Source organism: Gymnodraco acuticeps, unplaced genomic scaffold, assembly GCF_902827175.1.
Source record: "Gymnodraco acuticeps unplaced genomic scaffold, fGymAcu1.1, whole genome shotgun sequence".
NCBI lineage: Eukaryota > Metazoa > Chordata > Actinopteri > Perciformes > Bathydraconidae > Gymnodraco > Gymnodraco acuticeps.
In genome coordinates this window covers 3,204,200-3,492,557 of record NW_022989768.1, presented here as the reverse complement: position 1 = coordinate 3,492,557, position 288,358 = coordinate 3,204,200, and the positions used below count along the sequence as shown (strand labels likewise).

The window sequence follows — 288,358 nt, the reverse complement described above, 5'->3', positions numbered from 1 at the left end:
ACACACACACACACACACACACACACACACACACACACATTAGTAGCATATGTGCAGAACACACACTACACTTTGAGCTAAGATCTTCCTCTTTCTGCCCTCAGTTTCCCCTCGACCTCCTTTTTTCCAGCTTTTTGAGAATGCCTTTAAGAAAAATAATATGCCCTTTATAAATTATTTTAAACAAATCCTAAGAATTGCACTGTATATCTACTCTACACCATTATGATGTTGGTTGACTCCATTGGGAAGAGGAGTCACATCCGTCAAAGCAGAGTTTGCTCATTAGTAGGTAGACCAGCAGATAAAAGGTTTTCATTTAAATGTAAATCAGAAGGGTAACACATCCATTATTGTCATTTGGGAAAGGACTGCTCTTTGTGCCTTCTGGGCCGTATCTTTAACTCTTTTTCCCACCCGGGGTGTTGCACTGCTTCTCATTCTGGCCAGGGACATACCAGTGTATTAAAGCTTCTGTGACAACAAATAACAGCTGGACGCTAGTGGACAATGCTGTGAAGTATAAATTATTTGAAATTCATATGTTAATAAGCATCCCTATGGATGGAGGCAGGTGTGTTATTAATCAGTCGTGGCGCAATAGATCTGTTCCCTTTTTAAAATGTCAGTCTATGTGGAATCCATTAGTCTGCTCTGCTGCACTTTGTATTACCATTTTCTTTCAAGTGGGTTCGGAAGCTTCCTGTTTGGGATATCTGCAGTATTAAAAAAACATATTATCTGTGATGATGCAACTTATTATTTGTATTATCCAGTATTCGTTGTGTTTTATAATACATAATTAATTAGGTGCCCAAGGTGATTCTCTGACTCCTTTCTCCTTCGCACATATGAGGTCCACACTCAAAACTACTTAAAACGATAGTATGCTAACCCAATAGTGATAACTTTAGAAACTTAACAAGAACACATTTTCTTGTGAATGACTGCTGCGGTGCTACTGTTTACAAGTTAGCTTTTCTTTGTAGTGAACTTTCTTAAAAAAACGTCTGCAACACCCACATGTTGTTGAATTAATTTAGCTGTTAATGCTTTTACACACAAAGTCATCCATGCTCTCATACACAGGCACATTTATATTAAAGTGGGCACATTTATCTATTTAAATTCCCCGACTCTCCCCGTTTGCAGAGCCTCCTAAATGTAGATGGACTGTGTGTTTTTCTTTGGTCGTTTTAATAGGGTTATTGATCATTCTGGCATCTGCAACATTTCTATAAACCAAATGAAGGCCCAGCACAAACTGTGCTGTGTCAGGGCAGAAATGCATTTAGATTACTTCATTCCACAGAACCTCGTCAGAGATAGCTATCTCCTACATTCACTTTGACATTTAAATATTAGATATCCTATAAGAGGCAAAGATGAAACGTTTAGAATTTTCTTTTTTTTCTTAAGACTTAAGGTGCTGCTGTTTTCTTTCAAGGTTGGCTTGGTCCCCTCGGCGCTACACAATATATCACACTGCTATTAAAAGTAAAAGATTCTTAATGGAACACCTAACATGAAAATGGTATAATTATTCACTAAGGAGATGCCGTGCAATACAACTCTATAATAATAATAAAAAAGAAAATCTCAACATACCCACGAGGATCATTAAGGTTTCATCTAATGTAGCTTGAATGCACATGTTCATTAGTGTAAAGATGTTTAATAAGTGTTTTATATTTCATGTTGTGTAAAAAGCTATAAGTCCCAAGACAAAGGCAATAAGTCCCAAGAAACATATGAACATAAACTATGCCACTGAAGGCATTTCTCTTATGTTGAAAGCACCTAAACCTTTGTTTGAGATGCCAGGTTTAAAGTTAGAAATTTAAGCTTTCCATCTAAGCGTCTGCATTCAAACGAATCTACATTTCTAAAAGGTTTGATAAGGCTGCAAAGATGAGTCATCCAAGTTAATTAAAACTGGATCAGTGGTGAGGCACCTGCTGGAGTTCAACACTGAGGCAACAAACTCCTGTGCTGTGTCCTGCATTACTCCTATGTGTGGTAAATGTCAATGATAAACTGAAGGCTGCATCCTCACAAACACAAGTACCAACTGTCAATAACTGGGTGTAGAGTCACATTTAGAAATGATTTATCACAAACATACACATCCGGTTTCCTCACATTTTACATACAGATTGTAAGCCTCTTCTTTTACTTGAATATGTTGATGTTTTTTGGTACTGTTTTCATGCAATCTAATATCAAAACACTCTCAAGGCTTGATTTGCATATTACAATTAAATTCCTTTCAAGGTGAAATTCCCTTGGACCCCCTTGCGAAGTGAGAGAACCAGATGTGTTTGTTAATTAAATGTACAGTAAGACACCAGTATCTTAAAAATCGACCGGTTCAGCAGCAGACTAAATCAAATCCATGTAACAGTCGGCTAAAGTCAATAATATCAAGTCAGTGTTAGCGGGGTGTCCATTGAAAGCTGTTCAGCAGACAGACTCCAGCCATTTGTAAAACTGAAGCCACAGCTGCTGTGTTCTCTGCTTGTATGTTCTCTTGTTCACCATTTGTTACTTAGCATCGACAGACGCCATGTTGACAAGAATCAATTTTCTAAAACTGTCAAAATCTAACACATAGAAAGAGAATAACACCTTATGGGCACATGTTGAATCACTCATGCGCAGTGTTTGGTTGTTTATTACTGGCAAAAGTTAGCATCACATATTAGTTCCATCGTGTTGAAGCTGCAACAGGTGTTTTACTGTACGTGATAAACTAAACTGTATATTCAATGAAGTGGATTTCATTACAGAGTTCTTTAAACCTCCCCAGTTAATTGGCCAACTCAGAATACACTGTATAAAGTAGTTTGTGCAGCCTTTTCATTCTCTAATCCTCCTTTATTATGCTGTTTGAGCCATTGAGGCTCAGTGTAGACCTCAAAGCAAACAGAACTTCATGTCAACCTTTGTATATGTTTTTAAATGCCTTGCTGTACAATATTTGTTTTGACAAACACTCACTGCTGTCTTTTTAAAACAAGAATGACAGCTGAGCCCAGAATGTCTATAGTTGATCTCAGATACAACAGATTTAAAAGGCGAAACACAATGTGCACAACGCTGTATTGATATATCTCTCTGCAGGGTGATCTTTGTATTCAGCTAAGGATTGCAGATGAGTCAAACTGCTCAAGTCTGGAGGTTAAATGCATTTGTTTCTACTTTGTATTTTGCTGTTAAAAGGAGAATATGTGACATTTCGGTGAAGTCTTTGATTAGGTGTCACTAAAGGATCCATTTGTTGCATTAGTGCATTCATTATTAATAGTGCATCTTCTGCTGCATTGATCTGCCCAGGGAAATAATTGGATTACATTGATCTGTCCTCAGCCATAATCAGTATAAATAGCTTGGAAACGTACCATTTGCACATTTTTAAATGCCATATCTTTCAGAATAGGCTGGGTTTTTATAGCCAACATTGAACTTGACCTCTCTGGTAGTGAGGGGATTGTTGGATCCTGCAGATGTTAATCTTGCAGGGTTCAGGACCTCCATTTTTATCAAAAAAGCCTTCTGCTGCTTCTGAGGTGTCGGGTCCATCAGAGCCTGGACAACCTCACTATGGAGTCAGATTTGGGTCAATATTCTAGGGCGCAAAACAAGCTACTCACGAGCGGAAAATGTGCTTTTACACGCGCATGAAATGACCCTCGCGCGCAGATTAAACCCCCGCGAGCGGCTATGCGCTCGCGAGAGAGACAGCCCTCTTGCTCGCTCGTGTATGGCGTTATATTTGTGCCTCTATCCTGAGCACGCAATGAAACATGTTGAGCATAGAAAATGTGATTGAGCGCGCACTTGAACATTTTTGAGCACAGAGAAATATATTTTCTCTCATAAAACTCCTGCTCCGTGCGCAAGCAGACCGCTGCACGCGCTCTCTCTCCCCCGCTCGCTATGGAGTCAGATTTGGGTCAATATTCTAGCGCGTAAAACAAGCTACTCACGAGCGGGAAATGTGCTTTTACACACGCCTAAAATGACCCTCGCGCGCAGATTAAACCCCCGCGAGGAGAGAGAGCCCTCTTGCTCGCTCGCGGGAGTGTCAGCTTCACTCACTCGCGGAGTCTGTCTACGCGCGCATGAAAAGTTTCTGGCACTTTGGGGCGGAGCCACTGGACTTTGATTGACAGCTGCCAGGAAGCCCGGAGTTGCCAGGTTTGATAAATGCATGAACTACCAAGACCCGAGGAGTGACAGCTGCAAGATCAGGTGGACGAGAATGAATGGTAAAGTTGTCCATAAAAAACTATTATATTCGTAAAGTGTACAGCGGGGGGTTAATCTGCGCGCGAGGGTCATTTCATACATGTGTAAAAGCAAATGTTCCGCTCGTGAGTAGCTTGTTTTGTGCGCTAGAATATTGACCCAAATCTGACTCCATACTCGCTCCACCTCTCCAGCCTGTGCGCGCTCAGCTTTGCTGTGCTTGCTCAAGTTGTCACAGCGTTACAAATGTGCCACAAAACCAACCAATCGGAGAACTCGAGAAGGTCAATTCTGATTGGCTGGTCCAGCGCCATGTAGAGAGAAGAGTTGCGACAGCGGAAGTCCAAAATGCTTGATCATCACGTGGTTCAGAGAGACTCAGAAAGTTCCCGGAAGTTTGTGGCGGGCCATTTGAATCACGATTTGAATGCATTAATAACAGGATAGAAATGCAATTTTTGGTAATTAGTGGTCAATAAAGGTTTTGATTTGCAATATGTATACAACATATCGATATGTGTATGTAGTTACATCAATGTGTTTTTTTTTTTTAAAGTAAAATGTGCTAATATTTGAGGATTAAGATAAAATAAGAAGTACTTTATTGATACCAATTGGGGAAATGTTTACGCTGCAGCAGCAAAAGACAAGGAGGCATTGTACATTAGACAGTTAAAAGACTAGAGTTAAACAATTGAAAATGTAAACATCTTAAATAGAAATAACATAGCATTACAACGTAGAAAGTAGAAAATATACATAGTGTGAACAGCTATCTTACCTGTTAACATACATGTTAGGCTAACGTTGCCTTGGTTAAAGAGCCTGTTGTTTATTGCTTTGAATTCTTTAAAACAAATATTATCTTCTTAAACCTGTATGGTAGTCAGGAGCATCACATCCTAATGTTTATTGATATATTTAGAGGGAGGGAAGGAAGGTTTCAAAATTCTGATTAGATACATTTCTACCATTTCTTTAATTCATGGTGGTTTCAGTAATCCCATGGTAATTGAGGACACAAGTAATCTAAAGTACTAATGTAATCTTTATGACTTTCAGAAAGGACAGGAGACCCACAGGTGCCTATCACTGATGGTCAACTGACAGCACAATGAGTCAAAGGACTAGCAGCAGCAGCATGATGATGATGTTAAATGTGTTGCTTTAGGAACATCCATTGTAAATAAATGGAATTCAATAAACATTGAATAGCATATCATGCAGTTTGTCTGAGCCTTTTCCTCTGTGTTGTCCTGGCATATCGTCTCCCCCATGGTTTGCTGTGCTGCCTGGGGATGCTCCAATCGCTCAGAGAAAGGAGTACACATGCAAAGTTTCCCCACTGATACAGAGAGGAGGAAAGAATGTCTGGCTCAAGTCAGCAGGAGCAATTTAACTATCACAAAAGACAACAACAGCAACAACATATGTGAGGTAATCATATTTTTCACAAAACAAAGACCACACCATTAGTAAGCTTAATGTCTGTTTAATCAAAATAAGGAACAGGGAGAGGCTTGCAAAGCTCTGGGAGTTGAGACTCAGGCTCAGGGTGAGGGTCTCAGTGCAGGTCTTCAGGCTCCATTGAATCCCCCTGGGGTTCTTGTGCTGAAAGAGGGAGACAGGAGAAAGGGTTAGATACATCTAGCAACCTATAGAATGGGAAATTGCTGACCTATTTGAAACGTACCATGTGTTTTCACTCTCACTTAAGTCCCTCTCCCTTTGCCATCAATCCAAAATCAGCTGAGCTGCAACATAATACAGACAGGTAATAATCAACAGAATCACAAGGACATTATATGGCTCTTCCTTATTATTGTGTAACGTTAACTATATTATACTAGCTTGAACTCCAAAATGGATATGCTCATTTCACCACCTCCACCCACTACAATCACACGCCCCAATGTTATATTTAACTAATATTGAACTCCTTCCACCCCGGATAAAAGCACGTTAAGAAGCCCCTTTTCTCTAATTCCACAACGTTGGAAGAAATAACATTAAGAGAACGGATTAATAGGCTGTTCATGGTTAACGTGTGTTGCTAACTTTATCCGGTATCCTAGCCTCATCTGTCCGGTTGAAAATTAACGCAAGCTCTATGCCCATTGTAGAACAGGAAACAGAAGTTGGTCCAGGTTCTGGTCAACCCAAAATTGTGATAGAGAGAGAAACATGTTTTGTCATTCTGCCATCTCTAATGCTTACAGCAAGTAATCAATGGGCTAGTTGCACAAGATGGCGTCTATCAACTTCCGGCGGCTGGGTGTGCGGTTGTAAACTTCCGGTCTACAGTAGAGCGGTAGAGGGAAGAGCAATAGATAGCAATAGATAGCGAGAGAGATAGCGTAAGATATTATACTGTATAGGCACTATTTTACACTCGATGTCTCCAAGACCTACCGAAGGTTAACATCAGTGATGTACATCGGCTGGTACAAGCGACAGGCTCAGCCCCGAGGAGCAAAAGAGAAAAGGGGTTCAAGATGTAGCTACATATCCAGTTACATCGACAATTATGAAGGTAAGTGACAAACAAAGCTGTAGTTACTGGCTAACTTTGACAACTTGACAGTCTTGATACAGTGTAAAGTGTTTTAATGATGTACTATTACGTTTTTTTGGATAACATGAATGATATTCAATTCCCCACAGTTTCAAATAAAGATCTACCTTCAGGGAGAGTGAGCATCAGGGCTAGCTGTTACAGGTCCATGAGAAAGCATGACAAGCCTCACGATCTCAGAGTAGGGAGGAAAATAAAAAGTGTTAATCGGTTCAAAGCCTCAATCAGGTTCATGTTCTGGGGTTTTGATGTGGCAAGAGTAGGTAACCTGTGATTTAGGATTCAAATAAGCCCAGCAAGCTGACGTGTTGCAACAGATTACATAGTGACAATACATTTGCTCACATCAACTGGTAGCTAGCTATGTGTGTGTAGCATGAAGGGGCTACAGATTTATTTTCGTTTTGTAACCCTCTCGTTTAAAATGATAAATACATTAGCTAAACCCAAACTTAGCTTTCATCAAAGATTCTTAATGAGAGGTTGAAAACCGTCTGCTTTCATGGAAACCCCAGAAACTGGTTGTGTAGGCTGCTGTTCTTTACTGAATGGTTAGTATAATCCATGTAGGGTCCAATTATTTGTGTTGGCCAGTGTTTGGTAAGTGCGGGTTTTGTACCCTACATCTATGTTAAGCTGTTCAACGTTCTACTAACACTATTTTATGTAGTTATAATATAAGATAATACATTGAGAGAGCTGAGACAGGCTATACAAGAGTATCTGTTTTGAATGTCCTTAAATTACAGTATTCCAAACAGCAGAACTTCTGTGTATGTGATGTGACTGACAACCTGACATGGTTTAGCCTTTTCCCACACCTATTACTTGCCTGATCAGCCTGCTCTCAGCTTTCTCATTTGTCTGTGTTGTATTGAAGCAGTGTCCTAAATGTAAAATGACTGACATTTTGTTTTAAGAACTGTTCACCTGTGGAGATTGCAGTGGCAAAGTGTTCCTGTGTAGCTGGAACAGCACTCTGCAACCACAATGTTGCACTGCTGTTCCAGACCGCACACTACTCCACACTCAACCTGGCTGCTGTACCTCCTGTCCTCAGCTGCACTGAAACAGAGCAGCGATGGCACAAGCCAAGAACAATGGTAAGTACAGTATGTGTTCACAACCAATCCACGGTGTAATGAGTATTTCCTTTGTGCCAAGAGCTGATTTAGTATGTTGCATCAACGACCTTTTCAATTAATTTGACAATACTTTTGTGTAATTAATAGGGTGTGAAACCAGGCAGTGTGAGTGACATGGTGTTCACTTCCACTAAGCCAAAGCAGTTTACAGTTGCTGACGGTGTAAGGTAATATCTATTGTCCTAAGTAATTGTATGTAGCCTGCTACAACTTTGTGATTGTTGTCTGAGTGTACAATTTTTCTTAAAGTCCTAATTATCATATAAACATGTTCAAAGGAGTACACGTTACAAGACCGTGCGGGGGGAGCTGCCAGACCCAGATGTCCTCAAAGTCAGCGAGGCATACAAGGACTTCTCAGCAGACATCGCACCACGAAAAAAAAACTAATGGCTCACTACTCAACTCAACGACTAACACTCTTTCAGAGGATATGTTGGAAATGCACACATTATATATATTTTTTGCATCTACTTTCTGGATATTGTTCATCTGTTATATAAACTAACATTACTTAAATATGCAGAGAGTAATTGAAATGTTTAAATATGGGTTTTTCCCCCCGATATAACATCAACCTATGTTTTGTAAAAGTGTATTAAATTAATCTGTAACATTTTATCATATTGTGGATTTATTAAATTATGTATTTTCCTTTGTTATGTATGTGTGCGTTTTTTTGAGGATATAATTCATTAGTAGGCCTACCTAAACATAGTATGGTATAACTGCTTTTTGTAATGAAATACACAATTGGTTTGGGAGCAAGAAATCTTTTAATCGTTGTTGCCCAGGCTTGCCGAAATGAATGGAAACTTATCTCCCGATTATAACATTGTGTAACTTGCTGCTGTTAAATACCGTCAAACTATGTGCAATATGTGCTTTATGTGCAATATATACTTTATATACATATGCCATCTTTAATAACTGTAATATATATACCGGGCTGCTAAATCCTAAGAACTGCTACAGGATTTGATTTGTAGATTTGATTTGTTTTTTATCTGTATTTTTGAAAATTATGTAACTTTTTATCTTTTTTTTTTTTTAGCATTGTTTATTATATTATAACTTAGTACTTTTTTTAGCATATTGTTTATTATATTATAACTTAGTACTTTTTAACGCATAAGATATTCAACACTAAGCTGTCTGTGGCTCTTTCCTGCTTCAACGCTGCAAATGTCCCCTCTGTGGGACTAATAAAGGTATTCTGATTCTGATAACGGGACGAATTTGTACAAAGGGGCACACAGCAATCTAGTGCCGACTTTCTTACACGCTGGAAGGCCAATCGCTTTTCTTTACCCCGAAATCCGCTCATTCTTGCTCTCGGTGTGACATAAACTGTCAAGCTGTCAAAACTCTGTACTCAAACCGGAAGTACTCAGCCGCACACCCAGCCGCCGGAAATTGATAGACGCCATCTTGTGCACAGAGCCTGTACCTCAGAAGGGTTCATGTACATGTAGGCTACGGTTTGTTAGCAGTTTGCTTAAACTACCCCTATAGCTATGTTGCCGGCTAACAAACTCAGGCATTGCAAACAATAACGTGATATCAGAAAACTAGAAATGTATAACTCACCTGACACTGTGGCGTGCTATTCTCTTCATTCCAGTCTGTCATGTCCTGTAAATGTCAACGATAGATGTGTAATAAGAACGTCAACAGCCTGATGGCAACCGAAAATCCCTCTCTCATCTCAGATAGAAGATATGATTGGAGACGACCAGCCAATCAGAATTGACCTTCTCGAGTTCTCCGATTGGTTGGTTTTGTGGCACATTTGTAACGCTGTGACAACTTGAGCGAGCGCAGGCAAAGCTGAGCGCGCACAGGCTGGAGAGGTCGAGCGAGCGGGGGAGAGAGAGCGCGTGCAGCGGTCTGCTTGCGCACGGAGCAGGAGTTTTATGAGAGAAAATATATTTCTCTGTGCTCAAAAATGTTCAAGTGCGCGCTCAATAGCATTTTCTATGCTCAACATGTTTCATTGCGTGCTCAGGATAGAGGCACAAATATAACGCCATACTCGCGGAGTCTGTCTACGCGCGCGTGAAAAGTTTCTGTCACTTTGGCGCGGAGCCACTGGACTTTGATTGACAGCTGCAAGGAAGCCCGGAGTGGCCAGGTTTGATAAATGCCTGAACTACCAAGAGCCGAGGAGTGACAGCTGCAAGATCAGTTGGACGAGATTGAATGGTAAATGTGTCCATAAAAAAACATTATATTCGTAAAGTGTACAGCTAATATATATATATATATATATATATATATATATATATATATATATATATATATATATATTAATTTTATATAAAACAATATATTTTTGAGTGGGCTGTATCTGTCGAAAACTGCTAGCTACTGTCTGCTGTATGCACCTCCCTTACGAAATGAACTATAAATGAACTATAGTATTACTATAGTATACTATAAGAGTTGTATAGTGCCCTATAGTAAGTTTGTAGTGTTCTGTAGTATTTTTCACCAGCTATTGTATTACTATAGTTTTTTCTGTAGTGCCATTTTATTAGCTATAGTAGCCCTATAATATTTCAATAGTAATACTCTGTATCTAGATCTTTGTAGTATTCCTATATTATTTTAAATAGTATAACTATAGTATAATATATAGTGTTTCTGTAGTTGTTTTTTAAACACACTATAGAACACTCCTAATAGCATGATATTGTCATAGTGAATGCATATTATTACTATAGTATTTGTTATAGAACTCCTAGAATTAATGTCATTTTTTTATATCAAATGAATTGAGATATATATATATATATATATTAGCTGTACACTTTACGAATATAATGTTTTTTTATGTACAACTTTACCATTCAATCTCGTCCAACTGATCTTGCAGCTGTCACTCCTCGGCTCTTGGTAGTTCAGGCATTTATCAAACCTGGCAACTCCGGGGTTCCTGGCAGCTGTCAATCAAAGTCCAGTGGCTCCGCCCCCAAAGTGTCAGAAACTTTTCACGCGCACGCAGACAGACTACGCGAGCGAGTGAGGCTGACACTCCCGCGAGGGAGCAAGAGGGCTGTCTCTTAAGCGGGCTGGGTTTAATCTGCGCGCGAGAGTCATTTTATGCGTGTGTAAAAGCACATTTTCCGCTCGTGAGTAGCTTGTTTTACGTGCTAGAATATTGACCCAAATCTGACTCCATACTCACCATGACATATTTTTTTTAACATCTTATAACGCAATATTTATTAGACTTTCGTAGTTGGTATGTCAAGGAGCCAATACTCCAGCCGGTATCCCAATGCTTTGCAAGTCCAGCAGGAAGTGGAGATGATGCAGGGAATGTGATCCGTGGATCTGAAGGTGTCATCTGGCTCTGCATGGTTCAGCGGCAGACACACAGACTGCTTTTGGCGTGAGGGTTGTACTGTAAAAGATGTCCGCCAGACACATTGGCAGCAGGAGAGACACAAATCGATTCCCTGCAAGAAAGCATGGAGAGTCTAAGTGGGGGAGGGCCTCTTTAGCAAAGCTCTTATTAATTAATAGAGTCTCAGGAGGGGATTACATGATCCGATTCCTGCTTCTTCATCACAGCACAGCAGCTAATGATATCCGAGGAAGCTCTTCTGCACAACACATCCCCGCCCTGCCATGTATATGATTGTAACATTAGAGTATGCAACACTAGTAGAGCATCCTCTCTGCGTTATCCAGAGTTTCGTATGATGATACCTCTCTCATGTTTTTCTATTCATACCGAGAGCAGATTAAATATTGCAGAGCTTTGCAGTCCATACATTCTATTATTCTGTTTACTAATCAGGAAACTACCGATTATAGAGCCTTTCAAACTGTTCCATAATGTATTATATTAGAGATGAAAAGTAGCACATTGTAACAGGATGAACTTTGGTTTTACCTTTTTTTTTCACTTTTTTTACCCTATTTTATTTGGCCACTGGGGGAGAAAAGCATCCACAACTGTGACCACATCTTGTTTTATTGCCACCAGTAACAAGGAGCACAGATGCCTCTTAAAAGAGAAATGAATAGCCATTTGTTGAACATACTATAGTTATACAGTCCAGTAGGGCTGCTCGATTATGGCAAAAATCATAATCTCGATTATTTGGGTCAATAATTGTAATTGCTATTATTAAATGCGATTATTCATTGACTTTGAAAACATCCATTTATTGGAGAAAAAAATGTGAACAGTATGTTTTTAACAGTTGATTACCCTGAACGTTAAGTATAATTCAACTGAAAAAAAAAAAAAAAAAACATTAAAAAAAAAAATAAAGTAATAATAATAATACAAAAATAATCGTTTTATTTCGATTACGTTGTTTTCGTAATCGTTGCAAGCCATAATCGTAATCGCGATTAAAATACGATTAATTGAGCAGCCCTACAGTCCAGTTAATTCCTTTTTTTTTTACTGAAGGACTTTGTTTCTCTGCTGCCGTGTTTCATGCTGGATGTATTTATCTATGCGTTTGTGAACCCAAGACTTGGCGAACATTACATTACATTGCATTTAGCTGACGCTTTTATCCAAAGCGACTTACAATAAGTACATTCGACCAGGAAGACACAACCTTGAAGAAAACAGAATCATATAAGTATATCAGGTTTCATAGAGCCAAACATTTCAAGTGCTACTCAACTGGCTTTAGGTAATCCAGTCCTTTATTAGTATAAAAGTGCTTTGTTAATAGTTCTAACGCTCGAAGTGGAGTCGAAAGAGATGAGTTTTCAGTTGGAATTTTGGTCAATTCAGTTCAGGCTTACACTCCTGCTTTTGTGTGATGACTTTCCCCATTTGCTTTTTTTGTACCATTAAGACAAAATACCTATCACAGTAGACATATTGACTCATCATTGCAGTAAATAGCAGCACTAAAACATGAAGTGTCCCTGCAAGCAATACAGATGAGCTACCTGCAAAATATTAGCACGTATACAGTATATTGGTAAAACCTTTACAAAAATGCAAAATAATCGTATTCAATTCACTTGTACATTTTTCTGCTATTGCAGGACAAAATATATAAACCATTTTTCAAAACCATCCATTGTGTCTAGAGGAGGGACATATCTAATTTGTTACAATCACACCATGTCCAATAAAAGCCCATGAGATATTGATAATGAGTATGCTCTTTAATCTTTTATTGTATTACAAAATACACTTTCCCTTACTGTGTGAACTCCTGCGAGACGCTTTGTATATTTTGTCGTCAGTGACAAATTGAAAAAAGGATGTGCTGCCTCAAACTGCGTTTCAGCAAATTAAATGAACTGTTGCACAGTGTAAGACTTCATGCCATTATGTTTTTATATTTCCCCTGCTTATGTACTTTCCTACTTCCATATTTCACAGGCAAGCTAAATGAGCTCTAGCCTGCACACAGCAGACCACATCAGTGTTAATAAACCATGAAAAGGTCAATTACAAGTAATTCTGTGAATTGCTGTGACCATTTATAATAAGCCATTCATGGGGTATGCATGAGATACAGTGTAACCCTTTAACTGCCAGCACCACCATTTGGTAGAGCACATTTTGTGTCTTGATATCTTGTTGAAAAAAAAAAAAAAAAAGTTGAACTCCATCTGATTCAGCCAGCTCTACCCTTTGGTTGACATGTTATGCACACAACAACCTCTAGATGTCACTTTGGTTCGAACAGAAAGCCCTTCAGCTAGCTTCAACTGAGAAAGTTGGCAATGCTAAAAATCACTGCTGAAGAAATCACTCTTTTTGGTCAACTTTTGTAAGGTAACCATATCCTTTTTGACATGTTTTAGTGGCAGGGCACTGACTGAACATAATTAGATAACTTGATGCACAAAAAAAGTTTTAACAAGGGTGTAATTATTTTTTGGAAAATATGCTCAACCAATCGGTCGAATTGGCCTTTTATGGTAAGCTAGCAATATGACTTTTTCAGAGTTTCAGAGATGTTTTCCAATAAAATATGGTAAATAAATGGCTAGATTCATGGTAATATTACTAAATCTAGTACTGCCTTATGAGTCTCAGAGTTGAAAGAGTGATAATAATTTATATAGCACCTTTCATGCATGGCATTCAGCCCAAAGTTGCACACAGATGAGCAAGTTAGGCCAACACAGGATATAGACATTTTCTGTTAGGCCAGTGGTTTCCTGTTAGGCCAATTCAGCATATACAGTAAGATGAGCAAGTATTTTTTTTTATCCTGAAAAACACTTTACATTACTTTTTTCCATTTTTTTTTTTTACAATTATAATTTATTATCTTTTATGAATATATCTGGTTGTATATATTACACATTTTCCATAAAAGAATCAAATGTATTTGAGTTTGTGTTTTATTTGAGTTTGATGCATACAAATTGTTGGAGTCTACCGGACCAGGTCCGTCCTCCGCGCAGATCGTTTGGATATGGCTAGAGCGGGGTCGCTGTCCGGATCTGCCGATGACCGTTCTTAGTTCTGAGGGAAAAGGAATTGTGTCCTAGACACTATTCTCTGTTAGCTGTACAAAACTAGACTTTGCACTCCAATGGATTGTTTCTTCAAATAAGCACTTTATTACACAGTTCAACAAAGATACATCAATCTGATACTATACCACAAAGCGCCTTGGACTCCTTCTTCTTGAGTTCTCACCGTGACAAGCTCGTCAGTGTAAGATCCCAGTTGAAGAGAGAGCCTCGAGTACTGAATACATCCTGCTTATATACTGTTCCTAGCGGAGCCCCCACCTTCGCTGCTTTCTTGTGGTGTAATCTGCCGTTGCTACCCTAGCAACTCTTAGGTTAGCCTTCGGCGCGCTTTTGTTACTTCCTTATTTGCTTTCACTCACTTCCTTATCTGGTTTCACTCACAAGACTGACCTTGTGAACTGTTGCGCCTATTTGGTGGGTGATTTAGTGTGAGAATAATGAGTTCTGCAACCTTGTGGCTTATCAGTTTGGACATAACAGGATGCCTCTGTTCTTAATCTGGTTGACCCCGCGTTTTTGTTGCACACAGTATTCACATAGTATATTTCCACTGAGGCTTCTCAGCAGTTGGACTTTAACACAGTACTGTACTTTTCCACTCAGACAGCTCAATGTCTTAGCGTTTCCATGATAGGCCCACTATATCTTATATTCACTGCCACATTTGCCTTATCTTTATCCTTCAAAATACTGTACTGTACTGTATATGATGATTGTTGAAAATGTACTTTTACCATAGAAGGCTAGCTCGACCAATTGGTAGAGGCTCATAAAAACAAAACTGTGTGGTCAGTCAAAAAAAAGAAAATAGTTTGTGCTTATATGTGGCCCATTTGATAAGAAAATGCAAACAAATAATTTTTCCATAGCTTTTTTCTTGGTCCGGCAGATCATTTCCAGTCCATAGTACCCTTACTCTGTCAACTTCAATGTGGAGATTTCTCCCTGCCATTGTAATAATAATAAAAATGGCTATTAGAGTTAAACTGCTAAAAACTTAATGAAACAGCTTACATTTCCACTGGTTGACTAGTACTCCCTTTGGAAACACTGACTTCTTCTTGCTTTCTTCACATAATATTGCAGATGTAAATCCAAAATGCTCATTCTTTGAAGCTTTGTTTTGCTCTCCACCAACTCTAAAACATATCTGGAAACTTAGTTAGGTGTTAGTTGGTTTCACCGCTGATTCTCAAACTTAAAAAAAAACCTTAAACTCCTGCATCCCTTTTACAAACTCTTGCTGGGCTAATGATAATGGGGTCCAATTACAATAAAAGACAGATGGCATATGTTGGTAATCTGATCAACCACTTCTGGGAATCACACATCTCCCGACCACACCCTGACCCCCATAACCTCAAACGATGGCAGATGAGTTTGATGTTACGACAGTGTCAGCTAGCATCAAAAACATCAGGGCATAGAGGTGACAAGGTCACAACAAGCACACTGTGCCGAACAGTAGACTCTGCATGGGTACCTTGAGGTCAACTATACACCTATTAATTGCTTCTTAGATGTCAGATGACACAGGAGATTAAGCGTGGACTTTAATCAAAAATGCTGCAGTAGGTTGACAAATGAACTTCATCAGGACAGCAGTAAGCAGCCATGTAGAGGTTGTGGACTTTGAAACAGAGCAGATGCCCCACATAGCACTTAATTAAAACCCTGTTTTATTTTCTGGGCATTGATTGAATGTTTGCTGACTTTAATTATGTTGCTTTTTTTAATTTATCATGTTCTGTTTGATCAGCTCTGCTTTTTTGTTTTTTTTGTGTGTTGCCTCTGAACAGCAAGTAAACTGGACTGAATTTTCAAATAGCGATGACTTGTGCTGCCCCATTTTTGTGTTTCAAATGTGTGTTTTTTTTTAAATTGAAAACTGCTATGTAATAATAGAGACGTGTATGTGTTAAGGGTGTCACTTGTAGTGATTATCGCACAGAGAATAAAATCCCTTAGCATGTTTAGCAAATTCATTGTTTTATAGCCAGCAATCTATCTCACTAGCATTGTTTCCAGAGGTAGCAGGAAGATATTTTCAGAACAAATCTCTTATTAATCCACTGTATGCTTGTCCAGCACTGTGTGTTGGCTCTGAGGTGAGCATAGAGAAGCATCTAGCAGCCAAAGCTGGGTATTTGTCTTGGTTGGTAGAAACTATAGGTTACTTACGTAACCCCAGTTCTCAGAGTAACATGAAGTGAGATGTCTCACTATGGGATGCACCTCATCACGGAGCAAACAGAAGCATCAATCTCATTACGCCAATCCTGATTGGCTGGTGATCTTGACGTCAGCGTCAGGGAATTCACCCCCTATAAGTAGCTTGCGCCACGACGCATGCGTCATTAAAAAATAAGCACCTCTTCTCGCTTCACCATAGCTTGTTACTCTGAGAACTGGGGTTACGTAAGTAACCTATAGTTCTCATTCATAACACTCCGTTCGATGTCTCACTATGGGAAATTGTAGCTCCCGTATTGTCAGACGAGCTTATCTCGAAAATCACCAAACCAACCAGAACTTAACAGGTAGAGCTCTGACTCAACCAGGTGCCCAGCACTGCTTGAGTCACACTGGGAGCAGAACGTCCAGCCTGTTAAGAGGCGGACAAAAGTGAGCGGCGAGGACCAGCTCGCCGCTGCACCAATGTCTTGGATGGGAGACATCCTGGACAGAGCCCAGGATGCAGCCAGACCCTGAGTCGAAAGAGCTCGCGGACCCGAGGGTGCCTGCGAACTCTGACTCGTATGGGCCCCAAAGCAATTGCTTCCACAAACCAGTGGGAGAGCCGTTGCTTAGTAACAGGCTTGCCCTTATAAGGGTTAGCCCAGGACACAAGGGGTTGGTCATTATGACGAAGCACCCTTGATCTGTCCCTGTACGTGCGTAAAGCACGGGCTGGACACGGCAAATCCGGCCGCTGTTCCCCAGAGGAATACAGTGGCGGGGAGGATGCCTCAATGTCAAATGTGGTACCTGAACCAACCGCCTTAAGATAAAGGCAGGGTTGGGCTTCAACCACACTCTGTTTGCCCTGGGGCGAACTGAGTGCATGAAGACTGTACAGATAGCGCATGAGTGCCACTGGCTCGCTTGGCAGCTGCCAGGGTCAGCTTCATGTCACACTGTATTCAGATTGTACCACTCACGGGCCAGGCCCATAGAGCCAAGCGCTCTGGGTGTGGGTGAAAGATCGCCCCCCCCGCTTGGGACAGTATGTCCCTGCGTAGCGGGAGCTGCCATGGCTGCCCGCACAGCAGCTGATATATCTCCGCTAGCCAGTACATAGCTGGCCAGTGCGGAGCTATCAGGATAAGTGTGTGGCGTTGCTCTCTCACTCTGGCCAGAGTTGGGGGTATCAGAGTCAGGGGTGGGAACGCGTACAGAAGGCCCGGGGGCCAATCGTGCGCGAGTGCATCCACGCCTAACGGTGCATTTAGATCGCGCATCGAAAAGAACAGCTGACACTGAGCGTTGTCTTTCGATGCGAACAGATCCACCGTGGCTCTGCCGTAACGCACCCACAGCTGGCTCACAATCCTTGGATGTAGAGTCCAGTCTGCATAAAGTGGTATACCTCTGGACTGTAAATCTGCCCTGAGGTTCATCACTCCCGGGACGCGCGTCGCTCTCAGAGAGAGGAGACGTCTACCGCTCCATAGGATCAGTTTGCGCGCCAGTGTGTGTAACTGGAGAGAACGCAAACCCCCATGGCGGTTAATATACGATATTGTGGTCGTATTGTCTGTCCACACGAGGACGTGATGTCCCCTGAGGAAAGGCAGAAAGCGTTTTAGGGTGAGAAACACCGCTAAAAGCTCCAGGTAATTTATGTGCGCCCACTGGAGGTCTCTGCTCCAGAGACCCCTCACCGGGCGACCTTCATAAATACCTCCCCAACCCAGCCAGTGGCGCAGTGCCATTACGCATTTCACAGTAACCATCACTCTCCGCGCGCCATGATGCGCGGGGTTTAGTTTTAGGGCGGCCACCCAGCGCTGAAACTCCCTCATGTGTAAGCGTCCCAGTCGTACGACCAGGATGGCTGACGCCATGAGCCCCAGCAATCACAGGCATGATCTGAAGAGAACATGTTTGCGCAGCTGGAAAAGAGCGAGACAAGCTCTGAAAGCTTTCACTCTTTCCGCTGACAAGCGAGCTGAAAAGGGCACCGAGTTCAGGCGTAAACCCAGGAAGAGTATAGTCTGCGCGGGGCACAACATGCTCTTCTCTGTGTTTATTATGAAACCCAGGTTGAGCAGGTGCTTTACGAGGACATTTGTCTGCGTTACAGCCTCCTGCTCCGACTGTGCGAGAAGCAGCCAGTCGTCCAGGTAGGTCGCCAGGCGAATACGGGGCTATCGCGGCTTCCGTACATCGTACAAACACCCTTGGACTGAGAGACAGACCGAAGGGGAGTACTCTGTATTCATAACAGATCCCCTGAAATGCGAATCTCAGATATTTCCTGTGTGGGTAATATACTGGGATGTGAAAATACGCATCTTTCAGGTCGACTGATGTAAACTGTGGAAATTGATGTAAAGTATTATGCAGAAAATGTGATGCAGCATATTTTTGGTATATTCATTTTAATGTCACCCATATATAAGAGGTGTATTGCATCATGTTATCCCTAATATATGTGTGGGTTTATACATTCCTGTGTGTTAATAGTTGAAGGAACAAAGTACATTTTTCCTCTTAAATATAGAGAGGTTTTTTTATAGATTCCTGAAACAATGTTCCCTTTTTCTTAAAAGTAGATTAGCGCAATAGTCTTTTTCTTTCACTTTTACCCTTTTATCAAACGGGTGTTTTTAGGCTATTTTTGAGGAGGTACAATTCAGAATTACTTGTGAGTTCTGTTTTGAGTGAAAAGATTACTCCTTTGAGTGTTTTTCTTGGTTAACCATTAATAGGCTTTGCAAATTAACAAGAGAACTGCGAGGGACATTTTCCCCAGATATAATGGTTAAATTCTTCTTAAGTTAATGATGCGCATCCTGCAGGCCTTGAGAATTGAGTCACACAGTTAAGAGAGACAATGGTCCTTCTGATTCTGGGTAAGCTGACTTCGGGTGGATGGAAGTTCAGAGAGGGCCTGGGGATATGAGGACAGTTAAGCTTTGTTGGTTGGCTGGTCCTGAGGAGGTCATGAGATGATGACTGTTAATTCCCAACAAGTATGGCTTTCATAAAGAAAAACATATGACTGTTGTGTGATAAGCTACATGATAAGATGTGTGTGTGGAAGCTGCAGAAATATGAGACGGCAAATGCCAGATGTGTTTGTTGTGCTTCAAACTGAGAGACTCTTGTTTCCGGATCATCTCTGCTGGCACGCGCTGATTCACAGCATCTTTTGCATCTCCCAATGAGATGACCTGAAAAGATGACCAGCTGACCCAACCCCTCCTGTTTTATTCTTGTATATCTCCTGTTGAGTCCTGGTGTTCGCTCTCTTTCCTGCTGCCGTCAAGACGATGAGGTTCTCACGGCATTTGGACCAGAGCAGGGGGAGGGCTGACCCCTTTGAGAAGTGTATTGTATTATTACCGTTTATTATTAAAACAGATTATTGTTTAACCCTCGTCCTGGTTGTTTTGAGTTTTCCTTCTTTTAAAGCAGACTCATATAGGATCGGCGCGGAGAAGAGATATCTACTCCAACAAAACCAGTCGTCTTGTCGCACGAGCCGCAGCAGTGATGTGTGAGTGAGCATTCTGAACTTATATCTTTTTAGATATTTGTTCAGAGCCCTCAAATCAAGTATTGGCCGAATTCCGTTCCCTCCCCGTTTGGGAACGAGGAAGTACTTTGAATAGAAGCCGCCCTGACTCTGCTCGGCGGGTACAATAGATATAGCCCTCTTTTCTAGGAGTGAGAGAATCTCTCTCTCCAGAATATGGGCTGACTCTCCTCGGGCCTGCGAATGCAGAATGCCCGAGAAGCGAGGGGGGGTGACGGTGACTTGGAGTCTGTAGCTCCGTGTAACTGTCTTGAGAAACCCAAGCAGATGTCGTGAGCATCTCCCGCTGTATGCTCCTTAGAGCCAGCTGAGATGTCACGTCTCTTCCCCTCTGAGTCTCTATTTGTTGTGTTATGGGGCCCTCCAGTGTCTGAGCACTGTGGTGCCCCATTTCGACAATCCCCACCGACACAGCGCATGCGTGTGGCGGTGGTGCCCTTACGGCTCCAGCCGGCACTGCGCATGCGCGTGACGGTGGTGCCTTTACAGCTCCAGCCGGCACTGCGCATGCGCGTGACGGTGGTGCCTTCACGACCCCAGCCGGCACTGCGCATGCGCGTGACGGTGGTGCCTTCATGACCCCAGCCGGCACTGCGCATGCGCGTGACGGTGGTGCCTTTACAGCTCCAGCCGGCACTGCGCATGCGCGTGACGGTGGTGCCTTCACGACCCCAGCCGGCACTGCGCATGTGCGTGACGGTGGTGCCTTCACAGACCCATCAATTGTCCGCCCTTTGAGAGAGGCCGTAGCTGCTCTCAGAAGGGGAACAGTTGACGGACTGTTTATTGTTTTCATTATTTTTCTTTTCATTTTTTCGAGCTGCGCCCTTGGCTCGAAGCCTGGATGCGTCAGCGGAAAATGTTTTATGACCAATCAATAAGTGTGTGACATGTGTTTATGCGGACTTGAGGATGGTGTTGAGGCATCTCTCGAGGCGGCGGGAACACATTTAGAGCTGGGGAACTATAGACTTCCAGCGATGTCACAGAGGTGAGAAGGAGGGGCTGTCACGCCGCTCGCTTCTTCTTCCTCGACTGCTGGCCGAAATTCTGGGTTGGCTGCGCCTGGGCTGCAGCCGGAACCGGAGATTTTCTAGGCCAGCTCGCCCTCGTCCCCTGCCTGGGCTGGGGACTCGGGGCGGACTGCGACCTCTGCGTTTTCGGTATTTTGAACCGAGCAGGGTTCGGGGCAGCTTGGCCCAGCCGCTGCCTTCGCAGCGGCAGCCCTTCGAGGGAGGCAGAGGTGGAGGGCCTCGTCCTCCTTCTTTTTCGACTTGCATCTCCTCTGCATGGAGGCAAGAGCGGAGCCGAAAATCCCCTCGGGAACGATGGGCATGTCAAGCACATCCTCCTTTTCCCGGTCTGGGAGGTTGGTGAGGTTGAGCCATTTAGCTCTTTCCTGCACCACCATGATCCCCATTGTTTTGCCCGTGGCCTGGACGGCGCAGCGTTGGACACAGAGACAAATGTCTGTGACCGCGGCCAACTCGTCCAGAACGGCCGGTCCAGGATTACTCGACATATCCTCACAGAGCTCCGCTTGGTATGCGGTTAGCAGTGAGGAAACGTTCAGAGCCCTGGCGGACAACGCTGCGGCTCTGTAGGACCGTTCAGTCATGGTCTACTGGAAACGGTCCACCTTCGCTGGCAGCGTGGGGTTCCTGCTTGGTGACGGGCCCATCCTTGGTAGGAGGTGGGCTGCCACCAGCAGTTCCATCCGCGGTATGCGGAGCAGGCCGAGCCTCTCCATACCGTCGCAGTCTAGGGAGGAGGCACCCTGGATTGGGGCCTTGTTGCTAAAGGGTCGGTCCCTCCACGAGACCGACACCTCATCCAACATCTCCGGGAAGACCGGGAGGAGTTGCCTCCTTGTCCTCGTTGCTTGGGGAGAATGTTTCCCCTCGTAACGGGACCTGGCGGTCTCCTTGGCCATTTCGGGCCACGGGATGTCTAGCCTGGACGCAGCGCGCTGACACGCGGCCTGCAGGTCCATGCTCAGACAGGGCGAAGCTGGTGTGCTATCGCCCGGGAGAGCAGCCATCGCTCCCGGCTTTGCCATTTGAGCCGATGACATGAAGATATCTTCTTCTTGCTCATCCGAATCAGACAGGAGGAACTCAGAGGTGTCCTCTTCGTCCTCCATGTAGTCTAATTCCAGGAGATCCTCCGCGGGCGAGACCATGGTGAGGTCTCGCCGAGAGCTCCCGCCTGGCGAGGCGTGGGGCTCCGTTCCCGCGTCTCTTGCCGCCACCGGGTCCCGGCCTGACACGGCGTGGGATCCCGGTTCCGCAGCTGCCGCTGTTAGTGAGCCCCAGACCGACACAGTGAGGGGCTCAGTCTCTGCGGCGGACGCCCCCGTGTCTTGATTGCCAAACGGCGAATCAGTGGACATGAGGGAGTCCTGTTCCAACAAGCTAGCTTGGTGTGCTAGCCGTCGGTGGAGGCTCTTTCGGGTGAAACGGGCACAATGCCCGCACGAGCCGGGGTTGTCGATAGCCTCCTGGGCGTGTTCCAGCCCGAGGCAGGACGAGCAGACCTGGTGTGAGTCTGTGCCTGCTATCTTCAACCCGCAGCCGCATGACCGAGCCTCCGAGTCCCTGACTCCTCTGGTGTGAGGGGGAGAGGTGTCCATCTTGTTCGCCTCGTGGCGTGGAGAGGACCCGCTCGTAACAGGTACGTCGTTGAGAGAAAAAGTGTTACCAACCCGTCCTTAATCCGGAGAAAAAGGGACGGTGTGGGTCCTTTGTTCTCAAAGAATATTGACTGGTGTGTCAATATACTTCTAATCCTTTTCTCCTCCGTGAGAGAGAAAAAGAAAAGCATCCTCACTACCGTGGTGTCGGTAGTAAGGGGAAGCTAGCTAGCAACAGGTGCGTAGCTAGCTTGAGAAAAATCAAAACATTACCTTACTTTCCGGGGAAAGAAACGGCGAGGTCGATTTTAATACTAACTGGCGTTAGTATTACCGTCTTCTTGCGAAGCAGAAGGAGTAGCCGGCGAGCGCCCGTCGACCGAAATGGTTATATTTGGGTTCAGTCTGTGGACCGTTAAGCTTGTCCGGCTACTATAGAGATGTGCTCTGAAGCGAGAAGAGGTGTTTGAATGACGCATGCGTCGTGGCGCAAGCTACTTATAGGGAGTGAATTCCCTGACGCTGACGTCAAGATCACCAGCCAATCAGGATTGGCGTAATGAGATTGATGCTTCTGTTTGCTCCGCGATGAGGCGCATCCCATAGTGAGACATCGAACGGAGTGTTATGAATGAGAACTAGAAAAGACATTGGCAAGTAAATATTAGATTTTCATTTGTTTAGTGGCCACAAACACAACTCTAAATGATTACTAATATTGCTCTGTAACTGCTGAATGCACAAATAGGCAACTATTTGTTCATTCCACACAGTTTATCAACCCTGTAAGGTTAAAAGATGTCAATGTTTTCTTTACAGCCTATTTTCACTGCCCACATGTGGTCAAAACAAACAGCTAATGTAGTGTGTTGACATTTATGTCTCAGCGGTTAAGATTTTTCTTTGGCTTTGATTACAAATGTATATACTTCTTTAATGAGTGTGTGAACATAATTAACCATACTGCTATAGCTCTAGAATTCCCCTTCTAGTACCATGAATGTAAAATGAAACTACTAGCTTAAGGGAGGCATCATTAAGTATACACACACACACACACACACACACACACACACACACACACACACACACACACACACACACACACACACACACACACACACACACACACACACACACACACACACACACACACACACACACACACACACACACACACACCAGCATATTTTAAACACACTTCGTGATGAGATCTGTGAAAATATTTGATCAAAACTGCATGTTATTGAAGCAATTTTGTGATGCAGTCGCAATTCAGGGTGGACTCAGGGTAAAATATAAAACGATGTAGTCTACAGCGGTTGTCAATAGCTGTGATTGAGAGCAGCAATTATAAACAGCTCAATATGTCCTGTATGCATCATCATTAAAGATCCTCAAGGTAAAACAAATAGTTTAAAACATGGCATCAACCTGTTAATGCATTGCATCTGAAGCTGTGATTGATCAATGAATTTGTCTGACTCTGCAGAGTTACATGTTAAAAGGGCCCATTAAGAATTATTGACAGCTCGATGCGATACACTTTTACAGAATATTTAACCCAGATAATCTCTCGTGTTGAGGATGTTTTCATTCGTAGCTATTTGGACCTGTAAAGCTTATCAGCCACCTGCTTCTCGTCTCAAACTGAAACAGGTAATTATCCAATTGCAGACAATCAAGTGTCTTATATAGGAAATGTGAATGTTGCTGAAGATTAATCATCATTGATTAGAGACCCTGCGATTTGAAATGGTCCCTTCTCCAGATTAGTTAGCCATTGATCTGTGACAGCAATTTCACGCCTGTGATCAACCAATCGACCCGGACGTAATGTGTGGCCTCTGCCGGGCTATTTCCTGGCCTCGCTATCCATCAGAGTGCTACCTGCAGTACTAATAACCCTCGCTGAGGCCATACAGGATGACACAATCACATACATCTTCCCCTGCATTAAGAATGTGTTTATTTCTTTGTTTACAGTGATTTATCTTTGTAAAATCAAACTGGGCGGTTTACCTACTGAATTATACTTATTTCGCCTCAAGACGATGTAAAGCTTAACTTTGTTTGCTTGTGTTTTTTTAATAATGTATTAAGCTGTAAAATAACATGTATTCACCTGCCTGCTGAGTCACTTTCCACATTTGTAAATAATGTAGGTCTTTTATTTGCCTGTTGCCAGCTATTTTCTGGGGAATGATTTGAGCCAATCAAGTATGGTTGATGGCTTTATGATGATGCTATATTTTCTTACTAGCGCCAAAAGAATATTGACAGTAATTGCCAAGCTATATAAATGGTTGTAATTTGAATTTATGAGAAAGAACTCTTAAATGGAGATATTAATTTGATTCAATTTGGAAAAAAAGTGAAGTGCTCCTAGCAACAGCAGTTTGCTTATCACTTGCTACTGATCAGTTAAGTGCAAATTACCTCCTCTCACAAACACAAACAGCTGACGTCAACACAACGGGAATGCATTGGAAATTCAGTCTGATTATCAGCCTGTCACATCTTATTAATGACAATATTTGTTGTTTCTTATGAAGAGAGATAATGTGCTGTAGTTTATAATTGGGCTCTTGTATTGGTGCTCAACCCTTTCTTAGAGAAAACTTTTCTTAATACCTGCTTCGTAAACATGATCTAGGGATCGATAAAATCTTCATCAAGCGTGATATAGGAATTAGTATTATTCTGGAAAGATGGAGATATTATTTAAAGTTCCCATTTGTATAGTAGCTATATAACAGCTGTTTGTTGTGTGTGTGTGTGTGTGTGTGTGTGTGTGTGTGTGTGTGTGTGTGTGTGTGTGTCAGTGTTGTAGTCAAGTCACCAATTCACGAGTCCAAGTCACTCTCGAGTCCCCACTCTTCGAGTCCGAGTCCAAGTCCGAGTCACCTAGGGAGAGTCGTAGTCGAGTCCGAGTCCAAGTCCGAGTCATCGTGCGTGAGAATTCACGAGTCCGAGTCGCGTCAATCAGTGCGCGAGTCCGAGTCAAGTCACGAGTCCCGAAAATCGGCACTCGAGTCCGACTCGAGTCCGAGTCCGGGAGTACTCCATCTCTGGATGATAGTGTTCAATACAGCCTACCTATATATATATATATATATGAACTCCATCCTTAGAGTAATGTGTTATGGAGCCTCCGTGACGGAGATCATTTTCAGTCTCTAATTTTCACGTTCATTGTAGGCTAGGGCTAGGCTACTCATCATCTGCAGTATCACCAAGGACATGTATAGCTTTTTAACAGTATCTATCTAGACAATAAAACTGCACTTGGTCCCTAGGATGTGATATCAACCCCTACCTCCATCTAACCCGACATCTTAAAACCTTTGTGGAGTCAATTTAGTGGCTAACGTTAACGTGGGTTAGCAAGCTAACAATAGCATTTCTACTTCCTTTTCTGGGTGCCGCCGTGAAAGGTGTCGATTGAAATTCGACATTGTCCCAATCTTCTCTTCTATCTTCTGTCCACATAATGTGCATTTTGCGCTGCTCTTTCCCAATATGGAAAGGAAATCTTTAAAAGCATACAGCACGATGCGGGGTGTGTCTCTGGACATCTTTAGACTGGTATAGCAGCGGGGGCGCGCCCAGTACGTGAACTCGCCTCGCAGGTGCACACGCCAGGACACAGAGGACATCAGACTCCAGAGAAAACTTGCTCGAGTCCGAGTCCAAGTCCGAGTCATCCAAGGAGTGTCCGAGCCGAGTCCGAGTACGAGTCATCATTACCTGTGTCCGAGTCCGAGTCCAAGTCATCGTGCGTGAGAATTCACGAGTCCGAGTCGCGTCAATCAGTGCGCGAGTCCGAGTCAAGTCACGAGTCCCGAAAATCGGCACTCGAGTCCGAGTCCAGAACTCGAGTACTCCATCTCTGGTGTGTGTGTGTGTGTGTTATGAAAACTGTTTAATTATTTTGTGGAGCTTGTGACTATATACAACAAAACATCACCCTTAAATCTTGAAGCTTCCCATCCTTTCCCACTCGGTAGAGTTGAGTCATGAACTGTTTCTACTTTTAAATGTTTTAATTTGTGGCTTATTGAAAATAAATCTCATCGCAACTAAATATATGTCTTCATGCTCTGTAGATTCTTTACTTACAACTGTCTCATGCATTTATAAATAGAGGCTTCTTTCTATAGAGACGAATACATGAACACCAATATAAGTATCAATATTGGCGTTAATGTTGGGAAATAAGTTACAACCAATGCCAAAGACGTTTCACTGCACTGACACATTTTCCATTATAACATGTTCTAGTCAGTGAACCTTGAATCTTGGTCACTCTACTTTAATATCCACATTTCAGGGATCAGTTTCCCTGATGTTTGTTTATGTTAGTGTTAAGAACATGAACATAAAGGCGGATATACTTTCAGCAGATGTTTGAAACCTTCCAATATCAATATCAGTATCGACCTCTGGTAGTTGGCCAGCCCTAGGAAGAGTGAAGATAATTTCCTATTGTCTCAATTCTTTTAAATATTGAAACCTATTATTATTATTTTGTTTGCCCCAAACAGATTTGTCATTATTTTATATAATAAAAGATATGATTAGCCTCATAGCATAATTTCCTAAGTCATATTTTGTCCACATTGAGATATCTGCCTAACTCTCCTAACACTGCGGATTCACCGTGCATTATTGCCAGATCAGAATGCTTGTTACGTTCCAAAATCCCTATCTGCCTAAGTCATCTCTAACCTATGTTATTTCTATATGTTTCCTCACAGTACACAGTATATATTTATAAAAATTGCCATGTGATGTGAAGTTATTTTTAATGCTGCTGTGAGCAATGCTGTGTCACAATCACTGGTAATGTTCATTATGTTTTACAGGTCATGTTCAACCAAAAAAGAGTAATGTAAATATTTCATTTAGTTGTGATAATCTTAAAGCACTATATTAGAGTGTCTCCAGGGTATTGTTTAGGAATAGTCCCCTGAGCAGAGTTTAGAAAGCGCCATGGTTTAGGGAAGTTACATGAACTCTTTTAGTTGGCAGCAAACAGCAGTGGGCTTCGGTCTTCTGCAGAGACTCAGAGCTGCTAATGTGATTGTGTTATGGCAACACATGGTGGGGAAGATCTCTGTGTGTATGCGCTGATTGAGCAGCTTTCATGGAATAAATTGGCCACCATGTTCGGATTCCTCATTCCTTGTATAATACGTCTGTGGCTAACACTCCATTAGCAACCTAACACTGCGCTGTGTTCTGTTTGTTTTATGAAACACTGGTGAGGGTGGGCTGAATATTATCTGCCACTGACAGCACTAGCAAACAGCCCATGAAGACTTCCGCCTATCTTTTTACTTTTAAGCTTCACGCTTTGTGCACAGGTTGTCCTCTATCTCTCTGTTGATGATCTAGCAGAGAAGCCCAGATACATCCACGCAGTTAAAGTGATGGAGCTAATATAAGCATCGCAGCACAGACTGATGTGATACGTAGCTTCACAGCCCATATGTCCTGATTCAATGCTGTCAGGGTGATACGCTTTAAACAATGATCTGATTTGGGAGATTCTGACTATTATTCACTATCTACCAGCTGCCTGTCATTTACACTTGACAACTGAACTACTGTAGGTGCTTATCTTACAATGACAAGTAGCAACACCCAAATGTTTCTAAAGGTCCCTGATCATTGGTGGCCTTTAAAACAAACCTGAACATAAAAAGGACTATGGTTTGCAGAACAGAGACTCACCAAACAATTAAGCAAATACTATCAAATAAATACATACAGATCAAGTGGTTATTCATATGCTTCCCAACATGGAAATGATCCACTTTGGTGTCATTAATCAAAAACCCTAGATAGGAGCTTTGGCATCCTGCTTGCTTTGCACTAAATTAAACATCACCAAGCTCAGAAACTCATTTCATGGCACATTCCCACTTCTGCTCGGTTAATATGGAACATTTTGCTGCACTTCCGCTCTCAGCCCTCCTGCTTACTTATCATTTATCATCCATACTTGACCTCTCACTTTGCTCAAGAGGCCCAAAGCAAACTGCACCTCATATAGAAACAGTCGAGGGGGAGTTTGAGAACAAAGAAGAGATGTAGAGATGAGAAACGGTCTGTCTGTCCTTTCAGGGGATTGAGATTCAGACATTCGGCACTTTGATGTTTAATATTTCCTTTTCAAAAGATGTGAGGAGATGATATATTACTTTATGCGTTACCACATCTGATGTTGCTTGAGCTGCTGTAATAATATCATTTGGTGTCCATTTTCTTACATCCTTTCAGAATGGGTACATTTACATTAATTAACGGAAACCTTCATGAATATATATGTACACATTGCACTGGATTACTTGACAGTTGCATTTTTCCCACAGATCTTTAGAATAACACTGAGAATGTGACTGTATCTAACAGGAATGGTCTTGAAGCTAAACGAGCAAGAACAAATATCACACTGCCACACAAGTTGGTAGCCTAACTACACACAGGCATATGTTATAGGCACTGAGGTATCAGGACCTGAGATTCATTGAGACATTCAGGAAATCCCTGAGAAAGAAAGGAGGTACTGCAAATACCACATTTCTTAAATAATTGTAAAGGAACTGTAATTTACATGTAAGCAGTTAAATACCTTGCCTATTTTGTGAAAACTTGTCTCAGGTGCTGGTGTAGAGCAACTTTAAAGTAAAGGCAGGACTAATTGTATCTGTATTATCTTGCTTAAGCATAAGGCATATACAGTACTGTATGGTGAACATATATCACAGTGTTGTGTCTCTCTGCTTGTTGTTAAGTGTCAGAATAACACTTTAAAAACCAATAAAGTATTATCGTATCGTATAACTTAACTACCCAAAACCTCCACAAACAACCCAAACAAGCAAACAAACAGGTGTGTTTGTATGGAAGATGTGTTTTTCCTCCTTGTGGATTTAAACACAAATGTGATTCGTTCATGGTATGTAGGATTAATATATCGCTTCTTATCAGATGTGTAACTGTATTCCTGGAGAGAAAGGTGTTCAGAGTATTATTATTATTATTATTATTATCATGAGACATAACCACTTTCATTGTTTTTATGTAGGTGTTGAAACACCAAGCCCTAGGTGCGCTCTTTCAATAAGTGGTGCAAACCTCCGTGGCTGGAGGTTGTCACTTAATAAAAGTATGTTTTAATGTGTCCATTAAGAGCCTTTGTTTTACTCACTTAACCCATTCTCAGTCAACATGAGTAGAATTAGTTTTTTCCACAGTAGATTAATTTCTCACATAGGAAAATATCCTCAGTAATGTTATAGCAGGAAAGCAACACATTCAATTGTTCCAGCTCATCGCACGTCTGACAGCAATTCATGAGTTAAATAGATTGAGCTCGGTCTCGCTCTCCATTGTGAGATACTCTAAGGATACTACAGAAGGCTGTTTTCCATCACAGAGAAGACGCAGGGTCTCCTAAGCAGATGGCTTTTTAAATTAACACAAAGCCACTGACTCTGTTAAAACACTGCAAAGTCTTATGGGAGCAATCACAGTGCAGTGCTCTGATATGTAGTCAATACTCTATTATACAATACATGCTAAATTATCTAAATTTGAATTTTGAAATTGTTCCATTAAAGAAAAAGTAAATAGTAAATCATTGATCGGGTAATGCTTTCTGTATGTTACATGTGACATTGTTAGAGTTTTACACTTCACATTTCAAACAGTCACCTTTGTTTGATGCTGGTTATTTAATGACCTTTTGTGATGGTTAGGGCAAATTGTGCTGACAAAGCAAATGTATGTAGCTCTCAGCACATGTGGGTGTTTGTTTACGAAATGTGGGAGTTTTGCCATTAAATTAATGGAAAGTCAAACTAGATCCATAAAGGGGTCTTTTCAAACCCAGAGTTAAAGAGGAGGACACAGAATGTGAGGTGGCGCGATTGCATGCAAATTCAATAAAGTGATATTATTAGCTGTGTATTTAATTGGGGCAGCACAAACTGATGCAAAGATCCCAAAAACGTTCAACTTGATAGCTTTTTTAAGAAGGAAATCTAGGAGGAAAAATAAGATGGACTCAAGGGAAATAACAGAAAGCACTGGAGTATGCTAGCTTGCTTAACCTCCACACACATTGACTGTTTCTGGAGGTTAAAAAACGGACCGCACAAATGGTCCTCTGATAAAGTTTGAGCACTGTTATTATATCGAGCTGGGTCTTTTATAATTGGGTTAAACAATATTAAATCCAAATAAATGATTGCTGTTCTCTCTGAGTCTCTTTTCATTTAACTAATGGGGACATTTCAAAGGGTGAGTTAGACCATTACAAGGGGTTTAATCCTTAAGAGTTCTTGTTTTTGAACCAGTCAACATTTGTCAGAGATATGATGTCCTCAGTAGATACTTACTTTGACACACATCCCTGATTTGTATTTTCACTCTTTTTGTCTTCATTGTCTTCAAAGTTTTGTTTTAAGCACCATGGCTCTTCCGTTGTCAGTGTTCTTTGACAGTTTGGCAGCATAATCATAATCTGCATGTTGCAGAGTTTTTGTCTGATTTATCCTGTTCCAACTGCGATGACAGTGATTTCATGTTGTGATTTTTCTTTTTGGTCTTTTTTCTTTTCAACTTTATATGTTAAGTACATACTGTGGCGTTTGGATTCTTGGACCCCAAAGCAGAGACAGACACAAGTAAAGTTCAACGTGTTTTAATAATACTATGCCAAGGCAGGTACTGTCAACAGGGAGCTGGCTGGTAGCAGAAAGGTCCAAAAACAAACAGAAGGAAAACGTTCCTGGCCAAAAACTCAAAAAAGTTGCACAAAAACTGCAAAGAGAAACAAAAACTCGGCTTGGGCTTCAGAGAGGCACTCTGGATCGACAAACAGCATACAGTATAATACTCTGGCAGAGTAGTGAGGTGAGGGCCAGGCTCTTAAAGAGAGGGTTGATTAGGGAAGTGAGAACAGGTGTGCCTCATCTGCAGCCAGGAGAATACCAGCCACGCCCCCTGTCACACACCAGTCCTGCAGAGAAGGAGAGAAAGAGCAGAGTGGGGAAAAAGGAGCAAACAACAGAAAACAACACAACAACCAAAAACCCCCATGCATAAACACAACACATACACAGTAATTGTAAACTACTTAAATCAGATTTATTTTGTCATGTATTTAAGACACGCTCGATAATAAGCCTGAACAAAAGTTGAACTTTGAAGATATTTCGAGTGTTTACAGTAGTTTTGGCCAATACCTCCCTGTAAACACGTCTCAAAGAACAATGCCAAACAAAAACTAGAAATGATCAAATTTGGGAGCTGCATAAATTCATCCAAAGGTGTAATGCTGTGTGTGGGGGGGTATTCAAAAACAGCATCCATGCTCAATAAACGCTCAATGGGGCAATAAAGCTTATAACCCCTTTACTATTTCTTTTTACGAGGTAATACATGCAGTTTGAATGTGGGGTTTCATCTCCTCTCTGCAACAGAGCGCTTCCTGGACCTGAGCCCAAGCCTCTCATCACTGATGCTCGGCGTGTTGGAGCTGAACAGAGAGCTCCCAACACAGAGGTAAACTGAGGGCAATTGCTCAGTGTGAACACTGTAAAGTAACTCATCAGCAAAACAGCAGCCTGCCACCCCAGGACAGCAACCTGGTGTGCTCAGGTCACGCTTTTCAAGAAAATTACAATGGAGGAGTGTGCAATCTGGGAGGAATCTGGGGAGTATAATTCTGTTTATCAACTTGAGTATCCCTGAGAACACACTGGATCTGCCCTTGGGAGGGTGTGCTGTCCGCTGATAGCTAACTGACACTAACTCCGAATTATGTAAAGAACGCACTCACAGTTCTATAATTTCTTACATACTACCACTGTGCCTGCAGTGGTACTGTTACTGTGTTGAAAGATAAAGCATCACTCAGAGTTATAACAGAACTCAAGTTAGAGCATCTTTCGCCTCTGTAACATGATGCATTTTCAAGTGGAATGAAAGTTGGTGGACCTTTAATCACATCCTTCAACGATTTGTTGAGATATTTTTGGCATGTAACAAGAAAAAAGGGAGCAATAACCACAAGGTCACAGAACTGTTAAATGTGTTTGTGAAAATTGTCCTTTTTAAATTGAGTTATCTGAAATAGACTTTAACAAAGATTTTCAAAATCACATCAGCTGCAAACCAATTATGGTCTTTAAAATGACCCCTCATGGCGTTAAGTACATTTCTCTTGGCGTCTAAGTGCAGTGCATACACCCAGTTCATGTACTGGGATTGTGCCTCTTTTCTGGGATTGTCTAATATATTTGAAGAATCTACTGTGATCAATTTACTATTTCAGCATACTGGCTCGACCCATGTATCCTGACACAAAGTGGTTGTACCAAAGGTATGTTGTTTATAATTCTCTTCGGCTTGAAACCTAGATGACATTCTGAAGGGTCCCCTCACCTCCAGAGGCCACGGTGTTCTTTGCATCAAGGCTTTCAGGCATATGCAATTTAGGAAGAAAAAAAGCTGATCTAGAACCAGAGAATATTTAGTTAACATTAAAATAGCATTAAAACAATTACTTGTTGACACTCGAGTCAAGCATGGCGTAAAGCCTCAATTCATTTGAATTGCAGACAAACTGGAAAACCTTTGAAACTGATGCGACTTGAACTTGAGCCTTTTATCAGACACCAAAGCAGCTTTTACCATGGGAGCTGCCTATGGTGCTGTGTGATGAGGGGCTCTCGGGGCTCACAGGGTCTCGCACAGAGAACACATTTCTCTTAACAGCTTGGCTGACATTAGACCACCAGATGGCATCTCTGCATCTCTCCCGACACTTGATTTGGATCCGATGCCTGTAGTCGATCCTCTCAAGAACCACGACTCTCATGTGGAGTGGAATCAATATTTGAATTTCTTCTTTTAAGTTTGTGTCCACTTGAAAAAAATGTTTCTCCATATGAATCTCTCAGGCAGAAAAACAAGTATACATGGCACTAAAAGGCATCACTTGAGTGAAATGATACAGCAGATGTATCCTTTTTAAACAGGTGAATCTAAAATGATACAAGGGATTGAGATGGGGAAATACTAGCTAATATTGTAGCCGTCCATGGCAAGGGCATTTATGGTCATTTAAACATTTTACAAGGAGTTCTGCTTTGCCTGGATGGTGGTTGGCTGCCCCAACTGTTTACTGTTTTTTTTTTTATTACTAGTATACTTTGATCACTGTGAATATATGTGTATGTCTCAATAGTAAACACTTGTTTTATTTTGTATTTCTATACAATATTCCGGTCTACTTGTTAATTTCATAGCACCACCTACTCAATGTTTTAGTTGATAAAAGTGTGACCCTTTGTTCATTATGTAGACATGGTTAATTTAGAGAAAACTACCATGACTAAATTATTTAAAAAATAAAATAATAAAAGTGGCCTTTTATTGTGGCCAGCCTAAGGCACACCTGTGCAATAATCATGCTGTCTAATCAGCGTCTTGATATGCCACACCTGTGAGGTGGGATGGATTATCTCGGCAAAGGAGAAGTGCTCACTATCACAGATTTTTTCAGATTTGTGAACAATATTTGAGATAAATGGTTATTTTGTGTATATAGAAAATGTTTTAGATCTTTGAGTTCATCTCATGAAAAATGGGAGCAAAAACAAAAGTGTTGCGTTTAATTTTTGTTCAGTGTAAATACCTAGATGATTTTAGTGAATTATGGTCTTAAATTAAATAATGCGATTGCTCTGGATAAGAAAATAATTGGACACAGCTGATGTTAAATTGACCGGAATCCTTTTGGGGATTGATGTGACTAGAGATTGTGATCAAAGAAACAATCTGTTTTGGAGAAATAGCGGACCACACAATGTCCCTATTGACAAATCAATTGAGTATTGAACTAGGCTGTGTAATGAGTTCATATCAAATATCTATTTGCTAAAAAGCCAAAATAGGCGATTAAATATTTGGGCTGTGGGTTCGGCCACGTGTTCTGAAGTGCTTCTGCCTCAAAGTCTACATTATTGCCAGGTCCTTAGATGTTATATTGTGAAGTGATGGGATCAAGAGAAACAACACGTGTTGTGACTCCGCCTCCACTAGAGCGGCAGTAAATAGAAAATAGTGAAAACCCCCCCACTTTTCTCTATTTGTGTCATTTCTTGAAGGCCACATGTTGTGATGGCTCGTAGCCTAGATAGAGGTCAACACGTTTAGTGGGTGGTTCATTGGAGCTGATGTGCAGTCTGCTCCCTTTTGAAGGAAGGGTTTAAAGAGTGCATATCCCAGGGAGAGCAATGACTTGTATGTATTTGTGTGCCTTTAGGTGTGATACTATTAGTGTGTCAAGCCATATGAAAAGTCATGCCACCAAATATAAAATACACACTCTTGCACAAGCCTTCCAGATTTCGTTCATATGGGCAGCACTGAAATCGAACAATGTTATCAAAACTGTCAAAATGTGTAACTGCAATACTATTGAAAGGAGAAACTGATGAGCAGTGAATGTAAAAAAGTACATCTAACGTTAAACCGGTAGGGCGGTGGTGGCAAAGTCCATAGGGACTTGGCTTGGCAACTGGAAGGTCACCAGTTTAAGTCCCGGCAAGACCAAGTGCTACCGAGGTGTCCCTGAGCAAGGCACCGTTCCCTAAAACCCTAACAAAAGATCCCTTTAAAGGTGGAGGAATAGTTGTGATTTATTCATTAGATTTCTGACTAATCACTACCTGTGTTTATTAAACCAAGAAAAGCCTGGATTTGTACGTGAATCTTGCCCATGTGCCACCTGTAGGACCGTTCAATAGGGGCAACTGGAGTTGAAATGTATTTATAGAATTAGCATCATAAGCATTTTGGAAACACTGTTAATTCAGCAGCAATTAATGTTGAACTCCAGTCCAATGCCTACTCCACCAGAAAGAGGATATTTTCAGTAATTTCTTCTGTGAATATCTCTGAGTATACTCTGCCTTTAGATACAATATATATAGATATGAGAGTAAAAAACTAGCAAACACTGGTTAGCTCACCATTTGTATGTGCAACACAAAGATAGATGTTCCCACGTGCACACAGGAGAACATGCAGAAATGCAATACATTTACATTCAGAACCTAATTGTTGTATTGGCCAGGCTTACTAGGGAGTGTACATGTTAATGCACAAGAAGAGAAAAAGTAATGTTCGTTTTAACAAGCGTACCAAAACAGCATAATGACACTAATGACTGGAGACAAATGGGAAGATGTAACAGCTGTTAGTTTCCAGTTTATTATCGAAAGCCAATTTCTTCTTTTTTGCATGATCTCGATCCCTCCATAACCATTAACAAATGTTTATTATTGTAACCATGACAATGAAGCTCCCCTCACATTTGCTACATCGTTGTTTTAACACTATAAGAATGCAGTTAAAGACAGGGGAGGGAGACGGTCTTAAATGAGTTTTATTTTCTGTGCAAAAGGAAGAAAAACACCACATGGAAACCGTGTATCGATCCAAGTAAATCTATGGCGCAGAAAATAAATAAATGATGTACGATCAATTTGACCATAATACTCACACATCAACGGGGATCCCATATTCAGCAAAAAAAAACACCAATGTGGGAATATGGCTAAAGCCTCCCCACTGCTGGGATTGGGGGAGGACGAGAACATTCTGGATAGCTCCCTCTCCCCCCCCAGCAGCAGGATCAGCACCTTGGAGAGCTCCACGGTGAACCATCCTGACAAACACAAATCACAGCGTTGGCTCCATCTTTAACAAAGCAGCTGGAAAAAAGCCAAATCATGATGTCACCCTAAACCCAAAGCAGGTATGCTCTGCCCATACATCTTACCAAAGCTTAACCATAGCATTGACACGGATTTATTCAACAATGATTAGTAACGGATGTGCAAGGCTCAGATAAATGATGAGGAATGATCGGATCAGAATTAATTTCTATGTGTCATTCTGGAGGGGATGAAACATCTTTGCACTTTTTTCTGTGTGAGGAGTTGATTCTTTTTAGATATTTCGGCTTTTTTGCCATGCCAAAATAATGTATGTAGTGAAACTGCTATCCCCATCCTGCAGTTTACATGTCAAAGTGTCCTTGAGCAGGATACCTAATCCCAAATTGCTCCAATGGTGTGTGTGTGTGTGTGTGTGTGTGTGTGTGTGTGTGTGTGTGTGTGTGTGTGTGTGTGTGTGTGTGTGTGTGTGTGTGTGTGACGCTGCTGCTTAGCCATGTGGAGAAGGAGATGCTATGTGTTCCCCTAAGTGTTCCGTGCTGCTTAGCCCCGATATATTTCATTCCCTGTTTTATGTAATATAATTTGTGGAACCAAATAAAGTATTCAAATGTGATCGTGACAGTGTGTGTGTGTTTCGCTCCTGATGAGTAAGGTGTCACCTTGTATGGTTGGCTTGGACACCAGCTCTGTATAAATGGTTGAATACTGAATTCAACTAGAAAGTGATATATAAAAAGCATTCTATTTAAAAACGGAATAAAGGGTCTGTTCACCTACTCCACAACCTGCACTGTAAACAACAAGCTATTCTTAAAAGCTCTCTGGTTTCATTGTTTTCCAGAGTTAAAGCCAATATGGCTGCCAAGGCTAAATTATATCCCTAGTAAAAATGTTTGTATTGGAGATTGTGTTTCACACAATTTACTTCCAATGTCATCCTTCAGGTCGGGGTGTTGGATGAGCATGCAGTGTGTCTGACTATGACTCAATAAATAATCCAAAGCTTTGTAATATCCTCTATCTGTCGGAGATAAGACTCCAATTGTACTGTAGCTAGTTGTATGTTTCCTCATGACATTATCTCCAAGCACAAATGAGAATTAATAGCCTGATCATTTGTCTTTCTATTTGTTTTTCACGTCATTATTAAGTCTGACATGTTTATGTTAGGGACTGACTTATCCTTGATGTAACTTTCAGCTGAACAACAACTGAGATTGCTAACCCTTTTGCCTTGTGCATCAAATAAATAGTTGATTGTTATGTTATTGCTCTAAGGCCTGTAAGGTGTTAAAACAACCGGTACCGCACGTCAATCACATCTATGCCAGTTGCCAGTTTTCTTAGTAATGGGGTCTGAATCCGAAACATGGAAGATAATGTCCCCATCTCTTTAACGCAGAGCTCTCATTAGCCCAGTTGCTATTCCAACAGAGGGGGAAAACTATAGATCTTTTTGACGTGAAAGCATTTGAGATGTGGGAGGCATTCAGAGGTCTGGAACCAAGCTAGAGACACAAGTCAAAGGCCGCGTGTCCACACAACAACAGGTCAATTCAATTTGAACTGGGGCAAGTCAGTGCAATTCAAAACTGGATATACTGGTGGTGCATTTATTCCAAGGCACATACTATGTAATAGTTACATTGTGGCTGTTGACCTGTATCACATGCAATTCCCCTTCCTCCATATTTCCTGATACTGGCCACTGTCATATTAATTACATTACAATGGTGAAGACCACTCTAAGCATTTATTTTTGTAGAAAGACATTATTTTAGATAAATGTAAAAATAGGAAACATGTCAACTTAATGTGGTGCTATAGGAAAGACAGGATTACATTTTATTATAGCCCTAAAGAGATTTAGCCCCTATTGTCGTTTCATTGTGATTCGCCCATAATTTTCATAGTACTGCTCATGACGGGGGCAGATTGCACGTCATAAGAATTAATGTGGAGTCTTAAAAGGGTTATTTGCATTTACATTTATGCTCAGCACTATTATCAAAACCTAAATGACACCAGCACCAAAACATTACACCCAACACATCAGTGCATCTCCGATGAACACATGTTTTTAGATAAATAGTTCAGGCATTTCAATCAGGTTCTCATTAGGTTGTAACCTGTTGTGTAGGAGATCATATTTGGACAATGTGAACTCTGCAGTGCAGCTTCAAAATGCCTAAACCTGTTTGATGTCACACAATTAGAGGGTGATTGGCTGTGATATTGCCTCAGGGTGCTGTGAAGAATCCACAGTTTAGCATGTCTCTCAAAAAAAGCTTGAGGAAAGGCTTATTTAGGCACCATGACACAGAGAGTGGAGTAGGAGGCAGAGGATAAAGAAGCTAATCTTGTCAGCCTAAAGCCTGCTCCTCATTCTGAATAACACTGCAGTTTGGTATTCTTTGTCCCGGCATTTAAATGGAAATATTATGAGACTTGGGCCTGTTAAGGAACGTTTCACAGCTGTCTCTGCCCTGAGAGAAAGAAGACAATTTAGCATTAAGGATTCTGCAAATGTGCTGCATGTGTTTATCTGTTCTAATGACCTTAAGAGTATGGGTATTACCAGCATACTAATCACCTGTGTGTGTGCCGTGCTGCTGTTTTGCATTCAAATAGCTGCTCAGGCACAACATACATGAAGGCAATATTGTTGGTTTTGTCTTCTTGTTATCTTCTCTCTTCCCACCTTTTGCTGCTGAAATGAAATATGATGCGGTATATTGGAAATGTGCAAGGAAGTGCCACAATTACAAGGGTAATAAAAGACAATGAGTTCAGCCTCCTGTGATAGCAAGAGAAAGGTGACAATTAGGTTGATTTGCAGAGATGAAATCGTCTTGTGAGTGCGTTCAAGCCTTACCTTGACAAACATATCAGGCATACTGTTAGGATCTGTCTGTGTTGGTGTTTTTCTTGTCTTTTTCTATCTTTGGGTTTCCTGTTTTATATTGTAAGTGTTCACCCCCGTTTCCTGCCTGTTTGCTTTCTGTCTGTTTCCCTCCCTGATTACCCGATTGTGTTCACCTGGTGCCTCTGTGTTTTCTCCTCCCTCCTCACCTGTCTCGTGTTTATGTGATTAGTCATGGGTGTATTTAAGTTCTGGGTTTTCTGTCTCTCTTTGTCGGGTTGTCTTGTGTTGTGAGTAAACTGCGGTGAGTGTTCTGTTCTGTCTCTGATATTGTAGCCTTGAAATAAAGGAATTATTTTGTCACTGAAATCTGCATTTGAGTCCAGATTCCTGCACACCGTAACACATACACCATTAAAACCTACAAACCAGCCTGCTGCCACACTTTGTGTATATATTCAAGTTGAAAATATTTTCTGTAGGTGCATTTAGACATGTTCCACATTTTGGAGGTACTGCTTCCGCTTTTGTGTTAGTTGTTGCCTAAAATACTGTTACAATCTTTATTGTACCTTATTTATGTTATTCCACATTAAGTTTAATATGTAAATAATATGTTATTTGCAAGAAACTGTCTGAAAATAAAGCTAATTCATAAACATTGACTACTTGCCCTTTTGTAAAAATGTATGTTGTTCAATATATTCTCTCTCCTCAGCATTTACACCCATTGCAAGTGTGGCTGCACTAACTGCAACTTTATTACAGCAGCCACAAACACAAGTGTCCAACCAAACAAAGACAAACCCCAGATCCATAGAAAAATCACTATATAAGCCGTACCAACAAAATATTTATTAACCTCAAAGGTGTGTGCAGTAGCTATTGATACATGGGGTTCATTTTAAGACACTGCAACATACCCTTTTGCTGGGCATGTATTATTCATACATTTGAGCAGCGCAATGAGCAGTTTGTAGATTTGGAGCTGCCAATCATCGGCATTCTTTAAGTGGTCTGGCTGCTCATTGAACGGGGGGGATACATGAGGGCGGGCTGCTTCATCACTCTTCTCCTCTTCCACTAAAAGGCTCTGACATATCTCCCTGGAGGCCTCCAGCCAGCCTGGTGCTCTCTGTACACAACGTAATGGCTGCTGTCACTGCACAACTCATCCATGATAGCCTGCTCAGCAGCTACCCAATTACCACTTTTTTGAAATAATTTCAATATACATATTATTCTCCCAGGAATACACAATGAATGTCACTGTTTCCTTAGTGTATTCATGCACTGTAATTCAAAATGCTGCACTTGTATTTATAACGCCTTACCTCTACATATATTATTCAATATAAGCATTACCAACTCGTTTTTCTGGAAACCGAAGCTTACTTATTTGTTTTTTCTAAAGTGAAATGTAGCTGCCATCTCTCTATTGTCAGCCATCACTTTTTTGAAATCATTCTAATACATTTTTCTCCCAGTATTACACAATGAATGTGACTGTTTCAGAATCAGAATCAGAATACCTTTATTAGTCTAGGAGTTTAGTACGGTGGCCGGCAGGTGCAAACGCGGAACAACGGCCCAAAATGCATACATAAGCAGGAAACACCTGCAAATAATGAAATGAAAAACAAACAAACCCTGAAAACAAATACAACAGAAAAACGCTGCATTTGCAGAAATTATGCTGTTACCATGCTGTTACCATGCTGTTACCATGCCGGCAACCTCTCATCCCCCTGATAGGTGGAGAGTTCACCATATAAGAGCACCCCTTTTCTGACGTCAGAGAAATTCAAATCTGTATCAGTCTGTATCAGCTCCGTTGCAGCCCCATTTTTAGAGATTTGGGTATGGAGGAAAAGAGAGAGGGTTGTGTTTTCTGACACTTGGTGAGTTCCCTGACACACCGGGGACACATATTCATGTTTAAAAGACGTACAAAAGTGCATTTTGCATGATAGGTCCCCTTTAATGTTTAAAAATAGAAATTATGATATAATAAAAAATGTAATACAAAATAAAAAGTTACACAATTTACAAAATACACATTCTGTAACAGTTCTTCGGATTTAGCAGCCAGGTATATATTGCACTGTTAATAACGGCATATATATATTGCACATATTGCACATAGTTGGTTGGTATTTAACAGCAAGGGGTGTTATAGTCTGTGCTGTTGTGTTGTTGTTCTACTAGGGGCTGTGCTGGTTGTATAGTTTACTTAGTTTATGCACTTTAATGCACTTTAATTTAAAACAGTGATCTTGTATTTATAACACCCCACAACAGCATATACAATTTACCATATGCATTATCAAGCTTGTTTTACCTGAAATGTGTTGGTTTGAAATCTAATGTCACATAATTTGCTGTCAGCTCTTGATTGTCTGCCAACAAATAAGAAAACATAGGTTATTTGTAGTCTTTAGGCGTGGTGGGTGGACAATAGTGTCTTCCTTATAATTGTTGTATTGTTGGTGGTCACTTAACCCGACTCAAATTCCCGGCTCCATCACCAAAAGCAGACACTCTAAGTCACTGAGTGTTCTGAATCCAAAGCAGTTTGCCAAACTATCTGTGTGCTGTACCCTCAAATTGCTGTCTTGGGGACTACTCTGCACTGAATCAATATCCAGTTAATTTCAGGCCACACTCTGATCCTTCAGCAGCGGCTCATACATTCAGGCCCGGTGAGCAACACACCTTGTGAAACCCTGCGGACAGATCAGGAGCCGGTACAAACCAGATGTTGCTTTGTACACAATGACCACAGTTTCATCTATTATCTATTGTTATGTTTTTGCTGAACTATTGAGTATTTGACAGGACATACTGTAATCATTTTTGTTTTTAGCAAGTGCATGAATAAATATCCTGCATCTACAGCACACTGTTTGTGTAAGTATGGGAAGTGAGATGCAAACTAGACTGTCTATAAACTTAACAATTATAGAATTGAAACCTAGGCTACAATGCTTGCATTATAAAGACAACCTGTATGTACTACACTAAACCTCTATTTTAGTGCAGCATCTCTCATCATTTGAATACATGTGAATCTTTAGGCCAGACATTTGCATTGAATACATTTAGCTTCTGAAAGGAAGCACTCAAGCAATTTAGCTTCCTTCACAATAACTAAAAAGTGAGATTTATTATGTTTGTCTTTTATGTGATTTGTTGCTACAACATAATAAAACAATTTCAATAGCAAAAAGGAAAAAAGATGCTTCTTAAGATCTTAAATGCACCTACTCTTGCTCTTGACAAATACATTAACAACACATTTCCCAACATTGTCTTTGAGTAGAACATAGAAAAAAAACGGATTATCAATCGAATGCAGTGACAATAATAAAAGCATGTCGTCATGATTCATTCCTTGGAACTAAATTCTTCTCACACCGAATTTTGACTAATTTTGAGGCCCCTTCCCTGTATTTGTCAGAAGACAAAGTGTTTTCATCTATGAGTAAAAGCACATATTTGCCTATATTCATACAGTGAATTTATAAGTTAGTAATATGGCTGACATTTTACACATAGTGAAATGATATTCTAATATACTTGAACCACTTTGTCATTTTGTCAAATGAAATAATAAGGCAACAGATAAGATGCATTACATTCACTACAGTCACAGCGCTAAACAATCAAGTGTATAGTCCTACACTATTCAAGTTAATAATGCAAAAGAACATTTAAAACATACAAGTAAACCACTACTTCAACACAATACAAAATCACAGTATGTGTTATGCATGGTAATTGAATTGTACATATTTGATACATGTACAATAATCGTATTGCATTATGTACAATTCTGATCCCCAATGGCTGAGAACAGATGATATTTGCAGAAATTAAAGTCATTCAAGGTTTGTAGATTTCCATCATCTTACAAGAAAATACTGAAGCATCTGAATGACTTTCTATTGGGAAAATATTTATTTTGATTGATAATCCTTGAAATAAATGCATGGTGCAACAGAGGCTAATGGGGTGAGTCTGGTAAAAAAGCAGGATGGGGAGAAGGAGCAATAGAAATGATGAATCTAACCCAGCTGTTTGCCAAGGCAGGAGGTTTCTGGAACTATTGCTGATATGAAGTCGGCTTGGATGTCATCCAGCAGAGCTGAGTGTTATTTATGACAACAGCAGGAATCACTCGCTCATCATCAGGTGGAAGAGAGTCTTCACCAGGCAACAGCATAATTAACTGAAGGCGAAGAGTTCAGGGAGTTTAGGTGGAGCCAACGCCATTAATTACACTTGTACTGTTTGATACCTTAGCAGTGTGTGTCTCTGATCATAGTCTGGGAATGTGTGTGTGCACACACAGCTGTGAGAAGGTAACAAATAATATTTGCAGTTATATTTTTAGAGCACAGTTCCTGTTTATCTTAATAAAAAACATTCCTATTGTCTCTTTCAAACACAGACACTGGCACTCAACTCCACTAGAGATATTTCTCAGTGAAAATATTTCCTATTTAAAAACAACTTTCATATAGTTTCTTTGTGGTAGTGTGGAAACAAAACTTTTTTATGATTTATTTTTTCTTATTGCCATTTTAATTTAATTGATTATGCCCATACTCGGTTTCATAACCCCCAATGGTTTAACTGTTAGAAGTGCAATTCTGTGCTCTTTCCTAATCAAAAATATGAGTAATTGTTATGGCATTGACATTCACTGAAAACAGGATGGTTGTGTGTGTACTCATAGTTACTTATATATAGTCAGTTGATAGGTACTGTTGGAGATTTGGAGGGATAACTGGTCCGCTTTTCAAATCTCCGCGCGTTCCTATGAAGCTGGTTATAATACAGGAAGGAATCCATATCTACAAAGTAACCGTTAACAATAATCTACTTTAATGGCAATATGACAATGCAATACAATCATTACAATACAACATGATATATTACAGTTATATTGCAATGCTTAAGGAGTAATGCCGGCTTACTCCTGCTCTGGTCCGCATACTGCAGAGCTACTTTCACCCGAGGGCAGCATGTGAAGAAGAGGCCGAACGCCAGGGATCCACCGGAGATATACCAGAGTAAGAAGGAGGGGTTTGGTGTTAGGTCAGCTGGTCATCTTTTCAGGTCATCTCATTGGGAGACGCAACTCTGGCCAGCAGGAAACCAAACAGGCTCACTTTCCAACAAAAGGTCTCAAGGCCTGCATACCTACACCTCCCCCACAGAGCAATAAAACCCTGTTTACTCCAACCAGCCCAGAATGTTTATAGCCATTTGTAGTCCTTACATTTATGAAAGGATAAAACAGAGAAATCAATATAAAACACAAACACAGGTATTGTTTGAACAGTATTCACTTAACTGCTACTGTTGATAAGCACCAGAGAAACCCAAGAGACCTCTCTTAATAGCACAACCACTGTAGCTCGTTCTAAGTTGAATGCAAATCAGGACATGCTCTCACCTTCCCCCATCTTCCTTTGTCCTCAAAAACACATGTCAACAGGCCCCAAATGCAGCTCACAGTTTTACCCAAATTATTCTCATTTTAAGCTTATCCATAGTTTGCTAACATGAATAAATACAAATATAACTCTACAAATCCCCCTTTTTATCTCCTTCTCCAGAGATAAACTTAGACAAGGCATTTTGAAATATACCCACTGTCATTATTTTCTACTGTGTCCGTAAATCCATCCGAAGCTGGTATTTAGAGTACTTGAAACCTTCATGGAGACAGAACACCACTTTCCATGGCAGTGAAGGAACCATGAGGGGGTAGCTGAGTGCTAGAATCATCAGCCCCCCCCCCCCCCTCAGAGGAATAGCCCACAAGGACAGCTAATAGGGAGGGGGAGATGCAGCTTGCCCTTCACGGGTGGAACTGATCAGAGCGAAGTAGACTCCTCTGCTGCCTCGACAAGTTCCCTGTGCCGTCCTGGCTTGCCGTGTCTTTGTCCCCCAATCCGCTGACGGCAGCTTCTGGGCTGCCTGCTAGAGAGATGTCTTCCTCCTCCTCGTCCTCCGGCCCGCTGATGGCGGCTTCCGGGTCGATGCTGTAGAGATGTCTCCAGGGTCCTCCTTCTCCGGCCCGCTGATGATGCCTCCCGGGTCGTCTGCTGTAAGGATGTCTCCAGGGTCCTGCTCCTCCAGTCTGCTGCTTCCGAGTAGTCCACGTCTGCCAGGGCCACGTCCGTCCTGATGTCGTCCCCTGGTCCTAGCAGGTGGTTTCCCCGCCGCACACTGGCTCCCGTGGTACGAGCTGTCCCCCTTTTCTCCCAGGCAGACGGCATAAGAGGTCCGCTGGGTCACTCGGTCGGGGTCGGAGAGCCTGGGGTTGAGCCACTTTGTCCTCGTGCTTCTCGGGTCCCCCTTTTGGCGCCAGTGACCTGTGTGGAGAAATCTGATACAACTCCCTCAAGCCTACGCTCAGCTGTTTTGACCCACTTGGAGCCTGTTGGTGGGGTGTCTTGAAACAACAGCCGTCTGTGAACAGGTTTTCCAAATTAATTGTAGACCTCCTATCTGCCAGTGCAGCTTCAGAATCTTAATACTTGGACTGTGCCAACTAAATAAGAACCTCAACATCTTTAGGTAAACTAAATAACATATTTCAATAGCTCTGAATTTCTGACAAGCATCCGTGTTTATTTTTAAATGAAATCCTATTTAAAATCCAAATATAATATGAACTGCTAATGTTTCTGGTAAAGAAACACACTAATGTTATGGATTCAAAAACAACCAAAATCACGATACTAACAAAGTGAATGATTTCCTGGTGATACTGCGTTTACCTGTCAGTGCTTAGATATTATCACGCTGAAAAAATGAATACAGAATTCCAACAAACTGTCATCAAATGTCTTTCTATTATAAATTTAGATGAAATGTATATCCCCATAATGACCTAAGCAATAAAGTCTATGGCTTTTACTTCTTTACCAGGCTAGTTACATGATGTTGTCTAAATTAAATTCTGTCTCATTACATTACTATGTTTTAGCTTAACTTAACTGTAATATGTTCTTTCTACATTTCAAACCTCAGTTACTCTAATGTCTGTTAAAATATTACAAAATTGTTTAACTATCACAGGTCAACTTCTTCGGTTTCACAGTAGCCCCTTGGCCACTGCTTCTTTGTTACCTGCTATAATTCAAATCAATATTTAGAAACATCTCAACATTCATCAAACAGTATCTTATCCCCAGATATGGAGCAGGTTAATTACATTCAATGCTCAGTTTGAACATCTGGGTTGGGGCGGAAGGTTTCTGTCAATCCTTAAAAGAAACATTTAAATTGTGAATTTTACAGCCATGTTGACATTTATACATTATACTCACTCCCCCCTTTTACACATGAAATCATGTGTAACAAAAGCCTGTAATGGGAGGGGAACAAAAACTGTCAGGTAATTGGTTAGGGACATAACGAACATTATTATCATTATTTCCACAGTGAACACTTCAGTGAAAAGAAGTGTTCCTCTCCGTCCTTCAGGCCTAAAAGAAACAGAATCTTCAGATTGTAGTTTTACATTTGCAAACCGCCAACTCATGTGAGAGTAAAATATCACATGTGCGGTTTCCCCTTTTTGTGGAATTTTTAGGAAACCTTTCGTTTCCCTTGGAGCTCCAAAATAATATGTTAGTCCAAAAACATGCTTGGTTAGTTATTGTTTTAGAATCATGCAGTTACACTGATCACATGCCGGCATTCATTCACACTCACACTGTCTGGTTGTCATGTCAAGTTTGGTCAGGTTCACCCCAGAGTCAGTCATCCACAGTGCCTTGTCAAGTTACACTGTCGGTCAGGGTCAAAGGTCAGTTGGTCTCCGTCTTTTTTGGCCATGTGTCGTGCTCTGCAGAGACTTTGACATTTCAGCATAGGCCAGTATCCTTTGTCTACAAAAATATGTCACGATTTCAACTATAATTTTCAAGATGATTCTCACTTGTCATTGGGACTTCCGCCTCCCACTTTTCCTGAAACTTGGTACAAAACTCACTTCCTTCGAGTACCACTACTAATTAAAATGTCTAATGATCTATTTCAGAAACTTTTGTACAATAACTATTATCTTGAGTCAAAACATTACTAGGATCTGTGTCGCTCTGCATTTCATAGCTCATTATAATTCTGGTCTACTTAAAAAACGATGTTAAACTCTTTAGCAGTGTGTGGAACCTTGGGTGTCCGAACATGCAACAATTACTCCCTCCTTTATCAAGGATTTAAAACCGAAGTCTGGTAATAACTATGCCACAATGGTGAAATCAACACTTTAGATTGGAATTTAATATGTGGCTTGGCACTAGCCATTAATACAAACAAAGATTTGTCCTATAGAGTGGTTCCTAAAACTATCCTTTTAATGGTGATCAATATTGTAACCAATGAGATCACTACTTTATTCACACGTGAATAAAAATCTCTTAAAGAATGAATTGTTAACATGATGAAAATATTGAAGAATATGGTTCTACTCTGTCAGTGTGTTTTAGGATGATTATCATTTTACTTTAATAGTTTCCTCTTTACTGCTATTTTTAATTTACCAAATGATTAATAAATCTTTCTGTCTTTACGTATTTATGAAGTTAATTCAAGTTATTTAAATGTGCGTTTCGTGAATAAGTGTGTTTATGTGTAACTCACTCATTCCCGTTCTCCTTTCCTCCTCCCCTGGTTTTCTCAAGCCGTGACCCCGGCCTCCTCACTTCTAATCGACCATGCCAACTCCTCTGATTCTGTCTTCTCTTCAGTCCATCAGCTGTTGAATCCATCCGCTGTAACTTTTGTAGGCAGCCATTGGCCCAGTCACATCTGCAGCCCCATCATGCCACTGTTGTTGCACTCCTCCTTTACAGTCTCTCTGCTGTTTTTATGGAGGGCGGATTCTGCTCTCATGTCTATTGTGCCAAATCTCGCGGCGCAGTTTGGAACTTCATGTCCTGTTTGAGGGACCGATGAGAGTATCTCTCTGTATGTCAGCATGCTGGTTTGGTTCTGGATGCCTCAGGTCGTTGTTGGTTCAGCTCTGGTTCTCTGTCTGTACGATGGAGAAGGAGGAGTCTCCTGTTGGGTTAGGTCTCGTTGTCTGCTTGGAGGGTCGGGATCAAAGCCTTTCTAACTCAGAGGGGGAGTCCAGGTCCCGGTACACATTACCTATAAGAAGTCTAGCACACTGATGTTAAATAAATCCAACCCTTTCCACTCTGTCTCTTTCTAATCATACTATCTGTCTTAGTTGTTAAATGCCATCTAAACAACATAATTAATGTCTACTTATGATATTACAAAAACTCACTCCAAAAATTGTTTCATCCATTGTTACATATTTACCCAACACAACTCTGAAATACTTACATGTTTCCAGCATCACATATTCCACACACTATGAAAGAACATCTCCATATCTTCTCTCATTTTAAATCCCACTGTTACTTCGAACAATAGTAAACCTGCAGAGCAGACCAATCGGATCACAGTAATGAAATTTGAATCAAGTGTAGGCCTATGTCTTCTTTCTGAACATTTATTTATATTGTCTACATTTGCAAACAGTTCGAGTGTAAAATGTGTTTTGCACAATGTATTTACACTCTACAGATTCTTGAGTTTACTCATCTCCTGGTGCTGTCGTTGTAAAAAATGTTCAATCCCTTATTGTTTTGTACCAGTTTACCAAAATCAGTTATAATTAATATACTGGGAACGTGCTTCCCGTCTTCAATACCGGCCAGCAATGTAATGATTAAACTCTAAGCTCGCATAAGTTTCAAGGGTGTGATACCCCCTTTCAGCCACTAGATGGCAGCAGCAGAAGTTTCAAGGGTGTGATACCCCCTTTCAGCCACTAGATGGCAGCAGCAGAAGTTTCCAGACAAAGGGAAACGCTCTACCTTGGTTTAATATATAACAGACCTCTGGCTTTAAGCTTTTAGCATTGGTCTGTTATTTAAACCCCAGTTTTAAACGGCGACTCGATCTGATTTATCGAGTTTCCAGGTTTTGCCGTGCAGGATTCAAACCTCGCATTCACACAAACTGCACCATCTCTACGCCACTCAGGAATAAACTACCTGCAGATCCGCGCCAAACTGCTCTATTTTACGTCACGCAGGACTTTCGTCTACCTGTCGATCAACGTTTACGTTTTGTATATAACTTTCCTAACATAGTAAAATATGCATTGTATATTCCATTTAAACTATAAAAACACTGTGAAACGCCTACAGACAATCCTAAAGTTTTAGCGTATCCAATTACAGACAGGCGACTTTCATCGTCTGCTTACCTTATTTGCAAAGTTGCAGAGTCCTGCTGATTGTCTGAGATGTTTGAAAGCGTCTGAATTCTTCCTCAGCTTCGTTATAGACGTCGGGTCACCATTTTGTTGGAGATTTGGAGGGATAACTGGTCCGCTTTTCAAATCTCCGCGCGTTCCTATGAAGCTGGTTATAATACAGGAAGGAATCCATATCTACAAAGTAACCGTTAACAATAATCTACTTTAATGGCAATATGACAATGCAATACAATCATTACAATACAACATGATATATTACAGTTATATTGCAATGCTTAAGGAGTAATGCCGGCTTACTCCTGCTCTGGTCCGCATACTGCAGAGCTACTTTCACCCGAGGGCAGCATGTGAAGAAGAGGCCGAACGCCAGGGATCCACCGGAGATATACCAGAGTAAGAAGGAGGGGTTTGGTGTTAGGTCAGCTGGTCATCTTTTCAGGTCATCTCATTGGGAGACGCAACTCTGGCCAGCAGGAAACCAAACAGGCTCACTTTACAACAAAAGGTCTCAAGGCCTACATACCTACACCTCCCCCACAGAGCAATAAAACCCTGTTTACTCCAACCAGCCCAGAATGTTTATAGCCATTTGTAGTCCTTACATTTATGAAAGGATAAAACAGAGAAATCAATATAAAACACAAACACAGGTATTGTTTGAACAGTATTCACTTAACTGCTACTGTTGATAAGCACCAGAGAAACCCAAGAGACCTCTCTTAATAGCACAACCACTGTAGCTCGTTCTAAGTTGAATGCAAATCAGGACATGCTCTCACCTTCCCCCATCTTCCTTTGTCCTCAAAAACACATGTCAACAGGCCCCAAATGCAGCTCACAGTTTTACCCAAATTATTCTCATTTTAAGCTTATCCATAGTTTGCTAACATGAATAAATACAAATATAACTCTACAGTACACCTAGCTACAAATAATGTAGTATAATACAACAGTCCTGCAATAAAGTTTATAGATTTGTTGAACTGTATTGAAGTATATAAGGAGTTGTTTGTGTTATTAAGTGGTGTTAACAAATGGTGTGGACAAAATGATATAAGCACCTGTTTGTGTAACATAATAAAATCAAAAAGCCCAACAAACAGCCGACTCCAAATTAAACATAAACTACTATTAAGTAGTTTTAATAGAAACTGATAATGATAACCAGTTAATTCAAGTAGGTTTAGGCCTATTTGTTTTAGCTAGGTGTTTAAAATTACTGACAACTTAGCCTATAATACCACTTCTGTATATCCGATTATACAACAACCGTGTTGACATCCCACCATAAGAACCTGTAAGGCATGGGTTTTACTAAATAATTGACTACCGTGTTTTATTTTTAAGCACTTATGACATGATCCATAACAAATCAACAACTTATTTACTCTCCTATCAACCATGTATCACATATAATATCAACATATTTTGACAAATACAACATCTGCATAGGAGCTGATAGAATCAATTGGCACAGTTCCTCTTTGTCGGTGTGCCTCTTTATGAGAAGGGCTTGTGTTTCAGGGAACACAGAAATCATTATCTTCTCATTCCATGTCAGTGAAAGGACAGCAGTTTAATCACAATTTTCCAGCTAGTGCTACAAGATTTCCTCCTGGATTTAACCAGAAATGAGTATTGCATATTAACTGATCCACAGTCATGAATGTATTGCCTATCGAGAGCACCTTAGTCTCTGCCAAATGACGGCTCTATTGTACTGATGATACAGTGCGTTACAAGAATCTATACAAGAATCAAGCTAAAAGAAGAAGCCAATGTTTGATCACTGCTGTTGTGTCTTTTTATAAAGCTGTTTTATCAGACTGTTTCCTAGGAGAAGGGACAAATAGTTCTTTTAAATACAATACTTCATCTCTGCCTCCAAGCCTACTAAAGTACCTTAATCTATACTCAGTCATGCTCTGCAAGAAGACGTTGAGGCACGTGTTTTATAAATATATATTCTTCAATCCCTTTCAAAGCACGTGCATGCATCATTCATTTTCACACTGTGCGTGACTGGACAAAACATATTCATCTATTAAAATATCACAAATATAGACGCCATGACATTTCATGATGTATCAGAGTTACAGAATAATTACTTGTGCCCTTTGCAGCTTTTGAAAAGAGCTTGTGTCAAATAAGTATAGTGTGCTAGTCATTAGTACTAACAAAGGGCCACATTTGCAATTGTCCAACTCAAACTTAACACATGAGATAATGTCTTTTATTTTTCAATTTTTTCAAGTGCACTTATGCATGAGCACCAACCAGTCAAAAGATAACCCTTCTGCTTTTTACAAAGAAATTAAAGCATGAGCCTTACTTAGTTCTATTTGCAGCGCTGTTTGTTTATGTTCATTTTGGCCCAAAGTGGAGTAGATGTTGTCCGCTGATAACTGTGGTGACACACAAACCATTAAGCACCAAGGAAATTGGATTATCTTGGCTGGTGAATGATGCTTCCTGTTTATGGTCCTGTAGATTTATGAGTCTGATGTCCTCTGTTCAGGTCCTGCAACATGATCCTGTGTAATACAAATACATCTGGGACTGTTCCCAGCAAGCACAGTCTTATTGTGCACCATTAGTTTTTTTGGAAAGTAGTCTCTGTCTCCTTTGATATCTTTACTGGTAAGAGAGGTAATTGTTTTGGCAGAGACAGGATGTATTTAATCCCCAGTTTTCCATCATGTTTCTATTTCAGCCTGCCCTCCTCCAAAAAAACGACCAAATAGGTTGATTGTTCAGCAGCTTATTACGACCTATAGTCACGTTTTACAGTTTAGCACCTCTAGTGGTCGTGTAAGAAACAACAATTTGCGGCATATGGGCTGATGCTCCCGTTGATTGCAAATGCTCCGGAGGGTCGTATATTCACAAATAACCCTCTCTGGAAAATCCTAAATTGTAGAATAGTTTGGCCATTAAAATGCTTTTTGATTAGATTTCTAGCGAGAAGTGTCTATTGTACTCTTAGAATCTACGTCCAGTGGACGTGTAGGATCTATAGTTTGATAGATATTACGAAGATGATTTCAGGTCTCGCCAGGAGAAATTGTATATACTACGTCTTTCCCCTATTCATTTCTATTGACGGCAGCGTCCATGTAAAGTTGGCGGAAATACTGTCTCACGGGGTGAGACAGTATTTCCGGTCTCGAAGTTTTCATAATTAAACCGTAAGTATTCCCCTCACTGTCAAATGATTACACAGTGATATCTGCATTACTCATCCACTAAAAAAACACCAGTTTATCCTTGTTAATTACACAACATTGATTGGTTTAAATGGTGTACAATGCTTTTGTGTTTTTAACCTTCAATTCGGAGTTTAGGATGGCCTACAATACCCATAATCCTGAGCTATCATTTGGGACTACAACATCCGCTTTTCTCGACAAACCCCGTGATTAGTCTTCAAGCTCTGTGATTGGATGTCGGAGTGGCAGTTACGCCGAGCGTCAAACAGTTCTTTGAAATGGAATGAAACCACGGTAGACTATCCAAAACTGGATTCGAACGGGTCCACCCCTCCCACCCCACCCCACCCCCCAGAATTACACATGCTGGCTAATTGTGTTTCGCAACATGTTCTATGGCACGTCTCTACTGGGAATTGTAGTTTTAAAAGACGTTTTCGTATTTCCCATGATTAGAAGTTGCCAGTATTAAACTGTGTACATCCCTGGAGGTTTAGGGGATGGGAAACACAGTGGTGTTATCAAATTTAAAACATATAATAATAAATGGGTGAAAATTGCTTGTGTCCATAATGGGCAGCATTAATATACCCACATGACAGCTAAGGTCAGAAGAGCTTTATTTAACAGCTGGTCTTATGTCTGTGACCCCTTCTGTTGTTAATTGATAAGCCTGAAACATGCACTTGTCAAGGTTCAGAGGCACATTTTGCAAATATGGCAGTAGCCATCGATCATCTTAAGATAAGATATACTTTATTGATCCCAAGTTGGGAAATGTTTTTTACAGCAGCATGTACAACATGCAATTTATTGTTACTTGGTAATTCTACTCCACTATAATTCAGAGGTTAACCTGGTATTTGTACTCCTACATTTGCTTTAGTTACTGTCAAGTTTACAGTGTTAACACAATCAATTATACTTTTCAGTATAAGTTTCCAGTTTAGTTTATGACGGATTTAATTTGTTATCCACACATATATTGTTTTGATATTTGTAACACCAAACCGACAGAAAAGATGGTCTTAACATGACCCAGTGGTCTAGTTAATAAAACATAATACTATCATAATATTACTATTAACTTTATTGTGAAATAAAACAGAACGGTAAAGAAAAATACAGTTTCAGTCTCTCGATTTGAAGCGTATGCATTGTACCATGAACCTGTATAGACCTACAACAGTCAACTTGTGAGGAGTTGGAAAGGTAGTTTCTGAAGATGTTGCAAATAACACAGCATACAATGTCATAATAACTTTGTATTATTAGTGTAGGACACTTATGTATGTATAATATCTGAAGATGTGTAGTTTTATTCATACTTTTACAGGATATTGCTATATTATTTCACATATTGTAGTTCTACACATTAATATCTGATTTGTAAAACATCCTAGACAGAAAGGTATATCCGTCATTTAATGGTAAGCTATTGAAATGTCTTATTCCATAGATGTGTCTCTCATCCCCCAAAACGCATGACTTTTCTCTCAACTCAGTATTTCCTTTATTATAAGCTGTGCACCGTTAAGGTGTAAATATAACCTATCTACCAATTGGATCAAATATAAAAGTCAGCCAAATTACTATTGATACTGCAAGGAGACATATTGTGTGAAGAGAAATTGAAGATGTTAATTGCTGATATATTTATGAACCACGTCACGTATTCAGTTTCGGCGGCATTTCTTCGAGTTTGTCCAAAAGTCTTCTAATCAGGGCTCTATAGAGAACTACGGCAGCAGATGTGTAATATTTAATGCAGCCAAACCGTGTATTACAATGACGTTATGTGATGACTTTCAAAGAGAAAGGCAAGCACACTCGGAATAAAGTATTATTTTTTAATTTTTTTTAATGTTTTCTGATTTCATATCGCATAAACGCCATTTCCCAACGTGCATTGCGGCTAAAACATCCAATCACCAAGCTTCAACGATGGCTGAGGATTATGGGTAGTTTGATGTTTTAGCAAAACCTCTGAAAAAAGAAATGTGTCTCTCAGAATCGAAAGGGAAAAACCTATGGGAAAAACACAAAAGTTGTTTAATTGCTGATATATTTATGAACCACGTACACAATTTAAACCAATTAATGTCATTGAATTAACAAGGATAAACTGATGTTTTTTAGTGGATGAGTACTGCAGATATCACTGTAAATCATTTCACAGTGAGGGGAATACGGTTTTATTATGAAAACTTCGAGACCGGAAATATTGTTTTCACCCCGTGAGGGTTGACTCTAACTTTACATGGATGCTGCCGTCAATAGAAATGAATAGGGGGAAAGACGTAGTATATACACGTTCTCCTGGTGAGACCTCACATAATCTTCATAATATTTATCAAACTTTAGATCCTACACATCCACTGGATGTGTATTATAAAAGTACAATAGAGAGGTGAAGTCTTGCCCTTCTACTTCCGCCCCATGGGACCTTATTTTTGGAAAAACTATGTATTTAGGTCAATGGGGAGAGAAAGATTATCTTTCGATCCCGTTTGAATTGTGCCACGAATTACACATATGAGGTTTGTCAATCTTAAAAAAGAATTTCCATGTCAAAAAAGTCACAAACTGTTGAAATATAAGACTATGAAAAATGCGCAACTAGAAAGACTACAAATCCCAGAGTCGCGTAAGTGATGTCATTAACATTACACATTACACTCGTGTTACTCACTGAAACCTTGTAAAGACGGTCCCGCATGCTGGCTCTTACAGAACCGACTAACTCCCCTTGTTCATATGTACAGTTCTCAACATGGCCAGACTTGTAGTGATTTTCACCTCTTTTAATACTTTTCGCCTCATTCGGAAAGAAAGAGGTGAAATGTGCTAACGTGACGGCCATCTTGGTGTTTGTGACGTGTGCAAGACCAGAGATGTAGTTCATTGAGCGTTTCACACGAAAAAATGTGTTACTTCACAGTTTTACGACACATTTTTATTTGTTTGAATTGCAAAATTATCTTTTAAATTGACAAACATAATTTGTGTAATTCGTGGCACAATTCAAACGGGATCGAAAGATAATCTTTCTCTCGCCATTGACTTCAATACATAGTTTTTCCGAAATAAGGTCCCATGGAGGTCCCCCGGAAGGGGAGGGACTTCGCCTTTCTATATACACTTCTCGTTAGAAATCTAATCAAAAAGCATTTTAATGGCTAAACTATCCTACAATTTAGGATTTTCCAGAGAGGGTAATTTGTGAATATACGACCCACCGGAGCGTTTGCGGTCAACGGGAGCACTAGAGGTCGAAAACGTTCAAACTTGATTATAGGTCGTAATAAGCGCTTGTACAATCGACCTATTTGGTCGTATGAGTTGGAGGACTTGTTGTTCTATTTCCCAGGGCCAGAGGGGTGTTTTGCATTAGTGGATGGACTGAAGGTTTGAAGTCATTTCTGTCTTTTTTGCAGCATTTTAAGCAAAAACAAAGGTTGTTTTTTAATGGTCCCCTATTATACTGTTTTTCATCAATATATTATAGGTCTCAGATATATACAAACATGTCTCTGAAGTGTTTGGCTTGCAATACCAAACAGTTCATGCATTGTAGCATCCCATAAACCCCTCTGTTTCAGCCTTGTTTCAAAAGTTCTGATTCTGTGTCTTTTACTTTAGATGAAAATAAGGAGCCACTCCCCACGCCCCTCTGAGTGATATTTGGTTAAAAATAACACAATGGTGCTCTAGGAGGAGATTCAGGTGATAAGGGGGGGGGGGGGGGGGGGTTACCTTGGTTGGTTATTGGCTAATGGTTACACAAGCCAAAAAAACATTATGACATCATAAAGTGGCCAAAATCAGGTTTTAAATGGATCAGGACAAAAAGAGAGCAAATATTTTTTCCTGAAACTTTAAGAATCTCTTTACACAGAGGGGACACATGTTTATGTATAAAAGACATGAACAAGTGGATTTTGCATAATAGGTGACCTTTAATCCATGAAATTATACCAAGTGGTTCGGCTTTTTGGAATTTTATAAAACGTTTGGATATTTCTTTCGATGAGACTTTTATCAGTCCTTCTTAGTTTATGTTTAATTGCTTACAGCAGCAACCTAAGCATTAACAGCCACAACATAATCTTGTCCTTAAACTCAGCTTGTTCAGCAGAAGTTGCCTTATTACCCAATGCAGATTCCCTGAAAGCTAAACTTCCCTTGTTGGCCCCTAATAATACTCTTTTAACTAGATTTCCCTGAAAGCAGGCAATTTATTATGCTCCTTGTTGGGATTTAGGAGTTGCTACAATCATGCCGTCTCTTATGTAGCTGCAAACAGTAACACAATTACGTGACTTGTGTGCGTTGCTGTGAAAGGTCAGGGTTTTCAGAAATCATACCACAGCATAATGGGCTAAACCCTTAGCTGTTCATAACATAAATTATTGTCTTTTCAAGTCCAATTTGGACACTTGTTACTGCTGTTTAAGGAGATGTATTGTTTTGTAGTTGTAGGGCAACTGTGTAAATAACAAGACTGTTACTATTTCTGTTGATTTAAGTAGCAAAGACAATACCTTTTTGACATTTTACGAACCTGCCTTTTGACATTGTTGCATTAAAAGAGAGGATATTTTCTATTTATCACTAAGACATTTTGAAATGTTGTTTCCGTCTGATATTCAGGATAAAAAAGAGTACATTGTGTACAGTATATTTATAATGCATGTTGCTGAATCATTCTTCTGAAAGCCAATCTTTAACTATACTGAAATTTCTTTAAGAGCTCAAAGTGATGCATTAGAAGTTTAAGGCAGAGTTCTTGCTTCCCCTGTTGCATTATGCAAAGGTCAGGGACATCTCTGGATTTCTAGAGATGATCAGATGCATGATTTTTTTATTCTAAGCTACACAGAGTAGGAAAGGACAACCTTGTCATTGGAAAAGATATACAAGAATTAACCTTTTGCAGGTGAGAATAAATAAAGATCTGGATATAGGGCAGGGACTTGATCTCCAACTTGTCAGAAATGTCAGCTTAGTCAGTGGCCCTATAGCTCTAGTCAGTCTCTGCTTGTAACATGCGTAGAATCATTTCAAAATACACTTCCATCTTCACAGTAACTTAAGGTTTGGACCAAAAAAACTTGATTAAAATTGAGGAATAATTCCAACTACTGTAACTTAATAGAAATGGGAAAATAAAAACATCGACTTTTAGTTTCACACCACACACAGAGACCATTTTAATGGGGGAGAGTCCTGCGTTTGATCGAGGCAATTTCCTCAAATTTGGAACAGTAAATACGGGACTATAGCAGAATGAGAACAACAACGTTTAACATAGACAAGTTTTCGTCATATATCTATTTATTTTCAAGGTGGCCTGATTTCATTTCTCAGCCACTGTCTTCAAACTGTGGGGCTCCAACCCTGGCATTTTTTAACTGCTTGTTTACAAATCTGCAGGAGCCTGTTGAACACATTGAAGGACCGTCTACTCCGTCCTTTCTGAAGAGGGCTTCAGTCCTTCAAATACTTAAAGGTCTCCTATTATGCTATTTTTAGGCATATATTATGGGTCTCAGAAAAAGAAGGTTTGATGTGTGGATAAACCAAAAGAAGGAACATTCGTATAAGTATTTTTCACTTGATTCTGACATTTTATAGACCAAAGATTGATCAATCATACAAGACAACAAATCAAGAGATTAATCGGAAATTACGAAGTCATGCAGTAACTGCCTTTTGTTTTCCTGATTAGCGACCTCTTGTGGGCATAATGTAAAAAGGATAGCTGTTTCAGTGAGATGACAGTCAAAAACACCTTACAGTAGGAAAAGCAAATATGGGCCAGTTTCAAACATATGATTATAAATATAAAAGAGAATAATTATGAGCAGCAATAAGTCTGCATTGTTTTACATATGTATTGTATCTGTGCAAGCGCCAAGACAAAGGTTAAAGGAAGTAAGTTATTTATTTCATGGAATAGTGAGCCTGACAGACAGCTTAGTCTTAAAGGAGAGGGAGAACAAACTGACAGGAAGACGCTACCAAGGACGTTTCCTGATAATGGCAATGGACTGACGGAGCCTTAAAAACTAAAAGGAAATAACTGTGAAGCCTGACTGGAGGAATAAAAGATGAGCTGAAGTAAAAAAAGACCTACTTGTCTGTAACATTTAACCACAGCTGTCATCATCAGTATTTCACTTACTGTAGTGAAATGCTTTATTAAAAAAAAAAAAAAGAACTTTAGAAACAGATGAACGGTCTCTAGAGATACAAGGCAAAAACGAAATGTATCTGTAGTGATGCATGTAAAATAAAAGCCTCTAGTACAGTGGCAATAACCCTAAAGGATATGCGTTTAACTTTCTTCTGAATAAAATCCACACTGATGCGGTTAGAAGTGCCAGTGCCTAAGACCCAACATTTTGAAAGTATATATATGTTCTTACAATAAAATAATATCAAAGCAATTTGAAACCTTGGCAAATGAAGAAAGAGGATCTGAAGCCAAGGCCTCAGAAGGATTGAAGGAGCAACACAGCATCACATTTATTCAAACTGTTTAATTCTTACCAATTTAAGGCTTGTTTCAACCTTGATGTCTAGACTTCTCACTAATGGATAATAACTAGCTAATGAATCACCTGCTTGGGGGAGAAATATAGTCAAAACAATGTTGGATGGGATGCTCAGTCCTACAGTATTATCAGAGCTCTGACACAAACACATATTTTCTTCTCAAACATTATTTTAAACATTACAGTACAGTGGTGCTTTAAGGTAATTGCTAACTTACAATGATACTAATATCCAGGTATATGGCAAATATAATGTTTACTATGTTCATGATCTTAGTTTCACTTGTTAGCATGCTAACATTTGCCAAAAAGCACTTAACACAAATCTGAGGATTATGGGAATGTAATTAGTTTTGCAGAAACTTGGTTGTACAACAAAGTACTGGAAACATAAACATTGGTGGAGATACATGGACGGGAATAGATCATCACATTTCTGACACTATATCCGTGGGTTTGCAGTAAATTCTATACCACATCTTATTGCAATCCAACCGAAACAAGAATGTCAATCTGCTGGTGGTGACCCAAGTGGATTAATACCATTACTAATTGTGTCACGATCTGTCTTTGTGGTGTTTTGTCTTGTCTATATCTGTTTTTGGTTTTCTGTCTGCGTTGTGTTTTGTCTTGTTTGGATTTGTCTGTGGTTCCCTGTCGTTAGTTTCCCTGGTGTGTCTGATTACCCGATTGTGTTCACCTGTGGCCCCTGTGTTTTCTCCTCCCTCCTCACCTGTGTCTTGTTTGTGTGATTAGTCTTATGTGTATTTAAGTTCTGGTTTTTCTGTCTGTCTTTGTCGGTTCGTCTTTTGTCATGACTAGTTCGTCGGTGAGTGTTCTGTTTTGTCTTTGTTGTTCACCTAGCCTTGAAATAAAGGAATTTGCACTTTAATCTGCATTTGGGTCCTACCTGCTTCACACACCGTGACAGTACGAACCGACCACATTATGGACCCAGCAGACTCAGCCCTTTTGATGCGACAGACGGAAAGTCTTGGATACTCTCTGGAGTACATTTTTATACATGGAAAGGCGCCTCATCTAGACGGGGTAGAGAGGCTGCGTTGAAGGAGGCACGTCAGGAGGTTGCTCGCAAGCCCTGGCTCTGGAGCTTGTTGCCCGAGTGGCTTAGGGTTTTCTCACGTAGCCCTGAGTACCAGGCTTCATGTTCTGACCCTTTCCTGGGGTCTGGTCTGGCGTTTGGAGGTCCACGAAGCCTCCAAAAGACTCCTAAAGGACGAAAGGCCAGGGTTCCAGCGCCAGTTCCGGCTCCAGTGCCGGACCCAGCAGCCATGGTTCCGTGCTCCAGTACCATCCCACATAGCCATGGTACCGTGCTCCAGTACCACCCCACACAGCCATGGATCCGTGTTCCGGTTCCTTGCCCAGCAGCCATGGTTCCGGCTCCAGTGCCGGCCCCAGCAGCCATGTTTCCAGCTCCAAAACCGGCCCACACAGCCATGATCCAGGCTTCAGCTCCGGACCTTACAGCCATGTTTCCGGCTCCAGAACTAAATCTTACAACCGTGGTCCCTGCACCAGAGCTGGCCCATACAGTCATGGTCCCGACTCCAGCACCTCGTCTCCTGCTGGCTCCCCAGCCGACGCCAGCTCCCAGAGTCTTGTCGGCGTACCGGCCGACTCCAGCACCTCGTCTCCTGTTGGCTCCCCAGCCGACGCCAGCTCCCCGAGTCTTGTCGGCGTACCGGCCGACTCCAGCACCTCGTCTCCTGTTGGCTCCCCAGACGACGCCAGCTCCCCGTGTCCTGTCGGCGTACCGACCGACACAAGTTCCCTCTCAAGTCCCCTCTCAAGTTCCTACCCGAGTCCCCTCTCCAGTTCCTACCCGAGTCCCCTCTCCAGTTCCTACCCGAGTCCCCTCTCCAGTTCCTACCCGAGTCCCCTCTCCAGTTCCTACCCGAGTCCCCTCTCCAGTTCCTACCCGAGTCCCCTCTCCAGTCCCCACTCGAGTCCCCTCTCGAGTCCCCTCTCGAGTCCCCACTCGAGTCCCCTCTCGAGTCCCCTCTCGAGTCCCCTCTCGAGTCTCCTCTCAAGTCCCCTCTCCAGTTCCCTCTCCAGGTCCCCTCTCGAGTCCCTTCTCGAGTCCCCTCTCTAGTCACCTCTCAAGTTCCTACTCGAGTCCCCTCTCGAGTTCCCTCTCGAGTTCCCTCCTTTAGTCCCTCCTTTAGTCCCCTCTCTAGTCCCTCCTTTAGTCCCCTCTCTAGTCCCTCCTCTAGTTCCCCTCGCGAGTCCCCTCTCGAGTTCCCTTCTCTAGTTCCTCCTCTAGTCTCTCCTCTAGTCCCCTCTCGAGTCCCCTCTCTAGTTCCCCTCTCAAGTTCCCCCTTGGTTCCCCTCTCGAGTCTCCTCTCGAGTCCCCTCTCGAGTCACGTCTCAAGTCCCTACCCAATGTCCTGCCAACCCTTTGTCCTGTCTCGTTGGAGGTCCCGCCGTCTACTCTCCTGCCGGGGGTCCTGCCAACCCTTTGTCCTGTGCCGTTGGAGGCCCCGCCGACTACTCTCCTGCCGGGGGTCCTGCCAACCCTTTGTCCTGTGCCATTGGAGGCCCCGCCGACTACTCTCTTGCCGGGGGTCCTACCAACCCCTTGTCCTGTTCCATTGGAGGCCCCGCCATCCTCTGTCTCGCCGGGGGTCCTGACAATCCCGTGTCCTGGTCCTCTTCCGTGGGGGATCCTGCCGAGGCCTGTCCCACCAGGTCCGGTTCCTGTCCGGCCGACACCGGGTCCTGCCCGGCCTCCGGAGCTCTCTGGTCTTCGCCCTCGAGCCCGGCCCCCTGAGAGCCGCGGTCTTCGCCCTCGATCCCGGCCCTCTGTGAGCTGTAGTCTTCGCCCTCGAGCCCGGCCCCCTGAGAGCCGCGGTCTTCGCCCTTGATCCCGGCCCTCTGTGAGCCGTGGTCTTCGCCCGCGATCCCGGCCCCCTGACTCTTCCTGCCGCTGCCTTCGCCCTCATGCTCGGCCGCCCGAGTCCCCCACCTTAGACTCTGCCTTGCCCCCGGGCCGTCCGCCCGAATCCCCCTTTTTGAACTCTGCCTTGCCCCCGGGCCGTCCGCCCGAGATCCCTTCCTGGTCCTCTGCTGTGCCTCTGGGCCTGTCAGCTCAGTCCCGTCCTCCTGACCCCCTCCACCCACCCTGGTGGCCTAGTGATACGTGCTGCAACTCTTACTTTTAAATCCAGGCTGAAGAATTTTCTTTTTGCCGTTGCTTTGAATTGAGCCATTACATTGCATTTAGCTGATGCGTTTATCCAAAGCGACTTACAATAAGTGCATTTGAAGATACAAACTTGAAGAAAATAGAATCATATAAGTACATCAGGTTTTATACAGCCAAAACATTTCAAGTGCTACTCAACTGGCTTTAGATAAGCCAGTCCTTTTGTTAGTATATAAGTGCTTTGTTAGTCATTCTATCGCTCGAAGTGGAGTCGAAAGAGATGAGTTTTCAGTCTGCGCCGGAAGATGTGTGGCTTTCTGCTGTCCTGATATCTATTCACATCTTATGCACTGTTACTTTTATTCATATACCTGTGTTATTCATGTTTTATTATCTTTGCTTTCTATTGTTTCTAATGTGTTTTATGCTCTTAATGTCTTTCATTTTTGTAAAGCACTTTGAATTGCCTGTTGAAAAGTGCTATATAAATAAACTTGCCTTGCCTTTCATTGCCTTGCCTTACTGAAGTCCCAGCCATGTTGGGTGACAATCGATCCAATATTTGTTGAGACATTTTCATAAAAAATAAACATGCTAGAGAAAATTCAAGATATCACCAAAGTCATCTTGTTTTTGCTATATTTGAATTTAGTCATCAAACATCTTGGATAAGGCAGTGTTTTCAGCGTTGGTACATATTTGTGTTTCTCATTATGACAACCTCACATCTTCTGTATTTTGATATCCGAGCAAACTGCACCTTTGAAAGTGCGGCTTGACTTGTAACATACAGCTAATGGGAAGTCCAATAATAAATCAGATGTTCATTTCACAGATACAATCACACATTACATAAGAGCAGCACCACCAATGTGTCATTTGATTTTCATAAATCTGGCCAGTAAGCCCACTTGAGATGATAGTATTTTTAAAGATATCTATTGCACCATGTTAAATTGTGTGCCACCCAGAAAAAAAGAATTGAGAAAACAGGTAAAACACTGACATGTGTCACTGGGAACCCGGTGTAGTGAGTTTGAAAGGTGTGCAATATAAAGGTCTGGATTTGATTCAGTCTAAAATCCCCATGAAATGTGACCAGGGTGGAGTGGGGGACGAATCAAAGCTCCAAAGGTGCACACAGTGTTCCCATCTTACAAGGAAACCCACACAGACCAACTGCATTAATGTTGTGACTTGTATTATAAGGAGATGGTTCCCTAAGAAATATATTACGATATGTTGCCTCACACCTTTTCAATCTGAATCCTCACACTATTAGATGTCTTTTACCCACCTTGTTGCTTTCTCTCCAAGATAAGTCTCACAACCCTCAAGGGTCTGCAAACCTGGTTATGCGTGTCCCAAAACACAATTCAACTCCAGTCATTTATGTACATGGAGAAATGGTTTACCATGTTATCTCTTCATTCTGGGATTGTAACTTTGATCAGTGTCACCCTCAAGCGTGCCATTAGTGAGCAGAGTCGTGTAAATCAGAGACATCACATTCGTCACCTCAAGTGTTGAAGTGATGAATATGAATTGAATCTTGCATGATGCTGTGCATCTTTTCCTACAGAGGGCGTTGGGTACAAATGTAGCTTTGGTCTTTTTTTCATGACTGAACTTATGGTCTCAATAAAGCCCAAAGTGTATAAAACTACAACTTAAAGATTTGGGACCTAGGACCATATCTCAACCTGACACATTTCCCTTTATTCATTATTAAAACACATAAATAATTGTACAGACAGAAAATCATTTCATGATGAATCACTGCAGTCGTGTCAGCTGTGTCGCAGTTAAGTTCATAAACACTGCATGAGAATACAACCCTACTGATTCCATATATGAATGGATTCATATGAGTGGGTTCATTTATTTCTGTGGCATGTTTGCTTTATTAATGTCCACATGTTGTTGGAAAATATACTGCTTATACAATGGCAATACCACACACACTGCAGCGACTGAACTGCCTATTATTGAAATGATAACAGAAAACAAGTACATTTGCTACTAATACAGGTCAAACAAGCATTTTCATGAAACAGAATTGTATTGATATTCAATGATGTATACTGTAGGGCAAAGTAAATAAATATAAATGTTATTACATTTGAATCAAACAAGCATCAAGTAACATGTTTTTGGCCGCTTGGAGTCAGCACAAACTAGCTTTGAACATAATTCTGACACATTATCACCTTTATGATGTGACACCCTCCCTATCCAGCATTTTCATATGGCAAAGACTCATTGCTTCCTGTTTTCCCTAGAGCTTCCAAAATGAATCTTTAAAAAAAAATAGTGCATCACCAGTAATATATATTTAATTTGTCGTGATAACAAATAACAATACACAGGTCAATCTACCTGTTCATATGTCATTGGCAACATAATGACTGCTAGTGATCTGGCTCCACAAGCAAAAACAACCACCGTTAGAATTAGTGGTGCACGATAATTATCGGCCCGATAATTATCGGTCCGATATTAGGAATTATGACGTCATCCCGATAAACCCTATAAAAGTATTAATAGCCCCGATAATATACAATATATTTTTTGGGTAAAAAAAAGAAAAAATACTGCGGTGTGGGCGGATTGGGATGAGGGGTGCTTGTTTTTCCCTCGGCTCCTCCCGTTTTGCCAGTACTGTGGTATTAGTGGTTTAGGAAGAGGGGAGTTTTTCACAAATCCAGCGCTCCCTAACTCATGCCTAGCTGTGACGTAAATGGTGTGCGGCCGTGAAGCCAGGACAGTAAACAAACATGTCGTCGGACTCGGTAGTATGGGACTATTTCAAAGTTTCAGAGTTAGATAGTTCGCTTGCTATTTGTATTAACAAATGCAATGCAGAAGTTCCACGAGGAGGGAAAAAGGCAACGAGCTATAATACTTCCAACCTGATTAGTCACCTGAAACATCGCCATCGCTACGATGGTGTTTTAAAAGCGTACGAAGACGCCTGCGCTGCTAAACTAGCGGCGAATCTAAAGCCAGCTGCAAAGGCACCGGGGCTTTTACCTATCGACGAGGCTTTTCAAAAAGGCAAGAAGTTTGCCAGAGACGACCCCAGGGTTAGTTTTGTTCATAGTAGTAATGCTCATGTCATTTGCTCACTACTAGTCTTTTTTTTACCACCAGGTGTGCAAAAACTACAGGTACATTTAATATATATATATATTATATTATTATCGGTTATCGGTATCGGTCTTGAGAAGCAGGAAGTTATCGGTATCGGTATCAGTTTCAAAAAACCAATATCGTGCATCCCAATAACAATTTGAACTACAAACCGTGATCTCAGTGCTATCAGAAAGGCAGAGTAAAACAGCTAATATTAAGTTATTGTTGTTCCTACCCAGGTTAAGCTACTGTGAACAAATATCAGAACACCCTGCTCTTAAAAACTATTCATTACCACATTTTTACTATAGTTTATGTTAGAGAGAATTGTGTGTGCTGCTTTGGCTCGCTGTAGGCTATGCGGGCAATTTTTCTCTGACATGAACGCAGCTCTTATTCTTACAGATCATAGTTCATTATGTGTGGTTCAGAAAGCCAACTCACGAAGCGAAATATGGCACTACATTTTTAAATCTGAGAATAGAGACCACATTTTTACCTCTTATAATAAAAGACCTAAACACATTCAATGCTTATGAGTAGGGTTGGGTATTGTTTTAATTTCCACGATTCTGATTCCGATTCCGATTCTACTTTTCGATTCCGGTTCTTAACGGTTCTCAATTCCGATTCTTTGAGGAGCAGGGTAAAAAAAAAGATTAAGTTCTTGTTGAGAAAAACTATAGGTTACTTACGTAACCCCAGTTCTCAGAGTAACATGAAGTGAGATGTCTCACTATGGGATGCGCCTCATCGCGGAGCAAACAGAAGCATCAATCTCATTACGCCAATCCTGATTGGCTGGTGATCTTGACGTCAGCGTCAGGGAATTCACCCCCTATAAGTAGCTTGCGCCACGACGCATGCGTCATTCAAAATAAGCACCTCTTCTCGCTTCACCATAGCAAGGAGGGCCGTCTGGTGAGACATCTCACTTCATGTTACTCTGAGAACTGGGGTTACGTAAGTAACCTATAGTTCTCATTCATAACACTCCGTTCGATGTCTCACTATGGGAAATTGTAGCTCCCGTATTGTCAGACGAGCTTATCTCGAAAATCACCAAACCAACCAGAACTTAACAGGTAGAGCTCTGACTCAACCAGGTGCCCAGCACTGCTTGAGTCACACTGGGAGCAGAACGTCCAGCCTGTTAAGTGAGCGGCGAGGACCAGCTCGCCGCTGCACCAATGTCTTGGATGGGAGACATTCTGGACAGAGCCCAGGATGCAGCCAGACCCTGAGTCGAAAGAGCTCGCGGACCCGAGGGTGCCTGCGAACTCTGACTCGTATGGGCCCCAAAGCAATTGCTTCCACAAACCAGTGGGAGAGCCGTTGCTTAGTAACAGGCTTGCCCTTATAAGGGTTAGCCCAGGACACAAGGGGTTGGTCATTATGACGAAGCACCCTTGATCTGTCCCTGTACGTGCGTAAAGCACGGGCTGGACACGGCAAATCCGGCCGCTGTTCCCCGGAGGAATACAGTGGCGGGGAGGATGCCTTAATGTCAAATGTGGTACCTGAACCAACCGCCTTAAGATAAAGGCAGGGTTGGGCTTCAACCACACTCTGTTTGCCCTGGGGCGAACTGAGTGCATGAAGACTGTACAGATAGCGCATGAGTGCCACTGGCTCGCTTGGCAGCTGCCAGGGTCAGCTTCATGTCACACTGTATTCAGATTGTACCACTCACGGGCCAGGCCCATAGAGCCAAGCGCTCTGGGTGTGGGTGAAAGATCGCCCCCCCCAATTGGGACAGTATGTCCCTGCGTAGTGGGAGCTGCCATGGCTGCCCGCACAGCAGCTGATATATCTCCGCTAGCCAGTACATAGCTGGCCAGTGCGGAGCTATCAGGATAAGTGTGTGGCGTTGCTCTCTCACTCTGGCCAGAGTTGGGGGTATCAGAGCCAGGGGTGGGAACGTGTACAGAAGGCCCGGGGGCCAATCGTGCGCGAGTGCATCCACGCCTAACGGTGCATTTAGATCGCACATCGAAAAGAACAGCTGACACTGAGCATTGTCTTTCGATGCGAACAGATCCACCGCGGCTCTGCCGTAACGCACCCACAGCTGGCTCACAATCCTTGGATGTAGAGTCCAGTCTGCATAAAGTGGTATACCTCTGGACAGTAGATCTGCCCCGAGGTTCATCACTCCCGGTACGTGCGTCGCTCTCAGAGAGAGGAGACGTCTACCGCTCCATAGGATCAGTTTGCGCGCCAGTGTGTGTAACTGGAGAGAACGCAAACCCCCTTGGCGGTTAATATACGATATTGTGGTCGTATTGTCTGTCCTCACAAGGACGTGATGTCCCCTGAGGAAAGTCAGAAAGCGTTTTAGGGTGAGAAACACCGCTAAAAGCTCCAGGTAATTTATGTGCGCCCGCTGGAGGTCTCTGCTCCAGAGACCCCTCACCGGGCAACCTTCATAAATACCTCCCCAACCTGTCAGACATGCGTCCGTGGTGACCACTTTCCGTGAAAGGACAGCACCCATAGGCACACCTCATACTAGAAAAGTCGGGTGCAGCCAGTGGCGCAGTGCCATTACGCATTTCACAGTAACCATCACTCTCTGCGCGCCATGGCCCAGTCGTATGACCAGGATGGCTGACGCCATGAGCCCCAGCAATCGCAGACATGACCTGAAGAGAACATGTTTGCGCAGCTGGAAAAGAGTGAGACAAGCTCTGAAAGCTTTCACTCTTTCCGCTGACAAGCGAGCTGAAAAGGGCACCGAGTTCAGGCGTAAACCCGGGAAGAGTATAGTCTGCGCGGGGCACAACATGCTCTTCTCTGTGTTTATTATGAAACCCAGGTTGAGCAGGTGCTTTACGAGGACATTTGTCTGCGTAACAGCCTCCTGCTCCGACTGTGCGAGAAGCAGCCATTCGTCTAGGTAGGTCGCCAGGCGAATACCCTGTTGTCTTAACAGGGCTATCGCGGCTTCCGTACATCGTACAAACACCTTTGGACTGAGAGACAGACCGAAGGGGAGTACTCTGTATTCATAACAGATCCCCTGAAATGCGAATCTCAGATATTTCCTGTGTGGGTAATATACTGGGATGTGAAAATACGCATCTTTCAGGTCGACTGATGTAAACCAGTCGTCTTGTCGCACGAGCCGCAGCAGAGATGTGTGAGTGAGCATTCTGAACTTATATCTTTTTAGATATTTGTTCAGAGCCCTCAAATCAAGTATTGGCCGAATTCCGTTCCCTCCCCGTTTGGGAACGAGGAAGTACTTGGAATAGAAGCCGCCCTGACTCTGCTCGGCGGGTACAATAGATATAGCCCTCTTTTCTAGGAGTGAGAGAATCTCTCTCTTCAGAATATGGGCTGACTCTCCTCGGGCCTGCGAATGCAGAATGCCCGAGAAGCGAGGGGGGGTGACAGCGAATTGGAGTCTGTAGCCCCGTGTTACTGTCTTGAAAACCCAAGCAGATGATGTGAGCATATTCCACTGCATGCTCCTTAGAGCCAGTGGAGATGTCACGTCTCTTCCCCTCTGAGTCTCTCTTTGTTGTGTTATGGGGACCTCTAGTGTCTGAACACAGTGGTGCCCCTTTTCGACAATCCCCACCGACACTGCGCATGCGCATGACGGTGGTGCCTTCATAACCCCAGCCGGCACTGCGCATGCGCGTGACGGTGGTGCCTTTAAAGCCCCAGCCGGCACTGCGCATGCGCTTGGCGGTGGTGCCTTCACAGACCCGCCTGTAATCCGCCTTTTGAGAGATGCCGTAGCTGCTCTCAGAAGGGGAACAGTTGACGGGCTGTTTATTGGTTTTATTGTTTTTCTTTTCATTTTTTTGAGCTGCGCCCTCGGCCTGAAGCCTGGATGCGTCAGCGGCAAATGTTTTATGACAGAAAAATCAACAAATATGTGACATGTGTTTGTGCGGACTTGAGGATGGTGTTGAGGCATCTCTCGAGGCGGCGGGAACACAATTAGAGCTGGGGAACCGTGGACTTCCGTGGACTACCGTTCAGTCATTGTCGACTGAAATCGGTCCGACTTTGCTGGCAGCGTGGGGTTGCTGCTTGGTGACGGGCCCATCCTCGGTAGGAGGTGGGCCGCTACCAGCGGTTCCATGGGCGGTATGCGGAGCAGGCCGAGCTTCTCCATTCCGTCACAGTCTAGGGAGGAGGCACCCTGGATTGGGACCTTGTTGCTGAAGGGCTGGTCTCTCCACGAGACCGACACCTCATCCAACATCTCCGGGAAGACCGGAAGGAGTTGCCTCTTCGTCCGCGCTGCTTGGGGAAAATGTTTCCCTTCGTAGCGGGACCTGGAGGTCTCCTAGGTCATTTCAGGCCATGGGATGTCGAGTCTGGCCGCGGCGTGTTTCCACACGGCCTGCAGGTCCATGCTCAGACAGGGCGAAGCTGGTGTGCTATCGCCCGGGAGAGCAGCCCTCGCTCCAGGCTTTGCAGCCTGAGCCGATGACATGAAGATGTCCTCTTCATGTTCATCCGACTCGGACAGGAGGAACACCGAGGCGTCCTCTTCGTCCTCATCGTAGTCCAGCTCGAGGACATCCTCCGCGGGTGAGACCATGGTGAGGTCTAACCGGGAGCCCCAGCTCGGTAAAGCGTGGGGTCCCGTTCCCGCGTGTCTTGCCGTCACCGGGTCCCGGCCTGCCAGAGCGCGGGATTCCGATTCTGCAGCCATCGCAGATAATGAGCCGACACGGAGAGGGGGTTCACTCTCTGCGGCGGACGCCCCCGCGTCTTGACTGCCGGCCAGCAGGTCAGTGGACATGGGGGAGTCCTGCTCCGACAGGTTAGCTTGGCGTGCTAGCCGTCGGCGGAGGCTCTTCACGGTGAAGCGGACACAATGTCCGCACGAGCCGGGGTTGTCGATAGCGCCTCGGGCGTGTTCCAGCCCGAGGCAGGACGAGCAGACCTGGTGTGTGTCTGTGCCCGAGATCTTCAACCCGCAGCCACAGAGTCGAGCCACCGAGTCCCTGACTCCTCTGGTGTGAGGGAGAGAGGCGTCCATCTTGTTCGCCTCGTGGCGTGGAGAGAACCCGCTCTCAACAGGTAAGTTGGGAGAAAAAAAGTGTTACCACCCTGTCCTTAATCCGGAGAAAAGGACGGTGTGGGTCTTTTATTCCCGGAGAATACTGACTGGTGTGACAGTATGCTCCTTTAATCCTTTCCTCCTCCGTGGGGAAGAGAGAAGAAAAAACTTCCTCGCTACCGTGGTGTCGATAGTGAGGGAGCGAGCTAGCAACAGGTGTGTTGCTAACTTTAAAAAATCAGACCTACCCTACTTTCCGGGGAAAGAGAACGGCGAGGTCGATTTCAATACTAACTGGCGTTAGTATTACCGTCTTCCTACAAAGCAGAAGGAGTAGCCGGCGAGCGCCCGTCGACCGAAATGGTTATATTTGGGTTCAGTCTGTGGACCGTTAAGCTTGTCCGGCTACTATAGAGATGTGCTCTGAAGCGAGAAGAGGTGTTTGAATGACGCATACGTCGTGGCGCAAGCTACTTATAGGGGGTGAATTCCCTGACGCTGACGTTAAGATCATCAGCCAATCAGGATTGGCGTAATGAGATTGATGCTTCTGTTTGCTCCGCGATGAGGCGCATCCCATAGTGAGACATCGAACGGAGTGTTATGAACAGTGTTGGGACTAACGCGTTACAAAGTAACGCGTTACTGTAACACCGTTATTTTTGTCAGTAACTAGTACTTTAACGCATTACTTTTTTAATTCAGTAACTCAGTTACCGTTACTACATGGTGCGTTACTCCGTTACTGCGTTAGTTTTTTTATATAGTCAACAGCCAGGCGAACAGAGATGAGAACTGTACTTAAGTACAGTACTTGAGTAAATGTACTTAGATACTTCCTGTGTCACATGCGGAGACGCGCTGTGGGCGTGTTTGTGTTGTTTACTAACAAGACTAGCATGGCGGCGGCGGAGCTCAAGTCTAGTTTCTCCACCTGGAGATATTCTCACTATTTCACTTTTGTCGAGCACAAAGAAAATAAAGTTTCTGTTAAATGTAAGTTGTGTCTTGGCGGGTCAAAGATCCTATCTACTGCCCAAACCAGTAATTCAAATCTCTTAAAACATCTGCAAAAACAACATGCTGGGACGAAGCTAGTAGCTAAGACCACAGAGACTCAGCCGACGCCACTCCACCTCCACCTAAGCAACAGCGGCTGGATTTTAACCAAGGGACTGCTAGCCAGGGGAAAGTCGATAAAGCCATTGCACGGTATGTTGTAGAACACATGCAGGCTATTGCTACAGTGGAGTCACCCGCTTTCAGGGAGCTAGTTAGCATGATAGCATGTCCGGGCGGCACACGGCATATGGAGCAGAAAACTTTTTCTAACTACCTGGAGAAAGAATATACAAAAATGGAAAGCCAGCTAATATCGATGCAATCCAGATTGCATATAATGCATGTCAAGTTGATCAACAGATTGTATTATTCTCCAATGCAATAACAGTACTGAAAGGAAGGCTATAAGGGCATGAATGGGAGCCATTTTGTAAGTAACAAAACGTTACTTTTCACAGTAACGCATTACTTTTTGGTCTAGTAACTAGTAAAGTAACGGAGTTACTTTTGAAATGAAGTAACTAGTAATGGTAACTAGTTACTGGTTTTCAGTAACTAGCACAACACTGGTTATGAATGAGAACAAGCATATCTGCCTTCTCATGCATACCAGGAAGAAATGTTTGAACATTTTAAAGCAAAATGCTTCAATCTGGTGCACTTTAAGCAGAATTACTAGAGACTAGATCTAGGGGGTACAACTCAAAACACCCATATGAAAAAGATCGGTTTACATTTGAATAATTAAATAAGTATGTGAGCATAACCAATAACCCATAGCCAATAACAAATACATGTAACGTATTTTATTTTTGTTGTTCATTCGTATCTTATTTTACTATTTTATTTATGCATATTTTTTTATCTCTCCAGTTTAAAACGATATGTCTGGTTTACTGTCCTATAGTATACATTGGAATGATTTCAAACCTGTTTTATCCCAATAATTATAAAGGAGTGCCTTGGAAATATGTGTTTACATAAATTGTGATCAAAACGTTTGAGACCCACTGAGATAACTTAGACTAAAGTGAACTATCTAAACCCTCAGAGTCCTTTACCTCACTGAGCTGTAGTTATCAGCCTCAGTCTGACTGGAGAGGACTCTCCCTCAACATCATTGTAGAAACATCTTCTTCTTCCATTAGAGCAGCTAGCACCAGATGCTAATAACAACAGCGCCGGTTCCAGTGCACCCTCCCTTTCTCCCTCGCTCACTCGCACTTTGGCTGTGACCTGCGGGTGCCAGATAAGCCAACATCCCCCATTTTCATCACTTGCAGCGCCCATCGTACAGGGCGAATGAAACGTGTAACCGGGGTGAAAAAGGGTGTTACATTTACTTAATTATGAATGTTGTTACATCAAGGCCGAAAATTAGGATGAGCACCAACGGTCAAAACATTTGTTTTCCCTCCCAGAGCTGTCAGGGCAGCGCCTCCACAGATCTGGCGCCCTAGGCGAACATCTATAATGCTAGTGCAACGGGCCGGCCCTGGTCTCAGGTTACGCTGTAGGAAGTGTAGGTACAACGCTACATTTCCCGCCTCGCCACAGTCATACAGTAGGCTACGGAGAGCGGCGAGAAACATTTCCTCAGGCATTGAAAAGCGGAACCGAAATTCACATTTCTAAATGATGCCGTTGGAATCGAAATGTTGGAACCGGTTTCGAACCGGAACCGGTTCTCGGTACCCAACCCTACTTATGAGAGGGAGCTTAAATTCACTAAGAACATTTAGTTGGGAGGCAACACAATGGCTTACAGGCAGGGCCGCCCCTTCATACAGGCCAATCACGCAGGCTGCATGGGGCCCCGCCTTGCGCAGGGGGCCCCGCCTTGCGCAGAGGGCCTCAGCTGCTGTGCGCATTTCTCCGCTCAGTTCTCCGCGCACCCCCTGCGAGAGTGAAAGTGAGAGATGACAAGGGGAGCATGTCTGTAACCCAACACCGTTGTAATGTATCGACATCTGAGTCTGACCAATCACGGCTTTGATACGGCCACTAGTGCAGGTAAAGAGATGTCGGTGAAAAGACAGTTTCAGTCCGGCGCAAAAAACAAAACATGAAGAAACTAGAGCATCACTCGAAGGTGGGTTATTATTGTATGAGTCAAATGTACAACTTGCGAATGTTGTATAAGTAAAATTGTCAATTACCATATTAAAACATCAGCTGCAATTCACGACATGAAGAAGGCAGTCTCTGCAGCATATAGGCTAATGGAGATGCAGTTATTTCCAGCATTCTTTATTTACCATTCATTCAAGTATGTTATTCCTTTTATCTGCTAATGTACAGGAGGAAGAGTGATAAACTGTCTGTCTAGTTGGCTTACATAACATAACAAAACATGGAGCATTTGTGCCCCTTTTATTCATTTGTATGTCAATTTGCACATTTCATGGTGATGCTCAGCCTCTCCCCTTAACTCCTAACAGTCATCATCATGTCAACCACAACACAGAGAAATACTGATAGAAATGTGTGTGTAGTTGATGTTGATACATTGCTGACAGTGGGAACTACATTTGAATACAGATTTAAGAAATATCAGTTTTTGAGCATGTCATAAGCATGTTTTGTCTTGACTATATTACAACTATATTATAATAAAATAATATAGTATTTATATTATTGAATTGATTATGATTATTATTTGTAGAAGTTTATTTGCATTAATTATATTTTAATCTTTTTGAGGCTAGTATTTGGCAGGAAATGCAGACGCATACTGAACGACATACATGCACATTTACCATTTACCTCACTGTATACAAAAGTAACTGTGTTGATAATAATAATAAACAGGAATTATATTTGCAAAGTAGCCTACTTTGTTTCCAAACACATTTTTTTCACTCCTGTCAGTTGGGGCCTCATCTCACAATGTCGCTTGGGGCCCCAAGTTGGCCAGGGGCGGCCCTGCTTACAGGTCTGCTCTGCAAGGATTTTTAAAAAGCTACAGTGCAACATGTAAAGGTGGAGACATGTAAATAAAGGCTGATCTGAAAATAGAGTTTCTCCAGTCTTATTGAATACTAAAATGTATAACAAATTAAAATACTTCGGTACAATAAATTACTCCTGTTGTTTTTTGCCCCTTTTTACACATCCTTCACTAACTTGCATTGACATTGTCAAACCTTTTTCTTGGCTTTCACATTTTTTTTTTATTTGAGAGGATAAACAAGTATTTTTTGGTAATGTATTCCAGGACTGTACAGGTAAAGGTCACACACCTATGTAGGGATTATGTTCGAAATGAGAAATCTTGTTTATTAATGATACAATTTCTTCTGATTTACAAACTTGAATGCCCTAAGGCAGGAAGTGTGATGCTTGTCCTGCTCCCCTCCACCGCAGTTGGTCATTTTCTACCGTAACACTTGTCACTCATGTTGATGAGCTGTCATCTTTGAAACAGCATCCATCCTGAGGTGGCTGCCATCTATAAAGCTCACATCAGGCGTTGGAGAAGCGAGTAAATTGTCTGTGCTTCACCTCCTCACAGGCAATCTGCAGTAAAACGGCGATGCTAGAACTCACCTTTGCTTTGGCACAGATTCTCTGCTGCACGTTTAGCATGTAGTTGGCTTTTTATTACTGCTGTTATTACTTTGACTTTAATGCATTCAACTGCATTGTCTCCACACTAGATGTGTGCTGAAAAAACAAGAGGTTTTATTTCTGTAAAGAAAAAGCTTCCACCGTTTGCCAACCCTACTCTTACCATACTGGAATTAAGGGTTTGACACAAAAAGGATACACAATATAATACAATAATAATTATAATAGTTGAAATATAGATATAGATTATTCCAAGACTTTAGCCTCCTATAAGCTAAGGTTAAACCTTTGAATGTATTTTGCTTTGCAATGATCCTGGATTCGACCGCCCACTTTTCCATCTCTATAAAGGTAATGTTTCACAGGCGGCATTGACAGATGCAACTCTTTTATCCTGCAAAAAGCAAAGAAAACCTCAATAAAGTAGACTTTTCTACAGTAAGAAAAAAATCAAACCTATCCTTTAAGACCACAATTATTAAGAGCACTACCACAACCGACAGAGAGACTCTGTATCCATGAATACACCCTTTACACTTTTACAATTTGTTCTACTTTAAACCTTTACCAGTTAGACCCGCAGCTCTGCACCTGTTATTCAGATAATTGACCTAAGGCTCATGGCCATATTGTATTCTCAGTTGTAACCATGGTTATTGTTTTACTGCATTCATTCTGCACTGAAGAATAATGGCTAAACAGGTTTTGTATTAATTACAAATTGTAAGAGCTGTTCTATATAATGTTTTCTACATTTTTGACTGTGTATGATATTTCCGTGTATAAAATGCAGTGAACACAGTTTGCAAATAAGAAACAGTTTTAGAGTGCAAAGTAATATATTATGTTACTAAAAGGGTTTTGGTAATATTATTACATTTACTATGTCAAGGAACGCGTTGCTACTGTATCTGAAATGAAGTTAATAACATTTTCATTTTCTCCTCCGTCCAGAAAGAAAAACACTGGCCGCTTGAATTGTTGATTTACGCGCCCAATTTTAATACAAAGTGTTAACCACTTCATGTAAATGCATAAATGAGCCCATGGTTCCAGACCCCATCTATCATTAGCTCTTGAATGAGGAGGTGATATTATCTGTATTGTTGTCTCCATCTAATTGATCGTGTCTCGCACTACGCTCTGCGGCTGTCAGATTGAGCGGTTGAGCTCCTCCACATCCCGTATGAGGGCAAGCATCCTTCCTTCAGTCCTCATGGTGAAAACAATGTCAAACAAATAGATAGTAGCCAAAATAAATAAATGGGTGATGCTAGTCTTTTATAACGACTATAAGAGTGATGATATGTTGTCAAGATCTGGAGAAAAAAAACAAGCTCTGTGCATCATTGAAAAAATATATTTTACCAAATGTATAGAAACACATCTTAAGGCTGTACATTATTACACATCACTCAAGAAGATATTGTAAATGGAAGTATTACTTTGAATTACAATTACATGTATTATTTAATACATAACGAGCTGTGGTAGATCACCTTTGCCTAACTCGAAGCCCCTCGAATGTTTTCATATTCAAACTTGTAGTCTTCTGGGCCCAAGAGTTCAAAGCTTTTAATCTCAATCAGATCCGATCCGATTTTGAAATCCCATTTTTTGTGATCCAGGATCAGACAAGTCGGCCAAATGTTGTCCCTGGAGTTCAAAGCAATTCAGGATAGGATCAGTCTGATCCAGATTACGATTTTTCAAGATGACTAGGTCCTGAATATCAGTGCTTTAATCCTACCGATCGCCATCTAGTGGATATGAAAAATAATACAAGGAAGACAAGAGACCACATTGCAGAGACATCTATAATGTTTAATTATATTTTTAAATACATAAAGGACATCAAATCATAATGAAATTGTAATTAAAAAAAATACTCCCACTAGGGTAACAACAATAAAGCATTCATTCAAAGGCAGCTGGATCATCCAGGCGTGCTTTGAGGAGCTGAATTCTCAGTGAGGTTTCAGTTTGCTGAAGCCGGCACAGCTGTATTTGTTCTTCGGCCAGACGGATCTGCATCTCTGCCCTCTCCGTTTCACGGCTCAGCAGAGTCTCGTAGGCATCATCCCTCTGCTCTGGTTTTCTGGTGCGCTTGCATTTTCTCTTTAGAGGTGGCTCTTGCAATGTGTCATCAGGCCTGGCTGAAGGTCCAGCTTCTGGATCCACATGGGTCAGGAGGACCTCATCTTCAATGGTGTGTGTCACATCAGGTGCGTTTATCAATATCAATCAATCAATCAATCAATGTTTATTTATATAGCCCAATATCACAAATGTTACATTTGTCTCAGTGGACTTTACAGTTTGTACAAAATATCAGTATGACAATACGACACGCTCTGTCCTTAGACCCTCACATCGTACAAGGAAAAACTTCCGAAGAAAACCCACAGTTTAAAGGGAAAAATGGGAGAAACCTCAGGGAGAGCAACAGAGGAGGGATCCCTCTCCCAGGACGGACAGACGTGCAATAGATGCCGTGTGTAAATTGAAAAGATAATACATTTGCAACATAGGTAGTCCAAACGTTTGGAAATGCATGTGTGTATAATAGGAAGATGAATCCACGAGGATATCCATCCAGGACCTATGATCCAGGACCACAGCCACGACTCAAGATCCAGGGCTCGCGATCCAGGACAGAGGAGCGCAGGATCATCCATGACTCCGGATCCCGGCGTATATAGACACCAAAAAGAAAGACATTTGGGGAAGCTGGGTTAATCGGAACATGAGAGTACACAGGTATAGACAGAGAGAAGGAAGAAGTAAGATGTCCCCCGACAAACTAAGCCTATATCAGCAAAACTAGGGGCTGAATCTAATCAGCCCTAACTATAAGCTTTATCAAAAAGGAAGGTCTTAAGCGCACTCTTAAAAACGGATAGGGTGTCTGCCGCCCGAACACAAACTGGAAGCTGATTCCACAAATGTGGAGCTTGATAAGAAAAGGCTCTGGCTCCCATTGTACTTTTAGAGACTCTAGGAACAACCAACAACCCTGCATTCTTGGAACGCAATGCCCTAGTAGGACAGTAGGGTATAATGAGTTCTTTAAGGTAAGATGGCGCCTGCCCATTAAGGGCTTTGTAGGCGAGAAGAAGAATTTTAAATTATATCCTGTGTTCTATAGGGAGCCAGTGTAAGGCAGCCAGAACAGGAGTAATGTGGTCCCTTTTCCTAACTCTGGTTAGTACACGACCCGCAGCATTTTGAATCAGCTGAAGCGACTTGACTGACTTCTTGGTACACCCTGATAATAAAGAGTTACAATAATCCAGCCTTGAAGTAACAAATGCATGGACTAGTTTCTCTGCATCGTTTTGAGGCAAGATATGCCTGATTTTTGCAATGTTACGTAGATGGAAGTAGGCGGTCCTTGAAATTGATTTTATGTGGGCGTTAAAGGATAAATCCTGATCAAATATAACACCAAGATTCATTTCTTGCTATTCAATATACTTTATACCCCTTAATAAGATGATCACAAGCATGCAACCTGGAAAATTGTAGTACTAGGATGCTATGTAAGACATATAGCCATTGTAGTACTATGAAAATAACAATTATACAAGATAATAATTGTAGTTCTATAGGAACAAGGATAAAATCACACATACCTGCGACTCACCATCCAGTACAACGTTTGGTATTCCATGTAAAGATTGTGACTGCTGACCACGATATCAAGTACCACATCTGTGTATTGTCCCCTTTTATGTGGTTTGTTACCCGTCTGTGGGTTTTTAGCCTGGCTGTGGTCTTTGGTAGCTTGCTGCTTCAAATTCTTCCACCTCAACCTCATTTGGTCCACCGTCCTCTTGTGTCCAGATCCTGTGGCATTCACATTGTCTGTAACTTCCATCCATATTCCGCTCTTTACTTTAGTCGCTCCACCCTCTCTGTTAAAGCTATCAACTATGGAGTCATAATTGTTCCTTACACCCAGCAGCAGTGCATGGGTCTCAGCAGATGTAAAATTAGGCCCCTCTTTGTCCATTTTTCCAACTCAATGGTTTGGTCAGGTCAGCCATTGGTTTTATAGGTCTGGCCTTGCTATTAATTACATAATTAACCACAGGCCCTAACCAATCTGGACATTCATTCCAGGTGTGTATTTGCAATTAGTTGTTATTCAGAGACTGATGTAGGCCTACTGACTGAAACAACAGTCAGAACACAGTCATGGCAGGGATTGTTCACATCTTCCATGCTGGAAGGAGAGGTTACCGCCAAAGGGTCCACACCGAGCGCCCCAAACCTCTCCAACAGTACACAACAGAAGAACTGTACAATCGTTTTCGATTTGGACTTGATGACATCAACTACATTGCTGATCTGGTCAGGCCACAACTGCAGTGCAGAACCTTGCGGAGTCATACTCTGACTGTAGAGGAACAGGTCCTCATTGCCCTGCGCTTTTACGCATGTGGAACATTCTATGAGGTCATAGCTGACAGCATGGGAGTCCACAGGACAACAGTGGGTGAAGTGATGACAGCTGTGTCTGATGCACTGGCTCGCCTGCTGGATCACTTTGTGACTTTTCCCACTGATGGCCAGATTGCCAAAGTGAAGCAGAACTTTTTTCTTCTGGGAGACATGCCCAACACCATTGGGGTGATCGACTGCACCCATGTACATATTCAAGCACCTCGTCAGAGGGAGTGGGAATATGTCAACAGGAAAGGGAGGCACAGCATCAATGTGCAACTTGTGGGAGATGCTGACCTTGCCATCACCAACTGTGTTGTGAGATGGCCTGGGTCAGTCCACGATGCACGTATCTTCAGAGAGAGCCGGTTGTTCACTGAATTCCAAACCAACAGGCCGGATGAAGTTATATTAGCCGACAGTGCCTACCCATTCCTACCATGGGTGATGACACCTTTTCCCACGGCCAACACTCCTTCACAGATGCGCTACAACAATGCCCATGGAAGAACAAGGTGTGCCATTGAGCGCTTGAATGGAGTACTGAAGAGGCGTTTTGCATGCCTCAACTATCTGAGAGTGGAACCCCAAGGAGCATGCCAAATAACACTGGCTTGTATTGTGCTACACAATATCGCTGTCCATCGCAGAGTCCCCCTCTCTGACATCGATGATCCCCCAGAGCCCCTCGCACCTGCTGATGATCTAGGCCCACCTATGGATTTCCCTCTAAATGAGAGACTGAGTGGTGGTGCAAGGCGAGATGCTATTGTCTGCAATTACTTTTGAAAGGTGATGACAGATGATGGACTTTTTTTTGTTGAAGATATTTTTAATTTAATCTAAATTACATTTGTGATTGACAATTTTTGTTGTGATACTTTCATGAGCATAAACATTTATGTCATCAACATTTGGTTGAAAACAAAATAGGCCACCACAAACGTGAGCAAAAAATGGAAAAATAAAAATGTATTTCCCATGAAGGCTACAAATTGTGTATTATTTCAGTTAACAAACTTTGCCATCTAATTTAAATTGAAACATATTTAAAAATAAATTGTACAGTACATTTTGCTCTGGTAATCCACTCGAAATCCATTGCTCTGGTGGGATCAGGATAATCCAGTTTTTTGGGATCAAATTGATCCCAATCCTGTGTTGTCGGTTTGAACTACCCGTTTTGAAGATTTGATCCAGATTAAAGCTTGGATTGGATTTCCTGATCTGATCGGATATCAAAGTGATCCTAATCCTGTTTTTTGGTTTTGAACTCCCCAAAAGATAAATCTGATCTGATCAGATAGGTATTAAAAGTTTTGAACTCTTGGGCCCTGGGCCCAGGAGTTCAAAACTTTTAATCTCAATCAGATTTTGAAATCCCATTTTTTGTGATCCAGGATCAGACAAGTCGGCCAGATGTTGTCCCTTTAGTTCAAAGCAATTCAGGATAGGATCACCCTGATCCAGATTACGACTTTTCAAGATTACTAGATCCTGAATATCAGTGCTTTAATCTTACCGATCTCCATCTAGTGGACATGAAGAATAATACAAGGAAGACAAGAGACCACATTGCAGAGACATCTATTAGGCGCATTCACACCGCAGTACTTTTCCCACAAAGGTTCATGAGAATTTAGTTCATGAGAATTCTTTAGTTCTCATGAACAAATGAAGCCGCTGACGTCACCTCTTCTTCTTCTGCTTTGGGTTTACTGGCAGGCCGCAAACCACTTCACGGTGTATACTGCCGCCCAAAGTCCCCGGCCGGAAGTCCCCGGAGTTGGGGACTGGCTTCAGTAGAAGCTGCTGGGACTCCCAGCAGCTTCTACTAAAGCCTTCCGAGTAAATCACCAGAACGCCGACACCTCCTCATCTCCACCGCTCCCATGTTTTATTTTGTGTTGCCATAAATTAGTCTCTCTGCGTTTCTGCGCTGGGCTAATGCTAATAATGCTAATGCGAGGATAATAAAATGGCGGCTTCACAAAACTTTTTGGGAGTTTTACGGGGCGTGGTTTGCAATCCGCCCAGCCAATCAGACATTCTTTCACACACACATACGGGTATTGGGCCGAGCGTGACACCGTACTTCCGGTATCCGCCGTTTTACACGAGGTGCAAGCAGCCGTACACCGTCTAGGTGTTGCTAAGCTTCCTGTACTGAATATCATAGTCTATTTGTGAGGATCTGCAGTACTTCCTCCTTCTTTTTCCCCTGTCTGTGTTTGTTTTGTCTGTTTGTCTATGTGTCTGTCTCCCTGGCTGGGCGTGGTTACCTACATTCCGATTCCCGCCAACTCACCGCCTGAGCTGCTGCTCATCTCACTGATTGCCACTACTCACCTGCACCTGCTTAAAACCCTCTTCAAACTTCGCCAGTTCTTCGTTTATTCTTCAGTGATCCACATACTCCAGCCGCTCTGCCTGCCACGTCCAGCCTCCCCTCCAGAGCAGCCCAGCTCTACGTCTTCCCTCTACGAGTGCTTCGTCAACTCCTTGTCAGTGTCGTGGACAAAATAAAGCCTTTTTGACACTTCACCACAGTCTCAGTTGTAGTGCTTGCATAGTGGGTTCTCATCTCCAGTCACTTCTCGGGAAACCTAACAATAAAAAATACCACATATATGCAATGGCATGATAATATTATTGTGACAAGTGGGGTATTCACCTGGTGTTTCCAGAAATTAGACGTAGATGCAGCCAAAATCGACGAAGGCCACTGTCGTTTTTCCATACATCTGCAGGCAGTCTGTAAGGGCAATCCGACAACCCACACAGCTCTAGTTTACGCTGGTAACGACCTAAAGCACACCCCTCAAGTCCAGAGATGTAATCCGAAGACATGCAGCGATTTCTGCAGTCGTTAATTCAGAAAAAAAACCTAGTGCGCTGTGCGTGGCTACGTTAGCTAGCTGTTTATATTTGCACTTCCAGGATATTTGCACCTCCAGGAAAATGGCGTATTTATATATATATATATGGCGCTTGTTGCATTGTGGGTAGCTCCGATGTCACTGTGTGTGAAAGAATAGGAACCTTTTTCTCCCACGAAAGGAAAAGGGGGTGAAAAGGTTCTCATGAACTAATTTTAGTTCCGGCTCTTTTTGGTGTGAACGTAACATTTCGGAACTATATCGGAACCATAGATCGGAAGTAAAGTGGGAAAAGTACTGCGGTGTGAAATTACTTTTGAAAGGTGATGACAGATGATGGACTTTTTTTTTGTTGAAGATATTTTTTCTTTAATCTATATTACATTTGTGATTGACAATCTTGTTGTGATACTTTTATGAGCATAAACATTTATGTCATCAACATTTGGTTGAAAACAAAATAGGCCACCACAAACGTGACCAAAAAATGAAAAATTAAATTGATTTGCCATGAAGGCTAAAAATTGTGTATTATTTCAGTTAACAAACTTTGCCATCTTGTTTATATTGAAACATATTTTTAAATAAATTGTACAGTACATTTTGCTCTGGTAATCCACTGGAAATCCACCCCTCTCGTGGGGTCAGGATAATCCAGTTTTTTGGGATCAAACTGATCCAATCCTGTGTTGTCGGTTTGAACTACCCGTTTTGAAGATTTGATCCAGATTAAAGCTTGGATTGGATTTCCTGATCTGATCGGATATCAAAGTGATCCTAATCCTGTTTTTTGGTTTTGAACTACCTAAAATCTAAATCTGATCCGATCAGATAGGGATTAAAAGTTTTGAACTCCTGGGCCCAGACCATTGATATTATGAAAGGCAGATGGGACAACAAGGTAAAGATCATGTAGCAGAGGCCAATATATTCCAAGTTAGGCTACTGGTATTGGTCATGCCCCCAAAAACACTGGATCTTATTTTTCCTTTTGTGAAATTGGATCTAGCACCTAACATGTGATATCTGAAATCTGTAATATCTAACATTTTGGACAACAGAACAGCAGCTCATCTTTTAGGTAGCCAATTTTGATGTTGTGATGACTCATTTTTGTCCTCATTTACACTTCTTGTAAGTCATCAGAACTTAGTTGCATTAAGATGCAGATCCCTAATTACTGAGCCATAGGACATCATTAATTAGCTCAACAAAAATGTACTTCCAGGAAAATAACCACCTGAAACTATTTTGAATAATGTATGATATACAAAAATGGCTCACAATGAATGCAAAAATTACCTCGGCTTAAATGTATATCAGAGAAAATGTAGTGTTAAGGATCAGAGAAAACAAACTGACAGGGCAGCATTTGAACCTCACACACCAGATATAACATTTATATGAGATGCAACCTACATCATCCTTCCTTACTAGAGTCCGTATGTCTTGTAATTTCAACCAAAGTGTAACCCCAAACTGAAAGAAATGTTGAAATAACGGTGATCCTGGTCTGCGTGTTTATTCTACATAATGCCTGTCAACAATGGATTGATGCTCTCTGACATGACCTTTTCCATGTTGTGTGAAACTGATTAAGGGCATACTGTGATTTAACATTTAAGCCAGCATGCAGTTTATTGATCGTGTCTTCACATCTGAAATCATTAGCCAGTGCAGACATCTTGAAATATATTCAATTCTCTTTGGATCACTTTTCATTCATCAGTGTAGCGATTGCTTAAATGGATACGGCCATATACAAAAGTAATACTCATTATGCTCATTATTTATATATAATGCACCACAGGTGTAAAATATATATTCGTTTTACACTGCTGCATGGAATTCATTCTGCAACGCTTTAGAGCTTTTGTGACATTAAATAAAAATAAAGGACCACATTCTCATAATTCCTTGTGGCTGAACTGGGATAAATCATACTATAAGAAATCATGAACTATTGAAAGTTGTATTAAGGTAAACAAATGGAAAAATAATCAATGTTCTTTTGTCTCAATGTGGCTTTTCGCTTTGGCTTGCATGAAAAATGTAATTCTCCTGGCAGGGTGTCTTGGTTCGACTGTAGAGATGGGATGAGGAGCCTAAAATGCTGCTTTTTCAGTTTTAAAGAGATTTTAAAGATGATTTGGGCAATAGGATAAGATTATCTCAATGACTCCTCCATGTGGAGATATTCCAGGCGTATTGAAGTGGAAGGAGGCCCTGCCAGTTTATTAAATCCGGGATTACAGGATCTTGGAAATGCAGATAGACGATCTCTACTGCCTTAACACACAGCGTTTTTTCATGGTTTTAACACGCTACTCATAAACACATAAGTGGCACAACATGTTTCCAACCCCAGCTAGGTTTAAATGTGTTATACGTTAAAAGTTTTGTGTAGTAAAAAACATATTGTGTGCATGTCAAAACTCCCTCGCTTTGTTTGTTTGGATATTTTTTTTGTTTTTAGTATACAGGCATCAAAAAGTCAAGGTGTTCTGTCTGAATAAGCAGTTGCACATATTTGTCTTAAACCTCCATGAATTATAAGCACATGATTAATTATTCATATTCTTTCTTGCTGTGCTAATGTGAACAAAGTGACCTTATTCTTCTTCTGCTTATGTTACTTACGTAAAAGCTTTGACATTGCCACGGTGCACCATGCAGTGATTTAAAAATGTAAAACTCAATATTACAACAAACACTGGCATACACATGTTTTTTTTGTTTCCTTTGATACAATGTTCTTTCTCGTCTAATCAATCCTGTCTTTTGTTTTGTTGTACAACCACAACAACAAAAATAGGATCCAATCTGCTCTTTACTTATGTATAAGTAAGCTAAGTAGGAATTGGCAATGAATGACCTTTGAAAAAAAGGGAAAAGATAGTTGTGGGTGTGTTTTAATCTCTGGCAAAGGTCATGATTACAATGCTTATTACCCTGTTAGAAGCATGTAGATCCATCAGTGACATGTCTGTATCCATCCATTCATTCACCCATCCATCCACAGTTGAAAATAATGGCGCCAGTCAGCTGTTTGTCCTCTCTCCGGCTCGTGTGTTGATCCTCTATCTATTGATTTTTGATTGATTAGTTGCCCTATCTTTAGTTCTATCTGTCTGACTTGCTATGTATTCAAAGTTAAAATAAAACGTTAGTGCATTAATATCCCACAAAAACGTGAAATCTAATTTCTGACAATTAGCAGTGTTTAGTGAAAGCAGCAGGCCTGCATAGTGAGAGCTTGGTTTTCCCTGTGGTGCACTGAGCATGAGTCATGATGAACCCCGTGCTGACTCCTCATGGTGAGCTATCGATCCACGACTGGGATCACCTTCTGGACATCATCTCTAGGCTCATTAGCAAGGGCTTATTAGCTGAGTAGGGTTGTAACAGTGCTGTGCAGATGGAACCAATGGTGAAAAGGGAGAAAAAAAGATATTTGATCTGATATGTTCATGGCACTGCATTCCTTAAAGGTGGGGTAGGTAGGTTTGAGAAACCGGCTTGAGATACACTTTTTGTTATATTCCATGGAATGATCTTAACATCCTGATAGCAATGAATAACAAAGTGCTTTGACAAAAAATCCATACAAAAATGTCATCTGTGGAAGCCGTGGTACTGTAAAAAGCACGACCAATCATTTTAGCCGGCCCGGCTAAAATAACTGGATGGCCTACCTGCCTGTCAGCCTTCCATCTGTGCACAAACTTATCTTGTGCCCTCATTGGTCATGTGCGTGTGCGTGTGTGTTGGAGGAGGGGCTCTGTAAGGAAGTGGCAGATTTTTTCCGGCTGTGTATTTTCAAATCCTAGCACACTCGAGCTGGTTTTTCCAAAATTACCTACCCCACCTTTAATAGAATGCAATACATACTTCAACATAACCCAACAACACAGATAAGACACATTGGCTGCCATGGAAGATAATCAATTCGGGCTAATTTGGGCCGCTTATCATTTAAACTCAAACGTATAACAACAGGTCATTAACATTCATATAACAGCCTCTGACACACACCATTTATCTGTTTTTGTAGGAAGTTCAAAAGTGGTCAATGTGCACATTGAGGTAAAAGCTTATTTTTTTCGGTTTTATGAGTCCATTTGGTTGTATTTTATTACATTTAAAGGCTCAAAGTATTTAGACAATTTGTGTCACAATCATTGCAAACAAAGTTAAATAATAACGTTAAGCAATATAGAAAGTTACTTCCTACAATAGAGAAATTATATATAACAATTGTTTCAAAGGAGGAAATTCAGTTCCTGAGCCATCTCTCAATACAATAGCCAAATCTTTCATTTACAGTCACTGTTGCGCTTCAAAATTCTCTGTACAGAAAGACTGACATCTTTTTGTAATCTTATTAAACAAAAGATCGGTATGAAAGAAAAACAATGTGAGGTGCAATGCAATGTATTTAATTTTCATTACGTGTCTTCCACACAATTACCAGATCAGACACAGAAGAATAATATCCTGTCTCATTATTCTGGTTCTTGTTTTATATCTTGTATATGTTCACTGAACAGAGGTCATTTTTCCATGTGATTTGACTTGAATTCACAAAAAAGTTGGTATTTTATTCTGTTAAGTCATTTTATTTACATGATTCTATATATTCATAAATAAATTACAAAGAAATAAACAAACAACAAACTTTATCACTCACATTTTCAAGTATTTAATCAGCTAGCTAATCACATGCGTTTCCTGTTATGATGCAATCTCCTGGCGGACTCCTGCAGACTCAGATCTGATTCCACCATTTTACAACTCAGCCAATTTGCAAAGTTAGCCATTATTCTAGTAATGTGGCATCAAGTTACCATGTAAAATATCACACTACATTAATCAGGAATTCTGAGACTGGGACTGATTGCATGACGGTTTCATCAGACTGTAGAGTAATGCAACATACTGTGACTTTACACCAGTATAGTTACAATCTATGAAAGGTGGAAAGTGGAAGTTTTACACTGAAATATGTTAATGTTTGGAGATATTTGTGTGAATTATTTGCTATGAAATGTTCTATCAAGCAATTGATTCATGTTTAGACTAAGAACAAAATACTAACTGTGTGGGTGAAGACACTCAAATAACTTGAATAACACACTTCCTCTTGACAATTCAGTACCTGGAAATAACAACAATTATTGATCAAACTGAAATAGTCTGTATAATGCCATATAGTTTGATTATACCAGGCGTTTAGTAGCATGCTCACCATGTAATTGCATCATCTTCTGGGCACCTTTGTTTCACATCATGCCTGCTCTTTCACATGCTCTGTCTACTATATCAAATGTATCGAGAAATAACTCTTTCCTTGGGGCAGTCCTGACATTCTATAGATCCTGAAGGACTTATCATTCACTTTGAATCTCTTTTTCTTAGCTTCTTAATTAATTCAAACGGGCTCAAATTTGAGTGTTCTAGCACCATTTCCCCTCTTTGTTTCACCACCCTGAACCATGCCTAATTGCACTTTGAGGCAATTTAAATGTTACTTTAACAAGCCTGCTGTTTCTTACAGCACAAAAACCCACAGTGGGGCTGTTTGTAGCACATATTATGAGATGCAGTCTACTAAACTCAAGAGACCATCTCTCATTATAACATGATACTTTTCTTGTTAGATTTTCTTAACAAGACAAATTATTCTTCTTCTCTCAAAGTTGTCTCTGTGAAAATAAACTTGTTTTAATCATGACACATTTTGATGAGACACTTCTGTGCTGCCATAGTAAATGCATTATTTGTTGCTAATGATGCTAAATTAGGTAAAAAGACCCAGAAACTCCTCAATGGAATTGTAGTTGTGTTATTTCTACAGAACAGGCTGTGTATGTTTAGGCAAAGGGAGGCTTTTAGGATGAAGGGCATTTAACACAGCTCAAGTAAATACTTTTACTATTACCTAAGACATATGAAACAACAATGTTTAACATTGGAAAATGTGCGCAACAGATAAATGATATTTTTTGTGTGTGTGTATGAGTGTGTGTGTGTGTGTGTGTGTGTGTGTGTGTGTGTGTGTGTGTGTGTGTGTGTGTGTGTGTGTGTCTTTGAGTGTCTCTGTGTGTATGTACTGTATGTGGATGTCTGTGTACTGTGTATATGTGTGTGCGACAATAAGCTTATAAAGTTCAAGGTAGAATTGAAAGCGTTTATCGCAGGGGCGTTTCCTGGACCTGGAAACATTCGGGGCTTAACCCGCAGTTCATTAAGGTACCGGACGCTCAGTGGACATTTCTACTGCAACACTCCCCACACGCACAAACACAGTACACTTGCGACACAATTATTACAATGAAGGCTCGATAATCAGCTCACGGCATATAGGTGTAAGCAGAGGTAAAGTGCTATTTTTTTACAAGTGGGGGGCGGACCTAACCTTTAGGGGGGTCCTCACCTCCTCTAGGGGGTTATGGGGCATATGCTCCCCCGGGACGATTTTTTTTTTAAATATTGAAGTTAAAAGCATCAACCTGGTGCACTTTGAGAGCAAAATTAAGAGATATGGATACATCTTTCAACAACCATATGAAACAGAACTGTAAACAGATTTTCTTGTTCTTTATGGATATTTTACAAATCACTCCCCTGTGACTGTGTAATGTAAGGGAGCTTCTAGCTTCATGTCGAACACTGACAGTAAGTCAACATTTTCCAGAGAGCTTTCTTTGAAATCACCAGGTAACGCTAAAAAACACAACATTTATATTGTATGACAACGTGTTAATTTAATATCTCAGAAGTATACGATAAACTTTATCGTATACGTCCATTGTTGTTAACCTTATTAAAATACATGAAACAGTTTCAGGTTCTGTAACTTTGCATAGTACAATAAAACACAATATTCTGGTGTATGTTTAGGTCGGCTCTGCCTACACCACCTCCAGGTCCCCGCGCCTCCTCCAACATGTGTCTACCCAGTGATGTGCTGTGTGCGCATTACTGTGGATGCATAAATGCAGAGGACAGTGCGTGCCCTGGATGCGAGCAGCTGAAGTCGCAGCTTCTCCCCCCCCCCCCCCATGTTCTGCCCTGCCCTGTGCCGTGCTGCGCGTCTCTCCGTTTCATTTCTCCTTCCTCACGCCGACACGAACACAGAGCTGCTGTGTGTGCGGGAGAAGTTGTTTGCACAGAGAGCACCTGGTATAAACTGTTCCCTCCAAACGGATTGGTTCTAGCTGGGAGCAATCGGACTCACCGCGGTCTTTTTATTTTTTCCAGGGGAAGAACAGACGAAGCGTTTGCAATGTGGTGGTACCAGTATGTCAAGTGAGGAGTGATTTCTATTTTTTGTTTTTAATGAACATCTGACATCCTCCCCACCGGAGACATCTTTCAGTCAGACCTTTTCGGATTTCTTTTTTTTCTTTTTTGTGACGGATATTTCCCTGTGAAACATTATCAAGGATTCCACTGATGTATGCGATGTGGAGGCTGCAAGTCGCCTTATGTACTCTGTCGGTGCTGTCCCTGTCATCTGCTGGAGAAAGCAAAGCGCGGAGCTGTAGCGAGGCACGGCAAGCTTATACCGCTAAAGGATTCAGCCTCATCAATGTGCCTCATCAGGAAATATCAGGTAGGAGGACAATGACATCGGTGCTTTTCTTCCCCCTCGTGCCTAGTTTCCCCCCGAAAATAAAAGCATTTGATCATGATGACCACACAACCTGAACTAACTGATCTCCCGCAAGCATTTGAGGATTTAACTCACCCTGTAACCAACATCCTCTTTTATCAGAAGATCCAAACAGAGTCTCAAGTGTGAGTCTGTTTTTGCAAAATGTACATTCAGTGGTTATGTTTTTGGACTTATTTCAAGTATATAAACAATCAAAGTCGCTGCAATAGAATATAACTCTATTTATGAGCTTTTTAAAGGTCAGTATGATCCACTCCAGGTCCAGTACCTACAGTATGTAGCGTCACAGCAAGTTGCATTTCATAGCCAAGTAAGTAGACATCAAGCACTGGATTGAAAAATCAGTATAAAGCTCAAATAATTATCCTGTCATATTGCTTATTAGGTATCCATGTATCCATTCTCATATGGTTAATATTTTTATTTAGGTGTTTTAACACTTTAGAGGACAAACTGAAAGTGCTAATAGCCCATAAACTTAATTTGCACTTTCACAGGTAAAACCCACATTACTTTTCACCATAACAAATTATTATTCATTTCCTCAAATAAGTGGGTTTACCAACAGGTTATTCATTGATCAATAGTCCATTAAACATCAGGATTAACAGCCCAAGAGTAACATGTGGGATCTATGTAATTTACTTTCAACATCATTCCTAATTAATGCTGCTTAAATAGAGACAGTGGAATATTTACTTAGTGACAATGCAACCTCAGTAGATATGTTTTGGAAGTAGCTTCATACCTGTTGCACGCATTCAACAGAAGATCATGGAGCTTATTGTGTGGTGCTTGGCTAAAGAGTGAGTGCTGTTTACCAGTAGGGGGCTGTATGCACTCAGCACAAAATACTCCTTTTGCTGAGGGTTTCTTTTTCCTTCTTCTTCTTCTTTTCGATATTCCTCAAGGCTAAAGCTTAGGTTTTAATTCATGCGCTTTGGTACAGCAGAGATATGGGGTTTTATTATCTCTTGTGTGGTGGTAATCACATTTATGGTCAAAGCAGGAAAGCAGATTAATCAGTAAACATAGTCAGCTTCATGAGAGGGAAGAGGGAAAGCAGAGAGGCCTGAAGTTAATCCTTCTTTTGCCTGTTAGTCAAAATAGAGATACTGAATTGGTAATTGGCAGTGTCAGACAGTTTAATGATCCTCGAGCTGCCTTATGTGCTTTAACAGGGTTTTGGCTTGATGGGAATCTGATCGTTTTGTTACTGATTGAGCATGTGTGTGTTCCTCGCATTGCGAATACATCACATACCAATTTCAAGTCCATGTAGCACATTTTCAATGTTGTGCCATATTGAATAGTAAGACCTTTTTACAAAATGTTGCTATAAGTTGCTATAATGTAGACAAAAATATGACGATTTGTAAACTCAGAAAATTCAGACGAGAACAGGATCTTCATCAGAAACAATACAAACTTTTTACCATACTTGTTCTGCTCCGGCAGCACCGTACTGTATATTCAGCCTCACCTCAGAGGGAGACATTTCAGCCGTCTACTCAAATATAAACAAATATACTGTTGTAAGAACTTAAATGTTCAGAGGCTTTCTAACCACTTACATGATATGCTTTCAAACTAGTGCTCCTGCTCTGTTATTTTCACATCATTTGTTTCATGATTTGACAGTGTACAGGCTATACAGACACAGCGGATTCTGACATTGTCCTTTTTCATTTTGGTCATCAGTGTTGTAAAGTGGTGCTTTGTTTTTAATCCAACTTTGTAAATTGGATTGTAAAATAACCAACCCATAATATGTTTAAGCATTGCAGGATGTCTTCTCTGAAAGGAATGATAATTAAGAGTCCCCTGATGTACTGGAACATGCACATGGTTTATTTCACAATTGTTGCTTTGTATTTGGATTATGTTTTGATCCCATTTGATTATTTCAATGTTTTGTTCAAGATAGAATTTTGGCCTTAACTTCGGCAGCTGTTTTTATTTAGTTTAATCATTCTTATTGGAGTAAAACAACATGTAGCATTCCAGTATTTGAGCACAGTGAGTTCTTTTTTGGCCTCCACCTCTCGGGAGCACTGAACGGGTTTCATTTATCAACGCAATAACTCAGAATGTGTCAGACAATGTTTTCACAATTATTTGGAAATACTTTCATATTTTTCTAACATTATGTCATTTTTTTGTGTAACATTTGGCTACTTGGAACTCCAGCGATTTGAAGTCAAAGACAGAGGTCTGTTGGCCATTATAGATCAACATGTTTTTCGGGGCAGTGATCAAATCCTAATTACAATGAAGTACAGCCTCTACACTGTGTGTAATTCAATCTTGTTGCCTCCAAATAATCTTGCATAAATACAACAGAAGTTAGATATACGGCCTCAAGAGATGCTAGCAAAAACACTCAATTATGCCTAATTAGCTATGCTAATACAAACGTGTGGAGAGCTTCATGTATACCGTTAGCATTCATCACTCCATCATGTCATGCTATCACTCTGCCTCCAGATACTAAACACGGTTTAGTCCCTCTGCAGAGGTGGCCATACCTCAGGTTGAAAAGCTTCCATTTGCATTAACACATGTTTGAGACAGCAGCTGACAAGCAAAGCTTATTAAAGGGACAACACACAAAAGTTAGTTTGACCATACAGTATGAAAATATATTAGACAAATTAATAAACCCAATGTATAACTTGAATTTAACATAAATCTGAAAAAACTTAAATAAAATCAATAATTATTCTAATGATTCCTTTAGAAAATCCCTTATTGTTAATGTGTGTTTGTTGATGGAATTCTCAATAGAAGTTTTTTCCATTCACTTTTGAATAAGCATATTTGCACAGCTACTATCTAAACTCTTCAGGCCATCAATTATTGAATTGTAACAGTGTCTGAATATGTCTCACGGGCTCCATAAAACGTATCCAGATAATAAAGTACCTGTTAAACCATCAGAGCAGAAACCCCACGTTGATTTTTTTAAGGATTACACCAGGAGGCTAGGTCATTTCTGTGTATGCTCTCTTTTTTATCTAATGTTGTTGTTGGAAGACGGATGTTAATCCAAAAAATAACCACCAAATGTATTCTTCTTTTCAGTCATAGGGTGGCAGGGCTTAAAATAAACCCTCACAATTACACGTTGGTAGAAATCAGAAACATTCAGTGTACAGTCTTCCGCTGCATCGAGACAAGTCAGATTACCGCGTGTGGTACCACCGTGAAGAGATGTGCTGCACGCTCAGCAGTAGAACACTTCTGTCAGACTCGCTGATGTGCTTGGCAAATTGTCATCAAACATAGTTTATTCTGGGATTGGAATAAGTCTTTGGCACGGATGCAGACATACTGTAATTGGTGAAGTTAGCTGACTGGGTTAGAGGTCAACCATACTGCCCACTTAATTGATTAAAGAGTGCTACTTTCTCTTTTTGCCTAAGGACTTTTTAATGCCTCAGATGGTTTATATTACAGGATTGGTAGGAGGTAGAGGCCAGTAAGAAAAATTGTACACGGCTTTAGACTAGATTTCACTCAGTTAGTGTTGGAAGAATAGAGTGCTGGTGCTGAAACACACTGCTGAAAATGTCTATAACTATAGCTGGTGGACAGCTTCATTAAACCCCTTCCAGGACGAGCGTATGATTCCTCCACTCTTGTGTTGTCAATGTGCCATCGCCTGCCTGGTGTTTTACACAGCAGTCAGCCAACAAAACAGCCTGCCTGTGAAGATCACCCCTCGTGTGCATGTGTCAGACGTTAGTTATAGTGTCATGCACACAATGCTGCCTGATTGTCAGCTCTTTGTTCATAAACACAACGGCTCCTGAATGCTTCAGTCAGTCCCTTCCAGGGAGCTCTTGCTCCGAGGCTTTGCTGTTAATATCAACATCTACTTACCAAGGGCGCTCGGGATTCTCATGGGTGGACTCAGCTCTTTGCTTCGTCTTTGAAACAAAATCACTTGATGTGCTGCTGTTCCTATTTATGCCGTGCCCGCGTCTTATATTTCCTTTCTCAAGAATAACAATTACCTTTGGGGTTCATCTACTTTAAAGAATATGATTTGATTTCTCTTTAACAGAACAGTTATTAACTGTTACACACCCTGAATACATTTTCCTCTTGTGAATTCCTGCAAGTCAACTCTCTGCTTGCTTATCACTGTGATCAGCGTTTTGCTGGTGGTAACTTGTTCAACAATTATCATGAACAGAACCCAGATACGGGAAATCTTTGCTGTTTGTATTGTTAATGTCTGTATGTGGCACAGTTAATGTTGAGTTGCTTCTTGACACAGACATTACTGCAGCTTTTAAAAGAAAAATCTTACAATAATTATTCAAATTTGAGAGTAATATTATTTCAAGGCTTCCTAAAATATACTTTATACTCAATTAAAACTTAAAAAAACGAATCTTCAAACATATTTGTTTTTTAAAGCGAAGTTTAAGACCATTTTGTTTAATCTGAAGTACAAGTTGAGGGCCTTAATTGGTTGAACTTGCACATTATTTAAGTCTAAGTAAAGTTTATTATTGTGAGCTCCCTTAAGATTATGTTGAAGAAATCAGCATTTCTGGTTTGAAGCTACTTAGCAATAAACTATACAGTACACATCTAAAAGCTGTCTCCTCATTTCTGTCATGAATTGATAATGAACATATATGACATAAGAAATATATAGATGGTCTACGGTGTGTTTAGGTGTTTTGCATGTTCAAAATAATGTAATTAATAGTCTGTTTGTTGCACTGATTCATTTGAATACACTTTACATGCAGGGTTGGTATGCAAGGGTTGATTTTAGATGTGTTGGCAGCCAGATGCCTAATCACTATATAATGGAATGACATGAGACCTTTAGTGAAAGTGTGGGAATACCACTCTAAAAGCCCTTACCTAGCAAATATTCATATACAAATTCTGTAGGGCATTTTTTTCCAAAGCCCATTAAGATGCTCTTGGCTGTGCCAAATTGGAAATAAGTCTCTTGCCAGCCTGTATACATCTTCAGAGAGAACAGTTAATGAGATGTGAGGGAGGTGTGTGTGTGTGGTGTGTGTGTGTGTGTGTGTGTGTGTGTGTGTGTGTGTGTGTGTGTGTGTGTGTGTGTGTGTGTGTGTGTGTGTGTGTGTGTGTGTGTGTGTGTGTGTGTGTGTGTGTGTGTGTATATGCATGTGTGCATGCGTGTGTGTGTGTGTGTGTTACAATTTGGCCTCACTTTGCTGATTATTATTTATTTTGCATCTCTATATTGTGAAAGAAAATGACAAAAGTGTTATATGCATGACACATCTAAATGTGTTTCAATGTGAATCAACCAGCATTACCTTTTGTCAAATTTGGTAAATGAAAATATCTGACAGTTGTTTTGACCTGAAGAATGTGTCAATCCTCTGCAGACGCTCCTGCCTGAGATGCATATGGTCTGCAGGCTCCTGGCAGCCCTCAGCACCATGTATGGTGTGAAAAGCCTCCCACTCTTGTAGGAGACTGCTATTGCACTTTTTCCTGTTCGTAATCAACTGGCCTTCATCAGTAATGGAGGGTAGGATTAAGGATCTCTACCTTATCACGCCATGAGAGGAACTGGAAAATAACAGCAAGGAGTATATGGATGGAAGTGATTGTACATTATGTTGAGGGATTAGAATTTAGAGCACAGGAAATAGGAAAGAAAATAAACAAATGTACCCATGAGCCCAGAGCATAAAGGCATGGAGAGCATCCTTGAGTAACCATGTGTTGAAAATGACTTGAGCGGTAACTCTGTGAGGAATACAAGAGGGAGTCAGGTAGAATGTAATCCATCTGAACTTTAGGGATTAGTGATCTGACTCGCTGTTTTTGTTGCACAGAAGTATTCGCTACATGCTGCCTTTTATACCGGTTTCTACAAAAGGAGAAGAGAGGCAATTCGACTGGGCTTATCTAGTAAATACAGTAAAGACAAATACGTCAGAGGAGGTAACAGAAGGAACAGTCACATGTGATAATGCTCTGCTGGTAGAAGTGATTCCCTGAGGATTGCTGTGTCAGTAGGTGATGGTGGTGTGCAGGGGGCTGGGGGGCACATTGTCACTTCATTGTCGATGTGTGAAAATAGTTGGTATATTAATGATTACAGGTCAGCCTGCATTCTAATGTGTATGTAAGGGAGACCCTTAGGATTGACCTTATGCCAGACACTACTAATCACTTATATTTTTACATTCTAGCCAAGAGGGTGTTTGTGGTTTTCCTAGTACCATTATATATTACGTATGTTAGCAAACCAAGGCATTCTGCTGTGTTTATGGTTATGGTCTTTCTGTTTGCCCACAGAGACGTTTTGCCTCCAGAGGTTAGTCTCTGAATAGAAGTCCCAAGCTTGACACCGCTGATAGGGCTCAGAGAGATGAGCACCACACAGTGCTTTTGGGAAAACCCACAGGGGTATGTCATATCGAGGTGTCAAGGATGCAAATCCATTTCACACTGGGGACTTTTTGTTTTTGTTTTTCAGACACAGTCAAGTACACATGGCTGAGGTAATTTGCTAAATAAGCCGCCCCTCAGAGATTTAGAAGTAAACAAGCATTAAGCAAAGATAAACATGGCGTGCCAAACTTGTCATGGAAACATCAGACTCTGTCAACAAACGTAGACAACGGTGTGGCAGTGGCATTACAAATTTGACAATGACACTGTTGTTGTGTTTAAGAAACATTGAAGGTTGACAGTTGCTACCCCTTAAAAGGCCTCTGACCGTGAAACCACGGGGGGGCTTTTGATGTATCAAAATCAATAGTGCAGAGGCTCGAACATGCAGACATTTTTTTGTACAAACAAAACCACAGCAGTACATCAAGGGCTAACTTTAAGGCCTATGAACATCATTCATGACTCTAAATATAGTTATACCTTTGTCACCAAGTTGTGAAGCAGAACATTCAATATTGGGATAGAGTAACATTTCTCACTCTTACCAGTTTTAATAAAAATTAGGAGGAAAATGCATCGGAAAAACATACAAAAAAGACAGAGTCAACCTTTATGTAAGGTCCTGTGGGTTAAATGGCTGGTTTCCCTTAAACAGTTTGGCACTCTAGTTTTAACCAAACTCCAATGTTTCTACAGAAGTAAATAATGCGTTTGTTGGCAACCTTTTGACACTCTTAAACTACAGGGCCATGTTCATAGAAATGTATTCCAGTGCAAAATTGTGACTACGTTTAGAGAAAAAAGTAGTTGCGTGACAAATGGATTCAGACATCCACTGTTTGGCATCAATTTATTCAAGTTTGGCTTCATTCAGGGGATCCATTTGTTATATATATTTTTGTAGTTTTCTTATTCTATGAACTGAGTAAGTACATTCATTATAATCTCAATTGATTCTAGTCCTAGTTTCATAGCAACAATTGACAGAAAATCTATACATTTTGTCCTTTAGACGGAAGTGACGTTGCCTTGTACTTCACAACCCAAAGTATACGTCTTATCGTCTCCAGTGTAGGCAGAGCCACACCTAGAAAGTGAGACTCCTTGTGGCTGTCATGCTTCTTGATGGTTAGAGACATAGAGATCCGGTTACTGCACATCATCTCTTGTTGTCATAGCCTAGGATTCATAGAACCATAGATACACATTGTATATTGTGGGGCATATGAATGCATTTGCTGACGCTGGGTTTTTGTGTGTAAATCGGAAATATTTATGGGAAAGTTATTTGCATAGTATCTACCCAAACAGACTATTTTCACAACTGGAATATGGATCTTAATTGTAATACAGTGTGCATGTAGCATCACTGGATTGGGGCATTTTTGGCTCTGATACTGTGTGGGTGCTTCTGTGTTATCTTTTGCCTTGTAATAGTAGAAGTTCAGTAAGGGTTCAGTTTAGGAGATTCAGAGATACAGAGAACATGGGCTATGTGCTCTCAGTAAGCCGCCTGTATAAAGTAGTGTGTTACTACTGATTCTCTCATTTCTAATCAGGTGAGCTATACGTCAGAATAGCATTCATCAATAGTGTGACGAAGGTAACTTTATACTAATTATTGAGATAGTATTTAATAAAGGATTAAACCGTATTAATTGAAATGTCATCTGGTCGGGTCCTCGGCTCCGCCTGACAAGATAGGGGAGTTAGCGAGAGCTCCGAAAGTGCTTATGCTGGTGTAGAATGACGGCGGTTAAGAATAATCCGGGTGCAAATAATATGTGGGGGTGTAGACATCATAGCGTCAAGTGACATTAATTGTACAAGTGCTGACTGCGTTTAGTTGGGTTTGTATGTGTGTACTTCTGTTCAGTTATATGTTTGTGTTTGAAAAGTGTTCCCCCTCCCGTTATGTCTGTTGCTGGATTGTGTGCACCTGGTGCCCGGTGTTGTCTCCTCCCCCCTCACCTGTGTCTAGTTGCTGATTAGTGTGTGTGGGTATTTAGGCTCTGTTTCCCTGTCTGTTAGGGGAGGGAGTGTGTGTGAGATCCTGGTGGCTGCAGGCTGGGCTCACGTGAACAGCAGCAGCAGGATTGAGGCTGTGTGTAATGTGTTCATGTTTTAATAAAGGCCCACACCGGGTTGTATTTTTGCACGTTCTGCCTCTGCCTCCTTGCTTGGTCGGGCCGCTCAATTGTCAGCTTCACAAATAGGAAAACTATTCCAACTCAATTTACTGTGTGCTTCACAGTACAATGTTTACCTAAACTGAGCAATCACTAAAGTTGCATTCAAGTCCAATAATTTCCTGACGGCAGGGTTGCAGTGGACGCAACAAGAGAGTTCCTACTGCATGACTGGCTCTCTCAAGTGAATAAAGATAATGGCTCCCCAAGTAAGAAGAAAATAGCACACCTCAGTGCCAACCTTGCAACACCCCTAAAAGTAAACAGATTTTGGCGCAATATGTTTTCAAAGAGCCGTAGTTATTAGCCAGGACGAGACAAGCCCGAAAAGCATGTTGTTCTAGTTATAAATTAGGAAATTTATACTGATTACATGAGTTCATGACCCAGTTTAGTGTGATCTGGTTGGGGGCTTTGAGGCTGAGAGAATAATTAGAGATCGTTATTATTTTTATGTTAATGCTAAAAATGCAGAGGGCTGATCTTAACCCTAGGTCACATTGCTGGGCTTTAATTATAACATTAACTTGGGGGGTTTAATGACACTCCTGCATGTGTCAGAGGTCTGCCCTTTGTTCCTTCACACTGTGTCGCCTCATTTCCCGTTTTCTTTGGTTTAGGCACTGTGATCCTTTTTACTCAGTAATCTGTGTGGGCAAAAATGATTTGATGATGATTGATTCTTTTATCGACTCAAATAAAACATAACCAACACAATATGATGGAGAAAAGGGCAAAAGCGGTGGACAGAATTCAAATAGAAAATATTTCAAAATGCTTCTTTAGATGCTGGATGAGCTTGAACAATGTGTGCAGCATTTAATTACAGGGTTAATTTTGCTTGTAGGATGACCTCTAGAACTAAAGAAGAACAGCGGCATGACCCAACTGTTCATTTCACCTATCACCTATCCTTGTGAGATGAAAGCATAGAGCGAACTTGCAGGAAAATATATCCAGGCTCACTAGGCTCACACCACTGACTTGAATGGGGCCACATAGTGCATCTCCAGGGAGCATCGCTGTGATGGAAAATGTGACAAGCTCATATAACCTTAATAGCTGGAGAAGAGTCTTTCTGAGGATGTCGATGAGGCTTGAGAAAGAATATTTTCATACCACAGAGGGCCATAAATCCAAGGCCTGTTGCAAACGAGTTGCAAGGGTTATTGAAATGGATGGGTTAATGAGCCAGGTGTTTACATCTTTTGGTCCCCTGAATTTCTTCATGTGTGAAATGAAACATCTGCCATTGTGATGCTTCTTGGCGAGTCCTTGTTCTTTGGCTCCAGCAGGGTGCTAGAATCTGAAAAGAAGCCAGCCTCGTCCCCTGCTCCAAGAACCCCGCTGTTTCCTGTCCCCTGTGTAAGCTGCTGGTAAATGAGTGGGCTGGTCATCTCGCACCCTGGGGCTCTACCTCGGGCTCTTCAGACCACCAGCTGTTGTGTTTGGTACTGAATCATGCACCATGCTGAATCCAGAGCATGAGAGCAAGGCTTTAACCTCACCGCATGTCTCCTCCTTTTCCCTCCTCCTGTAGCCTCTAATGGAGAGCAGGTGTGATCAAATTAAATACATTACAGTCCTTTAGAGCGGCAACAATTTATTGGTTGATCCACAGAAAAATAATCCGCAACAATTTAGATAATTGATAAATGGTTTGCAATATTTTTGTTAAAATGGCCTCTATCATCTGGACATTTCCTGATTTCTTTACATATTTTGGGTAGATTTTGTGAACAACTCACTCTTTTAGAGTGCTCACCAGCCCTGACATAAAACAACCCAGTCCGTTCTTTGTGTGCTGCCTAGCTCAGAAAACATGTGATTCAACCAGCCATTCCAATGTGGCTCCTCTTTCTATGTCACATGCAGCAGGCTCATTGGAATTTGATTAGGTTTATTCATTGATATCAGTTTGAATAAACGCTTTTTTATAAAGCCAGATTGGAGAAGGCTGCATGTTCATATCCACTGCTATCCGCTTGTTTACACCCTTATTCCACAATTACATATTTTAAGAGATACATTTTACATGATTTTCACGCTTTATTTATTGGTTAACTTTTTGATGTATATTTATATACTGTATATGTTTTACTCTATATGAGAATGTGTATAACACCCCTCCCAATAGTGTAATACAGACATTCTAATGTTCCCATTTCCACATACAAAACATATATACTGTGAAAATTGTTCACAGGCATTACCCATGACCGAGGTATGAAGATATACAGATTATAGGTCTGCTTTGATAGACTGCATGCATGACTGGAGCCAGGGGCCAAAAGCTCAGCTGGATTGGTGTTTCACTTGTCCGATGGCTCACCTTTGACATTTGCAATCTAACCTGGTAACATGCATACTGGCTTTACTAGATATATACGGTAGTCAAATATCTGCAGAAGTTTGAAGTTAAAATTAGCCAGAATTGAATTGTCGGATGGGAGGTTTATTAAAATGTTAATGTGAGTGCTCCAACCTGTAAATCAGAGGGACTAAGTGCAGCAGGTGAGCGCTTATCAGATTTCAAAGAGTATTTGAAGTTGCCTGACTACAATTAATGGAAAACTTGATATCTACCGCTTGAAACATGAGTTTGGATATGTTTATTGGATATTAGGGATGCATCCTGTACTCACAGAAGATTTTGTCTGCGTTTAAAAAGCCAGTGTTTGTTTGCACTCGGAACATTTTAATTTGACAATTTTCCTACAATTTAAGGTCTTGCCTTTTTCTTATTTCCAACTTGGAAAATAGATAATAATAGCTTCTCATTAAGCCCTTATGGTTCTTCAGCACAGACACTGAAAGGTTCTGCCGTTGTGCACGAAATGGAAATCCTCCATCATCTTTGGGGAAACTCGAAACAGTTTATTTTTTGGAAGACAAACAAATTTCCCCTTGGGATTTAAATCCCAGAACCTGTATTTTGTCCCCTTTGTAACAAACTGTTGTTGCACAATATATATATTTAAAGACTAATAATCTTCTTGTTATGCTGCTGCCATGCTGTCACTCTAAATTGATGGGAACCACAGTTAATTGTGATAAAAATAGTATGCACGTTGTCTTTTGCAATCACCCTGGATTTAACACCTACTTTGCTGTCATGTTTCAAACACACACAGACTGCACTTCATAATAAAAGGAAGGCTGACATTGAATTGCAAAGAGCATACAACTATGAGCTTTAGCTTGATATTAATGAGAGCGTTAAGCTTTATCTTGGTGCTTCGCCCAACCATATATATATGTTGTATCTATTACTGTCAAGCATTGCTCCAACTCTGGAAGTTATTTCAAAGTTAGAACATATTTTAGCTGCTTCCAAATGAGGTAACATATGGTTGGGGAGATTGTGGGAATTATCTGTGTCATCTTGTTTGGACATATTCAATTTGGGTCCTAAGCCCCAGTGGAAATAGTTGAAAGTGGGTGATTTGGGTGATGGAGAGGAGATCCAGATGGCAGAGCAGCGGTGAGATCAATCGAGCTTGATGCATTTTTCCCACTTCAACATGCAGACAGATGTGATATAACACAGTAATTGAGTTGACTTCCAATTTGGTAATTCCTGTTGACAAGTTATAACTACTAAGATAGTGTGTTGACTTGCTTGTAAAACATCTTAAATATTGATTTGGTGATGTTTTATTGCCTCATGATAATGTCATAAATGGCATAGAAGAGGAATACAGTTTTCACATTATATTCATCACAATTGTTTGGCTTTATGTTTAAAGTGTCTATCTACATTTCTCGCAGGAGAAAAAACACATTCCTTGAAGATCATTATTTAAAACCTCAACATAAGATCTCTCTCAAACAAAGTGACATGCTTTAAAGTTGAATTACCTATAGTCATTTCCTAACCCAAGCACCATAACAAATACGCAGTCATTTTTATGAGGTCATACATCATTTTGTAATAGTCATTATTTTTCATTTCTGAACTACATGTCTGTAGTAGAATGGACTGCAGGATACACTGAGATGATGTAGTTCATCATAGAAAGTAAAAAGCACCAAGAGAGTTGTCTGACAGTTGGTAGCCTACTTTAGCTTTGCATGTATAAAATACAACTTAGATGTTTTTAGAGGAAGACGTCGTCCCAATACTTCCAGGATGCCTCTGATTATATGAATCCTTCATTATGCAGATTGTAAGTTAACCTTTAAACAGAACATAACATATGGTGTATTCTGCTGACACTAGTACCTTCCTACTTCACCTTTTATTCCTCAAAGCTTTTTTCTTACCTTCCATAAAACCTTACAGAGTTGATACTGTCTCCCATCTGTCAACAACCTTTAATTCTATTTGTGTCATTTACCCCCTTTTGCCCTCTAATCTAGGTCATATCAGCTGAATAAAGGGCCCTTTAATGTGCCGCAGCCTAAATAGAGAAAGGACAGTCATGGCCCAGAACGTGTGAGGGGCCTAAGTGAACCTGAGTCAATAGATCTCAAAGATAGTGGTGTCAACCATTCACAGGGAGCAGAGGCTCAGCCAGCCTTTTAGCGTTTATTGTCCAGTGTGCTAAACTTGGCTGTGGCATTGAGTCCAAAGAGAGCAGAGGGAAAGTAAAAAGACCAACTCTCTCAAGGTCTGTCATTTAGCTTCATTCCTAACTTTACCCGTCCTCTCATGGCCAGATTAATCTACCTGGATTTATCTTTTTTTATCTTATCTCTAACCTGGATTGTATTGCTGTAGTTAAGGCAAATGTCATGATATTAATTAATTGTACCCATATTTTGCCACTTCTCAATAGTATAAATGCACTTAAATTCACAAAAAGGAACTGAAATCTCCTAAGGGACTGTAACATACCTTTTAGAACAACAATAACAACAAAATCATTTTTTAAATGTTCCTTTGGATTTATTTAGTGTCACACAGGAATTCACACAAAGACTGAGTGTGAAAATAAGATGGTAATGTGATATAACTTGTGAGTATATACTTAGTTATGAACAGTATGTGGCTATTTCCATGGTATCTACAGTAGTAGTCAGTAAGCATTAAACCAAGATGTGCCTATACTTATATATCTTAAAGGCATTAGAAGAGCTTCCTCAGAAAAAGAAATAAAAAGGGAAATGGGAAATGGGATTTCACAAACTGCATAATTATAAAAATACATTACCTTGCGAGTCTGAGTTGTATGACTAATAGTTAATACATTTTATCATAACATAATAATAAAGACCTGTGATGTTTGACACATGTAATTGTCTTGTAATTGACATATACAGTAGATGTTTGTTACAAATCCTCTCACAATCTGTTAGGATTGTCTGATAATTACCCAAATCACAATTATCACATTAATGAAGTCAGTGATATATGTATAGGTGATTAAGAATAAAAAGGCCTGCTTTAGTTTTTCTATGATTTTAAAGGCATATGAAATGTTAATTCAGTTTTTTTGAACCAGCAGCAAACTAATTAAAAATGTTTAAGTTTGTGCATTTAAGTTTAAAAGTATACCACAATAACTCTTAAATCATAGATATTTAAATAATTAAAACAACACTTTGATTGTAATGGTGTCGAAAGAAAGCACTTCCTTCTATGTCTGAGTTTGACTGTGAATCTGCTGTGTGTTTCACTCTGGGTATTTTAATCTGTATACTAAAGCCAGTGATGAGTTTGGAACGAATCAATGTTAAAAACAAGGAAACTGGGTTACAAACCAACTGAATTATGGATATCGTCTGAGACCTGGCTCAAGAAAACTAAATTGAATGAATAGAAATATCCAGAATGCTGACGTGCTTCTGCAGGCCTCTGCCCTCATTTGAAGGCAATAAGTCTTTGTTACAGCCAGACTATAAGAGCAGACAGGGGGAAATATTCCAGAGGCAGTTCTCAATGAGTTTGAGCTTGAATCTGGTGGTGGATCAATGATAATAAAAGTGATTCATTCAAGATGGTGCTGCTGTGTTACTGAGCTTTACTCTGCTATGAGCCTCTAACAGGCAACAGTCTAAGATTCTTTAACCAGATTCAAATGCGGATTTACTAAAATAACACTTCTGTATACCCTACACTTTAAGGCTAATCATTGTGCAAAGTTGTCAGGGGAACACACTTTGAATACTACTCACCAGCTCAGAGTACAATAGGTGACACATTTTCAGAAATGAATAGCAGTTACTGCATCACTACACCTTTTTATTCATTTTCAGCTTGGGTGAATATTTGTCCTCCTTCTGATCTGATCCGTTGGCTTGTTTTTCTGAAATATCTGGCATGGATGTCCTCACTTTATAAATGCTGGCAAGAGTGGTCAAGGGATGTACCAGATGGCATGGCCCATATGCAGTTTGCCCTTTGGCCAGGTAGACTAATGAATCCTTTTGGGAGTTAATCACACTGTCTGGCAACAGACCCTTCATGGGCATCGAACCCACTCTTTTCCCACAGCTGCCCTGATATATTCTGGCACTTTCACATTTCCCTGTAACATATGTTGGTAGTTATGGCGGATGGAGGTGAAAAAAAGTCTCTTTAGCATTTTAATTCACCCGAGTAGATTGTAAACTAGTGAAATTACTATTACTATGACACAGATAAGTGTGAAATGGAGGAGGTTTTTGAAGGTATTGGACGGTCCAACAAACATTTCTGTTGTAGTAGTTAGAGTAAACTGGCTCCTTTACGGCCCGTCCACACAGCGGTGTGCGTTGAAGCTTGCCGGCGGGCGTGTCTGAAACTCGACCAACAACCAATCACATGAATCTCCCGCCCCTGACACACAAGCAGCGGTTTGATTGGCTAGAGCTTGTACTGGCATATGATTCGATTGGCTGACGCTTCTGCCGAGGCGTCAAAAGTTTAACATTGCTCAACTTTTGCAGCGAGCCATGCCAGCAACGCTCCGCGTCGCTTCCCACAATGAAGTCTAGCTCAGGGGCTTCTTCATTCTCCACCCTGTGGCGGATGTTATTTTGTTTAAAGGTTTCAGTTAGTCGATTTATTTTTTATACATGAGTATTTCTTTCCTGCTAGTTTCTAAACTTCAGCTTTTCAGAGTAAGAGGCATTAACACCCTTCTATTTCTATTTTGATTATTGTATAAATCTTCACTTAACTTGATCTACCATGTTGAAGTGTTGGCCTTAGGACGTCCTAAACTTCAGCTTTGAAGCTTCTCATGCCTTCTCCTTTGAAGCCTTATCAGGCATTGGCAAAGTAACTGAGTCCAATCGTAGTTCTTCTCAGTGCTTTGTGAATATTGAGGTCCCAAACCTTAGCGCAACAACACAATACACTGACCGACCTGCTGGCTGCCATTTAGCAAAAAAAACAACCAGAACGATTTTTGAGTAAACACATGGGTTTTATGTCCATGTGCCCAACGGTCCACTCTCTACTTTACTCAAAGATTTGAAAAGTGTTTTGCTTTGAATTGAACCAATGTTCCCCTGTAAAAAATATATTTCACCCCTTTCTTCTTGTTATTTTTTGCCTCTAAGTTTTCTTCTTTTTGTAATGGAAGGAAACTTATAGTACAGCAACATGGCTCAAGTTTCGGTCAGCAGGCCATCATGTCCTCCAAACCCTCTGCCTCTTGCAATACCTAATGCCACATGAGAGTTTGTTCAGGGAAATACAACATTTTAGCGTGCTTCCAGTACTTAAAACGAAGATAAAATAATAATAACTTAATGAACCCACTTTCTCCAGTGGGATTGTCTTATCTTAGTTTATTAAAATAAACAATGAATGTCCTACCTTTTTATCCTTCTGTAATAGATGAACAACCACTGAGTTATTCTCTGGAGTGCACTAATGTAGTGTATCTCATACACTGTCAATTAGTTTCATGGAAATAGGCCTTTCAGAGAGATTTTAGGCAAGGTAAGTTTATTTATATAGCACCTTTCAGCACATGGCAATTCAAAGTGCTTTACAAATGAAAATAAAATACATTTAAGAATAAATACAGCAGAAACACATTATTATTATAGAAACACATTATTAAATGGCATTTAAAAACAGGCATTAAAAAGCAAAGATAATAAAATGAACCCAACAGGTATAAAATACATGGATAAAAGCCATACTCCAGTTTGAATTTGAACAACTCATCCAAATGCAGCGTCAAAAAGATACATTTTTAGTCTGGATTTAAAAGTATAAAGAGTTGCAGCTGACCTGCAGGATTCAGGGAGTTTGTTCCAGATGGTCAGGGCATAAAAGCTAAATGCTGCTTCTCCATGTTTAGCTCTGACTCTTCTAACAGAGAGCAGACCCGTCCCAGAAGACCGGAGACTCCTGCTGGATGGTTCATAGTTTTCCCGGAGATCGTTAATATAATTTGGTCCTAAACCATTTAGTGCTTTAAAAACCAGCAGCAGTACTTTATAATCAATTATTTGACAGACTGGAAGCCAGTGTAAAGACTTCAGAACTGGACTGATGTGATCCACTATTTTAGTGTTTGTGAGGACACGAGCAGCAGCGTTCTGAATCAGCTGCAGCTTTCTAAGGGATTTTTTAGTGAGACCTGTGAAGACACCATTACAGTAGTCGAGTCTGCTGAAGATAAAAACATGGACAAGTTTTTCCAAATCCTGCTGTGACATTAGTCAATTTAAATAACAACAAAATCCAGAACATGCTGACTCAAACCAAAAACGATTTCATATTTTTTTGGAAGCCATCTTACTATTAATCATATTGATGGGACAGTTTTGTACTGAATCGGCTTTTACCAAAAAGAGGCAAACAAATAACCTCCATGGCCTTCCCCCACTGTGATGCATCTGAGGTACTTTTAAATTGTAAATCTTACCAGGGCATCTGCTGCAACTGTTGAACTCTAACATCGCTTGCTGTCTAATAAACTGTAGGCTCTGCTGTCTATTTGAATGAACCACTTTCAGAGATGTGCCATCCTTTATGCCTACGTATATATTAGACATGACTGCTGCTGCCTGCGTGTGAACCTCAAAGTAGTACATGCTTCTCTACCATCAAGGGATACGAGGCCAAGGGGAACTGAAGCCGAATACAATGCAACTGTCGAGAATAAGTTATTCTTCTCTTTAATCTCTGCATGATCATACCTCCAGGTCCATCCTCTCTCCGATAGTGACCTATATATACTCCTGACGTTGTTATTTAGAGCAGATCAGACTATCTGCGGTTAAACATATGTGTCTTACTTAATAATCTTAAAGTAACATTCATAATGGGTTTGGGAAATGTCTTTGTCTGAAGGCAGCCCTGTCTATGTGTCTGATGCATGTTTCAGTGCATGTTTCAATGTTTTCATTTCCCCTTACCAAATTTCAAATTACAATGCTACGCTTCAATCATATTTCGCAGTCCACGAAGATTGTGATCCAGAGGAGCCAAACACATCTGCGCATCAAAGAAAGTGAACAAAACTACTTCTGTGTGATTGCATTTGTAAGCCGCACACCATTTCTTATGCTTCAATCCTTTTTGATTAGAACACATTTATACTAAAGCCAGAACATTTCACAGTAAAATCCCAGAAAATTAGCATTTGTCCTTAATTACCTTGCTTCTGTAATTGCAAACATTAAAATCTGTGATCAGCTTGTTCTGAAAGGGAGATATCTGCAGCAGTGCCTTCTGACATCTGTGATCAAGGCAGCTACAAGCAGAGAGTGGTACATTAACAAGCTGGTCTGGGTTAAAGACATCAGTGGAATCCTTTACACGTGTTTTTTTCACAGTGATTGCATAACTATTTCCTCATAAGTCATAGATAAACCTGTGAGTAAATAATTCATTATGAGTGTGTGTGTGCTGGTCTGTCTTTGCGATCCATGAATTTGTGATCAGGTTAGGAGTGTTATGAATCATGAATGTGGAAACATGTGCCAGATCTAATGTTTAAGATACAGCTGTGTTGTTTTACATCTAAATGGAAGCAGTCTTTTCTCTTTATGGAGAACCTGATGTGACACTTGTATCCTCTTTAATATATTAGCACTTCTGTCAGCGTTGTCACCCCGGGCTTGCATACAGTGTGTGCCTCTCTGCTGCTCACGCAGTTAAAACCAACTTTCTGCTCTCCCTTTCATCCTTCGCCTGTTTGTCAAAGGCTTACAGACGAGGCATGTTACAAAATGGGTGGTACCCAAGCCTTTTCAGAGATGTGCAAAGATTAGAAAAAACATTTTGACGGATGGAACGTAGATGAGGACTGTTTTTTGAGTTCCCACTTGAACCTTTTCACCTGCAGCCATTGGTTTTGTTAGGAACAAGCCTTTTCCTCCAAGCTCCTCTACAGCTCTGATTTTTCACGATCCTTTACTTAAGCTTTTGTCTTTTTCACCTGCAGTAACTGCAATATTGTATTATTAAGGTGGATTAAACGGATCTATTGGAGTTGTTATTTTTCTCAGTTATTAAAATTCCAAATATAATGTTTTAATATAACTTCAATGTTTATAGTTATCTATTTTGAAGGAGCTTCATTGTATATAAATTCCTCACATATGGATATGTCTATAGTTCAGTAACAGTATTTAGTGGCTCTAAAACACATTTTCTCTATTTAAAATCACAATGTGTCATACTGCTTTGACAGAGATTGTAATTGAGTTTAGCTGGCTGTTAAATATTGATTTATTTCATTTAAATTATCTTTATTCATGAAGGCAAATCATACATTTGTAAAATGCATTTACAATTGGTTTGTTTACTTAATCTTTGTTAGTGTATTTTAAAGCAACTCCACTTCCTACACATACAGACATCCCTGGCTTGATGTTTTGTCCACTCCTACAGTACGTCTCCATTTCCGTTGGCATGGATTGAGTCTTATAAGTTTAACAGCTTGAGAGAGTCTGAGCAGAACTGCGTGATCTCACAGGCGTACAGTGTATTGACAGCTCGGTTTCAAATTCCATCTTGGGTGCAAAGCAGCCAACTAGAACGGGACAGATATGGTCTAGTGAGCCAAAATCCCATCTAGATTTGGGGACGATTGTTCCCCAAGTTCACCAAGGTAGGTGTTTGTGTTTGTATTGGTTTGGAACACAGGGCTCACAATGTGGAAAGACACTGGACAAATCTGCAGGAAAGTTTATTTGTTGAATACTTTTGTTGTGTATTATTTAGGCCTTACTGCTATTTATATTCTGCTCTTCGTTTATGTATCTGCATTGTGGAAAGCAGCCAAGAAAAAAACATTTGAGCAAAGAGGAGAAGGAATAATGTGACAACATCATAAACATGCAGCTCACAATCCAGCCATGCCTTCTGCACACAACATCCTATTTTATCTTCGTTAATGTAACAGCAGCATCACCTTTTTCAAACTGTTGAAGCTGGATATGTCAAAGTATTTGTTTATACAAAAACGAGACTGGAAGTGGAACAGAGGGGTGTACAAGCTATGAAAGCTAAAAGCACCAGGATTTCCTTTCAGCTGTCATTTGCACCGAAGGACAGTTCTGCCTTTTTATTGATTTCTGTTCTATTTCTTTTTCTGCAACCTTTAGTGGCCAACAGTGGTTCTACGTTCTTCAACAAGTTAAGTCAATTTGTAGTCTCAACAAAACTTCAAATTGAAATGGACTTACTTCAGAGTTGCAGGGCTTCCTATTGCAGCAAGTAAATGTCATTGATATCAAGTTATCCATCATTATGCCAATAAAGCATCCACTCTTGTCCCAAACTTTTTCTTTGTCATTGTTTCAAACACTGCAATTTTAAATCCTGGGCAACACGGTCAACACTGCTGAAATTAGCTGTTTACTTTGGCATTTGTCAACTAATTGAAGCGTGCCTTGAAACTGACCCCAAGTCAAGCCTTCCCCTAGGGTCATGTGTGTTTCCATTTACATTCGGGTCTCTTAGTATTTGGTCACTAATCTTATTTATCCTATTATTTGGCTTGACATTATTTATATTAAGTAAACCTATGATCGTTTCCCCTTCATGTGAAGCGTCTTGTGAATTCACTGTGTTTTAGAATGTGCTATATTATGAAATACATTCATTCATTATTGTTAAACAGTGAAACAGTAACAGGATCATCGCCTGAGAAGATAAACAGAGATTTATAAAATCATCTTCCTCATGAATTTTTTTTAATAATACCCCTATACAACACTTACCATAAGCTGTGTACACTGCACAATGTGGTTTTCTCTGCAGGCATGTGTTAAACTGATCACAGCTTGGAATAAAGATCATCACAGTGTTGCGTCTCCGCGGAGTGGAAACAATGTGTGACAGTTGAGGAATGCATTGCTAAGTGCATTGCTAAAAGATTTCAACATTGTTGTTAAGTGGAGGAACAAAAGAGTTTTAAAGAATGAAAAAAATGGAAATCAACTTGTGCATTTCATCTTATTATGTTTTTATAGAGAGCTTTGTTCTCGGTGGCCAGAAGGCTTGTGCATACTCTGGAGACAATGGGTTGGTGTTGAGCTGTTGATGGTGCACCTCATTACTGTGGCCTGGCTCCTCTCTAAGGACTGATTAAGGATTAAGCACATTTGAGAGTACCAACACGTCCACTGCATCCTCCTTGTTTCATTAGCCAAGCACAGCTCCTTCATCTATACCTTACTGTATATGCATGCAGAACACCAGTGGGAATGTCAGTGCCTGCATTGTATAGTAGGATCCATACAAAAAAAGTCTCACATTCTGAGTCTATTCTGCACCCATCCACCCCCGGTGCAGCGACAACCACTTCGTCTTTTTCTCAGAAGTTGAGAGATAGAAAGAGAACGACTCAATCGTGTCATGCAACTGCTGTCCAGACCTGTTTTTTTCTTCCATTCTTTACCTCTGATAATGACATCGTATCCTCTCAGACATAGAGCAGCAGAGGAGAGATAATACAGAGAGTATATGGCAGTCAAATTGCTCTATTTGTACGATTCAGTAAGGAGTCGCAAACTGGGTGATTTTCTTTCCCAAGGATTTGTAAAACTGCTGCCTTTCCAAATAACTTTAGCATTTTGCTGCCCAGGAATGCAAACGGTTAAAACATAATATGCATTATGACCAGCTTAGTTTTATTGTTTATACAGTAACCTCAATCACATCCATTGTTTGTTTATTTTTTAAACGTTTTTTAACTGTCTCATCTTCTGACGAATAGTCATTGACGGAGCCCTCAAGACCCTTTAAACCCAACGTAGTGAAAGTACAGGAAAATAAAACTATTTTGAGTATCAACACAGCTTAGGCAGTGATTTGATTGTTTTTAAAGTGTATGTATAAGCTTGGCATATTTATATTTAAATTATTTATCACATTCATCCTTGCAGATAGCTTTGTGAGTTTTGCTGGTATTGTCTGTGAAGAGCCTCAGCAAAGGTTTCTGCTCTCCCCAGATTTTCGGTTTGTTTTAAGTCTTCATGTTATGTCACTTATTGAACTATTAACTCTTGTCCTAAACCCATCCTGGTGTGTGTACTGTACATTTTCTCAAGCATAGGTTTGCCAGCACCCACACAATGTTGCTACCAAAATCTGCTTTATCTGGCTCAAATAATCATTCTCTCTATTCTTAAATGTCTCTCTCTGATAGTAAAAAGTACACCTGCCTGGTGCTGCTTCACTTTGAGGTAAAGATTGTGTTTGATGCATGAACGGTAAAGCATGGTGTGTGTCTGATAGTGTTGGGCATTACGGCTGATATTATAATTTAATCATCAATCTTTGTAATTCATCCCCTTTTTACACGAAGAGAACACTCCACATATGTGAGGCTAACTGTTTATTTTTAATGAGAGGCTTGTCAGATGTGTGAGGTCATTACTGATTACTGCCTTTGAAAAAGCAAAGTTGAAGCCAAATAAATACTGTTTTACATTTTCTATCTTTCTATATAATGACTACTTTACATTCTGGTTCTGATTCAGACCCTTAGTTATTTGTTTACTCTATATATACCGTTCACTCTTTATTTGGTCTAATAGGTGTATAAGTTCAATAGTTGTAATTATCCTTGGAGAAACCACTCAACTTGTAGGCTTTTTAAAAGACTTAAATAGGATTGTGAAACTCTCAATGCAATTCATCTCTGATGAGTCCTTTTTCGGAACACGCACACTAGTTCACCAGAAGCATGTCACAATGTTTCTTTTTACATTTTATATTGAAACATTAAAAGCTCATAATGTACAAACATGAGAGAGTTTAAGAGAGTATGCAAAACATAATAGTGTCAAATAAATCACATCAAGTGTGACTCACCCGTATTGGTACCTGGCTTTGCATACGATGATGTGTTGAAATACTTTTGTATTGGAAACTACATTTGAAAGCAAGCTAGGTGAGCAAGCCCGCCTTAACCTGCCATCAGGCCCTGGGGCTGATAGGTTTTGTAGGCCCCTATTTAAACAACAAATCAAAGTCATTTATAGCCTCGGCAGGCTCTGTGATCGCACTTCTCCACTCTGCTCGACACGCGCCTGGTCCTCTCCTCCAGATGAGTGACGTATCGGGCCTCCCTCATGTATTTGTCCGGTTGCCGTTGGCTCCCCTCTACGTAGAAAGTCCTCGTTGTTCTCTCCATCTCCTCCAACATCCCTCCTGTCTGTTTTTCCTCTCGGGGCGTGGTTTGCAATCCGCCCAGCCAATCAGACATAGGAACCTTTTTCTCCCACGAAAGTCCCTGCTCTCTAGCAGGGACTTTCGTGCGGCTCTCTTGTGAGAAAAGAGCTATATTTCTGATTGGCTGGGCGGATTGCAAACCACGCCCCGTAAAACTCCCAAAAAGTTTTGTGAAGCCGCCATTTTATTATCCTTGCATTAGCATTATTAGCATTAGCATTAGCCCAGCGCAGAAACTTAGAGAGACTAACTTATGGCAACACAAAATAAAACATGGGAGCGGTGGAGATGAGGAGGTGTCGGCGTTCTGGCGATTTACTCGGAAGGCTTCAGTAGAAGCTGCTGGGAGTCCCAGCAGCTTCTACTGAAGCCAGTCCCCAACTCCGGGGACTTCCGGCCGGGGACTTTGGGCGGCAGTATACGCCGTGAAGTGGTTTGCGGCCTGCCAGTAAATCCAAAGCAGAAGAAAAATAAGTGACGTCAGCGGCTTCATTTGCCTAATCCACCCCCAGGGATTTATTCCGGTGTGAACGCGATCTGTACTTAGTTCATGAGAACTAAAGAGTTCTCATGAACTAAGTTCTCATGAACCTTTGTGGGAAAAGTACTGCGGTGTGAATGCACCTAATGTGTCTACAATCTGCTGTGCTTACCCCCCTCCCCCCCATGTTTCTTTCTGTATCACATGATAGCAGCGTACCGACAAATGTTCTTCTTTATCATTTGCTGCGGTCTGTCCCTCTTTGATAGCTTCAGTGATGAGAGTCCCAAAATCACTGGAAAGTTGTGATCAAAGACTCAGCTCAGCCTTTGAAAAAGCAAATCCTGTGGCAGTGATGTGTGTGTTAAAAGAAAGCCCTCCATGTCTCTGTCTCCCTCAGGTGAGCACCTGCGTGTCTGTCCTCAGGGATACACCTGCTGCACATCTGAGATGGAGGACAAACTCCACCAGCAGAGCAAACTGGAGTTTGAGAACTTGGTCAAGAACAGCAGCCACAACATGAGGACGACGTTTGTCTCCAGGCATAAAAAGTTTGATGGTGAGTGAAATGTATCTCTTCGACATGTAAGAATTACATTTTTGTCCCAGGCACTGTTACTTTAAATAAATGTATTCAAGACAAGCGCTATCAATCTTGTTATATCTGATTAGCTTTTATATATTTAAAAATAACTTGAAACAACAAGTAAAGATACAGCAGAGCATTCCTTTTTATAATAGATTTTAGCCCTCTTCTTCTTAACTTTTTCGATACATTTTGGGAATAGTTTTCTTTCTCTTGTCATACCAGCTATTTTCTTAAATCCTATAGATCTGTCTAACTAGCTATCTATATTTTTCTTTTATTAAAACCTCACAGACATATAATTGATGCTTTTCTTGAGTGACTGATGGGAGCATTGCTCAGTATATTTGTCCGTTGTACTTGGCGTCCCCAAAGGGCCACTGTGAATTAGCTCTCATACCGACAGAACAAGAGTCCTGCTAATGTGGCTTTGTGGGCAATTAATGTTTTTTGCGTTCTGTATGCTTGAATGCAAACCTGTATGTAAGCCTTAAGTCATGTTGCACAGCATTAGGCAAGGCAAGGCAAGGCAAGTTTATTTATATAACTCTTTTCTGTACGCGACAATTCAAAGTGCTTAGATCAAGGTTCTACAGTTTCTTCAATCCCCTTATATTTCAGTCAATCTGTTCATATTCTTGCCTAGGGCTCGCTCTCCTGATAATGAGTCAGTTGGTTCATTTGCATCAATTGATGTTACCAACAAAACACTTGAAGGTAAATATTTCATACATGAAGTTTAAATAAAGACCAGCTGTGACACGCTTTAACAGAAGATTCAATGAGCCTTTTTCTGCCCCTCAGTCATCTGTGATTCTGTGAAAAAAATATCTATGTGCAGATGGTGGGAATGGGAATGCAGGCCCTTTAATAAGGAAAAAGAGATAACAATGAATGATGAATAAGGACATCTTTCTTTGGTGCTTGGCAAACCGCATGTCTAAATCCACTCATTTTTCCCTTTATGAGATATCAAGTGTGTTACAAGTAAACCAAAAGATCTGACTACCTGGACCAGAAAGGATATGGCTGGAATAAGAGAGATGGACATTTTGCCTGGCCAAAAAGCATCAAAATAATTTTTCTTTCAGGTTGTAAGTGCTGGGTGGTAAATGATCCATCTGTCAGGTTGGCAGTCAACTGCGGACAATACCTGCACGTCCCTGGAATACAGTAGAGTAGGGTTATCTCAATTCCAATATTAGTCAGTAAAACAAATGAACATAGGTTGAGTGGCTGATAAAAGATTTGAGTTTTTAATGGAAATATTCTTAAAAAAGTACAGTATGTCTTATCCAAATATAAATGTCGACCCATGCATTTGAATTATAAACGTTGTCATCCATTTTTATGACAATGTGATGTCATCATTTATACATTAAACTCTGAACCACATGTGGCAGAATCAGCTCACACATTTATGTTAAAACAAACAAAACGTAATGTGGATGGACAGGATCAGACTTTGGTTTGTTGTGCATGCAAGGTTAGAGATGTACCAAGTAAGTCCTAAGGTAGGCATACTTTAACAGACTGTTTTGGCTAAAATCATATTCATAACTTCCTGCTAATGCAATGAAAAGGGAAACTTAGGTTTGAAATTGGATATAAAATGTCTCCTCCCTTTACTCGTGAGAAAATATTAGGGTAGAAACCTAATGCTTTCATCAGTGGCAGGTCATGTGAGCTGTCACCAATTAATACCCTACGTAACATGATTGAAATTCAAACCTGTCTGTTGTTTGGTTAAAGTGATCTGTGTAGCCGTTTTCCGTACTGGTCCAAAGATTGCTTTTTGTGGGAAGAAGCTTCACTCTGTAACACTACTAGTGTCTGTAGTTCCCACCGCTCCAACTCACTCGCTGTTTTTTCTGTAGCTGATCATGTCACAACAAATTCAGTCACATTCTGCAATTAAACTTTAATTCACATTATATCATTCATTTAAGCTTTCTTAGCTTAATATTTTAGAGCCGGTCCCTTTTTAGCATTTTTATCAAGAAGCTCATGAAAAAATAAGCCATGTCAGATTAAATAGGTTACAACTGTAAATGCAATGTGTCACATATATATTAAATTGGCTTTCAAAACAGATAAATGTCAATGGACTTAGATTGGGATCAGGGCCAAACTTGAACAGCGCTTTCTTATAAGTAAGTTTAATGTATTATTCTGTGACCTATTATTGTTACTTTGTATTGTTTATTTATTTACTTTTTACTGTTGGCCGTCTACTAATGACACTATGACAACCACTTAACCACATTTTATTTTATTCGAGCAATCCTAATGAAATCTTCATTTCACCACACAACAAAATATGACAGGATTGAGTCTTTTTAGAGTCGAGATAATAATCTACTTTAAAGATTATGTTTTGCAAGGCATCATTACACATGGGTTTAAAACATTTTTTAAATACGTTTTCACTGCAGAGTGATGTTAGCACTAGGGAATTTAGAATTCTGCAGAAAAAGCAAAGAGGTTCCAGCACACCATATTTTACATTCCCTCAAAGAAATGTGTGGGAGTACGGTGCTCATTTAAACCCAAACCCTTCAAGTTGTAAATGACTGGTTTCAGTATGTTTTCTCTCTGACTTGAAGCCGGAATGAAGGCAAGAAATTGTACTGTTGTTTTTGTTATCATACAGAAGTTCACTGCTGGCAGCACAATACAAAAATACATGAAATAGAAACACAGTTAAACATTTATGTCTTAAAAATACATTTGTTTTTATTAAAATAAAAAATCTTAATAAACTTCTTTAAGACCATTTTGTGTACACAGGAATTATGAAAACTAATAACTATCACATAAAAAAGGTTCAACAGTGTTTCAGAAAATCCTTTAATCAGTAGCTTTAGGTTATGCAATCATTGCCAGTTTGTTTGAATTGAGCAGTAAAAACTGGTATCTGCCTATTCCTACGTTGAGAGCACCGTTTCAAAGTCGACCCCTCTAGAACAACGTCGATATATCTGTGCAGTTATATAGTGGCACTGGTGACACAAATCACTTACGCAATTCCATCTTCTACTCATGCCCATATTGTCAGGCCTCTCAACATCACATTCATTCTCCTTGCGTTAAGCTCCCTCCACCTCATGGGGTTTGAATCATCCCTCATCAATTTTACATGCCCTCATTTCTGTCCCCAGTTATTTATAGGGCCCTATTATGAAAACCTTAACTTACTTTTTGATTACTGACTGCTTCCCCTGGAGGCCTTTGAGTTTTTGATGCATTATTGAGCAATCCTGAAGCAATGAATGACTGTTGCACACTGGAATTTAGGTTTGGGTAATTCTGAATGTCCAATCATCTGGCTGGAGAAATATTTCTCCACCATCTCTCAATGTGCCTTATACTCTCCCAGAGAGACCTGGAGTCTGATCATATTCCAGTCCCATTGATGCACAGTATGGATAAAGAAACTAAGCCGGCTTTTTGTTGTTTAAATTGTGCACTCCTTTGGCTCAGTGTGGTTACCACCTCCCACTGCTTTGTTTTAAGTCTCTGATAGCATTGGTCTTCTTTGCCATGGCTCAGTGGGTGCCCTTAGATAACCCTGTTTAAAGAAAATAAATGAGATAAATATTGACTATATTTATGTGTGAGAAGAGAAGCCTGAGAGATGGAGACAGAGATGAAGAGAGGGAGACAGTGGATGTGTAAAAGAGGCAGATTAATGGCAGAGGGTGAACAATGATAAAGGGTGCACAGTCAAGGGATTTGAGATTGAAGCAACTGTACGGAGTAATTTCGGGAAACTGAAGCATGTCATATTTATATTTTTTTTTATTTCTTAAAATGTTGGTTTTGTATTACATATTTAAAATCTTTGTAGACATTAAATCAAACAAGAAAGGGGAATTTGTGATATTTGTGCAGGAACTACTTACAGGGCTAAGGGCAAACTACATTAGCGTGCCTTCTTGTCAATCTGAATATAGTCTTTTTTCAAAATACATATTTCTAAAATGTAATCCTCTTTCATTACTCCTAATTGTCTCCAAGCAATGACTGTATTGTTGAGGAGTTTAGAGGAGGGTTGTGTAAAGTGGATGGTGCAAAACAGCCAAAAGAGCTAGGATAGATAGTTTTGTTTTGGATTCTCCAACTCCCCATTACCTCAAAGGTCAGCACCGTCAAGACAGTTTGCTTTTGGTAAACACGAGTAATTTGCATGTCAAGTTGCACCAAAGTTGCATAAGATCTGCATAGATTCACTTGGCTTACGCAAGCAAATCTGCCTACTTAATACGCGCTGAAATTGTAAGTAATTGATTGAGCTTCTAAATTATTCTGTTTCAAATATTGGTGTGAATGGAATACAACAATTTGACCTTATAGAAAATTGCATCTCAATTACAAATGGAATATATCCTAAAAAAGGTTGGAATAATGAAATATCAACTTCATTTATTTCGCAAATGTATTCATGTAAATGTTTTAAAACACAAACATATCCCTCTTAAATAATACTCTCAACTTATACTATATGTCGCAGTTGAAGGCTTTAAGGTGCAGGAATAAAGTCACTTTATGTAATACCTTTATCATTTTGTTCCTTTCCCGTGCTTGAAGCTACAATATTTCAAATTGCATGAAGTAAAATAATAAATGTGCCATTGTTTTACGGCTGCACTTTAAATCAATTGAATTATCCTGTTCAGCATTTTATACATCGCTTCAATTCAGCAGTATATTGAGTCTCTTTGACAGCTAGCAGTAGGTCTGCGGCAGGATAAGAGGTTAATAGACAGAATTGCAGAGCAGTTTGACTCAATTGTATTTCCTGCATTACCCTTTCTGTTTGTTCTTGTTGTTTGGTAGATGCTCATTAGCCTCAGTTTGGTTGATGCTTTTCTATGGAGACCTCTGCAAGAGATTAGAGTGTGTGGTTGGTTGACTAAAGTCTGGGTTGAGCAGCAGCCTTGGATGACTGAGCTCTTTGATCCTGCCCCAGTAGAGCTTCTCCGCTCAACGCTGAGCCCCTCATTCACTCCAACCATCCCTTATTCATACCAGACTTAAACCAAGACTGACTGGGCACAACAGCCCATTCTCTCTAATCTGCATTCTCTACAAATTCACAAGGTCTTTGTTGATTGTGTCGGCACACAGAGCAAAAATAAACGCTGCTCAAGTTTTAGCAGATTCTTTATCCGTAACGGTTTAGGTTAAGGTAAAACAACCTAAAGATGGGACACTTTCCCTCATTAAGCTTCAATTGGTTATTCAAATAATTTTTTTCTGATAGTCAAACACCAGCAGACACTGGACACTAATAGTGCTACATGACTCGTTGTGTGCATTAAAGTTGTTTGTGCACCACAGAACACCTAGTGAATCATTTAAAGGATAAGCGCCAAACACATTTGTCATGAGAAGTAAATGGAACGTTAAATATTTGGCTTTTCATAGTTAACACATTGATTCTGTGCATGATTATGAGGCCTCTTTGAAATAAAGTAGAAACAACAAAGCTTGACTAGTAAATCAGAGTGTGATGAGTCACAGTCCACAGTGCACTTCAAATCAGACCCCATTAAAACAACTGAAAAAATATGAACCGATGTGTTGCAACTTATTATCTCAACAGTAATGTCTCATGGAGTAATGGACAATCATTTCCCCTGATTTCAAACACATTTTCCTCATAAAGGAAAAAACACTTTAAAACTTTTTTTTTTTTCCGTAAGTTGTCAAATGCTTTTGATCTTTTATATCCAGTCAACCAAACTCTGAAGCTTCAGCTCTATTGGGCAAGGCAATATTGTCAAATAGGGATGAAGAGAGCACTAACATGATCCAGACCTTCCACTAAATTAGGTTTAAAAATGCCTTACATTGTGCTTCAGTAAGAGATGAATGGACACGATTTGAAGTCTATTCATAAAACTGAATCGTTATATTGAAAATGCTTTTGAGATAAATGTGCAGTCGATAAGGCCATCTCCAATTAAACATTACAACTTATGTAGCCTTCAAACCACATTTTTTATATAATAGGTTTAAAAGACAAATTGATTTTGTGTCGAATAGGTTTCCCTTTTACATACTTTAGTTCCCCAGACAACTTTGGTTGTAGTTTGGTTTAAAAAGATTGAATGACAATATGAAATGCTGGATCATCCTTTATTACAACTTCTCTTTGTGTGTAAAACATAATCAAAATACTTCACTCAGTTTCAAATAAACACTGTGGTGTTGCTTCAGTTGATTTTTGTTTAAGCAATGTGACTTTTAAAGTATATTTATTTATTTTATTTTATTTAAGTTTGCCTTTTCATCAACAACATTATCAACGTTGAGTGCAAATCAAAAATACAGAAGCATGCGTATTGTCCGTTTTCACACCGCCTCCCACACGCTGTGTAGGAAGCCAGAAATCTAGGTGTAGTCATGGACTCTGACCTGAGTTTCAACAGTCACATTAAAACAGTTACTAAATCAGCCTACTATCACCTAAAGAACATATCTAGGATTAAAAGACTAATGTCACAGCAGGATTTGGAAAAACTTGTCCATGCTTTTATCTTCAGTAGACTCGACTACTGCAATGGTGTCTTCACAGGTCTCACTAAAAAATCTATTAAGAAAGCTGCAGCTGATTCAGAACGCCGCTGCTCGAGTCCTCACTAACACTAAGAAAGTGGATCACATCACTCCTGTTCTGAAGTCTTTACACTGGCTTCCTGTGTGTCAAAGAATAGATTTCAAAATACTGCTGCTGGTTTATAAAGCACTGAATGGTTTAGGCCCAAAATACATTTCTGACCTCCTGCTAAATGATGAACCATCCAGATCTCTCAGGTCTTCAGGGACTGGTCAGCTTTCTGTCCCCAGAGTCAGAACTAAACATGGTAAAGCAGCGTTCAGTTATTATGCTCCAAATATCTGGAACAAACTCCCAGAAACCTGCAGGTCCGCTGCAACTCTGACTACTTTTAAATCCAGGCTGAAGACTTTTCTTTTTGTCGCTGCTTTTAATTGAACTATTCATATCTTAGACTGCACTGTAACTTTGATCCATGTATTTTTTCTTTTAATGTTTCTTTTATTAGCTTTTCTTTTTAATGACTGATTTTAAATGCCATTTTCTTAATGTCTTTCATTTTTTGTAAAGCAGTTTGAATTGCCTTGTGTTGAAAAGTGCTATATAAATAAACTTGCCTTGCCTTGCTGTACAGAACAACCCAACAGTAATTTTACACAAACATACAAAATAGAGAAGAAACAAAATGATAAGTAAAAATATCACAAATAATAATAATAAGCTAAATAGATACTAAATGCAATTTGTGACTGTTGTCTATAGCCAATCTTTATTGTAATTTGATTTAAAAAACCAATCAATTAGGGAAGTGTTCACAGTTTTAGTGATGCATATATGTGATAAATGGTTGCCATGTCTTATAAAATGTACCTGTTGAACCACCCAAAGTACACTTAATTTCCTCCAGGTGTGTAACCTCATAATTTCTGTAACCCATTGGAAATAAGTGGGAGAAGCCTCCTGTTTTCCCTTCATAAATATAAGTCACTTAGATTTTAAGTGAGCTAAAGCAAAGAATACATTTTTGAATGAAGCCGGTGTAAGTCTTAAAATGTAGTTCTCCATGTCTGGCACAAATTGAGGAAGAATGTTCTCAAGTATATTTATTTAATGCTGGATGTTAAAATGGTGAGTCTAAGTCTAAATTGGTGTCACATTGAATTGAACAAGCTAGGACATTTAAAAAAAAATATTTAATTTAAAGTCAGTGCATCCAAAGCCAGGACTGATCTTCTATCTATATAAGTATATATATATATATATATATATTTAACATATACAACTTCTGGTAATCTACTAACTTCCCCAGACATCACAGACTCAGAGCCTTTACATTTATAATTCATGCTCGATAGTCATTGAAGTACTTACTAAGTAACATTTGAAAATGCCCGAAATTCCTAGCAGACTTCAAGTGGCTACATCAAAAACAGAATCTCAGAGGTCCTCATTATGCTCGTCTTGCCCCAGTTCAGCTGTGAAGAAATGAACTAGAATCATGATTACCCATTTGTCACAACAAGCATTAGAATACTTTATAGAAGGTAAATGACTTAACTTAAAATGTTCAAACAAAATGCTTAATTTCCTCAATGTAACACGTTTTGTCTGTTTTGCTTTCCCAAACTTGAATGATAGCTTTAACACATTTAATTACACCATGCTCTACTGCTGCATGCTAAGTACTTGGGGTTGTGGACACATTTCTAATTCCTATTATCCTTTGTGCATAATATAATAGCCAACATTATTAATTTAAACTATGAATAAATTGAATAAAGAGGTTACACATACACACTGCAAGATTCTGATAAGATTTGGCCCCATTTAAATATTACACTCTAGATTAAAGTTTGGCTGCTATAGCCTGCTGGACAGTCATTTGGCAGAAGTACATTTGCTAAATACATGGAGTGATGTTGGCCACATATTTTCCAAAAATGTATAGAGTAAGTTGGTATATATTAATACTCCTCAAGTTCATCTATAAGGTAAACTAGACTAAAAAGATATAGCTGCTAACGACTGTATATGCCATCTTCGTTGATATAAATAATATACATTACAGAGCTAAGCAATGCAAGGATTTCACTGTAATAGAACAATAATCCCAACCTCCCAACAGCTTCGGTCTCACACTTCCACGTCCCACTCCCCTTCAGTGTCCCACTCTCCCACATGTTGTACCATGCAGCGGCAAAAGTGCGCTTCTTTCCTGAAAACAATCTCCCTGGATAACGATCCAGCTTCACCTGCTTGGGTTTATTAACCACAAGATCATCGCTAACTAAGCCCCGGGATTTGCCGAGGTCAAGCTTGTGACATTATGGCGTGCTGCTGCAACGGCAGGTGCAAGGTCGCCAGCAGCACCATCGGCTGCAGTTCTTTCATCGCTATTTCGTTTTAATAAATCCTTAGACCTTTTAAGCCAATTTTTGATGTCCATTTTGTAATTTAAACAGAAATGGGAGTCTACAGAATGCACAATAAACAAATCCAGAATAGGCGGCAGAGTGTGACGCTGTGATTGGTCTAAATGGGGACGAATCACAAATCACAACAGACACATGCATTTATTTGACAGCCTGCGATTTTTTTTTTTTGTTCTGACATCACATACATCGTAGCATAAAAGTTCACAGTTTATTTATAATTAAAAAAATAAAATATATATATTTTTAAATGTTTATAAATAATAAAAAACGTGTTTATTGGGGGAGGGCAGGAATGTCAAATGGGAGGGCCTGGCCCTCCCACGGCGCCGGGCATGCTCCAGGTGCTCCTTTGAGAACCAGGGCAAAAAAGTTATGTGCACCCCTGCTTATAGCCTTCATTTCAGTACTGTTATTGCATTGGAGAATAATACAATCTGTTGATCAACTTGACATGCATTATATGCAATCTGGATTGCATCGATATTAGCTGGCTTTCCATTTTTGTATATTCTTTCTCCAGGTAGTTGGAAAAAGTTTTCCGTCCCATATGCCGTGTGCCGCCCGGACATGGTATCATGCTAACTAGCTCCCTGGAAGCGGGTGACTCCACTGTAGCAATAGCCTGCATGTGTTCTACAACATACCGTGCAATGGCTTTATCGACTTTTCCCTGGCTAGCAGTCCCTTGGTTAAAATCCAGCCGCTGTTGCTTAGGTGGAGGTGGAGTGGCGTCGGCTGAGTCTCTGTGGTCTTAGCTACGAGCTTCGTCCCAGCATGTTGTTTTTGCAGATGTTACATTTAACTAAAACGTTCTTTTCTTTATGCTCGACAAAAGTGAAATAGTGAGAATATCTCCAGGTGGAGAAACTAGACTTGAGCTCCGCCGCCGCCATGATAGTCTTGTTAGTAAACAACACAAACACGCCCACAGTCCGTCTCCGCATGTGACACAGGAAGTATCTAAGTACATTTACTCAAGTACTGTACTTAAGTACAGTTCTCATCTCTATTCGCCTCGCTGTTGACTATATAAAAAAAAATAACGGAGTAACGCACAGTTACTGAATTTAAAAAGTAATGCGTTAGAGTACTAGTTACTGCACACAATAATACTTTGTAACGCGTTAGTCCCAACACTGTCCACTTGCAACCCCCCCCCCCCCTTCAAAATTCTGGGCTATATAAAAATCGATGGCCCGCAAAAAAAAAAAATCGCTGGCTCTTGGACAAATGTAGTGATCCCTGCTGTACACCAACAGCTGCACCTCCAGTCACCAGTCTGTCCAGCTCCTGAAGTTCGGAGACGACACCACCCTCATCGAACTCATCTCTGGTGGGGACGAGTCTGCCTACAGGTGGGAGATGGACCATCTGGTGACCTGGTGTGGGGAAAACCACCTGGAGCTCAACGCCCTCAAGACAGTGGAGATGGTTGTGGACGTCAGGAAGAACGCAGCCCCACCCACCCCCATCACTCTGTGTGACTCCCGCTTGTGTGTCTTTCCGCTTCCTGGGCACCATCATCGCCTAGGACCTCAAATGGGATAAGAACATCTGCTCCCTCGTCAAAAAAGCCCAGCAGAGGATGTTCTTCCTGAGGCAGCTGAAGAAATTCAACCTGCCAAAGACGATGATGCTGAACTTCTACACCTCCATCATCGAGTCCATCCTCACCTCCTCCATCACCATCTGGTATGCCGCAGCCACAGCCAAGGATAAGGGCAGGCTGCAGCGGGTCATCCGCTCTGCAGAGAAGGTGATCAGCTGTAATCTGCCATCCCTCCACGACCTGCACGCCTCCAGAGCCCTGAGGCGGGCAGGGAAGATAGTGGCCGACCCCTCCCACCCTGGACACAAATTGTTCACCCCCCTCCCCTCTGGCAGGAGGCTGCGCTCCCTCAGGACCAAAACCTCTCGCCACCTGAACAGTTTCTTCCCTTCCAATGCTGTTAACAGCATTCCAACTATCTGTTCTTCTACGCACAACATTCTTTATTATTCCGCCTGTTATTTTGGCCCTCTTCTTCTCCCACATTCCACATCGCAGAAACTCCGTTCAAACATCAAAACGTTCTGCTCGGTCTGGAATCGTTGGCTATTACTTTTCTCATTCATAACTTTCATAATTTCCGAGATATAGCCCATAATTCATCAAATTTTTAACATTTTAACTTTAACATTGCGCAGCTCGTTAAGGCAGAGTGCGAGATGTCAGAGTTAGAGTGGAGGACAGTTTGAAATTTGCCTTCATATTTTTTTTTTAAATTGCCATAATTCCCAAACCCTACATTCCTGAGACATAATGTGTCATGACAAACGTAAGAAAACATCTCATAGCTTGAAAAATGAAAAATAATTATGCAAAAATAATTAAACAAAATGCCTCTTGAGGGCATGAAGTGACAAAAACGTTCAACATGTCTCCATTAAAGCCCATTGTAATTTCAGGCTGATATTTCCTCACAGCAGCAGCCGCACACCTTTAGCTAATCTGCCAGAAAGGCCACATTATTGACCCGAAAGTACACAAAAAGCACACTTCAGATACTCAAGGTCCTTGAGATGCTTCACGCTTTGAAATTTCACCGATATCTGTTACGGTTCTTCAACAAAACGTTCACATGTAAGAGGTTTATCTCTCATTCAGAACCATGGAAACCTTTGATCTCTGGACACCTCGTTAGCTCAAATATAAACACCTGTGTCATGGAACACGATGATGTCATAACTCCAACTGACATGCTCAGAGCAGCAGACTTCAGATAATGGTTAATGGTCCTGCCCTCAACAGCTTTACGTCAATTATGGGGTGTCATCATATGCCGTTTCCATGGAAACGACATGTGGATCCATGGATCCCTCCATGGATCCCTCACCATAAAAGACGATGTCGCTATACATTAACTCCTATGAAAATGTTCAAAAAGTGCTCAAACTTCACATGTGTGCTAACAGTCCAGCCATGAAGACATCTACGGGAGAGTTTTGTGTCATCAAATGCCACCCCATAATACGGGGTGTCCTGCGACAGACCACTCGCCATGAAACACGATGTCGTTGTAAGTCCAATCGACACGGTCCAATCGTCCCCCAATCTTCACTTGTATATCACCGGTCCATGCCTCAACAGCTCTACGCCAAATCTGAGATCTCCCCATATGCCGTTTCCATGGAAACGCATCCCTCGCCATAAAAGACGATGTCGCTTTACATTAAATCCGATGAAAATGTTCTAAAGTGCTCAAACTTCACATGTGTGCTAATAGTCCAGCCGTGACGACATCTACGTGAGAGTTTTGAGATTTCTTCAAATGCCGTTGCCATGGTAACACAAGGCTCACCATGAAACACGGTTTTCTCATAACTTCAGTGAAAATGCTCCAAACGGCCCAAAACTTCACAGGTTTGGTAATGATGCAGCCATCCACACATCTAAGCATATTATGGGGTGTCATCAAATGCCGTTGCCATGGCGACAGATCACTCGCCATGAAACACGATGTCGCTGTAAGTCCAATGGACACGGTCCGATCGTCCCCAAATCTTCACTTGTATATCACCGGTCCATTCCTCAACAGCTCTACGCCAACTCTGAGATCTCACCATATGCCATTTCCATGGAAACGCATCCCTCGCCATAAAAGACAATGTCGCTATAACTCCTATGAACATTTTCAAAAAGTGCTCAAACTTCAACTGTCCAGCCGTGAAGACATCTACGGTGGTTGAGATTGGATTGAAGGTGCCCTGTGAATGTTTCTCGTAAACAACCAAAAGCATGTTGTCCTTTAGTGTTACTCTTCAAAACATATTCTGTGTGAAGTCCTACAAATGAAATGAATCTGCTTTATTCCTCATATAACGTTTACAAAAGTGATTTATCTTTTTGAAACCGGCAATGTTGACCTGATCCATGTAAACAGTTTTCCTTTTTGATTGCCTTTGTCGGTGCATTGCTGCATATCATGGTGCATTACCTTCTTGTCCATCAGAAGAATAGTGTGACAGCACTTTCAGGCATGTTTACCACGTCACAGCCACGGGTGTGCATGTGCGTCCTCTTTGCGTGTGCACCATACACAGAAAATTGGGGCCCAATAATGGCAAAAAGGAAACACTCGCTAGCGCAGCTGGAGGTCAAAAACTCCACAGCGAACCTTTAAACTATCCAAGGGTGACATTTCTGTGTCACGTCAGATAACAAATATTACATATAAGAATAAGATATCACACTGACAGCTGCAAGATTTGTAAAAATGTGGAAAATAAAATGACTGTCGCAAAGAAATAACCAATTTGACTTGTAAAGCCAAATAACATATAATCACAAACCTTCGTAGCTTGAATAGGTAAAGGAAAATATTTTTTACAGGATGAAGCACATGTTCAGGACTTGGTAACCATCTGATGGCACAGGACCCTCATTACACAGGAGAGAAATACACACATGGCAAGGCATACACAGAGTTAACCCCCTACAGTATTGTGATGCAACTGAAAGCTCTTTGACTGAGAGGCACGTCATTTTCTAATGAAATCTAAATCCATGTGGAAATGCAGTTCTTGGAAGTGTTCATAAATAAATAACCTCTGTTTTGGTGTCCCTGTGTTATCCTAAGTGAATGTCAGGAAGTCTGTGAGTCTCTGAGGATGGAGGGAATGGGGTCTGTCCAGCAGTGCTCTAGCTGAGAGTTGGTGGCAGCCTCCATCATCTGGCACAGGCTGCAGCCCCGTGTCACTTTTGTACTTCAGGATGGATGGCTCTGTGTGGCCTGGACACTGTTAACTCTGTCCCGATGGTGAGCTTCAAGGAGAAGCTATAAGAGGCGTACCTTTCCAAGCCACTATAGCAAAAACCAGGAGAAAATCCAGGGGCCTGGTGCAATGTGATTTTTCTTTCCAATATATTTATTACATTTAAACTTTGTGTCAGATATTGAAACATATACACTGTGAAAACTCACTTAGAAAAAATTCTATCCTCAGGATATTGAGTTTGCTCGAGCTACAGCTGAGATTGTGCCGTCTATTGAGACAGATGAAAAATGTTTCCCTCTTCCTGCAAAGGTGGGGAAATGCCTCCCTCATAGATCCCCGCTGCTCAGACCCGTTTTTATCTCTATGAATCATTTAAGAATTGTATGAATGTGGTGACCGCGAGGTTGGCATAATTCTTTAGTTTAGCACTTCACATGTGATGAATATGTGAATTTTAAAGCCAGATTATAAAATACGTCAGAGAAGCTCTCCATGCAGTACACTAGCGATAGGGGTATTGACATTGAGAATAAAAAGTAGGTAGGTACATATAACAGGATATTATTAAAATGAATTATAAAAAAAGAAATCTAAATTGAAGTGGGATTTTGATTTAGCAGTATGAATGTGCTAAGGGTTCACTCTTAAAATAGAGAAAGTGAGTAGGATGAATTATGGTTTGGTAATCAGACACTTTTTAAGGTCTTTATAATACTAAGGTAATATAATAGTAGGTAGTTATAGTCACACGACTTGTAAGTGTGTAAGGAAATGATAGCATGTCAGTTGAGTCCTTTTTCAGGCACACCATCTTTCTCTTTCTTATGCAGAACAATTAAAAAAAAAAAATCTAAAATAATCTTTTTAATGACATATTTGTACAAAATTATGTTTTAATGAAAACAATAATTTAGAGTAAGAAGGCTAAAAACATACATTATATATTGATAAAGACCCGATTCTTTAGTTCAATGATTAAACTAAAATGAAATTGAATTAAACTATAGTTTTAGAGCCCAATAATCAAGTTGTTGCTAAGTGGCTGTATAGGCGGTGTTGCTCTCTGTAAATCTGTAGCCTACCCAAAACACACACATACTGTAATGGCAGACACTTTATCAAAATGAATTGCAGTCATATAAATCAAATCAGATAATTTTAGTTGGTTCAGATGAGAAAATTAAAAAGCTGTTTCTACAGAAATAAATCCTGTCTTTCCCTTAAAATCTAAGACAGACTGCAGGGTAAAACTAACTAATAGTCTCACGTTTACCTATCGTCTGTGAGAGTGATTTAGGGGAACAGTGTGACTCTGGCTCTGGCTTCAGTCCTGCTTTTGCCCGGGTGAAAGCTAACCTTCGTTTAAGAAATGACTCAGTGACAAGGACAGACACCAACAATACACAGACTTTTTTCTTCTTCTTCTGAGAACCTCAGTGTACTCACTCAGGCGCAGGACACACTCTGCAGGATGGATTAGCCTAACAAAGCTCTGCTCGGGAGCTTTCAATGGAAGAGGCACTCCAGCAGCCAGGTTGAGACAAAGCTGCTTATCCACAGGGTCACAGTAATGTAATGGTGTGTGCAGCCAATTTGCTCCTCGCTCTTCAACGACTGAATATCATCCATGGGAAGAAATCACTTATATTTTCTGAACCTGGCTAATTGACTTCTCCAATGCCTCTTAACGCTGAAGTCAGATCGTGGATGACAGAGAGATGCCCTCTGCAAAGGTGGATATTGTCAATATAATTAACTGAACAGACAAGGCGAACTGTAGCTTTGCCCCCCAGTTTTATTTATAGCCAAGTCTTACGGCAGTTAGACTTGGTTACGATCCAGAATTAATTATATCACTACTTTACTGCGATAATGGTTGTGTCATTAGATTTCATGGCAACGCTGCTGGTGAGGATTCATAGTTTTATAATATGTTATTATAATGCTGCAATAATATGTGTGTATTCATTGTTAGGACAAAACATAACTGCAATATTTTAGCCAAGTAAATAATTAGGTTAAAAATATACCTAACCCTAAGGAGTGTGAAACAACATTACATTTTTCTGAAATATGAGATTTGGATTATTAAGTATAACATAACTCTTATAACAGTTTCAGAGTCATGACAGAAAAATATCAAATGAATCTCAGCTGATTCTTTATTCAACACGTTCTTATTCTTTTTCTATACATGACATCTTGATTACTCACTATCAAAACAGGACTACCAACATTTTGGTTAGAGATGTTGCTGTTAAAAGCTAATTACTTCTAATGTAGCCTAGCGCTACTGGCCTCAAGCAATGATGAGAGGAGGGCTACACACCCCTGATTCTTGAAATCCCCCCAAAAAAAGCTAAGCGATGTGCCAACATCACAAATGAGATAAACACTCTAACCTAATAGACAGATTAAGAAATAATATCTTCATCCTTCATCATCATCATTCAGAAAGCCAATTTTTTTTAAACAGCAACATACCACAGCATTAACCGAGAACAGTCAAGTAAAAGCAACAAGAATAGGTTGGTCGTGATGAGCTAGTGTGGAGGTCGAGAGGCAAGGTGCAGATGAAAGAGACGTTTTTTTTAAGAAGTGTCTGGATTTAGAGACAAAATATGTCGAACTGACTGAGTAGGAAAGAAGAAACAGACCACAGTGAAGTGTTGAATAATGGTCTTGATTAAGTGGAGTGCTGTGATAGGTTACTGGTGTCATTGTTTGCTTGTGTGGTGGTTTGTTCCACAATGAACATGATTACAACAACTCACTAGAATGCTGTTGAAAAGCAGTGCTGCAACCCAGTCTAGACACAAAATACAGACTAGAGATTAATCAGAGCTTTGAGTCAACACTTGTTTAAAACAGATTTAAAAGGAACAATTCACAAAGTGACTGTTATGTCTATGCTGTTGCATCGGATTGCATTACATTGAATGGATGTGATAGTGTCCACGTTCTTCTATTCTGCGAGAGCAGACTTTCTGTACAGTAGGAATAATCCTTCCAGCGTACATTGGTACTATGTTCACAAGTGCCTTTCTACAGGAAGCAAACAAATACAAAAAATAGAGGGTTTCGCCAAACTGTGAAGGATAATTATACTTTTCCAACCATCTCTGTTTATTCTTAAATACCCAATGATACTGTTCAGGGTTGTGCAGACTTGAGACGACCTCAGCATGCATTAAGCAAGAGGTGGGGAAAAACCCTTTATTAATATTGTATGTTGATTTTTCTTGGTTTCATGCTTCTGCCTTACAGCATTTATTTTAATTCCCAAAGATGCACACGATGTCTCTATACATGAGAGGCAAAGGAAGGCTGAAGCAGAAATAGTGTCCATTTCTTACTGCAAAGTGAGGTGTGATAATGTGCTCTACTTTTCTCATTCCTAAAACTCTTCAAGCCTCATTAAGTGCGAAAACAAGCCAACTAGCTGCTGTGAATGGTTTGTAGCATTTGCCTGAGCCAAGAAAGGTTCTGTACGTCGCGCAGGGAGACAAAGCTGAATCGAGCAATCAGAGGCAGACGTTAATGAGAAAAGTTTAATGTTTTACATGTTGTCTTACATGCTGAGTGATGAGGTTTATGGTTTATTGCGGTCAGTTAAATAATATGCTGTGTGTGTTGTTAGATTTGAGACACAAATATCAATTTAGTAGAATAACAATGATAACGATATAAAATGTTTTACGTCATTTTACCTTGATTTTACAAAACGTTTGCAAGCAGCTCTATTAAGCTGTATTCAGGCACAGCAGTGCTCTGAGTTTATGCTAATGTAAGCATGTAGGATCATATTTACATGCTCACCATCTTAGTTTGGTTAGCATGCTCACATTCCCTAATTAGGACTTAACAAAGATTACAGTCGAGGTTAATTAGTTATTTAGTTGTGCTGTGACTGTCATAAACATTTGAACTTTGAGGAAAGGTCAGAGCATCAACAAAGTTTTTATAATGAATTCCGGTGGGGACTTGAATATTTGTACCAAACAGTTACAGAAACATTACATTACATGTCATTTGATAGACGCTTTTATCCAAAGCGACTTGCACACATTCAGTACTGTGGGCAATCCCCACAGGAACAATTTGGGTGAAGTGTCATGCCCAGGGACACAACGACATGTTGACTGCAGTGGGACTTGAACTTGCTATCCCCTGATTCAAAGTCTAGCACACTACCCACTGAACCACAGCCTCCCTTTAAAACACATGGACACATGATGGTAATGGAATAAAAGTCAGAGAATCACCAAAGTCATTCAGACTTTGGCCTAAGGGAACAATGAATTTCTTTACTATGTTTGACCAGAAATGTATTTCGTACAGCAGGGGTTGTTAGAGGGAAATTCAGGAGATCTTCTGGGTATATATTTGTACACAATGTCATTGCAATCCATCCAATTGTTGTTGAGATATTTTGGTCTGAACTGATAGACCTTTAAATGACCTTGCAATCCAAAGACCCACTATGTGAGAGTGAATAAAAACTGCTCTCCCAGCCAGTGAAATTGTCACCCACATTATCTCTTGAATTCCACACTTCTAACTTTGCTGCTGACAATGACTCAGCTCAAAATGTAGAAACAAGTGCTTCTCTCTGGCAATCTTGTTCCCACATACATATCAGACTTATATAAAATGATATCTCTCACCATAAATCACCGCGTTTGAAAACATTTCCCCTTACACACAAACAAAATATTTGTCATACTTTAAATGTCAAAATAGAGACTTTGAGAGATGAACCTCAGAGTGCAGGCAAACAACTATTGGTCTGAGCCAAAGCACTAGAGCTCTTTGACTGAACGCTTATCCCTCTGTTGGAGTTTGCAGGCTTACATCATGTTTACAGCTATAGTCTTGCATAAGCACAGAAAATGCATTGCTTACATCAGTTTGCGTAATACTAACTGAATGCATACAAAATCAAATCTATTGTTGTGCTTTTTATTCCCGGCCTCAAATCAACACATTGTAGTTCTCACTGCTATGCTTTTGTATCTCCAGTAATACTCTGTTGAAAGATTGGTGAGAATAGGGAAAATAGTACTGCTGGTTTTGGGAATGAGAAATGTGTCTGTGTGGATAAGATGTAATGCACAAGAAAAACGAAACTCACCAAAGGTTAAACAGGCCAAAGAAATGTCATCAAAATGCCACTTAAACAAGATTTGGCCTTTTGGATTCTTTCATCGCATCTAACTTTGTGCCAGCTGCGGCTTGAATATGAGTGAGAATGCAGCATGGTCCTCTGAAAAGGTCGATCGAGATCTGTTTGAAGTAAAACCTAGACTTAACCTTAAATCACAGAGGGATTTTGTGCATCAGAAAGCATGTTAATTTGACCAGTAACGCACATTTGAAGATTTAATTTGTCATTAAACATCAATTATGGAATTATGATTAACGATGAAAGACAGTGGGAAAACAACTAAATATAATACCACACCTTTTTCTCCATAAAACAAGGATATAATGCAAATCATTAAATTCTCCAGAAGGTCGTGTTTCATGTCTGATTGTCGACCTATTAATTAATGACAAATAGAGAACACCAGAGGTGTGACTAATGGAAGCTGGGCCCTTGCAGCTATAGCAACTGAGAGGCTGACATGACTGCTTAAGTAAATGTTTGCAAATAGGATTATTCTGCCCACTCTCTCTCAACTGGGATCATGCTTCATTTTCTGCACTTCATTTCATGACCTAGGGTTAGGGTTAGGGTTAGGGTAATGTTGTGAATCGAGTGGCCCATGGTGGTGGTGGGGTTATGGTATGGGCAGGCGTATGTTATGGACGACGAACACAGGCCACTCGATTCACAACATTACCCTAACCCTAACACTAACCCTACCCCTCACACCAGATACTGACTGGTTTTCGGACCCCCCCGACCCCCCCAATAAAGCAAAAATGCACGTTTCAGAGTGGCCTTTTATTGTGGCCAGCCTAAGGCACACCTGTGCAATAATCATGCTGTCTAATCAGGATCTTGATATGCCACACCTGTGAGGTGGGATGGATTATCTCGGCAAAGGAGAAGTGCTCACTATCACAGATTTTTTCAGATTTGTGAACAATATTTGAGAGAAATGGTTATTTTGTGTATATAGAAAATGTTTTAGATCTTTGAGTTCATCTCATGAAAAATGGGAGCAAAAACAAAAGTGTTGCGTTTATATTTTTGTTCAGTGTACATACATCATTTAAATAGTGGCCACATTTCTTGCCAAACACAGATGGTTATGAAAGCTCAAACCCTATACTAGCTACTAACTGACTGTACTGTAGTTGTTACTTACTTCACCCACACTAATGTTCAACACAGCTAATTATTTTATGCCTGGCAGTTGTCCCTGCGGCCACCTTGGCAACACTTCACCTTCATTTCCCCTCGGTTACTAGACACAACAGGCTCTGAAAGTGGAGGATTTCACCCCTCTATTTTTGAGCCTCAGGCTGATGGGCCCTATTCACAACAAATAAGAGGATCAAACTGCACTGGGTGTGGGTGCAGTGCAGTCTCTGAGTACATGAGAAGGGAAAGGAGGACAGTGTCTATAAGCCTGTTTTCTCCCAAGTTGGGTACAATTTCTTAAGGCAGTTTAATTTAGTTTGACAATTTAGAGTGTTGTTAAAAATAGCAACCGATTCTTTCACGAATTTTTTTATCTGATATATCCTGATGTGCTTGATTGTTTCTGTGATGGATGTGTGTGATTATGTGAGTGGGCTTTCTTTATTGTGTTAATGGGGTTGCTGCAGTTATGTAGCAATTTAGAGGGACTGAAGCTTATCAGCCAATACGCATCTCGTACTATTTTCAGCTTCAACCCGACCTTAATTCCCCTCATGCTGTTTATATTTTAACATGGGGTGCCATGACATTACTTCAACAAAAGCTCTGTGATACAAAACTGTTAGATTTTTTTAATTGCTTTGACAGTTATATCTGATAACAGTATGAATTGTCATATCCTTTATAATCTTATCTTAATCTTTGAAGTGTAATGCAATTAGCCATCCCTGATTAATCTCCTCACATTAGTAACTTCATCGTGGTTGAAAACAGCTTTTTTGTTTTGCAGGTATCAGGTAAAACATGGGAATGACTGAGATCATTTTATCCCCCCAATTTCACACAATTGCTGGAGCAGAATTAACTAAAGGGTTCCTTTGTTGTTCTGTCAAGAAAGGAGCAAAACAAAGAATCTGTTCAATTCTCCTGTGTACAAACACGGTGTGCTCTAGGGAACTAGCGGTGGCCCACCAATTTGACTGATTGTATTAATCTGAAAAATGAGGGACGGTGGAAGAGATGACACTGCTTCAGCTTTCATTAACTCAAAATCACTTTCCGCATAGAGTGAAACAGTGCACAAAGGTAATTAATTTCCTCAAGGACAATTATTTTAGTGCCTCGAGATAATGACAAGAACTCGTCAAAGTTCAATCTTGGTAGATACTGTAGGTGGTTTTGAAGGAAAATGATCCCCAAAGGCCCAATTTAGAGACGGTATTGCGCCATCTCTGGTGACAAAGTGAATTCACCGTGCAGCTTAGATGTATCCGTAAGAGACTCACTCTATTAGCAGTGTAGAATATTACACTGCGGAAAGAGCAATAACACTACAGGATACTGTGTATTGACCGTCCTCATAAGGAATGCAGTGCACAGGGAAAGTAGACCTACTTTTAACAAAATAAACGTCTTCATACAGTTTTTCAAAATACATGTTGTGGGTGTACAGAACAATACAATGATAATTTTTTAAAAAACAGTCTTTTAATACTTTATAATTGCTTGATTGAAAATCTAAATGTTATACATCCTATTATATATTACACACGCTTTTCAGTACTGCCTGAATGGAAAGCATGTATCAAATACATGTTGAACATTAACAAAAATATTTCATTGGTTTTAAGTAGATTTAGTCTTTAAGCCTGAAAGTTGAGACTCAAACATGCAACAGATGGGAGCATGTGCAGTAACGCTTAAGTGTGTGTACTATGCAAGACATTTTTAATATCACTTAATTGAATTACATCTTTGTGTTTAAAATAGAAAATGCTATTACAATATTTTTTTACTGGCCAAGTCGCCAAGGTATTAACAAATATATTCAAGGTGTTATTATGTTTGAATTTATTGTTGCTTGTTTTTAATAAATGAGCTGCTCATAATGCAATCACACAGTCACGCAAGACAGGGGGATAATGGAGGTTGTTTTTGGCTGTTGGGAGTCAGTGGGTCTTCAGTTCAATGCTGGTAGCTGGAAGGGTACCATGTTGCCTCTGGGGCACTGCAGAGGTGCCCTTGAGCAAGGCAGCCAACCTCCAAGTCTGCTCCTTTGGCGTACCCTGCGCTATGACCCCTGCTGAAAAATGTATCTGTGTAGTGGTATCTAGGAGGGATATATGAATAGATAATGTGCAACTGCCTCTTGGGAATTTACCTTGTAAGAAGTGCCTTGTGGTGATTGACGAATAAAGAATACATTATCAGTGTGTTAGGGTCTAGCATAAATCTTCATTTATCAGATCACCTACATGCTGTGCCGTCAGTTCTGCAACACAGTGTAGAGTTAAGACTTCCTTTTCCCAAGAGAAAACAGATGTCCTTGTCCCGGAGTTGCAAGGCACAAATAATATGGCATCTCAAATGATTTGACAAGGGCAGGCAATGTCCTATTTTAACTTAAATTCGCCTTCCAAATAAATAGACATTTCAGTTGCCGTATTTTACATGCCTAAAGTTGTAGAGGCTTTCCTCATTAGAAAAACAGCATTGGTTGATTTCAAATGCTTTTATTATTTAGTAATAATAGTAGTAAGGAAGTTAGGGTAGATGGTTAACTCTAGCTTTCTTTCCCATTTATGAACCAAGCAGTCTGTAATCACTTAATTAGAAACCTGTGTGAACAAGTGTTGTTAAGTTGGCATTGCTCACCTCCAAAGCTAAATCAAATTGCTGAATTTGAAGATTTTCACACCGTGTCGCTGACCTTTTCTTGGGAGTGAGAAGAGTGGGGAGTCACATTTATTGTGTCTAGGTTCCTTTGACCGGGGAAATTACAACTGTAACTATTATTTGATCACCTTAATGTAAGAGAAGACAGTAACCTATGACAAAATAACATTACCAGCTGACCATCATGCCTGAGGGGGACGGACTTTGAATCTCCTGTGGTTCACATTGAAAGGCCCATCACTCTCTTGCTTCCAGCCCTGTCACAGAGGCTGCCGTTGGGTGGCAGGAGTGATGAATGTGGTGACGGGCTGCTGAGAGCTGAGACTTGTTGGTTTTGACACAGAGCAAGAAAGGATTCAAACAAGCAGACGATGTAGGCTGGCCTGGTCACAGCCAACCAAAACATTTACATTCTTAGCTGTGTGCCGTCTTCTGTGTGCAAGCAAGGCCCGCTTCCTGACACATTTTTCTTACTGCTCTGCTGGTTAACTGGTTTCCTCTTTTTGATAGGCTGTCAATTTTAGCCTATTTGAAAGTGGTAATTATTGGAAGAGAAGAGGGAGCTCAATGAGACACCAGTCACAAAGGCCACTTCCTGCTTCCTCCTCTCCCTCGTATTTAATTACGCCAAAGCTGTGCCTTTTGACTCCAACCTTCTCATATAATTTACCACCATCCTTTATTTAAGCAGCTCCCTCCTGGTTCACGCCATCATTCAGCAAGTCCTAAACTATCATCGCCTGTCTTATTAACACCGGAGGCCATCACAAATCATAGTTCTCTTTAAAATATTTAGATGTTCTTTTATCATGCTCCTGCTGCTTCTTATGCTCAACATCACACCATAGGGTTTGGAGGACTGGCTCTGAATTGGAACCAGTTCCTAATATCTAAGGAGAAGTAAGGCTGCAGGACGATAACGGTCGTTTCTGCTACAGTTCTCTATCAGATAGACGGTTCAGCCACACAAGGCCGACATAGAAACGCAGAAAACGATAACGATAACGGGTCCCTAGGTGGGTAGATATGCGAACGAAACGCTCTGGGGGGGGGGGGGAAACGGCTCTGTGTTTACGCCTATACGTTCATTTCTTGATAACGATGACGCAATAGCCCCAGTGTTTCGAGCCAGGTCTCGGTATGCATGATAACCTGCAGCTCCGCCCCCTGTGATGGAGCGATCATTACTGGATCAGCCAGTTGCATGGGACCACGGATACTGACGGGCTGTCAGGAGAGGGGGAGGAAAAAAGAGGCTCCGTCCTCCGTGTATTATTCTTATATTATTATATAGAGTCGTTATTCATTTGTTTTAAAGCTCAATAAATAACAAAGATAATATAGATAAAATAATGTTGTCCGGAAGATTTCAACTTTAACGGACATTTTGACCGGCGAAACCCCACCTCTGCTGCTAAATCCAGCGCGGAGAATAAACAGAAGGGTAACCATGGCAACCATGCATGCGAGGGAAGTCTTCTTCGCTGCTTTTGGTGTATTTTGTGGCTGAAGTACAGCGCCACTTACAGGCCCGGCATATGTACTACAGTGTCATCCAGCGCTTTCGAGCGGTCTCGTGAACGGACACGTTTCTGGTGCCTGTTGCCTGTGGACGGAAGACTTTTTTGATAACGATTTCGGTCCGTTTGCATTATCGTCCTTGTGTGGCTCCAGACACAGGTTTTCTTCTGTTAATTTACTATTGAAAGTGAATTTTGACCAATGGGAAAGGAAGTATTTAGATTATTATCACACTATTATTAGAGCAGTTAGATGTTAGCTGATTGTGTTTAGGTTATACTGTAGCCTGCATACACGTTGTTGGGTTCAGTTTACTCTATAACAATGCATTGTATTTAATATTCTCAATATAGATTTTTAATCTTAAAATAAAAAGTAACCAATTAATTCTAGTTTGGAAAGAAAATATATATTGTTTGGCGAATTGAAGTTAAGGGTTGTACTTTTACAAGTACATTACTACTAAGTTTCCATATAAATCTGGTTACGCACCTGTCAACACACATTATATCTTATGTTGTTGTGAAAGAAATTATTCTGTTTGCAGAGTAATCGGAAAATCATAATTGTTAAAATACAAACTGTTAAAGCACCACCTTTTACCTACAACCAGTTTCTCGATTCTCCATCCACATTTACAGCATTGATGACAAAGCAGGGTGATTCGTCTGCTGGCTTATCATGTCATTTATCCCTGTAATTGGTCATTAACTCCAAGAGAGTGTTAAAGAAAATCAAGACTAATGTTAAACCACAGTGATGTATATGTAGCTATCTCTAATTTAGTTAACTACCGTATGTACTATACACTTAACCAGAAGCAGGAACATAATGTAATTGAAGATAAATCCTGTACTGGTGTTGACAGTGTCACTGGAATTATAAATCATTGCTTGGCTTCAGGAGCCTGTTTAACATACAGCATTTGTTATTTCTATCATAGCTTCTCTACATCTCTAGCAACAACTTATGAATTCAAAGTAAAAACTCTCTTATTAAAGTATTTCAGTGATTTGTCCTGTCACTGAAACATACCATTGTTCTTCCTCTACGGGGGGTTTAGCAGTGTTAATTTAATTTAGGGTACAGACAACAGACTTTAATGACAGCAGTTCTTCATGTGAGAAACAACAGCACATGCCTGGCTTCACAATAAACAAGAGTGTGAATCTTCCCGTTAACTGTGCTTGTGAGTACATAAACCTAAACTTATACTTCTATTTCAATTGTACTTTCTTAGCTTTTTCACCTTAGTTGGGTATGTGATTAGATTCCGTCATTACGCTTTATTCGAAGCAAATAATCTTTCAAATAACTTACAAATCTGCAAAGCAAACTGGCACCGATATCCACTCATCCTTTATTTACAGAGCCAGATGGTAAGTTTGGACACTATCTGTATCTTCCAATACAACAGATGCTGAATTTTGAAATGTCTCTGTTTTGGGTGGCTGGCTGTGAGCCATTCTGTCTAAAAGCCCATTATCCAAGGCAAATAAGTGATCCCCCTCTGATGTTATCGCAGAGCATCAAGTACAGCCAGAGTTATTTCTTTGAGAATAGAGAATTGTCAGCTCTCTGCATGAAAGTCTTCCACACTCAACCTTTCTCCCAGAGATTTCAGCAGAGATTCACTTAGCTGTCAGAAAACAATTGCTCTTTGTCAAAGGCATTGGCTGGTGCAAGTTTAATTTTAAAGATGTTTTAAATGAGCTGCCACTGTGTGATTGATGGGCTGTGTGAGACTTGCCTCCGTTCCTCCATCCTACAATAGAGGTCTTTAATTACGGGCCCTTTGTATTGATGCTGTCAGCTCCAGTGTGATATGCATCATGTATGCGGGGGAGAATGGATTTTACCACCTGGTTGCCCGCTCCGTACAGTATCATTGAACACAATGTCATCAGTTGAAAATGCATTGTCATCAAAGAAGAGTGATTTTGCCTGTTTATCAAGGCCTTTGGTATTCATGTATTCACTCATCTGTTTGCTCCCACTTAGAGTTTAAAGTGAATTTGATTTTGATTGATGAACAATCATGCATGAACTGACCTACCATTTAATCAATATCTCTTTGTATATGCATTTTCCACACAAGCAATTAATGTAAAACTTGCTGAGCAACACAATGAACTAAAATGTAAGCACTCGGAATCGGAAAGCATACAGTACTTAGAAAACCTTCAGCTGTCAAAGTTCAGATCCTTTTTTTTTTTGTAGATATTTGTTTAGCCAGAGAGTGCCTTTATTGAAAATATAATGTTGAGAGTGGGAGAAAGAGGGGATGACATTGCCTGAAAAGTCCACCGATACCACAATGGGCTGCCAGCTCTTACCACCGAGGTATCCAGTGGCCCTAAAGTTCAGTTTATTTATGACTTGTTTATGAAGTTAATACAAAAAAAGCAGCATATGTGTTTGTCCAGTAGATATAAGGCATAAATGATATTTTGTTATCCTCTTATATTCGTTCTTGCACACAGCAAAAACAGAAAAATAAGAAAACCCTTTGTGGGGTTCAGGAAACGTGTACTGACAGTCCCATCTGAGTATGTTGATTAATTGCTTTTTCCCATCAAGCATCTACACTCATTGAATTGTAAAGTTCACCACAATAGCCTAATACAACCAGATGTATTGAGGAGAGGCAACAAATATATTCATACATTTAAATGCATGCTACCACCTCAAGCTCATATCCAGGGAACTGAAAATAACATGTCTCTGTAACTCCAAAAATAAAAAAAGTCTCAAAGGAACAAACCAGAACATGATCAGTGTTGGAGAGATTGTGGTCACATGTCTATTTGTCCCCTAATGGACATATGACCACCATTTTTTGTGAGTGTCTTAATATGTTTCTTATTAAAAAATATGTTATATGTTGTAATATTTAACTATTCTGACATGCCACTTAAAATTCTGGCAAAACTGGAAATCCTTTTCTGATCTGAAATGGGTTCCCTTTTGTTTATTTGATTTCAGTTCCAGGCCAACATAATGAATTCAAGATTGATTTACTCACCTACCTGCTGCAAAAAGCCTAAAAGAAAGAAAGTGATCATTTATTGTTGTTGATTTTTTGGTCGTATTTATTCTGGAATTGTCAATCCTAACCTAGAGTCTCAAAGTCCTGGATTCAGAGGAAAGTGAGAAATCCTGCAGTGCGTCACTTTCTTCCCCCCACCAGTCCGATCTGGTGTGTTCCTCTGAGTGCATCATCTGGTCAAAAATGTCAGAGCTGTGTATGAACTGAGACGGACCCAGTATCTGTTTGGGAGATCACAATGGTCTCTTCTCCTGGGGTCTTTCACATTCCTCTGCATTGCAGTTTTACACTTTTTTGGAAGTCGAGATACATTTTCCTGGGTTTTCTGAAAGGATATAATGCAATTTGACCCCCCCTGTGATCTCCTGTCATATGTTGTTCTTTTGTGAAGCAGTAAAGCCTCCGCTGATGCTTCATAGATCTTAGGCACCTGAAGCTCTTTTTTGTTTCTTTCATCGATGCCTTGATGGTCCTCTTGATTATAAATGTGGATGTTCTCCACTGTCTAATGGGATGTGTTTCCTCCAGTGTCATTAGGATATGGTAATTCATGATAATTAGGTTTTGTTACCAAGCTTTCCATTAATGAACGATTGGGATTCATCAACATCAACATGGATTTGGTTGAGATGTTTCTCAAGGCTTAATGAATCAGGTCAGAGTATTTAGTCAGGATGTTCGCATGTGTATAAACCATGTAGCATTTGATCAGAAAATGAAACTCTGTGTATCTATAGTATACTGTATTTTCTGGTGTACTTTCTAATATTGCTTTTTGAAATACTGACACTACATGTATATGCATTTAGTTAGGGTAACAGTAAGTGTGTCTAAGAAAATCACACGTGATTCTCAGAAAACCCCAATATTCAGTAAGGAATAATATGTACATGTATATGTAAAGTGGTTTATTATAATACTGTTGTGTTTTATAACTGTAATTTGAGTTATTTCTCCCTTTACCAATGTTTCTTTTGAATTTATTAATAAGACAGAGTTAAGTGATTATTTTTGTTCTGTCTTTTCCCACACAATTGGTCGCTAAATTGAAAAACAAAAACATTTATGAAAATGTTTTTGCTTTGACTGCAGCTTCATTTTGTGTCCAAGGGGAGAAATAAACTTAAGGCAGCCAGTAATGAGGAAGCCCACAATTGTGTTGTTACAATTTCCTTTCATGCATCTTCATTATGTAATACTGAACCAAATCTCACGAGGGAGTGGGGGCCGCATTTTCAAAACCATGGCAACATATTTATGATAAATATGTTGTACCGTTTGTAAAAAGGGATATCATAACTTTAACGCATTTGATAATAACTGTTGCTGACCATGCACACTATTGTAACAACATTTCATTTTGGTTTTTGAAAAATATCCATAAATAGATGAAAGACAGAGCCAAAACATATTTAAGGACTGCTTGTCAACACTGTTCAGTGTAACAGACAGGGCAGAAGACAACATTATCATAATTGGCTGAAGACACACAAACGCACACACACACACACACACACACACACACACACAGACTCATTTTGTTGTATCTTGTGCAGATAATGAATATTTGCGAGAACTGAACAAAACAAACCTGCAGTGATTTCAAGTATTATTATTAGTGCTTGCATTCAATTGTGAATGACAATGAGATGGAAATGACCTGAGCCTCTTTTAGTACCCGGCGCACACTGCTAACATTATGTGGGGGTCTTTCAAAAAGGAATCCCATAATAAAACATCTATCCTTTATATAAAGTGTGGCAGCACTGTGAAATAAAATCATGTAATTTCTTTTAAAAGTTTTTCTGTAATATAAAACTAACTTTTATGAATAAAAAACACTTTCTTTGTTAATTATATTCAAATATAAAGAAAATAGTGTTGCTGTTATACCTCATCTCTACTTTCTATTTGTTAATCTTTATGTGCAGAGAACCACTAAAATGAATTCCAGACTACACCAGAAATAAAAAGAAGCAGAAAGAAAAAAAGAAAGATTGGTGCAAGATGGAAATATAATCATATTTGTATTATAATATCCCTGTTACACACAAAACCGTGTGTTTTCAGTGTGTAAGGTGTTCAGCATCTCAAACATCAGTGGTAACATCTGATGATTCTTTACAATCAAATACAAAGGTCTTTGCGTGATATGTTAATGACACTGACACTATTGCTCTCTCCACTTAAACATCAAGCTAACTAGGGGGAAGAAAATAGTAACCAATAGTAAACTAACGTTACTCCATTCATGTAGAATAATACACTGAACAAAGCAGTGAATGAAATGTGATTCCTTTGTGTTCAACCTGTAATGTGAGACGCTAACCGTGTCTGTAAGAGGATCTGCATCACAGGGTCAGGACTGTGGTGACGTGTTGGTCCAGCACAATTTACTGGTCAACCTTGAAGGTCACCAATAACAGCCCATCAATGTTGCTGACACCTTGATTTAAATAAAGAGAGTGGTGTATTTATATGATATAAATGTTTAAACGTTTTAATTAAACAAGACTGAAGCCTCTAGTGTGCTCAGTTGTGAGCTGTCAAATGTGCCCCCCTGCCCAGCCTGTGTAATTTTAGTAGAAATAGAGTGATTGTGTCTTCACATATCAATATTTCAGGTATTTGTGAATCAGATTCTAGATTATGCAAGGAAAGATGTTTAATAATCTGATTTATATTCATTTTTTTATATGATGTTTTACATTTTCTGGCAATAAGACAGACTATGCAACGCCTCTCTGACTTCATTACAATTGCAATCATTACCAGGCTATAAGATATAAGATGTTATAATATCCAGCTAAGCTTTGCACAATGCTTACCCTCTGGACATTCACGACTGCTGGACCATTAATTGAAAATTGGTCTTAATTAACCACACTAAAAATTAGAGATGCCATTGTTTGAGCCAATAAAATTAGTTTTCAAGCAATGTGAATTGAAATTAATGGGAGAGTAGGTCTTTTCTTTCTTCTTGGGATAAAGTGTTGTTATCAGAGATACAGAAAGGTCACCTTTATTAATCATCATAATTATTTACAGTAATTAGGCCAGATATCAAAGGAGCACTTTGTAACTGCTCTCAGAAAAAATTGATTCTTCATGCTCGAAATGACTTCAAGGGTACTAACAGGTTTTATATAATATATGCAGTTTGAAAATAACAAAGTCCGACCTCAATCACGACTGGCAATAATGTGGTTGTTCACCAAATCACACATTTTGTGTTGAATATTAAGCTTTGTATTTAATCTGTTTCCCTTGGAGCAAATGTAAAAGTGGCTTGATGATGGATGATAAAAACAATGATTGTAAGAGATATGTATACAACAGCTTTGTGTTAAAACTACGAAGAAGCAAACAGTAATGTACTCTATATAACTAAGTAACTCACTGACACAAATCAATACAACCAAATGTTTTAGAAAAAAGGGAAACCTGAATGCTACAAACTGTTTTTGAACACATTCAAGGTCAGACTGAGTTATTGTAAAATACAGCTTTACGTTTATTTAGAGCCTGAAAGAAGGTGTAGTCTTCTTTGTTTTTTTACACAATGAACTTGCAGACTTTTAAAATGTGAGTTGGGTTTCGTCCATTGCCTAACACTTCATTCCAACATAAATTTGGCCATTTCATTATTCTTAATTTTTAAGATGAGCCAAGTTAGCAAACTATTCCACAATGTATATAGTGCAATATGTATTTTGTATATATTTAGTGTAGTTGTAAAGTTCAATAAGCCAACAAGGACATATTTAGCTAAATCACTAACAGAGATAGCTCAGAAATTGGAGCCCTCTCTTTTTCTGCCATTTTCTTGCAACATCCATATTGCCTTATCCTATTTATTTTGATTTGTACAATTTTCATTACTTAAGGGACGTGGATGATACATGTATTGTGTCAGTTAGCATACACCCATTTATCGACATGTTGCCAAGTATTAAGACCCTAAAGGCCGAATAGCTGAATGTTATCCAAGGTCAATAACACTCACTGATAATACTTTGGCAAATATATATGTTGGCCAGCAGAGAGCAATTCCCTCTTCATGAGTTGGCAAGCTATAGCTGTAATCTGAAATTCTGAGAACATTATGTTTTCTAGTTGGAAGACATTGAACTCGGATAGAGACCCAACAGTTTTGCAAGAGAAGAATGGTGATCATTTCAGTGTACTCGCTTTTTTAGTTCAAGAAGTATTGAATTCATATGAAGCTCAGCGCAAGTTCTTTCAGGAAGACTGGTATACATTCAGTCCGCAGCTGCTTATAATCAGCTCATCACGGGCGTTGTCTTTAACCTATTACATTCACCTCATTCTTCAGCAGCCAATCACTGTGCTGCAGCCAAACTTTAAAATGGTTCTCCTCTCTCCTGCAGTCAGCTGTGATTTTACATTACATTGCATTTAGCTGACGCTTTTATCCAAAGCGACTTACAATAAGTGCGTTCGACCAACAAAATACAAACTTGAAGAAAACAGAATCATATAAGTACATCAGGCTTCACAGAGCAAAAACATTTCAAGTGCTACTCAACTGGCTTTAGATAAGCCAGCCCTTTATTAGTATATAAGTGCTTTGTTAATAGTTCTATTGCTCGAAGTGGAGTCGAAAGAGATGAGTTTTCAGTCTGCGCCGGAAGGTGTGTAAGCTATCTGCTGTCCTAATGTCAATGGGGAGCTCATTCCACCATTTAGGAGCCAGGACAGCAAACCCACGTGTTTTTGCTGATGGGAACTTGGGTCCCCTTCGCAGCGAGGGTGCAGCGAGCTGGGGTGTACGGTTTAACCATGTCCTGGATGTAGGAAGGGCCAGATCCATTCGCAGCATGGTACGCAAGTACCATTGTCTTGAAGTGGATTCTAGCAGTTACCGGAAGCCAGTGAAGGGAGCGGAGGAGCGGCGTGGTGTGGGAACATTTAGGAAGGTTGAAGACCAGACGAGCCGCTGCATTCTGGATGAGCTGCAGAGGTCGGATGGTACATGCAGGTAGACCAGCCAGGAGGGAGTTACAGTAGTCTAGGCGTGAGATGACGAGAGCCTGGACCAGAACCTGAGTCGCTTTCTGGGTCAGCTGGGGACGCATCATGTCCTGATGTTGTAATCTGCAGCAGCTATGTTTGCAGTGAAGGACAGGTTGTTATCTAGGGTCACACCCAGATTCCTTGCAGTCTGAGTCGGGGAAACAACAGAGGTGCCAATGTTGATTGTTAGGTCAAGAGTGGGACAATCTTTTCCCGGAAGGAAGAGCAGTTCAGTCTTGTCAAGGTTGAGCTTGAGGTGATGAGCAGACATCCACTGAGAGATGTCAGCTAGACAAGCAGAGATGCGTGCGACGACCTGGGTCTCTGAGCGGGGAAAGGACAGAATTAATTGGGTGTCGTCAGCGTAGCAGTGGTATGAAAAACCATGCGGGCTAATGACTGATCCGAGCGAGTTTTTGTACCAGGAGAAGAAGAGGGGACCAAGAACAGAGCCCTGAGGGACCCCTGTCGTTAATTGACAAGGGTCGGACTCGGACCCTCTCCAAGTAACCCTGTAGGTGCAGTCTTTGAGGTATGAGGTGAGGAGGGAAAGTGCAGAGCCTGAAACTCCAAGTGCTTGGAGAGTGCGAAGGATGATCTGATGATTCACTGTGTCGAATGCAGCAGACAGGTCCAAAAGGATGATGACAGAGGAGAGGGAGGCTGCTTTAGCAGTGTGCAGTTCCTCAGTGACAGCAAGGAGGGCAGTTTCTGTGGAGTGACCTGCCTTGAAACCAGACTGGTGCGGATCCAGAAGGTTGTCATGCTGCCGCACGCCTCCTCCCCATCCACCTCCTTTCATCATATCCAGTGCCAGGAGAGTTAATCCAAGACCTCATCACACCTCCTCTTCATCCCATCTCCTCATCAAATCCAGATCTTCAGCATCACCACCAGTGTCTAGACCCCAGTGTCTAGATAAATGTTAAAGACTTAACATTTATCATATGACATATGTCAATAAATGTTCTTTAAACAAAATGAAGTCTCTCCTGATTGAAATTATATAACCTTACACTTTGGGGAATGCTAGTTAAGCAGTAGACTTGTTTGTACACACACACACACACACACACACACACACACACACACACACACACACACACACACACACACACACACACACACACACACACACACACACACACACACACACACCTTCAATGATGCAACAAATACTAAAGGTGTTGCTTTTCACACTTTCAACAATTCCATTGTTATTGCACGCTCAAAAGTGGGGTGTTAAGAAAGACATTCACAAATGGAAAGTGTTACTGGTTTCAAGAATCCTACTGCAAAGATCCCAAAAAAAATATGTATTCTGTTGTTTCGGCATTTGACCTATGATTTAATTCAAAATAATTTGGATTGGAAAATCAATAACCACAATTCAATTACAAAGCCACAGCTGACTCAGCCAGAAATAAACCTAGAAATAATGTTGTCTGTCACTACTGGCTTATACCTGCCTGCTTGTAAAATATTATCAAAGCCATAACTTTATTATGCGGATTCCGTCCTGGTCGTGGAACGACGGATCAGCTTTTTACTCTCGCAAGGATCCTGGAGGGGGCCTGGGAGTACGCTTATCCGGTCTACATGTGTTTTGTAGACTTGGAGAAGGCGTATGACCGAGTTCCCAGGGAGTTACTGTGGGAGGTGCTGCGGGAGTATGGGGTGAGGGGGTCTCTACTCAGGGCCATCCAATCTCTGTACTCCCAAAGCGAGAGCTGTGTCCGGGTCCTCGGCAGTAAGTCGGACCCATTTCCGGTGAGGGTTGGCCTCCGCCAATGCTGCGCTTTGTCACCAATCCTGTTTGTAATATAGGCAAGGCAAGGCAAGGCAAGTTTATTTATATAGCACTTTCCAACACAAGGCAATTCAAAGTGCTTTACAAAAAATGAAAGAGATTAAGAAAATGGCATTTAAAATCAGTCATTAAAAAGAAAAGCTAATAAAATAAACATTAAAAGAAAAAATACATGGATAAAAGTTACAGTGCAATTAAACATTAAAAGAAAAAGTACATGGATAAAAGTTACAGTGCAGTCTAAGATATGAATAGTTCAATTAAAAGCAGCGACAAAAAGAAAAGTCTTCAGCCTGGATTTAAAAGTAGTAAGAGTTGCAGCGGACCTGCAGGTTTCTGGGAGTTTGTTCCAGATATTTGGAGCATAATAACTGAACGCTGCTTTACCATGTTTAGTTCTGACTCTGGGGACAGAAAGCTGACCAGTCCCTGAAGACCTGAGAGATCTGGATGGTTCATAATTTAGCAGGAGGTCAGAAATGTATTTTGGGCCTAAACCATTCAGTGCTTTATAAACCAGCAGCAGTATTTTGAAATCTATTCTTTGACACACAGGAAGCCAGTGTAAAGACTTCAGAACTGGAGTGATGTGATCCACTTTCTTAGTGTTAGTGAGGACTCGAGCAGCAGCGTTCTGAATTAGCTGCAGCTTCCTAATAGATTTTTTAGTGAGACCTGTGAAGACACCATTGCAGTAGTCGAGTCTACTGAAGATAAAAGCATGGACAAGTTTTTCCAAATCCTGCTGTGACATTAGTCTTTTAATCCTAGATATATTCTTTAGGTGATAGTAGGCTGATTTAGTAACAGTTTTAATGTGACTGTTGAAACTCAGGTCAGAGTCCATGACTACACCTAGATTTCTGGCTTTATCTGTTGTTTTGAACATTGCACACTGAAGCTCAGCGCTAACTTTTATACGTTCTGCCTTGGCTCCAAAAACCATTACCTCAGTTTTATCTTTGTTTAATTGGAGAAAGTTCTGACACATCCAGTCATTGATTTGTTCAATGCACTTACTCAGTGTTTGAATTGGAGCATAGTCTCCTGGTGAAATTGTTACGTAAATTTGTGTGTCATCTGCATAGCTATGGTAACTTATTTTGTTGTTCTTCATTATCTGAGCCAGTGGTAGCATGTAGATGTTAAAGAGAAGAGGCCCCAAGATGGAGCCTTGAGGAACCCCACATGTCATATTTGTCAACTCAGATGTGTATTTACCTATAGAAACAAAGTTGTTTCTGTCCTTTAAGTAGGATTCAAATATACATGGATCGGATTTCGAGGCGTAGTCATGGGGGAGGGGGTCTGCAGTTCGGTGGACTAAGGATTGCACCACTGCTTTTTGCAGATGATGTGGTTCTGATGGCTTCATCAGTCTGCAACCTTCAGCACTCACTGGATCGGTTCGCAACCGAGTTTGAAGCGGCTGGGATGAGGATCAGCACCTCCAAATCTGAGGCCATGGTTCTCAGCAGGAAACCGATGGACTGTCCACTCCAAGTAGGGAATGAGTCCTTACCCCAAGTGAAGGAGTTCAAGTATCTCGGGGTCTTGTTCTCGAGTGAGGGAACAATGGAGCGTGAGATGGGCCGGAGAATCGGAGCAGCGGGAGCGGTACTGCAGTCGCTTTACCGCACCGTTGTGACTAAAAGGGAGCTGAGCCAGAAGGCAAAGCTCTCTGTCTACCGGGCCATTTTCGTTCCTACCCTCACCTATGGTCATGAAGGATGGGTCATGACCGAAAGAACGAGATTGTGGATACAACCCGGCCGAGATGGGTTTTCTCCGCAGGATGGCTGGTGTCTCCCTTTAGGGATAAGGTGAGAAGTTCAGTCATCCGGGAGGGACTCGGAGTTGAGCCGCTCCTCCTTCGCGTCGAGGAGCCAGTTGAGGTGGTTCGGGCACCTAGTTAGGATGCCACCTGGGCGCCTCCCTAGGGAGACCAGAGAGACCAAGGGGTAGACCTAGGACCAGGTGGAGGGATTATATCTCTACGCTGGCCTGGGAGCGCCTTGGGATCCCCCAGTCAGAGCTGGTTGATGTGGCCAGGGAAAAGAAAGTTTGGGGCTCTCTGCTGAAACTGCTACCCCCGCGACCCGACCACGGATAAGCGGGAGAAGATGGATGGATGGATGGATAACATTATTATGTTAAATGATCTAATTATGATCTATGACCACATTAGCTTCACACTTTTGAATAATTGTGTCTGATCTTTTCATAATGACCCTCATTTAATTTTTTTTGTGAGTCAAATAGTGTGTTTACAAATGTGTTCCCAGCACAATTGATCTCCAACCAGTCTTATATAACTGGTTAATTCCTTACATTAATGATCAACTATGCATACAGGAAATACTGTACAAATGTGTTTTTATTCAACCATTTCCACATACATAATGAGGTTTAACTTTAATTTGAAGAATACAAGTGCATTCTTTTGATTGTTGAAATTTCTAAAGCTAATTATATGATGATTAAGATGTAGTCACAACATCTCAGATTTAATTCTAGTGTTCAGGAATGTATGTATGATTTATTACACTCTACAACAGTAGTATGAATAATATTGTATTTATTTGGTTCTGTAATGTGAATTATCCTGAGAGCTACTTGAGTGCTAACACAGATACTAAATTGAATGCTTAATACACAGGGGCTTACGTGTCCTTGATTCGGGAAATGAAAAAGTCCCTGCAGGCTCTTAATATTTAACCAAATGTGGGTGTAATGGCAGGTCATTCAGTTGCAAAGAAACTAGACTGAGTAACTAGGGACTGGTCTTATTCATTTTAAGGTGTAAACATTCTGTGCTATTTTAATATAGAAAAAGGGATTGGCTAAACAAATTGAAAAAAGGGTCAAAGGCAGCGTTATAGCATGAACTGTAATTCCCTGCAGTGTTTGAAGTGGTGGGAAAACGAAACCTCTGGTTGTACATTAGCATGTAGAGCCAGAGGATACGCTGATGTAAATTTCAGTTTCTCTGGCACTTGAGCTGGTGGTTTCGCACACGCTGCAGAACAGTGGATTATCATGCAGAGTTCACAGTTTGAGTCTTGAACCCAGCTGCAGTACCAGTGTTTTGTTATTCCACTTGACATAATTGTCGGAAGTTCATTTCAACATTGCCTTATCCCGTTAAAAAATAAGACATTATGTCAAAATTAATGAATATCATTAAAGGAATCTCACGGTGAAGTCCGAGTAAACTGAATGAGGTCATGAGTTGTTGTATAAGTTATCCATACTTATTTTTACATATTCAACATTTACCAGCATTATATGGTTTTGTTAAATGTGTGGTATAGTTGACAATTTGGAATTGTTTCATGATTGTATATCTATCAACCACATCAGGGATGTTAAAATCAAACAAAATTAATAATAAATGTAACTACTTCTCTATTTGTGTTCCTTTCTTACTTCACTGGACCTCAAATGTACTTGTATTGCATTTAAATAAATGTAAATGTATTATTTAAAATGACCTCAACTCATCCTGAATCAATTATTAAATATGAAAAGAAATAGTCCTGAAATGTTAATCTTGACATTCTTGCAATCAGAGATTCTGCTGCATTTTTTATGATTTGAATCTGTCAAACAGATTCTTGTATTCCTTCAATATATACAGTTTAAGGCGCCGTCACTATGAACGAAATAGGCTACATGTGAACTGATTCATCTTCATTATGGTTAAGTAATATTATCACAGCGGGATTATGTATTTGTAGATGTAGACAGAATACCCAACAAGGAGGAGAGTATGGTTTGTTAGCAAGCAGGAAACGTAAAATGAAGGGAGGAGAAATATTTCTTCCCAACCCTTACCCATGTGCACTGATACACATGGGATCCTGTGTGTTCGATTCAGTGACACTGCAGTCGTGTTAAGTTACTGCTGATGAAAACGCAACATTTCCTGATTTTGCAGCTTCATAAAATAAGCTTTTAAGATAACAAATTAACAGGGAACTTTAATTGTGGAGAATTTATTGGACATTAAAAGTGTTTTTTTTTTTACCTCTGTAAAGCCAATCCTTGACCATCAGTCACAACAATCTATCAGCCCGCTGCTTTTAACCATCATTGACTTGAGACAGCAGGGCCGGACTGGGACAATAAGTCAGGCCGGGAATTATACACCCAGCCAGGCCACTACCAGTTTTTTGTGCCATTTTGCTAGATTTATTTGTCAATATTTACAGCGTTGCTGCCCGTAGTGATAGCCCTCTAAATCTACTACCCAAAAATAAACATATGGACATGGGTTACTATTTAAAAAAATGTGCAAATCTATTTAGGAACCTATGTGACCATATTTGAAGTGGGGGTGGACCTCAAATCCTATAGGGGGGTCCGGGGGCATGCTCCCCCGGTAAGATTTGTTTTTAAATGTTGGACTTAAATGCATCAATCTGGTGCACTTTGAGGGGGAAAGAGACTACACCCATATGAAACATAACTGTATACATTTAAATAATCATAAAATCATAAGAACATGGCCATAACCAATAACATACCATATCCAATATGAAAAAACATTGAAACTTGTTTATTTATTTGTTTTTGGTTCATTTATAGTTGTGAGTGTGTCTGTGCTCCTGAACCAGCCTCTCCTGTCTCCCTCCTCTCCTCCCTTCTCCTCTTTGAGGCAGCAGCAAAGACTAGTTTTAGCTCTCAACAAGTTTTAATAGTTTATCTTACCTTTTTTCACCTAGTTAACGTTTTTTTTTTTTTATTAGTCATGCATATTTTACTAATCACTCCCCCCTCAAATGGAAATATGTGTTTACATAAATGGTGACCAAACCGTTTGAGACCCACTGGGATAACTTAGACTAAGTTAACTATCTAAACACTGAGAGTCCTTTACCTCACCTGAGCTGAGGTTATCAGTTTCTCAGTCTGACAGGAGAGGACTCTCCCTCCACCTTGTTGTTGAAAAAGCTCCTTATATCCGTTAGCGCAGCTAGCTAGCACCAGATGCTAACAACAACAATACACGTAACCGGTGCGCGTGCTTTATCTCACTCGCTCGTGCCACACACATAACACACACCCTCCCGAGCTTGAATGACACACAGAGACCAATCGAGGGCATTAGTATGATCTGTATGAAAGTGGCCATGTCGGCAGGCCACATTATGTAAACAGCCAGTCACCCTCTGTGAGGCAGAGTCAGACCCACATTTGCGCAGCGTTGCGTTCACAATACATACATAAAAAAAAAATGCCTCAGTCCAGCAGGCCACTTAACAGGCCAGGCCATCGGGAAACCTCCCGGTCCTCCCGATGGCCAGTCCGGGCCTGTGAGACAGGACCATCATCTGTTAAACCCCCACCTCAAGCACGTTGCCTGTTTGATGAAGATTCCAAACCGAGGTAGGCCAAGCAAGCAGAATTGTAGAAAAGGGCTTTAGTGGCCTTTTTTTCTAAAAAGGGGGAGAAATGTCAGGTTAAAATGTTGGTAAGCTCTACAGTCTGATGTTTGACATTCAATAGCATACCACAGAGGTTGGCAGTCAACAGAACTGAAATATCAGTTCATCTTTAAGGAAAGTTCGAAGACATTTGTTATAAAGTCTTCTTTTTTAATGATGTTACACAAGGTGTGAGCTGAATCAATAATTAAGTATAATAGGTCTGCTAGTCACATGGTGAATTATGGTATGTTACGTTTCACATACTCTTCTGACAATACAAAGCCATTGAAGCATTTTTCAAACACAACATAGGCTCATAGGCCAACTACCTTGGTGGACAGATAAATTGTTTCCGGGAGGAACTGATGCATCTGGCAATAACAGTGGGTGCTCAGAATGATAAGGTATGGTGTCTATGCCTAGAAATTATGAATATATTGTTACAGTATGCAAGCAGAACCTTTACATTAATCATTCATGATTCTTGTGGCCCATTACTTCTCCTATTAAATTATTAATGCTTTGGACCAACTTTTTTCACATAATCAAGTACTTATTGTTGGCTGCTATATATTGCTTCTATATATGCAAAGAGAGCCATAAAATGAGACATAAAAGTACAACAACAGACACTTCATTACATTAAACCAGGCTTTTGTGCTTTGAAAGCATATTATCTGGTTTATATTGCAGGGCATAAGATACTGTAAATATCAGCACATTGACCCAGCTGTTTGTCTTCTCTTCCCTCCCTTATTTCCCCAAATCATCCATCTATCTAGAGTTTTTCTTGGAGCTGCTGGACAATTCTGAGAAGTCTCTCAACAGTATGTTCACACGGACGTACGGGAAGCTGTACATGCAGAACTCGGAGGTGTTCCAGGATCTGTTCACTGAGCTAAAGCGCTACTACACGGGGGGCAACGTCAACCTGGAGGAGATGCTCAATGACTTCTGGTCCAGGCTGCTGGAGCGCATGTTCCAGTTACTCAACTCCCAGTACCACTTCACAGACGACTACCTGGAATGCGTCAGTAAATACACAGATCAGCTGAAGCCCTTTGGAGATGTGCCCAGGAAGCTGAAGGCCCAGGTCACCAGGGCCTTCATCGCTGCACGGACATTTGTCCAGGGGCTAATGGTGGGCCGGGAGGTTGCCAACAGGGTCGCCAAGGTGAGTTACATTTTCTTAGCTGTTTGTTGTGTGGCTTTGTGATCCGGTGCTGTTGGGCAGTGTTGTATTTTCAGATGTTGTATACAGTTCTGCAAATAGCTTTTAAGAAGATATGTCTCTTCTATAACGTGATTGTTTTTAAAGATTTCAATCATTCTAGTCCTTCCTTGGTGTTTTTTCTAATTGAAAAATATGGTTTGAGGATTTAAACATTCATATAATGCTCTTTTCTTCTGTACTGTATCAAAGTATGGGCACAGTACCAATGGTATATCCACCTACAACTTTTTATTTATCTGCATTATTCATACTTTCATTGTTTGAAACCTCTTCACTGGACTTTTCCTGGATTGGATTAGTTGCATCTGAATGATTTAATAAAAGCCCAGAATTATAAACAATATGTTGATTCCATATGAGGATTTTTTTTAAGATGCACTTGATCTCTGGTTATGAGTTCCAGTACCAGATTGTTTTTCACAGTACACAGTGTGCTAGTAGTCTCATTTCAGAAGAAGCAACCGCAGAGAGTAAAGCTTTGCAAAAGAGTGAAGATTAAAGCATATATCCCCCGAGATTGGTGATGCGGTTTTGTTTGCTGTTTTTCTATTTGCTATTCTCAATGTGTTTTTGGACATTCATTTTTAGGAAAACTAGTGAAATTTTTAATGGTAACAAATAAATAAGGCAATATAAAATGTTTTTTCTTTCCTGTTGCTCATAGTTTGTTTTGAGAAATTGGTTGATTTGATTCTGAAAAAATATGTTTTTAGAGCATTATCAAACACTGCAGATTAGAAATGTGTTTTCCAAGGCTTAGCGGATATGTTTTCTAATTCCATGTTAAACACAGTAAATTACGCAACAGTTTTTCATCTACGTCTAAACTGTAAAAATGATATAACCAAAGCTGTTTACTTTTGGTGGTGCAATGCATTGCTCAGCTTTATGAAATAGATGCAAGAACTGGCAAACATGATAAAACTGGTAGGCAGACTTATTTATGGCCAAATGTCATCATCACAAATATATACAGCATGAATGTTTTATACAGAGTGGGTTTCCTGTGACACTAAGCAAAAATAAGGGATGGATTTTTAAGTTATGATATCATAACTTTGATATATGAACACAAATATATGTATATTCAAAATATAGTTTACTGTATATCAACAATGATTTGTCATTATTCATTCAATTGGTGATTATATTGATTGCAGGAGACCAATTGATATCCTATGAAATGTGAGATTCCTTATCTCAGTTTCTCAGACTCTATGGTACGGTGGCCCTGAAGTGCAAGACACCACAGCATTTCAGAAAACACAACAGCATTTCAGAAAACACTACAGCATTTCACAAAACGCCACAGCATTTCACAAAACGCCACAGCATTTCACAAAACACAACAGCATTTCAGAAAACACTACAGCATTTCACAAAACGCCACAGCATTTCACAAAACACTACAGCATTTCACAAAACGCCACAGCATTTCACAAAACACCACAGCATTTCACAAAACACCGCAGCATTTCACAAAACACCACAGCATTTCACATTGGACGGAAAGGGTATTCCTTAGGGAGAACACTTATTGTTTGTGATTGGACAGAACCAGCCAGGAAACACTGCTGTGATTGGTTGTTTTTGCTGCCAATCAAGAAATGACGCTTCGTGATTGGCCCAACACATCAGCCGTTAGCTGTTAGCACACACTCAGAGCTCACAGCTCCTCATATCTGTTCAGAAACTGGACAAAAGTTAAACATATACAAAACACAGACTGTCTATGTCATGGCGATTACAGTCGCTGCTTTATTTATGTCTGTATGATGTTGTTGTGAGTGTGGACGGAGCAGCTACAGGTTAGTTTAGCCTGATCGATCCGATTCCGATAGGATTTACATGGAGATACGCCCCGCCCCCTCTCCAGCGTCTTTTTTGAATGACAGGAGTAAACACAGAATTAATGCTTTATTAATTCATGGTTTTTAAGGGGCTTATCTCCATGTAAATACTATGGTAGACTACCCAATATTCGCATCGCTCTAATCGCTCGAGTTTCACCGCGGCTGTCAGCTGTGTTTGCTCCTGTCATTCAAACAAGAGGCGCTGGAGAGGGGGCGGGGCGTATATCCATGTCAATTCTATGGGAGATACCAACTACAACAACATGAACATATTTGACCGTGATTTAATTGTAATACACGTTTCAAAGTGATGCCGAAGTAACTACATACTGATAACGGTTAGTAAAAACCATGAATTAACGCTTTGACAAGTCTGCAGACTAGACGGCAGGCGAAAAGCTTTTAAAATGCGTGTTTTCTGAATGGAATCGGATCCATCAGGCTAAACTATCCTGTAGCTGCTCCGTCCACACTCACAACAACGTGATACAGACATAAATAAAGCAGCGACTGTATTCGCCATGACATAGACAGTCTGTGGTTTGTACATGTTTAACTTTTGTCCAGTTTCTGAACAGATATGAGGAGCTGTGAGCTCTAGTGTGTGCTAACGGCTGATGTATTGGGAGGGACCGGTTGGGACATATTGCGCTGTCGGACGTTGACCAATCACGAAGCGTCATTTCTTCACTGGCAGCAAAAACAACCAATCACAGCAGTGCTTCTCTGGCTGGCTCTGTCCAATCATAAACAAGAAGGGTTCTCTCTAAAGGAATACCCTTTCCGTCCAATGTGAAATGCTGTGGTGTTTTCTGAAATGCTGCGGCGTTTTCTGAAATGCTGTAGTGTTTTGTGAAATGCTGTTGTTTTTCTGAAATGCTGTTGTGTTTTGTGAAATGCTGCGGTGTCTTGCACTTCAGGGCCACCGTACTATGGTAATGTTTTAAAAAATGTCTTGTTTGATCAGAGCAATAGTCTAAAACCCAATGTTATTTTATTTACATGATTATATACTTCAACTAAATATTTGCTAATTATTTGATCAGCAGTTCAACCAACAATACAGAGAATATTAACACTTTTTCCGTCAACAATTTCTGTAACTTGTACTTTTGAGACTCTTTCCAAAATTATCCTTTAAAATAATAACTTACTACACCCGAAGTAAAGTGTTGAATTTAATGTTGAAACTGTAGAAATTATTGTATGTGTCAACAATACATGAATTTAAATGGAATTATGTTAGCGCAATTTAACGCACAAGGACATGAACACGTACATTCAAATACTTAATTTAGTTTTTCTCTCGTCCCTAGACCAGACATTTAGCCATTTCCAACTTTGATTGTGTCTAAAATTGAACCATCAGCTTGATATACTATCAGCCTCCTGCCACCCACTGTCCTCACAAAATTCTGGATCATTGTTGGAATTTACGTAATAGTAGAGTGCCATATCCTTCCCGCCGAACACTGCTGCGGTATATCATCACTGAAGAGTCAATCATATCAAATTGGTTTGTTATTGTCTTGCCACTGAGCTTGCCGTCCACTGTCCCTCAGTGGCATTTCAGCCATTTCCGATAAAGATTTAAAATTAGCACCTCTATACATCTGTCCTCGGCTTTAAAATGCAACCTCACTCTGGATCAAATCCAATATTCCTTGCTTCCTCATCAATTATGAAGTGGAGCCAGGAAACGCTGTGGTGTTGTTGAAGGCTGTCAGGATAGTGCACCACCATAGAACTGAAGGTGAAAAGTTGCTTGACATGACAAATCACCTTGACCTAAGAATCACCCTGCATACTTGCTGCTTTCAGCGACAGAAAGCCACTTGCATCCCCCTCAAAACAGCCTTAGAGTACAAACCAATTTCTCACTTCTTAGGTGTAAACACAGCACTATATATATATCAATTTCACATCCAATAACAACTGAGATGTATGTGCTTTTAGCTGGAGCGCTACATTTGTGCAGTGTTATAGCTGCAAAAATTACTCTAGAAATCACTTTTTTGCAGTTTTTTTAGAAATCATACAAGAGCAAATAGTAGTTAGATTTGTGTTAAAATGTACTATTACTCCACTTCAAGTTAAAGTCCAGCCATTTGAAAACAAAAGTATTTACAGGTAATTTGTATCAATGGTAAAAGGACTCAATATGCAAAATGTATGTTCTCCCTATAAACTACTTCTCCAGCCCCAGGTTGTCAAATGTGAGGCTTTTCTCTGATTTAAATCATTTCATAGAAAATGAGTGTGGACTGTTGGTTGGACAAAACAGTAGAATTGAGGCATCACATTGAAATCTGTATTAAAATGTAAAATATTTTATAAATATTATTGCTGGATTAATAACTGTTAATGGATTTTGGATCAATCTCATCACAAATTCTTCCTAGTATTGAAGAAGGCCCAGGAGTCGTGAAATAAAAACAACCTGAGGGAAAGCCTGAAGGGAATTTCCTCATATTTGGTGCAATGGTCCACTTGGACAGATAAACTGGCCATAACTCAATAATTCATATGCTAATTATAATTTCACAGAATAGGATAACAAAATGATGTGATAACATTTTGGAAAGTAATGAATGTAAACTCCAACTTGACTGGTTGGTAAAGGCATTAAAAACCTTGAGGCGATAATTCTAGTATTTTTTTGCACTTAAAGGACTTCTTATCCATGTCCACTTAGAAGAGTGGAGATTGAGATTGAAATATTCTTTTTGACCTTGGATCACCTGACCTTCTTTTTTGACCTTCTACTGCTGCCAATTTTCTGAACAATTATATTTTATCTCATTAATTATACATAAGGCACCTTTGGGGTCTGCATCAATCAAAAATCTTCTCAGTTTATTTTCCCCTTTCACCATAACCATAAAGGTACATCTTCAAAACTACAACATCCATTTCATTATTTTAATTTAGGAAGTTAAATGTCCACATGTCAAATGTCCTTGGGCAAGATACTGAACCTCAATGTGCTCCCAATTCCACAACCATCAGTGTGTGAGAGTGCCTGAATGAGCATTAGATTAGATCCTGATGAGCAGTTTGGCCCCTAGTATGACAACCCCACCATCAGTGAAAGAATGTGTGTGTGAATTGGAAAATGTTGGCATGTCAGTGGTGGGAAAACTAGAAAGGAACTATATACATGAACGTTTCTTTAATATTTACTAACCAATGAGAAAAGGTATAACAAGGTGCATCAAATATGATCTTTTACCCACCATTTATATAACAAATTCATAATGTACATCGCCTATGGTGAGTGGCTCTAACAAGGTACTGTCAAGGCTCTTACTCAAATATCCAAATCAGCCGTGAAATCCAGAGATTTTCATATGACAAAATGTGCCTTTTATTAATGTTTAAACCATCTGTCTGTTCAATGTTCCATGTTACTTTAAAACAGGATGGTGCACTGATGATGATGAGCCATACATAATTACTGCTAACAGACGGCTCTGCATGCAGTCAAGTCGGAACAGGAGGGATATCATTCCATAAAACGAGATGTAACTCGACTTGCACTGAACAGTTTCCCGCACCCCAATCCTGGATTAAGAGCCAAATCTCTTTGGATTACAGTTTATGATGACCATTAAGAGTTTTATCCTGGGAGTACTTAAAACACAGTCCAACCGACCTGTTCAGAGAAGATTGCAGGGATTTGGCCCTTTTGAAAGGTTTTGAGTTCAGGCATTTGGAGCACTTATATCTGACGCTGCATGTTCACAGGAAGCCAGACTGGTCCATGATGCATATTTAGTTCTGATGTTGTAAGTATGTAAGGTATTGTGTACTGAGGGATTTGTTTTCCTGATGGCTTACACTGTCATGTTGATCTCATTATACACTCATGTCCTACCATGAACTGTCAGATAATTTGACATTAAGCTTCAAGGCAGTTTATAATCTTTACACAACATATACCTTAGATTACTGCTCTTCCAGAAATAGTCCATTCTAACATTTGATAAATACCACAACCAATGTGGTTTTCTTTGCTGTTTAATGTACTCAATGCCATATGGCATTTTAACGCACTTACTGTCGAAGCAAATCAGTCAAATGCATTCAACCCTTAATAATAAATGCTCAGACAGCAGTGTCACACAAAGTCGTTACTTTGAATTTTTTAACAAAACTAGTTTGAAACCTAGTAAATGGTTTGATCGCATTCGTTCGATGGCCAAACTGCCAAACACGAGGCTTCCAATTCGTAGTACTCCAAACAAAAGGGGACTAAACGCTGATTATCTCCACTTCTTATACAGTTTATCATTAACACCCTACAATTATAGTTTTCAAACAATATAATCAAATCAAACCACTGTATATTTACAGTTTGAAACACATTCACAGACACATTCAGGAAAAAATATAAATACATTAAATTAGAGTAGTGGCATTTAAGATTGCAATATATATTTGATCTCCTAATGTTGAGCTCTGTGGGCAGGGTGGTGAATGTACTGAGGAAAGGGATCAGATGAGTGAAAGCATAATGCAAAGAGGTGAAACACTATCACACTTATTCATTATGGAAGTGCAACGGCCAGTGGGTTAACCTGATCGCTCACAGAGAACATTTGCTACGAATGAAAATAAATAAAAATGAATGGGACTAAAGTGATGAAACGCCTAAAGATGGCTTACATTGCACACTTTTATATATTCCCTTTGTTGGTACTAAACTCTGCTAAAAAGCTAGTAACTGCATGAGTATTGTATGAACAAATAGCTGTCTCAATTACGTTCTACATGCCAAGTGTATGTAGTATACTGTATACTAATTTACTGAATCAGTAGACTCTCTTTTCTGTTTACAAAAATCAAAAACTGTAACCTTGAATTACAAACTTTAGCCATAGAAAGCTAAATGTTTATTTTGGTGATGTATTATTATAGATTCTGTAGATGTCCCACCACTGCCTGCAGTTTATCTTAATTGTATTGCAGCTGTGAACAGCTTCCTTTGTGCAATACATTGTGGCAGAATAGGGTTAATTTAAAAGCACTTTTCACCCATTTTTCATTTGACTCTGCACTTAAATGAAAGAAAATAGTGTTTCAAATGTATTTTTGCTCAAATAATATAATAGAAAAATATACATAATATATAACAAGAGGTAGCAGTTCAATCGTTATACTGTAGTGGTCATATTCAGCCAATCATTTATGGGTTGTGGTTTTTTGCTGTCAGCTGTCAAGTCATCATATTTTGTTAAATAACTGTTCAAAAATAGCTGGTATACCGTACTCAATAGGATAAAGCACATTATCATGAGTTATTTTTCCTTTGGATTCTTATGAAATACAGTGCAGCTGCAAAAATAAGTTTGATTAATCCATCGCCATAAAAAAAATTAAATGGAAGTATTGGATTAATCATTTAAGTCATTTTCTGAGAAAGGATTCCAAACCGTCTCCAGTTTCCATCAGAGTAAAGATTTGCTGCTCTTCGTTAAATCCTTGTTAACTGAATAGTTCAATCAATCAATCAATGTTTATTTATATAGCCCAATATCACAAATCACATTTGTCTCAGTGGACTTCACGGTTTGTACAGAATATCAGTATGACAATACGACACCCTCTGTCCTTAGACCCTCACATCGTACAAGGAAAAACTTCCGGAGAAAACCCACATTTTAAAGGGAAAAATGGGAGAAACCTCAGGGAGAGCAACAGAGGAGGGATCCCTCTTCCAGGACGGACAGACGTGCAATAGATGCCGTGTGTAAATTGAAAAGATAATACATTTGCAACATAGGTAGTCCAAATGTTTGGAAATGCGTGTGTCTATAATAAGATAAATCCACAAGGATATCCATCCAGGACTCATGATCCAGGACCACAGCAACAGGCACAGCCACGACTCAAGATACAGGGCTCGCGATCCAGGACTCAGGACCACAGCAACACGATCAGCCATGCCTCCGGATCCCGGCGTATATAGACACCAAAAAGAAATTTGGGGAAGCTGGGTTAATCGGAACATGAGAGTACACAGGTACAGACAGAGAGAAGGAAGAAGTAAGATGTCCCCCGACAAACTAAGCCTAAAGCAGCAAAACTAGGGGCTGAATCTAATCAGCCCTAACTATAAGCTTTATCAAAAAGGAAGGTCTTAAGCGCACTCTTAAAAACGGATAGGGTGTCTGCCGCCCGAACACAAACTGGAAGCTGATTCCACAAATGTGGAGCTTGATAAGAAAAGGCTCTGGTTCCCATTGTACTTTTAGAGACTCTAGGAACAACCAACAACCCTTCATTCTTGGAACGCAATGCCCTAGTAGGACAGTAGGGTATAATGAGTTCTTTAAGGTAAGATGGCGCCTGCCCATTAAGGGCTTTGTAGGCGAGAATAATAATAAATGATATCCTGTGTTCTATAGGGAGCCAGTGTAAGGCAGCCAGAACAGGAGTAATGTGGTCCCTTTTCCTAACTCTGGTTAGTACACGTGCTGCAGCATTTTGAATCATAGTTGTGGGTTTTGGATTGTTTGTCGATAATGTATTTTATGTTCTTGCACTATAGAAAGTCTAATGGTTAGGTGACTCAGATCATATGGATGAAAAATGAACAACAACATTAATAGATTATTCCATAATGAAAAAGTGTTAGCTGAGTAAAAAAAAATACAAATCCACTTAATGAATTGCTGATACTGTAAAGGCAAGGCAAGGCAAGTTTATTTATATAGCACCTTTCAACACAAGGCAATTCAAAGTGCTTTACAAAAAACGAAAGACATTAAGAAAATGGCATTTAAAATCAGTCATTAAAAAGAAAAGCTAATAAAATAAACATTAAAAGAAAAAAATACATGGATAAAAGTTACAGTGCAGTTTAAGATGCGGCAAAAAGAAAAGTCTTTAGTCTGGATTTAAAAGTAGTAAGAGTTGCAGCGGACCTGCAGGTTTCTGGGAGTTTGTTCCAGATATTTGGAGCATAATAACTGAACGCTGCTTTTCCATGTTTAGTTCTGACTCTGGGGACAGAAAGCTGACCAGTCCCTGAAGACCTGAGAGATCTGGATGGTTCATAATTTAGCAGTAGGTCAGAAATGTATTTTGGGCCTAAACCATTCAAAGCTTTATAAACCAGCAGCAGTATTTTGAAATCTATTCTTTGACACACAGGAAGCCAGTGTATAGACTTCAGAACAGGAGTGATGTGATCCATTTTCTTAGTGTTAGTGAGGACTCGAGCAGCAGCGTTCTGAATTAGCTGCAGCTTTCTAATAGATTTTTTAGTGAGACCTGTGAAGACACCATTGCAGTAGTCCAGTCTACTGAAGATAAAAGCATGGACTAGTTTTTCCAAATCCTGCTGTGACATTAGTCTTTTAATCCTAGATATATTCTTTAGGTGATAGTAGCCTGATTTAGTAACTGTTTTAATGTGACTGTTGAAACTCAGGTCAGAGTCCATGACTACTACAATGCTCTTTGAGACCGCAATGCAATGCCAAAGGAACTGGTTGCGGTATTTTTGTATGTACAAATCCTATCACTCGCTAAAGAGATACACTCTACTAATTTCTTCATTTAATCAAAGAACTGAGAATATAAAGTGTCGTTTATATGGGATCTAGTAGAGTCTCATATTTAAGTATCTGTATTTATGGTGAGTATTACAGAAAGTAGACTATAACAGTTTGTTACGAACTCAGGCACTTAGGAGGTAGGACCCAATTGCAAGACCCGGGAGACAGAGGTAAAGTATTTGTAAGATACTTTATTTTCCAAAACAGCATTGAACAACAAAAAAAGGTAACTATCAAATCTCTAGCCGAGATGACAAAAATAGAGAACAAAAAATGAAAGCGCTCACGTAGTGAGAAATCAAACTTTTCAAAAGCACAAGGAGCATAGACCTGACCATAGCAAGAGACGAAACGAACTGACACTGAACACTGGGAGACAGGGGAATTTAAACACAGGGTAACAAGACACAGGTGGGAACAATCAGGGGCGGGGCTGACGCTGATGAGCACAGGAGACACAGAAGGGATGACAGTATATATTGTGAGATTATTACGTTTCTAAGAGAAATTGATACATTTAAAATAATCTAGAGTTTTGGTTCTTTGTTTTGTTTATTGTTTTCTGCATATTCTCTTGTCCACACTCCAGTCCAGTTGGTGGTGGTAATGCACCTACAAGTTGGTTTGCCAACCGCCAATAAACACTAAAGAAGAAGAAGAAGGATGACAGGAATCAGGAAATTAGACACACCAGGGAAACTAACGACAGACAGGAAAACACGGGGAGAAAGACCAGACAATACACAGAGAGGAAAACATGACAAGGAGAACAGAAAAACACCCACTACCAGACACACAAACTTAAAACCGTGACACAGTTGGACAGCAGACTGCTCAGGGCTGATTAAGTGACCTCCTCTGACCGAGAGTATGGTTCACCCAGGCAAACTTGTCTGTCTCTCTTTCTCTCTCCCTGTCTTTGTCTGTCTCCTACTTGCTGGCTCACAGCTCACACAGCTTGCTGTGGATAAGGCCTCAGCCACAGTGCTGTGATGGCAGATGGCAACAAGCTCAAAAAGGTTGGCACATAATCGGGAAATGTGCTGCACCAAAGATGTCCTTTTTAATTAAAAGATTTTGATCTGTGGTGAACTCCAGAATGTTGGAAAAATGAGAGACAGCATGTGGTCGGAAATACAAGGGCATGATCTGAAAGGATAATAAATAAATATATTGTACATCTCTCTAAAGCAGGGGTGCCCAACCAGTCGATCGCGATCGACCGGTCGATCGCGGGGAGATTCCCAGTCGATCGCGAGATGTGTCTAAAAATAGAAATTAATGTCCTATAACATAAACTTCCAGAATAATGCACTTGAACGCATCAAAGCGTTGTGATTGGCCGGCGTGACCCCATGTGTCGGAGCGTGGCTGGTGGGCAGTGGGCGCTGACGTTGTCCGTGTCAAAAAAAAAAAAGTCCAAAATATATAACTTTCACTCCGAGCAGGAGAATGATTATTTTTGTATCTATTCCAATTCAAAGTCCATCTGTCTCTCATCTGCAATGCGAGCGTGGCTTTATCGAAGAAGGGTAATTTAGGAGCGGCATTTCAAAACAGTGCACAAACGCTACGAGACGGAACTCCCTCCTAATTCTGCCCTACACTCACAAAAGGGGAGGGGCCTGAAAAGACAGCTAAATGCACAGCAGTCCATTTTCACCAGGCCCAACAACAAGAGCAAGGCTGCTACCATAGCATCTTATCGTGTCAGTCACGTTCTTGAGAAACACATGAAGTCTTTCAAAGATGGCGAAGTTGTGAAAGAAGCATTCCTGGAGGCCGCCGACGCGCTTTTTGGGGACATTAAAAAATAACAGTAGCATTTCAACAGGTTTTTGATATAATAAAAACTCAAGTTAGATACCGTTATTAATCAGCTGTAAGTTTTAGTTTGTTTGAACTTAGTCATTATAATTATTGTACAAAATGGTATAAGAATGCAAACTTAAATTGATTATAGTCTATCATCAATTCAGGTTAAGAAGCTAGTGTTGCTTGCATCCTATTTTAAAGGCATTTATTTTTATACTCTACTAAAATGCAACAAAAAAATGGTTTGATTCTATTAATTTTGTCTTTTTTATTGCACTTAGGCAGCAGATTCCTGTGTAGCTTCAGATCTGAGTTGTCTTATTAGTAAGCCTAATTTATACTTTTGTAGCAACACTATTTTTATATAATGGCAAAGAAAGGGTTCAGAGTATTTTCTTTTTTTCCTGCGTCATATGTGGCAGCACTGTTCAATGTTTCTTGAAAACATTACCCACTGTAGTCTGTGACTTGAATAAACTCCAACTCTGTATCAACAACACTGTTGTGTAACTAAAGTTAAATACTTGTATGTGTGTAGATTAGAAAGAGGTAAAATAAAGGATCTGCAGTATTTTATGAAGTATTAATAGTACAAAGGTCAGTTTTATACAAGTAAAAGTGTGTATTTACCTGGTAGTAGGCTGTCAGTAATGGCTACGCCTCTCTATTTGGACTGGTAGATCTCGGCAGACTGGCAACTTTAAAAGTAGCTCTCGGTTCAAAAAAGGTTGGGCACCCCTGCTCTAAAGTATATGGTTTTTAAAGTCATACTGAAAAATCCAACAGATGCAGACGCAGTCAGCCTGATACTGAGTGGGAGGACTCTTAGAACACAATACAAGAGGACGGCAAATGGTAAAATATTTAAGAAAATATCCATCAAATTCTAAGATGTTCAAGAAAATATCTGTCTTAGGAGTGAAAATATGTCACATCAGTTGACTGTGCCAACCCGGATCACGTCTTATGACTACTTTTTTGCACCTTGACTTAAAGTATATGGCACCACATCTATATTTAACAAGCACTTAGAGTAGGTTGTCAGCACCGGTGTTGTGACATTTGTTCTGAGGTCTTTTGGCAGCCGCATGAGACCTGGTTACCCCTGACATTCAGGCTGGGCTGCAGACCTTCAGAGTCAGATGGACACAGGGTGAGTGCTCTGCTTGAATCTAGAGACGCCACGACAGATGGATAAGAATATAGTGTACTATATGCAGGACTTGTACCCACCAGAGATGCAGAGAGGCTCACGGTACTAAAGCTAGTCATCGAGCGGCCTGGTCTTTGCTTTTAACATGTTTGCACTTGTCTTGGTAAATTAAAGAAACAGTCCCAACTGCTCCTCCAGACATGCCACCTAGCATGGTACATGTCAGGGTAGATCAACGGTCACAGGCCGCCAAGTAGTACAGTGTTGTTTTATGGAGGCACAGCTGCTCACATGTGGATTATGTTGCCAGTCTCAGACATTCATTGATTTGACAGCAAGTGATTTTTAGTGCGGTCTCTCTGGAATAGTTTTTGGCTCCATCTTACCTCCAGCATGGTGAGTGGAGGGAGACTTTAAAGTTTAGCACAGTAAGGAGATGTAAAGTAGACTGTGTTTTATTATCAATGACAACCTAAATGCATTCATACACTCTCATATTGTATGCAGTTCTTCATCTTTGTATGACACCGTGCAGTATATCCCCGAGAAATACATTAAATGCGGCATTTTTTAGAAGTTAAACTTGCTAGAGGTGGCAGGTATATGGAACATCCGTGGCTATGTTTAGGCAGCTAAATTACTTGGTTAAGGTTATTATCTTCATGTTTGAAAGAAAGCAGTGTGAGAACAATGTTTGCAAGCCTTTGTAGCAGAGATGGTTCTTCACAAAAAATGATTCCTGTCATCCCAGATCCTATTTGCCCATAGTTTATTTTTCCTGACAGTATAACTGTTGGAATATACACATAAAACCCATGATCTATTAATATATTTATTTAGGTTCATCCTGGTCATAGCCTTTGTTTGAACCTGTCCTTCATTATCAATCTGGGATACAGTACATTGTTGCATAGAAGACGATGTTCCATTGTATGTGTATGCTGTCTGTGATACCAGCAATACTGACAGTCATGCCTGTGATTGGAGCCCCAATAATGTCTTTACCTTTGAAAAGTCTCCGACTTCAATGTTGCACTTGGTTTAAACTTTAAAAGGCCAAAATATGTTATTAACTTATCTCATGTGCAAGTTAAATATTATTTTAGGCACTAAAGGCATCTCCGAGTTAAATGCAATGTGAAACTATGATCTAAATAGAACTCTGGCCTCACAAAAGTGATAAGAAGCAATTGTGTTTCATGAGTTTCTTCAAAGATACACTATTATATTAAGCAAATTCAGAGTCAGACACACCATAAAACGTATTTTACTACATTACAGTTGAATGTGATGAAAGTAGATATTTAAAACTAAGTATGCATTGTCATACTTCTGTCTCATCATCACTCCAATTTGCTCTTTTTGTTTTATGATTAAATGAGCTTCTGTCGGTGCAGCAGAAGGCTTGTTTATGCAGGTCTACTGTTACCTTCTGTGAGCATATGCCAGCTAATGTTATGAATTTTCTCTAACCTAAGGAAGCAATGTCCTTGTTTTATTCCTACACCCGTTAATGTAAACCTTTTAGTTATAGGAAGAAACAAGTGAAGTTTTGACACAGATGTTTGGTGTGACCAGGCACATGTTTCTCTTGGTAGCAGATGGCAGTCTGATTTGCTCTGTGGCAGATCACTCATATTGCCATTGACGCTAATGGCTGTGGAATTGAGTGGGGACACTGGGGCTCCAATGCAGTCTTACATCCATGTCCAATCAGTGCAAAGCATCTCAGTCTGTCACAATAATTATGACAGAACTATTGAGACATGCTTTTTTTGCGACAGTCTCACTGTCCCACTAGTGTTCCCCTTGATTGGCCTTGGTGGCTCGCAAAGTCATTGTCATTTCTCACAACTTCATTACTTTGTGGCACAAAGCAATTTCCATCGTCTGTGCTCTTCCCACTCTGATACTCCTAAAGGGAGTTCACACCATATGTGCATGACAACACCCTGTCGGATAGACAAGGTGTTGTCTTCCAAGTGTCTTTCAGAGCTATCTCTCATTATTTTGGCAGTATGCCGCCATGTCCTTTGTTTTCTAATTTAGTTACCTTGGGTATGTCTCAATGCTGTTAGTGAATTCAGGTGAGTGTATTGGCCCCCGACTGTGGCCTTTTTTAGAATGAAATGAGAAGCAGCTGGCCTTATTATCGCTAATGCCCATTGCATTTATAATCTCACATTTTCAATCCTCAATAAAGTTAATGCTCACATCAGGAGTCTGGCTGAAATGCTGACTGCATCTTAAATTGCTCTTTTATAGCTGCATGCTAATGAGTAGCCAATGTTTATTTCTCCCCTTTTCTCGTTTGTGGGAAGATGTTTTCTTTACAAAACACAACAATTATTTATTTTTTATATTTAATCTTTATTTAATCAGGCAGTCTTCTTGATTAAGATATATTTAGCAGAACGTGATCAGCTAATGATGAACACAAAAGATCAGCAAAATATATAAAATGTGAAAGCAGTTTGTAGGATGCTACTTATACTACTTGATACTTCTACTTCACCACAGAGCAGAGAGATATTGTAATGTTGACTCAATTACATTTGTTTGACAGATGAGTTAACAGATCAAGACTTTATAGATAATCTGAAAAATAATTCCTTTATTTGTCCGCAACAGGACAATGTACATTATTACAACAGCAGATAGTGCAGATAAAGTGAGAAGAACAGACTTAAAAATGTAAAAATAACTTAGTATGTACATGTTATTAATAATAAAAGAACACAATAAGTAAAAAAACAAATAGCACCATGGTAAAACAGTAGCAGTATATCTGTTTTTAAAGAAAATGACTGTATAAAACTAAAGAGCTGGTTCTGTATGCTTTTACAGTAAAAAGCTACAACAATGCAAACCTTATAACAACAATTATGTTTAATATATAGTAGTTATTTTTCCGCATTATGAGGAACATTTAATCTCTAAGTATATTAAGCTAATCATACTTAGGTTATTTTCATTATAGGACTTTAGAAAGGGAGTACTTATATTGAAGGAATCCTTCCTGCACTGCTTGAAAACTCAAAGCAACCGGCACACAAACACATGCTCTCCATGTGGTGTTATCATAGCACTTAAACATCAGATGAGTAGATTAGTTTAATCTCACTTTGGATCTGAGGCATTTTGCACGCCAGTCCCACACTCAGCCAGCTGTGAAATATTCCATCCACTCCACTGTAAATAAATGCTAACAAGATTATCAGATTACCCTTCATCCAGGGCATACGGCGACGGCTGGATACAGTCACTGCAAAGATGTAAAAGTTCCCTGTAAGATAATTGCGTTAGAAAGTACACTTTTAATGCACATTTTTCTCAAGCCTCACAAGGCTGAAGGCAGCTTAAAACATTTGTCCTATGTGCAGTATGAAATACCTTTGTTTGGTTGCCCCTAAAAAGCCACACTGAATGTTAAGAGACAGAACAGATTTATAGTAAAAAAGACTCTCCCAGTGTTTGTCTTTTAAATATGCTATCTAGAAACTGGGCCAAGTTTAATTGAATTGACAGAAAAAAATGAATCCCAGAAATTAGAGATGTCTTTCCAACGCAGGACATTTGTAATGGTGTGCTGATGTAGAGTAGATGTAACAGTATACTATCAATTCATTAGGCTCTTCTATAATGCTGCAATCATTTATACTATAGCAGTGGAACTGTGAATTTATTATAGGAATAAATTCCAAAGTCATCCTGTGGACTAGGTTTTGTTTTACGATAGAGGTTTAAACTGGATTTTATGTCCTTCACTAGGTGCAGTCACTGTGTGTGGCTGAACCAAAAGAGGAAACAAAAGGAACAAACTCTTCCTCTCTTCTTTGCCTGTCTCTATAACAAATATATGTATATGCAAATTAGCCTGTGAAATCAAATGAACCAAATAGCTTGATAGGAAAATGTTATATCTAATCCGCGGGTTTTGAGTCATTGAGAGAAAGCGATTGCCTGAGATTCATGGGGATGCGGGTGGAAGGTGAAGTGCAATCTAAAAACTGTCTTGTCCTCAGCTGTGTTACAGTACCCTGGTGAATTGCATGTAGCAGTGAGATTTAACTCATGGATTTTTTATGTGAGATAGATTTTGTCAATACAAACGGCAGACAAAGAATTATCAGGCTGAAAAGCAAGCGATGTAAATCAGTTAAATAATGCATGAAAGGGCAAAACTTAATTTTGTTTTGGCTGTTTTTACTCTCTGCTAACAAAATATCAGATGCTTTTGAAGAAAGACAAAAAATATCCTAAAGCTTATCAATTGAAAGTGAGAAACGCTTTGGAAAATAAGATGCAGCCCTTTTCAAAGCAAGCACTATGATTGGCATGAAGTTGGTCCGTTTCTCTGTCCAAATGTGGCGGTAACACCTGCCTGTTCCCTCTGTGTGTCTGCTAGTGACTTGTCCGGTTTCCTCTCCGTCTGTTTCATCTGTATCCGTCTCTGTTTTCCATGGTGTGTATTTCTCTGCGTCCTTGGCAGCGTCTTTGGCTCTCTAAACAGCCGGTTCTTTCTCTGTTGGCTCTTCTCTTTCCTTCTTTGTTGTATCCCTCCAGCACTGCCTGTGAATAAGAACATGTAGACATTTAAAGCTAGTTATAGCTGGAATGCAGGACTTTTACAGGAACGTCCGTTACATTCAACCCCTCTGCCAAACGAGTTCACACAGCGGAAAGCTGTCTGTATTTCGCGGTTTAGAGTATAGTGTCTGTGGCAACTGTCCTGCGTTGGCACACTCAGGCCTGTAAGTGAGCTCGCTTCTTCTCCCCCGCTCTTCTCAAGTCTTCCCATGCAAATAGTTTGTCTTAAATCTTCCTCTGAACATAAAGTTTCTTATTTATTTTCGAGCATCCACTCCAGAAACTTAGCTTCAGCCACACCTAGCACACCACTCCTAGCTGCTGCTCCGTCACTGTGCTCTCTCCCATCTGGTAGGCTAATTACTCTCACCGCTAGCAAGGGAGACAGAGGTTCCGCACTCCAGCTTTCATATTATGCATACAATCAAATGACTGTGAATGCAGCCATGCGGCCTGAAAGCAGACACTTACAGAACTTTAAAAAAAAAAATATTAATTAGCCTATTGATAAATATATGGAGACACTAAACATGAGGTAGCCTACCCCAATTCAACCATTATAAACATTACTTTAACGTTTAATAAACAGTTTATAGCACACTATGAAGTCGTCAAGGCAAATATAAGTGTTGTGATCTGTTTAGAAGTGAAGGCTGAGGGTTGAACAAATAATACATATGTTTATATATTGAGAAAACGTTTTCACAGTTGTGATCATATAAAAGATGTCTTAAATACTGTACCTTCGTCAACACATTTCCTTGCTCTTACTACACAGGCTTAAAGTAGCGGGACATTTTCTCACAGTCTGGTTTAGGTTTGTTGGGACCATTTGTTACAGAGATACTGTTCGAACACACACACTTACACACAAATACTATTAATAATAAAAACACATGGTATTTACGCTTTTCCTGGTGCTCTAAGATACACACACACACACACACACACACACACACGCACACGCAGAACCCAACCATATGAATAGTTTCCAGGCATGTCAGCTGTATATGATGTTCAACCAAATGAACCATGTTTGTGACACATTTCCATATGTTAACCCCGATCCTGCCAACACATACCAGCGTATGACATGCAGCTGTGTAATTGACAGCTAGCAACCTAGTTTAATGGCCTTCTTACAATACATCACGATTTGTCAGCGGCAGATTGCAAATGTCAAAGATGCTTCCTTTTTCCCTTGTTGCCGGCTGCCATCAGCAGTGGAAGTACACTAATAGCTTAGATCCCCATCTCTGTCTCTTCCTTATTTTCTCTCATAATGTTCCTGTTCTCTCCCTCACACACACATCACAGTGCTCACACATGTGGTCTTGCAATTGTTCCAGTAAAGTAAAATATGTTGCCATGGAGCTACAAGGTTGCACTGATGTTTTATTGTTTACTTTTATCTTCAGCTGTATTTATATAACCGGGGTTTGTTTGATCTGTCTCTGACTGTTCTTTTTTATTGTTCTAATTGTATTAATGTTAAGATAGGTCAAATTAACATATTACTTATGACAAAGAAAATGGTAAAACACAAATTAAGTAATTAATGTATTCTTCTCATAATGAAAAATATTTTAATCGATGCCTTTGTTTTTTTCTCCCTGAGGTTTCTTTTTTTGTTGTGTTCTTTGTGTTTGTGGCTGCAAATGTTAGATCTTTGGCCATCGGACTTCTGGAAAAAGCATTTTCTTTCTGTTTTGCTCTGATGAATGAACATGGCCTTACCGTACAATTAGACTTATAATTCATGTTTTTAACTCTCGTTTTTTGAGATGGGTAGATTGCTTCAGCTGCCTCAGCCAAACTCTTGTAGTATAAAGATCTTTTTTATGACAACCACGGACCAATCTGCCAATGCACACACCAACACACACTAGCGGTCTCCAGAGTGTGTGTTGGACAAGATTTAAAGTCAAGCATGAATACAGAGGCTGACAGGCCAATTATCAGATGTACTCTTCGTTCTGCATCCCCTCCTCTGAAGGGAAGCAGATGTGAGAATCCTGTCGTTTTCACTCAAGCCGGTACAATGACATGGCCCAACAACAAAAGGCACAGCCTTCACATCAAAATGGACAGAGTTGTAAACATAGTCTTGTCAAACTGTTTTATCTGGTGGGTTTTCACATTTCAAGCTTCAGAAGACGTGATGTAGGGATATTTGTCAAGTTGAAATAAGTCTGACTATCCCCCCCCAATGAACCTTCCTATTGGGAATTGCAATCCTTACTATTGATGCTATGTTTCTTTGGAAACTTCATGAGGTTTTGTAGAATAATAGAAACGTATGTGCAATATTCTTGTTTTATCACAACTGCTCTCTTCCTTAAACGAATCAAACAGCAGGTTATGAAACAATTACTGAGGTTTAATGAGCTTGTAAGACATACAAAACACCAAGTCAAATTCCTCGTATTAACCTACCTGGTAATAAACCTGTTTCTGATAATGTCTCTTTGTTCCATAGGTGAATGTATTGCCAGCTTGTGTCAGAGCCTTGACCAAGATGCTTTACTGTCCATACTGCCGCGGCATGCCTGGGCTGAAACCCTGTCACAACTACTGCCACAACGTGATGAGGGGCTGTCTAGCTAACCAGGCAGACCTAGATGCTGAATGGAACCTCTTCATCGGTAAGAAATGAAAGATTCTGATTCAAATCCAGTGGCCCTGCACCTGTTTCTCTTTGTAATTTTTCAAAGACGTATGTGTGTGTCTGTCCTTCTGTCTGTCTGCCTGTTTGAACAATTGTACTTGTAAGTCTTACTTTTCCGAGGCAGTGTCTTTGAATAGTTTCAGTAGGAATTCAGTAGGATGTACAGTACTGTGTTAGATTTAGCTTTAAAGGATTTACAGAGACAAAACTGAAATCTTATTTGTGCAACCATTCCTTCTTTCTTTCTATCTGAAATGTTATTTGCTGTTGCTTGAACCCTGGCATAGTGCTTAACGCTCTGGTCCCTGCTGTTTGGGATTGATAAAGGAGACCAGATTCTAGGCAAACACATTTTCTATAGTGTTTCCAGCTGAGCGCGGTGAGTAATTTAGCACTTGGGTTAGGCTGTAAGTAGCTGGATGCTGTAAGCCCCCCTGCTAAATGGATACCAAGGAGGCACATTGAGGGTTCCCTTTGGATCTTTTGTAGGCCAATGCTTTATTTGTTATGTACCCCAATCCCATCCTCCCACCCACACCAACAGATTTATTTTTTATGGGGCTGCTTTTTTTTCAAAAGACATCCCTGAAGACTGTGTGTCAAGTGAACTGCACTTCTAAGCTTTTGGCTGTTTTGTGACAAGCCTGTCATGTGAGAAACCCATCAGATGACGTACCGCTTGTTCTCTCCGATGGCATGTCTGAAGTCTCAGATCAACACAGGCCCCTATGTACTGAATGAGATGTCTCGCAGCTTTATGACATGTGTTAAAAAGTTAGTGTCTTGTTCGGTTGTGAAGAGGCAAATCTATTGGCGCAGAGGGACGCTATGCTTGACAGTAATGGGAAAGGCTGTTGTTGCAACATAATGATGAATTCGGTTAGACAAAAACACCCTTGAGATGCAGAAAAAGTGGATTTTCAATTTGGAGCCATTTTTTGTGCAGACATTGTTCTTTGTTTTAGAAAGACAATATTGTTGATGGTATTATAATTAGAAATGAAGAACCCAATGCATGTTTATTTTCACAACTTTTTTATGTCTGCTGACATTTTGTATTCATTATCTGTTGCTAAAGAACTTCGATTTGCTTACCATGCAGTTTGCAAGAGATATTGATTTGCCTTTCAGAGACAACTCCAATATGTATCACAGGTCGGTTCTCGCCACTGGAGCACATCTTTGCATTATAGGAATGTATGGATTGAGTCTGTTTACAGTCTGTCATTGTCATCCCTGTCAAATCAATCACTATTAGAGAACATTAGATTAGAGGCACAGATTTCAATGTTAAAGAACACTCAATGACATTGACCTGTGTATTTTTTTCATGCGTGAATGTCACTATTGATACCATTGATTCATAAGACCACAAAATAAAGGAGAATCAAAGCTTTTATATAGTTTGAAACTTCCACAGCAGAAGACAATATGAGCTCAGAAAATGGACTGGATTCTTTCAAAATCCGGTTGAATACTTTCTTGTAACAAACATTGCTTGTTTGGCTTTTTATTAAACAGAGAGAGAGAGAGGAGGAAACAGACAGAGAGACAGAGAGGAGGAAACAGAGAGAGAGAGAGGAGGAAACAGAGAGAGAGAGAGATATCTGAAGAAAAGACACACTGAATCAACAGATTTATACTATACTTAACATTGTAAAGGTATCGTCAAATTTAGTTAAACATAAATCAGTATTCAGTGGATCTCAAAAACATACTCTCAATAAGGACATTCCTTTATTCAGGTTTTCAGTTACAGTTATGCTCACTCTCCTCAGACACATGAAAGCATTTGGTGTTGTGTCGATGATCCGTCTGAATATTATCTTGCTATCTGTGATAATCTGAAGCCAATATATTTTGGACTATTGACACATCTAGTCCATTCCTGCAAAGTCAGGTGGTGCTTATTAGTCATTTTCAAGATTGTATCAGCCTGTGGGAAACAGCACAATAAATTACTAATCGGGAAACCCCCTAAAATGTTTACTTGGAGTAAATCTAGTGTGTAGAAACCAAGCCCCAGGAAGTGCGCCGGACTCAGATGAAAATTATTCGTGCTGGCCAAACGGCGGGTACTAAACTTCCGTTTGGTTGCCAGGCCGGAAACACTTTTCCCCATTGACTTACATGGGGGAAAGAGTGGTCTGTAACTCGTTGGATACTTTTTTTAAACTAAAAAACTACCCAGTATGAACACTTGTATAGCCCTTATTAAAAACATTCGTTCCTCAAGTTGTAAAAATTTGCTAATAAACGTTATTCTGAGAGTTATTTCCCTCTGCATTATGAACGCGCATCTAACCACGGGACCGCGCCGCCCGGCACGTTCATGTACGTGTCCCGACCAATCAGAGCACTGTGCTCACAGGAGGGTGGGGCTGGAGCTATTGGAGCTACAACGAGCCGTTAAAGGCAGAGAGTGAAATCAGTGAATACACGTAGTTTACAGAGATGCTGTATGAGAAACCAATGTGAGTTGCGTTTATCTTTACCCATGGATGCACAATAAGAACGGATCCATATCGTCTTACTGCCATCCCACGGAGCTGTAATAATGGATATATTGCACATGTTTGCTGTAATTCATTATCATACTACATGGGCTGTATGATTAAATCTTGTACCGTAAATGTTGTATTAAATAAAGTTAATATTACCGACGTTAGATTAACGTCCCTGTAGCTTATTATTGCACTAAGAAGCTTATTGCACTGTATATATATATATATATTAGGGCCGGGACTTTAACGCGTTAATTAAGATTAATTAATTACACAAAAATTAACGCATTTTAATCGCACTTATTTTTGCACCGCGGAACGTTTCTCACTGGATGAGTTTCAGGCGTACCGATTATACTGGAGCACCAACTAACGTTCATGACTTCAGACAACAACAAACCACAGTGAACAACAGTGGGACATGTTGTTTTAAAAAACGGACGGATGGAAGCGTCGATAAGAGCACGGTTGTGTGCAAATTATGCAAAAAAGGAATTCGCATATCCACCGCAGCACATCAAGCCTCAAGTATCACCTCAATGCAAAACATATAGCAGCTAGCGTGGAAGCTAGCGTGGACGTTAGCCTCTTTTTATCGCGTTCACACAAAAAGAGCCGGTACTAAAATTAGTTAATGAGAACCTTTTTACCCCCACGAAAGTCCCTGCTAGAGAGCAGAGCTGCTAGAGCGCAGGGACTTTCGTACGGCTCTCTTGTGAGAAAAGAGCTATATTTCTGATTGGCTGGGCGGATTGCAAACCACGCCCCGTAAAACTCCCAAAAAGTTTTGTGAAGCCGCCATTTTATTATCCTCGCATTAGCCTTATTAGCATTAGCCCAGCGCAGAAACGCAGAGCAACACTTATGGCCAACACAAAATGGCGGTGGAGATGAGGAGGGTGTCGGCGTTCTGTTCTGGCGATTTACTCGGAAGGCTGCTGGGAGTCCCAGCAGCTTCTACTGAAGCCAGTCCCCAACTCCGGGGACTTCCGGCCGGGGACTTTGGGCGGCAGTATACGCCGTGAAGTGGTTTGCGGCCTGCCAGTAAACCCAAAGCAGAAGAAGAAGAAGTGACGTCAGCGGCTTCATTTGGCCTAATCCACCCCCAGGTTCAAAGAGTTCTCATGAACTAAGTTCTCATGAACCTTTGTGGGAAAAGTACTGCGGGTGTGAATGCGCCTAATGGTTATACTAAAATCCATGTGAAAAAAAATTGCTTCTCACTGTTCTTAGGTCAAATATGTATATGCGATTAAAAATGTGATTAATTTCGATTAATTAATTACAAAGCCTCTAATTAATTAGATTAATTTTTTTAATCGAGTCCCGGCCCTAATATATATATATATATATATATATAGGCTACAGTGCAATAATTATTTCATGCTAAATGAAGCTCTGTTGGATATCACTAGATCCTGTTACAGCGTAATATAAGTACATAACGATTGATGTGTACATTAGCATCATTACTAGCTAGCCGCTAGCTAATATCTGCCGCCTCGTTAATATCAAATCCATGATAACAACAATCCATTACCATGCTGTCATGAACGCGCGGTGCTGTTACGTGTACGCAAATTGACGTGCTTGATGTGAACGAGCATTTTGGTTAAAGTTGCGCATGCTCTGTCACTACCGGATCTGCAGCTCTGCCCGATCTGCAGTGCGCATGTGCGAGATGGTCCGCCATATTGGACAACTCCAGACGGCAACCCAAGATGGACACTTGACACAGTGGCTTTTAGCAAAGCTCAAAAATAAAACTCGAGAGAGATGAGTTATTGTTATTACGACGTGACTTCACTATTATTTAACAACTCTTTGTATGGGGTTCTTTTATTTGGGGTTAAGTACATTGTCAGAATAAGTGAGAAATGGATTTAACTTCTGTTAGACAGCTATCATACTGAATACATATTTACTGTGAATGTGTGCAAAAATGTATGGCATATGGCTGTCTAACAGAAGTTACATTCATTTCTCACTTATTCTGACAATGTACTTAACCCCAAATAAAAGAACCCAATAAAAAGAGTTGTTAAATAATAGTGAAGTCACGTTGTAATAACAATAACTCATCTCTCTCGAGTTTTCCTTTTGAGCTTTGCCAAAAGCCACTGTGTCAATATTGTCCTACTTGGGTTGCCGTCCGGAGTTGTCCAATATGGCGGACCATCTCGCACATGCGCACTGCAGATTGGGTAGTGACATGCTCTATGAGTGCACATACGGGTACTTCTCAGGCATGCTGGGTAATCTGTGACGTTTCACTCTCTCAAAAGTTGAGCCATTTTATCATCATGCGCTAATGAGCAGCTCTCATAGGAATTAATGAGGCCCCCCCTCCCACGCGGTATCCAGTTCTTATTATACATCCATGGTAGAAACTCACTAGCCTAGCATCATTGCTGCTACTGACAGCCCATTATACCAGATTATTGTAACAACAGGCTATTTGTGTAACACCGGAGCAGCATTCAATTATAAGGTACAGTATATACTGACCTACACTATGCTTATGACATGTACTGGCCCTTTTTCTAAATGTCATGACAGAAAAATGGTGGTGCAATTAAATCATGAACATTCTCTGCTTTTAATTTGAGTACCCCATTATATTAAGAGTCCAAATGACTGATTATGATATTAAACTCCATATGTGGCAGGTGCAGCACCTTGCATGCCTACTGTTTCCTAATATGAAATATGAGCTGTGCTTACAGCAAATATAAAAACTGCCAGGTATTTTATTTATTCTTTACAGAGACTAAATACAACATGCTGGCTTTTAAACATTTTCCTCACCTTGAGTTAAATAATTGCCTGATATAATTGGCAGTGACTTTATGTGTCGAATGAGGTAAGCCTTTTGAATGCATAAGGCCTGTCCGAGCCAACGGTGTGCGTGTGTCCTTGACTCATTTCCAGCTCAGTGCAGTCAAACTGTGGACCTGATCAATATTGTTAGGGATATTATCTTCATCCTTGCATGTGTGTGACTAGATGAAATGATAACAAATATTTGGGATTAATTATAGCATATACGATAATGAGGTTGAAATGTAAGTATAAGAAGAAAGCCTTTGAATGTTAAACATTAAGTTGGAAAATGACAATTGTGCTCACATTACATTCTTATTTACAAATATTTAAATGTTTTTTAAGATAAGTATTTCAGAAGATAAAACTAGAAGTTGAAATATAAGTTTATTATTCAAAATAAGTATCACTTAGTGGATTTGCCTTTTTTAATTTATAGTATAAAAGTAAATGGATAAGATCATTATCTGTATTACTGCTGTAAGCAGGTTGAGACAGTAAAGTTATCTTTTTCAGAAATGCATTTCATAGTCTAGAAGAAGCCATTAAAATGTCCCTTTCGGTAACAAAGGGCATTACCAATAGAACCAGAGCAATTTATTAGACACACCGTAACACCACATAATACTTACAAGCTTGAGATTATAAGTAAATTCTTGAAAATCTGACAAATTGATAATCATCCATGATTTTTAATGAAGTATATAAAAACAAGACATTTGGCATCAGTATCACACAGCTGGGGAAAGTAGAACAAATGTGCCACTGCTGTGTTTATCCCATATATCTGTGTTACATTTAAACAATCATAACCTCTCTAAACTTTGATAAAGCCAACAGTGAAGAAACATTTCTTAGATGATCTGTGTCACACATACAGTCACAGCACAGTACTTTACAGTTTGTAAAGGTTACCGTAATGACATCACAGCTTTCAGGCTGCAAGTGGAAGATAGATTATCAGTGAACAATGAGTATAAACCTGAGGAGGGATGTGATTCACCTGCTCGTACCTCTGCTGAGAGATTACAGGCCTCCTGACTTTCACTGTCTGTGTGTCTGTGTGTCTGTGTGTGTGTGTGTGTGTGTGTGTGTGTGTGTGTGTGTGTGTGTGTGTGTGTGTGTGTGTGTGTGTGTGTGTGTGTGTGTGTGTGTGTGTGTGTGTGTGTGTGTGAAGGGAAATAACTATTGGTTTGGCCAATGGGTGATACCAGACCATCAGTCACCTGCCATCGTGACAAATTTACCGAGCTCTGCATCATGACAGACACATCATTATCATTTTTCTTGTCAGCACCTTGTTAAAATACCCTCAGAGAGAGAGGGGGAGAGGGACGACACATGCTGTTATTCACACACTGCTGCAGTTTTTCAGGCTTACACCATGATCCATGCCATTTTTCATTTTCAACTGCACACATCCAGAATTAATAACTTTTTGATAAACCCTTTCCCAAGACAGTGATATTCCTATCATAGCTTTGCAACCATCATTGGCATGGAAGACACCACATGTTATGTGTGGTGTCTGAAATCAAAGATTTAAGGCACATTTTACTTTGTTTACACTAAAAGTAATGAACCCTGTCTTTCTGTAAAGGAGAAGTGATTTGTAAATGCCATTGTATTCCCTTATTGCATGCACTGGGCTGTTCTTGTGGAGGCCTATACATTATTCTCCTAATTAAGATATAGGCTTGTGTTGTCCTCTGTTGTCTCCTTTGACACCACAGTGTAAGCGACCCTCATTGATTTTATTTGCTCATTTCTTTTTAATTGCATGGAGTGTGATCCAGTGAAACCGGACCTCCCCACAACTCCCCAATTCCTGAACATTCAAGGAAATACTTGATCTGTCCTCCAAGAAAGACTTTCTGTGATGGGTGTACATTTATGAAGATGAGCGCCCTACCAGCGCTTTACTTTAAAAGATATATAGCTTGGCAGAAACCAAGCTTGAATTATGTCTTTACTGCACAGTGAAGCCTTTAGGATTATCTACCTCTCTTTCTGTAAATGCTCTACTTTGTCACTCAACATCCACATGCTTTAACTGGTAAGTAATTCAGTATTCTTTCTATCTTTACTTGAAACCTGATACATTTACAAGGGAAAAAGACACACATAGGCACATAGGTACTCCACCTGACTGACTATTGAGCAAGATCGTCTCAGTAACAGACATGACAGAAACAAACAGGCCAGTGGTCTCCTGCCTGTCAGAAAGCTGAAGGCTGCATGACTCACTTAGTCAAGTGATCTCCATATTGTCTGCATAATCAAAAAAACGGTATATTTGTCTTTCTAAACGCTACTGGCTGTACAGAATCTGCAGGATGCTGCTTTTCTGTATTTGAGGAACGAATGATTACGCTGCTATATCTTATATACAAGCAATACTTTGAGTTACCCCAGCTGATGGCCAGCTATGTTTTATTTAATAGTTGTATTGCCTTCACAGCAGAAGCAGCAGTCTCGCAGCTGTAGCAGTATAGAAAGTGTTATTGTAAAAAGACATGACAGTCATATGTGGAAAAAAAAAGACAGTCTTTGAGACTGCAGATGAGCTAAAGTAATCCAGACACGGCCCAAAAAAGCCCCATCAAGACATATTTGTTGGTCGAGTTACAGCTAAAAGTGCACGAGAAAAGGCCTGTGGAGACTCCCTTAAGACAGACAGATATGTTGGCAGGTTGTAAGTCTTTTGCATTTGAGTCACCTCTTGCAGCTGCAAACTAGAAAACATGTTAAATGGAACTGACGTCAGACGTATTTTAGCAAAAGGTCTGTTTCCCACAATCGATGAGCTTTTAAAAAATAGCATGAGCTTAGCTAAGCATACATTTTTGTTAAGTTAGATGTTCTCCAATGTAGGTGGAGAAATATTGATACTGTATCAAAGCTGATGGAGCAATGATTGAGGGTGATTTAAGTGTCCTTACTTAATTTCCTCTGTGACAATACATGATATGAAACAGCTGTAAGCCCTTTTGTTCTGTGGTAATTATTAAATAAAGCACAAATGCGTCACTGCACTGTAGAACCCGGAACAGAGACATAATATGTTTGTAATCTTTTATTGCATGTTGCATGTGTTTTCATCCACTGAGACTGAGCCCCTCAATGAAAGGTCAGAGAGCTCAGTGGTCTGCTGGGACAACAACAATAATTCATGGCTTTCCCCCAGCTAGTCCCTGTAGAGCACTTTTACTGCTGCAAAATAATATCAAGGTATAATTGTTCAACTTTGAATGTATCTTGATTTTAAATTCTTGCATTTACAGTTTATGGCTTATTTTTTTATTAACAAAGGAAAGCATGTTTTTGTTTTGAAATGATGAGCATAATGCAAAGAGAAACGTCAACCATTGCCCACAAATATAAGCAAACTATTTTAACCAGTTGAGATTCTCTTCTTATAATCCGTTTTTTTCTCAATGCATTCCCAAGTGACCAATATGGCCATTCATAAAAGGTGTTTTCTGATCTCATGCCCCTAAGGTAAAGATATGGATAAAGGCATGTTTTTATTTTTAGTTTCTGCTTTTCTCAATCTCTAGTGTTGGTATTAAAAATGTAGCACTTACGAGAAATGTGATATGTCATGTCAGGTTTGTTGTGTGCACTGCCCTTGAGGCGTTAGTTTGTAATTGACACAAGGTCACATTAGACTAAAGCCCAAATCAATTTACTTGACATTTACTGTGATTGTTTCTTTTCTTTTTTTTTATTGACAAATGTATGAATTGACCTAACACAACAAGTTTATTGTGCTTAAAGGTGGGGTAGGTAAGTTTGAGAAACCGGCTTGAGATACACTTTTTGTTATATTCCATGGAATGCTCTTAACATCCCGATAGCAATGAATATCTTAAGTGCTTTGACAAAAAATCCATAAAAGAATGTCATCTGTAGTACTGTAAAAAGCAAGACCAATCATTTTAGCCGGCCGGCTAAAATAACTGGATGGCCTACCTGCCTGTCAGCCTTCCATCTGTGCACAAACTTATCTTGTGCCCTCATTGGTCATATGCGTGTTCGTATGTGTTGGAGGAGGGGCTCTGTAAGGAAGTGGCAGATTTGTTCCGGTTGTGTGTTTTCAAATTCTAGCTACACTCTTAAAACTACTGGGTTAAATAACCCAATCATAACCCAGCTGCTGAGTCACTATCGGACAGAACACGGTCTGGGTTGTCTTAACCCATGTGCTGGGCTGGATAATTGTAACCCATGTGCTGGGTTGTTTATTTGACCCAAGCTAGTGATTGAAATTAACTATATTGTTGGGCTAAATAGAATATAATAATAATGTATAATAGTGTAATGAATTATCTCCAAACACACCGTATATAGATATATTTAAAAAATGCATTTATTGATAATTTGAACAGGTTTGGCAAATCGGCAACATTCCATTTCCACTATAAAAGAACAATGCATTTTAGCACAATACAAATTCAATATATCTTTAAAAAAAAAAAAACACCTTAAAAACAGTGCTAGGGCCTTGAGAAATATCTGTATTTTAACCATCACTTATGAGTGAACACCATTTTCAGGAACAGTTCTGCGTATTAATTTAACACATGGACCATAAAGACCCAATACATATAAAAGTATAAAACAACATCTACGAACAGTCCTTCAACTTGAAGCTGAACAGTAACAAATCTGTCAATGAACACAGATGTAAAGCAGCAGGATGTAAACAGAGGAGAACTGTGTGTGTGTGTGTGTGTGTGTGTGTGTGTGTGTGTGTGTGTGTGTGTGTGTGTGTGTGTGTGTGTGTGTGTGTGTGTGTGTGTGTGTGTGATTGTTAAAGTACAACTTAAACTGCCAAAAGCTTTTTCAGGCTCAACACCCTGGGCTTCAAGTTCCCCTCATCCAGGCCCATCAACACTTTCTGGGTGAAGTCGAAAGTGTTGGCCAAGTCTTTTGGGTAGCTCAGATGCAGGGCAAAGGTCAGTGCAAAAAGCAGGATGAATGCGTCGGCCAGTGTGGGGAGTTGGATAACTCCGTTACCCTCAATGACAACAGCGATCCTCTCTGGGCAGAAGAGCGTGGTGTCTGTTGACCTGGCACTGATCATGAGAAGTCCGACCGCAATGTCCTCTGTGCCTGGATCATCAGACTGCTCCACCAAATCAAATAACCATATGTTTTGTGCATAATGTGGGTTTAAGGAAACGCCTATTAGCATTGCACAACATAATGTTACAGCACCAGAAACTTCAGCCTCCAAAATAACCAATCAGTTGACATAAATGCTTTCAACAAAAAAACATGTATAACCTTCATAAGGGTAGGATTTATTTTATCACTGTATTAGACTGTTACTATTACTGTTACTATTAGACTGTTACTACTATAGTTGTACCTAATAAACTGGCAACTGAATATATATTTACAGTATAATCTCTCCCTACTACACATACAAAAACAATATGGGGAACACTAGAGATTATTTTGTATTGAACACTGATGCTGCAGGAAAGAAAGCCCTCTCTTGATTGTGTATTTTATTAAATCACGTGAGCCCATTTTTTACACTGAAGCCTAGAGCTTAATTTCAAATAAATCCTAGAAATCATATTCAAGTAAAGGGAGATTATATTTAACATGTCCATTGTGTACCTTACAATAATTACAATTCTTATGGCAATATTCAAATCTTGGAACCTGAATGGGATGTGAGCAACACAAGATATAATGTTTGATTAACAACACCTGAGTGACAGAATCAAGCTTTGATGACACCAGGACAGTTCATACTTTTTCAAACTAAATCTATCATTTATTATAATTTTTTCACTATAAAAATTCAAATAATTGTCTTCCTGCGATAGAGCTCCTGAAACAATGTAACAAGATAAACTATATTTTTTGATGATCTGTCACATACATTCAAAACAGTTATTATGCTGACTTACATGCCACAGCCTCAGAAACGTGGAGTCATCTTCATGCAGATATGCAGGCAGAGCACGGAGGACAGCAGCACGTCGGACATGGACGTCACCTTGCTCCTTGAGTGTGAGAACATATCTTTGTTTTACTTTAGATGCTAAACAGTATAACCACACAACAATTAATATCACAAGAAAGGGCTCTTCCATGACTGAAGAGATTAACATTTTGACAAAGATAATCCACTCTAGTATGAGAATAAAACACCAAGGCATAACCGACTCACCTGGAGGTCATAGGAGGCGAATAGCTGATCCAGAAGTTCAGTTTCCTTTCCTTTCCTTGCCGCCTTCTTCCTGAACAGGCTCTGAAGACGGGGGACATGTCTATCCAACTCCGCATAGAAGTGGTTCTTCAGGTTGAGGTTTGTTATCCTGTGAAACTCCGCCAAAATATAAAATGACTATTTAATTCACAGTACAATGTATATGTGGACTGAAGGCAGCAGAGATAAACAGAAACATAACATGCTAAATCTGAGTAAACATGTCAAAGTTATCAGTGACAAAGGCACACAAAATAATTATATAGTTGTAATAAAATATTTTCACCTGTGACTCCATTTTCAAGGCAGGCCAGCGTTCCAGGATCTCTCCAACAGGTAGCTCATCATTGATGATCTCATTGCGCCGCAGGGCAAAGGTAGTCTGCATTAACTTTTAAATCAAGGGAATAATAATGTTATAATGTTCAAGTAACTCTGCCCTTGTATCAAAGACAGCAGCACAAAGTTTGCATCTCCAAGCCATTGGAAAACGTAACAATATTCACAGGCACCAACCAACACAAATCTAACATAATTTCAGTGTTGAGCACTAAATATTCATCCACATTTTAGTAACCATGTGGAATAAACATGGATGCGGGAAGGGGCTGCAGCACCCCCAAAAGCGGCGCACCTACACTGTAACAGCCCCTACAAACGGCGGTGTGCGTTGACGCTTGCCGGCGGGCATGTCTGAAGCTAGACCAACAACCAATCACATGAAAGCTACGCTTTGCTCCCACAATTCAGTTCGGCTAAGCGTGACGTCACCCCATTCAAAGTGAATGGGCAGAAGCGTCAACGCACGCCGCTGTGTGTAAGGGCCGTAACACGTGCGTTGAAGCTTCTGCCCATTCACTTTGAATGGAGTGACATCACGCTTTGCCAAACTGCATTGTGACAATCAAATCATATGCCAGTACAAGCTCTAGCCAATCAAACCGCGTGCTTGTGTGTCCGGGGCGGGATATTCATGTGATTGGTTGTTGGTCGAGCTTCAGACAAGCCCGCCGTTGCACCGCTGCAAGGCTCCACTCGCGCACCCGCTTCTTGTTCACGAAACGTTGTCTCAGGGCTTCTTAACATTTAAGAACCTATTAATGTGTCATACCCACTTAACGAAACTCAGCTAACTGACGATACGAACCATTTTTACGAAACAAAACACAAGTCTCACAAGAAGCGTCTAAATGAGCCCTGAGCGAAAAAATGCCAACGCACAGAACTCATGGTAGAAATACTTTATTATACTCAGGGCTGCACATAACTGGTGCGCATGCGCACCTCCACCAAAAAAAGAGCACCGGGTCATTTGCGTACCAAAATTGAGAGAGGGAGAGGGAGAGAGAGAAGAGAGAGAAGGGAGAAGAGAAAAGAGAGGAGAGAGAGAAAGATATTTGCGAGTTGCATATGAACTCAGGGTCGGCCCGTAGCACTGGCGTTATAGATGTTCGCCTAGGGCGCCAGATCTGGGGAGGCGCTGCGCTGGCAGTTCTGGGAGGGAAAAAAACATTTTTGACCGTTGGTGCTCATCCTAATTTTCAGCCTTGATGTAACAATATTCATAATTAAGTAAATGTAACACCCTTTTCACCCCGGTTACACGTTTCATTTGTACTATGGGCGCTGTAAGTGATGAAAATGGGGGATGTTGGCTTATCTGGCGCCCGCAGCTCACAGCCAAAATGCGAGAGAGAGAGAGAAGGGCGCACCGCCCGGTGTTGTTATTAGAATCTGGTGCTAGCTGCTCTAACGGATATAAGAAGATGTTTCTACAATAATGTGGAGGGAGAGTCCTCTCCAGTCAGACTGAGAGGCTGATACTACAGCTCAGTGAGGTAAAGGACTCTTGAGTGTTTAGTAGGGGTGTAACGGTACACGTACCCGTACCGAAATTATTCGGTACGGGCCCTTCGGTTTGGTACAGGTGTGTACCGAAGTGTACCGAACGAATATAACGTTAAACGTAAAAAATTGAGAACGTGAACAACTTTTTGGAAGTAATCTCAGGTGCTGCGTCGCAGCATTCAGAGTAATTTGCTCACATTGGGTTCAACGCGTCATAGAGCGAGCAAGTCATTTCATTGGATGAGAGGCATACTATGAGAGCTGGTCAGAGGGATGCGTTCAAATGTAGTCAGTAATTTGAGGAACTGTCGAAAATTAATGGCGAACGCAGATAAAGTTGAGCTCGAAAATCCTCCAGCATCATTGAAGTCTCCGGTTTGAGAACATTTTGGTTTCGCAGTTACGTACAAGGATGAAGGACAAAGACAGGTGGACCGAACCAAAGCTGTTTGTCGGCATTGTTCAACTAAAATTGGTTACGCGGCTGGCAATACATCAAGCTAGCACACTCATTTGAAAAGGCATCACCCGAATGTGAATATCACCGGTACCAAAAGAAAACAGACTGAAGTGCAAACCCAACTCCCGCTCGTATGTTAGCCTCCACCACTCGCAGAGAGTTCAGACCGAGCCAAAGTTATTACAAACACCAAATATCCTTATGTTGCCATGTTAGCAAAGCGCTACCTGGCTGTATCTGCTGCCTCTGTCCCTAGAGAGGGTGTTCTCCACAGCAGGAGACATTGTTAGTGCCAGCAGATCTGCCCTTTCAGCAAGCAATGTGGACAAGTTCATCTTTCTTTAAAAAAACATGAAAATACAATGACAAGCAAGTCCTAATGTCAAGCTGGCTGCTTAGGAACTAGTACAGTACAGTTCAAATACAGATTATTTCAGTGAATCGAAAAGCTGCAAGTTAATGTTTATTTTATTTTATTTTTTTTTTAGTGAAGATTCACAGTTTAATAAAAAATAAAAAACCCAAAACTAATAGTTTATGTTTTGTGAGTACTAGTAGCCTACAGTAAAGTTCAAATACAGATTACTTCAGTTCATCGAAATGCTGCACCTTAATGTTTATTTTATTATATTTTGTATTTATTTGAGTGAATACATTATTCACAGTTTAATAATAATAAAAAAATATATATATATATATGTTTTATTTTGTGAAAAAAAATTCTGCTGTACCGAAAACGTACCGAACCGAACCGTGACCAAAAAACCGAGGTACGTACCGAAACGAAATGTTTGTGAACCGTTACACCCCTAGTGTTTAGATAGTTCACTTTAGTCTAAGTTCAAACTGTTTGGTCACAATTTATGTAAACACATATTTCCAAGGCACTCCTTTATAATTATTGGGATAAACAGGTTTGAAATCATTCCAATGTATACTATAGGACAGTAACCAAAAATATCCTTTAAAACTGGAGATAAAAAAAAAAAATGCATAAATAAATAAATGTTAAGGTAAAATAAGATATGAATGAACAACACAAATAAAATAAGTTACATTAATTTGTTATTGGCTATGGTAGGTTATTGGTTATGTTCACATACTTATTTGATTACATCCACTTGTCTAAGATGACATCAGAGACTTTCGACCCAAAACCAACTGTTGACTTGTGGATGCAAGCAGCTAATCGCAGACTCAACCAGAGAGAAAGAAGTAGGCCTACATCATCAGCTACCATGTCTGACAGAGAGGAAGACAGAGAGGAGAACAGTCAGGAGAACAATGAGGAGAACAGAGAGGAAGACAGAGAGGAGAACAGTCAGGAGGGTAGTGATGACAGTTTGTAGGATTACTGGTGGTGCTAATGTTGTCTTGTGTTCACCTCTGCATGTGTGGTCTGTGTTCACCTCTGCATGTGTGTTCAGTGCCATGTGTCTGGCAAATAAAGTCAAGACCCCTCAAAAGTTATGGTTTATTTCATTTTAAGGATGAGCACCAAGCAACATCTCCAGGTGCTCCTCTGAGAACCAGGGCAAAAAAAGTTATGTGCACCCCTGATTATACTTATCGTAACTACACATACAAGATATCAGATTAAAGCTGAGATTCCACATATTATAGAAGTATTAGTATCATCACTGCGCGATCATTACCTTTGCTGAGTTACATGTATTTGAAAACGCTGGGGGGTATAAATTACTTGACTCAAATGAATAGTCTAGTGCAGGCATCCTCAAACTACGGACTCTGGTCCGGATCCGGACCGAACCACCACTGTCTCCGGACTCTGAGCAAATTATACTTTTCATATGTATTATCTCTCTGTATTATATGTGAGACATCGCCACAACGCATTCACAACGAGTCAAAATTCTCCGCTATGTCCACTGCAAACAGCGCTCTGCATGTCTGACTGTTCCACTGTGTTCCACCTGTGTGTGTCAACGCTTTGGTCCAATCACATTCAGCATCCAGTCAGCGTTTTTTCCCCCCAAACAATCTGCGAATCAGAGGCACAGTAGGGCGGGACTTCGCGGAATGCGGGTGGGAAAAATGTGTGTGTCTCTTTCAACCTGTCTAAGTCAGAGCGAGAATTAAAAAAAAAAAAAGATTCAGAGCGAGAGTTAACAGCTCATCTAGTTCCATCTGTACTGTAGCTAGTAGCCTAGTTTCACCTACCGGGGTGGCAACTGACACCCTAAAAATAGGCCTTGCCACCTCAGTTGGCAGTTTTGTTTTGAAAGAAAAGTTGTGGCTCATCGGACATTTATGAGAGAAAGTCTCTAATGTCCGAGTGCAAGTGAATGCAGCACAAGATGCACGTCATGTAACCCCGGTCCTGGCGCGAGCGTGGACATACGATTGGCGGCGATTTCATTTTGAACTGGACGGCGCAAAACGAGAAGCATTCGGACCCAAGCGCTGAAGGAATGAGGTATTTGCGGTCTACACTGACAGAGAAGAGACTGTCAGTGTGGCTGTACTCAGCATTGAATCAAAACGCACTAAAGCTGTTGATCTTAATACGTTTGTGAGGCGTTTTGCTGAACAAAATGGTAATCGCCGCATTCAGCTGTAATAGACATGTCAACTTGATGCTCTGCTCACGGATGAGCATACAAAACTATTAAGATGATGACCTTACGTGTGTAAATATATTTTTTTCTTTGAGGGGGTCTGCCCCCAAAAAACTGTTTTAAGTCCTGAGAAAGTCAAATAAGACGGTGTGTAAAACTACACTGCCCAGCCAAAAAAAAGTAACCACTTTGATTTAACTAGGCCAGTAGGTAAGGACTTTCCACTGGATAATAACTGAAGTATAAAAGAATGCATGACTGAAGTGATGGAGACCATGTTGAAGGCAAACAAAAAGAGGAAATAACAGGTCAAATCAAGCAAATCCCCCTCTCAGATTCCACAGCAACCAGAAGAACATAAATACTGGCTGGTGATTTGATTCATCAGCTTTGTGATGGAATAAAAAATGCACAGTGCATTTCCACTGACACCACTGACAATGCTCAGTTGCTGGTGTTTGTGAGTTTTTATGATGAGGCAAAGGGGGAGTTTGTTGAAGATGTGTTGGGCCTGACGAACCTCAGTGGACACACAAGGGGGCAAGACATTTATAAAGCAATAATGGGAATGCTGAATGAAAGAGGGTGCAGCTGCCTTTATTCATAACTGTGCAGCTCTTACACTGCAACTCTGAGGGGTCAAGCACAGACACAATAACAATGAAAACTGCTGCATACAGATTATTTTTGTTTTTGCAACCTCGTGTTAAGAATCTTGTTGCAATTGTTTAAAAGTTTGAATGACCGTAATAAACGGACCTTTGTCTTATTGAAACATTTATTTTGGACCTTTAAGATTTGTATTTGAGTACCCCTGGTCTAGTGTTTCAAGTTAGCTTGCTTTTACAAACATGCAGAACGCACGGTTATGGTACATTGTAGTGGATCAAATGAACGTAAATCCTCTATGCCACTAAGTTAATAAAACATGCGGTAACAAAAAGAAGAAAGAAAACGCGCCGCCTGCCGCCATTTTAGGTTCGACTTTTCCAGAAAACTTTTGCAACACAAACGTTCCACTTTGAGATATAACTTAAAACAATATAAAAATACTGTCTTACACGTAAGTTAAATCATTTTTCAAGTGAGGCAGATATTAAATGTTGGCTAGCTAACAACAGCTGAAATCAAACCAACACACCATGCGACACAAAGTGCATTAGATGCAGAAATTAATAACACATCATTTAAATACTGTGCAAAGGCAAGACGTAACTCACCAGAGTAGTGCGGCCAGAAAAAAGGATCACGATTCCGGCAGTGAGAGCACGGTGGGCAAAGTATTCTTAAAAGTCTGAGCGATTTCAACCGAGGCGAGGAGCTAATGGCGGACTCTGGTGAAGGCATGGGTGATAGACAAGCGGCAAACTGTGGGGTAGAGCCGGGAAGCCAATACGGAAGTGCCACACACTGCAGTTCATATATTGGCCGATAGGCGATGGCTGCAGAAAGGAGCAATTTCCATAGACCCCCATGTTAAAATGCCCAACTTTACAGCAGAAAAAAACATGTTTCTACCCCTGGCTCCATACATTGTATTATCGATATAGTTGGATTCCACCTTCATGATTATGGATCTGTGAGTGAATTGTTTTCTAACGCGACCCTTTTATTTATATTAGGTCTTAAAGTTTGTGCATAAATTAGGGCGTGGTCACATTGAGTGACGGCTCTGTCAAGTGCCTGCCGCTGTTAGCTTCTTGTCTCTCTGCTAGTTGCTCCGTGAAGCTAGCTACAGGGACTCTGCCTGCTCAGCTCATCCAGGAAACACAACTTGTAGCCGGCCGTGGTTGTTTGTTCTTCATGCTTATATATCGGACTATTGTGACTCGCTCTGTGGTTAAAACAGACGCTGCATGAATGCGGTTTTGCGGTAAGTGAAATTCTAGTGCTTTATTTATGTGTTAATGATTTTAATCAGCTACGTAATGAATGGTAAGGCTTGGGTTAGCATGTAAGCTAGTGGTAGCTACATCGGTGCTAACGATTGTAATCGTAGCCTCCAAGTTAAAATCATAGACTGTATATATAAAGGTTACAACGAAATAGACAAGTGTTAAGTGGGATAATACTGTTGAACAAACGGCTTCTGTTTGAGGTTGATAAAATAAGGTTACATCCTTGTAACTTAGAGATATTTTATTATGTAGGTAGAACTGTATGCATCTAAGGTTAATTTAAATTGGCTATGCTCAAGTATGTAGACAAGCTAATGTCGAAGTAGTGTATGTGAAATCAACCTCACAATAAGATGTGTGTATATTACAATTATTAATGTCATATTTCAAGATGATTACTTAGATATTACAATATAGTTGGTTGAGCTGGAGTTCATTATTGAGCTTACACGTTAACGTCACAGTCATCTGAATAACGAACCCAAACTTTGTTGTTTTTATTAATTGCATTACCAAATGGGTATCAAATAAACAGTAAGCATTGGTAACACAACTCCCAAAGTTACAGTAAAATAAAAAGGCCCCTGACTCGGACAATACACAATCCAACATGTTCAACAGAAGAGAATCAGTTATATTGTTTGTACACATGGTACTTTACATATATATCTGTTTGTTTAAGGTGTCCAGGTGATGCAGACAGGCTGGACCAGAGAGTGAGAGACAGAACTGGACTTCTCACAGCAGTGAACTTCAGCACAGGTACAAAGACTCTTTTTTCATACTGTACAAAGAATCAAGAAAGATATTGGTTTAAATGAATGAAGTATTGACTTGAATACACTGATATACATTCCATTAAACAATACTAAATACTAGATCACCTACACATCAGTTAAGTTGAGGGTATTTTCCATGCAAAAAGTTACATTTAGATGATAACAAGCAATATGACTTTGTCAGCTTTCTAATTTAATGTATTGAAGGCAAAGATATTTAACACATTGTGAGAACTGCTACTATTTATCTCTCAATATTGTCTGTAAAAAACGTGGTAAAAGTGATTATTTCAGTGAGGCAACAGAGCAAGCTTCTACAGTTGCACTACGTTTTGATAACAGTTAAATATTATTGTGATAACATATATTTCAATGTTGATGAACTTCATACTGTTCATTCATAATCTAATTGTCTTTGTAGCTCATTGTTGAAATAAAAAAAAAACATTACAATTACAAAATAATTATATCTACAGCCCCTAAACACACAAACACACCGCTTTCATAAATAACACACTTGTTCTGCAATAATATGTTTTATGTTTCCTGTCATTTTTGTTAGGAAAGGACATGCCTGAAAGACACGACATTTTCTCCTTCTCTGAGGGTCAAGAAGAACATCTAAGAGGAACATTAAAAGCTGATGTTATGAGATTTTAAGACCAGTACAGGACATTCACTAAGAAACTACTTTTATTGTGAAAACACAGTCAGCTGATCGAATGCAGCTATTTCCACATCTACACTCCATCCGCTGATTATTTCTATTTGCCTCACTTTATGAGCTTCACAACATGTACCTTGTTTTGCAACGTCACAAATAAATGGGGCCAATCTTCAGTCAGATGTGAATGTGTAATCTAACATTTTCAGTAAGAATAATGGACAAAAGGAATGCAAATACAAATACAATTTATTGAAATGTGAACCAAAAGTTAATCAACTGTTTTAAATAAAAAGCACATATGGACAGAAGGTGTAAACCTATTAAATGTATTAAACACATTTAGTCAAATAAAGTGACCGACTAAGCCTGTGCAGTTGGTATCAGCTTTGCCCAGCATGGGCTCCTTCATCAGCCCTGGTCCTCCTCGCTGAGGAAAGACCCTCAGTCCTCTCCAAACCAACAGACAGGACGTCCATCACACGGAGGTTTCTCCCTGAAGTCTCTGCAGCTCTCTGGACACCATGCTGTCTCAATCCGTCCACACTGAATATGAGATTGGGAAAATGAAAATAATAAATGCTTTAGACAATAAGAAACATAAAGTTGACGGTTGAGTTGCTCAGTTTTTTTAGATTGTCAATACTATTACTGTATAACTAATATCTCAGGTTAAGAGGCACATTCAAATAAAGATTGGTCTTTAAATACATTTTGTCTTTTGAATTGTTTGTCTAAAGTCAAGGATCTATAACTGGTACTTAGTTTTAATGATACAGTCTGGTTATTATGCTGTTTGGAGGAGGCCTCACAGGTAAGAGCGCTAACTAGCTACCATCACATGTACCTTAGCTTGACTTAAATGTATTAAACGTATAGTTAAGTGATATCAAAATATAAATAACTAATGTCATGCAAACATTAATATTTGCTTGATTCCAGTGTTGAATTTAGCACAATTGCATACAAACTTTAAGGGGTTTTAAGATTCTGAAGTATTATGCTAAAAGCTCAATAACTTAGATTATTATTTATAGTTTTGCTGAATAGTTTCATGTCCGCTTACCTTAGAAACGTAAAATGCGACGGCAGCGTGCAGATGGGGAGCATGTTAGCTTAGCTTGGTAGTTTCAGCTAGCTCTGGAACTTCCAGCTCGGTGGCAGCAGGTCCCGCCTCGGCTCCGCCTCTTTGCCCTTATTTGGAGCAGGCTGGAGTTGCATACATGTATTCCAATGGCTGGCAGGGCCCCATTATACAACAGGCAAAGAAACCAAGAAATGACAAGCATGTAATTCAATGGTAAAATGTCACATCTGGTGATATACAGTAAAAAGGACACATTTAACTATTTTCCTCCAATATAAAACCCTGACATTACAAAATGCATGATGTTATACCAGTATGGCGGAGAGATCAAAAGATGTGGTTATAATGGGAGTGGATGGGACATTTTTGTCCGCGAGTGGCTAATGTGTGACTTTTTTGTTTAATCTGATTCTGTGCAAAAACTAATAATCCACCAAAATAAATGTTGTTGCTAATCTTTGACATATTCAAGACTGTGATAAAATAAAAAAAAGCCGACCCCCCCAACATTCATTATATGGAAAATAACTGCCTTTTTGGCATGTTTTTCATAGAAAACGCAAATTCATGTTTTCAAACTGGCAGTTCAAGGGTTAAAATCCTGAACATAAGTTAACATTTGGTGTTTTTGATCAGGACTGAAGTTGATTGAAAGATTTAACCCCAAAAAGTTTTTAAAAATATTAATCTGTTGTCATTTTAGAGCAGTTTTTGGAAGTGGACATTTTTGTCCCGAATGACTAATTTGTAACTTTTTTGTTCAATCTGATTTTGTGAAAAAACTAATAATGCAAAAAAATCCATTTTGTTGCTAATCTTTGACATATCCAAGACTGTTATAAAAAAAAAAAGAGCCAGTCCCCAGATATGTATTTTTTGGAAAATAACTCATTTTGTCTGTTTTCATCATGAAAATAAACAGCGGTTTCATGTATTCAAAATAGCATTTAAAGGGTTAAAATCCTGAAAATGATTACATTTTTGATATTTTCTATTAGGGCGGAAGTTGCTTTAAAGATTGAACCCAAAAAAGTTGTGAAAAAAACCTTTTAATATAATGTTTTTATCAAAGCATTTTGCAGTGGACATTTTTGTCTCGAATGACTAATTTGCGTAGTCCAATCGAATGATACCGGAGGGTTAAGCAACACATTAAGTTGAGGAAACACTCGAGTCAAATGTAATCAAAGTCAGATCGTGTCTTAGATGGGGGGCAGTGATATCATAAACCTGTTAATGTACGCATTCAAACACTTTTTCTTTTACCAGCTGTATTCACCTTGCAGGTGCAGCTATGTGGCTTTTATCCTGGATAAAGTGTTGAAGTCATGGATGTTTAAAGTTTAAGTTCTTCATATGTCTAATATTATAGTTGACTTTTCATTCAGGAAGTATGACGCGCTGCGCTGACAGTGCGCTTCTCCATGTTTGTGATTGGTCGAATGCTCCAAATACCACCCCTTTCATGTGAACGCGCACCTAACTATATAGGACACGGCTGGCTTGAGCGATCCACTTTATAACCCGTGTCGTAGGACCGCTTAGCGAGAGCGCGTATGTTTTGGATTAGGCCAACCGGCTAACTCAAACATATCCAGGGTTAGGTTGAACCGGCTTCGTAGTACAGGCCTCAGGTCATTCAACCGTCACTAATCAATATTTAGTCTCCACATTCCTAGGGGTAAAAAAAAAAAATCAGACAAAGATTGGTTAACAGCCTACCTGGTTGAACTGTAGAGTGTTAAGAATGTCACGAGGCTCAGGACCCAAATGCACAACACCAGAAACAGATTAGAATTAACAAGGTCTTTTAATTAAGGTCAAATACAAAACGCTCACTTGGAGGATCAAAAACTCTAAACCAAAAAACATCTACATGACTATCAAAAATATACTTCACACGATCAAGGGATGACTGGCAGGCTTGACGAGACAAGACGAACTGACACAAGACAAAGGGAGACGCAGACTATATATACACACTAGGTAAGGGGACACAGGTGGCAACAATTAAGGGAGGGGCTGACAATCACACTGGTGGGAAAAACACACCAGGGCAGGAATGCTCTGAAACGAGAGGGAAAGGTTACTACAAAATAAAACAGGAAATCACAAGACAAGGCAAAAGACAAAAGGACTGAACTAAATAAATTAACTTAACACAACTGTCTAGACACCACAGTACCCCCTCCTTTACGGACGGCTCCGGACGGCCCCGGACGGCCCAGCAAGTTCAGGATGGCTTTTGTAAAAATCCTTTATCAGGTTCTGGTCCACGATGAAGCTAGACGGGATCCATTCCCGCTCTTCCGGTCCATAACCCTCCCAGTCCACTAAAAACTGCTGACCCCTTCCTCGTTTTCTGACCTTCAGCAGACGCTTGACAGTGTAGACCAGACCTCCATCAATGAGCCTGGGAGGAGGGGGGGGGCTTGGAAGCGGGAACCATTTTGCTTTCCTTGACCGGCTTGAGTTTGCTTACGTGGAATGTTGGATGGACTCTGAGTGATCTAGGCAGGCGCAAACGAACAGACACAGGGTTAATACACTTTTCCACAGTGAATGGGCCTACAAATCTTGGTGCCAGCTTCCTAGAGACTACGTTCAGGGGCAAGTCTCTGGTGGATAGCCACACTTTCTGACCCGGTCTGTACACAGGTGCAGGACGGCGATGCCGATCCGCCGCTTTTTTCATGCGGGCCGAAGTCCTAAGGAGGACCCGACGTGCTGAAGCCCAAATGCCATGACAGCGCCTGACCAGTGCGTGTGCCGAGGGAACCATGACTTCTTTCTCTGTCTCTGAGAACATGGGAGGTTGGTAACCGTAGACGCACTGGAACGGGGTCAATCCGGTGGCAGAGGTAGGCAATGAGTTGTGGGCGTATTCTACCCACGTGAGGTGTTTACTCCAAGAAGCTGGGTTTTGGGACACCAGGCACCGGAGGCAGGTTTCCAGTTCTTGATTCAGTCTCTCCGTTTGTCCATTTGATTGGGGATGGTAACCGGAAGAGAGGCTGACAGAGGCCCCGATGAGGCTGCAAAACTCCCTCCAGAAACGGGAGACAAACTGAGGACCCCGGTCTGACACGATGTCCTTGGGAAAACCGTGGAGACGACAAACATGGTGCAACAACACTTCAGCCGTTTCTTTGGCCGATGGCAGTTTAGGCAAAGCAATAAAATGTGTCATTTTAGAGAATCTATCCACCACCGTGAGGACGGTGGTGTTACCTTTGGATTCTGGCAGTCCGGTGACAAAATCCACTGAGATGTCGGACCAGGGCCGACTGGGGATAGGCAGCGGCCTGAGCAGACCCATCTGGGGCCTGGAAGAGGTCTTATTCCTGGCGCAGATGGTGCAGGCGGCCACATACTCCTTGACATCCTTCTCCATAGATGTCCACCAGAACCGTTGCTTGATGACGTACATGTTTTTTTTTACCTCAGGATGGCAGGTGAGCAGCGAGGTGTGAGCCCATTGAATGACCTTAGGACGCACAGTTTGAGGAACAAACAACCTATTTGGGGGGCAACCCCTAGGTGTCGGGCTCTCACCGTTAGCTCGTTTCACCTCTGTTTCTATTGGCCAAGTTACCGCTCCAACCACACAGTTTAGTGGAAGGATGAGCTTTGGTTCCTTTGCCGAGGGTTCAGGATCAAAAACACGAGAGAGTGCATCTGGCTTGACATTTTGTGAACCGGGTCTAAATGACAAGGAAAAGTTAAAACGAGTGAAGAACAAAGCCCATCTTGCCTGACGTGAGTTCAGTCTCTTAGCTTTTCGGATGTACTCAAGATTTTTATGATCCGTCCAGACTATGAATGGTTGCTCTGACCCCTCCAGAAAGTGTCTCCATTCCTCAAGCGCTGTTTTGACTGCCAAAAGTTCTGTTGCCTACATCATAGTTGCGTTCAGCAGGTGTTAACTTACGTGACAGAAAAGCACATGGGTGAAGTTTGCTGTCCTTGGCTGAACGTTGTGACAACACAGCCCCAACTCCATCATTGGAAGCATCCACCTCCACCACAAACTGCCGTAGTGAATCAGGAGTGATGAGAACAGGAGCAGAGGTAAACCGTCTTTTCAATTCCTGGAAAGCTTTGTCGGCCTGTAGAGTCCACAAAAACTGAACATGGGTTGAGGTGAGTGAGTGGAGAGGTGCAGCTATGGAGCTAAAATGTCTTATGAAACGTCTGTAGAAGTTAGCAAAACCGAGAAATTGCTGTACCTTCTTCCTGTTGGTGGGTGTGGGCCAATTTGCGACAGCACTGACCTTGCTTGGATCCATCTTGACCTGGTCCGGAGCAATGATGAAGCCCAGGAATGAGACAGTGGTCTTGTGAAATTCACATTTCTCCGCCTTCACGAATAGTTGGTTTTCCAGAAGGCCTTGGAGGACCTGGCGGACATGCTGAACATGGGACTCTTCATCAGGAGAGAATATCAATATATCATCCAGGTAGACAAACACAAAATGATTCAAATATTGTCTGAGCACGTCATTCACAAGAGCCTGAAATACAGCAGGAGCATTAGTTAGCCCAAATGGCATTACTAAGTATTCATAGTGGCCACTGGGGGTATTGAATCCAGTCTTCCCCCTCCCTTATCCTGACCAAGTGATAGGCATTCCTCAAGTCAAGTTTAGTGAAGATCTTAGCTCCTTTTAACAGTTCAAAAGCAGTGGAAATGAGGGGGAGAGGGTACCTGTTTTTTACCGTTATATCATTCAGGGGAGAGTAGTCTATGCAGGGTCGGAGGGATCCGTCTTTTTTACCCACGAAGAAAAATCCGGCGCCAGCAGGAGATGACGATGGACGAATGAGGCCCGCCTTCAGAGATGAGTCAATGTAATCCGTCATAGATTGTCTTTCAGGACCAGAAATTGAGTATAGACGTCCCTTGGGAATGGGGGCACCCGGTAGTAAGTCAATTGCACAGTCATAAGGTCGATGAGGAGGCAACGTAGAGGCCCGAGTCTTACTGAAAACCTCCCTCAGGTTGTGGTAACAGGAGGGAACATTGGGCAGGTCTGGTAAGTCAGAGGCATGGTCATGAGTTACTTCCTTCGTCTCCACCTCACTACCTGAAGTAACCCTTCCTACAGACAGCCCTTCAACTTCTCCTAATTTTACTTGGATAGGAGTCAGCGTACGAGGAGAGTAGTCAGAAGTTAGTCGGCTCACCAGCGCCCTCCTCTTGCCTGGGGAGCCCCGTCTTTTAGTGAGCAAGCGGCCATCAGGTGTCCACGATGCCCGCAGTAGAAACACAGGCCCTGGCGGAGGCGCCGTTCCCGCTCCTCCAGTGAAAGTCTTGCTCGGCCAAGTTGCATGGGTTCCTCTGATGTGGTGGATGGCGTTGTCAAAGGAGGCTTGATCCAGACCCCTGGAAACGAATCCTCCCTCATCCGGATGCCACGAGGAGGCCCCCTGGAGCTTGGTGAACGAACTGCAGGATGTTCTCTTTCTTTTTGTCTATCCCAGAGCCTATTATCTATTCGTATAGCCAGAGCAATCACAGAGTCTAAATCTTCTGGAAGATCTAATGGGACTAAGTGATCTTTGACAAGGCCTGAAAGTCCATTTACAAAGGCGTCCAGCAAGGCCAGATTATTCCAGCCACTGTCTGCTGCTATTGTCCTAAACTCTATGGCATAATCAGACACTCTTTGATTTCTTTGCTTGAGTTGAACTAGAGCTTTAGCCGCTTCTCTCCCTGGCGCTGTACGATCAAAAATCTTTTTAAGGGAATCAGTAAACAGTCCGAGTGATCTGCAAAGGGGAGAGTCTCTAGCCCATTCTGCTGTAGCCCACGCTGCTGCTCTACCAGTCAAGTGTGTTATCATGAAAGCTATTCTAGACTGGTCTGTTGGAAAAGCAGAAGGCTGATGTTGATAATGCAGGTCGCATTGGACTAAAAAAGGACGACAGTCACCTGAGTCACCGGAGAATTTCTCTGGAGATGCGAGACGAGAGCATGAAGAAGAAGTAGGTCCTTGGATCACAGCCTCAGGCAGGGGTGCAGCCGCGGAAACAGTTTGAGATCCAGCTTCCAGGTGGGCAAGGACACGAACAAGCTGATCTGCCAGGTGGTTTACTTGGCTGTTCACAGATGTTTGGAAGCTTTCTTGACGACCACTCAATTCTCTCACTCCCTGGTCAATTGATTTCAGCTGATCGTCATGCTGAGACAAAAGCGTGCCTTGTGAGCGCAGAGCTGCTCTGAACCTGTCTGGGTCGGCTGGGTCCATTCTTTGGTCAGTTCGTACTGTTAAGAATGTCACGAGGCTCAGGACCCAAATGCACAACACCAGAAACAGATTAGAATTAACAAGGTCTTTTAATTAAGGTCAAATACAAAACGCTCACTTGGAGGATCAAAAACTCTAAACCAAAAAACATCTACATGACTATCAAAAATATACTTCACACGATCAAGGGATGACTGGCAGGCTTGACGAGACAAGACGAACTGACACAAGACAAAGGGAGACGCAGACTATATATACACACTAGGTAAGGGGACACAGGTGGCAACAATTAAGGGAGGGGCTGACAATCACACTGGTGGGAAAAACACACCAGGGCAGGAATGCTCTGAAACGAGAGGGAAAGGTTACTACAAAATAAAACAGGAAATCACAAGACAAGGCAAAAGACAAAAGGACTGAACTAAATAAATTAACTTAACACAACTGTCTAGACACCACATAGAGTCATGATGCCCAAACTGGATATGTAGAACAGTTAGTTTCCTTGCAATATAATTGATATAGCTAAACTTAAAATGCAGAAATATTTAAAATGTTTGTCATCTTCAGTGTTCATATTTTGAACTAGAACGATCTCCATTATGCACTCCATGAAATCTTGGCAGGTTCTGAGAAGTAATTATATACTGGGATATAAACGAGACTGCACTAGAGACACATCAAAGAGCCATGCTGTACAGAATTTAGTCGACACCTTCCCTCATTGAACAAAGCCATAGTAGTTTTCCTCTCAGCTTGTTACTTAAGATTCAACAACTGTACGCTTGCCATGTTCACTATGTCATATAAAAGATTAGTATGGTTTATAAAGTGTTATCCTACTCTATAACATTTCCTTTCATTTGAATGCCATCATCATGATAATTTCTCAATTACATTTTAAGTTTTAATCTTCAATGCTTTCATCAACTCCCTTGTTCCTATATGACATATATGCAGATTCACTGACTTGACTTGAATGTTTGAATATCATTGTAAGATATTTTGTCACAAGTGCAATTTGTCTATCACGGGCTCCCTCACTCACATCTACACCACACACTTAGCTGCCAGGAGCTCCTCAGAGGACACTGATTGGACACAAACTCATACTTGAAGCCGTACAAGACGTATTTTTGGGGGATCTCGTAATTTGGCACTTCCAGCGTGATCCTGTGATATTATAATAGTCCTACTGCGCTGCAAGGAAAGAAAACGCGAACCCCTGCTATGGAAAATCAGCTGTAGCCGGAAATGTAGAAAGAGTGTCAACTTATATTATGGGATACTTAGTTTGTATGCACTATGCAGAAATGTGCTGCAGTTTGCACTAGCAGATGGTAAATGTTATTTCCTCCATTTTCATCATTGCAACTCTAAATCAATGGGCATTTTTATATTTGTGTGCAATGGGTGACAATTCTCTTTGCATTATGCTCATCATTTCCAAAACAAAATAACTAGATTATTGCATATCAACACCGGAAGGGCAATTGCTGCTATAACAAACACTTTATCAAACGTTATGATTCACTGGAAACATAAACTTAGTTGGTGATTACAAAATTAATTTGATTATCAGTATTTTAAAATGAAGGGCACTGCTTTAATCAACCTGATCTCACCAGAATGCGTGACTCCACCACGACTCCTTAACAACGCATTGCGTGGTGGACTCACGAACTTTGTTACATTTACGTGTCTGCACCACGCAAACAACCCCAATGTAAAGTGAATGAGGCTCTTTTGTCGTAGTGCATACACGCATTTCTACAACGTCCTGCAGTGAGCTTTTATTCTATAACACGTTTTTAAAATCTACTTTATAGCTTGTAGTAACTCACGGGAGGCTTCTTTTATTTTATTTGTATTCATAATAATTTTAATTTTTCGTCAGAATGTATTATGGTGCATTAGTTACGAATTTTTGTTCTCAAAAAACAGTGCATTGTGTGTAATACAACTGTGATTTTTATTAAATTAGTTAGTTTTTAAGGAAGGCCAGAGCTTCAGCTGTGTCAAATAGATTGTTCCCTTTTAGTTAACGTTTTTTAAAAGAACATTGTATTCCGATTTGATCATGTCCCCTTTATTGTATTACGGAGAGCAATGTGAGCATCCATTCCCCTTGGATAACGGAGGATTTTACCCCGGAAGTAAGTATTCTCCTTACTGTCGATTGATTTTACAGTGCTATCTGCACTACTCATCAACTCAAAAACACCAGATTATCCTTGTTGAGTACACAACATTGATTGGTTTAAATTGTGTGCAATGCTTTTGTAATGTTCCCCTTTGATTCGGAGAAACAAATATGTGTTCAGTTTAGGATGGCCGAAGACACTACACTACCCAGAATCCTCAGCTATTGTTCCGCGTTGCCTCAAGCTCTGTGATTGGTTGACCTCCAACTGCATTCCATATGAAAAAAACGTTTCGTAAAAGATAAATCATACTTTATTCAGCAGTGCTTGCTTTACTCTTTGAAAGTCATCACATGAATGCATTGTAAATATTACACATCTGTCGTAGTTCTTTATTTATCTACAGAGATCTGGGGCCCATTCCAATAGTCCATTTAGCTTAGGAACCTTCCTAACCAAGTGAAATGACCCGGAAGTACGTCACTGGCAGCCATGATAAGTGCCGTTCCAATTCTCCAAATGAAATCAAAGGAGGTTTCAAACTTCCTTTATAACCTCCTTTAGCTTAGGAACCACTGGACCTCCCTAACCGAAATGAGAGGAGAAAATCTGTCTTTGTTACCCACTTTGAAAAAAAGGTTGATGATATTCGCTCTTCTTTTTCTGACTCACCTTTACTCACCGCTGGGTCACCAGACCCTCCTTCCACCAACACACTAACCTCCTTTTCCCCTCTCTCTCCAAGTGAGGTACCCTCAATACCTCTGCCCACCCTACCACCTGTCCTCTGGACCCTATCCCTTCAAACCTCCTTCAGACTATCGCTCCTGATATTCTACCGTTTCTCACCCATTTCATCAACACTTCTCTAACTTCTGGTCACTTTCCAAACAGTCTCAAGGAGGCAAGAGTAAACCCTCTCCTAAAGAAACCCACTCTCAACCCGTCTGATGTTATAAACTACAGGCCTGTCTCTCTCCTCCCGTTCCTGTCTAAATCACTTGAACGCGCTGTCTTTAAACAACTCTCCTGTTATCTCCATCAGAATAACCTTCTGGATCCGCACCAGTCTGGTTTCAAGGCAGGTCACTCCGCAGAAACTGCTCTCATTGCTGTCACGGAGGAACTGCAGACTACCAAAACTGCATCCCTCTCCTCTGTCATCATCCTGTTGGACCTGTCTGCTGCATTCGACACGGTGAATCATCAGATCCTCCTTCGCACTCTCCAAAAACTTGGAGTTTCAGGCTCTGCACTTTCCCTCCTCACCTCATACCTGAAAGACCGTACCTACAGGGTGACTTGGAGAGGGTCTGAGTCCGACCCTTGTCAATTAACTACAGGGGTCCCTCAGGGCTCTGTTCTTGGTCCCCTCCTCTTCTCCCTGTACACAAACTCACTCGGATCAGTCATTAGCCCGCATGGTTTTTCATACCACTGCTACGCTGACGACACCCAATTAATTCTGTCCTTTCCCCGCTCAGAGACCCAGGTCGTCGCACGCATCTCTGCTTGTCTAGCTGACATCTCTCAGTGGATGTCTGCTCATCACCTCAAGCTCAACCTTGACAAGACTGAGCTGCTCTTCCTTCCGGGAAAAGATTGTCCCACTCTTGACCTAACAATCAACATCGGCACCTCAGTTGTTTCCCCGACTCAGACTGCAAGGAATCTGGGTGTGACCCTAGATAACAACCTGTCCTTCACTGCAAACATAGCTGCTACAACCCGTTGCTGCAGATACACGCTTTACAACATCAGGAAGATACATCCCCAGCTGACACAGAAAGTGACGCAGGTTCTGGTCCAGGCTCTCGTCATCTCACGCCTAGACTACTGCAACTCCCTCCTGGCTGGTCTACCTGCATGTGCCATCTGACCTCTGCAGCTCATCCAGAATGCAGCGGCTCGTCTGGTCTTCAACCTTCCTAAATGTTCCCACACCACTCCGCTCCTCCGCTCCCTTCACTGGCTTCCGGTAACTGCTAGAATCCACTTCAAGACACTGGTACTTGCTTACCATGATGCGAATGGATCTGGCCCTTCGTACATCCAGGACATGGTTAAACCGTACACCCCAGCGCGTGCACTACGCTCTGCATCAGCCAAACGACTCGCTGCGCCTTCGCTGCGAGGAGGACCCAAGTTCCCATCAGCAAAAACACGTGGGTTTGCTATCCTGGCTCCAAGATGGTGGAATGAGCTCCCCATTGACATCAGGACAGCAGATAGCTTGCACATCTTCCGGCGCAGACTGAAAACTCATCTCTTTCGACTCCACTTCGAGCGATAGAACTATTAACAAAGCACTTATATACTGTACTAATAAAGGACTGGCTTATCTAAAGCCAGTTGAGTAGCACTTGAAATGTTTGGCTCTATGAAACCTGATGTACTTATATGATTCTGTTTTCTTCAAGGTTGTGTCTTCCTGGTCGAATGTACTTATTGTAAGTCGCTTTGGATAAAAGCGTCAGCTAAATGCAATGTAATGTAATGTAATGTAAAAATGCTGCCCCACAATGCATTGCAGCCGCAGCATTTGCCGTCACTCAACAGTCGGCCGTTCACGGACACAAACGATAATGGGAGAAATTATATCATGAAAGTTACGGTGCTTATTACGCATTTTAAAACGTATGTGGTAAGTTGCCAAAGTGCTTTGTTTTGAACGTTCATCAGTATTATAATCAAAAAGAGAAATATGAACGTTAGTTTTTACTGAAATGATCAAATAAAGTCAACATTTCACTGAGCTGTGTGGGGTTTGTTCAACTTTTAAAAGATGTTTGAATGGTGATATACACAGTGATAGATGTTAAGGACTAACGTTTATAATAAATCCATTTGTATTTATTTTAAGATATTTTAATAGTTCATACAATCATACGTATTGGGATCATTTGTATTAATGTGGACCGGAGGGAGAGGGTGACGAGCATAAGTTTCACTTTCCTTTTTTATTTCAATTCCAACTTTGGTCATGAAGAATATGTTTCTCTGTTGTCCCCGTTCATAAAGCATAAAACAACAGCATCAGAGCACGGTGCAGAGTCTCTAGATGAGTTTACAGTAGTCCCTCGTTCTTATTATACATTAATGTTGTAGTCCGCTGTATAGAAAACTGTAGTTTCCATAGTTTCCCCACAGCAGCAGACGCACATTCATGACGTCCGCTGGCGCATCATAAACACGTCGGATAGTGAAAGTGCATTTGGATTCTCTAAGCACCGCAGTCTCTTCTCCTAAATCCTTTTGAATTCTCCTATCCACTATCCCTTAACCCCGTGACGTTTCACTCAGAGGTCAAGGAATAGGAGATAGGGTTAGAACTTAGGAGCTAATTTTTGGATTATCGGAACGCAACCCCGGGTTCCGATTTAGGAGAAGAGACTAACATTGGTCACCCGAATGTGAATATCACCGGTACCAAAAGAAAAAAGACTGAAGTGCAAACCCAACTCCCACTAGCATGGAAGCCTCCACCACTCACAAAGAGTTCAGACCGAGCCAAAGCTATTACAAACGCCAAATATCCTTATGTTTTCATGTTAGCAAAGCGCTACCTGGCTGTATCTGCTGCCACTGTCCCTAGAGAGGGTGTTCTCCACAGCAGGAGACATTGTTAGTGCCAGCAGATCTGCCCTTTCAGCAAGCAATGTGGACAAGTTCATCTTTCTTTAAACAACATGAAAATACAATGACAAGCAAGTCCTAATGTCAAGCTGGCTGCTTAGGTACTAGTACAGTTCAAATACAGATTATTTCAGTTCATCGAAATGCTGCACCTTTACTATATTTTGTATTTATTTGAATACATTAGTCACAGTTTAATAATAATGAAAAAATATATATTTAATGTTTTGTGATAATTTTTTCTGCTGTACCGAAAACGTACCGAACCGAACCATGACCTAAAAACCGAGGTACGTACCGTATCTAAATGTTTGTGGACCGTTACACCCCTACAATCAATGTTAACTTGGAAAGCCACAATATTAATATTTTAACTCAATCACATAGGTGATATCATTGTGGCACATCAGTAAAGCCTTAATGACGTAATTTAATGAATTTTAACTGAACAATAACTGAATGAGTTTGTCTCACTCTTAGACTAGCAGGGGTACCAAATCTATGCAGACTGCTGCAATAAGTACATTAATTAACTGTCTCATCGATGTTTGTCTGAATGAATATGATACTATTAACAATCATATTATTCCTATCAGCTGTCAATCACTGTTAATAAATAATAATAATAATAATAATAGATTTAATTTGTTAGCGTTTTTACAGGTGCTCAAAGACGCTTTACAGATATAGTGAAGAACTGTTATGATTCACATATTCATTTATTATTGAATAAACTATATTTTTTGGAGGAGTTAATGATGAATGTTCATCAAGATGCTTGCTCACCTTCCTTCAAATTTGAAAAACAAGTAATTATATCATTATTGATATACAGTTACAACCTTGACTTTACATCAGAAAGAACAAACATTAAAGAAGTGACTAACTGCATCAGTTAGGGTTAAAAAACGTGTATTCAGCTAAAACATAAACATCGCTGCAGTTATTATCCAGGAAGGTCCTTACCTACTGGCCTAGTTAAATCAAAGTGGTTACTTTCTGTTGGCTGGGCAGTGTAGTTTTACACACCGTCTTATTTTACTTTCTCAGGACTTAAAACTGTTTTTTGGGGGCAGACCCCCTCAAAGAAAAAAATATATACGCATACAAGGTCATCATCTTAACAGTTTGTTATTCTCATCGAGTCATCCGTGAGCAGAGCATCAAGTTGGCACGTCTATTACAGCTGAATGCGGCGATTACTATTTTGTTCAGAAAAACGCCTCACAAACTTATTAATATAACAGCTGTAGTGCGTTTTGATTCAATGCTGAGTACAGCCAAACTTGACGTTCTCTTCTCTGTCATTGTAGACCGCAACTACCTCATTCCTTCAGTGATTGGGTCCGAAAGGCTTCTCGTTTTGCGCCGTCCCCCCGTTCAAGTGAATTCGCCACCAATCATATTTCCACTCTCGCGCCAGGACCGGGGGAGGGGTTACATGACGTGCATCTTGTGCTGCATTCACTTGCACTCGGACATTAGAGACTTTCTCTCATAAATGTCCGATGAGCCACAACTTTTCTTTCAAAACAAAGATGCCAACTGGGGTGGCAGCTGGGGTGGCAAGGCTATTGTTTAGGGTGGCAGTTGCCACCCCATGCCACCCCGGTAGATCCGCCCCTGTGTCCAGGGTGTCACTCAGGCATCCCCCGTCTCTCTGCCAATCATAGAGCTGCACAGTGATGCTGGTTGAGGTGCGGGCCTGTGGTTGGGGGAGCGGACGGGGGAGGGCGGGGAGTTGTGACGTAGACACTGCTATATATATATGTGTAGGGGTAGGAGTTAGGGTAGTGTGAGGTTGAACCCACAAGTGTACATGTACATGTGATCATCTGTTGTCAAACAAGAGTTATTAAAGCCTAATAACGAGAAGCCTGTTTCCGACTCACCTTGTGAACGTTACATTGGAGTCAGAAGTGACTTTTCGAACGGAGGACGTCTATCCTGACGGGAGTTCGTAACTGCGTCACGGAGCTAGCCGGTAAGCTAGCGGAGATGGAAAAGTTCAGCAAGATGGGAGTGAAGCAGGAAAGTAGTGATGGAGAGGAAGATGGAGCATGCGGGTGGTCGAAGGACATGAGTGGGGAGTTCAGGAGTGCACGGGAGGCGAGAGAGCGCCTGAGAGAGTCGGCGGTGAAGATGGCTAGAGACGCGGGAATGTGGCGGTCTTCAGCGGCATTTCGCGCCATTTCCAAGCTGGATGTAAACAACAATGGCGGCGCCCATCAACCAGTAGCAGCCGCCGCGTCCGTGAAAACACCCAAATACTCGGGTAAGGCAGACTGGGAGGCTTTCCATGCCCAATTTGAACTACTTGCACATGCCGGGGGGTGGTCAATAGAGACTAAAGCACTACAGCTAGCTTTGTGCCTCACAGACGAGGCTCTTTCATGTCTGCTACTACTTAGCCTTGAGGACCAACACAGCTATGAAGCGTTAGCGGGGGCTTTGAAGAGGCGGTTTGGACAGTGTTTCCCGCCAGAGCTGCTCCGGAACGAATTGAGTAACCGCTGTAGGAAGTCTGGAGAGACGCTGCGTGCATTGGCTAACGACGTGGAGAGCCTGAAGCGGCGGGCATATGCACACATGCCACCCGGAGTGCAGAGTGAGCTGGCACGTGATCAATTCATCAGGGCTCTCCTCCCTGCCGACTTGAGGGTTGGGGTACAGCTGCAGCATCCACAGTCCCTGCAGGCGGCCTTGGAGATGGCTGTGGAGAGAGAGATTGTGTGGAGTGTAGCGGCGAGGAGCAACGGAGGGCCGGTACCACCGGCTGTGAGGAGCTGCAGAGAGGAGGAGAAGCCTGTATGGGTTACCGAAATGACTGAAAGTGTTCAAGTTTTATTAGAGGAGAAAATGAGGGAGATGGAAGCAGCTGTCAAGGCAGAGAGGGAACTGCGGCAGCAACAGGAGGCTAGACTCAAAGCGGAGCTGGCCTCTCTTGAGCGAGATCTCCAGGAGAGTAAAGAGAAGGAGAAACTTGTGGCCTCTCTGGAGAAGTGCCTCCAAGAGGGCAAAGAGAGAGAAAGGAGCCTGGTGGAGGAGGGTGCCAAGAGGGAGGCGCAGTTCAAAGAGCTACTCAGGAGCCTGGAAGCCGAGAAGGACAACCTGGAGGAGCGTCTGACGAACCAGCTGTCCCAGGTCAACGGCAGCATTGCAGACTACCAGCAGGAGGCGGCGGACAACCGGGAGCACTTGGCCGAGCTGCAGCGGGAGGTGGAGCGGTTGGCGAGGGAGCGGGCCGAGTTGGAGGCTGAGGCACAGAGCGAGAGCAACCGGGCCGCCAGGCTGGAGGAGGACATGAGGCAAGCACAGAGAGAGAGAGCAGAAGCAGAGTCTGGTAAGCAGGAGGAGCTGCTGAGGGAGAAGCAGCTGGAGGTCCGGCAGCTGCAGAGGGACTACATCAAGTACCAGGAGAGGATCAGCGAGATGGGTAGAGACGCTAAGGTGCTGCAGCAAGGTTACAAGGTCCCAACTGGAGACTTTGAAAACTCTAGAAGACCTGAAAAGGACAGATGCAGAGTTGGATACCTGTAAATCTCAGCTGGATGAGTCCCAGAAGCAGGCAAGCGTAGCTATATCGGAGAGGAGTACCATGGAGCAGAACGCCCAACACAGAGAGGCCTCGATGAAGGCAGAGGCGGAGCAGACCCTTCAGACTCGGAGGCGAACTGAAGGAGATGGAGCTGAGACTGGACGAGGTGGACAGAAGCGGAACTATGACACCAGGACCAGAGGGCAGCATTTCCGGGCCGGGGAGCTGGTTTGGGTCTACAGCCCACAATGAAAGAAAGGCCGGTGCCCAAAACTGGACAGTCAGTGGGTTGGTCCCTGCAGAGTACTGGAGAGGGTGGGGGAAGTGGTCTACAGGGTGCAGCTGCCACCAAAGGGGAGAAAAGTGGTGCTCCACAGAGACAGGTTGGCTCCGTACAGAGGAGTCGCTTCCCCACAGACCCAAGGAACATCGGGGCCCACAGCCGTCCCCTTGACATCCCCACTCAGGCCCCCCGGCGAACAGAGCAGCAGTCCCCCATCAGGGACTGAGAGTCCCCCCATTTTTTCGCCGCCTGGGCCAGATCCGGCAACCCCGGTCCTCCTGACCCCAGTCCCCCTGCCGAGAAGGCAGACACGACCCCCAGGTCGCTTCAGAGACATTGTGTGGTAGTAAAGTTATAGTGAGACCCCTCAGTTCCTGTAGAGGGCAAGAATGCGCCCTGGTCTCACTGGAAGGGATGGTAGTCCACCCAGACCTTCCTAGTCAAAGTACAGTGTGTAGATGTAGTGTTGTGCTGTGTTTATTTGTTCCTCGTGGGCGAGGAACTTTGTAGTGGGGGGGTAGTGTAGCGACCCTGCATAGGATGTCCAGGGTGTCACTCAGGAATCCCCCGTCTCTCTGCCAATCATAGAGCTGCACAGTGATTTTGGTTGAGGTGCGGGCCTGTGGTTGGGGGAGCGGACGGGGGAGGGCGGGGAGTTGTGACGTAGACACTGCTATATATTAATGTGTAGGGGTAGGAGTTAGGGTAGTGTGAGGTTGAACCCACAAGTGTACCTGTGATCATCTGTTGTCAAACAAGAGTTATTAAAGCCTAATAACGAGAAGCCTGTTTCCGACTCACCTTGTGAACGCTACAATATATACTGTACATTCAACAATACCAAACAAATGATTACCTCAGTCAGTGTTTTTGGACCTTTTGTGATGGACTGTATGTGACATGTTTACATCATTTGGATGTAACATGCCTTTAGATCCTGAAGACAAGGCCTTGCAGGATTATTTTGAACACAGTCTAAGCCTGACTGGACCTTTACCGTTATCTGGTTTGTCACAAGACTTGACAATCAGGCCCTCCCATTAACTCCAGAGCAGTCATGCAGAGCTCAGTATGATTTTCTTTCTTGTTTTGTTTTTCATATCACTTGGTTAATTGTGATCCTAGTGCTGGCCAATGATCAAGTGAAATCATTGTTAACTCCCTTTTCTTTACAAACTCATATCTGAAGGAACACTGTTGATCAGAACAAATCAGTAAAATAATAAATGAAATAAAAAAAGGCAAAGATGCACTTTTTGTCAACGTTGTTTTGGTCAATATTTCAACCTCCAGTATGAAGTTTCTCAACATTGGCCGGGAAACCAGAGCATGTTTATTAAAACTGATGTTATAGGTCGCTACTCAGGATGAATTGAATAGTGTGACGGAAATGTATCTTGGTGTGGTTGTATTCAATGAACACTCCAGCACCGCTCACTGCATCAACATTGTATTGACTGAACAACCAAAAGTAAAAGGAATACCTTCAGCCGCTGGGATTTGAGGGCAGACATTCCTATGAGAGTTAGTAATAATGTCATAAAATAAGTGATTTGAAGAAAGGGCTTTGTTTGTCCTCAACATTTCACATAAAGTTTTTTCACAAGAGACTTTGCAGGTAAATTGTAAGTGTGTCTCCAAATCCCTCTGGGTGAAGGGAAAAAAAGAGAGTTTTCCATTAGAAAATAACTAAGCGTGCAGCCTGGAGCTAAAAAAGAAAGAAAGTTGGCACCATGCAGCCAGCAGTAAAGCACCAGGCCAATACAACCCACTGTGTCGGTCAATGGAGAGATGGATGAATGGCGTTGCAAATCGATTATTTGTTTATACCAAAGAGAAAACAATTATGTAATCATTACACAATACTGAAATGTCAGTGAATGTCAATATCAAATAAAGAGAGATAAAGTAATGCGTTATTAAAACCATTAATTAACCAGAGCCACAGGGTTTCCTCTGGGTACAATCTGAATAAAATAAAAGCCAAAAGGTTTAACATAAACCTCTGTTATTGTCTGCAAGCCTGAAAATGACATACCCAAAGTCACATTTTTACTCAAAACCCTTTTTGAAAATACTAGTCTCTCTTTGGAATTAACTGTCAAAAGGTCAAAAATAGTCTGCATGGAAGTAATAGTAAACCTACATTTGAAGAGGCAGAAACATGATATTTAATTTCATGCCCATTTTATTTGATCTGATCACAGAAATTTGGAAATCCTAAAATGTTCTCCATAAATATAAACATGACTTATGGTTAAATTGGATTTGTATTTAAAATCCTGTTCATCAACAGCTCATTTGTTTTAAATGTTTATGTGACACAATTGTAAAAGTTATTTAGTAAGCATGTAGAAGTAACAAGTTCTCAAAGCAATTGATATGGCTGACTCATGCTCCCAATCCATCACATATTCATTAAGCTATATGAAGAATAGGTTGTCAGAACTCAGCTGAAGATATCATTTAAGGTCTTTGAGCCTTTCATAGAATGAATAACAGAGTAGCTGCCAATTTCCCCTCTACACACACTCTCTCTCTCTCTCTCTCTCTCTCTCTCTCTCTCTCTCTCTCTCTCTCTCTCTCTCTCTCTCTCTCTTTCTCTCTCTCTCTACTGTATTCCACTGAGGCTTTTTTTAGGCGGTGGTATTAGAGCAGTACTCTGCTAAACATAGGCAGCTGAAGACTTCACAGGACTCGGGTTGGCCCCCCGCAGTGACCTCCGGCAAGCTTCTGATGGAAATCTAACCAAGCATCACACCCAATTTGGGACTTGGGAGTAAACAAACAGGAGTGCTCTTCAAAGGTGGAGCCACTAGCAGACAGAGGAGTGGGGTCTCTGTTCAGCTCTATTCACTCAGTACCCCCTAAAAGCATTGGCTTGCATTAGAAAAAGTTGAAAAAACAAGTTAGCATAATCTATGTTTTTTTTTCAAGAATATCAGATGTGTAAAATTCTTTAGCCCTGAGTTTAGGATTAGCTGAAAAGAGTCCAGGAAGCTTATTTACAAGTTAACAGTGTTTAATAAAACAATGGTACAATGATACAATGAATTTGCAATGAGTGACTCTGGCCCGAGTGTGCTCTCTCTCCGCGGTCGTGGTGGGACGGACTTCCTGTTGGCTTCCCATATTATCATCTGTAGTCTTCTCCCATTGGCTTAGCGTCTTCCTCTTTGGCTTTATGGTGATGTGGCATAGATCGTCTCCTGCGAGTGATTAATAATGTCAATAAGGAGCATTAGACTTTGTGTATTTAATATGTAACGCCACAAGTCACTCTCCTCATATTCTCATTCATAACATACTGTTTTCTTCATGCTAATGGCTACAAACAATAATACTCTGCGAAGGCGGAAGTTGGAGCTACTACTCACAAAACCGGAAGTCGAGTGGAGTGAATATCTGGTTTTAGAATAAAACAGTGTATTAATTTTAAATTCCGCCACACATACAGTATATTGATTTTATTTCCTACAAATGCTATACCAGTCTGCAAGATTATCTTCCTTTAAAAATGAAGTGGTGTTTTTAGGAGAGTCGTTTCAGGTTTAACATGTTGGTTGTTGTATGAAAGTCTTACATTATATCTTTTTTTTTATATACCTGTGGAATAAGTAGATATATACTGATTTGTATGATATAAAAGCAAGAACATGTTTGACCTCAAAGATAATAAACATCTGTCTTTTGTTAATCAGTATACATTTTTCACAAAATTAGATTGGCCAATCAATCACTGCAATTGCAATGCCAATCATATGGGACATGAGATTAGGAACAACAAATTCACCAAGTTTTTTATTAACAATACATGAGCACACAATAATAATTTACCATAAGTAATCAGACATGCACTTTACTTTAAGGAGTACATAGCAAGAACAGTAAATGCATTAGTACATGTTGTTCTCTTTTGATATTTATATTATTTTTTGATTTCTCTTTGTTGATCATAAAAAGTATTCAATGTTTCCCTTTGTGAGAATATCATGCAAATCTATGTTGGTGCTATAACACTTTTGTCTTGCTCTTGCCAATAGTTCAGTCTTAAACTCGTGAATCTTTTGATCTGGTCTAATCCAGATCGGAATGACCACCAAAATCTAATCATCTTGTCCCATGCCAAGTTTCTGTCCATGACACTTAAGCCACAGTTTTTATGAACTTTCTACAAATATTCTCTATGGATTTGTGTTTACACATTCACTTAAATACAACAAATGTGTGTTTGAGTAATTGTATTCAGCTCTTTTTGGATGAGGTTGGGTTGCATTGGATGGTTGCCCTGCTCTGCTTGGCTGAGACAGGGCTCCTGATTTTATTACAACTTAATGCAATGCTAATTGGCAATACCGGGTTGAGTATTAAACTTTATGCTATTTATTCACCTCTGTTTAAACGAGCTAGTGCTCTCTCCTCTATCCTCACCTGTCCTCTAAATCACTTGGCTCAGTCAAGCGGGTGAGCTTAATATCCTTCCCTGTCAATAGCCGCTGAGAGGAGGCAGACTTTATGTTCCTTAGGTCTCATGACAGCCACTCTGAAATGCTGGCCTGAGGGCAGGAGCTCAAACTCATTCTGCTGCGGCTGGTCAGGGCAGTGAGAGGTATTGGCTTTCCTCAGTGCTGCCTGTTATACTGTAATTGTGATAGCTATACTCGATTTACCCCAATGATCTCATTTGTCAATTTAACAAGTCTCCTATAAGCTTTTTCTTACTGAACAAGTTTAAGTTTTCCTACCATGTTAAACACTCCTCAGTAAAGCAAAACTTTGGTTTAACAATGAATGCAGTACAAAGTGTTCAGCTTTGACACTGAAAATAATAATAATAATACATGGGATTTTTATAGTGCTTTTCCTTATGCTCAAAGATGCTTAAGATAAGATGTGTTGCATCGCCTACCAACAGTCATTAATTGTTAGTTGTACACAAGTCATCTTTTATGCGTAACCAAGTAATCACAGTTACCTAAAAATAATCTGAACCACTGGGTAGCAGATCAGGAAAAAAACTCAAGTAATGCCTTAAAGAAAGGAAGGAAAGTATTTGTTTTGTCGTTTTTGTAAAGAAAAGTCTTGCAGTGATTTTATTGTAGTGTAGTTCTCACAGCTCACTGAGGATGTTTTTAAAGGTCCCATGTCATGCTTTTCCGGTTATTACCCATCCCCTTGTGTGTTATAAAGGTTTTTATGCATGTAAACGGTCTGCAAAGTCACAAACCCTCAAAGTACACCCTGTAGCGAGTAAAACTCTAACACAGAAAATACCTGTCTATGCTGCCCCAGAACGCCTCGTTGGAGATTTTTATTTTTCCATTTTTTTCTTCCGGGTACCAAGTGACGTAAGGGTCTAAGTGACGTAACGGCTAAAATGGCTAAAATAAATCAGTAAAACAAATATACATTTATAAAGGAAACAAATAGGATAATATAATAGGTCCAAGGTAGGGCTGAACGATTAATCGATTTTAAATCGAAATTGCGATTCTTTTTTTTCTTTTTTTCACATTTTTTTTCTTTTTTTATTGTGTGTCAGTCATCCACATCAATCAGAAGTGCTGTGCTCCACATGTACCAGCCATTGTTAACCAATCAGAAGTGGCCCATGATATAAGGTGATAGACCAACCCAGTCTCACGGCATTTCGTGTTCACCAACACGATTTTTAATCTATTGATTCGTGTTCACCAACACGATTTGCCGCTTTTTTTTCGTGTTGCACAGCACGATTTTAAAAGCAATGTATTTCTACTGCCTGCAGCACGTCTTTTTCTCCGGTCGGGTCGAGGAAGACCGGAAGCTGTGTGGTTCATAAAAACATGTTCTTACTCAATATCAAGCCACAGTTATTGCTTTTATTTGAAATCGTATAATTTCGGACTTTTGTTGCCGTCTGTGAGGAAAATAAATGGGGCTCAGAGCCTCAGGATACGGAAATCTGTATATTTAAATATTTTTTTCCTTCTAATTCGATATTCTTTTCAAAATAACACACTGTTATTTACTCACCAATAACACACAATTATCCTTGCTTTTATTTATTGGTTTAATTCCATAATCTCTGGCTTTTTTGGCGTCCGTCAGGAACTGAATTTCAAAATAAAAATAACCGGAAACAGACGTAGGCCTATAAGGGACATTTCGAGCATCATTGCGATTGTCAACATTTCTGAGTTTAGGATGGCCGAAGACACTACACTACCCATAATCCCCAGCTATCGTTTAGGACTACAGTCCCCGTAAGGTTACGCAGAGCGTCAAACAGCTGTGTGAAATGGAACGAAACCACGCCAGACTATCCAAAACTGGAATCGAACGCCCCCCCAGAACTACATTATGGGACGTCTCTACTGAACGTTTTCTTTTTTTTCCCACAATTAGAAGTTGCCAGTATTAAACACATTGGTGTTATCAAATGTAAAACATATAATTAATAAATGGGTGAAAATCGTTTGTGTCCATAATGCACAGCATTAATACCCACATGACAGCTCATTGTTACTTTGTAATACTCCACTACAATTCAGAGGTTAACCTGGTATGTTTACTCCACTGCATTTATTTGAGTTACTTTGCAGATTCTGATTAATTATGTGAAATATAAACAACCCTTAAATCAGACTTTATTTACACCTGAGTAAAATTCAGGTAAGGTGATTGTCAAGTGCCAACAATCGGGAGAGATATTTGATAGTTGGTGCTTGAGAAGACTAAACATGTATCTGCAATTGACATGAATGGAAACGAGTAATAAAGCATATTCATTACTCGTTATTCTCTACTAATAGTTAATTAAAGACTGTATATTATGGCTATTTTGCACATCCCTTTCAAGATTTTCAAAGGTTTATTGACATATCATATACACAACTACGGTGTAGTTATGCAATGAATGACACACTTGGGTCACAGGTTCCTCAACAGTGCATTACAAGACATCTATCAATATGTGTGTACCTCCACCATTAAACTGTCATATTCTGCACATTTCTTATTCTATCTACATACATAAGAGTATAATTAATGTGTATAATATCAGTTAAAATAAGTGCTTCAACATAGTTAACATTGCAGGAAAGCAATATATTAGACGTTAAGTACTTTGTCAGGCTTAATATTTATCTGTAGATAGATACCCCCAAAGTTTTTTTCTTATTTAAAAGAAGACCTTAATCTGTTATTTAATGTTTAAATAAAGGTTAATTCGTTTTTCTGTTTTGCACCTCCTCCTATTAATATCTTTGTACATTCTGCACTAAACTGTTTTATTGTAGAGATCACTTATAGTATCTTCTTGATTTTTTATATTCTATATTTATACTTTCCCCCTATGAAAGTATGTACTCTTAATATTTTTTTAATCAAATAAAACATAATAATTCAATAACGTGCTTTAACCACTAGGCGGTGCACACAAGGTACACACAGCCATAATAACTTTGTATTATTAGTGTAGGACACTTTTGTTTTCGTACAACATCTGAAAATGTGAAGTTTTATGCATGCTTTCACATAATTTTACAGCATATTGCTATACTATTTCAGACTCAGTATTTATATTCTTACATTCAAAGAAAATCAGTAATATCTTTAAAAACTACAGTCCTTTTATATCAGCTGTGCACCGTTATGGTGTAAATATAACCTATCTGTGAATTAGATCAAATGTAAAAGTCAGCCGAATTAGTGTTGATACTGCAAGGAGACGTATTGTGTGAAGAGAAATTGAAGATGTTGTTTAATTGTTGAATATATTTATGATCCACGTCAAGTATTCAGTTTCGGCGGCATTTTCTCAGTTTTTCCAAAGGTCTTCTCATCAGGGCTCCATAAATAAAGAACTACGGCAGATCTGTAATATACAATGCAGCCGAACCGTGTATTACAATGCCGTTATGTGATGACTTTCAAAGAGAAAAGCAAGAGCGCTCGGAATTAAGTATTATTTTATTCTTTTAAAATGTTTTCCGGATTTCATATCATATAAACACCAAATCCCAGCATGCATTACGGCTAAAACATCCAATAAGCGAGCTTAAAACCATAGCTGAGGATCTTGGGTAATCGCTCGAAATGCCTACGTCTGTTTCCGGTTATTTTTATTTTGAAATTCAGTTCCTGACGGACGCCAAAAAAGCCCGAGATTATGGAATTAAACCAATAAATAAAAGCAAGGATAATTGTGTGTTATTGGTGAGTAAATAATAGTGTGTTATTTTGAAAAGAATAACAAATTAGAAGGAAAAAAAGATTTAAAAAATACAGATTTCAGTATCCTGAGGCTCTGAGTCCCATTTATTTTCCTCACAGACGGCAACAAAAGTCCGAAATTATACGATTTCAAATAAAAGCAATAACTGTGGCTTGATATTGAGTAAGAACATGTTTTTATGAACCACACAGCTTCCGGTCTTCCTCGACCCGACCGGAGAAAAAGACGTGCTGCAGGCAGTAGAAATACATTGCTTTTAAAATCGTGCTGTGCAACACGAAAAAAAGGGGCAAATCGTGTTGGTGAACACGAATCAATAGATTAAAAATCGTGTTGGTGAACACGAAATGCCGTGAGACTGGGTTGCAACGACAGATTGATCCAATCACCTGACAAGTATTTTTGTGGCCAAGTGCCTGCCCTTTTCAAATGGCTTCCAATGGAGCTCTCCTAGATGGTTTGGTGAAACAAACCATCTGAGTCAGGTTAGTAATGCTCCATCACATGTTTTACATCTATTACAGGGTGAATCTTAAACTGAAGCTTGACTTTAAAGCAACCCAACGGAAGTTTCATGTAAGTTTAGTTCTTTCACTCGTAGCTCGGGCTGCAGGGGTGCTAGAGACGGGAGCATGTTGATGCGACCTTCCTAGCCGGAGATATGGCCGCATTTTACAATAAACTTCCGTTGGGTCGCTTAAAAACAAATATCGCAAATCGAATCGCAATCGCAATATCTGTCAGAAAAATCGCAATTAGATTATTTCCCCAAATCGTGCAGCCCTAGTCCAAGGTAGGGTTTTTTTCTATTCAAAATAACTGGTCTTACAGTATGTCAACAGAAACCGTTTTGCAAGGTTTTTTTTTGGCAGTTTTTATGAGATGCAGTCACTTTTCCAATGGTTGGGCCCTTGCTTATACCGTCAGGCGTCGCCCCCTCAGCTCATAGAGCTGCACAGAGTCCAATGAGCACTCTGCATCAACATTTAGTTGATGACCTATGATCCTATGTCATTCTACTTCTGCTTAAGTGGTAGAGGAACTGTGTTTCTGCTGCCCTTTCATAGGGAACAGCTCCCGTAGGTGTGACTATAATTTCGCTTATTGATCCACATCCCTGCAAATGTCAGTGCACAGAGATGAAGTGTTATTGATATCACTGTTCCCTGCCCTCACCACTTAACCACTAACTACACCTCAAACAAGACTTGCCAGACTTTTTTGGAGAGATTAGATAGAGTTAAGCGGTAGTATCAAACACATTATTTTCACAACTGATACCTCCCTATCCGACACGATCAATAGAGCCGTTCCTCTGTATTGATGTTAATATCGCAAAGTTATAATGAAAAATGCAAAGTGGCAGTTTGATGGGTTATCCGTTTTAGGTATTGATTCATGCCGAGACTTATTCACACTAATAAGATTATGGTCTCTGTGATTGTTGGTTTGTTTTGACCATTTAAATAAAACCAGAGAATATTCTTTGGTTTGTATTGTTTTCAAAAGACATGATTAGATGCTAAGTCAGAAGTTAGGGTTTTGACAAAAAAAGCAGGGAATCATTACAACTCTGTACCTGAGTAAATTACCTGCGTCAGATGATCTGAGTGATGTATTTTGGTGATGCAAAGTAATTGCATGCTTTTGGTGTGTTAGTGAATTCACATGTTCCAGAAAGAACTAAGTCAAGCACTGAGTGTCTGAGATGTAAAGTTATTAAAAAGTAATTAGAGTACAAGAATGATACATAGGCGTACATTTATATCTCATTGATATGTTTTCACAATTTAGAATTACCAATGCAAATTGATGAATAAATCAGAAGTGTTGTGGCTCTCTGTTAAACTGCAGTGATTAGCATGTTTGCAAGTCAATGATTTGTTTTTATGAATAAGCTATTTGTAAGCTAAGCACATTGAAATGTAATTCATACGTGATGTTGCACATCCTCTTACAAACACCTTGGTTGCTCCAGAGATCTCTTACTAATAGTGTGTGTTTGAGTGTCTAGATAAAGGTCTTGCAGGTTCCTTTTGTGTTTGTGATTGTTGACTGTCAACACATTTGGATGAGGAAACAGTCTTTGGAGCAATGTCCTAGATTTATAATGAAGCAAAGAACCCTGAGGGTTTGCACTGAGTATTGTTAATGCCCAGACATGATGTAAACATATTGATGTGTGCGTAAACAGAATTAGTTAAATATCTATGTGTGAATGTTTGATATTTCACTGCGCTGACATGTGTCCTCTGTTATGACAGATGCCATGTTACTGGTGGCAGACAGACTGGAGGGACCCTTCAACATTGAAGCTGTTATCGAGCCGGTCGACATCAAGATCTCTGATGCCATCATGACCATGCAGGACAACAGCATGCAAGTGTCAGCCAAGGTACCGTCTTCTCAATCAGCTATGGTCGTAATGCAATTTATTTTTAAACATTATAGAGCACAAAGTAGTTATACAGACTGAAACATCTGGTAGTAATTCCTTTCATACTACTTCATCACTGTCTCGTCAAATGACACCGCTGCATGCAGAAAAAAAACGATACAATTATTTAGCTGCAAACTGAGCTTTCTGGCTCAACATTTGAGTACGATTTTGAAAGAGTTTATTCAACACATCAGTAACTTTTTATGAACATAATGAGGAAATATAACCATATAAAGGTGAGTCTTTAAAAGAGAGGTGAGCAACAATCTACCTCTTCCCTCTCTTTTGCTGATCATTCTTTGTAAGTTTTTAATTTCCAGCAGCTCATTCAGGAGGTTATCAATCACAGAAGTGTTAGTGTAACAGCCTAGTGAGGCCTGTTAACATCAAATTTATATTAAAAGATTCGGATTCCCGGCCACACCAATACAGCGAGAAGGACAGCACAATAGGTGTAAAATGGTTTATTTGTACAAAGTTACTTTAAAAACACTCCTTTGATAAATACTTAAAATAACGTAAGGTTAAAATAATGTTCAATAAATATAAACCAGTTACTTAAGAATTACAGTTCTAGCAGGGGTTGATAAAATCCTGAAAGTCCTGTCCGCTTGGAAGCTAACTCAACTCCGGGTTTTTGCCAGGCAGAAGTGCAAGGTTCAAGTCCCTTCCAGGAAATCCAGTGCCAGGATTTCCACGTTGCCGGCCCGCAGCCCTCTGTCCGTCAGCCTCTGGTCTGCCCTCGGTAAACAACAAAAGGAGACTCAGGGGAGGAGACAACAATGTAACTTTCGTGACGTAAAACTAGACGCCCAAAAGCAGGAGAAATAGCCACTTCCCTTTATCTGGAGTTTGTTTCAGCGTTGAATCCGATGATTAGAGGAGGGTCCGGTCCGATCTGCGGCGAGGTAAGGAGGAGCAGGAGGGATCCGATCCGGTCGGATTTGCTGCGAGGTGAGGAGGAGCAGGAGGGATCCGATCCAGTCGGATTTGCTGCGAGGTGAGGAGGAGCAGGAGGGATCCGATCCGGTCCGATCTGCGGCGAGGTGAGGCAGCAACTGTCAAGAGAAGAATAGCTGCCGTCTAGCAGGTGGTCGGCGTATTTATGGGGGAGTGGATTTGGCAACTGGCGAATGAGATCGCTGATTTTTACTGGGTGCCAGTGTGTCAATCAGCAGTGTCTGTGTCTTTGTTGTGACAGTTCGTTGAGGAGGTTAAACAAGCATGTAAATAAAAAGAGTTCATCGCTAAACAGCGCACAACATTAAAATCACAACACTATATGTAACATGCAACAATTATATAAAAGGTTTAACCATCCGTCCCACTGTCTAACATACTGAATTTATTCACTTTGTGACACTCCTCCCCCCTTTAACAGTTGTCGTCCCGACAATCTTACTGTCCATACCTGTCTGGAGGCCTACCCCTGTTTTGCCTCTGAGACCTTCGTAGGGGTGATGCATTTCTGTGCTCTTGTGGGGCCACAGGGTCCTCTCCTACGGGACCTGTGGGAGGAGCAATTACTATGGGCACAAGGGTCAAAGGCAACAACAGGGGCCTGGGAAGTAGCGAATTGGGGAAGATTGAGTTTGTTTCAATCTCTGGGGCATGATGTGGTACTTCAGGTGGATCGAAAGGGCAAGGCCTAAGATGGTTACGATGAATTGTCTTAATAGGGCCTTCTTTTCCTTCTGGCCTGATCTGGAAAACTGGCAGGCCGGGGCGTAGTTGATCATGAACAACATAGAGTTGGGGCTGCCAGTGGGGCGCCAACTTTCCCTCCCCTCTGCGGCGGAAATTTCGCAACAGCACCCGCTCTCCGGGTAACAAGGGGAGGTGCTTTGCTTTCCGATCGTACCTGTCCTTGTCTCGCAGTCTGTTTGCTTTGGTCCTTGCTGCCACTTGTTTGTAGACTCTCTGCAAGGTCAGGTTATGCTGATGTACCCAGCCTACCAGGTCATGTCTCTGAGTCAGTGGTGGTGCTTTCACCGCAGTTTCAACAGGCAGGCGGGCATGCCGGCCAAACATTACAAAATGTGGGGTCATTCCAGTCGTCTCATGAGTGGTATTGTTATACATCTGGAGCAGAGAAGGCAAGTGGTCTGGCCAGTGTACTTGGTCCGCCAAGCTCAATGATCCTAGAAGAGACAACAGAGTCTTGTTAAATCTTTCACAGGCCCCGTTTCCTTGGGGCCTGTAGGGTGTGGTTCGGACCTTCACACACCCATAAAGGCTGCACAGCTGTGCTACCAGGTTTGCCTCAAAGGCTTCCCCTTGGTCAGACAGGATATGTTCTGGGCAACCCCATGGTTGGATGAGGTGTCTCCAGAGAACACGAGCTGTGGTGGCTGCCGTCTGGTCTTTTTTAGGGATAGCCCATCCATACTTTGTGAAAAGGTCAGTCATAACCAATAGATAAGGGTAAGTGTCGCCATGCCGGCCAAGAGACAGGTAGTCGATTGAGAACATTTCCAAAGGGTATGATGTTAGGATAGGAACCAAAGGTGCTCTTACCTCTGGGCCCTTTTTCTGTTGGGTGCAGCTCGCACAATTGGATGCCCATGTCTGTAGGTCAGTTCCCATCCCTACCCAGTAGAAAGTCTTCCTCAGCAGGGCATCGATCTTGGCTATGCCCATGTGTCCTGAGGCTTGGTGATACTTTTCCCACAGCTCCTGTGTCTTGCCAGTGGGCACCACAATTTGGGAGAGGTTCAGCCCAGTATGACGCTCTTGAGTTCTCCGCTTCAACACACCTTCCTGGATGTATAACCGGCTCCATTCTCGCAAGAGACATCTTACTGCAGGCTGACTTTCCTTTCCTCAGGTAGTGGGAAGTGTGCTCTTGCCACCCACCCTTTCACTTGGACCAGTGCTTGGTCTCCTTCCTGACAATGCTTCCAATGGTCTTCAGTTCCTCCAATTCCACCACTGCTGTCTCTGCTTGGGTCTGCTGGGTGGGTTCTGCGTCTTGTGGAAACCTGGACAAAAGATCAGCATTCTGGTTTGCAGAGCCAGGGCGATATTTCAAGTCAAAGTCAAAGTTTGCCAGCTGGGCTGCCCACCGCTGTTCAGTGGCACCTAAGTGTGCTGTGTTCAGGTGGACAAGTGGGTTATTGTCTGTAAAAGCCAGGAATGTGTTGCCCCACAAATAGTCTTTGAATTTCTCAGTGACAGCCCACTTGAGGGCCAAAAACTCCAGTTTGAATGAACTGTAATTTTTGTAGTTCCTTTCAGTGGGGTGTAAGCTTCTGCTGGCATAAGCAATAACCCTCTCCCTGCCATCCTGTACTTGTGATAGCACTGCGCCCAATCCTCCTAGGCTAGCATCAGTGTAGAGATGGAATGGCTTTGCGAAGTCGGCAAAGGCCAAAACTGGGGCACTCACCAACGCAGTCTTCAGAGCATCGAATGCCACCTGGCAGTCTGCAGTCCAATCCACGGCATTCTTCCCTTGTCGCATGCTAGCAGAACCTACTAGGAGAGCGTTAAGGGGTGCAGCGATTTTGGAGAAGCCCTTCACAAATCTACGGTAATATCCTACAAATCCAAGGAATGACCGTACCTGCTTGATGGTTGAAGGGGTTGCCCAGTTCCTTACAGCGGCGGTCTTTTCAGGGTCTGTGGATACTCCGTCCTTCGAGATGACGTGTCCGAGGTAGGTGACCTTTTTCCGAAACAAGTGGCATTTATGGGGTTTCAACTTCAGGCCGTGGGCGGCCAGCTTTTCGAAAACCTGCTCCAGGTGTTCAATGTGGGTGTCAAAATCAGGGGAGTATACTACCACGTCATCCAAATAGATCAGTAGAGACTCCTGGACCTGTCCTCCCAGGCAGCGCTGCATTAGTCTTTGGAAAGTCGCTGGGGCATTACAAAGGCCAAAGGGCATCCTCTGGAACTCGTAGAGGCCCATGGGGGTGGTGAATGCCGTCTTCTCCCGATCTTTTGGGTCCATTTCCACCTGCCAAAATCCACTGGCGAGGTCCAGAGTGGAGTACCAAGTAGCTTGTTTGAGACTTGTGAGGGATTCTTCAATTCTTGGCAGGGGGTAGGCATCTTTGTGAGTCAGAGAATTGAGCCTTCTGTAATCGACACAGAAGCGCCAGGATCCATCTTTCTTCCTTACCAATACGATGGAGCTTTCCTTGATAACATCTGTGTCCAACATGTTTTGGATGAGGCTCCTCAACTCAGGGTAGAGGGTTGGTGGGATTGGCCTGTAGCGCTCCCGGCTAGGTGGTGCAGAGCCTGTGGGGATGGAGTGGAGGACTGCATCAGTTTGACCAAAATCCTCATCCCCTGCTGCAAAGACATCCCGCCATCGCTGCAACAGGGAGTCCATTTTCTGCTGTTGTTCGGTCAACAATCCCTCCCCTTTTAGCAGGTTGACTGGATGCTGGCCTTCAACGGTGACCCGGTTCACCTGGACATCCACCTCTACTACACCTGGGTCTGAGGCTTTCAGTACAAGGTCCTTTTCTCCCCGAATCTGGCTTGGTTCAACCTGGAAGACATTAGCAAGCGGGCGCCGTTGGGGTATTGTGACTGGGTAAGGATTTGGGTTACATACCCTTATGGGGAGCCGTCCTTTCACCACCCAGGCGACGGTGCAGGCTACCTGCCACTCGTCATCTCTTTCTGGTCCTTCCACCAGGGCACAACAATCTGACTTGGTCTCCGCCCCATACAGCTGTGTCCAGAGCACCATCTCGCTGTTTGGAGGCACAACCACTGATTCCTGGCGGGTCAACCTGGCCACTCCCACCGGTCCATCCGAGGAATCGATTTGTGACACCTTTTGGCAGACAGCAAAGGCACGTTCCCACTCTCCTTTGGCTTGTTGGGACATGGTGGCTCCGAATGCAGTCAGCCCGGGGTGGACACCCTGAAACAGTTATTTCCAGCAGTGTGAAATCACATTCATCCCTATTATACCTCTTTCCGCCTTCAGACACTCATCTTTGACAATGATGACTCCTTTTCCTGGCACAGTGACTCCTCCCACTGAGAAATCCAGGATGGCGTACCCGGTGTAGGGGATCTTTAGTCCATTGGCTGCCTTGAGCGTTAGCCAGTGCAGATCTTGTGGGTTTCTTTTCTGTTCTCCACTCAACCATTTCTGAAAGAAAGTTTCACTAAACAGCGTAACTTGTGAGCCTGTATCAAGAAAGCAGGGCAATTTTACTCCTGCTACTAGTATGTCAACCCCTGGGCACTCCCCAACAATAGAGGGCCTGTCTGCTTGGTTTCCCTGATTCCCCTCCCCAACCACATGGCTCTCAGTGGCTGAGGCTGTTAGTTTAACAGCCCCCTTACATGCTGGCAGTTTCTCTGAATATGGCCAGCCTGCCTACAGCCTCTGCAAATAGGTTGACCACGTTGGTCCCACTCGAACCTTTGTTGCCTGGGGGAGGATGCGTTATGGCCTCTCTGAGCTAGTCTGTTAGGGGGTGGGGTAGAGTCTCTGTGCCCAACTGGGGCATTTTGTGGTGAGAGTTGGCGTCTGATCTCTTCTGTAAGAGTCTCTGTAATAATGGACAGTTGGTCTTTCATTTCTTTCCTGAGTTCAGTTCTTACTGTTTCTCTCCATTCTTCCAGGCTAGGTGGTGCCATGGCCGGTCGTGGCTGTGGCACTGAAACACGTGATGCACAGGCAGACTCCATCCTTAGTTCAGTTTCTAATGCTTTAACTTCACCAGACACCTCACAGAAGGACATTGTAGGATTTCTACGCACCTGCCATTGAAGTTCCTGTTGTACCATACCGGGCTCCAAACCAAGGACAAGCTGGTCTCGGATAGTCCTCTCATCCTGGGCTGAGTTCACGGAGCCGAAGGAGGAAAGAAGCAGCAGTTTCCTCTTCCTGTTGGAAACAATTGAAAAACTGCTTCCGAAGCTGGGCTACTGGGGTTACACGTCCATACAGTCTCTTTAACTCCTGCAGTATGGCTATGCTACTTGAGAGTTTGTTGGGGTCAAGCAGCCGCATCTCCCTTTTTGCGTCACCCTCAAGTGCCCCAAAAATAAAATCAATTTTCTGTTCCTCATTTAACCCTTGTGCCCTCAGCATTGCCTGAACCTGCCATTCAGAAAAACACATCTTGCTTCGGTCACCACTGAACTTTGGGATCCATGGGACACCCATAAACCAAGGCATCATTGCATTTACCACAGGCTGACTATTTTCTAGCTTGCCCCCATTTTCTGATGACCCACTGGGCCTTGCAGCTTCATATTCTTCATCTGCCATTCTGCACTGTATGGTGTGGAAAAGGAATCCTGCCGACAACGCCACTAATGTAACAGCCTAGTGAGGCCTGTTAACATCAAATTTATATTAAAAGATTCAGATTCCTGGCCACACCAATACAGCACAATAGGTGTAAAATGGTTTATTTGTACAAAGTTACTTTAAAAACACTCCTTTGATAAATACTTAAAATAACGTAAGGTTAAAATAATGTTCAATAAATATAAACCAGTTACTTAAGAATTACAGTTCTAGTAGGGGTTGATAACATCCTGAAAGTCCTGTCCGCTTGGAAGCGAACTCAACTCCGGGTTTTTGCCAGGCAGAAGTGCAAGGTTCAAGTCCCTTCCAGGAAATCCAGTGCCAGGATTTCCACGTTGCCGGCCCGCAGCCCTCTGTCCGTCAGCCTCTGGTCTCGGAGCCCTCGGTAAACAACAAAAGGAGACTCCGATTTGCTGCGAGGTGAGGAGGAGCAGGAGGGATCCGATCCGGTCCGATCTGCGGCGAGGTGAGGCAGCAACTGTCAAGAGAAGAATAGCTGCCGTCTAGCAGGTGGTCGGCGTATTTATGGGGGAGTGGATTTGGCAACTGGCGAATGAGATCGCTGATTTTCACTGGGTGCCGGTGTGTCAATCAGCAGTGTCTGTGTCTTTGTTGTGACAGTTCGTTGAGGAGGTTAAACAAGCATGTAAATAAAAAAGAGTTCATCGCTAAACAGCGCACAACATTAAAATCACAACACTATTATGTAACATGCAACAATTATATAAAAGGTTTAACCATCCGTCCCACTGTCTAACATACTGACTTTATTCACTTTGTGACATTAGTCATTGTCTTTCTTGTCAAAAGGCTTTTGTTTTAGTTCAATTTCTTATTCAGACCCTTTGGTGTAGTCTGGCCTATCTTCCTGTCAGAGTTACAAAGGTCAGTTTGAATTAAATGTCACATTCTTTTCCATATCAAAAGGGCTGCAATTTACAACTGTACCCATTGTCTATGCACTTGATGCTCCATCCCTGCACGGTTGTGCTTGGCTGACAGATTGCTCCGAGATTACAATCTTTCCCCCACGGTCGTATTTTGACCATAAGTACAGTGCTTTCATTCCTGCTGCGCAGACCTGTTGAAAATCGGTTTGCTTGCGTGATGTACAATATAGTGGAATTGTAATCATGGTGAAGAATTGATAAATGTTAGAGAAAAGACAGCCTCTTGTCCTGACAGCCATGCAGCACATTAGAGTGCTCCATCACATACAGGCCAGAGAGGAATGCTAATGAGCCGTGTGCTTTGGAGGTGAGCTGTTTGGGCCGTCAGAGCCTGTAGAGACCAAGCCATCTGAAAACAATCTATTCTCACAGTGGACCTCTATGAACTACCCATTGATTACCGGAACAAGACATTCTATATTTTATGAAGGCAAATGTATCATAGTTACAGGATGACATTGTTCTATTCAACATACAAATATGTGTTATTGGCCACATTAAACTATGTAATCATCAACTAATTTGTTATGTATTTATGTGTTAATTGGTATGGGCCAAAAAGGATTTTGACCTAGAAATTCAAGTTAAAATCACCAGATTGTATGGGTATACATAAACATTATAGCATACAAAGATTTGTTTCTCTCTTTTTTGCCACCAATTTGCCACTTCCTGTGAAAGGAGACTGCTCACTGATAGATAGCATTGGTTCCAGGCTGGCTCTATATAGTTTTATATTTCAAATCACAGACCATACATTGTGCTGTGACCAAATTGACAGAAGCCTTAAAGGGAAAAATGTTGGTTGTGTAAGTAACCCAGATCTGTTATGGGTTCAAGATGGATGTATATTCTACCAGAGATTGACTTACCCCACTGTACAACTCATGCTGATTACCTCCTTTTAACTTATCGGTACTGCAATGAGCTCACATCTTATAATAATGGAAAAACATGTTATAAAATGTTGCAAAAGCTGTGTGATTTCCCCAAGAAGTCTACTCTGTGTCGTCTTTCACTTTTGCATTGGATCTCCCTCTGTCCCATGGTCATTTTAGGTTTTTCAAGGGTGTGGCCAGCCAAAACAATCAGGAGTTGGCAGATCTGCACGCGGCATCTCAGATGTATTCAGTGGTCGCTTCAGACCCTACACTCCTGAAGAGAGGCCAACCACATCAGCCGGAACAAGCCTGGATAGACTGGTGCGTTCTGAAACAACATAACCAACCACATACTACAGATTACTTAATGTACTTCATCACACAAAATGTGAATGTTCCATATACCAGAATTTGCAGGGCTGAAATAGATTGCCACCAAACCTTAGGATGATGGCAAATCCTCAGATATTGTTTGAGGCTATAAAAAGATTTGTTTCAATCCCCATGAAACTGAAACACAATGAGGAGTTTGCTGTCAGTGCCAAGCTGCAGTACAAATCAACACGTTGTCCCTCAACTTGACAAGGTGTAAACTCAGTGTTAACCCACTCCTCAAACTCTAGTCTCTGCAGCCTACAAGTTTGCTTATTTTCCCTATTGCTACAAAATGGTTCAAGGTGCTAAAAAATTGAAATAGTGAAATAGCAACATGTCAGCCTATGGGTTGGATATCATTAAACCATAACATAACCAGTGTGTCCTTTGACCAATCCATATACCAATTTATATTTTATGTAATCCTCTCTTCATTTGGCAAATCTAGCTAAAATCATATATTGTCTTTTTAAATAAAAGGCCCAGTTGATAATCTTCTGCTGTAGAAGTTGTTTGACAGGATTAAAGAGGAAACTATGTGGGAGAAGAGAACCAGATTGGAAGATGCAGAATGTACAGTCCAAATGTAATCTCTAAATATAAGGAAACAACATGTTAAATTCACTAAACTGGTTCTATGAAACATGACAAGAGCCTTTGCAATGTCCTTATTCATTCCTGGATTCAACCCATATTTACATACAGTGCTGTTTAAAAAGATCAAATCAAACCGCCATCTTTGCTTCATAACATACATCTAAAAAGTGCAATAGAAAAAGATTACTAAAAAGGTGAAAGCATCTTACATCGTAAAAGATAAGAAAACGTCTTCTAAGAAAGGTGAGTTACTTACTGACTAGATCACACACTCATCTGAATTTCCATGTGTAAATGTATGCATATCTGATACATCTGTAAGTGTTTAAGTGATTATGTATATCTTGCTAAAGCAAGCTGATTGCATTGAATGAAACTACTGTAATTACACTAATTTTCCATATGACGCTGCTGTTTGTATGCAGGTCCCAATCTTTGCATGGATCAGTTATGGCAGCAGATTTTTAAACTGATTTCACAGAAATAAATTGGTGTGGATAAAAAAGTTTGAGGTACTAAATCTCATAGTCAGATGAGGCTGGTGGATATAATATTTCAGCAGGACCATTTATCATTACATGTTTTGCTTCACTAACTAATAGACATTCTTTTGCTGCTATTCTCTCTCTCAGTCTCACAATTTCTCCGATGTCCAATTAAATCTCTTTCTTCTTCATTTCTCTGCTGCTCCCAGAGGGTTGTGTGGAGGACAATGCAACACAGCGTAAGCCTTCATTCCTCCTCTTACTTTCACCATGTCATATGTCTTGTGGTTTTTTAATCAACCTGCCCATAAAGCTCCGCTTCTTTACATTATTCAAAGTAGATATCGATTGCTTGTTTGTGACATGTCTGGCTGTTCATTTATTTGGTTGGATTTTTTGGGGTGTTGTCTAGTATAAAATTGAGCTACGCTGCTTAGGTCATTTTATATAATCACTCTTATCTTATCTTGTCTAAAAAAAATTAGGATTTTGCAGGATGGTGGTTAATTGCTTAGGACTCTTTTTTCCTCACATTAGGCGCTTTCACACCGGAGTACTTTTCCCAGGAATAGTTCCGATAGTTCCTGGGATTTCACACCAAATATATCTGGAACTAGAACTTTTTTCGGGAACCTTTTAACCTCTTTTCAGTCCCTGCTAGAGAGGTGGTACTTTCCTGGGGAGGAAAAGGTTCCAATTTGTGATTGGATGGGCAAATTGCAAACCACGCCCCGTAAAACTCAGAAAAAAGTTTTGTGAAGCCGCCATTTTATTTGCTCGCATTAGCATTATTAGCATTAGCCCAGCGCACCAAGAGAAAGAGACTAACTTATGGCAACACAAAATTAAACGTGGGAGCGGTGGAGTGATGAGGAGGTGTCGGCGCTTCTGGCGATTTACCCGGGACTTCGGGGGACTCCGGGACTTTGGGTGGCAGTATACGCCGTGAAGTTGTTTGCGGCCTGCCATTAAACCCAAAGCAGAAGAAGAAGAAGTGACGTCAGCGGCCTCATTTGCGTAATCCTCCCTCAGGGACTTATTCCGGTGTGAATGCGATCTACTAGATAGTTCCGGAACTAAAGAGTTCCGGGGAATTATGTTCCGGGAACTATTCCTGGAAAAAGTACTTGGTGTGAAAGCGCCTCATGATAAGGTTGGAGTTGAAATCTCTGCTCAAGTTTCACAAGTTTAAATTTAGCCTTTTTTCTCTTTGAGTTTACTTAAGCTTTCTCACACCACTCAAAAACATGCAGCTTATGTTGATTGGAGACTTTGCAAATATGGCTGCGATCGGCATATCTTAACATCTTAAAGGGGACCTATCAGGCAAAATGCACTTTTTGATGTCTTTTATACATAAATATGTGTCCCCGGTGTGTCAGGGAACTCACAAAGTGTCAGAAAATGTGTGTTTTGGACGTAATAGTCTTTGTTTACATTAGCAAGCATCGCCAACACTCAGAGCTAAGCTGTACTGGAGAGAGCATGTGTAAGAAGCAGGATATAAAAAGTAACTCGCCTTGTGGTAAACCCGCAAGAGAGAAAGCATTTGAGCTCCATACTGTTTCAGAAATAATCCTTGATCTAATAATCCTTGCGTTTCATCACCGCAGCATTTTAGACAGTATCTGCCAGGTCCCGCATGAGTCGGCATAAGCTCCGTCCCCTCTTATTTAAATTGTTTTCAGTTTAAAACAAAAAAAAGCTTTATACCCAGAATCAGCACTTTTGTTACAGGAAGTGAAATAGAGGAATATGAGGCATGGCTAGAATGGGTGGTCTGTTTGGTTTTTTGACCAAAACACTTCATAGACATGTTTTTTATATATTTTTATATATCTGAGACCTATGCTTTTGCCTAAAAATAGCATGATAGGTGACCTTTAAAGCAGTAATTACCTAGTGAAGAATACTGAGTGTTTCTAAGCTTTTTATCCCAGTGCATGCTGGGACAATCTTGAATTATGGCTGTGATGTAAACGTTAACAGAGTATGCTCTTTTGTTTTTGCTTGTTGTTTTGTTTGGATGTTGGTTAATAGATTATCACTATAACTAAGTATGTTTTTAAGGATTGTGTTGAAGCACTATTATAAAGTTATTTTGCAGTTGTCTGTTAATCTATCAAACAATGTGCTAATATTTATGCACATGAAATCACAGGTCATCATTTCTGTGTACACTTACAATCTGCATGTTATTACAGGAACTGGGACCATATTCTGCACACATTCTGTGAGTGACAGAACGGTCAAATTGTGCAGTCAGTTGTGGGATTGTTCTGAAATCAGCTGGTTTTAAAACAAATATTGAATGGCTTCAATGAATTAAACCAAGAAGCAAGAGGTTTAGTAAACATGACTGTATTCAAATTAAGCACAGGTTTATGGATAATTCATTTCTCCTTTTTATTCAAGGGTATGTCTCTCAAAGCCCTTTGAAGCATGTCTCTGTCTGTTTTCGTGGGATTTGTGCTGGCGTATCTCTAACAGCTGTCATTTGCATCTCAAATCAGAAGGGAATTAAATAAAGGTGCTAACATAACATCTAATCATCCTCCTTTTCCAGCTCATTGCTACACAATTTAAAGCTGATGGCTCTGTTGTAAAGAGTCCTATTTGTGTGGGTGACAAATGTAAAAATGTCTTTGCTTCATGTCGACAAAATATACTGTAAATACACAGATAGTAGTACTGGTTTTAACTCTGTTTTTTATGTGCTGTTATTTATGTTTGGCTTGGGCTGTTTTGCTTTGCCTGTTATTTAATCGGAATAACTGGGCTATTCCCCCATACAGCATAATCAAAATTAATTGAATGATACTGTTTAATGTTTATTAATGGTATTTCCCTACAGTGTTTATAGATAAATCTGTCTTTGTGTGGTGCTGATTTATCGCTGGGACTGAATGACCTTCTCCCTTTAATCTTAGAGTAGGAGAGAGCTGTTTCACTGTCCTTTTATAGCATTGAAGATTCAGTTGTTGTTCTGTGACACAGTAGTTATATGCATATAGTTGTGTGCTCTACTACTTTTTTTTAAATATATTGAAAAAAAGGCTGTTCTTTTTATATATTAAATATTTTAGTGTCAGCTACAAACTCAATGCTAAGTCTAAAAAAACTAAACTTAACTACTCTTATATTATACAGTTTTTTGGCTCAGCTAAGGCTTTGATTCATGTTTAGCCATGCTACTGGCACAGCTGTATGAATTGAATTGTTGTACTGTTGTACAGTTGGTAGGTTCACCTCTTTAGTCAAAGCAAATATTTCTTGGAACTTATCAATTACCAGGAAGTTCATATAGATTTACATGGTCCAAGTTGACTTTAGTGTTCCTCTACCGTTTGTTGGTTTATGACTAAAATACATGCAAAACTAAAAGAATGACCCTCAGCCATAGAGTAGTTGTACTATGTGTTTGGTTCCAATTAGCAATTGTTGACATGCGACCAGGGTAAAGTTTGATGTTGGACCTGGTAAATGTAATATTTGTTATGTATTGGCTTGTTTACTCACGTTAGCATTTACTTGAAAGCACTGCTTTTCCTTAGTACAGCCTTACAGGGTTGCTAGCATTCCTGGAGCTCTGTAGTTTTGTGACCTCTCGTACTCATCCTTCTGTTCATCACAGACTGTGTTTACGTTGAAGGTAAACAAATAAGATCAGTATAGTATCGGAGCAGATCCTCCACCATGTGTTCTACAGTCATATTTATATTCTGAGGGTGTTGAGAAGAGCTCCGTACCTTGGATGAACATCAGCATTTAGATTCTTCATTTATTTTGCCAATGATAAGCAGATGTCTGATGGCACAAAATACTTTGTTCTATGTCAGCTTAAATCATCATATGATTGCTGACAGAGCATTGCTATCAATTTCTCCAATACACAAATGCTTGCAGAAAAAGATTGATGGATGTCCTAAGGGGAAATTCATTATTGATTTATCTGACCGATTTATAAATATTTCGAGGCTCTCTAATGGGTTGTTTGTTTTTGAGCACAGTTGGAAAAAAAAGTAAATCTGTCATTAGCAGTGTCCGGGCCTTTCTCCACGCTCCATTAAACGTTGCTTTAGCACAGCGCCAGGGCCAGGAAACAATCTGGCAACGACCATTTTTCTCAAGAAGTGTAAAATAAATGATCAGGCTTTTATTTCTTCTATCAATCACAGTAATTCACTGTTGATGGATACCACCTATGTAAACTTAGTTATTGTAACCACACTACACTGAGAGGACTTAAGGGTGTCATGGAGATTAAGGGAAACACACTTTGAATTTGTATTCATGGGTGACAACTGAGCTGAACCTCCCTCAGCTTCTGAATAAGAGTAGAAATCTCTATTCCCACATGAAAGTTTCTTCCTGCCAGAGCAATCAGTCATTGAGGAATCACTCCACCCAGTGCATTGCAGACAACTGCCAATTATGAACAATGGTATCAGGGCTACACTTATTAAATTCATGAGTCATGCAATAAAATGATCAAGTTACAGCTATAATGAAATGTTGGCATGTACTGCAGAACTGTTCTCTATTCCTTCCATAGCCGCAATTTCTGTACAGATCAGCAGGCAAAAAAATACCAAGTATAAGAACCAGTTAATTTTACTGGCATGCTGGGTAAATGTTCTAACAGCAGTAACAACCACAGGGTAAGAGCGCTTATAGGGTTTCTAAACTCAATATTATATTGTGCTCTCAAAGATCTTGGAGAAAATGAATAATATAATTGGTGGTGTGGGAAGTCAAATACATCTTAAACATAATGACTATGGCTGTTGAACAATGGAAGATTGACACTTAACTGTTGGTGTTCCACTTCACTTCTTTGTACTTTGACTGTGATAATTAGATCAAAACCTTCATGGGGTAGGCGATATGGAAGAGAACTTAACAGGTTCGAGCAAAATGGAAGCCAGAGATTGATGTTGTGCATCAGCTTCAACGACAAAACCACACTGTAACTTATAGCACAAAGGTTTCTGTCTGTTAGGTGATGTTGGTGGCCATGGAAAGTAGGAATATATGCTGTGAAAACGTTGTACATACAATGTTTTAATAAAGAAATGACTGTTCAGTGTTAATTACATTTGAAGGTGGGTTGTGGAACCTACAATCATTCCAACGCTTTCTTGGGCTATTTAAAACATTGATTAAAAAGCTATTAATGGCAAGTTTAAAATAATAGGAGCGTGGGTTGCCTCAGTTTTCACCTCGATGGCTAAATTGAGGGCGATTAATTTATCGGTCCAGAGGTAATTCTGTCTTCAGATGAGATGGAAATCAGACATGCTCACTCAACAGAGACCTGTCGGAATCAGGATTAATGTATGTCGACAGACACAACGGATCAATGAGGCCACCTTCTCACCCTTGGTGTTAAAAACAGCGTCATCACTCTTTATCTATCACTACATCCCGCCCCGCTTCACTTCCCCATTGTCCATTTAGGAAAGTTTGCTCTTTTACATGTGTTTACTCTTCTCATCAAAAAGCCTTCTTAAGTGCTTGTTATGCTTTGCTAAATTAGGACCACACACACCAACTAATGCATATATAAAAGTTAAATGTACTTCACGGTTATCGAGAATTCTGATGCTTCAATCTCTAAACATGTAATAGAGCGCAATTGTAGTTTGTAAGGAATAGCAACTCTACTCCGAGTCAGTCTTTTTCTTCTTAAAAAAATAAAGAGGGCTAGACATGTAATGTGGTACACAGCTGCTTTGAAGATATTCACAGTATGGTTTGTGCTGGAGAGCATAAGTTATGGCGTTTAATTATGGGTATGTTTTGTTGTTTGGTAGTTTCATGTTCCTAAGCCTGGTTTCTTAGCAAGCTCAAATCTTGTGTTGCTCCTTCTTCTGGGATCTTTACAAATAGAACCTTACAAGTGAGCTGCATAATTTCATACAGATCACATCAATAGCGTTTGAAAGTTCCGACTGACATAACACAAAGACAGATATAAGATTCCCAGTCTCACTCGTTCAGACGTAATGAGCAGCAATTGAAGCCTTTCTCATGTAGTCGTCCAATAGCCTGCATGTCTAAAACCTAGCTGAGAAAACCCTGCCTGGAGTTATTAGGTATGCATTACATTTATGCAACAGAGTTTCCCAAAATCCCTGCTATATAAATGCAATATAAACATACGGCAGGTTATTTTATCTGTTGAGTGTTTGCAGGCTTCCTCAGGTTGCACTTGGAATTACAAGTAGAGGACTGCTGATTGTGTGTTTTATCATGAATTTAAAGCCGAACAATACTGGCAACCAAGAGAGAGGCGCTGGAGACATGCCATTATAACATTTATTTTCGGCCTCTAAAATACACATAACATATCTTTCGTTTGTATCTTATTTAAAGCTTTCTGTAATTAACATCCCGCTGCATATAAATACCACAAGCAGGGCCAGTATGCATTAGTATGCTGTGCACTGCTGTAGTATTTTCAGTGTGCTGGCCCGGAGACAATCAGATTTTCAAACCAATCACTAGACTCTGTCATGTAGCATTGAAGGGAAAGTTTTATGTAGAATTGGACAGAATCGTATCATCCCAGTTGCCATTAAAAGCTGGTGCCTTCAAATAAATTCAGACCCTGCAGGTTCTGGGCCTTCCCAACTCAACAAACACACAGCCTTGTAACCACGAATAAGATTAATTTCCCATAATAGACTACATTTAGGCCCGGACTTGTCCTCTGAGCCTGGCTGCTTCACCCTCTGAGAAGATTGTCAGTAGACGCTGCCAGAAAGCCCCAGCATGTTTACTGAAATCTGCCTCAGCTCTTGCCTCACTGCTCATCACAAGGCTGTTTAGCCCACCACTGTTTCCCAGGACATAGGGTGGTTAGCAGGCCTCCCTAAAGGTAGAAGGTTTACCTTGCTTCAAAACAACAGAGCCTTTAGAGCTTAACTCATCCTTGTGGGTTGGCAGGCAAGCTGAAATAAACCACAGTGTGTCCTAGGAAATCCTATTAAGTGCATTATTCAAAGCACTGAATCACAAAATGCAGGGGCCATTGTGTTTGAGGTAAGCTAACGCAGTTGCTATGAGCACAACCAGGGACTGACCATGTTGTGCTACTTCCCTTTGGAGGTTTTCCTACTTTTTAGAATACATCTTAAGCACGCTTTGTAAATCCCTCAGTGCAGAGACTGGTTCACTCTACAAAACAATTAAGTGGCTCCTGTTTTTGTCCATGTGACCTAGAAACTAGAGCACTTATAGTGATCCCATAGTCCATCTTTGAATATTCATCAGGCTTACATAACTTTAAACTCTGATTAATGTTGACCGCTACAGCCATTCTTTCCAGCAGTAAACAGTATCTTCTCCATTTACTGAATCCACTGTTTCTGACGTGCATTTGGCTTGGTAGAAGTCGCAAATGATTTGTTTATGTGTTTGTTCTGCTTCTAACTAGCCCGGGGTTAATCAATAACATACCAGCTGTAAATAATTCATCCATTTCCATTTCTGCTTTTCAATTTTCTACTGATGAATGGGTTTGAGACTTTTCCAGTATGCACTGGACATTTGCCAGTCAATGTATGACTAACACATGAATACATTTGCATTTTGACATTTAAAGCCTTCTGACTGAGTTCAATGAACAATCTAATCAACCCACACATGCAAGGGATTCAAACTAATGTATTTAATAGAGTCTAGAAGTGTAGAAGTGACTATTTTGTATCATTAGTGGTTTAAAGGGATAGTGGAAATCCGCGAATTTTGGGTTTAACTTATGTATTTTTATTAAAAATAAGCATAATAAACAATTTTTTTTTATTTCATGCGCCTAGTTTCATTTTATTTTCAATTTTACTGCGCCCTCTCAATGAAACGAAATACTTCGGGAATCGTCGGGAATCTTCGGGTGATGACGAGAGCATAGGAAGACGGGCACAAACAATGGCGGACATTCAATAGCATTTGCATGTGAATAGCCGACCTTTATTATGGTACCGAGTATATTGCCATAAATATGATGATTGATTATCAGTAAAAAATTCTACGTGACACAACGACATTGGATTAACCTTGAGATGCGTTTTTATTCCGTTGAACACAACTTTTGATCACAAATCAAAAAAGGTAAGACGTAATTATTGTAATATTTTTGGAACCGGATGTTGTTTACTTTCTCTTTTCTGGCTGATAGCTCCAGGAATTCGAGGTCTTACAGTGATGATGACATTACATGTGTGGAATCTGTGGAGTCTCAGCTTTAAATCGTATATCTTGTTTGTGCAGTTAAGATAGTAATAAGGGCATTTCTACCGTGTGTTGTGTGTAAAAAAGCGTTAGCATTAGTTAGCATTGTTTCGCTCAATGCTAATTCAAAGGCTTGGTATTACTCGTGTTTTTTCTAGCTAACAATTGTTCTTATTGTCAGTTAGCGGAGTTTCTTACCTTTAAAAGGGTATGAAACATTAATAGTTTCATAAATGTTAAGAAGCCCTGAGACATGTGAGAGAAAAAAAACTGTGGGAGGGGTCCACTGGGGGGACCTTCGGGCTTAACTGGTTAACAATGATTAATATTTGTAAAGGCTACAGGTGATCTTAAGATGCGTGAGCTATGCTTAGGGACCTACCAGTCAAGATTATTTGTGCGTAGGGGTGCATCATCTGGCGCCTGGTCCTGGTCATCCTCGCCATTGCCCATGCCGTGAACCATCACCTCGGGCTCGGGCTCGAACAAATAAGGACGTAATGGTCCATCGTCTGGCTCAATATTGTCACCATCGTCGCTTACTGAACCGGATTCAGATTCAGTTCCTAAAACGACATTTTCGTAGGAAAGCCGAGAGGATGTTTCTGACTCGCTATCATCACTGGATACCTCGTACAATCCTTCTTCTTTGTCTGGTATATTTGCCCTTCCACGTTCATTCTGCATAGACGCCATGGTTTGTTATCGTATCGTCTTCCTAAGTTTTCGTCACTTCCGGTTTGGCTGAGTCGAACATTTCGTTTCTAAAAAACTTCGGGGAAGCTGCAATAAAGTGCTTCTAACATGCGTAAGGCAATTATTATATTTTTTTAATCAGGTGTGATTGTTTTGGTACGTAATTATGCTTGTATATAAGTTCAAACGAAACTATTTGAGGTTCCATTTCCACCATCGTCGCTTACTGAACCGGATTCAGATTCAGTTCCTAAAATGACATTTTCGTAGGAAAGCCGAGAGGATGTTTCTGACTCGCTATCATCACTGGATACCTCGTACAATCCTTCTTCTTTGTCTGGTATATTTGCCCTTCCACGTTCATTCTGCATAGACGCCATGGTTTGTTATCGTATCATCTTCCTAAGTTTTCGTCACTTCCGGTTTGGCTGAGTCGAACATTTCGTTTCTAAAAAACGTCGGGGAAGCTGCAATAAAGTGCTTCTAACATGCGTAAGGCAATTCTTATATTTTTTTAATCAGGTGTGATTGTTTTGGTACGTAATTATGCTTGTATATAAGTTAAAACGAAACTATTTGAGGTTCCATTTCCACTATCCCTTTAAGGTATACAATTGGTAACATTGGATACACTCCAATGCAATATAATGAACACTGCTGAATAGGGATGTAACGATATATCGAATATCGCGGTAAATAAATGTCTCAGTACTGTCGTGAGACTGACAAAATCTACCGCAATTTTCTTTTCTAAATATATATTTTTTTAAAAACCTTTATTTAACCAGATGGTCCCATTTTGAGATCATCGATCTCTTTTTCAAGGGAGACCTGTCCAACATGGCAGCAAGTAGGTTACAACATGAACATAAAACAACAGATAACACAAAAGGACATCGTATTTACAGGGCTACATTTACACACCTAGAGACATTGACAAGTACCAACAGTATATTTATATCTCGCCCTGTCAATAAGCCTCACCTTCTTAGCAAAAACTGTATTGTTTTTGAAGTGGTGGAGAGACAATGCACAGTTTGACCCACTGCTGTCACCCATCGCCAAAGCATATCTCTCTGTCCCAGCAACATCAGTACCAAGCGAGAGTTTTTTCCACAGCAGGGGATATTGTAAACGCCCAAACATCCCAGCTTACCTGGAAATGTGGACATGCTCATTATTCCTAAAAGATAACCTTGATGATGCTGAGTGAGTGAGTTAGAGTTGAGTTACTTGAAAAAGTGAAACTTGATTTATTCTATTGCAGGGTCTGATTATTATATTGTTGACACTTTAAAATACTACTATCCTACTAAAATGCTGTACAAATCAGATTTATTATTTAATAATAAAAAAAAAATCACATTTATTTTCTTTATTTTTCAATATCGCGATAAATATTGTACCGTGGACTTTTTATCGCGATATTATCGTACCGTGAGTTTTTGGTATCGTTACATCCCTACTGCTGAATCATTATACTGATTGTAATCCTAGGCATATATTCAGATTGTTATGCATGCATTCATTTTGATTTTACTGTATATATCAAAAGTCTAACCAAGTTTTCTTGTAAAGCTGCTTTAGTAACTTTACCTTACAGACAAGCATCTGTTTATAAAGCCTTTTCTCCCAAACGGTGTGTTTACCCTTGGGATGGGACACAAAACTGTCCCATCCCAAGCTGTGTATGAAACTTCCATCTGTGCTTACATTAGTCAGGTCACGGTTTGCTTAGCATGAATGTGGTCTACTAAAACTGCTCAGTACCCATATCATTTACTGCCTTATAGTTAAATGAGTTGTGTCCATTGATTGGGAAGGTAAAGAAAAAAACAATATATTATTTAGATTTAGCTAGCATCTTCACAATACATTATAATACAATACATTATAATGTTCTCTATAAAACACAATAATGAAATTAGACAACTTTGGTCTAGAGTCATGTACACAAGAAAGGTCTAAAAGAGCATGCATGTGAAACTGAGGTGCTAGACATGTGTCTGTATTGCCTGTATTTCATCCGGTAACCTAATCGAGTAGTTGTCTCAGTGTTGACACATCTGTTCTCCCTCTTTGATTTTCTGCCTGAATTATAAATCATTTACAGATTTAGAGTCCCTCAGCAGCAATTTCCTTCCAGCTCGTGCAAAGACTTCTAAATGGACAGGTGCTATAATGGATGCAGGTGTGTTTTCCCACTGCTATGTTCTGAGTAAGAACATACACCATGAAACATAAAGCAGATATCTCAAAGACCTAGGTAGCTGAAAGGCAAGCAAATGCTTTTTCCTCTATCTATAGAGGAATTGTATACAAATAAAATTATCTGTAAACAATCCACAAGGAAAATATATATGTAACAATTATAATTGTTGCTGTTAAATGTTGTTTATACTTGTATAGGCTCAAGAGATCTCAGAATGATATCACTGAGATAATCTGGTGAATTATTGGTGGCTATTATTATATTCAAAATTCTCAAAACAAGTCTAACTTCCTTGTAAACAAGCGAAAGGCTTTAGGTCCTGTTTAAAGTATATCTTTATACAAACAAAAGGAATCCTTCTTTGGGTTTCATTTTACAAAACATTGCTTTATGTTATCTTACATTCATTAAAAAAAAAGTTGTTGCATAGTATGTCATGAAATATGTAATTTCAAAAAGTAATAGTATATTGTATTTGTTAAATAAAAAACTGAATAAACCAAGTAAAAGTATCAGTATGTTAAACATATGATAGTATAGTTATTTACTATTGTTCCTGATAACAGCTGATGAAGTTTAGACACACAGATCACATTTTAAAAGGCTATTCCTTTTCCTTGATTTGATACAAAAAAAAGGTTATTCACTTATTTATTTAAAGAGGAGGTGGGTTCACGTTTGTCATGGTTCTCATGAGAGGACATTTTAAAGGTCCCATGACATGCTTTTCTGGTTATTACCCGTCCCCTTGTGTGTTATGTAGCTTTTTCTGCATGTAAACGGTCTGCCAAGTAACAAACCCTCAAAGTACACCCTGTAGCGAGTAAAACTCTAACACAGAAAACACCTGTCTATGCTGCCCCAGAACGCCTCGTTGGAGATTTTTCTTTTTCCATTTTTTTCTTCCTGGTCGTTGTGACGTAAGGGCAGGGCCGCCCCTCCCTACAGGCCAATCACGCAGGCTGCATGGGGCCCCGCCTTGCGCAGGGGGCCCCGCCCAGAGGGCCTCAGCTGCTGTGCGCAGTTCTCCGCTCAGTTCTCCGTGCACCCCCCGCGAGAGTGAGAGTGAGAGGTGACAAGAGGAGCACGTCTGTAACCCGACACCGTTGCAATGAATCGACATCTGACCAATCACGGCTTTGATACGGCCACTAGTGCAGGTGAAGAGATGTCGGTGAAAAGACAGTTTCAGTCCGGCGCAAAAAACAAAACATGAAGAAACTAGCGCATCACTCGAAGGTGGGTTATTGTATGAGTCAAATGTACAACTTACGAATGTTGTATAAGTCAAATAGCCAATTGCCATCTTAAAACATCAGCTGCAATTCACGACATGAAGAAGGCAGTCTCTGCAGAGCATATAGGCTAATGGAGATGCAGTTATTTCCAGTATTCTTTATTTACCATTCATTCATTATGTTATGCCTTTTATCTGCTAATATACAGGAGGAAGAGTGATACTGTCTGTCTACTTGGCTTACATAACAGTTACAGTTTACAGCCTAAAAGGGGTTTGTTCCCCTTTTATTCATTTTTATGTCAATTTGCACATTTCATGGTGATGCTCAGCCTCTCCCCTTAACTCCTAACAGTGATCATCATGTCAACCACAACACAGAGAAACACTGATAGAAATGTGTGTGTAGTTGTTGATACATTGCTGACAGAGGGAACTAGAATACAGATTTAAGAAATATCAGTTTTTGAGCATGTCATAAGCATGTTTTGTCTTGACTATATTACAACTATATTATAATAAAACAATATAGTATTTTTATTATTGAATTGATTATGATTATTATTATTAGTAGAAGTAGTTTATTTGCATTAATTATGTTTTATCTTTTTGAGGCTAGTATTTGGCAGGAAATGCAAAATTCACCTGTAAACGCATACTGAGCGACATACATGCACATTTACCATTTACCTCACTGTATAAAAAAGTAACCGTTGATAATAATAATAAACAGGAATTATATTTGCAAAGTAGCCTACTTTGTTTCCAAAAAAAAAATGTTCACTCCTGTCGGTTGGGGGGGGGGGGCCTCATCTCACAATGTCGCTTGGGGCCCCAAGTTGGCCAGGGGCGGCCCTGCGTAAGGGTCACAGTGACGTAGCGGTGTTCCTCACACACACACACTCACTCACTCACTCACTCAGCCTTATCTTTTCTCAGCCGCGGCTCCGCTGATTTCTCAGCCTGAACTCAGCCTGAGACAGCGAGACACCGCAAAACTCAGGCTGAGTTCAGGCTAAGTTTCGCGCTGTCTCGCAGACCCCACGCAGTATCCAGGAAACGGCACATGATGTAACCCAGCTCACACTGTCCGCTCCTCGAGCCTCAAAGGGCGGAGCAGCAAGCCCCGCAACGTCCCGCCTACACGGTTATGGCTAGAAAGGATCCGTCTTGTGTAAATATGACGTCACGTTCTCGTTGTAACTCTCGTTGTAATCGGCGCGGCTCGGAAACACATCTACAGCAGTAACATGCAACATACACATTAATGCAGCAGCAATATTAATAGAGAAACATCAGACATAATAGTAAAACACTGAAAGGGAACATTTTATTGCAACAGGAGTGCACCAAGACTTTTACTGCGACAACGTTGACTTGCCTGTGAATAAAAAATAAACCATAGTGTTGGTGATCTACAGTGTTGTCATTCTTCTTTGAACAGCAAGACCGCTAACACCCTATTTCAACAATCACACTCCCTGTAATTGACATCATTAATAGATAGTTTAACTTCTCACCATCATTTACTGTGGCCCACTGATTTTAACGATCGTAACTGAAAGGCTGCCTGCCAAACGTAAACATTCAACCACGTGACTTGCAAACTCTCGCGAGAGTTTTACACAAGACGGATCCTTTCTAGCCATAACCCGCCTACACCCAGACCCCACGCAGCATTCTCATCTGTTTGTCATTACTGGTGTCATTTTCTGGTTGCTAACTAACGCCATCGTAACTACTGATGTTCCGATGTAACGGTGGTGGACTCATTAGAACAGAGGGGGCGAGCTGACCAATCAGAGCACAGTGGGCTCATAAGGAGGGGGGGGGGCAGGAGCCGTTTAGGACAGAGAGTGAATACACATACTATACAGAGATGCTGTATGAGAAACCAATTTGATTTTGGAAAATTGAACAATGTAAATCTATTCTAGTAGACCTCAACAATGGAATTATGATCAGTAGAAATGGCCATGACATGGGACCTTTAATACAATACAGCCACTAAAAATGAATTTGTTGATTAGATTCAATGTTCTTCTACCATTAAAACGGCATCTATGAAGACCTATGTTCTAACTGAAAGGTCCTGATGACATAATTCTGTAATTATGATCCAATATAAGCAATACCATTATGACTATATTGCAAATATCATTACAGTTAACAAGTGCTCACACACAGAAACAAACACACACACACACACACACACACACACACACATGCAGTGCTGTTAAATTACAAAGGTTATTGTACAAAGCAGTTGTCATGGGTACAGGTTCTAAAATTGCATATTAATTAAACCTAATGCCTGTTGAGAGTGAATTAACATAAACACACACCTACACTAATTACTTAATTAGCTGTAAACATGATCAGAAAATATTGCATTAACTGGCTCACATGTTGTGAGCGCAAGAGAGTAGGCATTTATATCGCCTCAAAAGTATTTAGACATTTGATTTAGACAAGTTTGCATTTCAATCCTTGTATCTGCATCAGTTTTAATAGGGTCCGTTATACCACCTATAATGCCACATCACTTTGGGTAGATGCTCCATTAGGCACTTAAAATGGACCTCATGTGTAAAGTCCTGAGAAATGCTTTGATGCTGTATTATACTGCTTGAGACTCTGACTCCTTAGAAATCTCACGCTGACCGGCGCTCCACATCTGGTTGTGATCTCTGCTCTTGTGAATCTGAAACATCAAGGTCCAGTTATGTTGCTCCTGTTCGCGCCGTGACACTTCAGAAGCAGGGTTCCACTTTCCATCCCCTCCGCCTCTGAAAATCTAAGTGCAAAACATATTTCATATTCTCACAAGAGACTTTCAAGCTCTTCAGCTCTTTTACCTTGGCTCTCGCTGCTACCTTGTTCCTGTCATAGCATGAGCTAGTTATAATATCCTGCTTCTAAGCGCTGGTTAGAGGCAAAGCATCTATCATCCCGGCCATCAGCTGATTATTAGTGACTCCACAGAGAGAAACATTAAATCAGGTAGATAAAACCCCATTTCTTCTCAGATACAAACATCAAGGAGTCCCCTGCCTTTTAAAAAGGAAACCAAATTACAAAGAGACCAATAGTCCTTGCTGAAAAATAACACCGAATATAGATAGCTTTTTACCTTTTAAATGTTGCAGCCATACAGTCCAGCTCTGCAGATCGTATTTCTTCATCCCACAGGCTTTGAACCTACTCAAGGCTGTTGTTCACGTGTCCTCACTGACAATTACAGGCTGATCACAGAGGTCACAGATATTCCTATCAAAAAGATTGGCCTTTACCCTTTAAGCTTGGGACATCCAGTATGAATGCTAAACAGCAATATGTTGCATGCTCTTCCCCGATAAGTTTTGCTAGAAACATTCAACATTCAGTGCTCTATGATTTACTTTATAGAAATTGTATTATTTGATTAGATGTGATAAACAGGGGCTAAGCAACTCAAGCAAACAAACCATAACTTCTAACACATTTAAATCAATACAAAATTAAAATATTTGTTCAAGCCACCAGAGCATTTATTGAAGTGATAGTGTTGAATCGGGGAGATAGAAGGAATGACATGCAATACATCCTTATTGGTGATCAGAAGTTAATTAAGTCACATTGTTTTATTTGACTATTGAGTCAAAATCTTTTCAAACTAGAGAGTAAAACCCATACTAAAACACAAATACAGCTTCTAAGATTATAGGTCGATTACTGACCTCCAAACTCAGTAGCAGCTCTTTTTACTGGGTCTAGTGTGAGTGAGAGTGAGGAAACACATTAACTTTCTTCTGGCCTTCCGACACTGGCTTCCTCTGAAAATCGGTATTGATTTAAATTGTATTTTCAGTATTTAAAACCCTTTCAGGGCTTTAAATCAACATGAGCCAGAACACACTGAGATCACATCGTGTGGCTGTTCCATTGGCAAGACTCAGATCAGGGGCCACTCAGATTTTTTTTATTTGAGCTTGTAGACAGGTGAAGGATGATTTGTGCAACGGTCTTACAACTATGCTACAATATAACTACTTTGTCATCTGCTGTTCTAAATGTTATTGTTTTAAAACTTTTAAAGAATACTATTAAATTCCAAAGAGAACAAGAACATCAACAAAATATGTCCTTGTTTTCCTTCTTTATTATTACTTATTTCAAGATGCTGTATGAGTCATTTAATTTGAAGGACATGCTTCCCGTGCATGCCTTTGCTCCGCTTAATGCTTTCTTCTCAAACACAGTGAGGATGTGGATTGCGTTTGTGAAATCGATGAAGATGTGTTCTATGGTAGACAATCACTGTAGTTAACAGAAGCGTAAGCAGTGATTATATTGTGCTTCAGTATGCTATAGCAACAACTCTTAATGACAACCAGGCAGTCTTAAGACAACAAGTATTTGCACATACATAAACAATTTAACAGCATTCATATAAGATAGGACTTTTGATATGCCAAGACAAAAACCTATAAGTGATCATAACGAGAAGCTGGACTTTAAATAAGCATGCGAGTTCTGTCTGATTTGCTGTCTTGTATGTATAATCAAGTCCACTTACTGCTAAGTGTAAAGCAGCTGGAGCTTTCTAGAGTCAAATTTATGGCTGTCATTTGTAGCTGAAGCCGCTGTATATGACCTGTGGAAGTCCTAATTAAAATGACTGGACCTACATTAACATGCTTAGCTGAAAGGGTGCCCTACGCGCTCGGATAGATCAACAAGCACTTGACCCCACCTCTAAGACTCCAGGATGGGCTGGGATGAAGCTGTGTAAGAATACATTAGATTCAGGCAGTAAACAAAAGAAAGGATGGAATATATTTAAATGGTAATACTGCGCTTGTGTGTATTTAGTTTTCAGTCATTTCAGCTTTAGACTTTTTTTACATCAGACATGTTGACATGTCGTAGTAGGAAATGTATACCGGTCTATTGTATTTCATGATTTGCCTTCTATTTATGTTAAAGGTCCCCTATTATACTGTTTTCATCAATATATTATAGTTCTCAGTTATATACAAAACATGTCTCTGAAGTGTTTGGCTCCAAATACTAAACAGATCACCCATTGTAGCATCCCTCTGTTTCAGCCCTGTTTCAAAAGTGCTGATTCTCTGTCTGTTACTTTAGATGAAAATAAGGAGCCCCTCCCCACACCCCTCTGTGAGATATTTGGTTAAAAAGAACACAATGGTGCTCTAGGAGGAGATTCAGGTGATAAGGTGGGGGGGGGGGGGGTTACCTTGGTTGGTTATTGGCTAATGGTTACATAAAGGGGCCAAAATCTGATCAGCTCATTTTCAGACAGGTTTTTATATAAATGGTCCAGGACAAAAAGTGAGTGAATCGTTGTTCTCTTTACACAGAGGTGGATACATGTTTATGTATGAAAAAGTGGATTTTGCATAATAGGTCCCCTTTAAGTATTGTGCATGCTGATTCACTGAAATATCATACTGCAACAATGGAACCAAGTCCTTGTTAATGTGATTAGTTTCACCTGAACTTTAAACCATTATAAAATGTCAAATTCAAACTGCAGATCTTGAAGATATTGTTGATTTATTTGTTTCACAGACCCTGTTTGGTATTTGCCACATGTTCATAAAATAAATATGAAATGCACATCATAGGTTACGAATAAGTGGGTCAGAAGCTTGAATATCCTGAGGGACAGGGCAAAAATAATTGTAATGAAAGTGTTGGATTCACCCAATCTCAAAAAAACATTTTCTGTATGTATTTTGAACAGCAAACTCTTAACAGTAAAAACTATTAAATGATATGTTCAGTTATATCCAAGAAATTCTTTCAATATTCAAAGATCAGCGTTGTTATTTTGATCTGAAAAACAGGGTTACACAACAAAATGCATTTGTAGTCTAGACTCTAGACCAGGCATCCTCAAAGTCCGAACTCTGGTCCGGACCCGGACCGAACTACAACTGTCTCTGGACTCTGAGCAAATTATACTTTTCATATGTATTATCTGTATTATCTGTGTTATCTGCGAGACATCGCCACAACGCAACGAGTCAAAATGATCCGCTATGTCCATAGACTGCAAACAGCGCTCTGCATGTCCTGTTCCACTGTCTGTGTGTGTCTGTCAACGCATTGGTCCAATCACATTCAGCATCCAGTCAGCGTTTTTTTCCCCCCAAACAATCTGCGAATCAGAGGCACAGTAGGGCGGGTCTTCGCGGAATGCGGGTGGGAAAAATGTGTGTCTCGTCTCTTTCAACCTGTCTGAGTCAGAGCGAGAGTTTAAAAAGTTAACGGCTCATCTAGTGCCATCTGTACTGTAGCTAGTAGCCTAGTTTCACCTACCGGGGTGGCAACTGACACCCTAAAAATAGGCCTTGCCACCCCAGCTGCCACCCCAGTTGGCAGCTTTGTTTTGAAAGAAAAGTTGTGGCTCATCGGACATTTATGAGAGAAAGTCTCTAATGTCCGAGTGCAAGTGAATGCAGCACAAGATGCACGTCATGTAACCCCTCCCCCGGTCCTGGCGCGAGCGTGGACATATGATTGGCGGCGATTTCATTTTAACGGGACGGCGCAAAACGAGAAGCATTCGGACCCAAGCACTGAAGGAATGAGGTAGTTGCGGTCTACAATGACAGAGAAGAGACTGTCAGTTTGACTGTACTCAGCATTGAATCAAAACGCACTGAAGCTGTTGATCTTAATACGTTTGTGAGGCGTTTTGCTGAACAAGATGGTAATCGCCGCATTCAGCTGTAATAGACATGTCAACTTGATGCTCTGCTCACGGATGAGCATACACAACTATTAAGATGATGACCTTATGTGTGTAAATATATTTTTTTCTTTGAGGGGGTCTGCCCCCAAAAAACTGTTTTAAGTCCTGAGAAAGTCAAATAAGACGGTGTGTAAAACTACAATGCCCAGCCAAAAAAAAGTAACCACTTTGATTTAACTAGGCCAGTAGGTAAGGACCTTCCACTGGATAATAACTGCAGTATAAAATAATGCATGACTGAAGTGATGGAGACCATGTTGAAGGCAAACAAAAAGAGGAAATAACAGGTCAAATCAAGCAAATCCCCCTCTCAGATTCCACAGCAACCAGAAGAACATAAATACTGGCTGGTGATTTGATTAATCGGCTTTGTGATGGAATAAAAAATGCACAGTGCATTTCCTTAGCTGTGGGTGAGTCCACTGACACCACTGACAATGCTCAGTTGCTGGTGTTTGTGAGTCTTTATGATGAGGCAAAGGGGGAGTTTGTTGAAGATGTGTTGGGCCTGACGAACCTCAAGTGGACACACAAGGGGGAATACATTTATAAAGCAATAATGGGAATGCTGAATGAAAGAAGGTGCAGCTGCCTTTATTCATAACTGTGCAGCTCTTACACTGCAACTCTGAGGGGTCAAGCACAGACACAATAACAATGAAAACTGCTGCATACAGATTATTTTTGTTTTTGCAACCTCGTGTTAAGAATCTTGTTGCAATTGTTTAAAAGTTTGAATGACCGTAATAAACGGACCTTTGACTTATTGAAACATTTATTTTGGACCTTTAAGATTTGTATTTGAGTACCCCTGCTCTAGACCATTTATTCTACGCTAGAATAAAGAGAAGTCCATTCCTTTACTGCATATTTGATTTTTCAGCAGGAGGAATGTAAACAGCAGCAACATAAATAATGGTGACTTATCTAGGCATTGAATATCAGGGAACATCAAGCATCTTTGATGTAAGCGCAGCTCCTCTTATCCAAGACAATTCATGTGCGATGTCCCAAACCCCTCAAGTGTGTTAGCTTGATCCAGGATGTTATGATACAGTCAGGTTAGTAAGATGTGGCCACAGCTGTCTCTTGTGCCATATGCATGTTGAAAGAGTTCATTTAAATGTAGATGCTGCGTACCACAGTGCACTGAGATTTTTGACAAATTGTAAAGCACTTACGCATCACTGTACACTGTATACCAAGGCGGTTTTGCCATCGCTCACTGTACGGAGGCTCAGTCACTGGTACATTTTCATTTACAAAGCCATGTTGGATAAACTACCATCTTATATCTGCTCCCTGATCTCTCGGCGAATTTAAAGTACTTATTGCCTGAGATCGCATGCTGTGGTTTTATTAAATGTGCCAAGTGCTATGACTGTCTTAGGGAAGAAAGGTTTTAGATGTGCAGCTCCACTAACTTGGAACAGTCTGCAAAAAGAATGGAAAATTACCAATCTGGTACCACTACATGTTTATAAAGCTCGGTTGGATGCTACACAATCAGATTCTGTTGGTACCTGTACATGTGGATAGATATGTAAATTGTAATCCCTGTAATTGTTGCTGTATGATGTCCTTCTGTTGTTCTGTTTATGTTTGTATGTCTTCTTGTGGAACCTACTGCTGCAGGTCTCTCTTGAAAAAGAGATCAATGATCTCAATGGGATTTCATTTCACCTGGATAAATAAAGGTTTTGAATTGAATTGAATGAACTGTTATCATCCATTGTCTCCATGCTTCCTCTGAAAAGATGTGAACATGAATAAGAGGAATGATTACAGTGACCTACAGCGCTCTCAATGATTAGGTCAGATATGATCGTGAATATAGGTCAAGCTACTGTATAGAACTGTGAGCTTTTCACTTATACATCTGTTTACACAGTGAGTCATGGTGGATCACATTGTTTTTGTGCCTTTTTTAGTGGCTTATATCTGTGTTGTTAATAGAGACGTTGTGTTTAAACAATGCTTCAGATCCTGCAGTGAATCCTCTTCATTAAGGATGTTATGTTCAGTTGTGACTGAGACTGTTTTAGAGATGCATTTATTCAACTGTGTGATCCTTTTTGATGCAGCAGTTGGTCTTGTTGAACTGATACCATTGTACTGTACTCGACAGCAGTTTTAGCTTTGTGTAACTACTAAACTGGCAACGTAGTGTCTAACTGCAAATTGGAAGACCGATAGCTGCAAATCTGTTTTACTTTTCCTCAATTGCTTCCACCAATGACTTCACGTAAAAAGTATCTGTAATTTAGAGGTTCTTGTTAGGCAGTGCAACAGTGAACTCTGGAGTGCCTGTGAGACGCGGAGAGACGCTGAAGCTTTGGCTGCAGCTAGCCCTGCGGCTGCAGAAGCTGCACAAATGCCGTGAAAGCAGAAAATATTCTTGCTGGAGTCAGACTTACTGCCCTGGGCGCTCATGTTAAGAGTCATGGTTAGACATTTGTCTTCACAATTCACCCTCAGTCCAGTGTGTGTGTGCTTTTGTATATATGTTTGCATTTATTTATGAACTAGTGTTTGTTTACTGCTGTAGCGAGAATAGGCTGTGTTGATACTGAACTCTGGACACAGTTTATGTAAACTGCACACAATGCTATACATATGGAACAAACTGTTATGTACACTCAGAGGCATGTTTGTTGCCTCAGCCAAAGAGGAGGTTGTGTATTCAGCTAAGTTAGTCTGCTTGTCTTTAAACAGACATAAGGGAAAACTGCTTTTCATGAAACTTGGTAGAAGGTACTAGGTACATAGTCACATGGACCAAGGAAGAACCTGTTAGGGCACATGTACAAATATGTTTGTTTTTTGTTCACTTTGAAAATGTGCATTTTTCTAAATTCATGTTTGGAATGTAATGGAAATACATTGCTGACTAAAAAAAATTGAAAAAACATCGTGAAAACAGCTCTCAAAGAGTTGTAACCAGTTAAGCCCCAAGCCTGTTTTTAAGGTCTCAGGCTTGAAAATAACATTCCCAGAACAAATGACTATATATTTTCTCAAAGCAATGACAAACCTGTGAGTTGGATGTAGAAAAGTCAGAATCAATATAGAATTTTTTTATTTTAAATAAATTCAGATGGAACATACTAAAAATATGTAAATTGTAGTGTCCGTCCAAAAGAAAACATTACTTATAGTAAAAACTAACCTTGAATGATGGGATAGTAGACTAAAAGCTTTAGGAATCCAAACAACTATAACATATAATAAGTACCCTGTATCAAGATTGATGCAAAACAAGTGACATTTGACCTTTTTAGAGAGATTTAGCAAAAAAAACACTTCTGGGGTCATTTGGGTGCATTTTCCATATCTCTGGCCCCCCTCGGTCGATGTTGATGATTGACACCTCTTTTTAACCGTTAGAGCGAATGGAATCGATGGGAAGTTCCTAAAATCCATCTAAACATTACCCATTGGTAAATGAGTGATGCACAGACAGAATGCCCAAAACCGGAAGCTGTCATACACTCCTGTAGCTATCATAGCAGCTATCTATGAAAACTCAGTTTTTGCCATAAATATGACGATGGATTATCAGTAATCATTTCAAAGTGACGCAGACACATTGGATTAACCTTCAGCAGCGTTGTTATCGTTTTAATGCCATTGAACACAACTTTTGATCAGAAAACAGCAACGGTAAGACTTATTTTCCGTTTTGGTCCCATAAAGCTACGTTGTGTGTTGTCTGGGTTTGCTTCCCCTGCCGCGAGTTCTGGTTGCTCAGTGATGATACTTATATTTCTGGAATCTGTGGAATCTCAGCTTGCTAGCTGTTTGTGCAGATCCGATAAGTAATAAAGTATTTCTACCATGAGTTCTGTGCTAAGTGCGTTAGCATTTTTTCGCTCAGGGCTAATTCAGAGGCTTGTTATTACCCTTGTGTTTCGTTTAGCTAAAATGGTTAATATTGTCTGATAGCTGAGTTTCTTCCCGTTAAGTGGGTATGACACATTCATAGTTTGTTAAATGTTAAGAAGCCCTCAGACGCTGTTTCTTGCAAGATGTTGCGTTTTGCCCCCGGTACCGGGGGCATGGGGCTTAACTGGTTTTAAACACTTTGAGCAAACAATCACAGCACCCATATTCTTTCCACATTGCCACTAAAAGCTCATGAACGTGCCGAAGGTCCCGACCACCTAAAAAATACTGTTTGCAGAAAATAACATTAACATGGTTAAAGCTCAAGTATAATAACACATTCTGATCTGATACGTATTTTGTTGTAAGTGCGACCATGCCTTGGGCCATCATGAATCACAGCCACACCAGCATGTGTTAAACCTAACCAGCTTTGGTGTCTCCATGACAGGATTACCACATCAAATGTGAGGGCAGTCCCCTGCAGTGGCCTCCTGTTGGTTGAGGCCCTTTCATGTCCTGTTAAGACCCGAGGCTTCACTGTATACACTCTTCAAAATCCCCAGCGTCGCTAGGACATGATGAGGGTTGTGTGTGGGTGTGCATGTGCCTTTTATTTTTTGGGCTATTACTGTTTTCAACTGCCACTTTGATTGAGTATCACTGTTTCAACTGTAACTAGAGGGGAGGATAACAATGATTTTTTGTTCCCAGGATCATTCATGTTTAGAAGCCAAAGAATGGATGTATGTATAAGCTGGGGGTGGTATTTGGTTTATTTCTGAATAAAAGAACAAATAATCCAAGTACACTTAGGACAACAACTAAAAACAAAAGGAACATCTTGAAGATGAAACAGCCTCAATCAGGTCAACCTATTTTAGCAAGAATGTAAAAAGAATTGGCAAAACAAATACTGATACCGACATATTTCTACAAAGGACATAAAGTTAAGTGATCTTATTAAACTGGAACATATTATTTGTATTAAAAGACATATCCAATGGAGTCAAATATTGCCCAGGAAGCTGTCCCATTATCTGTGAAGCAACATACCAATTTGTTTTAACTCATTATAGGGTAATAACTCTTATAAGTTATTTGAGGTCAAGTGTGTTTGTTCATGCCATTACCATAGACATTTTGATAGGCTTTCTCACAACCGTGCCCAACCCAGAGAAAGATCTGAAAGTAAATATTTTGTATATAAGTGGAAAAAACCTCAGGAAGAGAAATTAAAAGTAAGATGTATCTTCATTAGTTGGCAGGGAGTGCAGTAGGACCTGTAGGTGGGAAACTGGCAATTGCAAAAAATGAACATAAGTTGTAGCAGTTCGTAGAAATACAATGTGCAGCAACGGGATTATGATTCTACAATAGGATTATAACGGATCCAGTACTAATGTAGAAAATTGAGTTGAAGTCCAATAAAAAAAAGCCTAAGAAATGGAATGAAGAGATGATCCATTAAAATATGTAAATCCAATGAATTATTTTTAAAATCATTCAGTTTGTAGAATGTCTCAGAGTCCAGGAATCAAGGTAGATGGTTCTCTAAATAGAGGAAGGGGTCTTTAAGGAACCACAGGGTTGACCACTCCCTTTCCCACCTATTACTAATTTAATTTTTTATCTCAGTGAGTGATCATTTTTTAGAACAACAGCTGGCACATGCAGATGTGTCAAATATTTTTGCATAATGGGAAGTAGTTATATATCCTGTCAAATTCTCAACCCCCTCAAAGAGCAGAGTACATTTATACTGTATGAGGTGTTTACTCGATTCAGCAAGGGCTTTATTGAATGAATCCCAGGCTGCTGTGGCCCACAGCCAAAGCCAATATAAAGAAATGTTGCTGTTCACTGGGTTATTACCTTAGGCTTGGGAGAGCCAACCTGACAGCTCCCGCTCTCTCTCTCGACAGTCTCTCCACAAGCCTCCATCAGCAGAGCAGTCGCTCCAGCATCCTCAACTATCCACTGACCACAGAGCGAGCTGCTTCAAGATGCTGAGTGCACCTGTGACTTACAGATTCAACTCCATGCATGCTAAATAATCAACACTGCATTCATTGTATGAGTTATGAAAAGGCAAAGCAGACATGTGTAATGTATTTTGGTTATTTATTTATATTGTTACAGAGAAATTGTATGCATGTTAGAAAATACAAACAATGCCGATGAAATCCACTATAACTTTAAATTAAAATTAACTTTAATAGTTAATCTGGATATCTCTCTTGCAATAACAGTGGTGCTCCTTTTTTAATCTATTTTACTTGGACCATTAAGGACCCATGTGTATGGTTCAGCTGTAGACAAAGTCTTCAGATAACTCAAAAAGGTAATATAAAGCTAACTTTAGCTTCAACATCTGCTAAAAACTGGATTTTTTTTAATTCAGCAAATACACTTGATATCAATTGTTAGAAAAGAGAGCTTTTGTTTACTTCTGTGTGAACTCAGAGACCCATTGGTTTTCAAAGTCACTTATAATAAGCTCTTGAAACTTAGATAATAAATACTGTTTCCTACAGCTGTTCAGAATACATGGCAAAGAATTTGAGTGCTTTTTCTGTCGATATTCTATTCCAAATCATTGATGAACATGAATTATAAAACAGGGGAATAGCTGCAACTCAGGGGAACACAGTTAATTCAAATCAGTCTGATTTTTGATTTTTGATTTTTTTTCTGAAAAATAATTGTTCCTGATCAGCTGATAAGGCTCATGTGTAAAACGTTGCACAGAACAGTTAACCACTGTTGAAAGATGTATGAATCCTTCTAATGGGATGTCTAAATGATAACATGTTTAATTCGCTGGACTGTTTAAAATATGCAGTACATCTGGCAAAGTGTGCGGAATATATAGATAGAGTATGTGAATAGATTCATGTGATCGACACAAAAAGAGTGGGTGTTTAAAACATCTTGGTATTTCTTTCTAAGAGAGTTTGCTGCGGAAAGGTTTGATATAAAATGCTGCTGTAGCCTCAACCTTGTTATTATAGACTGGTTTTGTAATATAATGAATTATTGCTGCTGTATATATGAAATCTTAAATCTTAGCTCTTTCTTGACCTTGGAAATAATAGTTTGACTAAGGAATCATAATTCAAGATTTACTTTGTATCTTTTTACCTTATCGCACAGTCTTCATCGGCACATGTTGTTTGGTTGGATGCATCTGTTTATATCAGGGGTGTCCAAACTACGGCCCGGAGGCCAATTGCGGCCCGTTGTCCATTTTAAATTGGCCCTCAGCTTATTGTAAAAGTATAATGGAATATGGCCACCACCTGAAACGTGTGCTTGATTTATATTGTACTTCTTAAATATATATGAGATACACAGTTGTATTAATGTGTTGATAAGCCCAATTTTCAAATAAATTCAGTCAATTAAAGTTGAAAACATTTTCTAACCAATCTTAGTCGATTTAAAAAAAAAAAAAAGCCCAATAATGTATTTTAATAATAAGCTTGAAATATACCCTTCATATTTCCCCTAAATATAAGCAATCTGAGGCTTCTGTTTTATGGAATGGACTGCACTTTTTATAACTGACTTTATGGAAAGCTGTGATGTACGCTGTTTGTTTCTTTAAGCATATTCAATTATCAAGCAAAGTTACGTATATTTGATTGATTTTGCATACTTATAACTTAACTTATGATGCAATATACCTCACCTCTAGTGAGAGGCTCTCAGTGAAAACGTTTTGGACACCCCTGGTCTACTGTAGATGCAAGCTCAGTAGCTGGTATGATTTTATCCATAGCACTTTTTTTTACGTCTTTTCATCCATGTAATCCTAAGGCAAACATAGTTTATTTATAGTCTTAGAAATAAACACAACAATACCAGTTGAAGCTGAACATGTATATTTCACCTCTACTGAGGTTGAATGGCCAAGAGATGGACCAGAGGAACAGGTATCTACTGTATTGATACAAACAAGACGGTTAATGTGTCAGAATCTTGGATACAATGGCAGCTCTATTTTATCACCTGTGTTTTAACCAATAAAGAAAGGCCTGAGATAAAAAGTGGTCCTTAACCCTCTGGAGTCTAAGGGTATTTTCTCGATTTTTAGATGTTTTCTTAAATCACCTTTTAAATGTATTTCTTCTGACATGGCACCCCATGTGTTACATATCAAAATGTTCAGGACAATCTCTGGTATTGCTATATATGCAAATTGCTCACCTTAGAGCACTGTTTGATGAGATGGGTAGCTCAAAAGCTTAACATTTGACATCTGATTTTCGGAAAATCTTGAAAACTCTTGTGAAAACACAAATGTACTCATGTGATCGAATTGTTTGGTGTTTTAGATTTGGTTACCAAAGTCTTAGGATCAAAAAAGCAGTGAAATATTTGAATTACACTGTATATAAATGTGTTATTCATCTCTAAAATGAAAACAATTAAATTCGAATTTTGAGTAAAATAGATGTTTATTACTCTACTTTCACCACAGCAGGGACTGAGATACATTAGGACTGAATAATGACTTCATATTACATATAGGGCCGGGACTTTAACGCGTTAATTAAGATTAATTAATTACACAACAATTAACGCGTTAAAAAAATTAACGCATTTTAATCGCACTTATTTTTGCACCGCGGAACGTGTCTCACTGGATGAGTTTCAGGCGTACCGATTATACTGGAGCACCAACTAACGTTCATGACATCAGACAACAGCAAACCACAGTGAACAACAGTGGGAAATGTTGTTTTAAAAAACGGATGGATGGAAGCGTCGATAAGAGCACGGTTGTGTGCAAATTATGCAAAAAGGAATTCGCATATCCCCGCAGCACATCAAGCCTCAAGTATCACCTCAATGCAAAACATATAGCAGCTAGCGTGGACGTTAGCCTCTTTTATCGCGTTCACACCAAAAAGAGCCGGTACTAAAATTAGTTCATGAGAACCTTTTTACCCCCACGAAAGACCCTGCTAGAGAGCAGAGAGCTGCTAGAGAGCAGGGACTTTCGTACGGCTCTCTTGTGAGAAAAGAGCTATATTTCTGATTGGCTGGGCGGATTGCAAACCACGCCCCGTAAAACTCCCAAAAAGTTTTGTGAAGCCGCCATTTTATTATCCTCGCATTAGCATTATTAGCATTAGCCCAGCGCAGAAACGCAGAGAGACTAACTTATGGCAACACAAAATAAAACATGGGAGCGGTGGAGATGAGGAGGTGTCGGCGTTCTGGCGATTTACTCGGAAGGCTGCTGGGACTCCCAGCAGCTTCTACTGAAGCCAGTCCCCAACTCCGGGGACTTCCGGCCGGGGACTTTGGGCGGCAGTATACGCCGTGAAGTGGTTTGCGGCCTGCAAGTAAACCCAAAGCAGAAGAAGAAGAAGTGACGTCAGCGGCTTCATTTGCCTATATCCACCCCCAGGTTCAAAGAGTTCTCATGAACTAAATTCTCATGAACCTTTGTGGGAAAAGTACTGCGGTGTGAATGCGCCTAATGGTATACTAAAATCCATGTGAAAAAAAATTGCTTCTCACTGTTCTTAGGTCAAATATGTATATGCGATTAAAATTGCGATTAATTTCGATTAATTAATTACAAAGCCTCTAATTAATTAGATTAATTTTTTTAATCGAGTCCCGGCCCTAATTACATACCATGTGTAAAAATACAAATTGAGCATTCAAACTTTTTTTTTCAACCAACAATTTATTATTAATATGTTTTTCTCAACCAACTATTTATATAAATATAAGAAACTGGAAAAATCTCACTATTTACAATATTGAACATCAGAACTTTCAACCAACTATTCATTATAAATGTCAAGACAGTGTCAAGGTCTTTGTCTGTCTTCCAAGACAGTTGGTCTGGCTGCTGTGAAGATGGGGGTGATGGTGCATGGGCTGCTCTGTAGGTGGGGTGTACAAGTGCTATACGAGACCTCCACGGGACCTCCTTGCTGGCTGGGTTGAAGGTGATGGCTGTGGTGGAGCCTTTGTGCTGAGGTGTATCTTGACCTGGTGGCAGCCGCAGATGGAGGTGGAGGCAGCTATAGTGATGCTGGTCTGCTGGTCCTTGGTGGTGATGGCTCTGGTGAAGGCCCTTGAGCCACGGTAGATCTTGACCTGGGGGCCGGCACAGATGGATGTTCTGGCTGCTGGATAAACGCTGCCTGTGGGCCACTAGGCCCAGGCAGCTGTGAAACCTCTCTGTAAAACAAATTAAAATGTAGGACAATAATTACAACTAATTTCATTGAAATAAAGTTCAAGTAAAATGTTGCTCAAGCACAAATAACAATGCACACATAAAAAGAAAGTTTGGGAGGTTGGACAGGAGTCTCTCTCTCTCTCTCTCTCTCTCTCTCTCTCTCTCTCTCTCTCACACACACACACACAGGTATTTCCAGTTACGGTACTTTACATTCAGTATAAAATCACTGACACACATAGGCTACATCTGATTACAAAGTCTCATCTGTACAGGACGGTAAAATAATAACAGGCACACATATACATAAATCTATGACAAAGTCTCATCTGTACAGAACAGTATGATAAAATAATCGATGGCAAAAACATGTCTATAGGCACTGTAAATGTCTCCGTTGTGGGACGAATACATGATTCATTTAATCATCAACACATGTAATCTCACTTTTACACACCAAAATAACGTTAACACAGAGTAAACGTTTGCTAATAATGAGTCTATTTTGTCCCAAGAAAAAGTTCATGACTATCGATAAAAAAGATATATCAAGGGCTGTCAAACGATTAAAATGTTTAATCAGATTAATCACAGTTTAAAAATTAATTAATCATGATTAATCACCATTCGAACTATGTCCAAAATATGCCATTTCTTTATGTAGCCTATATTGTTGTGGGAATGGAAAGATAAATGAAAGAAGGCGGATATATCCATTTCACATACAGTATGTATGAATTATAACATTTTTCTGTGTGTCAAAATGAAAGACAGCCCACACCCCTATCAATCATCAAACCGTGGGGTCTTAATTCATTACGTGTTGATTTCTATCAACGGGGGAGTACTTCAGGAAAGTCGGGAGTACTTCGTGACCACAGAGTGTGAACGTTGTGATCAGCTGTTTTAGCGCAGTTCTCCAGTGAAGGGGGGGAGTCTCCCTCCGCAGCCGGTTGGCGTAGTTTTGGCACAATTCCGTTGCACAGACCGACGTTAACAGCAGCCCTGTCTGTGCACACGGAGACCGACTCTGTCGTCCGGTGATCTAACCGCCTTCTGGAAAAGCTTCACAAGTACGTCGGTACGCAAATGCGCTTTGTGACACAAGTGACGGTACGCATTTCAGATTACGCACATAACCTACCAGTTATGTGCACCCCTGTACTACAGCAAAAGTATTCTCCGTCGGGACTTCCTGCAATAACACCACGCCGTTATCTTGATTCTGATTGGCCAGAAGATATTATCAAAGATGTTCTATTGAGAAGACGATCACTAGCCTACGTGACAAAAGTTTTCAAAACCGTTTCTGGTCTTCGGTATTTCCAGACAAGTGGCTACTGAAATCAATCTTACTAACTGCCGTCTGTGCAATTCTCGGCGCGAGTTGGCAGACTTTATTTTTGCTTACTTTAACATCATTTTTCATGGTGGGGCTAAGCCATTTCTTGGTATTCTTTCACACACATATACGGGTATTGGGCCGAGGGCGACACCGTACTTCCGGTATCCGCCGTTTTACGCGAGGTGCAAGCAGGCCAAGGGTTTAGCCGTACACCGTCTAGGTGTTGCTAAGCTTCCTGTACTGAATATCATAGTCTATTGCCTTAATCAATATCTAGTCAACTCTAAAATACCACATATATGCAATGGCATGATAATATTATTGTGACAAATTCACCTGGTGTTTCCAGAAATTAGACGTAGATGCAGCCAAAATCGACGCAGTCTGTAAAGGCAATCCGACAACCCACACAGCTCTAGTTTACGCTGGTAACTAACGACCTAGAGCACACCCCTCAAGTCCAGAGATGTAATCCGAAGACATGCAGCGATTTCTTCGGTCGTTAATTCAGAAAAAAAACCTAGTGCGCTCTGCCTTGCTACGTTAGCTAGCTGTTTATATTTGCACTTCCAGGATATTTGCACCTCCATGAAAATGGCGTATTTATATATATATATATATATGGCGCGTGTTGCATTGTGGGTAGCTCGTGACGTCACTGTGTGTGAAATAATGGGTGTAGCCTACCCCAGCCATACCCTGGCGCTGGTGGGATGTATGGGGCGGGCCATTCTGCACGTTAAATGCGTTAAATATTTTAACGCAATTAATTTAAAAAATGAATTACCGCCGTTAACGCTATAATTTTGACAGCATTAAACATATTGTTCATTTTCGCAGTATTCCCCACACATTGCCAGTACATTATTACTGTAACATTTACACTTACCCATGTCCAAATGGATCCTTGTTGTTGTCTTTGTATTCTTCTTCTTCAGAAGAGTCGAAGACTTCAGGTTCTGTACTCTATCTTCACTGCTGCTAGCGAAAAAAATCTCTAGCAAAGTCGGCAACTGTAACGTTTTTTTTAGCCATTTTCTCTGTCTCTCTCTCTCTCCTCACAGACGTAAACTGATGGGACGGGAGACACGTGGTTTATGTTTTTTTTACTTGGTGGGTAGGTCCTTAGTGATTTCTTGATGAAATCATTTCAGACCATGATGGCTGCCGGCCGAGATTTCCTTGACGGACACACAAATCCACCAATCAATCCCACACAGTGTAAAGTCAAGCTGCTTTGAGCGGCCATATTGGCTGCTGTGCCCTTCTTACAGTCTCACAAGAGATACTGCTGGAAAGCTACTCTTCCAGCGATTCCGCGGATATCTGAATCATATTTCTACTCCTTATAATCGAAAATATATGATTAATTACGTAAATTATGCGCACCTGGACGCGCCGGCGCGTCCACCGACTGAGGGTTTACTCATCAATAGTTCACGTTTTATCATGCACTCTGTAATAAATAAACTCTTTAAAGCAGAATTTCAAATGTTTATTTCAAAGATTGTTGCCAGACCGGAGAACCTCTGCACAGATAATAATAAATATTAAAATCACATGGTTTCTCCTCTAAAGTAACATATACCTATGTTTGTTTACTTATGCAACTTTGCCTGAATATTACTGAGATTGAGAATAAAGGCATTGGGCTCAGCATTTAATCACATTTTCTTTTTGAAATACTTCGGTATGAATTGTATGAGAAATACTTTAGCAGTCTAAGCTTTTCAGAGCCTTGAAGAATTAAACTGCTGAAATTGGTTCACGTCCAAAACAATTTAAAGAAACCATTGAAACACTGTTGAAAGCAATATAATTTCACAGAGAAGGTCTTGAAACATCAATAGTGTTTTTTTTGCCAAAATACATTTAAACACACACACAAGCATAAACACACAATGAATACATTGCTTGTCAAGCCTCTCTGTTTTATGGATGCAGGATTTCTAATCTGTGGATTTTGTATGTGTATTTGTTTGTTTTAAAGCAGAAGATTGCATGTTTTTTTCTTTGTGTTAAGGCTTCTCATCTAACTCTCTGTGAATGATATTACTTCCTATAATGTTGAACTCTGTAAGTGTATAAATCTTCAATTGGATCTCACAACACTCTCTTTGAATGAATGTCCAGGCTCTGTACTGTGTCCTACTTCTCTCCTGTAACAGAAGCTCAGTGCTTACACATGTAATGCATAATTAGAAAGATTACCTGATAGCATTACTAAATGAATACCTTATATTGAATCAGTTAAGCTATCGTGATCTCCGTCTTCATCATTGTTACTAACTATATCAAAACTAAAAAAGCGACAGTGGGTTCTTCTGTTCACACTGAAGCCTCTTGTTGTTATTTTTTCCGCCTGTTTGTCTGCTCAAACTTCTTGCTGAGTCCAGATGGAATCAGTCGGGGGTGACCACTCATGCCAAATATCAAATTCCAAAGCCCAAGCCTGTCTTGTATGAATCAGAGATGAGCGCAATATGGATAGAAGTGGACAGCACGCAAAATTGGAAGAAAAAGAAACCCCAGGCAGTCCAACAGCAGTTCACTCTGGGTGGAATAAATGAGCAGAAGGGGGGGTTCAAATGAACAAACTTTAGCTTCCACAAAAATGTTTAAAATTGTGATTTGTCGCGCATATCTTTAAAGAGATAGAGCTAATGGAGGCTGCTGTATTACTGTTTGTTTTATCATTTATTTCTGTATCACTGAGATGGTTTATTTTGTTTTACCATAGCAAATGTTAATACGTTACAAATTAAGTTCACTAACGGTAGTGGAAACAATTCAATATTCTGAGAACTGCATACGGTTGCGTGTACTTTTGTGTTATATAGGACAAATGGAGTTGAATCACTTCTCACCCTGACTTCTCAGCCTGTAAAATACAAAACGATCAACCCTAATATATAATATTTCTGTTTTGGCCTATGGCAGGTGATTGACATCAAAGAGAAGTTAAAGGAGTCCAAGAGGTTTTGGTCCAACCTGCCTGATGACATCTGTGCCAAGGGCAAGCTGACAGAGTCTGACGAGTATCAGTGCTGGAACAGCCACACGAAGGGCAGGTGAGGACTTCTGCTTCTCAGTATAACCACGGCAAATTCCCCCCACTCTACGGTTATCACATTCTGCCTGCCAGGGATTAAAATAACCACACTGTATTCCCAGATTAACACTCTCTCTGTGAGCACAATGGTTAGTGCATACTGTATGGAGAACCTCTATATAAGCTCCGAGGCTCTAATACCCAGAGGACTGTGGAGTTTCCAACACCTCTTATCACCACCGCAGCGTGTAGAGAGTCTCCGAGCCATACAGTAGATTGGACAGCGAGTCCAACAGTGAACCAGAGAAGTTGGCAGAGGAAATATATCACCCCATCACTCTGGACTACTCCAAGTAACAAAATCACCAGATGGTGCTATAAAAGGCATGTTATTTCTCTTGTTTGTGCCAGTAACATTTTAAGCTCTAAATCTGGAAGGTAAATTGATTGCCAGAGATGATAAAATGTCAGACCCTGAAGGAAGTGTGTTATGAATGATATCATCGGATTTTCTTGTTCCTTAAAAACAAACTATGCACACTTGACTTTGTATAGACAGTATCAAATTAAATACAAAACTAGTGAAAAGCCAAGGTTGGTAATGTATTTTTGAAATCTTATTTGCTATATTTATTGAAATACTCTTTCCTACCCGACTGCAATCAATAGATGAAATGAACTGAGCAAAAAATATCTGATATCTGTTACTGTGGCAGGACTCTAATACGCTGCTATAGCTTGAGAGCTTTGAGTACTAACAATTGCCATGTACGTTGTTTACATTCATTATGACGATTGTGGGGAAGTGGCTTTGTAGGAACTACTAAAGGTGTGGGCGGTCAATGTTGACACCTCGGTGACTTGCATTGTTTTCATTGCACAGCAGTTGAAGTATTTGTTATTTATTTATTAACACACACACTATTTATTTGTGGGCATCAGGCACGTAAAGGGCTCTCTAAAGCAAAGTGAAACCACTCCCAATATGAAGGAGACCATAGAGACCTTTTACACACTTATGTGTTGCCTGATTTTAGCATCCTTCAATAAAAAGAGTAGCTCTTGTGATTTTGGTTTAGTTGGTCTACTTTATGGGTTCTTAGGCTTTTACACCGAGATCATATATCAATATTCACATATGTTTCACCATTTGTAGAGATTATTTATTTGTGGTGTTTTGGAGTAAGCAAAAATTCAAAGAACTAGTCACACATACACAGAGGGACACAATGTCCGCACAAGAGGTTGACTCTGTGAAACAACGACAACTGGTTGTATTGGTGGAAGATAGAGCACAACACAGTAATTTAAGATAACTCATATAAGTATACAAAACACATGTACATAGAGACAACATCCTCACCACAATTTTCCTATTCTCTAAAGTTGCAGTGTGTAGATCTGTCAGCCACCATACAGTAATAGGCCTTCAGTGTCACTCAGGGACGTGCACAGACATTTTGGGGGGCAGGTGCTCAAGTGAGATAAAGGGCACTTCCCATAATCATTTCTAAAAAAATAATTTAAAACAAAAAGTTAAATATAGTTGCACATCTCTGACTTACTGACCAATTAATTGTAATACCCTCACACTCACGCAACTGTTTAATACTCAACATAATTCTACAAAATAATCAGTTAACATAGAGGTTTTACAGTCTGAATTCATCTAGAGATTTAAAGCTAATCTGCATATTTAAACATAACATTTCAGGGGAAAATACTGACTTGACGTAAGTAACTATCTGGGGAAGTTGTGAGGTGATGTGTTTTTTTGTTTTATCCTTTCCACCTGCAATGCCTTGGTAACTGCATGCAAATTAGCGCTTTTTAATTAGGCCTAGTTAACGCCTAATTTGCATATCAATGTGGCGATTGTGATGACGTTATTAGATACACATTTTACTGTATTCGCTTTAAGTGTCTCCCCTTAAGTACCTTACATTAGCCTGTATTCCCATGATAAATTGTCTTAAAGCTAAACCTTGAGCTAACTTATCCATTAGCTAGTAGCCTACCATAGTTAACTATATTTGTTATTGTCTTTTAGCTAATTAGCTGTAAACTCGAGGCACTGGCAGTTTAGTAATGTGTTCATCACCACTCACCTTCAAAATAAGCCAACAAAAGCCGGCATAACATGGGACAGTAAAGTGGGAGGTGCTGCTGCTGCCTGTCTGTCTGAAGGGACTGTGCCGATGTCCGCACCGCTGTGCAGGAGACGTGGAGGGAGGGAGAGCTACGAAACTTCACAGTCTAATCTCCCGACCTGATATTTTAATTTTGTATTCAATCAATATATTTTTGCAAAGGGATACTGTGCGCAAACAGCAGTAGATATATATTCATTTATAAAATTAAAAAAAGGGGGAAAAAGACCACTTTCTCTGGAGGAAGAAAAAGGGCAGGGGCTCAAGCCCACTTTGATGTATATGCGTGCATGTGCCTGTGTCACTGATGCTGCTTGTTTGCCTGATAGATAGCAAATGAAGCAAATGTGGAAATGTTGTTATCTGCATGTTTGTATTCTACTATCATCCATAGTTTTTTAGTTCTGATGCATTATTTACTAAACTTGAGGTTTTGAAAGCACGATAGAGACCTCCTCGGGGAGGCTCTAAACAGTTGCAGGGGAGGCTTAACTCAGTATGAATATTGGATTACCTATCATGAGATCAATAGAATTGCCTAAATGCATGTGATTTTGTTGGAGATATTTCAGAGATTTAACGGTTCCCTACTTTCACAGAGTCAGAAATCATTGAATGCCTTAGAGATATACAAACTCAATTATTGAGTGTCTATGGAAACAAATAACATAATCATGATTCAATATTTATCCAGGAATTGAGTGAAAGAAAGCAGGTAAACAAGCAGGAAGGGGGGATGCCTTTTTTCAAGCTTTGGCTGAGGGGAGGCCCAAACTCAGAATAACATCTAGAAAATATTACCATTTTGATAGTGCCTTCAGTGCCAATACGACAAGGAGATATTAGGTGATTCAGTTTGTTCCTGTGTCATTGTGTGCAGATATTTTCCTGAAGTCGTGGGGGAGGGTCTTACCAACCAGGTGAGCAACCCAGAGGTGGATGTGGACATCACCAGGCCGGACACACTGATACGACAGCAGATCATGGCTCTACGTGTCATGACCAACAAGCTAAAGAACGCCTACAACGGCAATGACATCTACTTCCAAGACTCAAGTAAGTTCTCCAATATCTTGGGTGTTTGCAAATGCAGGTGTAGACAAGATAATAATAATATTTTGAAGTAAAACACAGAGAGAAAAGTTTATTTCACTGCATGTTGGTAGATTTGGACACACACACACACACACACACACACACCCACCCACACACACACACACACACACACACACACACACACACACACACACACACACACACACACACACACACACACACACACACACACACACACTCAGACAAATACCCCTGCAGAAATATAAATGGTACCGAAATAAGATCTTGGATGTCATTCATGTTGCAACTCATCATAAAACTCCACTGAATGCACCAGCGTTGCACTGAGGCAAGACTGACATTATTAGGAGAATAAATAGCCGTAGGTACGGAGGTGACACATGCAATGACAGACAGTGAAGGCTATTTACGAAGATGTACATCTGCAATGCTGCCATGACAGAAACCATTCCCTCTTCCTGATTATGGGGATCCCATACAGCTGACAAGATTGAAGATTTTCATAGCTTCAAATAAAATGTGGCTCTGTGAGTCAACTGCCACTAACCTTTGTTTGTCAACTCCATTTTTGTCACTGTCATGTTTGTTTTTCTGTTAGCAATTGTGTTTTCCTTGTCACCAGGAACCTAGTACTGCAGGCACTGAATATGTTGAATAGGTTCACATCTCACAGAAGCAGATGTAATCCTTGTATTAAGATCTACTTGTGCTCTGCTATTTATAGCAGCTAATCATTCACGTATTGCTCTGCAACCTGTGAAGGCGCGGTCGCACCAGCACTTATGACAAGAAGAAAATTTGCAGTGACGTCAATTCATTTTGATAAAAGTTCCCTTGAAAGCTTACTCAATCACCATTATCTCTGAGAAGTTGGGTGCTGAACATATGCAGCCTCAGTATTTTAACAAATCCATTGTCAAACACGAGGTGCTTGAAAAAGTACATAAGAACATTTGAAATCCCAACCCATTTCAGCCCTTATTTATCAGCAGTCTAATATTAGTGTGATTTTTTCTTGCAGTTTTATTTGACCTGCAAGTCATTTCTATTAGCTATTATAAAAAAGTGTATAGACGATCTACAAACCAACTATAACCATGAACTAAGTGTAATAAAAATGTGGTTCATCTATCTATGTAATGTTTATAGATGTTATACGAATCATTTGGTTATCATTAGCAAATATTTGATATAGTATTTAAATTATTTGTACGACTTTTACATACATCATAGAGTCACTAATAATCAGTATGCCTTATTAGTTATCATTTTAACAGATTACTTAAATATAAACAATGTATTAATGATGGTTATTGTTGTGTTTCCTAAAAAGGTAACAAAACTATACAATCAATTTAAATAAGCCAAATGAGTATTCATTTAAATCTTGTGAGTTTCTCGGGCCGATTTCTTTTGTTACCTGAGCTTTTTTGCTTTCCCTTTGCCATGGATCAGATAATAGTTGTTGTGACAAAGTATTTAAATTCAATTCTAACTTTTGTGATTTTGTTGCTGCAGGTGATGAAGGCAGTACTTCTGGCAGTGGCAGCGGCTGCTCTGATGGCTGCACAACAGAGTTTGTTTTTGTTGGAACAGAGGCTCCTGTGATTGGAGCCGACAGAAGCGACGAACGCGCAGCAGCAGCAGCAGCAGCGGCGGCAGGAAAGTCCTTTTCCAGCGGACCCTCCCTAGTGCTGGTGGTGGCCGCCCTCACACTCCCACTGGGGGCAATGCAGACTCAATGGAGATAATACACGAGTGTGGCCTGATCACTGACTTGTCTGCTGTTACATACAGTATGTTTAACAGCAAGTTCTACTGCTGTTCCCTCACTGGACCTTCTGGAAACCTGTGGAGAGTGGCTTATTGTGGTGTGGTAGTACAGGAAGTGAGTGCAGCGCAGCATCCTGCTCGTCCCCCAAAGAATGCTTGGTGCCGTCACTGAACCAGCTTTCACATCTCTTAAAAAAAAGAAAATGTGGGGTTTTCTCATTATTCTAAAGTGCATTTTAAATAACATACTTCTAAAACACAACAGCTCTGATTTTTCAGATCAAGGGAAATTTATTTTAATTTTTTTCTTTTGTATGATGAAGTTGTGACAACAAGACAACACCCAATTTGTCATAGAAGTCTTTTCCCCCTCAGACAAATGGAGAAAGTCTAACTGTGTGCATGCATGGAAATTATGTTAACTGACAAAAACATGTTTTGTTTTATTTATGCAGGCTACACAGTTTGGGCTTGGTTGGTACAGGATTGTACAGAGCTAGCAGTTCACCTGGTTTCCTGTTTGGTTATATCAGTGTGACTTCAGGGAGCAGCAGTTCTTACAGCCACTTTATAGTTGCACATTTGATTAATTCTTGAAAGTGCTAATGTATTGCACAAAGAGCACTACTTTGCACAGATTATTTTTCTCGGCTTCATACGTTTATAATCTACAGGAAACATCCATCCCATAGAGACAGAAGACCTATATTTTCAGATCATTTAACTGATTGTATTGTACTTATACATAGTTGCAGTATGTATTTCATTGGAAGGTACTGTAATGTAATCTTGCTGGTTTAGTTAACAGCTCCATTTTTTAAAATTGTAATTGTTTTAACGAGTTATTGGATCACCTGAACAATTTAAAAAATAAACAGGAAAGTTATTGTAAGCCATTATACAACAATTGCCTGCTAATGCTATATGGTTACCTGATTTACTCTCTTCTGTTTGGGTACTTGACATACACCTAAAAAGTTCAAATATTATTTTAATTCTCAGAGAACTCAAACGTGTATTAGTGATATTAGGTATATTCTAAGGATATTTTCATTTATTTCTTGTCTCCATTGTTTTATTATTTATTATAAGGATTAATGTTAATTCTTTATACAACATACAGTATATGTTACAAATTGTAACCATACTCCTGTAAGCTCAGCCCTCTGACAGGCCCTGGCGGTTCACACACTCTCATGTTATAGTGCACCACGCTGAAATGTGCATGTTCTTGTTCGACCACTGAAACGGATCCACCAATAATGCAGGTTATAGAAGTGGTCATGTGTTTTTTAAAAGCATTTACAAAGTCAGCAACTCTAAACGAAATAGGGCGCCAAGGTTAGAGCGCTCTGTATCTTAGAACTAGGGTTACTATTCATAACCTCTATTCATCTCCTATGGCTTGACCTCTAACTGGCTCTGTAGATGCACTCCAATAACACAACACTATGGCTTTGACCTCAGGTCACACAGAAAATGTAGTTCCAGACATGTAGAAGTTATACAAACAAACAAAAAAAGGGATATTTGTTCAATCATAAATGTTTAGAACAGCCATCGTAGTGCTGGAGTGTGCCTTGGAGGATTGAATCCCATCAGCCCATAAGCACCTAAAATCCTTTCACATAGCTAATAAGTAAGTCTCTTGTCTCAACATGGGGCTTCCACAAACCCACAGCGGCAATGAACAGCTGCTCTGAGCATCTCAACGAGACAAAGCATACTAAAGCATGCATGGGACACGAGTGAAAACAGCATCAAGATCTGAAAAATATATCTGATGTTCTTAGACACAAATTACATGAAATGCAGTACTTCTCCTTCAAATGAGAAACAACAAGAGGGGACTCATGTCCACATTTCTAAAGTTATCTTCACACACACTTCACAGCACCTGAGAGAAAATCCCCCCTCAGTGGTTTCACATGACTCACAAAAGACACCCCGACACCACAGGAAGCTCCCACTGCAGAAGAGATGGAAAATATTTTGACCTCCCTCGCCTTACTCCCTGCTGAAACAGCTTCAGGAGAAGGTGACTGAACAGCAGCCTCCTACCAAAACCAGCATGATTATTAAATCACTGGTGCGTAAACCTTAATGTGCACGGCGACAGGCCTCTCTCGAAGCAACGATCGAGGAAAGACAACTCTAAAGGAAAAGTTAGAAAATGCATTTTAATTTGTTTTTATGCTCAAACTGTATTTAATTTGTCTATATACAATTCATATTGGACAGGCAACAAATGTAAACCAACGTGAAATATTACTTAAATACTTCAGGCTGAGTTGAAAGGTCAGTGTAAAGATAAAAAAATTATATTGAAACAAATTGGGGAATACATTATGACAAACATAAAGCACTTTATAATATCAACAGGACATTAGTGGAGAGAAACATGAATGAATTAGCTATTTATTTTTCAAATGTTCTGGTGATTCAGTTACGTTCCCTTTCAGAAGGGCTAGTATAAAAATAACATTAGAGACATCACTACCAAAATATGATTACCGTCGTGCAGATGTGACATATCAGCAGTAATGATAAAGATACAGATGTAAGTAATTATCCAAATGAATACACAGTCACGGTAACACATTGCTGGTTCAGGTCAGCATCGCAACAGTGCCACTGAAGGGGGAGGTCAACTTCGTCTCATTGTTTATCTTATTGGTAAGTATTTCAGTCACAATGTGGATGTTATAAAATACAATCAGCATTTTTAAGATCTGGGTCTGTAAATCCATTCTGTTTGGACGAACAATCACATGCAGATGTCAGTGCATACAGGGGTGACAGAGAAAGCCTGTTGAGCACCTTAGAGCTAAACATGTGTATAAAACAGAACCAGGGGTGTATGGGAAACTAAAAACATAACAACAGTTTCCCAAAATCTACTTTATGGATATTTTGGATTGCTCGTGTGTCCTCTGCCGGATCATCTTTGCATGAGCACAAAGAGCGACCACCGTACTCAGACAGAAGTGGCAGTAAACAGATCCTGATCTGAACTCACTTAGTGGGTCAGACAGATGGGAGGCAGTTAGACGGGATGGACATCCAGCAGTAACTATTTATAATGTGCTAAATATTAAATAAAGAGACTTGTTAGTGGGCAGGATGTGCAGCAACAGTTTTCCTGATCTGGATGTATCTGCCCAGGAGTGAAGTCTTGGATAGCAGCAGATAAAAGAGCTTTCATTTAAAAATGATGCTCTGTTACATGGAGTCGAACTGATGATTCAATTTCAGCTTCAGGCGTTTAGAGTTCTCAGAGAATTTCAGCTACACCTTATTTTATAAATTTAGCACAAATAGATTTTTTGTCAGCACATTTATTGTCAAGTATCACATTTCCATGTCAAGTGTCATATTGTTTCCCTTAAAATTACAATCATTCTGTCAGTAACAGATTTGAATTCAGATGATTGTTATCTTTCAGAGATGTTGTAATTGATTAAATAAATATACAGCACACGACAGGAAGAGAAAAAGTTCGATTAGAAGTGAGGGTTAGCAGGTTACATATCACTGCAGTCGGATACATTCAGTTTTCAAGTATTAAAAAAACTTTGTGGAGGCAGATATTTCTGAGTCAGGGTCAGCAGTGAGACAGAAACTTAACAACTATGTTTTCTAAAGTGTAAGGAACTCAGTAACCATCTGCAGCCACACAAAGGTTGAATGCACCCATGAGAGAACTCTTTAATGGTGTTCCGGAAAAACAGGAAAAACACTCTTTCACAAGTGAGCTGAATTTCCCAAAGAGCTTCAGTACAAACAACCCTCTTCTCTCATTACATCGAGAGGCATGTTTGCCATTTTCACTGCCTTGTGTTCTCTCTCTCCTGACAAGGCAGACATTCAGTATCATTGTCTGAGATGCTTCAATGCTTAGCTTAATTTGTCTGGGAGCTTTTTCTGTTTGTTTTTGTTGTTTTCTTTGTCTGTTCATTCTCTTTGGCATTTGAAAAACGAAAAAAAAAAGTAAATCGTGGTTGGCGGTTTTTTACAGAAAACGTGTTATGCAAGGTCTTTTCCATTTGATGTTAATCGTTTGCTGCACTTTTGCTAAAACATATGCTGTGAGTGTGGTACTGTTGTGATTTGCAAAATCAGATAACTAAGGAGCACATTACGATTTGTGGAGCTGTCAGTGCACGCTGTTTGAAGTGTTTTGGGGGAACTGAAGTTGATAGTTATACAAGCAGACATGCCTTACCATTTTTAAAAGACTCAAATGGATTGCTTATTTGGCTTTTGTTACACATTCTTGTATACAGAAAATAATACAAATGTAATAATAAACCTTTTATTAATAAAATACTTTATATTGTGGCTCTATCTATCGCCGATGTCCTTTGCAAACTATGTATCTTCATTGATCAGGAACCTACAAACAACAAGATATTATATTCTACAATTCCTTTAAAAAGTTTAAATTGGGGGAAGACAGATTGGATTTAGATATGAACTGATATGAAATGCTTTATCTTATATAGTTCAAAGTGTTACATGGATAACATTACTGTGAGCTTTAACTTCACACACTTTTTCCATTCAAATGTGTCTTTTGTCAAATGTAACAGATAACAGGGCATCAGTTTAAACAGTTATCAAATATGTGGAAAATGCATCCACCATGATCTCCTTAATAAATGGAATTACTGCCTCTTTCGTTCCTGTTATAAGTACTACTTGTAAAGAAATCTATATTACAAGTTACAAATGAATCAGGTATATATGCTTTGAAGAAGAAACTTAGAGAATTTTGAATTATTATTATACCTTACTCTGTGTTAATCACTATTCCTATAATGCGTTCAATTGGTGATTCAATTGGATGTTGGCTTTCCATGACAAGTATCCTACAGTATCAATGTTTGACATGTCTTATTTTGACAATCTTCACAAAGCCACAACAGAAATAACAAAAATGCATAAGAGATTGTGTTGAGATCTTATCACTTTGTAAAGGGTTCAATTATTTAAGCACATGACTGCTTAATCATATGGTCATTTTGATGCTTCATAGCGGGAAAAGCACAGGTGTAAATAATAACATTAAGGAAGGCTCTGTTCTACTTGATTTTCCCAGGAAGACATTACAGCATGACAATGAGCCAGCATACATAACACAGGACCCTGAGACTGAAGCAGCTAAATGAAATTCAGCCACAATTACTTGTATTATTTGCACATGTGCTTTTACTAATGTGACAAGACAAAAATGTTTAAATGAAAAAGCTCTATTGCTTAAGTTGGAGATTAAAAATATTTTGTATATCTGACATTTTCTTAACACTCAGTAACTTAAAGTGGACCTATTATGCTATATTGGAAAAATATATTGTAGGGCCATACCTATACAAAACATGTCTGTGAAGTTTTTTGCTTAAAATACCAAACAGATCACCCATTGTAGCCATGCCTCATACTGCTCATACCCCTCTTTTGAAGCCCTGTTAGAGAAACGCGGATTATGGGTCCTTAGCTTGAAAAAAACAAAACAATGCCTGATCAGAATTCTACCAGAGATAAAGTTAAATCTGTGATAAAACGCCATCCTGTTCTAAACCACATCAAGGATTATTTCTGAAACAGTATGGAGCTCAAATCGTTTTTCTCTTGCGGGTTTATCACAAGGTGAGTTCTTTTTTTATTTCCTGCTTTTTAAACACATGTGCTCTACACAGTACAGGTTAGCTCTGAGTGTTAGCGAGGCTTGCTAATGTAAACAAAGACGAGAATACGTCCATAACACGTCAGGCATTGTTTCTGATAGCAACTTTCTGTGGGTCCGCTGCCGATTTGACATCATATCGGCAGCAAATCTGTATCCGCTCGTTGTACCCCCGTTTTTAAAAGATTTGGGTACAGAGGAAAAGAGAAAGGGTTTTATTTTCTGACACTGCGTGAGTTCCCCGACACACCGGGGACACATATTTATGTATAAAAGACATCACAAAGTGCATTTTGCATGATAGGTCCCCTTTAATATAGCTTTTTAAGTTGATCATGTTCTTAGGCAGATAGTTGGCTTAAATCTGTAACTTTATATTGGAATATTCTGTAGAAAGGAAATATAATTTCAGTTTACCTTTGAAGTTATTGAGAACTTGTGACAAATGCATTATATTCAAGATGAATGAGATCTAATGTATGAGCTCAAATAGAGATTATTCTAGGGAACATTTCATCCTCATTCAGTCCTCTAAACAGCAGATCATAGTGTAGGTCATGCTTAGTCAAATGTACTGTTGTAGCTCCTTTTGCACAGTGTAGGTTACAACATGTCTAATATTTGCAGCAGAATAAAGGGCCTGGATTCCAGTAGTGTTATGCAATGCAAATGCTAGTGCACAAAAAGTGAAGATATCTTCACCCTCAAGAAAATATTAGTTGAAAGAGAAAGAGAGAAAGGTTGTGTTGAGCTCAGTTGGGATTAATGTGTTAACTGTTACCTGTAATATATCAGTTGTCAAACTTGGCTCGTCGTGTCTTTTTGTCAGGGGAGGCAGCAGAACGTCAGGCTGACAGAAGAGACAGAGAGAAAAAAAAGCTTACTGCGTTGCCACATTCAATTCATCTTAGTAGCTCCCCCAGACATCAATTTATTCATTTTCACATGACAACAGCAAGGGGGACAACACGAAACGGCTTCATATCTAAACTAGAATTATTCATTATAATCTCTCTTTCTTTCTGTACAATTATTTATGTGCTTCAATTATGGAAAAGCAGTGTGAATGGGCCAAACTCCAGATGAAATACAAAAAAAGGAATGGATTTTAAAGACAGAGCTCAGTTTTTCTGCAGGATCCACTTGATAATTTTGGATTGCTCTTGGCAAAACCCCCTGTGACTGTAGAAAGAATTAATTCTGCTCCACTGTAGTGCGGGAGAAATACAGCATCATTCGATCTGCTGAAAAAAATATTAATTAAAACCATTTGTTCTGGGCCTTATCATTGCATTCAGAATGTTTTACTTTCATGCAACCGGACAGTTTCATATTTCTATTCATTTCAGTGATCAGTATTTTATGTTGCTGTTTCAGCAAATGGCTGCTGAAGCATGCAGGCTATAATGTCAGCAATAGACGGTAGCTTGTCAATTATTCAACACTTAAATATCTTTACATTTTTCAACTCATATTCAGTATAGCTGATGATTTACGGGGAAGTCTATATACTTTCCTCCAGTTTAAATACACACATTAACAGTTGAGCGTCTTATGTCAAACAAGAGATTGGTGCACTTTTAGTTCTTACTGCTTGGTGATGAGTGTCTCTGTGTTTCTCTGCCATGTAGGGCAGTACTTCTAGCCCTGGGAATAGTTAAATAATAACTGAGTAATTTGAAAAAAAGAACATTCCATATATCATAGAAATGTAGTTCAATGAGAGCCAGGTGATTAGTGGGAGCTGTTTTTTCCTGATTTAATTTGATAATGAAACTTCAACTTAGTTATCAAAACATAAATGATATATGTGGATTTCATGTTTTCCAACAGATTCATAGTGATGATTATTTAGACAATTGTGAGGGTGAATTCAAATTTGCATAAATATACATATACTAACCATTTCATGACAATGTGAGTGAAAGAATGCACAGGTGTGTAGTTGCCAGATAACAATTGGCAGCTTTGAATAAAGACTGAATGTCTGGGGAAGCATGTGCTGTAGTCTTGTTATCACCTTTGAGGTTGCCGTTCATTACACATATTAATTAGTGAGTTTATCGTGCTGGTTGGCAGGTGTACTGTTCACGGTGTTTATTCCAAGCTAACTTGCTCACTGGAGCTTCACACTTTCTCTACAACATGAGAATGGTAGCCTTTCAATCCTTTCGTCCAACTCCCAGCAAGAATATACTTATACACTTTGAATTGTATTAATAGACTGCCAGTTATCTTTTTTCTGTAAGGTGAGAAAAGCAGTCGTCTAGGATATAATGTTGTTTTCTCTTAACAACTATTTGTATTGCGCCTACATAATTAGTAATGTCATGATGGCTGAGCCAAAGGACATTTCCTTACGGCGTAAGACTTGGACCCAACAAGAACACATGTCATTTATGGCAACATAAATAAAATAGTAGTGTACAATATAGCTTTTAGAAATGATTCTTAGCTTGTACAGACTTACAGACCTGACAATGAGACCAAGGTATTTTAATTGTCCTTCACAACTCATCAAACTCATTGTTGCCTCTGAAAGTAGGGTGGTGCCTGTAAATATTAAGGTCTGAGGACAATGTTAATAGATTCTCTGATGACACATTTAATCTACGCACTGATAGTAATTGCTTTTTACATGACAAGTAATAGTGTGAGGGCTTTAGAGACACTGATAAATCCCCTGAAAATAGAGACCTATGAAATTAAACCTTGGTTTTCAATTTTCCCTCCCCCAAGAGTTGAGCAATTAAATGGATTCAACCCAGTATCTTATAATAAGGCAAAATACGTGTCAGGGTGAATCTCATCACATTTTCATTAAAAAGTTGGTATATAGAAAAAATTGTACTTTATGTTTAGCTAAAAGAGATGCCTATGTTTTCTCAATCCCCTCTATTTGTGTGTATGCTCTGTCTCAAAACCAGCACTTCAGTTTCAAGGCTCATCCAATGCCTGCAATTCAGAAGGAAAATCATTTTAGAGTAACAAGCCTAACATATCTTTGCACCGTTTTTGTAAGAAGATGAAAAGTGTTTGTGAATATATATATATATTCAGTGTATAAATATATCATTATAACTACATCTGCTCTCTTGTCAATGCCTTCCCCCTTTGCATTCATTTGACTTTCGCAAATAGTTTTTTCTTGTTTCATACGTTAGAAGTTTTCAAATGATTCTCCCTCTATCTATCTCACTCTCTCGCCCTCTTTCACTGTCTCTCTCTGCTGTCTGTCTCTCCCTGGATTTAGGATAAAGACTGAATTACACAGCAGCACAGTCCTGGATAGCAGAGACAGAGATTACCCTGCCTGAACTTTCTACAGACAAGAAACAGTTCAGTGAAAACCCTCCCGAGGGCCCTGCCACCTCAGTACTGACAGACCGTGTATTAGCACGTATCAGGGAAGAGAAAAGGAAGCGGTTTTATCCCTTCTGACCCACCACTTGACTTGAGTAAGAGAGGAATCTGCAGTGGATATTAGGCCTGTCACCACAATGATCTGCACTCTGGGAAAAAAGAGGTTTTGCATACTGCCAGTGTCAGAGGCACACAGCTCCGGTGCCAGCAGGTACAGCCCCTTTTCTTTACCTGACAAGAAGAAACTAAAAAGGCGTAACTCCCAGAGCTACCAAGAATAATCCGCTCTGAAAATATAGCTTCTGCAGTCAACGTTCAGCCTTTTCTTGGATATGTTCATTAATAAACATATATTCTTAAAATACAGACATGCCAAACTGATTGCTATAGCTAACTAGATTACCTTGCAATAATTATAAAAACAATACGAGGACGATAAAAGCCACTTTATTTAACATAAAATACATCGATTCACATTTCAGAGTGTTTTATATTTAAAAGAATATTCCAATTAGACCTACGATGATTATCCAATTGGGAAAAACAAAAGCTTTTGCTTATTTCTGTTTCCTTTATTTTCCTTGTGTCCTTGGGTTTCTTGAATGCGCTATATAAATCCAAGTTATTAGTAAATCTGCAACTTTAATGTTAGTTGTGTTTGAATTACTATTGGTAAACCTGTGTTCATTTTCACCTTTATTAAAATGTTCACAGTAACACCATCGCTTGTAGTTATAAATACCACACGTGTTACAGTGACATTACTTATCACGTTTGCTTTTGTATGCAGTTGCAAAGTGATGTTGAAAGTATGGCATAAGCTGATGCTTCACTACCTAATTAAGAAGCATCAATAATGTATTGGCTTGTGTCATGAATGGAACTGGCATGGTTGCAGCGAGAGGATGTGTCAGACCTCAGTCACGAACTAATGTAGAGCGGGACACCCACCTTGCACCGGAGAACATGCGGGGAAATATAGTAGGGGGTGTAATATAAGAGTGATGTATGAGATGGTGGTGTGCAGCAGAGGAAAACATATTAAGGACAGATTTACTCATGACTTATGTGATCTGAACAATTTACATTTCGTAATTTGGCTTGTCTGGCAAATAGGTCAATGGCCAGGGGGATTGTCTCAGAAGTGGCAGCAATGATCCTGTCAGCTGTTATAAGTACAGTAAATAAAATGATGTTCTTCTCACAGAACTTCGTGGTAAGTGATGATGGTAATGCTAATGATGTTGCAGATCAAATGAGAAAAATATGTTGATTTAGGACAAAGCAATATAGCAGTATTAGGTCAATTATATGAGAGATTTTGAATGGTAAAGTGTAAACAAGCAGAAGATAAATTAAATATTTCAGCCTCCCCCTTAACCAGAAAGCATTTACTCCACTCCATTTTTCTCATTTGAAGGATTAGCACTGCATGTCTTATTGTCTCACTGTGTGCCAAATGAGCTCTCTGTAGTGTGCCGCACACTTTGCACTATTCCATTGTGTGGCCAACTGACCTTCCCAGAGCAGCCATGGGGATAAAGACGATAAAGAGGACAACAACGATCTCTCCAGGCATCAGGAAGGAATCAATCCGTGTCTAATGCCATTTGTCTCAAACTCTTTGAGAAGAAGCTAAAAGGTAAAATGTAATGTATTGATGAAGGTAAAAAGCATCTGAGTTGGTTAGTTTTGCACAGAATTGTCCATCCATCCATCCATCTTCTCCCGCTTATCCGTGGTCGGGTCGCGGGGGTAGCAGTTCCAGCAGAGAGCCCCAAACTTTCTTTTCCCTGGCGACATCAACCAGCTCTGACTGGGGGATCCCAAGGCGCTCCCAGGCCAGCGAAGAGATATAATCCCTCCACCTGGTCCTAGGTCTACCCCTTGGTCTCTTCCCAGCTGGACGTGCCTGGAACACCTCCCTAGGGAGGCGCCCAGGTGGCATCCTAACTAGGTGCCCGAACCACCTCAACTGGCTCCTTTCGACGCGAAGGAGGAGCGGCTCAACTCCGAGTCCCTCCCTGATGACCGAACTTCTCACCTTATCCCTAAGGGAGACACCAGCCACCCTGCGGAGAAAACCCATCTCGGCCGCTTGTATCCGCGATCTCGTTCTTTCGGTCATGACCCATCCTTCATGACCATAGGTGAGGGTAGGAACGAAAATGGCCCGGTAGACAGAGAGCTTGCCTTCTGGCTCAGCTCCCTTTTCGTCACAACGGTGCGGTAAAGCGACTGCAGTACCGCTCCCGCTGCTCCGATTCTCCGGCCCATCTCACGCTCCATTGTTCCCTCACTCGAGAACAAGACCCCGAGATACTTGAACTCCTTCACTTGGGGTAAGGACTCATTCCCTACTTGAAGTTGACAGTCCATCGGTTTCCTGCTGAGAACCATGGCCTCAGATTTGGAGGTGCTGATCCTCATCCCAGCCGCTTCACACTCGGTTGCGAACCGATCCAGTGCGTGCTGAAGGTCGCAGACCGATGAAGCCATTAGAACCACATCATCTGCAAAAAGCAGTGGTGCAATCCTTAGTCCACCGAACTGCAGACCCCCTCCCCCATGACTACGCTTCGAAATCCGATCCATGTATATTAGGCAAGGCAAGGCAAGGCAAGTTTATTTATATAGCACTTTTCAACACAAGGCAATTCAAACAGGATTGGTGACAAAGCGCAGCCCTGGCACAGAATTGTTTTATATGAAATAAAGCTTCATATTTTACAAGTTTTTAAATGTTTTCCTGTTCTGTATGCGTGTCCTCTTTGGCTCCTTTATTTATTTTTAATTGACAGCAGGCTCATTGAGACCAAAAAAGAACATCAGAATACTTTTTCATAAATGTTATACTCCTGCATATTTTCAGCTTATTTATGTTCACTTATCATGACACCTGATCCCAGTTCTCGGCTCATTGAGGATGAACCCATGGCTCATGTCCCAGCTAGAGTCTGTCAAATTTCAATTTCAGGTCGCATTGGCAGACAACTATGGCTGAAATGTGTCTGCGTATATCAGCTTGGTATTAAAGGAGGATTATAAACACGTATGATTTAAGTTTTATGATGCACCCTTCATAAATTGGCAGTAGATGCATTTTTGTGAAAAAGAAAGATTAAAATTGTGTTTTGTTAAAAGTAACTTCACCTTAGTGGGTAACAAAAGAGCGAGAAGGAAAGTCAGAGTGATAAAAACGATGAGTCAAGAGGGAAGCCAGGGACGGAAGGGATGAGAGGATTTATTGTGAAACCTGTGCTGATCATCTGTAAGCAGTGGGTGGGTAGACAGCGGGAAAACACCATATTGATGGGGCTGTTTACCCCTTTCTCCAAGGAAAAGGGGGCTTGAACTCAAGACTGCCTTAAGGACTTAAAAATGTGGATGACCTTAAACTTTTTGATGTTAAACACGACCAGTTATTGTACTTGGCCCGAAGAATCTACGAAACAAATTATCTAAGGATATACTAACTATGGATGGCATTAATTTGGCCTCCAGTGAGACTGTAAGGAATCTTGGTGTTATATTTGATCAGGATTTATCCTTTAACGCCCACATAAAATCAATTTCAAGGACCGCCTACTTCCATTTACGTAACATTGCAAAAATCAGGCATATCTTGCCTCAAAACGATGCAGAGAAACTAGTCCATGCATTTGTTACTTCAAGGCTGGATTATTGTAACTCTTTATTATCAGGGTGTACCAAGAAGTCAGTCAAGTCGCTTCAGCTGATTCAAAATGCTGCGGCTCGTGTACTAACCAGAGTTAGGAAAAGGGACCACATTACTCCTGTTCTGGCTGCCTTACACTGGCTCACAGGATAGAATTTAAAATTCTTCTTCTCGCCTACAAAGCCCTTAATGGGCAGGCGCCATCTTACCTTAAATAACTCATTATACCCTACTGTCCTACTAGGGCATTGCGTTCCAAGAATGCAGGGTTGTTGGTTGTTCCTAGAGTCTCTAAAAGTACAATGGGAGCCAAAGCCTTTTCTTATCAAGCTCCACATTTGTGGAATCAGCTTCCAGTTTGTGTTCGGGCGGCAGACACCCTATCCGTTTTTAAGAGTGCGCTTAAGACCTTCCTTTTTGATAAAGCTTATAGTTAGGGCTGATTAGATTCAGCCCCTAGTTTTGCTGATATAGGCTTAGTTTGTCGGGGGACATCTTACTTCTTCCTTCTCTCTGTCTATACCTGTGTACTCTCATGTTCCGATTAACCCAGCTTCCCCAAATGTCTTTCTTTTTGGTGTCTATATACGCCGGGATCCGGAGTCATGGATGATCCTGCGCTCCTCTGTCCTGGATCGCGAGCCCTGGATCTTGAGTCGTGGCTGTGGTCCTGGATCATAGGTCCTGGATGGATATCCTCGTGGATTCATCTTCCTATTATACACACATGCATTTCCAAACATTTGGACTACCTATGTTGCAAATGTATTATCTTTTCAATTTACACACGGCATCTATTGCACGTCTGTCTGTCCTGGGAGAGGGATCCCTCCTCTGTTGCTCTCCCTGAGGTTTCTCCCATTTTTCCCTTTAAACTGTGGGTTTTCTTCCGGAAGTTTTTCCTTGTACGATGTGAGGGTCTAAGGACAGAGGGTGTCGTATTGTCATACTGATATTTTGTACAAACTGTAAAGTCCACTGAGACAAATGTAACATTTGTGATATTGGGCTATATAAATAAACATTGATTGATTGATTGATTGAACACAAAAAAACAAAAGAGTGAGAAGGAACAGCCACTTATTTCCAGGTGGTGTGTTTGTGTGAGAGTGTGTGTGTGTTCCTTTGTACTTTCAGCTTGCCATTAATGTCTGAAAATACATGTAAAAAGTTCCTACAGTATGGGGTAGCAGCGGGGCTCGGTCTGGTGCTTGTTGACGACGCCAACAGTTTTCTCTTTGTCTGAAAATATAAAATGAAATAAATGAATAATAGAAATGATACAGCGTATTCATGAATAAATGCGTGTTCTGAACCTCACTGTTGGATTCAAGCTGTGAATGTGGAGCAAAATATACCTGTGAGCATCCATAATGTCTCAGTGTTTTTACACTGAACGGGTCGACAGCAGCACTCGACCTGAACTCCACCTGTTGACATCAGTAGCCTACAACTGTTCAGTTAGTCACAGTAGTTGTGTTAGTCTATTGCAGTGGTTTGTGTAGGAAGGATTTAATTATAGGTTCACACAATACAGACGTCAGACCAGTGAGTAAACTGATCACTGGAGTGGACTCTCATAAAACAGAAAAATGTTGAGGATTCAAACCTGCAATTGAATAATGCTCAACTGAAAGAAGAATGAATGGCAAATCTGAAAATATTAGGATAAAACACATTATAAGTAGTGTCAATGCACTCTAAAAAACGATGCATTGGGTAGATTCCACTTTTTAAAAAATACTTTTTCAACATAACAATTTTAGTTTTTTACCTCAAAATGTTTTAGTTAGTTTACAACTCATTTGAATAAGTCAGTCAAACTGAAAAAGAACAAAAAAAATGTAACTTACAAATGTAATGATTTTGAAAAAAATATTTCTGCGTTCACTCAACTATAGGGATATACTAAGTTAGAGTAACTCATATCTATTGAGTTTCAACGGTATAGTTTCAAAACTGAACACATGCTTGGACTTGCCCGGACTTTGCTAGACCGCATGTTGAGTTGGAGCAATCTGCGTTCATCCTGGAAGCGGAACACTTGATAGCAACACACTCTCACTCCCTAAGCGTCCAGGAGCGACGTTTGGTCAGTGTCCGTGGCGTCCAGTTGTGACGCTCCTAGGCTCCTTCAGCGTCATAAAGGGACGCAAATAGCTTTCAACTGATTGCAATGTATTCCCATCTGCGGCGGGATTTGACGCTCATGGAAGCACGGCATTCGTTTGTGTCGGCTGCCCTTAAAGGCAATGTGAGCGTCCATTCCCATTGGATAACGGAGAATTGTACACCCGGAAGTAAGTATTCCCCTTACTGTCGATTGATTTTACAGTGATATCTGCACTACTCATCGACTAAAAAACACCAGATTATCCTTGTTAATTACACAACATTGATTGGTTTAAATTGTGTGCAATGCTTTTGTATTTTTCCCCTTCGATTCGGAGAAACAAATATTTGTTCGGAGTAAAGGATGGCAGAAGACACTACACTACCCAGAATCCCCAGCTATCGTTTGGACTACACCATGTGCTCTGTTTGACAAACCCGTTTTTTTTCACCATTCATTCCAATGGCTGGCGTCTATGTCACGTGATGTTCAAATGTCTCCCTTCAGAAAAAGAAAACATGGCCGAACTTCGTTTTATTCTCGGTGGAAAATGCCTATTTTAAAGTTAGTTTGGCCATTAAAATGCGTTTTGATGTCATTTGATGCGAGAAATATGGGTTGTTATTTCAGATTATGTGTGCAGTGGATGTACATGATCTTTAGTTTGCTAGTTATTACGAAGATTACTTCAGGAAATCGCGACGTTTTCATTGTTACCAAGGTGGTTGCTAGGGACGCTGCTATCGATATTATTTCTGTTATGTTGTGTAACTGTTTAATGGTGTTATCTTTATTGCTACCCCCTTCCCCGTCAATGTATAGTGTTGATCCACAGCGCAAACATATTAGTTTAACAAAATCCGCATCTAAAGATACGTTATGTTCCCCTGTGCAATTCCAGTCTCACATCTCACAGCACATCGTCATTAACAAATACCGGAAACAGACCGAAAACATTTTTTAAAAATAAAATAATACTTTATTCCGAGTGTGCTTGCTTTTCTCTTTGAAAGTCATCACATAACGGCATTGTAATACACGGTTCGGCTGCATTAAATATTACATATCTGCCGTAGTTCTCTATTTATAGAGCCCTGATGAGAAGACTTCTAGACAAACATGAGGAACTGAAAACGTGACGTGGGTCATAAATATATCAGCAATTAAACAACATCTTACATTTCTTTTCACACAATACGTCTCCTTGCAGTATCAACACTAATTCGGCTGACTTTTATATTTGATCCAATTGGTAGATAGGCTGTATTTACACCATAAAGGTGCACAGCTGATATAAAGGGACACCTAGTGGTTAAAGCATGTTATTGAATTTCATTATTTTTATTATTAGATATTAATAGGATCCTATAAAGTATATTCATTACTCGTTACTCTCTACTAATAGTTCACTAAAGACTGTATTTAATTACTATTTTGCACATCCCTTTCAAGATTTCAAGATTTTCTAAGGTTTATTGACATATCATATAGGCCTACACAACTATGGTGTAGTTCTGCATTGAATGAAAAACTTGGGTCGCAGGTTCCTCAATAGCGCATTACAAGACATCTATCAATATTTGTGCATACCTCCAGCAATGTTAACTATGTTGAAGCACTTATTTTAACTGATATTATACATCATGTATTATACTCTTATAAGATGTATGTAGATATTTCATCTCCGGCCTTGTCAGGTATTGAACAATCAATACATAAAGAACACAGAATTGTTAAATATAAAACACAGAATTTGTGTGATTATACTAAATTATTTACAAATAAACACCACTGCATATGTACAACTGTAACACATGCTGATGTAACGCAAATGTTTCCAACCTGGGATCAATAAAGTATATCTTATCTTAAGCTGATCGATGGCTACTGCCATATTTGCAAAATTTGCCTCTGAACCTTGACAAGTGCATGTTTCAGGCTTATCAATTAATGTAATGTAATGTAATGTTATCAATTAACAACAGGAGGGGTCAAAAACATAAGACCAGCTGTTAAATAAAGCTCTTCTGAACTTAGCTGGCATGTGTGTATATATATATTAATGCTGCCCATTATGGGCACAAGCAATTTTCACCCATTTATTAATTATATGTTTTACATTTGAGTGTTTCCTATCCCCTAAACCTCCAGGGATGTACACAGTTTAATACTGGCAACTTCTTATTATGGGAAATACGAAAACGTCTTTTAAAACTATAACTCCCAGTAGAGACGTACCATAGATAGAGAGCATGTTGCGAAACAGAATAGCCAGCATGTGTAGTTCTGGGGACGGGGTGGGGGAGGGGGGGACGCGGTGGACCCGTTCAAATCCAGTTTTGGACAGTCTGACGTGGTTCCATCCCATTTCAAGTGCTGTTCGAGAATCGGCGTAACCCTTGGAGCACACTCTCCAATCACAGAGCTTGAGGACTATCACGGGGTTTGTCAAACAGAGCACATGGTGTAGTCCAAACGATAGCTGGGGATTCTGGGTAGTGTAGTGTTTTCTGCCATCCTTTACTCAGAAAAAATATTTGTTTCTCCGAATCGAAGGGGAAAAATACAAAAGCATTGCACACAATTTAAACCAATCAATGTTGTGTAATTAACAAGGATAATCTGGTGTTTTTTAGTCGATGAGTAGTGCAG

At 40.4% G+C, this 288,358-nt stretch overlaps 2 protein-coding genes across 3 annotated transcripts; both read left to right on the top strand.

Moving 5' to 3' along the window:
- Positions 1 to 79,734: 79,734 nt before the first annotated feature.
- LOC117547911 (putative nuclease HARBI1) lies at positions 79,735 to 80,772 on the top strand. Its single transcript, XM_034218830.1, has one exon. The coding sequence runs from the start codon at positions 79,735 to 79,737 to the stop codon at positions 80,770 to 80,772; it is 1,038 nt and encodes a 345-aa protein (XP_034074721.1).
- A 9,217-nt stretch (positions 80,773 to 89,989) lies between these two features.
- On the top strand, positions 89,990 to 275,194 carry gpc6a (glypican 6a). Of its 2 annotated transcripts, XM_034219606.1 has the most exons (10): positions 89,990 to 90,480; positions 114,603 to 114,761; positions 155,167 to 155,558; positions 175,074 to 175,239; positions 222,471 to 222,601; positions 230,947 to 231,090; positions 232,436 to 232,465; positions 265,754 to 265,884; positions 268,896 to 269,071; positions 270,611 to 275,194. In XM_034219606.1, the coding sequence occupies exons 1-10, from the start codon at positions 90,321 to 90,323 to the stop codon at positions 270,841 to 270,843; spliced, it is 1,722 nt and encodes a 573-aa protein (XP_034075497.1). In that variant the 5' UTR covers positions 89,990 to 90,320; the 3' UTR covers positions 270,844 to 275,194. The 2 variants fall into 2 exon arrangements, with proteins under 2 accessions (XP_034075497.1, XP_034075508.1); XM_034219617.1 differs by lacking the exon at positions 232,436 to 232,465.
- Positions 275,195 to 288,358: the final 13,164 nt, after the last annotated feature.

Bases quoted from the DNA above. Each gene is read 5' to 3' on its own strand.
- LOC117547911 (XM_034218830.1), top strand. From the start codon at position 79,735: ATGGCAGGGATTGTTCACATCTTCCATGCTGGAAGGAGAGGTTACCGC.
- gpc6a (XM_034219606.1), top strand. From the start codon at position 90,321: ATGTATGCGATGTGGAGGCTGCAAGTCGCCTTATGTACTCTGTCGGTG. The intron at 231,091-232,435 runs GTGCGTTCTGAA...TGCTGCTCCCAG, and splicing joins GAACAAGCCTGGATAGACTG to AGGGTTGTGTGGAGGACAAT. The intron at 265,885-268,895 runs GTGAGGACTTCT...CATTGTGTGCAG, and splicing joins AACAGCCACACGAAGGGCAG to ATATTTTCCTGAAGTCGTGG.